General features: G+C 37.1%; 5 protein-coding genes, 2 non-coding genes and 1 pseudogene across 20 annotated transcripts; 4 read left to right on the forward strand and 4 right to left on the reverse strand.

Moving 5' to 3' along the window:
* Positions 1-5,389: 5,389 nt before the first annotated feature.
* Positions 5,390-32,932, reverse strand: MRPL30 (mitochondrial ribosomal protein L30). Of its 6 annotated transcripts, XM_036028307.1 has the most exons (7): positions 32,928-32,932; positions 18,143-18,149; positions 11,179-11,256; positions 9,745-9,825; positions 6,322-6,468; positions 6,013-6,086; positions 5,390-5,934 (listed from the first exon to the last, which is right to left on the reverse strand). In XM_036028307.1, exons 3-7 carry the CDS (start codon positions 11,227-11,229, stop codon positions 5,781-5,783), a joined length of 507 nt encoding a protein of 168 aa, XP_035884200.1. In that variant the 5' UTR covers positions 11,230-11,256; positions 18,143-18,149; positions 32,928-32,932; the 3' UTR covers positions 5,390-5,780. The 6 variants fall into 6 exon arrangements, with proteins under 6 accessions (XP_035884200.1, XP_028371197.1, XP_035884198.1 ...); XM_028515396.2 differs by lacking the exons at positions 18,143-18,149; positions 32,928-32,932 and adding an exon at positions 15,677-15,807; XM_036028305.1 differs by lacking the exons at positions 18,143-18,149; positions 32,928-32,932 and adding an exon at positions 15,677-15,764 and having other exon boundaries at positions 11,179-11,319.
* On the forward strand, positions 6,744-7,288 carry LOC114500790 (annotated as a pseudogene).
* On the forward strand, positions 15,834-34,209 carry MITD1 (microtubule interacting and trafficking domain containing 1). 3 transcript variants are annotated; one of them, XM_036028304.1, is made up of 7 exons: positions 15,834-16,051; positions 20,546-20,647; positions 22,297-22,433; positions 22,514-22,600; positions 23,333-23,448; positions 26,722-26,782; positions 33,933-34,209. In XM_036028304.1, the coding sequence occupies exons 1-7, from the start codon at positions 15,901-15,903 to the stop codon at positions 34,023-34,025; spliced, it is 747 nt and encodes a 248-aa protein (XP_035884197.1). In that variant the 5' UTR covers positions 15,834-15,900; the 3' UTR covers positions 34,026-34,209. The 3 variants fall into 3 exon arrangements, with proteins under 3 accessions (XP_035884197.1, XP_028371195.1, XP_028371196.1); XM_028515394.2 differs by lacking the exon at positions 33,933-34,209 and adding an exon at positions 26,886-27,395; XM_028515395.2 differs by lacking the exons at positions 22,514-22,600; positions 33,933-34,209 and adding an exon at positions 26,886-27,402.
* A 12,940-nt stretch (positions 34,210-47,149) lies between these two features.
* On the reverse strand, positions 47,150-57,306 carry C6H2orf15 (chromosome 6 C2orf15 homolog). Its single transcript, XM_036028310.1, has 3 exons — positions 57,172-57,306; positions 56,567-56,669; positions 47,150-47,654 (listed from the first exon to the last, which is right to left on the reverse strand). The coding sequence occupies exon 3, from the start codon at positions 47,602-47,604 to the stop codon at positions 47,329-47,331; it is 276 nt and encodes a 91-aa protein (XP_035884203.1). The 5' UTR covers positions 47,605-47,654; positions 56,567-56,669; positions 57,172-57,306; the 3' UTR covers positions 47,150-47,328.
* A 319-nt stretch (positions 57,307-57,625) lies between these two features.
* Positions 57,626-215,694, forward strand: TSGA10 (testis specific 10). 7 transcript variants are annotated; one of them, XM_036028303.1, is made up of 20 exons: positions 57,626-57,679; positions 65,035-65,163; positions 74,791-75,006; positions 84,420-84,485; positions 85,448-85,615; positions 86,207-86,362; positions 97,006-97,176; positions 97,266-97,343; positions 98,297-98,448; positions 119,105-119,220; positions 121,503-121,657; positions 125,495-125,550; positions 126,666-126,834; positions 129,483-129,593; positions 144,700-144,885; positions 175,467-175,676; positions 198,358-198,560; positions 200,656-200,760; positions 200,944-201,093; positions 214,961-215,694. In XM_036028303.1, the coding sequence occupies exons 5-20, from the start codon at positions 85,565-85,567 to the stop codon at positions 214,983-214,985; spliced, it is 2,094 nt and encodes a 697-aa protein (XP_035884196.1). In that variant the 5' UTR covers positions 57,626-57,679; positions 65,035-65,163; positions 74,791-75,006; positions 84,420-84,485; positions 85,448-85,564; the 3' UTR covers positions 214,986-215,694. The 7 variants fall into 7 exon arrangements, with proteins under 7 accessions (XP_035884196.1, XP_028373070.1, XP_028373069.1 ...); XM_028517269.2 differs by having other exon boundaries at positions 57,632-57,763; positions 85,492-85,615; positions 214,961-215,286; XM_028517268.2 differs by lacking the exon at positions 57,626-57,679 and adding an exon at positions 57,734-57,763.
* Positions 71,101-71,231, forward strand: LOC114501141. The gene has a single exon (XR_003684905.1). It is a non-coding gene; the product is annotated as a small nucleolar RNA SNORA70 (small nucleolar RNA).
* LOC114501088 lies at positions 147,705-147,811 on the reverse strand. The gene has a single exon (XR_003684862.1). It is a non-coding gene; the product is annotated as a U6 spliceosomal RNA (small nuclear RNA).
* Positions 162,435-162,836, reverse strand: LOC114500554 (40S ribosomal protein S13-like). The gene has a single exon (XM_028517270.2). It carries the CDS (start codon positions 162,834-162,836, stop codon positions 162,450-162,452), a length of 387 nt encoding a protein of 128 aa, XP_028373071.1. The 3' UTR covers positions 162,435-162,449.
* Positions 215,695-251,622: the final 35,928 nt, after the last annotated feature.

Here is a 251,622-nt window from a genome sequence, read left to right on the forward strand (position 1 = left end):
GCTGTCAAAATAATGAGAGAAAGATACATGGTCTAAATGAAAGAATGGATCAAAACTCCAGAGAAAGAACTAAACAAAAGGGAGATAAGCAATCTATCAGATACAGAGTTCAAAACACTGGTTATAAGTATGCTCAAGGTTAGTGAGGAACTCAGAAGCATAAAAAAGACCCAGTCAGAAATGAAGAATACACTATATGAAATAAAGAATAGTTTACAGGGAAACAATAGTACAGTAGATGAAGCCAAGAATCAAATCAATGATTTGGAATATAAGGAAGCAAAAAAGAATCAGAACAATGAGAAAAAAGAATTAAAAAAAACGAGGACAGTGTAAGAAGCTTCTAGGACAACTTCAAGTGTTCCAAGTTTCTCATCATAGGGGTGCTAAAAAAAAGTGAAAGGGCAAGAAATAGGGAATCTATTTGAAAAAATAATGAAAGAAAACTTCCCTAACTTTGTGAAGGAAATAGACATGCAAATCCAGGAAACACAGAGTCCCAAACAAGATGGATGCAAAGAGGCCCACTCCAAGACACATCATAATTAAAATGCCCAAGGTTAAAGATCAAGAATCTTTTTTTTGCATATATTTGCTATTTTATTTGTTTTTTAAATATATTTTATTGATTATGCTATTACAGTTGTCCCATTTCTCCCCCTTCATTCCCCTCCACCCAGCACACCCTCTCCCACCCACATTTCCCCCTTTAGTTCATGTCCATGTGTCATAACTCTTTAGCTTCTACATTTCCCATACTATTCTTGCCCTGCCCATCTATTTTCTACCTACCATCTATGCTACTTATTCTCCGTACCTTTTCCCCCTCTCTCCTCCCACTCCCCTGCTGATAACCCTCCATGTGATCTCCATTTCTGTGGTTCTGTTCCTGTTCTAGTTGTTTGCTTAGTTTGTTTTGGTTTTGCTTTAGGTGTGGTTCTTAATAATTGTGAGTTTGCTGTCCTTTTACTATACATGTTTTTTCTTTATCTTCTTTTCTTAGATAAGTCCCTTTAACATTTCATAAAATAAGGGCTTGGTAATGACAAACTCCTTTAACTTGACCTTATCTGAGAAGCACTTTATCTGCCCTTCCATTCTTAATGAAAGCTTTGCTGGATAGAGCAATCTTGGATGGAGGTCCTTGCCTTTCATGACTTGGAATACTTCTTTCCAGCCCTTCTTGCCTGCAAGGTCTCTTTTGAGAAATCAGCTGACAGTCTGATGGGAACTCCTTTGTAGATTACTGTCTCCTTATCTCTTGCTGCTTCTAGGATTCTCTCCTTCATTTTTACCTTGGCTAATGTAATTATGATGTGCCTTGGTGTGTCCCTCTTTGGGTCCAACTTCTTTGGGACTCTGTGAGCTTCCTGGACTTCCTGGAAGTCTATTTCCTTTGCCAGATTGGGGAAGTTCTCCTTTATTATTTGTTCAAGTAACTTTTCCACTTGTTGCTCTTCCTCTCCCCCTTCTGGTGTCCCCACAATTTAGATGTTGGAATGTTTAAAGATGTCCTGGAGGTTCCTAAGCCTCTCCTCATTTTTTTGAATTCTTATTTCTTCATTCTTTCTGTTTGATTGTTCCTTTCTTCCTTCTGGTCCACTCCATTGATTTGAGTCCATTTTCTTCCCATCGCTATTGGTTCCCTGTGCATTTTCCTTCATTTCACTTAGTGTATTCTTCATTTTTTCATCTAATTTGTGACCAAATTCGACCAATTCTGTGAGCATCCTGATCACCAGTGCTTTGGACTGTGCATCTGATAGGTTGGCTATCTGTTGGTTGCTTAAAAATATTGGCTCTGGAGCTTTGATTTGTTCTGTTTGAACCATTTTTTTGGTGGGGGGGGGTTCTGGTTGCACTTGTATGTGTGAGGGGCGGAGCCTTAGGTGTTCACCAAGGCAGGGCAACCCAGGGGCAACCCAGGTGCTGGGTTGTGATGCTGTATGTGGGGGCATTGTCTGAGAGGGAACAATGGTGCTTGCTCTGCTCTCTGTAGGATTTCAGTCCCTTCTGCTGTTTCCCCAGGCAAATGGGACCTTTCTGGTGCTAATTCCCATGTGCGTGGGCTTGTGCGCATTCTAGGACCCTGTGGGTCTCTCCAACGAACTCTCCTTATGAGGCTGGGAGTCTCTCCCCATGCCTCAACCCCCAAAGGTGTTTTCAATAAGTGCCTTGAGGCTCTATTTCCTGGCGCTAGGATCCTTGGACCGCCGGGTCAGTTCAGTGCCTTCACAATTGCCACCTTGCTGGGTCTGCCCGTTGCTACCCCGAGCCCAGGGTCTGCCTGCTGAGGTCTTGCATGCCTGGGGTGCCTCGTGTGCCTAGTGCCACCACTTTTTGTGACGTGATGCCTCTCCACCCAGCTGCCTGACTCCACCCCTCCTACTGGTCTGGATGAATGTGTCTATTTCAACTCCTTGGTTGTCTGACTTCCATACAGTTCAATTTTCTGTCAGTTCTGGTTGCTATCTTGTTTCTAAATCGTTGCTGTACTTATTTTGGTTGTGCGAGGAGGCACAGTGTGTCTACTTACACCTCCATCTTGGCTGGAAGTTAAAGAGAGCATCTTAAAAGTAGCAAGAGAAAAGCTGTTAGTTATCTACAAAGGAGTTCCCATAGCACTGTCAGCTGATTGCTCAAAAGAAATTTTGCAGGTCAAAAGGGACTGGCAAGAAATATTCAAAATCATGAAAGCAAGGACCTATAGCCAAGATTGATCTACCCAGCAAAGATATTATTTAGAACTGAAGGGTTGATAAAGAGCTTCCCAGACCAGAAAAAAAGGAGTTCATCATCACCAAACCATTATTACATGAAATGTTAAAGGGACTTATTTAAGAAAAGATCAAAACTATAAATAATAAAACAGCAATATATATATATAATCAATTGAAACTAAAAAAACAAAGCAAACAGGGACAGAATTGTGGATGTGCAGGGCATTTTGATGGTTGCCAGATGGGAGGGGTGTGTGGGGGAATGGGTGAAGAGGTGAGGGGACTAAGAAGTACAAATAGGCAGTTACAGAATAGCTATGGGGATGTATAGTACAGTATAGGAAATGGAGTAGCCCAAGAACTATGGATGACCTAGGGACATGAACATAGGTGTGGGGATTGCCTGTGGGAGTGGTGGGTGCTGGGTGGTGGGGGGCAAAGGGGGAAATTGGGACAACTGTAATAGCATAACCAATGAAACATTTTAAAAAGAGAACAGATTCTGATACACACACACACACACACACACACACACGCACACACACACAGAGTTACAGATGGTTTAGACAGTAACTTGGATCCTTAAAAATCTTACCAAGCTGTGTGATCAAAACTCTAGTACTTTCTACTTCTCAAAGTATGGGAAAGAAAAGATACGCCTGTATTCAACAAAATGACCTAATTTTTTTTTTTTTTTTTTTTGAAAAACAAGATAATCTCTTCATGGAAGTTTCTGCATTTCTGGTTTTAAGGGACCTCCCACATATACAATCCATGTTCATGTTCAAAGTTTCCCAGAATGGCCAGTGCAATTCCAAATTGTGTCCTTGGTGAAATTATGCCAGTTAGAATAACATACTAGTTATATTATAATAAGAAAAGATAAAGAGAACAGGTGTTTTGCCTGGAAAAGGTGCAATTTCAGATTGAGAAGACTTTGTGAGAACTGGATTGGTCCTTAAAGGCAGTGCTTGGGTAACTTCATCTCTCTGAGCTTGACCAAAGGCCAATGGTCACCAATAACAGGCTAGAGAAAACTGCCTGAAATAAGAGAAGACTAAGGAAGTTCTTACAAAGTTTTGAAATGATTATGTAAGACAAAGGAATGCCAATCTGGGGAATTCCCCAGGGTCCAGATTGAGGATGGAGAGGCAGACTATAAGGAAGTTCCCATGATCTTGGCCCCCAGTAGTCACACCTTTGGGTAATTTCCCTCTTTCCTGAGTAAGGGGAGTGCCTGAGACTTGATTCTAAACAAAGGAATACAACAACGGTAATGGAATGTACATGAGTGCATTCACACGATCACATAAGAGTGTAGCACACACATCTTACTGTCTCCCTATGCTGGTTTTGACTAAGCAACTTGCCATGAACCTTTATAGCCATAAGGAAATGAATTCTGCCACCAATCTGAGAGGACTTAGAAGCCAACCCTTTCCCAGTCAAGGCTCTACAAGAACCTGGCTTAGGCTGACACCTTTTCTGGAGCCTTGTGAGACCCTGGGTAGACTGCCCTGCTAAGCCCAGAAATGGTCAGATAATAAGCATGTGTTGTTTTAAGCAGCTAAGTTTATGGTAATTTGTTACACAGCAATAGAAATCCAATGCACTAGCTTATGGCCATATCTTCCCTATAGATTTTTCTTCAAATCTAGACAATTTTATTTCTAAATATTCAACATAACATTTAGATCTTTATTCCAGTTGTGGGACTACTGAGGTTAAAAACACTTTCACAAGCTTTATTATAATCTTTGAGTAAAAATATGTCCTTTCCTCCTATTTTAAACACTATTATTTCCACAGTAAAAGGAATAGCAATAAATTAGCAGGGGCCAGCTTTTGTGTATGCAATTGTATCAACCAAGTGCAGCAAGGGCATTCTTTGTTTCGCATACAGGTCCCTCTTCAGTTAGACTGAGCTCTTTGTAGTTAGTGTTCCTTCCAGGCCTTACATGTACTGGATATTCAATAATTATTGAATTGAAACTGTAACTGTCTTTATTAACTAAGAATATCTGTTCTGGCCCTGGCCAGATGGCTCAATTGGTTGGACCGTTGTCCCATACACCAAATGGTTGTGGGTTTGATTCCCAATCAGTGTACATACCTAGGTTGTGGGTTTGAGCCCCAGTTGGGGTTCATATAGGAGACAACCAATTGATCTCTCTCCCCCTCCCCCTCTTGCTCTCAAATCAATAAACATATCCTTTGGTGAGGATAAAGTGAAAAAAAAAAAAAGAATATCTGTTCTGGCTTTATTTCAGGCAGTACTTCTGCTTGGTGCCCAAAAACCTAAAGATCTAAGATAGGATGGATACTGGGCTCACAAACAATGAATATGCCAATGTTATTGTTGCTTGAGACAAATTTTACAAGTAAGAAAACAAAGGGGAACTAGAATTTGAATTCTTCACCATCAACAGCATTTCCCAGTACTGCACCTCTCCCGAGATTCTTACTTTTCCCCACCTTTCCAGGTATCTAAAATAGAAATAAAAGAAAGGAAAAATTCTATTTAAAAGATTTCTCCCTTCTTTTTCTTTTTTTTTTTAAAGCAACCTCAGCTGTTGGCAGAGGTTATTTAGGAATTCAAAGAACATCAGTAAACTTTAGGACAAATAGATTAATAAATAGGAAATAGATACTGTTTTTGTCTGATCTAGCTGCATCCAAGGTTTAATGACTTTGGCTGAAACTCTGTTCTGTGGCAGAAGAGGCTGTAAGCTCCTGAAGGGCAGCTCTGGATTTCTCCAATACCTAACTAAATGCTCACTCAAAAAGACACTCAGAATTTGTTGAATTCAGTTAAACAAGACAAATGTTTTCCCCCATGTTAATGATAATTGCTAAGGTGATATATGAACCTAGATGTTCAAACAATGCCATTCTCACTATCAGGGGCAAAGGGGAGAGTACTAAACCAAACAGCACTATAACCTTCAAGCCTATAGTAAGAAAGAACCACGCCATACTTAGTAAAAACAACTAGCATTTAAAATATATTTTAATGAGAGCACTTTCTCAACACCGTTAAATAAAAATGATTTGCACTTTTTAATCTGAAACAGCTCTGGCATTAGGACTTATTGCTTCCTGGTCCATGGGGCTTAAACGCCACTGCAGCACTAACTCTCCAGTGCTCTTGAGGCAGGTGTGAGCCATGTCCTCCTCTTTTGGAAGTCCTTGTGGCAACCTCAGGGGCCTGATTCTGTGGCACAAGAAAATGATTTTAGAATTATAGTAGGCAATGACTTTTTAAAAACCTCTGAAGTAACAAACAACAAACCTTATCAAATGTTTAACCACTTTCAGTTTTGCATTCACTGAAGGGATGTTCTTGTGAACTTGAGGAGTATGAGCCTACAAACAAAAGGAAACAGAGTTGGAGATCAATTTCAAAAACACGGATGGTCCCACATTTCAGTAAAATGTTAAGATTAAGGCTCATTCTGCCAAAATCAAACTTTCAAGTGCACTCCACTAAATAGTACATTTAAAAACAAAAAACAAAATTAAATGTATACCTTAAACTTAAAAAAAGTCAAATTTAAAGTAAATTTAAACAAAGCTAAAGATGACTAAGATAGTTGCATACTTTTTCTAATCCAAGCATCTTTATTACATCTTTTTCCCAATACGGACGTCTTTTTATACTTTTTATTCTGGTAACAATATGGAGTTTATGAGGGTGCTGTGGATCCCCACCATATTTTTCATGATCTTCAGGTGAAGGCTGAAACACCTAGAAAGGAAGAATCAGTGGTAAATTTTCAATTTATATAATTTATATGTACCTCCTTTTTTCCCTAAAAACACCCCCCAAATAACTACATAATGATGTTATCCTTGATCTTTCTATAATCCTCAACCTCAAACTGAACATTTCTACTAGTCTAATTACTTAGATAGGTGGAATCGAAGAATTTCATACTCTTAAGAAAAATATCACACAGGCAAGGATTTTGGGTTTTTTTGAAGGGCAAGGCAGGAGCAACCAGATGACTCTAAAGAACTTGGATGGGCATTGTGGGAATTTCTTCCTTTCCTATTCCTGGGACATCCTGGTGGCTGCTTTTGGTTGGGGCTGTCCCGTACCTAAGGCAGGGAGACGGTGGTCACGAAAAAGACAAAAATTCACTAGAGTAGACCAATTCTAGGCTCTAACTTGTTATGAAAACTGGAAAGTATGTGCTGGGGTACAAGCAGACTCTGAAGATAATCATACCATTCAAAGCACAACTGGTCATCCTCTCGAACAACTGTCCTGCCTTGAGGAAATCAGAACTAGAATACTATGGCATGTTGGCCAAGACTGGCATCTATCACTACAGTGCAATAATATTGAATTGGGCCCAGTGTGTGGAAAATACTACAGAGTATACACACTGGCTATCACTGATCCAGGTGATTCTGTTATCATTAGAAGAATACCAGAACAGACTAGTGAAAAGTACATCGTGCGAAATTTTTCTTTAATAAAACTGGCCAGTGCTCGGTTTAAAAACAAACAAACAAACAAAAAAATAAAAATAAAGACCTTGGATGCTAGGAGAATGTATTAGCACTATATGAACTGCACCCCCTACCCCTATTCAAATGGAGGAACAAGCATGTAAGTCTAAAATGACAATAAAACATGAATATGATTTAAATGTACAAAGTACTATGAGAATACAGACAAATGGCTGCCTATGAAAGATCAGAAACAGCTCTACAGAGCTGACATTTGAGCTAATTCTCTAATGATTAAAAGGTTCTAGGAAGCTGAAGCTATCCCAGAAAAACTTCTAAGTATATAAAATTTCCATTAAGTATATCAAAAACTTAAAGTACATCCATGTTCCTCAATAGACTAAATAAATTATGATGCATACATTCTAAATAAAACTAATAATAAAATTTAAAAATATGATATAACTAAACAAATTATAATGTATCCTACTGGATACAATGCAGACACTAAAACAAGTAAGGTTCACTATCTTGCAGGTACTAACATTAAGATGACCATAATACATTACTTAGCCCTGGCTGGCGTAGCTCAGTGGATTGAGCGCGGGCTGTGAACCAAAGTGTCGCAAGTTCAATTCCCAGTCAGGGCACATGCCTAGGTTGCAGGCCACAGCCCCCAGCAACCACACATTGATGTTTCTCTCTTTCTCTCTTTCTCCCTCCCTTCCCTCTCTAAAAATAAATAAATAAAATCTAAAAAAAAATACATTACTGAGAAAAACAAATAACCCCCCCCCCCAAGAACAAAACAAACAAACCTTTCCACACCGCTAGGTATAGAAGGGTCTTCTTGCATTTGTTTCATCTGTACCATATATGTGATATATATTATCTGATTCTAAGAATTATATTAGGGTCCAGAAGAAGTAAGACCTGCTTGAGTGTGATTGGTAGGGTAATAACATGAGTGTAATAATTTATAGTTTTAATTTGAACATTTCACCTAAAATGTCATATGGTGTGCTTGAGCATGATATTGCTATGTTACAGAATTACATGCTTATGATTCTGTAATAAAAGAGGAGCGTTATTTGTGCCAGACCCCACTGTGTATGTGTATGCTTACATATGTACAAAAGTTGCAAAGACATGTTTCTGTCCCTCTCTTTCTCCCTCTCTTCCCTTCTCTTTAAAAATAAATATATAATTAAAATTCAGAGATAATTTTTAAGAGAGGAAGAGAAATAGCAATGTGTGGTTGCATGTTGTGTGCTTCCTACTGGGGACCTGGCCCACAACCCAGGCATGTGCCCTGACTGGGAATCGAACTGGTGACCTTTTGGTTCACATGCTGCGGTGCTCAATCCACTAAGCCACATCAGCCAGGGCTAAATAAAGAAAATCTTTTAAAAACAATGTAGCTTTCATTATTTCCAGAACCTGTTTTGTTTCCTAAGACCCCAGACACTTCTTTAATGGAAAACAACTTAATATTTATAAATTCATGTTTTTCCTGAGTTCTAGCCAGAGATTTTCTAGTTAACTTGTGATTTATCTCTCTTTGGATTAAAATACAGTTGACTAAAAAACGAAGAAAAAAAAAGAAAAAGAGCTATCAAGTCATGGCAAGACATCAAGGCTCCTTAACTTCTTACTGCTAAGTGAACAAAGCCAGTCTGAAAGGGTTACATACTGTATTATCTGACTTATATGACACTCTAGAACAGGCAAAACTATAGACAGTAAAATGATCAGTGGTTGCCAGGCATTGGGGGATGAGGAGGAGGGATGAAGAGGCATAGCACCGAGAATTTTTAGGGCAGTGAAACTATTCCGTATGATATGTAATGGTGGATATAGGACACTATATATTTGTCAAAGCCTACAGTGTACAACCCAAAGAGTGAACCCTGATGTTAGTTATAGACTTGTTAATAATAATGTGCCAATATTGGTTCATCGATTTAATAAATGTCTACTAATGTAAGATACTGATAGGATAACTGTGTATGTGGGGGAGGGACTATATGGGACTTCTCTGTACTTTCTGTTCTATTTTTCTCTAAACCTAAAACTTCTCTAGGAAATAAAGTCTATTTATTTAAAAAACAATGCAAAACAAAAATCAGTGGGGGGGGGGGGGCCTAACCACTGATCTTTGAAAAAATGATACATACACATAAACCTAACAGAGGCCTCAAAGATCAAAGTGGTAACAGTCAATATAGTAAAGGAGTATGAAGAGCCACAGAGACAGAGTTTAGGAGCAGGAGGAAGACTATTTTCTCTGGACAATGGTGATATGAAAATACAAAATATTAAGGGGAGAAAATCATATATGGTAATAAACAGATTCTAAGATGATTAAAACCCACTACTTGGAAGGCAAGTGGCACATGTTTATTTTTAATAATCATTTATATAAATCCTTCTACATTCTAAACTCTGCACTACTACCTACATCCACAAGTGACTTAACATAAGAATTTTCAATATTACAAAGATAAGAACCTTTAAAAATAACATACTTAAAAATAGTAACATTAAAAAAAACCCTTGTTCTTACTTTATCTGGAATTCTTGACTTGGTAAATTTATGACGAATCCAATCTGTACAAACAAGAGACTCCACACCTTTTGTCAGAGTCTAAAATATGATATAAAACATTAGTTTTTTAGACGTCTATCTAGTGCAGAAATTCATACTCACCAATTTCGAGGTGACAAGAAGTCTGTTTTTACTTAAGCTGTAATTTTTACATGTTTATCTCAGCCCCCAACATGAATCTAACCACTAACATGTAAAACAAATGCACATAATTATAGACTTCTATATCAGGCATTGGCAATATTTTTTTGTACAGGACTAGGTAGTAAATGTTTCTAGGTTGGGGCTATATGGTTTCCATTGTCAAGTTTCAACTCTGCCACTATAGGGCAAAAATAGAAAGGGGCTCGGCTGTGTTCCAATAAAACTTTAGTTACAAAAAAGGTAGTGTGCTGCATTTGGCCTACAGGGCGTAGTTTTGCCAACCTCTGCTCTAGACAATTCACCTTCAACAATACAACATAAAAGAAAAGTCAAATGAGTGTCCAGTTTTCTTTCTAGTCCCCAAAATTCCATCACTCCTAGTTCCTATCTCTTGTTCCCTTCCTATAATCCTCCAGGCTTGTTTCTCTGTCTGCAAAAGAGAAAGAAGTCAGGGCCAATCCTTCATACCAGGAAACTCTCCTTTGGACAGGCAAGAATTATTCCCATCATGCCCTCCCTATACTGCAGAGATGGCATGAACAAACAACAAGAGCAGAAGGAGGAGGGGATGGGGAAGACAAAGGAAAAACACAGGTTTGTACATGCCACCGACACTGGGCTTCTGTGCCTACCAGCTGTGAGAAATGAACAACCTTTCAGAGGGTCAGTTTCCTCAACCATAAGAAGGAAATAATGCTGACCACATGGGATTAATCTGAGGTTAAGGCAATGTATGTAAAGCACCTGACATTACTATTAACTACAGCAGAAGGTCTATATCTAGACTGTGGCCCTCACGAATAGGTTAGGCTGCACCACCACAGTTTCTAAAAGAAAGACTTGAAGGAATGATATGACAGTATGAACATTAATGGTCTCTGGGAGATTGTTTTTCTTCTTTCTGCTTTTCTATAGTTTTCTGATTTTCTAAGATTAAATGTACTCTTTTCATAATTGAAGGGAAAAAAATCCCTAAAACTTTAAAAAGATTAAGTCAGACCAAGGGGAATCAATGTTGGCCATTTTTTAGCAGCATATTCTCCAGGAAAAGATCTTTAGTGATTCCAAATGTTTAGAGATAACAACAGATAAGCCATAAATAAGCAAAATTAACCCTCAACATTAAAAATAAATTAACATATAAATTAGTTAAGTTTTACTTGCTCATATGTTGTGTTCATTAGAAAAGAGAAAGAAAAATTTTAAAGAAATAGAAAAAAAAGATTAGTCTCGAAAAGAAACACTTACATGTAGTTTTCCTGGGGGCCTCTGAACTATTGAGCGCAAAATCGCAGCCATGAGTGCAGTGACTGTCCTCTGCAGGGGCTGTGAAAAGTAGAGAACAGGTCTGTGGGTCAAATCTGTCTCGGAAATGAACAGGTCTCCTCTCTGTTTAAAAAATGCAGCAAGTTAATTGTAAACTTGATTGAAATTTAAGAGTTAAATATTGGTTATTTTAATACAATAAGAGAAAGAGTTAAGGTATGGTAAATATTGTATTCAGAGTTCAGCAAAACCATGGGTAGTAATTATATATTAAAACCACATCCCATTTTCACCAAACGAGTTAGAGCCTCTGTTGCTTAAACAAAAATGGAGCAATGAGGGTTACTATCATTTAAAAAATCTTCTTCAACAATGAGGGGGAAAAAAGAATGCTTTGTCATAGAATCAAAAAAAAATTAAAGAGCTAACGGGACTGAAGAAATGCCTACTCATTTTAGTAGAAATGACAACCCTCTTACTTTATGTAGGAGGAAAATGAATTCCAGAAAGTTCAAGCACTCACATAAGGGCACCCAACTATCCAAGCAAGTATATCATCTGAAACTCAATTCCATTAATAGCTAGTTCAGTGCATTTTCACTAAATCATAACCCCTCTCTGTAAAAAAGTAAAGCAGAGTTCTCTTTTTTGCTTATTTGTATTTTTTAAACTATTCTTAACAAACACACATTGCTTCCATGACTGAAAAAGTCATGTCTATTTAGACACATAATGATTATAGCCCACTACACTGACATATTCTGAGCAGAAAGATAAGGTGCATGACTTCAGACCTCAAACATTACAATACAACTTAACAGTTTCTAGTTCAAATCAGCCACTGATTGCTTGGCTGGTTGTTATGCATATTTTGTACTGAGGCTTTCTTAGAAGAGATGCTTAGTCCTCTGGCCCTCCTAATCAAATAGGTAATGCAAAATTATTTTCTCTACCATACTTCTGCCTCCTAAACATTATATATAGTACTAACCCAATTCATTTAGCTTCATACTTTGTTAAATCTTTCCCTTATCACTTAGAATTCAATAAAAGCCTCCTAATTGGCCTACCTGCTTCCATTCCAACTTCCGTATAAAGTCTTTTCTCCATAGCAGCAATCATCTCATTAAGCCCTAAATCATATCATGTCAACTCCTCAGCTCAAAACCTTCCAAAGAGCCAGGTTTGTCACTTGGAGGAGGTTACACATAAGGGAAGGCTAGAATGATCCCTATGGTCCACTGACATTGGATTAGAGCTGGAACTCAGCTTCAGCTCAGTAGATACTGATACCATACCATAGATACCAGTAGATGCTGATACCATAGATACTGATGGATATAGACAAAATTATACACATGGATGCAACATGGATTGTTCTGTTACCCCAGAGGACCTAAAAGGAATGGCATCCCAGTAAAAATGACCACACCCAGTGACCACATCTTAGTTTGTAATAGAATTCTCTAATGAAAGGAACCAGGGTTCCTTGGAGAAACAGTAAAGGGCTGCAGCAGGGGATATATAAAGGCGAGTCTGGAACACCTTGTAGTGTTAGAAAGGTACACTCAAAAAATAAAAATGACACGGGGATACCAAAGGGACATAGGAGCCGACTAAAAGAGCTCCCAATGGCTAAAGCTGGAATAATATGAGCCACAAAATAAGCAACAAAATACCGGTTTATAATCCAAATTATAAAATAACCATGAGTACACACTGACATAATTAAGTGAATAAATGAAACTAATGAGAAGAAACAAATCTTCCTTTACAGAAGAATTCCAAATAGTTTATGGTTGAGCAAAACCACTCACCCCTGAAGTGTGGGCTATGTTCAATGTCAGAGGACAATTTAGCAAGGGAAGAAACTAACACTACACTAGAGAAACCTGACAAATGGCCAGCCAGGTGATAAAGATTAACATCAACTGTGATAAAGGTCAAGTTACTAGCCTGTACCCTGGATATGATAGAAAGAGAATGGCACTTCACCTCCATCCATAGTCTTCTTCCCAAAACCCCATAACACCCCTCTTAAGAGACAAACATCAAACTCTAATTGAGGGATATTGTACAAAATACGTGACTGCCTCAAAATTGTCAAGGCCATGATAAACAGAAAAGTCTGAGAAGTTGTCATAGTCAGGAGCCTAAGAAGGCATGATGACTAAATGTAGTAATGTAGTATTTTGGATGGGATTCTGGAACAGTAAAGGGACATCAGGTAAAAACTAAGAAAATGTGAACAAAGTATGAACTTTTGTTAATAATGTATCAACCAATGTTGGTTCATCAATGATACTAATGTAAGATGTTAATAAAAGGGGAGGCTAGACATGGAGCATACAGGATCTCTGTGCTATCTTCACAAGTTTCTAAAATCTAAAACTATTCTAAAATTAAATTTATGTATTAAAAACTGGAAAACCAGCCCTGGCTGGCGTAGCTCAGTGGATTGAGCTCGGGCTGCAAACCAAAGTGTCGCAGGTTTGATTCCCAGCCAGGGTACATTCCTGGGTTGAAGGCCATAACCCCCAGCAGCCACACATTGATGTTTCTCTCTCTCTATCCTCTCTCTAAAAATAAATAAATAAAATCTTTAAAAAAAAAAAAAACTGGAAAACCTCCAATGCCTGTCCATTTCAATCAGAGTGATAACCAGTCCATATCCCCCACTGTTTGGACTCAATAGCCAATTAATTAGTCTCTTGCTCAATTGCTAAACACATTGGTCCCCTTGCTGGTTCTGGAACTCACCGGCTAGGCATACTCCCTGGTACTGGCTGTTCCTGCTCCTGATATTCACATGGTTAATTCCCTTACTTCCTTCAATTTTTGGCTCAAATCTCATCTTTTTAATAAGATCTACTCTGATGCCATTATTTAACATTTTGACCCACAACACAGTCATCAGCACTCCTAGCCCCTCTTCTTCTACTTCATTTTCGTTCCATAGCACTTATCTTCTTATATAATTTAACTTAAGTTGTTGTTTATTGTTGATCTCGACCCAATAACATGTTAGTTCCAATAGAGCAAGAATCTTTAAAGTTTGTTCTGTTTTTGGTCTGTTTTGTCTATTCACATGTATCCCAAACATCTACCTAAAGCAGCATCTGATATGTAGTAGATGCTCAATTAATTTTTGCTTTGAACAGATTTCATTCATTGGTATGAAATTTCAGTTACAGACTTCAGAAGGTGTAACAGTCAAAAGTTATGTTTTAGCAAAGGTTATTCTTAGTAATTAGGCATGTAATTCTTGGACCTTGAAACAATTATATTATCTCCTCTTGCACAATAACTTTTTAAATCAAAAGCATTATTTTTTCCTTTTTTATTGAATTTATTGGGATGCCACTAGTTAACAAAATTATACAGCTGTACAATTTCACGATACATCATCTGTACACTGTATTGTGTGTTTATCACCTCAAGTAATAACTTTTCTCTTGCATTAATGCAAAAATAGGAAAATACATGCATCATATGAAAAGCAGGATCTTTATTTCCATTTTAAAAAATGTTTGTGAATGCGAGTGTGTACACAGAAAAACTGGAAGGCTATCAGAAAAAACATTAACATCACCTCCCCAACCCTACCCTCTTGGGGGGGGGGGGGGCAGGCTCCCATGGCAATTTTTCCGCTTTCCTCCCGTAAAGTCTGAGAGTATTTTTGTTGTCCTTTTTATAATGACCATGAATGCAACTGTTCTTAAAAAAAAAAACCCACAAAACTATTTTCTTTCCTAAAAAGACATCTATATTATGATAAGGAGGGGGGCGAGCATTAATAAAAATGACAAATACAAAATTCCCCTTCCGATAAACCGAAATCTGAAGGCAAGAAATACTTCTTTCAACTCCTAACGCCTTACAAGAACTAGGCAGGCTAAGTGCCTTTTGGCAAAAATACGCAGCACAAGCAGTTTTCGGTGGGTGGCGGCCAAAAACATGGTTGCAAAAATCACAGCTTTCAGTAAAATGCCAAATATTTTAACTGCTAACTTCGGAAAGTGCACCTTCTAAAATGCAGCGACTTAAAAATAAAGCAATTTTTAAAATCTTCATTAACAGCCAATTAAATGCTGATGCCCAATGGGAAGCTAGAGTTATGAATAAAGCAGAGGCATAGAAAAGGCTAAATTCAAACTTTAGTTTCCTTCCCTGGGCTTTGCAGCCCAGGCGGTTCCGCCCCTGAACTTGGAGCATCCGGCTCACTCAAAAAGCGGTGTGTCCCGGAATCCCTCCAACCAGGAAACGGGATCAGGTCGGCCAATGGCTTTCTGGAAGGCAAAGGGACACTGCCGGACACAGGCCCATTTAGGTTACTGTGACCCGCAAACGCAAATAGGGAAAATCAACGCGCATCTACATACGGTTCCCAGGTACGTATGTACTCCCGGCAAGAATGTAATAGTTTTGGCCAGGTATTCCCCACTCACTAGCTGTTGCTAAATATTAAGCCTGAACTTACCCGCGGACAGGAAGCTGAACAGAGAAGAGACCATGAAGTGCTACACTCATAGGCTGCCGTCACAGTACGCGCAAAACGTGGCACTTTTGTTCCGGCTGAGTCCCTCCCACTCAAGGACCTAAAGAAGACAGAACAAACATGCTGTGTCACGTGATCGCTCCCGGAAGCGCGGCAGACTAGTCCTGCTGTGGCTGGGTTTGAGATTGAGACCCATTTCCAGAATTATGGCAAAATCTGGGCGGGGGCTGGATTCCGAGAGCGTAGCTGCAGCCACTGTGCTAAAGCGAGCGGTGGAGCTAGATTCCGAGTCCCGATACCAGCAGGCTCTGGTGTGTTACCAGGAGGGGATTGACCTGCTCCTGCAGGTTCTAAAAGGTGAGCAATGAACCGTGGAGGGAGAATTACAAGAAAAGGCGCAGCTCCCCGCTGTGTCGGGGGTGTAGTGTTAGAGTTAATGATTTCTGTGCACCACGAGGAAGCAAATACAGAAAGTGACACATTTTACAGGTACACTATCTTTACTAGATTGATGTCATTAAGAAACGGGGTACTACTATAGATTTTTAAGAGATGTAACCAAATGGAATATATAAGCCTTGGTAGGACTTGTGTTTGAACAACACTGTATAGAAGACATTAAAAAATTTGTCCTCACTCAGGACATCTTATTTTTATTGGTTTTAGAGAGAGAAAGGAAGGGAGAGAGGATTGGTAGACTCCTCTGGCGCGCAGACTCCTGATCGTAGTGCCTGGGCAGGGCACCAATCCCCTCAACCTGGGCTTGAGCTCTGACTGGAAATCGAAACCACCACCTTCGCGTAACTGGGCGGCGCTCCTACCAGCTGAGCCACACTGGCCAGGTCTAGAAGATATTTTTTTGCGAGATTGGACCAGATCGGGCGCGTTCAGGATGGTATGGCCCTAGACTAGAAGACATTTTTAAATCAATTGGGAAAATTAGAATGTGGATTGGTAACATTAATATTACTAGCTTTGCTAGGCAGTCGGGTTTCTTCAAAAACTTTTTAATTTTAATTTTTTAAAAACTTTTTAATTTTTAGAGATACAGACCGAAGTACTTCGGGAGGAAGCGTGGCAACGACGCTAACAATTTTAAAACCTAGGTTCTGTGTAATAAGGATGTTTATTACACTGTTAATCTTTTTGTTTAAACAGTTTAATTAAAAGTAAACAAAAATAAAATCACATAGTTGTAGAAGAGAAAGGTTTTTCTCGTGAGAAATAGGCTAACTGGTTGATATTCCGTGTGACAAATGCTAAATAGGTTGTGGGTGGGGACGGTGAGACTGTTACGTAATTATTCATTGTCGTGAAGTACCCAAATAACCTGAACACCAGCGCAATCTTTGGTACTTGTAGACACCCAGTAACTTACAAATTAAGACCAGCCTGTTTCCCTCATCTTTTCGCCTGTTTATAAAGTTAAGTGTTACAGGAGTTTTGAGACAGCAGAGGGCACTCTTCACTCTTCGGTGCTTCCCTCAACTATAAAACTGCCTTGTGTGGGACCCATTTAATGACTGTGAGGATGATAACAATGAGTATTATCATTCATGAGTGGTGAGGGCTAGGCACTGTGCAGAACACATTAAAAGCATGATCTCGTTTCATACTTAAGTTGCCCTGTAAAGTAGGAGGTGATTTATCCTCAAAACATAAAAAAGTAGTTTGCTTTCCAATTCTGCTACAGTCGGTAGACTCACAACTGGAAGCCAAAGCTTTAAAGACTCTGGAGTACTGACTCCCAAAAAGAGAGGTGGTGTACACTGTTGGTCAGGTGGGACACTGCTCAAGTCCTGAGGCTTTAGGAACCTGAAGCAGGAGGATCATAGGAATGGGGCTCCAGTGTGCTCCACTGATCCTGTAGAAGTTACAGAGATAGTGACATGATTTTATAGGTTAAGGTATGAATGGAAGATAACTCTAATACAGGGGATTAGTGTCAGGAGAGAGCTGTAGACAAGTGCAGTGCAGATTTAAACAGTTAAAGGTTATTTGGGGGTGGAAAGGTGGATGTGGCTTTCGTGATATAGGGCCTTTGGAGGAATAACTAGAATTTCAGAAATCAGAAATTCAGCTAATAGTGTTCAAAGTTTGTCTGTGCTGTTTAACCAAATAAATGGTTCATTTCAGTTCAACATATGTCTTATAGGGAAGAGTGAGAAGTGAAGATTAAAGGTAGCTTGGGTCTTGCAGGACACTTGTGGATGGCCTTGACTGGAGGAGATACTAATTAACTCACTTAATAGACAAAGACAAACCATTTAAAGTTTTTAACCAAGGAATGATGTAATTAAAGCTGCATCTCAGGGCTCGTCTCTCTTAGGAATATGCTCTTCTTCCAAATATTTGCATGGTTTACTCTCTTACCTCCTCAGTCTTCACGCAAGTATCACCACCTTTGTGAGGACTTTGCTGACCTCCAGGCTAACATTCCAACCCCACCCCAGGACTCCTTCATCCTTCTTCCTTTATTTCCTTTAATACCATTTATCATCATCTAACATACATGTTTTACCAATTCAATTGTAGTCTTTCCTTCCACCTGAATGATTGGGGAGAATTGTGTCTGTTTTATTAACTGCTGTACCCCCAGTGCTTAGAACAATGCCTGGCATGTAGTAAATTCTCAGTAATTATTTCTCGAGTAATCAGTGAATATGGCAAGATTGTAGGAAACACAGTAAACTGAAGAGACTGAAGTCAAGCAGACCAGTTAAGATGCTCCTACAGGAATCAAAATGAGAGGTGATAAGGGGTCTGAATGAATCAGGGAGGTGATGCCAATATTAGAAGGGGGAGACAGTATGGATATTGAATTGCTGACATTGGCACATGACCAAAAAACTCATGTGACTCACTTGATTGCGATAATTGCTTTATTGCAGTGGTCTGGAACTGTAGCTTCGATGTCTCTGGAGTATGCCTGTATGTGTATATTAATAAACATACATATACCTTCTAGTTGTGTTGACTGAAAGGGTCTAGATGTAGTGATAGGACTTTCCTAGTAGCAATGAACACACTTAGCACCCAGAAGTTGATTTCTTGATACCATTCTCCAATAAAAGGAACCAGGGCTTCTTGGAAAAATGCTTCCTTCCAGGGCTGGGGCAGGGAAAATGCAAGAAGAATTTAAACATTTTGTACCAGGAAGTAAGGAAATGCTAAAAAAATGATGGGGCATGTTGAAAGAATACAGGAGCCAACATTAAAGAGCTCTCAAAGCCAAAGCTAATAAAATTTGAGCAAGAAAATAATGATAGTATTGGATTACAAGCCATAGAATAAAAGAAATACCATGAATCCATATTGATATGTTAGTAATTAAATAAATGAATAGATGGGGAGAAGGAACAGTTGTTCCTTACAGTTGAATTCCAATTAATAAATAGGAATGATGGCAACAGAAAATCACCATTTGGCAAACATTGTAGTAATACTTTTTGGCAAGGACTATCGATGGAGGCTAAAATTAGTGGGTAAAAGAGTGGTGAGAAACAGGATGTCTTCCCATAAGATACTTAATTACAGAGGAGAAAATAAGTGATTTTACAGTGCAGAGATTTGTGAATTCCACCTTAACCAAGTGATCAGAGTTAACATCACCAGAAATAAGTCACATCGACATCATGTACCCACAACAGTTGTGTGATTTTTTTTCCCCCCCAAAAAGCATAACTTCAATCTGGTCCTGAGAAAACATCAATAGCCTAAACTGAGAGACATTCTGCAAAATAACCACTATTCTTCCTAAAGGACAAAGTCATAAAAGGCAGAGAGACTAAGGAACTATTACAAATTGGAGGACACAAAGGAGGAGACATAATAATTAAGTGCCAAGTGGGATCCTGGACCAGTGGGATCCTGGACCAGAAAACAAACTGTTTAGTGAAAAAATTGGGGAAATAGGTTTATAGATGATTTAATAGTGTTGTATGAATTTTAATTTCCTAACTCTGATAACTGTACTATGGTTATGTGATATGTATTTTTTTATTTAATTTTTAAAAGATTTTATTCATTTTTAGAGAGAGGGGAAGGGATGGAGAAAGAGAGGGAGAGAAAGAACAAAGTGTGGTTGCGTCTCATGTGCCTTCTACTGGGGACCTAGCCCGCAAACCAGCCATGTGTCCTGACTGGGAATTGAACCAGTCACCCTTTGGTTCGCAGACCTGCGCTCAATCCACTGAGCTACACCAGCCAGGCCTGGTTATATGATATATTAATATTAGGGGAATATGGGTGAAAGGAGCCTGTACTATTTTTGCAACTTTCCATAAATATAAAATTAATTTGAAATAAAGTGTTAAAAAAACTGAATGTTTCAAAAAAGAAGGAACCAGAAGTAATTTGGTAACTGGGTTTGGGAGGGTGGGACTTTGGGGTAAGATTTTATTGATAATGTATATTCAAAATTACCTTACATTTGGGGGTGGCTAGAAAAATGATTGAGCAAAAACTATAATGGAGAAGTCTGGAAGAAAAGTTGGTTTTGTGGAAGAAAGATAGACACTGTTAGCTCTCTTTTGATTATGATAAGATTTCCAACCTGTGGGTGATTAGGTCAAAATAGTGTGCAGACTCAGGTTTGATGTGTCATAAGCCACTTTACCAGATTTGGTGTAACCAGCAGGGAGACACAGTGTCAGAGTTCCCCTCCTAAATGAAGCTGCTTCAGATGCTTAGTGCACCAATGATCAAGTCAAAATTGTGTGTTTTGGGGTTGAGGCAAATCAGGTTAAGGGATAGGAAATGTGTGGAAGACCTGGGAAGCTGGAAATGATGCCTATAACTAAGTAGAAAAACTGTCTTGAAACTTGGGAATATATATTTTTTTATTTGTAGGCACCCAAGATGATACAAAGAAATGTAATCTTAGAAAAAAAATTTCTGGTTACATGGACAGAGCAGAAAATATAAAGAAATACTTGGATCAAGAAAAAGAAGGTAAAGAGGCTGTTTTAGAGAATGTGTTCATACACTATTGACAAAGCCCATTCACTTAGTGTTTCTGGCTCTGCCTTTGGAGCTCTGTGAAGTCTAGAATATTTATCCCTGCAGCTGACAGATTTACTCTGCATTTCTGCTCCCCTGTACAGAAGCTATTTTTACCTATTTTTTTTCAAGGGGGGTGGTGAGTGGGTAGTGATGTGGTAATCAGATACCCTCTTGAGAATCTGAAGAAAGCTACAAATACTGCAGGACTTTGCCTGCTGTTTTAAGAACTTCACAGATCTCCAAGAAGCTTTTGTGTACACCCAGATTAAGTTAACATTACACAGGAATAGTGAATGTGAATCCTGTATTTAACTTGTATTCCTGTTTATAAAGTGACCAAAATACTATAGTATCTAAAGAAACTCCTGGGATTTCTTTGGGGTTTTGTTGTGAATCAAAACATTTCAAAAGTATTCCTAATGATTAGAGATGCAGTAATATCGTTCCCTATTTATTATTAGCTCTCTGCTTTTGAGTATTTAGTTTATAGACAAATATAAGTGGCCATTGCCACAGTTGTCTGAAGTGCACACTGCAGCTGCTTTCTGCAGCCAAAGGAACTACAGCCCTAAAAAACTAGTGCCTCCAGCTCCCCAGCTGCTCTTTCTTGCTCCTGACTACAGCCCTCTCCCCACCTCTTCCTAGTATTCTGTACCATCCCTGAATACCCCACTGAGCTCCTCTGTTGAGTGGAATAAAATTGCTCCCTTAACCCCAAAGTGAAATCTACTATGAAATTTCTCTCTAAAACACTGATGAAATACAGTAACATCAGCATTGTGTTTGACTACATTGGGTTGAATTAACCTATGTGGCACCCTTGGCTTCAGCATGGATGCATGGTTGCTAACATTGTATCTGTAAAAATATTAGAAACAGAATCCAAATTACTGGTTTTTAAACAGTTTGACAGTGCAACCACTATATAGATTAGGAACTATCCATTAAAAGGTCATATTTAAAAAAAATCTTAAAGATCTTTGATAACCTTTCCAATAGTTACTCATTTTGAATGAACAAACTCATTGGAACTATCCTACTAATTTTCTGGCATCCTAGTCTTTGGCTCAGATTATTGAAAAGTATTGTCAATTTCTGCCTAAAACATTCCTGGTAAGTTCTAAGAAAGACTTCTAAACTTTATATTATGCTACATTTATGTATTTAATACTCACTTTAGCTATTAAATTACAGAACATAAAAAGACAAATCTTAAGAGAAGGACCAGATAGCCACTGAGTTGTAACTTGTAGTTCTACTCATGGTGACAAGAATATCAGATAACCTTACACATACAGTCCTCTCTTGAATAAAATGCCTGGTTTCTAGGAATTAGCTCAAGAACCTGTTTCAAGAAATCTCTGGACTTTCCTACTTTCCTGGCCTCCGTAAAGGCAAAATCACTCATGGAATGGTTTGCCTTATTGGCCTCTGTGTGTAGCATCTTGCCATGTGTAAGTAGCCATTCACAAATGTTTACTGAGTTGAGGAGTTAAAAACAATTTGTATCTGATCCTGATTAATCACTATATATAAATATAGTATATAAAGATAAAAGTCACCACTGGATTTTTTTAATTAAAGCTTGTGTTTTGTAGATGGAAAATACCACAAGCAAATTAAAATAGAGGAGAATGCAACAGGTTTCAGTTATGAGTCACTTTTTCAAGAATACCTTAATGAGACAGTTAGAGAAGTTTGGGTAGAAGATCCCTATATTAGACATACTCATCAGGTAAGTGAAACAAGCTAACATGTGATGAAATGTTATTTAAAATGTATGAGTTAGTAGTAACCCGTCCTAATATCTTTCAGCTGTATAACTTCCTTCGATTCTGTGAGATGCTTATTAAAAGACCATGCAAAGTAAAAACGATTCATCTTCTCACCTCCATGGATGAAGTAGGTATCTGAAGGCATTTACTCTTTCTTAACTTCATTTCATTCAGCTATAAGATGCAGTTCAAGCAAGGGAAACTGGACATAATGCTAGAGCTCTTTCCTTGTGGTGAACTTATTATCTAACAATGTGCATAAAACACCTTAGAAAATGCTGTTGATTTTAGTATCTTATACCTTCAATTTGGCCACTTTGCTGAACTCTCTTATTCAAATACTTTGTCAGTTTAGTCTCTTGGATGTTCTAGGAGGCAGTCATGCTCTCTGCACTATTGATGATTTCATCTCATTTTCATTCTACCAGTTAGTATTTGTATCTCTTTTTCTTGATTGACTGCATTGGCATTCTGGGGGATCACAGCATAATAGTGGGCATCTCTCTCTTGATTTTGACTTTCGTAGGAATGCTTCTAAGTAATTCAAATTTCTAGCATTAATTTGAGAACAAGCCAGCCCCATCTGAATAATTAAAATACAGCTTTACTAAAATACATTTTAGGCGATAGGACAGAGTTGTGTTATCTCTACATTATAAAAAACAATTAATCTTTTGATAACAATAATTGCTCATAAGCCATTTCATATTCTTTGGTTGCTTCTTTGAAATTAAAAGACATTGAAACTAGTCTAGAATCTTTCCATTTTAATTCACCTATGATACGCATTGCACAGCTCAGGGATAATTCAAAATATTAATAACTGAGGCAGAAAATTGCATTTTTTCCTTATTAATAGGGCAGTGGGAAACAGCAGCAAATTTGTGGCCTGCAAGAAATAAAAGAGTCACTCAGGAATCATGGAGTGCTGTTGGAATTAGAATACTCTTCTTCAATACATGACCGAGAAATTAGGTTAGTGTATAGTAATATTTTAACTTTTATGCAGTTGAAAAATACTTATTTTTATTTATCTTAAGTTTTATATAATTGCACATGAATAATTTAAATATTAAATTATTTTTTAAAATGTTCAAGAGCTCTTTTAATAGTCATAAAAATTATAATGTAAGCACTGTTATTATTCTCACTTTGAAAACTAGAAGACTGCAGCTCAGACAAGTGAAATATATTATATAACTTTGCACAGCTGATTAATGTTTGATGGTATCTGAACCCAGGACTCTCTGCTCTCAAATCTCATGCTTTTACCTAATAAACATCATCACTGCATCTTAAATATTTACATCACAGTAACTGAGATAGTTTGCTTAACATCATCAGTCATCATCATCAATAAAAGTTTTATTGTTAAGAAATGGAACCAATTTATTTGAATAGGAATAAATCAATATTGTGGATAATTTTTTAAAAACATACACAATATAATACAATCTTGGGTCTGGATAGGATTTTTAAGGTCATTTGGCCCATCCATCTTTCCTACTTGATTCTGGGACATGTTTGAGGTTATGTATTTTTTTGTTTGTTTTTGTTTTAATATATTTTATTGCTTATGCTATTACAGTTGTCCCATTTTTTCTCACTTTATTCCCCTGTACCCTATTACCCACCACCCACCATCATTCCTCCATCTTAATTCATGTCCATGGATCATACATATAAGTTCTTTGATTTCTCCATTTCCCATAGTATTCTTAATCTCCTATTTGTACCTACCATTTATACTTCGTACTCTTTGTACCTTTTCCCCCATTCTACCCCTTTCCCTTCCCTGCTGATAACCCTCCATGTGATCTCCATATCTGTGAATCTGCTCCTGTTCCATTTGTTTGCTTAGTTTGTTTTTGTTTTTTAGGTTTAGTTGTTGAGAGTTGAGAGTTTGTTGTCATTTTACTGTTCGTAGCTGTGATCTTTTTCTCAGATAAGTCCCTTGAACATTTCATATAATAAAGGCTGAGTGATGAGAACTCCTTTAACTTGACCTTATCTGGGAAGCACTTTATCTGTTCTTCCATTCCAAATAGCTTTGCTGGATAGAGTAATCTTGGATATATATAGGTCCTTGCCTTTCATGACTTTGAATACTTCTTTCCAGCCTCTTCTTGCCTATAAGTTTTCTTTTGAGAAATCAGCTGATAGTTTTATGGGAACTCCTTTGTAGATAACTGTCTCCTTTCTTCTTGATGCTTTTAAGATTTTCTCTTTATCTTTAATCTTGGGTAATGTAATTATGATGTGGTTGGTGTGTGCTTGCTTGGGCCCAACTTCTTTGGGACTCTCTGAGCTTCCTAGACTTCTTCAAAGTCTATTTCCTTTGCCCGATTAGGGAAATTCTCCTTCACTATGTTTTCAAATAAGTTTTCCATTTCTTGCTCTTCCTTTTCTCCTTCTGGCAACCCTATGATTCAGATGTTGGAACATTTAAAGTTGTCTGGGAGGTTCCTAAGCCTTTACTCATTTTTTTGAATTCTTGTTTCTTTATTCTGTTCTGGTTGAATGTTTATTTCTTCCTTCTGCTCCAAATTGTTGATTTGAGTCCAGGTTTTCTTCCCTTCATTGTAGATTCCCTGTATAATTTTAGTTCACTTTGCATAGCCTTCACTTTTTCCTCTATTTTGTGACCACATCAAACATTTCCTCTATTTTGTGACCACATCAAAACACTGATGACCAGTGTTTTGAACTGTGCATCTGATAGGGTTGGTTATCTCTTCATCACTTAGTTGTATTTTTTCTGGAGCTTTGATCTATTCTTTCATTTGGACCATATTTTTTGTATGGGAGTGCCTATTATGTAGTAAGGGGCGGAGCCTTAGGTATTCACCAGAGTGGGGCAACCCACATGGATGCATTGTGGCTCTGTATGTGGGGGAGGGGTCCAAGAGGAAATGATGCCATTTGCTCAGCTCCAGGCTGGCTTTCACTCACTTCCCCCAATACCCACAAGCACGTTGGGCTCTTCTGGTGCTGATTCCAGGGTGGGTGGGTTTATGTACGTTCTAGGACCTTGTGGGTCTCTCCAATGAACTCTCCTGGGAGTGTGGGAGTTTCTCCCACCGCCACACCCCCCACAGGTTTTTACAGTTAGAGGTTTTGAGGCTTTATTTCTCTGCTCTGGAACCATGGGTTGCTCAGTCTGTCTCGTTCACCAGTTGTTCCTCCCAATTTATCTGCACGTGAATGTGGGACTTACCTGGTTCTCAGCTGCTGCCTTGATTCGAATCCACTCCACCCCTACTGCCTGTCTCTGCCCCTCCTACCATCTGGATGTTTCTACTTTAACTCCTTGGTTGTTGGACCTCCATTCAGTTCTATTTTCTAAGAGTTCTGGTTATTTTTTGTTTTTAAATTTGTTGTCCTTTTGGATATGTGAGGAGGCAAAGTGTCTAAATATTGAAGTTTTTAAATAAAGCTTAATTATTGTATGTTTTCACTTTTGAAGGAAAATAATCTGGCTTATTTTGTCCTGTATGTGAGTTTCATATTTCCTAATGGAATAAAATTTACATGTTCTATGACAGAAAGGAAAATAGAAAATTCTTTTCTATCTGTTCAACTATACATACTGTATTATAGTATTGGGAGAATTTATTTCTTTTTCTGGTGATACTGATATTTATTTAATATGGCTTTACTTACAGTTTATAAAATATTCTAGTAGGTGTAACAGTATGCTGTGTCTATGAGGAAATAGTGTGTACAGTTTTCTTAGTGGTATGTTTCCTCTGTTTAGCATAGTGGCTTTCTTATGTTTATAGCAATGGGGCTCTCAGTTTTAGTGAAAACTTAAGCACAACCTAAATGCAAAACATGAAAGTGCAGCTGCTATGGTTGAAGGAGAGGTCAGGATTCAGAGCCCTTCCCGTTTACTTCGCCCATTGCTAGGTAGGACAAACCCTGAAACACCATCACAGGCTGTGCTTGGCTATACTTTGAAACCACATATTGACAACCAGGAAAGTTTTATCAGCAAGCTGAAATTCAAGAGTAAGTTTTAATGTGATTGTTAAACTTTATCAGCTAATTAAATCAACCCATGGTTTTGTGAACATTTTGCTTCATTGTAAAAACGGCCCATAAGTTACTCCCAGGTTTGGTTCAATTCATGCTACTGGAGGAAATTATTTTTCTTAGGGAGGATTTGCTGACACTTCATACCCTATAGCTTTGATTGTTGTTTGACATAACTGCCTGGAATATAATAGTGTATACTAATTTCAATAGGTTCGACAATGGATGGATGATTAAGATTGGAAGGGGACTGGATTATTTTAAGAAACCACAGGTAGGACATAGCCAAAAGAGTGGGTAGCACTCTTTCTGTATCATTTTAACAACATGGCTTTTGTCCTTTTTGTTTAAAAAAAACTCTTCTCTTCTCTTCTCAGAGTCGTTTCTCCCTTGGATATTGTGATTTTGATTTAAGACCATGTCATGAAACAACAGTGGACATTTTTCATAAGAAGCACACAAAAAAAATATGATGGGTAGTAGTTAATTTACATTGTATATTTCTATTTTGAGTGAATTTTTTTTTTTACTTTGGACAGATCATTCCTATAATGTGTGACTTTAACAATAAATTTATACATTTCTACTAATTTATGGATCCATTGTTTCAGTTGTGACCAACCCTAAATATTTTTATAAATATATTACTTAGAATTACAGTGTTTTAAGACATATGGTAAACTTAAACATTTTACTAGCTTTTCTCTTACTTGGCTGTTGGATCATGAATCAATAATGAGCACCTATTATAAAGATGAATTGGATGTTAATACTGCCCCTGGGAATTTAGAGTCCAGGCAGAAAAACTATGGATAAGAGTACTCTTAAGACAGCAGTGCCCAACCTTTTTGGCACCACGGACTGGTTTCACGAAGGGGGGTGGGAAAGGGACAGGAGGTTGAGCTCAGGCTGCGAGCTTCACTTCTTGTGGCCCAGTTCCCAACAAGCTGAAGACTGGTTCCTGTGTGGGGGGTTGGGGACCCCTGTGTTAGGAGACAGTTGGGCTCATGAGTCTAATATCCAGAACTAAAAAGTACAATATCAATTTTGTTACGATTTAATGTCTTTGGCAGACATTCACCAACATTGTTATCTAATATTACCTAACTCCATAAAGGCAAATCAACCTATTTGGTTATCTAGATGCATTTTGCAGCTCATTCAAACTTGGCTGGCACATTCATACAGCTCCACAATTTAGAATTAACTATTCTGGGTAAGCTCATTCATGCAGATGCCAGTTGACTGGTTGGGGACAAAGACTAGGTTCCATGGAGTTGGACTTTGAGAGTGGATACAGGTAGAGGCAATGAACAGTCCAGAAGTCTAAAGAATAAGCTAAGCCAGAGTCTGTAGAGATCAATAGAGGTACTGCTGTTGGAGAGTACACATACAAACATCAGGGAAAGACTATTGATTAAATTGAAGATTAAATAGTGTAGAAGACCAAAACCAGGTGGAAGGAAGCCACAGGTCTAAGGTTGAGTAGAGTAGTCCTGGGTGGCTTTAGATACCAGGTTTATGTTTTGCCTTTGTGGGCAAACAAGGACTTCCAGAAAAGTTCCTGATGTTTTTCTTGGATGTTTTAAGATTCAGGTGCTGATAATGCTGAACCTGAAAATACTCAAAACTAGTTTTGCCGGCCTTTATTGTATGTGTCACAGATGAAGGTAGAAAGATAGAAATTGAGAGGTGAAACATTCAAAAGAAGAGGTTTACTGAAAACAAGGTGAGAGGAAAGGGAGGGAGCTTGATGCATCAAGGAAGCACACACTAATGAAGAATATAGCTCCCTGCACTGCTGCTGGGGTAATATAGGGCTTGCTTCTTGTCCAAGGCGCCAAACTGTTTTCCAGTTTACTGCCGCTGGCTGGTAGCGACGAGTGCATGCGCAGAATGAAGCTCTGTGGGTAGTGCCTTAACTGGAAAGTTAGGTAGGAGAGGCTAAAAAAAAAAAAAAAAAACCCAAAAAACTAATTGAAGAGCATTTTCATCCATCTGTCTACTATGGAAATTGGGGATCTCAGGAGAGCACTTGCACAAATATTAGACCTGATCCAAAGTTCCTTTCTGCAGCAGATCTTGGCTTATTTTGCCAGATACCCATGGTCATGTGGAAGTAGAGTGGCTTTTCATTCAGGTGAGAATATGTGTTAGATCTCCTTTAGTGACATGTTAAAATAACAGCTCTGATTTCTAGAGCAAATGAAGCTGTCAGTAGAGAACCAGCAGTCCACAACCCTGTGAAATTAACTTTTATTCAACTCTTATAGAAACCCTGCCTAAGAGAATGATATTTAAGGAAGACAGCCTGCAGACATGCCATCAATTATTCTAAATATTTGAAGTTCTATTCCCAGATGCAATTGGACTACCAGGAGGATACCAGATGCAAGTTTATCAATTAAACATATCAAGAATATGCAGGAACTATATTTAAAAAACAGGCTTTATATTCCTAAATGGGAAGGGTTAGTAAGATATCAATTCTCCCTAAGTTAATTTATAAATGAAATGTCAAAAGAGACTACACTAGGAGACTTGCTTGACAAGCTATAAAGACATAATGCTACAAAAACTTTTAAAAAATATCTGGGCATAAGAGAGGACAAAGCAGTGGGGTAGAATAAGGAGTCTGGAAACACATCTAAGAAAATGAACATATAATAAAGCTGTCTTTCATCAGTGGAGAAAGAATACACTGTTCAATAAGTGGAAATAATAAATAAATAAATAAATGAAAAAATAACGTTAGATTGCTACTCTGCCTAGAATAATTATTCTAACTGGATTAAAGTGCTAATTAAATGAAAAATCAATTTTTAAAAACCCACTAAATGTACTAAGCACAATACAAAAACCAAGAATTATCAAGGAAAGGGCAGAAAGATTTGATCATTTTGTAAATATTTAAAATGAGTAAAGGAACCATAAAATATAAAAACGTGTTCAAACTTATGTAGAAAAAGGGTTATTAATCCTAATATATAAAAAAGCTTGCCACAGTTTCAGCAAGTTAACTTGACCTCACCTCCTTTAGCCTCACCAAGGATTTTGTCTTTCAAGCAGTCTCCTCTCCACTGGATTGTTCCTGCAATGCACATATTCCATACAGATAAACATGCTGTCCACTCCTCATGAACAAACTTCTTGAAGTAGTTTTCTATACAGTTTTTTTTCCCCATTTCTTCACCGCCCATTCACACTTCAACTTCAGGGTCCACATTTGGGCATATGGGGCAACAGGCCCTACTGGTTAGTCATTCAAACATTAAAGCCTGGGGCAGTACTTTAGTTCACCTGACCAAGGTGGTTTTACCCATTAGTAATTTCGTCTGCAGCTTTAATATTCCATTCTTCCTTCTACAGCCCTGATGTCTGTGGGTTATAAGGTATAGGAAACCTCCACTCCATGTCATGTTCTTTTGTCCAGTCTTGCACATCATGACCATTGAAATGTGACCCCAATCACTGTCTGTTCTATGAAGATCTCTGTACATGGGACTCAGCTTCTCTAATTCCCTAATTGTAGCAGTTGGGTTTGTATGGCGACAAGGGAAAAATTGGGTTAAACTAGATGTGGTGTCCACACAAACGGAGGCGTATTTACAACCCTCACTTGAAGCCCATACTAGGCTGTTCAAAACACTATGGGCAAGTGTACCATATCCACTTGGTGCAGTTCTCAAATAGGTTCTCCTGTCTCCTTAACCCTGACCATGGCAATTTATGTTTGACAGTTACTATTGTTGGTGGCAGCAGTAGACTTACCGGTTCCCAGCTGGCATTTCCCCTCAGCACTGGTTTGGTTACTCTGACCCAGAGGCTAAATTCTACAATAGAGGTTTGTAGAGTTTGATTTGGTAGAATATCAATGCCCAATATGTTATGTGGTATTGGAGAAAGAAAAACTTCCTATTCTTGTGGGAGAATTTGCAGTGTCAAAGGGACCTTCCTGGCCATAAACATTTGCCCTCCATAACCACTGATGGCATTAAAGGGGCCAGAAAACTTCTGAGGGTTAACATGTATGGAAGTACATTTGGCTCCAGTATCAACCAGAGCCATCACTTTTTATTTCTGAGGGACCAGTGAGTTCGAATGGGGCCCCTGACTGCCCCAAATGGCCCCTGGAGGTGATCTTGGTCTGTGTCCTATACCCAGGACATGCGGGCACCCATCCCAAATAGGACTATCTCAGGTTCCTGCTGGAGCAGGCAAGGGTACTAGGGGTGGTAGAGCCAGAGGTGGCAGGAGCAGGTCTGAACAGCAGGTCTGTTCAGGTTTTAAAGGCTTCCCACAGGCTGGTCTGTCTTTTCAGGTGGGGTACCAACAGGGATGATGTCAAACCACATTTGCTTACAGGTTACTTTCACTGGACCCTTTAAGGCAGATTGGGATAACCACTTGGCTTCTTGAATTTTGTCTTGAGTCTTTCCCATAGTCTGTACCTGTTCCTGGGATTTGCCAGTTTTCCCCAGATCATCAATGGACTGCCCAACCTCAAAGATGTCACCCTAATACTGAATTTAGTGGCCCATATGTGGTGCTGGGGATGGATTGAAGTATCTTGGCTTTCATTTCTGCAGTGACTATGGCTCAATCAGGGACTTCAGACAGGAATATAGATGGCCTGTTTCATTCTTAACTCCCTATGAATTTGTTGTACCTCCTCTATTGATTTCCACAGTCCCATGGGACCAGTCTTCCCTGAAGGATAGAATATTCCAATCCCTAAGGGAATGAGTATCTTGAACCTCCTGAGCACCAGCAGGCATCACCAGAAGGTAGAGTGTGCCATGATAAATGATTGCTGTTTTAACCCACCAAGTTTTGAAGTGCTTTGTTTTGTAGCAACAGGTAACTGGTAAGGCCTGGAATACTCTTCACTTTGCATGGCTGCTTCCCTCTTACTCTTCAAGTCTCAGGTTCAAAGTCATCTTGATAGGTCTAGCTAGGTAGCTCCTATAATTGTCTACTATAACCACTTGGACTTTTCTTTCAAACTATTCTCATTTTGTAATTATTTTCTGATTTGTTTGTCTATTTCCCCCACTAGGCTTAAGTTTTTAAAACTCAAATATTGACCTATCAAATGGGTCATAAATTCTGTTTAAAAATGAAATAAAGTTGAATATAAAATATCAGATAAAAAGATAAACATTGTATTATGAACTTGTTAGAGACATAATGTGTGTGTGCTGGTGCTAAGTATAAAACATATTTTTATTCATTTTTAAAAAGTTTGAAAGCCAATACACTAAACTGTCAATTCCTGAGGTCAGTGACCATGTGTTTTTCACTAATCATGAATATCCAACTAGCAAAGCACCTGGCACTTATCAGGCACTCAATAAATGCATAGTAAGTACTCTGGGAATAAGGGGAGTCTCTGAATGAACTTTAGAGACAGGAAATGGTTGGCAGTGATGTTACTCTTTAAAGAAGTTTGGCAATGAAGAAATAGAAAGAATAAAACCTTGAGCAGGAGAGTTTGGGGAAAAGGAGACATAAGCATGTTCATTTACTGTGGGTAAGGATCCAGTGAAAGTAGAGAGAAAATACCCCCCCCCCCAAAAAAAGATGAATATTTGATAGTATAAAACTCAGACTAGAAAGGGAAAAAACAAAACAAAAAACTAGGGTACAATTAAGAGGGATTAACTTTAAGGAAAAGGAGTTCTTTTTCTGAGATTGGATGAAATGAGGTATGTTGAAATACAGAACATGGGAGGCTAAAAGAGCTAATTTCTAAAGGTCTCTGCTCTCAAATTATGAGTCAATGTTTGTGACAAGAGTAGTGGAATTCTGAGTTGAAGAGTGGAAATATTTAGGAATAATGCCTCTGAAAAAATGTGAAGGGTCAACAGATGAGTTGAATCTGACACCAACAGAAAGAAGAAGATTTAAGTTGGAAGTTGTAAATATGAATTGGTTTAATCTGAACGATATGAATTTTCTTCCCACACTGCCTGCCCTCTGAGCACAGGAGTGAAAAACCAATGGTTGGATTTTTTTTTTTAAAAGGTGGCAATGGTAGGTCAAGAGAGTAGACGAGAATGATGGTAAGAAAAGGCGATCAATTTGAAGTAATTCAAGCTAGGACAGGAAGGAAGATGAAGCTAGAGATTAGGGAAGAATTCAGGGCTTATAAAAGTTAAAACAGGCTTGATTTAGTGAGAGAGGATGGGAGGATAAGATTATAGCTAAAAGGGAGAACTTCAGAGTTTAAGGTATCAGAGGTGGCAAGAAGCCTGGCTTGTGTTCCCCAGAGGTAAGAAAAAGAACTAACTAAAGTCAGAGTGTCCCATATGGTAAACATTCTCATGATGATAACAGGAGCTGAAATATAAATGAATGCTAGGCATTAAAATCAGTGAGGAAAGAGACAGAGCATCCTCGAGGCCAGTAGAAAACACAGTAGAAATCACAAAGGTAACAGACACAAATGGGGAGAAGTTACTGAAAGAGGCTAGGTCCTTTTAATTTTAAGAGACATATAATGCACATTGCAATTTTTATTCTCTTACTTAACCTGCCAATATTAAGAAATTTACTTGCATTTACATTATTCCCTTAATTTTTTCACAGAGAATATTCCATTTATTGTATAGTTCATTGTCTTCTGGACATGTTCTATGTAATATATTTGTTAGCATAGTAGTTTCAATTGGGCAAAACTTACTACCAATAAAACTTGAATTTAATTTGTCACATATTTCCAGTGGCAACCAATGATCTGGTGCTTCAATGTTACAGATTTCAATTCTCCCATTCTTTACATCTATGAATAGTTTAATTTCCAAGTATGACTGTTCATGTAACACATTAAAGGATGTCTTTACACTGAACTTCGGAGTTTTGCCATAGACCCACTCCCAGGTTTGTAGTTCTTTGGCTTTGCCATTTATTCCAGGAAACAGTGTCTCATCTGTTGGGTTTATCAGGTTGATGTGATTATCAATCCGATGATAAGCAGCATATTCTGCAGCAATAGCATTTGTCAGCACTTCACAGGTCAGAGTGGGGTCTTTTTCCAACAGATTTTTTACTGAGGAAGGTATGCTGGCAGTGGCATTGCTCCTGATCCCTTGGAAAGGGCTCTTGAGCAGAGACGACAAGAGGGTCCCATCAGTACTACATAACAAAGTGCAATGGTGATAAGCAGTAGTCCGGCCAATCTTTGAGGCTGTTCCTGAGATTTTAAATTGTCCGTCAAGTAAAAGGTCAAATCTTTTGGTAGGCTGCACATCCAGCTGGGGTTGAACGGCATTCAGGGCTCTCACAACTAATTTTAGATTTTCCATCCTGTCATACTTTTTTTTGGTTGTAAAAAAAGTCAAATTGATATTACCCATATCATGGTAAACTGTTCCTCCTCCACTTCTTCTCCGAGCCAGTTTTATACCTTTTTCTCTCATCAGATTCAGGTTACATTCCTGCCAAGGATTCTGATGCCTACCAATTACAACAGAGGGAGAATTTCTCCAAAAGAACAGGACTGGCTTGCCTTCTAGATTCATATGGTCATGGATCCAGTCTTCTACAGCCAGATTTTGGTAAACATCATTGGAAACTGACTGTAAAATAAGCCCCCTTTTTACTGTGTTTTTAAGGCCAGTTGCTGGGACCTTGAGGTAACAAAGTAACTGGAAGCAATTCTTCTTTGAAAATGGGATCAGCATGCTTTTAAAAATGGAAGACAAACAAATTAATTGATTGAGAAAAGGAAAAATTAAATTGTTTTCCAGTTATTAATTCTTGGTTATTTAATCCAAACTTATCTAATTCTCTATCCAGGACAGCTGTTATTCTTGCCTTTAGGTTTACTGTTCATCTTGAGCAATTCTACAACAGAGTACTCAAAGGAAATAAATATAGACAAACCTCAAATAATTTCACTTGAAATGGAATAAAGGAGCAGATTTTTCAAACAATAAATCTGCAAAAATATTATGTAATATATCTCAAAGCCAAACCAGGTAATACATATGTTCATTGAGAAAAATGAGAATACAGATAAGCAAAAAGAGCAATTTAAAAGGCTCCATACCATCACCAGGAAACAATCACAATGAACGAATCGGTATGTACCCAATTTTCTCTGAGCATGTGTAACACACACACACACACACACACTTTCCCCCACAGAAGTCATACTATTATTTCATTCACTGTTATATCTGTTTTTACGTTAGCTTTAATGTTGTTAATATTCCATTATTAGATGTACCATGGTTTACTCAATCAATCTCTTAGTTTGTATTGGGTTGGTGCAAAAATCCATATGGTTTTCTTCCATAAAATAAAAGACACATTTTTCACTTTCACCAATAACTTTATTGATCTGGGTATCTTGAGTATGTCTACTATCTTCCCTCCTGGTATAATGTTGATTGTTCTCAATATCTGGATTTGATAGCTATCAACTTCAACTTGTCTACCTGACTGCGGAACATTGTCCAGTGAGAAATCTCCAACACAAAACAGCCTAAGTGCCCATCAGTAGATGAGTGGATCAAAAAGCTGTGGTACACAATAGAATACTATGCAGCAGAAAGGAAGAGGGAGCTCCTACCCTTTACGACAGTATGGATGGAACTAGAGAGTATTATGCTAAGTGAAATAAGCCAGGTAGTGAAAGACAAATACCATACGATCTCACCTATAAGTGGAACCTAAGCAACAAGAAACAAGCAAGCAAAATACAACCAGAGACATAGAAATACAAACTGACAGTAACCACAAGGGAGGGGAGAAGGGGATAACAGGGCAAGGCAGGGGAAGGGTCATCAAGGAACATGTATAAAGGACCCATTAACAAAGACAACGGTGAAGGGAAGGGCCCTGATGGCAGCGGGGAGGATTGAATGTGGGAGGTGGGGGGTGGGTAGGGTGGGAGAGTAATGGGGGTAAGTGGGGCCAAATGTAATTGCACAACAAGAAAAGAAAGTCTCCAGTGCAAAAATTCACAAACCACTTTTGACTCACTTGATTAGTCATAGCATCTTTTCCATACACTGAACAAATATTTTTTGTGTGTTTCAGCTGCATTTTTACTTTTCTTGAAATAATAAAGCATAATACGCTGAAAATGTTTCAATATTAACATGGCTACACAAAAATTCACCAATTTGGTTTTTTCTTAAAAATGCACACTGACATAACTGTCACAATACAATCTATCAAAATTGTTTTGAATCAAGTTAAAAGACAACTAAGCTCTACTAGAGCCACTGTATCAAAAAAAACCCAACAATGAACTTTTTAGCCAATGCAATAATTTTAGGTTGTTTCTAGTTTTGCCATGTTATCAATAATGTATTCATGAACATTTCTCTGTGGAAAGCTTTTTTTTTAAAGTAAAATTTTTTAAAAACATATTTTTTAAATTTATTTTTAGAGAGGAGAGGGAGAGAACCATCAGTGTATGGTTGCCTCTGACATGTCCCCCACTGGGGACCTGTCCTGCAACCCAGACATGTGCCCTAGAGTGGGAATTAAACTGGCAACCCTTTGGTTTGTAGGCTGCTGGCACTCATTCCACTGACCCACACCAGTCAGGGCTCTGTGGAAGGCTTTGATTATCCCCTTGTAATACTTTCAAAATAGTGCCCATTTGACTTTGAGATATATGATTTACTGGCAACATAACTTATTTTGATCACTATTAGATTACAGTGGACACCCTGAGGTCAAGGGGAGAGGCAATCTGAGTAGCAGGTTATATGGAAAGGCTATGAACAATTTTATTATGTTTGGATGCTTTACACACTTTTATTTGGCAGTGCTGATGGACTATTAAGTGGCAAAATGCTGAAAATACTAGTTACACTGATGCAGTATTTTGAGTAGTTATGGTTATACAGAAACCATTCTGTACCAATTCTGTTTTTTAAGGATGGTCACAATTTTCCTTTAGGTTTAAGAACTAGGATAGAATGGATTATTTTATAATTTTTTAAAATCCTCTCACAAGGATATGTTCATTGATTTAGAGAGAAGGGAAAGAGACAGAGACTGAGATGGAGAGAAACATCTATGTGAGAATGAGGGAAATCAGCTGCATCCTATTAAGTTCCCTGACTGAGGATGGAACCTGTGACCTAGGTATGTGCCCTAACCAGGAATCAAACTTGCAAGCCTTTTGGTGTTTGGGACAACACTCCAATGAAATGAGCCACCCATCCAGGGTTAGAATGGATTATTAAGGTCCATAACCAGGCCAAACTTTTTTATAGTTAAGTAATGTCCTAGAACTATAATTCCCAGGTTAAAGAGTTTTACATTTTCATCATTCTTGATATATTTTGATAAATTATGCTATGGGAAAGTTGAACCAATTTACACTTTGTCCAAAAGGGTCAGGAGAGTTTAACAGAGGAAGGGATACTTAAACTGTATTGAAATCTGATGGAGATTGATCAAGTGGAAGGGAGTAGCATATTCCATGCATATGCAAAGACAAGGAGTCATCTAATAATAAGGTATATTTTGGGGCTCCCTCTTTAGGGACAGAGTTACACTACCAGTCTTCTATGGCTGTGATGCCCTAGGAAGTCTCTGTGACCAGGCTGCACTGCTTTGGTTAAACCCTTTGTTCTTGCTTCTGTTTGAGTTTGAAATAGTCCCTCATTCACTCAACCAGTGTTTATGGAGTGCCTACAAGGCATGAGGTAGTAAGGGAATAGAGAAGGGGAGGAGATAAATTCATGTAATTCTAAAACATCTGGACTTTTTCTAAAAGCAGCTGGGATCTATTGAAGTGTTTTAGGCAGGAAGGTGTTAAGCTAGGCATTAAATAGACCTACCACTGCCAGCAGTGTTGAGCATGGAATAAAGAAAAGCCAGAGCAGGGGCATGGAGACCAGTTGTCCAAGCTAGAGCTAATGAGGCCCTGAGCTAGGGTAGCAGACATAAAGAAGGGGATGGATATGAGAGACAGTTAAAGTTATAGACTGTTTCTTGTCTTCTAGGAACTCACAATATAGGGGGAGATATTAAAAAGCAATTAAGGCAATAAAAATAGTGTCACAAGTGCAATAGGGTAAGTACACTAGAGGACCATGTATTTCTCAAATTAGTGGAACTGACATTGAAGCTGAGATATAAAAGGTGTATGGAAAAGTATTACAATAATGTATAACAGCTTGGCAGAAAAAAGAGACCCATTCAAAGAATTTAATTCCATTGGCTGACACTTAAGATACACAAAACCACTGGTACTTAAGAGTACAAGAATGGGGAGTTGCAAGAGATGAGGTGGTAGAGGTCAGATAATGAGACTTAAAAAATCAAGTTAAATGCTTAATTTTACCCTGAGGGCCATGGAGGAGATGCTGAAGAGTTTTAAGCAACTAGGAAGATCAGATTTGTACGTTAGAGACATCACCTAGAGATGTAAGCATGGAGAATCTATAATACTTGGTTGAATGAGGGTGAAAGACAGTCAAGGATCTTGTCAACCAGATATTCAGATAAGCTTGTTCAACTTATAGTTTTGCTTGGTGCACACAGAATCTGAACAAAAGAATTGAGTTATATGATTTCAGTTTTTGACCCGTTTGGAAACCACCTTTGTAACTCTTGGGCTCTGGAGAGATCCTGCTATTAAAACCAGTGAAGCAAGAGATAGCATAGGAAGAACTCTGAGACTGCAATACTGTCACTGGCCAGCATTTAGCACCTTGGTTGCCAGGAAAAGCCCTTTACCAATTAGGTAGAATAAATAGTAAACCGAGGCAGGGAGGAGGAAGGAGACAAGTGTCACATGCTAACTCAGCAGTCCTAAGCCTGTTCTGATAATATTGCCAGGTGTTTCAATATCACAAGAAACACTGTATTAGCAAGAAAGAAAGTCCTTGAAATTCTATGTAACATTTCCACTATCTGGGAAAGAAAGCCTTGAAACTGTGCTTTCATCCCAAGGCCTGAATGTGGGAGAGGGTCCCTGGTACCCAAAGAAAGAGCCCATAAAACAACTTTGGTTAATTGCCTACCTCTGGTCACTATCTGTTTTACAAGGGAGTCCCTTGATGCTTAGAGAAAGAGCCCATAAATAACTTTGGAAAGTGCCCCAATTTTAATTAACTGTCTCCCGTCACGTATTTGTTTTACAAGATGACCAAATGGTGTCTGGAGCAAGATAAGAATTCGGGCGGACAGACCCCCATTCATCCCTAAATTTGGGTAGTCACATTTCCCCAGAAAAGCTGGCGCCACATTTACCCGTTAATCAATATGTAACTTTTTTCTTTCCTACCCCACCAACTATTTAAGTCCGGAGAACACAGGGGAGACGCTCTCGCTCGCTCTTTCTGGCAGGGACTCTTGGCTCTCGGGCCACAGGGCCTTTGGCTACCCGGCCTCAGGCTGCCCAGGGGCTTGCCACCCTGGTCTCCAGCCTCTCTTGCTTTTCTCACCCTGCTTTGACCTGAAACTTTGCCTTTCATCTACTACTCTACCCAGTCCTGTTCTCTTCCATGGAAGCAGACCACTAATAAACTGATTACATACTACTAGATTTGCTAATATGTAATTCTTTACATGCGTCAGCAAGAAGAACCAGGTCTCTCCCGTCAACACCAGGACATTCTCTCTCTCCTAGAAGAGGCTTGGATTCATCTGCGACAAGAGCACCTCTCTTGTATTCCATGCTTCAGTTAACAGGTCCTCTAAAGAATGATTTTCTTTCGTGGTATATAGTCAACTCATGAAGGCCTGGTAAAATTTTGTTCCTTTCAACTAACTCTGCTTATCTCTATTTTAACCTTGTAATTATGAATTTTACAGTTTTTTTCTCAGAGGACAATCTTATTTCCATGCTCTAGGGGAAGCATTGCCAAATATGCTTCATCACCGAACAGAAAGCAAAAAATTACAGCCCCACTTATCCACCTAGACAGGCCCAGCTCCCTCAAAAAACCTTTCCGAGTTATTCTGCCATCCTGACGGTGCGTCATTTACCCAGAGACAGTCGTGTGCACATTTTAATTTGCCTTTTCGGTTCTCTGTGGACAGTAATGCGGCTGGCACGTTTTTTTTTTAACCTACGGTATTGGCGACAAACCTTTTCCAATTGGAGTTGACTACTCCCAAGGGCTGAGCGCAAAATGAGGAAACTCCAGCACTGACGCGCAAAGCCCGGCCTGGGAGCCCCAGCTCCCCGCCCGCCCCAGCCCGCGGCGCCGGCAGCAGCGCGGCTGGCATAACCTACTTGCTGCTTCCGCTGGCGCCCACTGCAGCGCGGCTCCCAGCAATCCCCGCGCTGCAGGAACTGCAGTCAGCGGCCACGACCTGGCACCGCCCCGGAAGTAGCGCGAGGGGGCGGGGCCTCGCTCTGCCCTGCGCAGTCAGCGTGGAGCATGGGTGGGCCCACCGCGGGGTTTTTGAGGGACCCTGGGAGTGGTGGATCCAGCGCTAAACCAGATTCGAAGCAGGGTCGGAGTGCACGACTTAAAGCCATTGATTCCCCCAGTTCAGGTGGGCGCTTCCGCCGCGACAGCGGGAGCTTACAGCTACCGGGGCGAAGGTAGGAGGGGCGGCCTTGTCAGGCTGGAAGGGAGCGAGCCTTAGGGAGTCCGCCAGAAACCCCGGGCACCCTGGCCACACGCCAGGCCCGAGTGCCAACGAGTAAGTACTTTTACTGAATGTTCAGGCATTGCCCCGGGTCCTCAGCGGATCTCCTCTTCGCAGTCCAAAAAGCAGATAACTCATGAAAGGTGAGTATTCCCTCAAAGAAAGATGGTAATAGGTACAAAGGAGTGGGTCAGAAAACACAGGGAGGCGAATGAACGTTACTTCTTGGAGTGCCCCTTATTGCAGTTGGTAATAAAATCCTTGTGGCTCATCCAGATGGGAAATTACCCTAACAAGCCGAAGTTTCAGTTAACTATTGCTGCATAACGAAGTGCCTCAACCACTGGTGGCTTAAAACAGCTATTTATTATTTCTAACATTTATATGGGCAAGTTGGGTGATTCCCCTGCTGGTTCCACCTGGGCTTACACATGTGGTTTCAGTCAGCAAGGGTTGGCTGAGCCGGGTGGGGAGGTCCTGGATGGTCTTACTCACACCCTTGACAATTGGTGCTGGCCTTCTGCTGGGGCACCTCAGTTCAGCCCTGGTCTTGGAAGTATCACTTGGGCCACATCTTATTGGCCAAAGCAACTGCAAAGCAAGCACAGAATTAAGGGATGGAGTAATGGACATCCCCCCCCACCCCCCCGGCCTTGGTGAAAGGAGCCCCCAAAATTTGTGGTCCTCTTTTTCAATCTTCAACGGAAATCAATTTCTCCTTCAGTTACAATAGAAACCGCCAAGACTTGCACCTTACAAAAAGAAGCATCCAGTGTTCACACTTTGGTGATGCTGATACTGTTCATGATCAGGGCTCCATATAAAGCTGCAGTAGAGACACAATGGCTCCTCATTTATTCATTACCCTTTTGACTGAAGTCACTCTGAGTTAGTCTTTCTGGTATTATACAGACAGGAATGGATTCTGTGGGGAGTTGGTCCCAGTGGGAATTTTCCTAGTTATTAAAAATAGCTACACAGAACTTATTGCAGTCTGCTAATATTACATCTTTCTAAATTTTATTTCTCTGAAATCTAAGATGGTAGTTTTTTCCATCTAATTTCCTACTGAGGTGGTTTTCAAGAAACCTATTCCCTCCTCCCTCTTATGAAACTTTTTTCCTTTGGTTATTCTTTCCTGCTGGAACCTTCTTTTACTGGCACTAAACATGAATTCCATCTTAGACTCACAATCCACCAGTGACCTCACCTTTCTTTCCACCTTTTATCCTGTCTACTCCCATTCAGAGCTGAGCTTATTCATGGTGTTGCAATACACATCCTGTATCCACTTCCTCACTTCCCCTGAGTTTTTCAACCTACTCCAACATAGCTTCTATCATTATTCCATCAAAAGTGCTTTGGGGGGGTTGGGGGGGTGGGGGGTGAAATGAGGAAAGGTGGTTAAAAGGTACAAATTTCCAGCTATAAGATAGTTTTGTCCCAGGGATGTAATGTAAAGCATGGTGACTGTAGTTAACAATACTGTGTACTGTATATCTGAAAGTTGCTATAAGAGTAGATCTTAAAAGTTTTCATCATTAGGAAAAAATTGGTAACAATGTGTGATGTTACCTAAACTTACTGTCATCATTTTGCAATACAGACATACATAAAATCATGTTGACACCTAAAACTAATACAATGTCACATCAATTATATCTTAATTAAAAATAAAATAAAAATAATTTTTTAAATTTATTAAAAAAGCATTCATGGAGAATTAAGTCAGCCAATTCCTTTCAAATGGTTGGGGATGGGGAGACAAAAAGGTCTTAGTACTATACTTGCAACTTTTCTGTAAATGAGATTGTTTAAAAATACAAGGAACATAATATATGTTAATAAAGACTGTTAGTAGTCCTACCCAGGTGCCGTTTACCCTCCTTAATCCATGCATTCATTTTCCAGCTGCAGTGTGAGTGTAGGAGCTGTCCTGTCCACTTGAGTGATTCATGATACCTTTGTTCCCCCCCTCCTACTTTCAGGTGGTGGTGGGCAACCAATGCCCAACTGGTATGAGGGTACTATAGTTCTCTTGCCTCAAAGTGGGACAGTGGAACAACTTTGCAGTGTGAACCAGAGCACCCTGTGGATCAGGGCAAGAATTTATCCGAGTCCTCATCCTTCATTGACTTCTGCTTCCCTTTCTTGCTTTCCTCACCTCTTTATAGGCTTTTCCCAAAAGTCATGTGCACCTGAATCTCTGTCTCTGGCAGCTTCTAGGCAATCTCAGCAAAGACAGTCACATACCAGCTCAATAAATTATATATATTATTATTAGCATCAATGATACCACCATTAGTTACAATAACAATGCAATATACCATAGGTCTAGATGTCCTTATTTTATGGATATGTTGAATTTAAAGTTTCCTACCATCCTTATTTCTGCTGTACTACATTATTTTTATGTGGAAAATTGACTTATCAGAAACAACAGTAGAACTCTGAAAGTGCTCACTTGAGGATTCCACTTATAGAATTCTCCCAAGAAACAAAGTGAAGCTATTGTTCTGATTAAACTCATTCTATTCCACCCCTTTCAGAAAATATTTGTGAATTTTCCTTTCCAGGTATGCTGCCTAACCTATGCCTTGGATGGGATTTGGGGATCCCAATTTTCTGATGTCTTAGCAGTAGTGGTTCTCAATGAAGGTAATTAATGATTGCGTTTTTTATTGTCTCAATGACTGAGACATTGGTCTGAATGACTGGGATGATGATGAAATCCTAGCATCAGTGCTGGCAGTGTCCCAACAAGAATACCTAGACAGTATGTAAAAAACAAAGTGCACAAAGATCCACCCCCAGACAAGAGTTGATGGAGACCCAAAGACTGAAGACCATCTCCCTGTTCCCCCACTCCTACTACTTCATCTTCTTTGACTTTCTCCCTTTGGCCTTCTTCCTCCTCCCCACTTTCCTCTTGCTCACTCCTGTGCCCCCTCTCATGATTGTCACTACCACTATCACCTGTCTTTTAGCTAGTTGGTGTGCCCTGTTGCCCCCTGCACAGCACCATCCCTGCATTCCACAGGGGATTCCGGCAAGGATGCCAAAGGCAGGTGAGAGGCACACAGAAACAAACCAACTAGCAGACAGGCAACCCCAGAGGAGAGACATTCAGGCAGAGGCAAGCGTCCCTGACCACCACACCTTCCAAGTTCAGGAAAGCTTGTCACCTTGCCTCCACAACTATGCCAGGGAGGTGGGAAGAAGTGAGGAATTCCTCTTCCCAGTATCCTGAGAATGCCTGAGCCTTCAATACTGTTTTTTGTTAATTAAAATGTACTTTTATCTTATAAAATTAACCAGTCAACAATGAAAAGGATCATCCCAAATTCAACATCCAACACAAATATAAAATGTCCTGTTGGACATATGTGGACATGAAACACCAGTCTAAATATCTGAGCCAAGTCCCTTTTAGCTCACCAAGTGAGCTAAAGTCACTGGTGACATTCCTGTTGTTAGATCCTCATCTCACCTTTCAGTCAACTACCTCTACCGTAAAGACTCCTGTGGGCAATCTTGACATGACCCCATCTTGGTTTTCCACCAACCTCACTGCCAACTCTCAGTCCCCTTTGCCAGCTCCTGCTGTGCTGACCAGCTCCTAAATGTTGGGGTTTCTCAGGGCTTGATCTCAAAATACATATTCACCTTAAGCAATGTAAATTCATTCCTATGGCTTTAAATAGCATTCCTGTACATGACTTCAAAATGTATATTTTTAGTTCTATACATACAACTGTCTACTTGCCTTAGAAACTTGGTATGTCCCAAAACTGGGCTCAACAGCTCACCCTTTTCCCCCATGAACCTTCACGCACTTAGCCTTTTTTGCTAGAAACCTGTTCTTTTGCCTCACTTCCCACTTTCAGACCATCACTGTGTCCGGCCAAAGCTCACCTGGACTCTCCCCTTCTTCACACCTCAAGCATTCACCATCATCTCACTTGGATAACCACATCACAGCAAAGGCTATAAATGTGATGTTCTCAGAGAAGTTTCTAGTTCCCATTATTAAAAGTCAAGTATATGTATTATGTTTCCTCTTCTGTCTCTCTGAACATTTTACTTTTTCTTCATGGCATATAACAATTTGTATTTTATATAATTACTATCTGATATTCTACCCTGATAAACCAGACAGCAAGCACTATAAAGGCAGCAGCTATTTTACTTACCACTATATCCCCAGCAGCAAGCACAGTTCCAGGCTAGGTGAACAAATGAATGGTTTGTGTATTTTTTTCTCTCCCAAAGAATTATGTTCTCTAAATCATAAAAACCATCATCTTACTGGTTATGTCCCCATTCAACAACTTTTCAAATTTTTGGCTCAATATTCCCTACAAATACATTACATTTGTTTAGTGCTATTTGATATATAAAATATTGCATCCCTTAAAAGAAGATGCCTTTTTGCCCTGGCTGGTGTAGGTGAGTGGATTGAGCACAGGCTGTGAACCAAAGGGTCACTGGTTCGATTCGCGAGTCTGGCAATGCCTGGGCTGCAAGCCAGGTCCCCAGTGGGGGCTACATGAGAGGCAACCACACATTGATATTTCTCTCTCTCTCTTTCTCCCTCCCCCTTTCTCTAAAATTAAAGAAAGGAAATCTTAAAAAAAAAAGATGCCCTTTCCTTTCTTTTGTATGAATATGAAGGAGTTTACTCAATTGGGCATTAGAAATAGTGATTAAATATTAAAATACAGGAAAATTCTCAAAACATACAAAATATAGTTAGAACTCACTGTATGTCCAGACACGAAATGGTTTTAATTATATCTAATATTACTTGAGACAATACTGTTTTTTTAAGTATTTTTTGTTGATTGTGCTATTACAGTTTTTCCAATTTTTCCCCTTTTATCCCCCCTCCACCCTGTCCCCCCCAACCCTCCAGCATTTCCCCCCTTTAGTTCATGTCCATGGGTTGTACATATAAGTTCTTTGAGTCCTCCATTTCCTATACCATTTTTACCTCTCCCTATTTTATGCCTACTAATTATGTTTCTTCTTCCCTGTACCTTCCCCCCCATTCCTCCCTTCCCCCTCCCCACTGAAATCCCTCCATGTGATGTTCATTTCTCTGATTCTGTACCTGTTCTGGTTGTTTGCTTAGCTTCTGTTTTTGCTGTTTTTTCTTTTAGGTTCATTTGTTGATAGTTTTGAGTTTGTTGTCATTTTACTGTTCATATTTTTTATCTTCTTTTTCTTAGATAAGTCCCTTTAACATTTCATATAATAATGGCTTGGTGATGATGAACTCCTTTAACTTGACCTTATCAGGGAAGCACTTTTATTTATCCTTCCATTTTAAATGAAAGCTTTGCTTTCATTTAATGACTTCAAATACTTCTTTCCAGCCCCTTGCCTGTAAGGTTTCTTTTGAGAAATCAGCTAATAGTCTTATGATCACTTTGTAGGTAACTGTCTCCTTTCCCTTGCTTCTGTTAGCATTCTCACTTTGTCTTTAATCTTGGGTAACTGAATGATGATATGCCTTGCTGTGTTCCTCTAGGTCCAACTTCTTTGGGACTCTGAGCTTCCTGGACTTCCTGGAAGTCTGTTTCCTTTGCTAGATTGGGGAAGTTTTCCTTTATTACTTGTTCAAATGAGTTTTCAATTTCTTGCTGTTGTTCTCCTTCTGGCACCTCTATAATTCAGGTATTGGAACGTTTCAAGTTGTCCCAGAGGTTCCTAAGTCTCTCTTCATTTTTTTTTGGATTCTTATTTCTTCTGGATAGATGTTTATTTCCTTCTTTTGTTCCAAATCGTTGCTTTGAGTCCTGGTTTCCTTCTTGTCACTGTTGGCTCCCTGAATATTTTGCTTTATTTTGCTTTGGGTATCCTTCATTTGTTTTTTCATTTTTGACCCAGCTTAATCAGATCTGTAAGCATTTTAATTACCAGGGTTAAATTATCCATCAGATAAGCTGGCAATCTCCTCATTGCTTAGTTCTGAGGTTATGCTCTGCTCTTTCATTTGGGCCTTATTTCTTTGTCTTAGCCCAGCTGATAGGTTGTAAGGGGACAGAGCCTTAGGTACTCACCAGGGTAGGGCAACTCTCTTTGCCTCGCTCCAGCACTGCCTGTGGGGGAGGAGCCAGAGAGGGAACAGTGCAGCTTGCCTGCTCTCTAACGCACTTTTCAACTCTCATGTGAGGGTGGGAGTATCTCCCACTAGGCAATCCCAGTGGTAGCCCACAATCAGCTCTGAGTCCCCTTAAATCAGCCCCTCCTACACAGCCCACCAAGCTCAGCACCCAGCCCTGCCCCCAAGGCTGCCACGTTCCCATGGATTTTCTGAGTTGGCCCACTCAGTCTGCTGCCTTACCTGTTGTTCTGGTTGATTTTTTCTTTAATTCTTTGGATGTCAGAGTTCCATGCAGTTTGATTTTTTGGCGATTTTGGTTGTTTACTGATTTTAGATTGGTTGTTATCCTCCTTTTGGTTGTGTGAGGAAGTGAAGGGTTTCTACCTGTGCCTCCATCTTGGCTGGAACTCCTACTGTTTCAAACTAATACATATTTCAGTAGGGATGGCAAAATTATAAGAATTTTAAGGCTGTTTTATTATATTAAATATTGGTGGTATAAAGTGGTACCATCTATAAGATGAACTATTGCACATTGATATAACTATTTTTTAGCTCTGAAATGAATCCAATGTGGAAGAAAAATTAAGTTTTAAAAGGATGATAAAATGTGAAATGCTTTTCAAAGTATGCAATTTATTGGTATTTTGCAGGTTTTACCTGCAGTGAACTTTACAGAACAGAAATGCAAAATGCAGGAAGATAAAAGTCTGCTAAACAAAACCCCAAACTGGAAATCAACATACAAAATCGGTATACCAAGAAATGGTGTGACATACTGATGTCAAACTGGGCACTGTTTTATGTTTTTGATCACTTGTTAAATAAATATTTAATTAATATGTTTTGGTGCCATTTAAATACTGTTACCCAAAAACTCCAATTATGACAAGGATAGAATGTAATACCAGAGACATTTGCTTTGAATTTTAGAAAGTTCTTTTCTCCCTAAAGTAACTAGTTTGAGTGTGCATCATCAAAAAATGTAGTCTGAGGTGATTCATAAACAGTGAAAAAAACCAATCATCTTCTTTCATTTTGTTAGGTTTTCCTAATAAGGTCAACTTCTTATTCAACATGCCCTCTTAGTCAAAAGCAATTTTAGGTTTCTTTGGTTTTAGGTACAAATAACTTCATTCCACATCTGTCACTTCTATTCCATCACTTTCTTTAACATAAACCACTGAACCCAAAGTTTTCTCTGAAAGAGATCCTGTACCAGTCTCTTTACATCTTGCAAAGTTTTCTTGGTTTGTGTCTTCTAATTTTATTTTCTTGGTGTTTTGAAATAACTGAGTCACTGGTTCCAACTTGCTTTTCTCAGTCCCTTGCATTAAGTGATCATTCACTTTTGAATCCATACACATAGCAGATACTTGAGTAGCAGATTTACTAAGAGAAAATCCCATTGGAACAACTGAATAAATACAGTAGTGGAAACACGGCCTCAACTTGATTGCTTGAGGGAAAAAAAATGGAAACAAGTGAATACAGCAGGAATTTCAATCAACTTCATGGCAATGTTCATTTTAATGGAATGTCATGGTGATGATGCCAAAAATATAAAGTAAAACACTTCTACTTTTTAGTGTTTACATTTTTTTCTGTGGGAGAGGTTGCAGGTTCTGCAGATTCTTTGAAAGTCGTTTTAAAAAGAAATTTACCAAGTTTTATGTATCATCAGCTTTAAGAAAATAGAACTTCTCTACTTGACCTTTTCTATCATTATTGCTACTAAAAATTTAGTAATTATTAATGGATTAAGGAAATAATTACTGAAGTCCATACACTGTGCTAGGTATCCTCCAAAAAATAAAGGTGGCCAAACACTTGTAAACATACACCAAATAATAACATACCATCAAAATACATGAGGCAAAAACTGCCAAAGCTGAAGGGAGAAATAGACAGTTCTACACTAATAGTTGGAAACTTCAATACTCAACTCTTAGTAATGGACAGAACTACTGCATAGAAGATAAGGAAATAGAAGACTTTAACAACAAATTAAAACAACTAGATTTACCAAAATATATAGAACATTCCACCCAACAACAACAGCATACACATTCTTCTCAAGTACACATGGGATATTTTCTAGGATGAACCATGTCCTAGGCTACAAATGGACTCTCAATAGATTTTAAAAGATAGATGTCATACAAAGTATTGTATCTTCTCTGATCACAATGGGATGCAGTTACAAATTAGTAACAGGCCCTGGTCAGGTAGCTCAGCTGGGTAGAACATTGTCCTGATACACCAAGGTTGCGGGTTTGATCTCTGGTCAGGGCACATACAAGAATCAACTAATGAATGCATAAATATGTGGAACAACAAGATGATGTTTCTCTCCCTTCTGCTATCCAAAGTCAATAAATAAAAATTTATTTAAAAAATCAATAACAGTAGAAAAAAACAGGAAAATTCCAAAATCTGTGGAAATTAAACAATACACTCTTAACCAATGGACCAAATAAACCACAAGGGAAATCAGAAAATACTTAGAGATGAATGTAAACAACAATACATCAATTTATGGGATGCCGAAAAGTCAGTGCTAATGGGGAAATTTATAGCTATAAACCCATTAAAAAAAAGACCTCAAATCAACAGCTTGGCCACTTGAGGAGGGAAGAAAAAGAACAAACTAAATCCGTACGTAACAGAAGGAAGGAAATAATAAAGATTAGAGCAGAGATCAATGAAAATAGACCCTAGAAAAACTAGAGAAAAAAATGAAATAAAAAGTTTTCAAATTATTAAAATCAGAAATGCAAGTGGGTGACATTACTGATTCTATAGAAGTAAGCATTATAGAGAATGCTATTAATAACAATGCCAACAAGTTGTATATCCTAGCTGAAATGGACAAATTCCTAGAAACACAAAACTTGCCAAGATCAAGTTATGAAGAAAAAAAATCTAAATGAAGAAAATCTAAATAGGCCTATGACTACCAAAGAGATTGAATTAGTAGTAAAAAAAAATCTCAACAAAAAAGAGCCCTGGACTCACTGGCTTCACGTGAAAATTCCATTTACACTATTGTAAAGAAGAACTCACCAATATTTCTCGAACTGTTTCCAAAAAATTGAAGAGGATGGAACACTCCCTAATTCATTCTAGGAGGTCAGCATTACCCTGATACCAAAGCCAGGCAAACACATCACAAACTACAGATGAATACTCCATATGGACATTGGTGTAATATCCTTAACAAAATACTAGATAACAAAATTCTGCAGTAAATTAAAAATACACACCATGACCAGGCAGAAATTATTCCTAGAATGAAAGGATACTTTGACATGAAAATTGATTCATGTAACACATTGTATTACAGAATGCAGGAAAAGAACCATGATTGTCTCATTTGATGCAGAAAAAGCATTTGATAAAATTCAACAGCCTTTCGTGATTGAAAAAAACTCAGAAACTGGGAAAAGAAGGAAATAATAGAAGCCATATATGAAAAATCCATATTGAAGATCACACTCAATGGAGAAAACATTTCCTTTATAATAAAAAATAAGGCAAGGATGCCCAGTTTTGGCACTTCTATTCTAGCAAAAAGAAACAAAGGGCATACAAATTGGAAAGGATGAAATAAAATTATCACTTCACAAATGATATGATCTTATATATAAACTAAAGATTCCAAAAAAAATTGTTAGAATAAATGAATTCAGCAAAGTAGTGGGATAAAAAGTCAACATGCAAAAATCAGTCACATTTCTGTACGCTAACAGTGAACAACCTTAAAAGGAAATTAAGGAAATCATTTATAATAGCATAAATGTAATAATAAAATACCTAGAAATTAACCAAGTAAATTAATCTAAAGAATATGAATGGCCAATAAGAACATGAAAAGATGCGTACCATCACTAATGGGGAAATGCAAATCACAACTATGAGATACTGCCTCATACCCAATAGGATGGTTAGTTTCAACCTCCCCCAGAAAATAACAACTGTTGGTAAGGATGTAGAGAAACTGGAATTCTTATGCACTATTGGTAGGAATGTATAATAATGTAACTCTTGTGGAAAGCAACTTGGCAGTTCCTCAAAAAATTAAAAATAAAATTACCATATAATCCAGGAAACAAACTTCTGGGTATAGATCCAAAATAACTGAAAGCAGGGTATCAAAAATACCCTGACATTTGTACAAATATCTCTTTGTACCATGTTCATAGTAGCATTATTCACAATAGTTAAAAAATGGAAACAACTCAAGTGTCCATCAATGGATAGGCAAAATGTGGTATATTCATACACTGGAATATTCAGCATTTAAAAGGAGGAAATGCTGGAATCTGCTGAACTTGGATGACATTACACTAAATGAAATGAGTCAGTCACAAACAAGTATTCTGTGATTCTACCTATATGAAGCACTTAAGACTAGTCAAAATCCTAGAGACAGAAAGTAGAATGGTGGTTGCCACGGGGAGTTATTTTTTTAAAGATTTTATTTATTAATTTTTAGAGGGGGGATGGAAGGGAGAGAAACACTGATATGCGGGAGACACACCAATCGGGTTTGCAGGCTGGTGCTCAATCCACTGAGCCTCACCAGCCAGGGTGGCCATTATTGTTTAATGGGTAAGAGTTTCATTTTTAAAGATGAAAAGGGTTCTGGATCAGATGGATGGTGGTGATAGCACAACATTATGAATATATTTAATGCATTGAACTATATACTTAATAATGGTTATTTTGGTAAATTTTATGTTATTGTATTTTACCACAATACAAAAAAAATTTTAAAAGATGTCCAATTAAGATTCAGTACTTTTTATTACACATGCCCAATCTGTTAAGAAAGATGAGCATGCAAATTGGTGGGAGGGCATGGAAAGGGTCTGAAGGGAAGGGGTCTAGGTCAGGTTTGGGCTTTGAATGAAGGGAAGGAATTTGGAAAGCAGAGCTGACCAAGATGACAGAAGGGAACAGCTTTCTGTCACAAGGAAGACAGTGAAGACACGAAAGCCCAGTGATTTTTAGAGAACACTCATCTACTGAAGATACTCCAGCAGCTGTGAATGAAAACTACTTAAAACATTTTTAAAAATGTATTACATCTTTAATACTTATGTACCACACAATTTTTATGAGTTCACAGTTCTATCCCCATCAAGCCCTAATTATTTATTGACTGAGTTCTAAAGATATCATCTTAAAAACTTGTTTATCAATATTTGTGATTGAATGTCAGTGTTTAATCTACAAAAGAACAGAGTCCTGGGCTTTCTCAAACACAGCAGTTACTCAAATGTTGTTTATGTAACAATTAAACCCTTGCCTTGACAGGCTTTTATTGGCTTTCTAATAGCATACATCAAAGAAGGTCTTCATTCATTATACTTAGGTTTGCTTTAGGTAATTACTTTTTACAGACAGCAATGGAAAGGATGTTACTGATTACTTCTTACAGATTAACAAGGAAAAAATGTTGCAAATGCAAGGGAATATAAGAGTAATTGGTCTGGTTACACTTCAGTCCTTGGGAGAATTAGCACAGACTTCGGGAAGTTACTTTAAAGATACGCAGTAAGCATTTGCTGCCTCACCTCAGGGTGAGTGGTTTAAGCAGGAGCAAGTCACAAAGCAGCCTCGGTATAATGCAGGCAGGCCTGATTTCCCACAGGAAAACTGATCCATGGGTTTGGCATCCTGCGTGCCACTATGTGCCTATGGGCCTTCCCATAGGGCTGAGCTACATTTGCCATTCCACACAGATAGGTTCCCTATAGGTTATATAAATGAATATGCTTGGTCTTAGAAGATATGCTGGACTAGGGGTAAAGGATCATATTTACAATTTATTTTCAAATTATCTAGCAATAGCTAACAGAAAGTAAAATATGTAACATGTTAACAGCTGTTGAATCTGTGGGTAAGGATAAATACTGTGTTCTTGTTCAATTTCTGGATGGTTAAAACTTTCAAAATACAAAGTGGAAAAGAAAATAGGTGATAACTATATAAAACAATACACTGCATTTGAAATCAACAAAGGTAAAATAATGGTAATGCATATAATTATCAACAAGCACATGAGAAATTCAGTCTAATAGAGAGGTAGGGAAAGAACCAAATACAACAGGGTAGATTTGGCCTTAGGAGTCTCACCTTGACTTGTTTGGGATTTTGAGTACATGAAGGGAGAGGGAGAATGAGTGTATTTGGGGCCTCTCGGGCCTGACACTGATTGCCATTCAAGAAAAAATCATGAATGCATAAGGAAGAATAAAGTTTCAATCAGAGCTAAATAAATTTGGAGATGGATACATACAGACACACACACACACACACACACACAAAGAGAGAGACTTGCCTTACCAGATGTTAAGATATGTTACAAAATCAAAATAACAAAAACTGTCTAGTGTGGGTGCAGGAACAAACAAATGACCAATAAGACATGACAGCTCCAACTTGCACCTAGGCATGTGTAGGAACTTCACATATGATAAAGGTGGTACCATATGGCAAAGGGAATATAATAAACTAAGCTTAGTATGATAGCACCTGTAGTGGAAAATAAAGCAGGATCCTATGTTCCACGCAAAAGGGAACTCTGGATGCAGTAAAGATGTAAATGTGAATGGTGCAACTATAAACACAACTTTAAAATATAGGATAATATATTTGTGACCTTGGGGTGGAGAATTAAACAATAAGGAAACAACAGATGGATCTGACTATGCACAATTAATAATTTCAATAAAGAAACTATAGAATTAAAAACAATGCAGAAGAGATTGGAAGATGTGCTGTCCAAAGCTGACAAAAGGTTTAGCTAGAATTTAAAAATCAACAAGGAAAGAGGAAACCCAATAGAAAAATGGGCAAAAGATAGAAACACATAATTCACACACAGATTAGGGGTTACCAAATTGATAATGAGTACATAAAGACATGTTTAAATTTAATAAGAATCAAACAAATGCAAGGGTCTTGCCATTTTTACTACCATTAGAATGGAAGGCATTAGAAACATGGATGACACTGAATATTAAGGAGACACTGAGTATAAGGAGAATATAGGGTGATAGGAAAACTTGTTTTTTCTGGAGTGATTTTTTAAAAATATTTATTTGTTTTTAGAGGGGAAGGGAAGGAGAAAGAGAGGGAGAGAAACATTGTTGTGTGACAGAGAAATATCCATCGGGTATTTCTGGCACACCCTAAGTGGGGACCTGGTCTGCAACCCAGGCAAGTACTCTGACCAGGAATTGAACTGGAAATCTCTCAGTTTGCAGGCCATCACTCAATCCATTGAGCCACACCAGCCAGGGCTGGTGGGGTAATTTTTAACTCCTATTTTATATTCTATATCCAAACCTTCAATGAACCCTGTTTCCACTTCCACCCTTGCCCCTTCTTCCCCGCTGTATGTTCTTTAATCTATAACTGGAATGAGCCTTTTAAAACATAAGCCAGATCACATTAATTCTCTGCTCCATGTGCTCAATTTTCTCTACATATCAGATCTCTAGCATATGTAGAGTAATGGCCTCCAAAGATGTCTAAGGTTGTAGATGGAATTAAAAGTTGCTTAACCAACTAACCCTGAAGTAGGGAAATTATCCTGGACCAATTGGTGGTTACCAATGTAACAGCAAGGGTCTTCATAAATGAAAGAGGCAGGAAAGTCACTCTGATGCGATGTCAGAAGGATTTGACAGGCTACTGCTGGCTTTGAAGATAGGAGACCACAAGCCAAACAAAGTGATAAGCCTGTAGAAGCTGGAAAGGTGGGAAAATGGATTCTCCCCAAAAGCCTCCATAAGGAATGCAGCCCTGCTGACATCTTGATTTAAGCCCAGTAAGATGCATTTTGGACTTTTAACCTCCATAACTATAAGATAATAAATGTGTGTTGTTTAAAGTCACCAAATTTGTAGTAAATTGTTACAGTGGCAGTAGGAAGCAGACATACAAAACAAAAATCTGTCTTCTCAGACTCCTCTCCTGTCTCACTCACTCTGTATCTGTCCCATGATCTCACTGCTGTTCCTCAAGCACATGTTATACCAAACCCTCTTCTGCCTCAGGGCCTGTGCACTTCCAATGCCCTCAGCCTGAAGCAATTTTTGAATTGCAAAACGATTCTGTTGGAGATGATTGGTGACAGAGGGCCTGAGACGAGGAAGAGCGAGCTGACTTCTGCTTTTGGCCATGATACAGAAACAAGGACCAGATTTATCCTCATGCCCTAAACATGCTAAAAAAACAGACAAAACACATGAAACCATGGTTTTAAAATATTGGACAATAGGCAGTGCAGGCAAGTAATCCCTAACAGAAATGAAATAAACAAGGTGAGCCCTGGAAATGCTCCCTGCCTGGAAATTTCAATCTTCAGCACAAGGAGGGGGAACCCAAATTGAGTGAGTTATGTCAAGGAGTTGAGAAGAGAGTTCAGAGTTTGTGGAGGCCAAGGTAGCTAGAATTTGGAGAGCAGAGATGGGCAGTGAGAGAAAGCCCCAGCGATTTGCAGAAGATTCCCCACCATCCTTTGGCTGAGTACTTACAGTGTATATGTGTAAGGCACATATTGAAGACTGGGAAAGAACCAGCAAAAAGAAGAAGGTAGACACTGGCAAGGATATAGAGTTCCCACCAGCCTGAGTGGAAAAAATTCCTACTACATGGCACAATGAATAGAGTCCTCACAAAGACACTGGCTTGGTAAAGGGGCCAAGTTAGCCCTAGATAAAGACTACTGTAGACCTAAAACTCAAAAGCAAGCTTCTAAAGTAGCATAGTCCAACAGAACTTTCTGCAATGATTGTCCAATATAGTAACCAGTAGCTGAGTGTGTATACTTGAAATGTACATATGAGTGAGGAACTAAAATTTAAATTTAAATTTTATTAACATATTAGACATATGTAGCTAGTGGTTACTATTTTTGACAGGGTAGTTCTAAAGGATCAAACTGTTTCCAGGTAACCTTATGGTATCAGAACAAAGCCTAAATATATTTTAAAGAAAAACAACTTCCAGCATCCAACAATGTAAAGTCTGCAATGTCTGGTAGCCGATAAAAACTTATGAGCTATAGAAACAAGCATAAAAATATGACCGACCCATAAATAGGAGGAAAAAATCATTTAATAGAAACATACCTAGAAATGACACAAATTATAGAATGAATACACAAGCACCTTAACAGGTATTTTAATATGTATTCTGTATTTTCAAGAAGGTGGAGCAAAGCATGAATATGATGAGGTAAGAAATGGAAGATATTAAAAAAATTAAACTTCCAGAAATGAAAATACAGTTCTGATAAGAAAAAAATCCCATCAGTCAAAGTAAAAAATAGTGAACTTGAAGATACATCATAGAAACCATCCAATTAAAAAATAAACAAGAGCATCAAGCAGCTTCATATATGTACAATTGGAGCTGCCGGTTTCTTTGAGACAAACAGGGAGGTACTTGGAAAAAAAAAGACAAAATAGAGGTTTTTTATACTGAAGCTTATGAAATAATGATGGGAAAATGAAGGGAATAGAAAACCAAGACCTCAGAATTGCACAGGAGTGTGTCACAAGGGGGAGTGAAGAGATACTATGAGAGCATTAGCTGGGGCAAGAGGAGCACTGACCACTAGGTTTTCATTGAGGGAAGAAAATTTTTACTGTCTTGGGCTAGTGGAGGAAATCAATAGTTATGATGTGAAAAAAAAAAAAAGAAAAATCTTCATGCTCTGGTTTGGCTGTAAAATGATCTTTACATTTCCAAAGAATCTTCAGTAACATCTAAGTGGCATACAAAAATGCTTAATTCCCATCTGCCCACCCCCAGCCTCCAAGCGAAGTACTTTCCTGCCTCCTATTAATAATCCTCTCATCCCCCAAGGTTTCAACTCTGAGAGTTTTGAGGTTCCTACATTTTTTCCTCTTTCTTTTAAATAATGCTAGATAATGAGAACATTTTATTCCAAATAATCGTAGTATCTGAAGAGAAAATGAGGTTATACATTGTTCTCCCTAAAATAGTTTTTCAGGTTGGTCTATGAGAGCTCATGCTTTTTTGTAACTTATTCTGTCAATTAGGTATAATTATATTTCAGAGGAAATGCACCTCTTGGGCCTCTGACTTTATCTAAAATAGCAGCAACACTAATTTTTTTAGTATCTAGTTATATTTACAAAGTATGATATCTGAAAATAAATGCTACAAAATATGAGAAAATGTAATGGCATACATGATGAAAACTCTGAGCAGAGAATAAAAACATATGGCATTTATATTTAAATGTACTTTTTATGAAGAAATTTGTTCTAATATAAAATGTTTATGCCTGCCAGTAATATACTGTGGGAAAAAATGAGTACGTACCTGTCAAACCCAGGAATTGTGAGATTACTTTGGAAATGTACAGGCGAATACTAAATCAAGATCCTCAGAGAACAGCTTTAAAAACCTTGTAATCTATTTTCATCTGTGGAAAAGACAGGGGGACAAAGTCACCATTAAAGTTTAGAAGCCCCTGGGTTATTTAAGAAAGGTGAGACATGTTAGACATTAAGAAATTAATTAAAGACATTTCTTTTCAAGCTGGGCTCCAAAATTTTAGCAGAGTAAAATGTAGTTCATTCTTTTTTACTAAAAAGCTCATTTTTGCACTTTTAGGTAATGTGATTAATTTTAACATAGTCGGATGGCCAAAAACATGATACCTGGTTAAGTTAAAATAGTGTTCCCTAATTAACAGGATATAAGTTTAAATGGTATTGACCAGGAAAACAATCGATATACTACTAAGTATCACTGACGTATTATATACCCTTTCATTTTTTGTTAACCATCACCAGTTTTTCTTGAAAGGGGATGGCATGTGGAGAAGGAATACCAATCAGAAATCTGCGCTTTCATTGTTCTGCCACTTCCCGATTCAACTCTGACTGGGCAAAGCAGGGCTGACTGAGACCGCCGGCGCTCACCGAACAAGCTGGCTCGCTCCCTGGGTGCTGCGGCAGGACCCAAGCTCGGAAGCTCCCCGAAACCCCGCTGCGGCAGGAGAATGCACCAATCTCCCAGCGCCCAAAAGCAGCTCTGGGGAATAGAGTTTACTGAACGTGGGTCCAGAACGGGGCCTAATGTTTGAGAAAACTGGTACAAAGCCGTAGCAGCCAAGCAGCAGGTGCTCAAGAGATTTAGGAAGGCAGCAGAAGGGCACACCGGCCTGCGCATGCGCGTTCATTCCAAGTTCAGCCGCTGGTGGCAAGATACAAGATTCAGGTAGGTCTTGGAAAAAATAGTAGCGGCTGGTTACCAGGAGACGGGACGCTCGGATTGGACGTCTAAGCGCGGCGCCGGCGTGCGCCTGCGCGGCGCGAAGGGACTAGAAAGAGGCCTTTTTTTAGGAGTCTGCTTTAGGCTGGCGGGTGGACGTACGCGTGTGTGCACGCGCAGGGTTGGTGGTCCCCGCGAGAGGGAGGGTCCAGCCAGGTACGCGTGCGCACAGGGACTGTGGGCGCGCAGGACGGAAGCGAAGCGTAGGCGCCGGGGAGGTGGAGGACAAGCCCCCCTCAGGTACTGAGCGTGAGGGCGGGGCCGACGGAGGCGCCGGTCGGCGCTAACCGCCCCAGCCTCCTTCCCGCCGGGTCCCGCCTTCCTTCTCCTCCACCGGGGCGGGGCTAGGTCGTTTTGGAGGTGGGAAGGGAGGGGTAAGGGGCGGAGGATGGTAATGGGGTGGGGCCTGGATCCCGGGCGGAGACCGAGACTTGGCAGTCGCTGGGATGAGCTCCAAGGAGGTGTGCGGGCTCAAAAGTCTGGGGAGGGACCTGGATCTCCAGGTAGAAAGCAGCAGTGATGCGCCAGGATGGGGTAAAGCAGCTTCTGGGCGGGAAGGCTTCTGAGAGGGCAGCTGCAAGAGGACTGTGTGGCGGGGGTTTGGGGGCTGTGGGTGACACCGAGGTAGGTATTCACTGCTTGAGCTTCTGTGAGCGGCAGTAGCAGACAGGATTGTGGTCCCTGAAGCCCTCTTGTAGCAAACTTTGCTTCTGTTGCCGTTTCTTAGGAGCTTAGGTTTGAGCCCAGTTCCTATGGTGACCGCTTCGCTTCTTGCGACAGCTCTCCATTTGGTTGTTGGGAACTTTTCGGTGTAGAAACGCTCTGGAGTAGAGCCGAGGAATTTGGAAGTCAGAGATTTGGGAGTTAAACCTGGCTCATCCTAATTCCCAATCTCTCGCTTCTAAGCCTCTTTATAGACTTTGGGAGGCCGAGATTACATAGGCATTGCATGAATATCTCATACAATTATTTCAGTAGGAAAGGCAGGGTAAGCTGACTTTTATTTGGAAAAATAGTTGAGACAAAGTGAATAACTGAGGAGATCATGGACCTAAATACACATAGGAATACATTTTTTTCTTTTAAATAAAGTCAAGTATCGCGGCTTCAGGAAAACTTTGCAAAGATGATAGTGTCCCAGAATATTTCTTCTTCCACAACATGCCCTTATATCTCAGGATATTCGGTGTTTTAAATTTTCTCTATCAGCATTTCAACTACACTTCATTTTTGTTGTTGTTTTACTTATAAGGACATAAGTAGAATAACAATTGATTTTTTAAAAGTCTAACAAAAACAGGTTAGTTATAATTATAAAAGGAAAGTGTCACATCATTTAAATCTGTCTCCAGGATAAAACTGATTTTAGTTTGTATTTTAATTAATGAACAAAATCAATCTAAATTAGTTACATAATTAGGAAGATACATTAATGAAATATTTATTTTAAATAATAAACTTTGGCATTAATTAATGGCAGCTTCCCAAATATATGCTATTTTGTTTATCTTCTGAAAGTTGTAGAGATTTTCTGGGCTCTCTTTTTGTCTTCCTTTTTAGTTGCTTAGTGCAGTTTGTTTAAGATAATTCGCTTTTAAAGTACTCCAGATAAAGAGGCAGTTAAAGCAGGTATTATTATTTATCCCTTTTTCCCATCACCCGGTTGTAGCCACTATGATAGCCACTTCTTGCTTTTTATTTTTTTAATAGTTCCTTCATCTTTATATGTGAACATGCATATTCTAGTTTGACTTGTTTTTGAACTTTATATAAATGGAGTTTTACCAAGTGTTTCTTTGCATTTTGCTTCTTTACTTGACATTGATTTAAAGATTTATCCTTGTTGTTTATAGTTTGTTGTTTAGTGTTCTGTTGTAAGAGTATACCACAGTTTACTCTTCTCTTGGTGGACATTAAGGATTTTACAGTTTTTGATAAATGTGAACAACACTTACATTTCATATACATGAACCCTATATACATGTACCCCGTGTTAATCTTTTTTCCCCATGATAATTATTTAAAGTGAGCTAGTTAGTAAGGCAATTCTATGTCTTAGTTATGCTGCTAACATTCGATTATATATCATTCAATTCTTTTAGTTCACAAGTTCAGAAAAGCCTTTTGGAAACAGCTATTTGAACTTTTGTCTTTCCAAGAGGTCTTGATAAGTGGTAGCTCTCCTAAGGCCATTTATTTATGCTCTTCTAAAAGACAAGTTATTTCTTTACAGTATAATTGGAATTGAAGAGAAATGAGGACTTGGGGTTTAAATGGAATGACTAAGAGAGATTACTTCTTTTTCATAAAAAAGGTTAAACATTGTGGCTTACTGTTTTGTTTGAAGTGAATTCCCAAAACATTTGTTCACTTATATTTATTATAAACAAAAAAAACCTATGTCAAAATTGTTCAAAATTTGTATGGTTCTCTGTATATCTTTCTGTAAGTGAGGGTACTCCTTTCTACTTCAAAGTATTTATCAGTCAAACACTTGGCAATTTTTTTAAAATCTGTCTTGCTGGGTTTTTTTTTTAAGATTTTATTTATTTATTTTTAGGGAGGGAGAAAGAGAGAGAGAGAGAAACATTAATGTGCGGTTGCTGGAGTCTGTGGCATGCAACCCATGCATGTGCCCTGACTGGGAATCGAACCTGTGACACTTTGGTTCGCAGCCCGCGCTCAATCCACTGAGCTAAGCCAGCCAGGCTTACTTGGGGACAATCTTATAAAAGAAAACAAATTGATGTATTGTGGGACTAGAATTCAGAATCCTATATAAAATACTCCCGTAGTTTCAATTATTCTGTCAAAATGTTTGGTAGACATTCGTTGAGCATGTTATATACCTGATATTTTTGCTCAACACTGAAGATACTTTTTAGCACATGATTTAACTTCCATTTTCACTGAGAAATTAAAATGCTACCAGGCAGAGAGATCTTCACATTTCTACCTCTCATCTTAATCTTCCCTGACTTTGCTTTTTTCTTTTTTGTCTCGGAGGAGACAGACTTCTACCCCTTATCTAACTCTTCACCTGCACTTGCTTTTCTCTTTCTTGTCTCAGTGAACAGTGCACACCTTTTACCTGGGTTTCCTTTTTGTTAACCCAGTGGCCTTTCTCCATTAGTTAACATTAACCCATGTCTTTCAATCTTCATTGTGCTTACACTATAGGGCATCTTAACCTGGAGTACAAGAATTTAGGGAGTTCTTGAACACCCTGAAATTGTAAAGTTTTGTATGTGTCTGCATTTAGAAGAGGATCTGGGACTTTCGTTTAATTCTGGAAGCCTTCCTTGATGTAAAGAGAATTAAGAAACAAGTTTTTCTTCTTTTGTAATGATGCTTCAACAACCTCGGTCTTCTAACTTTCACTCCACCTCTCTTCTCACAATGATACTTCCTAAAAGAAGTCTACATTTTCTATTTCCTTTTTATTAATACTTATTTATTAGTCCTCATCAAATTTACTTTCACCCCATCCCTACCATTAAAACTACTTTATTCTAATCACTAAAACTGATTATTTTAAAAATGTTTTATTGAGTACCATTTTTAAAAAAAAATTTTTAAAGATTTTTTAAAAGATTTTATTTATTTATTTTTAGAGAGGGAAAGGGAGGGAGAAAGAGAGAGAGAGAGAGAAACATCAATGTGCGGTTGCTGGGGGTCATGGCCTGCAACCCAGGCATGGGCCCTGACTGGGAATCGAACCTGCGATGCTTTGGTTTGCAGCCCTCACCCAATCCACTGAGCTATGCCAGCCAGGGCTGAGTACCATTTTTAAAAAATATTTTATTTATTTATTATTATAGAGAGGGGAAGGGAGAGCAAAGAGGGAAAGAAACTTTGATATATAAGAAACATGTCAATCACCAACTGGGGGCCTGGCCCACAACCCAGGAATGTGCCCTGACTGGAAATCAAACCGGCAATTGGTTCACAGGCCAGCACTGAATCCACTGAGCCATACCAGCCAGGGCTGGAGTACCAATTATGTGCCTAGCACATTTCTAAGCATTAGAGAGCTGTAACTGATTAGATAAGAGTCTAGATCTCTTGGAGCTTACATTCTAGAAGGGGAGTAGACAAGTGAAGAAATAAATGATATGATTTCAAATAGTATAAGTATAAATAACCTAATAATAAAGTGAGTAGGAGAGAGGCTACTTTAATTAAGAGGTCAGGGAAGACCCTCTGATATTTCAATGGAAGAGCTGGGTTGAGGGTAAGATGGAGCCAGCAATGAAAAGGGCTTGGGGAGAGTGTTCCTGGCAGAAGCAAAGCTGGGACAGAAGCTTCAAAATAGGATAATATTGGCACAGTGGAGGATCAGAAAGAAAACCGATAAAGCTCATTGGTGAACAGAGAGTAAGTACTAGGTCTGTTTTGGGAAGTGAAGGCAGGGGCCAAATCACACAGGAGCTTAAAACATTTGGAAATTATACTAATTGCAGTGGGAAGCCACTGGAGTATTTTTAAGCAGGATATCATTGTTTTAAAGTGATTGTTTTGATTTCAGTTTGAAAAATAGTTCTATGGAGCAACAGCAGAAGCAGAAAGATCAGCTAGGAAACTGTTGTTGGTTATCCATGTGGGAAATCATTGTGACTTGAAACATGGAGATGGTAATAAAAATGCAGAAAAGTGGGTGGATTTGGAGTTAGGACCAACAGGGCTTATTGATAGATTTGATAGGGTTTGGGGAAAGATGAAACAAAGACAACTCCTTAGTTTTTTACCTTGGGTGCTGACCAATGATAGTGCAGTTTGACATAGGAAGGAACATAGTAGACATAGAGTAGAGAGCAGAATTGCAGGTGGGAGAATTAGAGGTCTGTTTTAGACATGTTAAAGTTGTAATGGCTGTGGACATCCAATAAACACAATATAATGTGTTTATTAGTGTTCTGATAGGTGTATGTTCATAGTTTTTATATTCTAAGTCTTTTGGAGGGAAGTAGAACTCAAAAATACTTTTTTGTAGCCCTTTTCTCTGTATTCCCTTAGCATCTATGTGTGTTCCTCTGATGTGGCACTAATTATGCTGTACTCTTAATTTCTGACTTATTTGTTCTGGACTTCCCTAAATTTATTGAGGGTTGAAATTACAGCTTTTTATGTGTTTTCCATCTTTTATCACCAGAATCTAATAGTGGTTCATTGTTATTCTAGCTATTTATAAATTTGTTTGATAAATGAATAAATGTACTCTTCCAGTCTGACTCTTTCTGTCGAGTATGAACTGAAACAGTGATAGGGATGGAAGAAGTATATTTGAGAGTTTTTAGTGAAAAGATCAGTAGGACTTGATAGCCAATTAGTAAGTTGAGTCAGTGAGAGGAATGGATAATAATAGTAATTGTTAATAATAAAAATATATAGCACTTATTTTTGCCAGGCACTTTTGTAAGTGCTTTACGTATACTAACTCACTTAATCCTCACAATAGCTCTTTGAGGCAAATACTGTTATCATTCCTATTTTATAGATGAAGCCATGGCCAGAGAAATAAGTTGCCTATAGTCATGCGGCTAAGAAGCAGCAGAACTAGCACAATTAGCATCAGAATAGTTGTCTGATGCTAATGAACATGCTCTTAATGAACTAGTTGTCAGACTAGTTGTCTGATGCTAATGAACGTGCTCTTAACCACAGTGCTTGCTATGTTACTTCCCACTGGAGAATGATTGTGATTCTAGCTTGGGTGTTTGTGATAACAATTTACTGCTTGCACAGTACTTTTACATGCATTCTCTGAGATATGTACAGGAGGAACACGAGTTCCATTCATAGTTCCATTTAGAGATCACGGGAATGTGGAAGATATTCAGGTGGCAGGCTAGGCATGGGCATTTCAGATATATTGATTCTTTCCCTTTTTATTGCCTTAGTGCAAGGAAAGTAGCAATGTTAATATGATTACTTAAAATTGTCAGGTAATCTCTCAGCCTCATCCTACTATTAATTTCTAGATTACTTTGATAGATAATTTAATAGAATCCCCACTTGACTGTTGAGTTTACCAAAGAGAAGAAGGAAAATTCAGTTTTATCTGCTTTAGTACATTGCTTCTTTATCAACCTCTAGAAATTTTTATGACATCTCCCTATTATACAAACAACTCTGTGCAGATTGGGGGGAATACAGAGAGCTCTAGGATCTTTCTTATTCTTAATATTTTAATACTTTATGAAGAAGATATACTGTAACCAGTATATACAGAAGTCTTATTGAAGAATTGATCACTATGCAATGGCGAAGACAGAGAAAACCTAGAGAATATAAAATTTAAGCTGAACCTTAGAAGTGTCTTTAGTTAAATGGAGAAGAGGGTGAGGGCAAGGCTTATGAATAAAAGATAACATGTTTTTGAATGTATAAAGAATATGTGGAGTAGTCTGGAACAGTTTGTCTTTAATAGAGGAATTCTCGGAGATGTTAAGTAGGAGATAAATTTGGAGATGGGGGACTGGACCAAATTATGGAGAACTTTGAATGCTAGGCAGATTTAGACTTTACTTAATTCCTCTGAATTAATTTGGGCTGGGACCTATTTTAAAATAAGAAGATGAAGAGTGAAAAGTAATTCATTGCTGCTTTTATGTATTTTTTAAAGATTTCATTTATTTATTTTTAGGGAAGGGAGGGAGATAGAGAAACATCAATGTGCGGTTGCTGGGGGTTATGGCCTGCAACCCAGGCATGTATCCTGGCTGGGAATTGAACCTGCGACACTTTGGTTAGCAGCCCGCACTCAATCCACTGAGCTATGCCAGCCAGGGCCTTTTATGGGTTTTTTAATGGGTCTACTCTCTGTACTAGCAAAACAAAATAAGGTTCACTGAGCAGCTTTTTAAAATAAAAGTTTTCATTTTAACAAGGTTCCCAAGTGGCTTGTATACTCACTAAAAATTGAAAATTACTGCTATAGTGAGGAGTCATTTGAATCCATTATTCTAAGTCAAATGTTTATAAGTAGGAACATATTTTTCAACAGAAGCTGTGTAAGAAATGGTAGTTAGGATTTCATCCTACCCCATAAAGCCCATCATTTATTATTAGAAATACTCTGTGGGATCTAATGCTTAAGTTCCAAGTGAGTCAGTAAGTCCCTTGTCTTTTTTGAAAAGCAGTATGTTTGGTGGTGTTGTTTTATATTTGGAAAACACAGAAAAAGTAAAATTTTAAGAAAGTAAAACTTGAGGAAATCCTCTTTGCTAGTGTGACAAGGTTAAAAACAATTGAAAATATATCTGAAAATGTTCTTAATTTTCAATTTTTTTAGAGAGAGTAAGAAACATCATTTTGTTGATTCAGTTATTTATTCATTAATTGGTTGCTTCTTGTATGTGCCCTGACTGGGGACCAAAACCCACAAACTTGGCTTGTAGGGATTGAGCTCCCTGGCCAGGGCATACTTTTTAAATTTATTAATTGTTATGAGAAATCACAAAGCTGTTTTAAACTGAATGCCTTGTTATTATTCCCATTTTTACCATTAGGTTACCACCAAAGAACATGATTTTGGTCTAGGGGCTCCATTTTCTGAAGCTGAAAAATACCAGAATACTCTTCAGCTAGAACAAGAAGTGAGAAATCAAGATAAATTCATCTCTACACTGAAATTACAGGTTATATTTCATTTACATATGCATTTCCCTGAATTAATTTGGGCTGGGGCCTATTTTAAAATAAGAAGATGGAAAATAAATATTAATTCAGTGTTGATTTTATGTTTTTTAATGGGTCTAAAATCATTTCATTTTCATCTTAACCATTTTGAGACACGTAGATTAAGAGTCAGTAAGTGCAAACAATGTGCCAGATGTTGTATTAGATGCTTTCAAGGACATAATCTTACTTCATCCCAATCTTGTGAAATAGTGATGTTACTTCTATTTTATAGACATGGAAGCTGAAGTTTCAAGAGGTTAAAGAATTATGATCCTGGACTAGCAAGTGACAAAGCTAGGATTTCTTTGAAATCCCAAGTTAGCTAGGATTTGAACCCAGTTCTCTGAACATCAAGTTCAGTACTGTTTCTCTTCTCCTTGTGCCTAATACATGGTATAGCTGCTTAATAAAGGCCATTAAAAGAAACTGCCTTTATAGTAAGAGTGAATAGGTTTACTTTTTGCTATTCCTCCTACTAAGTACAGCTAAAACCTTTGAACATTATGTACAAAGCAAACATAAAACACTGTAAGGTGGGAGGAAGAAGGAAGCCTGGCTAGGGACCTCAACACACAATGAATGACATGTTAGTGAGTTCCTGGATTTTCGTTTTGTTTTATATTTCCAGAAAGTGTGGGAAAAACTGGCACTCAGAAACAACAATGGGTATAGACAAAAAAAAAGATCTTAGAAAGGCCATCTCTCTCTAACCAAAGGACTAGGAAAAGGAGAGCCTAGCAGGACAGACTAATTTTGGATAACAACTGCCTACTCTAAGCAACACTGGAAAAAACTATAACCATTCCTGCCAGCAAAGGCTAACTAAAGAGCCTAAGTTTCTTCCCTTACCAGGCTGTAACAAGGAGTCCCAGCTGCACCTCATACCACCCACACTGCACCTGTCACGTTAAGCTCTCCATTCCAACAAGGTGGTGTCAAAGAGGAAGGTTGAGTTGGAAACCAAGACTTCTGTGCCCACAAGATAGTAAGGGCAGTTCCCAACTCCATAGTGTCAGTGGGAAACCATATGGGAAGTTAGCATATGTAGCCCCACCTGCTAGTAAGAGGTGCCCCCTTTCCTCCTTGCTGGAGTGGTGTCAGAGGAGACATAATGCAGAGTTAGGGCTTTTGCCATGACCCAGCATTAACAAGTCCACCCACCCACAGTAGCAGTGGAGGACATGTGAGAGTAGTAATGAGGCACCTCTGTTCTTCCTAGCTGTTGTGGCGTCAGCAGAGGCTTAGTAAGAAGCCTGAAGTAAGGCCATCCTGCCTAGCAGTAACAAGAAGCCTCACTTTTTTCAGGTGTCCATGGAAACCTTGGGTAGAAATTGGATTTCATCCCATTTAGTAGGAACAAGGGAGTGTCCCTCTTTTCTAGCTGTAGCAGTGTCATAGGAAGTCTACTAAAGCACCAGAGCCAGAGTCTTAGAATACTAGGTTACAATTAAAAAAAGTATCACTCCTCATTCCAAGAATCAGGAAGATCTCAATTTCAATGAGAAAAGACAATCAAGATATCAGCCATCTTATAAATACTTACACAAGCAATTTTGGGCCTGTCTGAGACACACAAGAACATAGAAAATCTCAGCAAAGAAATAACAGATACAAAGAACAACCAAGTAGAAATTTTGGAAGCAACCAAGTTGTTCTTCAATAAGTGAATGGATAAACTGTAGAGCATCCATACAATGGAATTATCAAGCCCCCCAAAGATATGAAGGAATCTTGAAAGCGTATCACTAGGTGAAAAAAAAGCCAATCTGAAGATGTTACATACTCTATGATTCCAACTATATGATCTGGAAAAGGCAAAACAAAGACCTAAGAAAAATCACTGGTTGCCAGGATGTGGAGGGAGGGGGTGATGTAGAATGGAGCACATGTGACTTTTAGGGCAGTGAAGCTATTCTGTATGATACAATAATGATGGATACATGTCATTATACATTTGTCAGAATCCATAAAATCTACAATCCAAAAAATGAGCCCTGAAGTAAACTATGGATGTTAGTTAATAATGTTTTATCAATGTTGGTATATCTATTGTGACTGCACTATTACAAGATGTAAATAAAAGGGGAAACTGTGTGTGTGTGTGTGTGTGTGTGTTTGGGGGTGGGAGAAAAAAATATATGGGAAATCTTTGTAATCCCTGATCAATTTTTCTACAAATCTAAAACTGCTCTAAAAAAGTAAAGACCCTTAAAAATGCATAGGATCCCTGGCCCAGTGGCTCAGTTGGTTGGAGTATTTCCTATACAACAAAAGTTTGTGGGTTTAATCTCCTGTTGAGGCACATGCCTAGGTTGCATGTTCAATCCCTGATCGGGGTGCATACAGGAGGCAACTGATTGATGTTTCTCTCTTACATCCATGTCTGTCTGTCTGTCTTTCTCCATCCCTCCCTCTTTCTCTAAAATCAATGGAACATTTATTTCCTCAGGTGAGGATAAAAAAAATGCATAGGAGAAAATGTTTCCAAATCATGTATCTGATAAGGGATTAATATCCAGAATATATAAAGAACTACTACAACTCAACAACAATAAAAAGCCAATTCAAAACTGGGCAAAGGATTTGAATAGATATTTCTCCAAAGAAGATATACACATGCCAATAAACATGTGAACAGATGCTCAACATCACTAACCACTAAAGAAATGCAAGTTAAAACCACTTCACACCCATTAGGATAGCTGTTGTCAAAAGAAAGAAAATATTTGCACATCAGTGTTTATAGCATCATTACACAATAGCAAAAAAGTAGAAACAACCCAGATGTCCATCAACAGATGAATGGATAAATAAAATGTGGTATGTACATACAATGGAATATTATTCAGCTTTTAAGAAGAATAAAATTCTGACACAGTGCTACAACATGGATGAGCCTTCAAAACATGCTAAGGGAAATAAGGCAGGCACAAAAGGACAAATGTTTTATAATTGCACTTAACACGAGGTACCTAGAAAAGGAAAATTCATAGAGAGGTTTTGTTTAATGGGTACAGAGTTTTCTATTTTGGGATGATGAAAATGTTCTGGAAATTGATATGGAATGGTTGCACAACATTGTGAATATCCTTAATGCCACTGAATTGTACACATAAAAAGCCATAATGGCAAATTTTGTAATGTGTGTTTCATTGCAAGAAAAAATACGGTAACTGAAATTAAAAACTGTGTTCTCAAGCAACAAAACACATAGAAGAGAGGAGTGAATCAGTGAACCTGAGAATAGAAAAATAGAAATTACCTGAGCAGCAGAGAAAAAATAGATTGAAAAAACGAACAGAGGCTCAGAACAAGTGGAACCATAACAAGAGATAAAACATTTGGATCATTGTGGTCCCAGCAAGATAGGTAGGAAAGGGTGAAGCTGAAAAGGTATTTGAAGGAATAATGGCTAAATATTCCCCAAATTTGGCAAGAGACGAAAGACATTAAAGAAGGTAAGTGAATGCTTACCTGTCTCCCAAAGATATCCACAGCCAGGACACTTTAAACTTGTGAATACTAAAGACAAAAAAAAAAAAAAAAAATCCTGAAGAAACCAGAGAAATAATTCATTATGTAGAGGGGAACACCAATTTAAATGACATCAGATCTAAAAACATGGGGTCAGAAGGAAGTGGCACAACATTTTTCCAGTAATAGATCCACAAAAGTATTCTTTAAAAAGGAAGGGAAAATCAAGACATTCTCAGATGAAGAAATCGAGTAGAATTTGTTGCCAGAAAAGCTACCCTAAAAGAATAGCAAAAGGAATCTCTCTGGGAAGGAAATGTTAAGAGGAGTCTTGGAGGACTAGAACAACATTTAAAGCAAAAATATGGGTAAATGCAATAGATTTTTTTTTCTACTTATCTAAATTTCTTCATCTGAGAAATTTCATCTGAGAAGAAATTTAGATAAGTACCACATTTAATTGTCAAATGTGGTTCTTATGCATGCAGGGGAAATATTTAAGGCATTTTATTAATTGAAGAGACTAAAGGGAGCATTTGAACTGGTAAAATGTAGGCTGTAATAAGTTATGAATATATAATGTAACATCTAAAAAGCCATACAAAGAGATATACTCAGCAACGGTGTAGATAAGTTAAAATAGAATTCTAAAAAATGTTCAAATAATCCATAGGAAGGCAGCAAAAACAAAACACAAATGTGAACAAAAAAGTCACCTTAAATCATAAGAGTAATTACATTAAATACATATAGTCTAAATATACCCAATTAAAAGATGGAAACTGGCAGAGTGGATTGAAAAAACATCACCTAGCTTTATGCTGTCTATATGAAATTCCCTCTCAGTATAATATAGCTAGATAGAAAGGTCGTAAGGTACACAGATCCGAAATGAAGTAATTGTCCCTGTTTGTAGGTAATACGTTCTATTTAGGAAATCTCATAAAATCTACAGTACAAAAACCAGAACTAATAAATAACTTCAGCAAGGTCAGAATATAAGACATATTAGTTATATTTCTGTATATTAGTAATCAACAATTAAATAGAAAGTGGAATTATTAGATATAAATCTAATGAAGTAAGTATGAGTTCATATTCTGAAAATACAAAATTCTAATGAAATCAAAGATTTTAACCAGTAGAAAGACATGATCATGGATTGGAAGCCTCAATATAGTAAAGATGTCAATTCTGTCCAAATCAATATACAGATTTAATGTAATGCCCATCAAAATCCCAGAAAAAGCAATTTGAAACAGAATGAAGTAGAGTCATTCTTCTTGATTCCAGAAAATGATTATGGTATTATGGCAAGAGATATAGACACATAACATCAATAATACAGAATAGAGAATCCAGAAATAGCCTACACAAGCACAGCCAAATTATTTTTGACAGGTGTAAATGCAGTTTGACAAGGACAGTTGTTTCAGCAAATGCTGCTGGAGCATTTGGGTATCTTTTAGGGGAAGAAAATAAGCCTAGTTCTAAACTTCATGCCTTAAACAAAAATTAACTCCAAATGGATCATAGAGTTAAGTATAAAATATAAAACTAAGCAGAAGGTAACAGGAAAAAATATTCAGCACCTTGGGCTTGCTGAAGAATTCTTAGAAATGATGACAAAAGCATGAATCATAAAAATGATTAATTTTGACTTCATAATATTTGTCTTTTGCTCTATGAAAGACCCTGTTAATAGAATGGAAAAAAAAAAAAGCTACAAACCATATTCTGCCAAAGGAATCGTACCTAGAACACATGAAAAACTCATCAAAACTGAATAGTAAAAAGCAAATAATATAATTAGAATATGAGCAAAAGACATGAAGTATTTTACAAAAGGATACATGGTTGACAAACACATAAAAAATGTTTAGCCATTCTAAACATCGGGAATGCAAATTAAGATCACCAGATAATGCACACCTATAAAAATAACTAAAATTAAAAATAGTGACGATACCAAATGCTGACAAAGATGAGGAGAAACTGAATCATTCATACATTCCTGGTGGTACAGCCACTCTAGAAAAATATTTTAGTTCTTACAAAGGTAAATGTACATTTACCATGAAAGAACTTATGTCCACTCAAGAACCTGTATACAGTTGTTCATAGCAGCTTTATTTGTTATAGCCAAAAACTAGAAGCAACTACAGTTTCCCTTAATTGGTAAATGATTAAACAAATGGATAATCCACACCATGGAATGAATATTACTTAGCAATAAGAAGGAATGAACTATTTATTGATCCAAGTTGTTAACTTGGTTAGATCTAAAGAGCATTGGGCTGAGGGATAAAGCCAATAGCCAAAGATCATATATTATGATCTTTATCACATGGTTTAACTTATAATATAATGTTCTCAAAATGACACAATTAGATTAGTGGTTGCTAAGAGTTAAGGATGGTCTATAGCTAGGCTGACCATGCTCTTTCCCCCAATGGGAGCCCAGTGTACAATGGCTGCAAACAGCAGCATTTTCAGTAGTGTATGTAGCCAGTTGCTTCTATGGGCTGCCCTAGGGACTTTGGAGACAGCCCTTTCCAGTGAACATTCATGTCTGGTCTCATGCTGTTCCCAATCTATATGGGTGCTTTTGGGAAGCCCCAGGGCCCAGTGGCCAGAGTCCATATTGGCTAAGTCATTGTGTCCATCCACGCCAAGTTACAGAACAAAGAGCATGTGAATGAGTCCCCATACAAGGCCAAGTTCAAGTTACCTGTCCACCAGAAGATTTATGTCTTCAAGAAGTGGGGCTTTACTAAGTTTAATGTAGATGAATATGAAGGTATGGTGGCTGAAAAACAGCTCGTCCCAAATGACTGGGATCAAATATATCCATTATCATGGCGCCCTAGACAAATAGTGGGCCCTCTTTCTGCTCTTGAGAACATCAGCACTGTCCCCTCTTTACTTACACCCACCAGTAAATCCAATTTCTTGCCCCCTAAAAAAGTTATAGATGAGAGGGGGAAGGTGTGACTATAAAGGGTTAACAGGAGGGCAATCTTTGTGGTGATGGAATAGTTCTGTTTTATTGAGGTGGTAGTTATAATATACATGTGATAAAATGGTATAGAACAATACACACACATTATACCCAAGTTAAATCCCTGGGTTTGATACTGTACTATAATTAAAATGTAACTACTATTGTGGGAAACCGAGTTAAGGGTACATGAGACCTCTCTATTTGCAACTTCCTGTGACTCAAGTTATTTCAAAATAAAAGTTTTTAAAAAATTTATTAGAAAAGCTACTTTTTGGGTACATATTATCTGCCAGAAATTTTACTTGAACTTTAATATCTCTTTATATACAACCCTGCAAATTGTAGATATTCTCTCCATTTAACAGATGAGACTCAAGAGGCTTCCATTTATTTTTTCTGAAGTCAAGATGCACCTCTTAGGATCAAGAAAATATGGTAAATTGCCTGAGGTTAAATTACCGGTAAAGGACTGCAGCAGGATTTAAACCTGCCTGCCTTAGTCCAAAGCCCACATCCCTTCTACTACTATAAAGTGCCTCTTCTAAAGTATTTGTGTCTTGGAAATGTGTGAAAGTAGAACTTGATGTCAGAGGTGAGGGGAGCGTTCATATATTTATTTATAATTTATTTATTTATCTAATGATAATGTGTCATGTACTAGATATATAATGATACAGAAATGAGAGTTATGCTGAATAAGAAATTAGAAACATCCCTTTAAGTTGCTTGTAATTTAGTGGAGGTGACAGGGAAGTGAAAAATGATTATAATAAACCTTATAAAATACTAAGATAAAACTAAGAGGTTTTATGGAAGCACAGAGAGGAAGAGCCTTTAATCTCTCCTAGTACAGTGGAAGATTAGCAAACATTTACAGTGTATTCTCATTGCTCAGAAATGTGGCACTGTAGAAGTTATAAACAAAGACAAAGTAACATATGGAATAGATAGATTGAAGTTTATCTGTTTGTTTACCCCACATCCTATAGTTTAAAAAAACACTAGTAATGAAAATAGCTTAGATGATAAGAATAGGGGAAAATAAACTTGGTGAAAGCATGGGATGAGAATAGCAGTCATTCTACAGACCTCTGTAGTAGTTGCTACAAATGGTCTGTAGATTGGCTTTAAAATTCCTAGAGGCAAAGGGAAAAAGGAAATTTTACTTAAATAATTCACAGTTCATAGCGTAGGAACAAACTGGCTATTCGAAAGAACTACATTTCTGAAATATCCCAAAGAACTAAGTGTTCCCTGAGAATTCTTATAAAAAAGGGTTCAGTGACATAGTATATAAGATTTTCAATAATTTCCCTAATACAGGTTTTAAAATTAATTTAGTGAGATTGTTTTCTGCAGAGTATGTCTGGAGCTTAAGTAGGTACTGGGTATGGTGAGTAGTTAGGCTGGATAGGTCAGTAGGGCTGGGATCACAAATGGCATTCTTTTATCTCATTTTCAGTGTGTTGAGGCACCACAGTTTACAGGAGTTCCCTCACATTTTTGTTTTCAAAGACTTTTGATCTGTATATGGGAGAAGGCCAAAGGAGAAGAAAGTAGGAGATATTGCTAAAAATTCAGGCCAGTGTGATAAAGGACTCAGCTAAGAAAATACGTGTATTTGCAACCCCCCTGTCCTCCCACACTCTAAAAAAAAGATCTTATTCATTCATTCATTCATTCATTCATTTTTAGACAGAGGGGAGGGAGAGCAAAAGGGAGAGAAACATTAAAGTGTGGTTGCCTCTCATGCGCCCTCTACTGGGGACCTGGCCCACAACCCAGGCATGTGCCCTTGACTGGGAATCAAACCAGTGACCCTTTGGTTTGCAGCCAGCGTTCAATCCACTGAGCCACACCAGCCAGGGCTCTTTAAAAAAATTCTTCGGGCTTTTTCTGGTTTCCTGGATTTGATCATTAAAAATGGCAAAGGGAGAGGTGGATTAAAATAATAGTTTTTATGTTGCTTCTGGGCATGTACTGAGTGTGATAAATGTTATCGTAGTATAGTTAAATATAGTTTATAACCTTTAGGATTTTATTATATAGTGACAAGTTATAGATACAAATTTATGTTTTTAAAGAAAACTTTGTTGATTTTGATGAATTGGGAAGTACTATATAGTTACTTGAAAAGGTCAAGGTCAGGGCAAGAATAATGTTAGAAGCAAGTATAAAATTAGATGAGGGATTTAGCAATTTAAGATGCTCTTTAAAGATCAAGATTTTTGTCTTTGTACATCTTCAAGAAGGCACTAAAACAGTACCTTGAATATAGTAGGTGCTCAATAAATGTTAAATACACAATGAGAGACAAATACTATGGAAAAGGATCTTTGTGCCACTACTTTATTTCATAGATATTTCTTTTATGGCATTTGACATATTATACTTATATTTTCTCAAGTAAGCAATAAATTCTCAGAGTGCAGGTACCTAACCTAGTTTTATATCTTTGGAATTTAACATAGTTCCTGGCATATAATCATCACTCAATGGGTCTAATATTTTTCCCTTTAAAGTCATTTGGATATCTTTGTGATAGAAAGGCCCTTTTCTTCATCCCTTGGTAGTTTGGTAGTGGGCTGGTAAGGAAAGCTGTGGTCCTCCACCTTAGTCAGCAAATACTTGATTGATTTGGTATTTAGCTTAGTCAAGTAAGTTATTGATATGTTCAAAAGGACTTTTCTAAAGTATTAATATGTTTTGATAACAATAAATAGAAATTTAATTATAAAGAATGCCTAATTGATAATACTAATTATTAAAATTCAATAATTTTAAGACTGGTTTCTTTTTTGCAGTTATAAATATTTGACAGTTTTTCTAATAGTTTGGCTAAAAATCAATAGTAATTAATTTCTTTTTTATTAAACTGTAAATTGTCTTAAAAGATATAGCTATAAACCTTTAAATTTTCATTTGGTATATTTTTCAGATAGGGAAAATATTCACATGGCACAAAATTCATAAAGTAAAAAATATGTCATTGAGTCTCCTTGCCAGGGAGGCAAACCTGCATTTCTGATACCTCACTTAGTTGTACTCCTCAAATGGAAGCTAAGGAAATATTTTAATTTGATTATTTTCTTTCCAATTATAACAGATTGAAGATCTCAAACAGACCAATCATTGCTTGGAAGAATATGTTAGGAAACTCTTGGATAGTAAGGAGGTGGTAAGCAGTCAGATAGACGATTTAACCAGCCACAATGAGCATCTTTGTAAAGAATTGATTAAAATTGACCAATTAACAGAGCAACTAGAAAAAGAGAAAAACTTTGTGGTGGATACTGCCGACAAGGAACTCGAAGAAGCAAAGGTATTAGATTTACTGCTGATAAAACTATTTTAAAAATTTATGTATAATTAATGTATGACATTGTATTAGTTTCAGGCATACAACATAATGATTTGATATATATATCAAATCTATATATATATGCAAATCTGTAGATATATGCATATCTATATATGCATAGATATAGATATCTGTACCTCTCTCTATATATATATTTTGCAATGACCACAATAATTTTAATTAACATCTGACTACTGATCAACATTTTAGTTCTACTTTAAAAAATCATGTAATTATTAAATGTCATGGAAAAAGTGACATCTTCATTTATATCATTTGAAACTTTTTTAGATTTGACATATTTAAGTGCCTGTTTTATAGATAAAATTATATTATACTTTATATTTTATTCTTTAAAAATCTTTTTGCAAAGAAAAAAATTTTATTTGACACCTGTTAGGACTATTCTTGTCTTATACTTATTCTTATGCCTATTTGGGTTAATTGTGTCTTTTTAATTAACTTATCCAACTAATATTTGTAAAGGTTTTATTTATTTTTTGGAGAGAGGAAAAGGAAGGGAGAAAGAGGGAGAGACATATCAATGTGTATGTGTGAGTGAGAGAAACATAAATGAGTTGTCTCTCACATGCACTCAGCTGGGGACCTGGCCTGCAACCCAGGCATGTGCCCTGAACAGGAGTCAAACCTTCAGACTTTGAATTCACAGGCCAGTCCTCAATCCACTGAACCACGTCAGCCAGGGTGCCAAGAAAAACTTTTAAGTAAGGTATAGTAATGTTAAAAACTTCAAACAATAAGAATATTCTGTATACAGAACATTTCTCTTCCTAATCCTTCTCAGTAATAATTGATTATGCTATTACAAATTTGAATAGACTTTATTTTTTAGAGCAGTATAAATTCATAGCAAAACTAAGCAGAAGGTACAGAGATTTCCCATATACTCGCTGCCCCCACATGTACATAGCCTCCCCTATCATCAACATCCTCCACCAGAGTACATTTGTTATGATTGGTGGACCTATGCTGAAACATCATTATTACCCAGGGTCCATAGTTTACATTAAGGTTCACTCTTGAAGTCCATTCTTTGGGTTTGGACAAATGTAAGATGACATTTATTCACCATTACACTATCAAACAGAGTAGTTTCACTGGCTTGAAAATCTTCTGTACTTTGCCTTGTTTGATTTTGAGACGAGTTCTTCTTGTCTCAAGAACTACAAGAATATTTTCTATAATTTTTTAAATTCTTTTAAAAATCATTTTAAAAATTAATGTTTGAATCCAGTTGTCTCCATTTTCCCAGCACTCTGCAGTTTTCTTTTAATAATTTCAAATATTTTTTTAAAGTTTTAATTCTCTGGAATTTCTTTTTGTTCTAGTTTGAGGTAGGGTCAACTAGTCCTTTCTTTAGTTACTTATTTGAAGTGCCATTTTAGCAGCCACTGAATTCACATATGTGTGTGGATAAAAATTCTGGACTCTTTAGTTTCATTGATTCATTTGCTGTTTTCTGTGCCACTATCACATTATTTTAATTACTGTAGCTCTTTGACATTTTGATAACATTTTATTTCTTAAGTTTTAGTACTCTGCTATGAATTTTTTTAAAAACATACTCTTTTTAAAGATTTTTTATTTTATTTTTATTTTTAGAGAAGGGGGAGGGAGAGAGAGAAACATCAGTGTGTGGTTGCCTCTCCTGCACCTCCTGCTGGGGACCTGGCCTGCAACCCAGGCATGTACCCTGACTGGGAATCGAACTGGTGACCCTTTGACTCGCTGGCCACCACTGCATCCACTGAACCACACCAGCCACAGCTGAAATTTAGAAATTGAGAATTTTAACAGTATTTTAAAATTATGACAGTTACATTTCTTATTGCTGCCTGGTAGTTTATAAGCAGGACACAGAGTGGATTTGAAAGCTGAAGACAGGCCTATTGAATTCTTAGTATATATGCTGCCAAAGTGAGCAAAAGCCTATTGAATTTTTAAATATGGTGTGAATATACTTAGTTGACTTGATTTTACTAGCACCAAATTAGTAAACTGTGTCTGTGATAAGCTAATTTCCCAAAGCTAATTGTTGTTGCATGTTATTTCTTAAACACCCTTTTAATGTACTCTTGGTAGAGTATGATAAAGTACTTAATTAAATAATTAGGCTGAGACCATGAGTATTATTAAAGGCATTATTTATTACAGTAATTTGAAATATAAGAGCCCAGATAATGAACTCTAGGGTGGTGTTTGTTTATATGCAGTAACCTCACTTATTTAGAAAAGATAAGTAAGTCTAAATTAGTCAAAAGTCTGAATAATGGAATATTTAAATATGTGAAGCTTATTACTTTAATATAAGGCCATAATCTTTAACAAGGCTGCCTTGAGGAGGTTCTTAGGAGAACTACTTCAGAGAGTCGATAAAAATGATGTGTGTTTTAACTTGTGAATTACTTATCTTGTTGTGGATACTACTAAAGTATTTGCAGGTCATTTAGAAGGCAACTGTACTTGAACAACAATAAAATAATTTTAAAAAAGCAGCTTGAATATTTTAAACATTTTTCAATAAACTCTTTTGTTATATTGTTTAAGAATAGTTATTCTTTATTCACATTTTAATGGTAAATGGTAATGGAGTTTAGACTCAATTATACAAATTATCAAATTAAGAATACTGATTAATGTTTTATTATATCTACTACTCTGTTTCTTTCTTCTAATTAAAAATTTACTGCACTCTTTCTAGACTTAGGGCAGTCTAGTTGGCCAGTTCCCTATGAAGAGAGTGCCCAGTTTAGCAGTTATCAGCTTTAAAGGGTTTTTAGGGTCAGCATTCTAGAAAACGAGAGAGAGAGAACTCTGTCAGGGTGAATCTTCTCCTAGCAAAAGGGAGAGTTTCAGGAGCGAAAATGATCTGATATAAAAATTCTAGGGTTTGCCTAAAAGAAAATGTTAAATTCATATACAGAAATTCTACTTGGCTCAAAAAAGAGTGTTTCTAGGAAATAGATTCCATATATAAGGTGGAACATTTGGAAAGCTACTCAAGGAAAAAAAAGTGGGTAGCAGTGTTAGAGTACAGCTAGCATTACTGTTCAGGGAAAAGACTGGAAAATTAAAAAAAGAGAGGACAAAATGAAAATAGATCCTTTGGGTTGGTAGAATGCTCTGACCTGAAGTCACCAACCTCAGTAAGTGAATGATACAGGTAAAGGGGGAATGAAAAGGATGACCAATGTTGGGAATATGAACATCAATGCATGTGGTCATCATCATCCCTGTGTCATTGGGTGTACAGTTTAGGTATCCAATTACAGGAGAGGCAGACTCCTTATCTGATTTGTGGGATGAAGTTTGAAACAGAGAATTTCTAATTTTAGAGCTGAGAAAGAATGTTTGAGTTCTTATACTCTTTGAGATTATGCTGTGGATATGTGGAGGTAGTGTCTGAGGCTAAAGCTGCTGTTAATTTATCTGGAGTTTAGAAGGACAGTATTACATTTATTTACTCAGAAGAGATTACTTTTAGTCATTTAAATTTTTTATATTTTTCCCAGAACAAAGTATTTATCTTTATTTGCTGAATTTCTATCATTAAGACATTGTTGAACATAATGAAAATAAGAAGTACGCTTTTTAAAAAAATTATTTATTTATTTACTTACTTAATGACTTTATTTTTTTAAATTTTATTTTAATCATTGTTCAAGTTCAGTTTTCTGTCCTTTACTCCCTCCCATCCCAACCCACCCATCTATCCCTCCCCACCTCCCTTCCATTTCCATCCCCCCTAGTTTTTGTCCATGTGTTCTTTATACTTGTTCCTGTATACCTTTCCCCTTTTTCCCTGAAATTCCCTCCCCTCTTCCCTCTGGTTCTGAAATAGAGAACACGAAATGCTTTTATTGAATGTTTCTAGACAAAAAGTATTTCTTTGTGAGATATCAGCCTACTGCTGATGCATACTGCTTTGGAAGTTACTCTTGGAAGAAATAACAGTTTGGCACATATTAGCATTAGAGTGTACCTGCATTTAAATTTAATTTGATTTTGTCAAATTTTCCCCATTGTACATTTTTTTCTTGCACTATTTTCTTATCTTCAAGTTGAATTTATTGAGGTGACGTTGGTTCACAAAACCATACAGGTTTCAAGTGTACAACTCAATAAAAAAAAAAAACATCATCTGCACACTGCATCGTGTGCCCTCCACCCCAAGCAGTCTTTTTCCATCCCCATTTTTCTCCCCTTTGCCCATCTCCATGTAGCCCCCACCCCCTTTTCCCTCTGATTATCACTCACTGTTCTCTGAATTTCTGTTATGTATTAATATAATATAATATAAATATATATATTTTGGGGGGTAATCCCTTCACCTTCTTTCATCCCCTTCATCTCTAACAGATATCAGTCTGTTCCATGTATCTATGTCTCTGTTTCTATCGTGTTCATCAATTTTTGTTCATTAGATTCCATATGTAGGTGATATCATATGATATTTGTCTCTCTCTGACTGGCTTATTTCACTTAGCATAATAATCTCCAAGTCCATTTATGCTGTCACAAAAGGTAAGATTTCCCTCTTTTTTTTTTTTTTTTTTCAGCTGCTAGTATTCCTTTGGGTAAATATCCCACAGCTTTTTTATCCAATCATCTACTGATGGGCATTAGGCTGTTTCCAGATTTTGGCTATTATAAATAACACTGCAATGAACATAAGGGTGCATATATTCTTTTGAATTAGTGTTTTGGGATTCTTTGGCTATGTTCCCAATATATATTCCAGTGGAATCACTGGATCAAAAGGCAGCTCCATTTTTAATTTTCTGATGTATCTCCGTATTTGCACAGTGGCTACACCAGTCTGCATTTCCACCAACAGTGCAGTGAAGGTTTGCTTTTCTCCACAACCTCAACCAACACTTGTTGTTTGTTGATTTATTGATGATAGCCATTATGTTAGGTGTGAGGTGATATCTCCTTATGGTTTTAACTTGTGTCTCTATGATCACTAGTCACAGTAAACATTTATTCATATGTCTATTAGCCATCTGTATGTCCTCCTTGGAGAAGTGTCTATTCAGGTTTCTTGACCATTTTTTAATGGGATTGTTTGTCTTCCTGGTGTTGAGTTGTGTAATTTTTGTATATATTTTGGAAATTAAAGCTTTATCAGATGTATCATTGGCAAATATTTTCCCCCATATGGTTGGTTCCCTCTTCATTTTGATGATGGTTTCTTTAGCTGTGCAAAAGCTTTTTTTAAGAATATATTTTATTGATTATGCTATTACAGTTGTCCCATTTCCCCCTTCACTCCCCGCCACCCTGTACACCCCCTCCCTCCCACATTCCCCCACTTTAATTCATGTCCATGTGTCATAAGTTCTTTAGCTTCTACATTTCCCATACTATTCTTGCCCTCCCCCTATTTTCTTTTTACCATCTATGCTACTTATTCTCTGTACCTTTTCCCCCTCTCTCCTCCTCCCACTTCCCTGTTGATAACCCTCCATGTGACCTCTATTTTTGTGGTTCTGTTCCTGTTCTAGTTGTTTGCTTAGTTTCTTTTGGTTTTAGGTGTGGTGGTTAATAATTGTGAGCTTGCTGTCATTTTACTATACATGTTTTTTTATCTTCTTTTTCTTAGATAAGTCCCTTTGACATTTCATAAAATAAGGGCTTGGTGATGATGAACTCCTTCAAGGTGACCTTAGAAATACTTCATTTGCCCTTCCATTTTAAATGAAAGCTTTGCTGGATAGAGCAATCTTGGATGGAGGTCCTTGCCTTTCATGACTTGGAATACTTCTTTCCAGCCCCTTGTTGCCTATAAAGTCTTTTTTGAGAAATCAGCTGACAGTCTGTTGGGAACTCCTTTGTAGATTACTGTGTCCTTATCTCTTGCTGCTTCTAGGATTTTCTGCTTCATTTTTACCTTGGCTCATGTAAGTATGATGTGCCTTGGTGTGTTCCTCTTTGGGTCCAACTACTTTGGGACTCTCTGAGCTTCCTGGACTTCCTGGAAGTCTATTTCCTTTGCCAGATTGGGGAAGTTCTCCTTTATTATTTGTTCAAATAACTTTTGCACTTGCTGCTCTTCCTCTTCCCCTTCTGGTACCCCTATAATTTGGATGTTGGAACATTTAAAGATGTCTTGGAGGTTCCTAAGCCTCTCCTCATTTTTTTGAATTCTTGTTTCTTCATTCTTTTCTGTTTGTTTTTTTTTTTCTTTCTTCCTTCTGGTCCACTCCATTGATTTGAGTCCCAGTTTTCTTCCCATCACTATTGGTTCCCTATGCTTTTTCCTTCATCTCACTTAGTGTAGCCTTCATTTTTTCATCTAATTTGCAACCAAATTCAACCAATTCTGTGAGCATCCTGATCACCAGTGCTTTGAACTGTGCATCTGATAGGTTGGCTATCTCTTGATCGCTTAGTTGTATTTGCTGTGGAGCTTTGATCTGTTCTTCCATTTGGGCCATTTTTTTTTTTTTTTTTTGGGTCTGGTTGCGCCTGTTACATATGAGGGGTGGAGCCTTAGGTGTTCACCAGGGCAGGGCAACCCAGGTGCTGGGTTGTGACGCTGTATGTGGGGTCAGGGTCTGAGAGGGAACAATGGCACTTGCTCTGCTCTCTGTGGGATTTCAGTCGTTTCTGCCGCTTCCCCCAAGCAAATGGAGCCTTTCTGGTGCTGATTCCTGTGTGGGTGGGCTTGTGCACTTTGTAGGACCCTGTGTGTCTCTCCAGCGAACTCTCCTGTGAGGCTGGTAGTCTCTCCTGGCACCTCAACCCCCACAGGTGTTTTCATTTGGTGTTTTGAGTCTTTATTTCCCTGTGCTGGGACCCCCATTTGGTTGCTAGGCCTGTCTTGCTCCCCAGTTTCACTGAGTTTATCTGCCTGTGTGCGTGAGTGTGGGACCACCAGGTCAGTCAGCTGCCTTGCATGTTGTGCCCCACTTCACAATTGCTGTTTGGCTGGGTCTGCCTGCTGCTGTCTTGCGCACCTGGGGTTTGTCAGCTGCTGCCTTGTGTGCCTGGTGCCACTGTGCTTTTTTCCCCTTGACCCCTCTCTGCCTGACTACCCTACTCTTCCCCTCCTACCTGTCTGGATGAATGTTTCTTTAACTCCTTGGTTGTCAGACTTCCATACAATTTGATTTTTCTGACAGTTCTGGTTGGTTTTTGTTTTTAAATTGTTTGTTACCCTTCTTTTTGCTTGTGCGAGGAAGCAAAGTGTATCTACCTACACCTCCATCTTGGCTGGAAGCTCTCCCATATTTTTTACATGGTTGACTCCCTCCCTCCATTAAGTTTGTGCTCAAAGGTCTCCTTTCAGTGAGGACTTCCCCAATCACCCTATTTAAAATTCTAAACTGTCCTTCATAAACATCCCCAGTCTTCTTACCTCTGCTCTTTTTTTCTGTTGTGCTATATGATTTATTTGTTGGGTTTCTTTTTTTATCGTCTACCCAGCTGGAATATAAGGTCCCCAAAGCCAGGGGTCTTGGTGTATTTTGTTCACTTTTTTGATATGTCAAGTGCCTAGAACAGATGTGAATGCTCATTATATATTTTTTGGATGACACAACCACTGTCTGACATATTTTACCCAGTATTTTTTGTTTTTCTCTTTTCAACTAGATTGTCAGCTCCATGAGGGTAGAATTTTTTTTCTTTTCTATTCACTGCTATACCTAGCATATAACAATTGCCTGTCATTGTTAGGCACATAGTAGGTCCTTTTAAACAATTGTCAAATAAATGAACACGCTGGGTTAGCATGCTTTCTTTTGTGATGGTTATAATTTTGTTTTTCTGAGTGGAATTAGCATTATGTTTTTAAATATTTTTTTTATTATTCTTTTAGAGAGGGAAAGGGTGGGAGAGAGAGGGAGAGAAGCATCAATGTGTGGTTGCCTCTTGCACGCCCCCTACTGGGGACCTGGACTGCAACCCAGGCTTGTGCCCTGACTGGGAATCAAACTGGTGACTCTTTGGTTTGCAGGTCGGCACTCAATCTACTGAGCCACACCAGCCATGGCACATTATGTTTTTTATAGGTGAAGTAATACATATCTATTATTAAAAATTTCATTCTATATAAAATGACATCTACTGTAACCATACCTTGCTCTAACTAGATATAATTCATCTTCCTCAGTGTATATATTAGTTTTCATGCATCTGCATCTAAGATATATATATCTGTAAATTTATTTTTTACAAGAATGCATCATACTAAATAAAATTATACTAATTTAGCATGGACATCTTAACACATAATTCAATGTATATCCATTTTAAGTGTTTATATAATAGTATAAATTAAAACATTGAAAACTGTCCACTCCACTCAAATAACTATACATAAGCTTATTCAAACTGCACATAAGTTTTGTGTCATACCATAACACCCCTTAATATTTCACAAAAATATGACTGCCTGAGAAATCTTAGAAAAGTACTTTGGTCAAAAGAACAAATGAGGTGCAATAATTTCATAATATATTTAAAATATAGTACATTTAAAACTATACTTCAAATTAGTACATTTGGGTTTAGAATAATGAAGGAGAGGTTTATGAATTGAGAAATAAATTTATGAAACTAATTTGCCTACTTTTAGCCAAGAGCTTTACAGCTTTGCATAAAAGCAGTCACTGTCCTCTAGGAACATACAATTTAGTTATATTCTAAATATATAACTATTGGTAGCTATATCATAAGTCTTGGTGTGTTTGACATTATAAATCTGATACAAAAAGTTTTTTGTGGCTGGATTGAACTAAACTATTAAAATAATTCAGAGGAAAAGACAATTACTTTTGACTATGATGATTTAGGAAAACTTTAAAAATCCTAGTCATTCTTTTATTTCTTCCCTATTATCATCTTCAGGATTATAATTAGTATTAACATTTTTTTCCAGTGTGTGGGGAGTAATTTGGTAAAATATAATCAATATAATGAAAACATTAGATAATTTAAAGCAGGGGTGTCCAAACTTTTGGCATCTCTGTGCCACACTGGAAGAAGAAGAGTTGTCATGGGCCACACAATAAATACATTGCAACACATAATCGCAAAAAAGTCTCATAATATTTTAAATAAATTTTGTTTTGCGTTGGGCTGCATTCACAGCCATCCTGGACTGCATGTGGCCTGAGGGCCACAGGTTGGGCACCCTTGATTTAAAGGAACTGTTATATTTCATCCTAGGTTCTTTTATTATTAAAGGTAGGCAAACATAAAGAGGTAGAGTATCTTTTCTTTTGTAAAATATTCACTGTCTGCATATTTTTATTTTTAAGTGGCTTACTTTTGATGTTCTCTTTCCGGTTAAATCAGTTTAAACATTTAAAATCCAAACTAAATTTTCCTGGCTTGATTTTTAGATTGAACTCATTTGCCAGCAAAATAATATAATAGTATTGGAAGATACAATAAAAAGACTTAGATCTGTAAGTATATGTTTCTTAACTATATGTTAAGGAATAGTTTTTATTCTGTTAGTGTATTGAAACTGCAAAAATTGTACATATGTTTTGACTCTCATGAACATTGTGAACAATAAAAAATGTTTGTGTTCTAAAATCAGCCCTCTCTGTTTTGTGTACAAGGGTACTCCCATATGTAAGAGCAATGGTATTCTTGCTCCATTTCATCATTTCCTTTCTCTTCTAGAGGTGGAAGAACTTTTAGTTAGTCTTATTAATGCCCTTAGTTGTTCATTGATTTAAATAGATAACTGTGAGTAATTTAATTCTCAAAATATAAGACATACTTATCTACACATTAACTTTTATTCTTAGTAACAAATATCTGTATGCCAATTTTTGTTGTTTAATTCTAAGTAATATGGTTTCTTTATCTAACAATGTAAAATGAAAACTGCTTGAGCTGGACATTTTAATGTTATTATTTGAAATATTTGAAACATTTTCTCTGTAAGTATGTTATTTCTTCTCAGTATAACATTGGTAAAATGAATGTTTTAAAAAATGTTTCTAAATTAATGTGAATGGGAATGCACTTGAAAGTTCATATGGTGAATATCCAGCATTCATTTAATTTATTCATTCCTTGAGGAATTACTGAACAAAACTTAGATGCTATACAAGTTACTCTAAGTAAATTAAATTTATTTCTATTTGTCATTAGATCTGTAGACATTTCTGGCTTCTGAAATTTCTTTATCATTCTTTCCTCAAAATTATTGAGTAAATTTAGGGATAATTTTAGTTAAATAAAATGCTAGAAAATAAATATATCTAACTGCTTTTTTAAAGTATGATTTTTAAAAGTTATTTTTAAAACATGACATTTATTATATTTAAGGATCCTGTTTGTGTTCAACTTCATGTAGAAAATGATGCTGTAGTTTAGCTTGAAATAATGGCCTAATTTTTTCCTCCCTGGCAAGATAATTTTAGATACTGAAAAAGCACAAAATAAATCTCCTTCCAGACTTGATTCCTTTGTCAAGACTTTAGAAGCAGACAGAGATTACTACAAGAGTGAAGCTCATAATTTGAGAAAGATGATCAGAAGTAGATCTAAAAGTCCCAGACGCCCATCTCCATCTTCCCGGGTAGGTTTTGGAAAGTTATAAATTATTAGAGTTTGTTGCTCAAATACTGACTTTTATTCTTTGATTTACCTGGAAATAATTCAAGCTTATTGGTATGAATTGGTATATTAAAGAGATTGGGAGACAGAGGTCTCCCTGATAGACACTGGATCATTGAAATTGGTTCTTAATCCCCAGCATTAGTTGTGGTTGGGGGTTAGTTAGAAATCTGTGGAGCAATTTGGGATGAAGCTTTTTAAAAGAGAGGTGCTTTTGGCCTGGGCTAGGTATCTCAGTTGGTTAGAGCATCATCCCAGTGTGTCAAGGTTGCAGGTTTGATCTCTGGTCAGGGCACATACAAGAATCAACCAATGAATGTATTAATAAATGAAACAACAAATTCTCATTCATTCCCTCTCTCTCTCTGTCTTTCTCTCTCTCTCCCACCCCATTTCCTCTAACTACAATCAATAAATTTAAAAAATTTATGAGAGGTGATTTTTAAACTTTTTTTCATCATTTTCTTTATGTAGTCTTATACTGCCATCAGTAGCACTTTTCTATTCATACTACATGTCAAAGAATTTCAAATTTCTTATATAATAATTTTAGGTTACGAACTGTGATGTAGAGCTTTTGAAGACAACAAGAGATCGTGAAGAACTTAAATGCATGCTGGAAAAATATGAGCGTCATTTGGCAGAAATTCAGGGTAATGTCAAGGTTCTTACATCTGAGAGAGACAAGACCTTTCTTCTTTATGAACAGGTAAACTTGTTTATCAGAAAACAAAATATGTAAGTAATAACAGTTAATTTTAGAGATATGTTATTCCTTAGGTATGCTTAAATCTGCCAATCAAATTAATTTTAATACCATTTGGGAATACCTTTGTTCTTAAGTTATTTTTAATGAAGTATAATATATTAATACAGTGTATGTGTATACACACATATGTTGTCCCCATTCCCATAAAAGGCCATATACATGCATAGAAATAGTATGATTTTTAAAATAAGAAATGGGGAAAATGTTAAATGGAAGGGTATGGCGAGTTCAAGGTAAACATTTGAGTCTGGAGATTAAAAAATACTAACATATCATTTTGATATACTGTCAATCACTAAGAAACTGCCATATAATTTGTTTAATTTCAGAGAGTAAAATCAATTTGTAGTTTATCTCTATTTTTAGCTTAAAATTAAAGCTCTTATTACCCAAGTAGTTTCTTTATTCAAAAAATATTAAACCCCATACATTACCAACATAATTTATTTTTAAAATATCAAATTTTATTAAGAATTACAGCAACTTTGTGCAGGGTTATGGGCCTGCTACTCTAAGAGAAAAAAATGATAAGATGCAGACACTGTTTATTTATTTATTTTTTAAGTTTTAGAATTCACTTTAGTGGATTTTATTTTAGTTTGAAGTCAAGCTTAATCATCTGTTTTTTAATAACTAAAGTGACTTTGGATAACATAATTACATGGCCTATTTGCTTTATTTTATATATAAAAGGCAGGTCTGATAAGGCTAACCAATTTGCCCAAGTTCAGTAGGTTTCAGAGTCTTGAGTTTCTGACACCTATTTGTGCCTCCTCTTTGTTATTTAATTAAGCTTATTGAAGATGAATTGGCCCTTGTGGAAATGGATCAGTCTGGGCATATATCTTAATATATAAGACAAATGTCCAGTGTATGCTATATCATAGCATGGAATCCTTCTGTTTAAATCAGAATACTGTTTTCTTCACACTCTAACCTCAGTGTTGTTAATTTCTTCTCCTTCTTATAATGTGATTTTATTTTACTTAGAATTTTAAACATTACATTAGCTATTTAATCAATAATACGTGCTACTCTTTTCTACAATTAGCTTTTTTATTTTTAGTTGGGCAGTTTAAATAGCAATTACCACTTCTAAGTGTATGGGGTGATTAGTTTGCTTTAATTAGAGTCCCCTGGTGTCTCTGTCTGTGCCATGAAACCTGGGTCAATGTACATGTACATGATTTAGGACCACAACTGCTAAGGGGCAGGAAAGTCCTGTGTGCATTAGTGTAAGGTATGAGGTTATTTTACTGAAACCTCTGCCTTGTAAATTCTATACTTGCATATAGTATGTTATAAATGAGTGATTTTCAAATTTTTGATACACTCCTTTTCTTCAGACAATTTTATATTGAGATTTGAAGTATAGAATAGTTCATGAGAGCTGCTGTGATTCACCTCACTGCCTCATCAAGCTGTGGAGTACCATGGAACACAGTTTAAAAACATTTGCAAACATCCTTTTCTGTTTGCCATCTAGTTGGGGAGATAAAGTATAATGTCTTGTATTCATTTTTTTGTTACTTTACAATAAGTGGTCTAGAATATATTGTATAAATAAAATAAGTGTGTATTTTTATTTATGGTGATCTAGAAAATCTTGGCTAAACAGTGTAGAGTTTGAGTCCTGAGGGATGAGTGAATGGGGTGTGTTGTGACCATTCAGGGCCTAATAGGTTCATGGTATTTGGGCAGATGGAAGAATATTCATGGAGCCGTTGGGATATCAGACATGCCTTTATTCATGGGTGGGCTAGCCACACACTCTGCAAGCTGTGTGTCTCTCTGCATGTCTCTGCATGGCACACGTTGTGGCCCTTACTCCTTAACATGGCATCCAGCAGGGAGCCCCTAGCCCCTCTTAAGCACTAGAACAAACAAAGCCTGCAAAAGCCAGCAAATTATATAACATAGCCTAATTCTGTGCATGTGAGCCCACTTCATGTTATGGGAAGAGTTTATTGGATCCAGTCTCAAGGCTGTGAGAACACTACTTTTCAAGCCCCTTCAAGGCTATGGGAACACTCCTTCCCTTAGTCACCCAGGAGCCTGGGTGAGGAAGCCAGACTGCCTCCACTTACTCTACTTGGGGTTTCTATTATCTTTAAAGTGATAAGAAGGAACAGTCCAGAGTAAAGGAGTGATGTGAGGCAAATGGTGAAGGCAGGAAAATCAGCAGATAAGTGGATCAGTTAAAGACTAGAATCAGAGGTTCTGGCCAAGGTGGAGGAGGAAGTACAAACACTTTGCTTCCTTGCACAACCAAAAGAAGGATAACAACCAATGTGGAAACAATAAACAACCAGAATTGCAAGAAAATCAAACTGCATTGAACTCTCTCAACTAAGGAGTTAAAGAAACATTCATCCAGACAGGTAAGAGGGGTGAAGATGGGCAGCCAGGGCAGAAAGGACACATGGCAAGGCAGTGAACCGTGTGGGTGAGGCATGGGTTGGTGACTAGGAATCTAAAGGCTCCAAACCTCTAGTGGTAAAATCCTGTGGAGATTGTGAAGGTGGAAGAAACTCCCAGTCTCACAGGACAGTTTATTGGAGAGACCCACAGGGTCCTAGAACATACACATACCCACCCACCTGGGAATCAGTACCTGAAAGGGCACAATCCACTTGTGGGAAGTGAGGGAACTGACAGAAAAGTGGGTCTAGAGCTGAATGAGAGAGCAAGGAACATTGTTCTCTCTCTAGCCCCTCCCACACAGTGCCACAATGCAGCAAAGAGGGTTGCCCCATTCTGGAGAATACCCAAGGCTCTGCTCCTTATAACACAACAGGTGCACCAAGCCAAAGAAAGAGGGCCTAAATGAAAGAATAGATCAAAAATCTTAAAAAACAGCTAAGCAATGAGGAGATAGACAACCTAGCTGACTCACAGTTCAAAACACTGGTAATCAGGATGCTCACAGAATTAATTGATCTTGGTCACATAATGAAGGAAGAAATAAAGACTATACAGAGCGAAATAAAAGAAAATATACAGGGAACCAATAGTGAAGGAAAGGAAACCAGGACTCAAATCAGTGATTTGAAACAAAAGGAAGAAATAAACATCCAACCAGAATAGAATGAAGAAATAAGAATTCAGAAAAATGAGGAGAAGCTTAGGAACTTTTGGGACAACGTGAAGCACTTCAACATCTGAATCATAGGGGTGCCAGAAGGAGACGAGGAAGAGCAAAAAGTGGAAAACTTATTTGAACGAATAATGAAGGAGAACTTTCCCAATCTGGTGAAGGAAGTAGATCTCCAGAAAGTCCAGGAAGCCCAGAGAGTTCCAAAAATTGGACTGAAGGAGGAACATACTAAGGCATATCACAATTAAGTCACCCAAGTTTAAAGATAAGGAGAGAATCTTAAAAGCAGCAAAAGGAAAGGAAAGAGTTACCTACAAAGGAGTGCCTATAAGACTATTAGCTGATTTCTCAAAAGAAACCTTGCAGGCAAGAAGGGGCTGGAAAGAAGTATTCAAGTCATAAAAGGCAAGGACCTACATCCAAGATTACTCTATCCAGCAAAGCTATCATTTAGAATGGGAGGGCAGACGAAGTGCTTTCTAGATAAGGTAAAGATAAAGGAGTTCATCATTACCAAGCCCATATTATATGAAATGTTACAGGGGTTTATCTCAGGAAAAGAAGATCAAAACTATAAACAGTAAAATGACAACAGACTCACAACAATCAATATCTGAACCTAAAAAAACAAAAACAAAAAGTAAGCAAACAACTAGAATAGGAACAGAATCACAGAAATGGAGATTACATGGAGGGTTATCAATGGGCAGGCAGAGGCAGTTAGTGGTGGGGGGAAGGTATGGGGAATAAGAAGCATAATTGTTAGGCACAAAATAGACAGGGGGAGGTTAAGAATAGTGTAGGAACTAGAGAAGCCAAAGAACTTATATGTACAACCCATGGACATGAACTAAGTGGAGCAGAGCAGAATGCTGGAGAGTGGGGGTGAGTAGGGCAGAGGGGGGTTAAAAGGTAGAAAAAAAATGGGACAACTGTATACCAATACCTATGCATAATCAATAAAATGTAGTTGAAAAAGGCTAGTATCCAAGGTATGTGTCAGTGAAGGAAGGGCGAGCTAGGGCTTGAGAGGTAGAAGGGATTATAGCAGGAGTCTGCAAACTTTTTCTGTGAAGGCCCAGATAATAAATATCCCGGGCCCTTCAAGTTATGTGATTTCTGTCACAGCCATTCAACTCATTTTTTGTGATGTGAAAGCATTCATAGACAATATACTTAGTCATTTAGGTAAGTTTACTGTGTCACAATATAACTATTTATGGATATTGAATTTCATATTATTGTACCTAATATGAAATATTTTTTGTCCTTTGTTTTTTCCCCAAAAGACTTTTTATATTTATTTATTTTTAAGTATTTTTATTGATTATGCTATTACAGTTTTCCCAATTTTCCTCCCTTTACCCCCCCACCCTTCCCCCCAACCCTTCAGCATTCCCCCCACCTTAGTTCATGTCCATGGGTTGTACATATAAGTTCTTTGAGTCCTCTGTTTCCTATACCATTTTTTATCTTTCCCCATCTATTTTATGCCTACTAATTATGCTTCTTCTTCCCTGTACCTTTTCCCCCGTGTTCCTCTCTTCCCCCTCCCCACTGACCTCCTTCTGTGTGATGTCCATTTCTCTGATTCTGTTCCTGTTCTAGTTGTTTGCGTAGTTTTTGTTATTGTTGTTTTCTTTCCTTTTAGGTTCATTTGTTAATAGTTGTGTGTTTGTTGTCATTTAATGTTCATATTTTTATCTTCTTTTTCTTAGATAAGTTCCTTTAACATTTCATATAATAAGGGCCTGGTGATGATGAACTCCTTTAACTTTACCTTATCTAGAAAGCACTTTATCTGCCCTTCCATTCTAAATGATAGCTTTGCTAGACAGAGTAATCTTGGATGTAGGTCCTTGCTTTTCATGACTTCAAATATGTTCCAGCCCCTTCTTGCCTGCAAGGTTTCTTTTGAGAAATCAGCTGATAGCCTTATGGGAACTCCTTTGTAGGTAATTGTCTCCTTTTCTCTTGCTGCTTATAGGATTTTCTCTTTGTCTTTAATCATGGGTAACTTACTGATGATGTGCCTTGGTGTGTTGCTCTTTGGGTACAATTTCTTTGGGACTCTCTGGGCTTCTTGGACTTCCTGGAAGTCTTTTTTTTTTTTAATTTTATTTTAATCATTGTTGAAGTACAGTTTTCTGCCTTTTACTCCCAATCCAGCCCACCCACCCAAACCTCCCCATTGGAAGTCTGTTTCCTTTGCCAGATTGGGGAACTTCTCCTTCATTATTTGTTCAAATAAGTTTTCAATTTCTTGCTGTTGTTCTTCTTCTGGCACCCCTATAATTCAGATATTGAAATGTTTCAGGTTATCCCAGAGGTTCCTCAGTCTCTCTTAATTTTTTTAGATTCTTATTTCTTCATTCTGATTCAGATGGATGTTTATTTCTTCCCTTTGTTCCAAATCGTTGCTTTGAATCCTGGTTTCCTTCATGTCACTCTTGGTTCCCTGAATATTCTGCTTTATTTCGTTTTGGGTATCTTTCATCTGTTCTTTTATTTTTTGACCAAGCTCAGTCAGTTCTGTGAGCATTTTGATTACCAGGGCTTTAAATTCTCCTTCAGATAGGTTGGCAATCTCCTCATCGCTTAGTTCTGAGGTTTTGCTGTGTTCTTTCATTTGGGCCATATTTCTTTGTCTTGGCACACCTAAGTTGTAAGGGTTGGGGCCTTAGGTATTCACCAGGGCAGGGCAACCCTCTCCCTCTGCTGCCTATGGGAAAGGGGCCAGAAAGGGAACAATGCAGCTTTCACTTTCCAACAGACTTGTGTCAGACTGGAAGTATCTCTCACTGTGGCAACCCAGCCATAGCCCACAGTCAGCTCTGAGTCTCAGTTTTCTCCTTAAGTCAGTCCCTTTATCGCAGCTCTGCCCAGCTTGGCAGTCAGCCCCCTTCCTCAGCCACCTTCCCGTGGTTTTTCTAAGTTGGCCCACTCAGTCTGCCACCTTACTGGTCTGCTTGTCAGGTTGATTTTTTCTTTAATTCCTTGGTTGCTGAAGTTCCATGCAGTTTGATTTTCTGGTGATTTTGGTTGTTTATTGATTTTAGCTTGGTTGTTATCCTCTTTTCGGTTGTGCGAGGAAGTAAAGGGTTTCTGCCTATGCCTCCATCTTGGAGGGCCAAATTTTTTACCTAAATATTTTTCTTTTGATTTTTTTCAAGTGTTTAAAAGTTAAAAACATTATAAACTTATAGACATACCAAAAACAGGAGGCAGGCTGAATTTGGCCGAGAAGCCATATGCAGTTTACCAGCTTCTGGACTATATGGTAGAGGCTGTTCACTGGGCCTTACAAGGGGTTTATACTTTGCTTTATAAGCAAAGGACAGTCTATTTTTTTAAGCAGAAGAAATATGAACAAAGTTACACTTTTACAGTTTTAACCTGATAACAATTTTGTATTATCTCACACATAATCTTCATATATTATCTTCTTATATAACAATTTCTCCTTCAAGAGACCTGGAGGAGGAAGAAACCATGGACTCTTTAAAAAGCTTTTAGAGTAGTCCATACATGAGGCTTTAAGGGACTAAGCTAGTGTTCTATTAAGAAAAAAACTTAACAACATTTGATTTGTGCAAAAAAGGAGGGAAAATGGAAATGTCTGAAGCTCTGTTTTGAATGACTGAAGAATTGTGGTAATGGAAAAAGAAATAGGCCCTGACTGGTGCATCTCAGTGGATTGGGCACCTGCCTGTGAACTGTGAGGGGTTGCCGTTCAATTCCTAGCCAGGGCATATGCCTGGGTTGTGGGCCAGGTCCCCAGCTAGGGGTGTGTGAGAGGCAACCAGTTGATGATTCTCTCTCACATCAATGTTTCTCTCCCTCTCTTCCCCTCTCTCTAAAAATAAGTACTGGTAAATGAAATCTAAAAACAGAAAATTGTATGACTTCGCTGGCTGGTGTAGCTCAGTGGATTTAGCGTGGGCCTATGAACCAAAGGGTCACTGGTTCCATTTCCAGTCAAGGCACATGCCTGGGTTGTGGGCCAGATCCCCAGTAGAGGGCATGCAAGAGGCAACCACACATAAATGTTTCTCTCCCTTTCTTTCCTCTCCCTTCCTCTCTCTAAAAATAAATAAATAAATAAAATCTAAAAAAATAAAAATAAAAAGAGAAACAGAAATAGGAAAGTCATTGGTGATTTGATAGAAAAGATGTGTTTGTATTCAGCCAGATGTGCTTGGTTTCAAACACAGGTGTATTTGGAGTATATTCTTTTCTGGTGACAGATGAATATATTCCATCAGGCAGTAAGAAACATGGGACTGGAATAGGGAGAAAAGCAAGAGCTCAGTAGGTAGATTTGAAGTCATTTGCTTAGAGGTGAATTGTGATACTTCAGAGTGGATGAGGTCTCTGAATAAGAAAGCTATAAATCAAGGATCTTGGGAAGTTTTATTCAATCAGTAGAGGAACCCTTGAAAGAAAGAAAGAAGATAGGAAATTAAGGCAGAACAATGTTATAAGACCAAGGGAAGAAGACATTTCAAGGAGAATGTTGAAAACAATGTCAAATGCTACTAAAAAATCAAGAACAGGAGCTGAGAAAAGACCATTAGATTTAGTGAGGTCATTTGTTGAAATTCTGGAAAGTGGTGGAATACACTGGGGTGAGATAGTAGGTAGTAAGAAACAGGCTGTGGTCGAGACACTTAAAAGAGAGAAAGAGAGAGTCATAAGATGGTAGATGGGGTGCAACAGGATTAAGTGACAGTTTTCCAAGATATGGGAATCCTGTGAATGGTTGAAGGCAGGGGAAAAAGAGTCAGTGGAGAGAGTGCTATTCAAGGTGAGAGGAAATCAGGACTTCTAGCTAAGATGGAGGTATAGGTAGACACACTGTGCCTCCTTGCACAACCAAGATAGGGACAACAATAATTTAGAAACAATAACAACTAGAACTGACAGAAACTTGAACTGTATGGAAGTTGGACAACCAAGGAGTTAAAATAGACCCGTTCATCCAGACCAGTAGGAGGGGTGGAGTCAGGTAGCCAGGTAGAGAGGGGTCGAGGGACAAGGAGCAGTGGGACTGGGCATGTAAGGCATCCCTGGTGCACAAGACCTCAGCAGTTGGACCCTGGGCGCACAAGCAGCGGCTGGCAGACCCCAGGCACAGGGTGGCAACCCACAGACTCAGCAAGGCAGCGACTGTGAAGCAAGGCACTGAGTGCAACCCAGGATCCCAGTGCCAGGAAATAGAGCCTCAGGGCACTAATTGAAAACACCTGTGGGGGTTGAGGCACAGGGAAATACTCCCAGCCTCACAGGAGAGTTCATTCCAGACACCCACAGGGGCCTAGAAAGTGCACAAGCCCACCCACACAGGAATCAGCACCAGAAAGGCTCCATTTGCTTGGGGGAAGCGGCAGAAGGGACTGAAATCCCACAGAGAGCAGAGCAAGTGCCATTGTTCCCTCTCAGACCCTGACCCCACATACAGCGTCACAACCCAGCACCTGGGTTGCCCTGCCCTGGTGAACACCTAAGGCTCCACCCCTCATATGTAACAGGCGCAACCAGACCCAAAAAAAAAAAAAAAAATGGCCCAAATGGAAGAACAGATCAAAGCTCCACAGCAAATACAACTAAGCGATCAAGAGATAGCCAACCTATCAGATGCACAGTTCAAAGCACTGGTGATCAGGATGCTCACAGAATTGGTTGAATTTGGTTGCAAATTAGGTGAAAAAATGAAGGCTACACTAAGTGAGATGAAGGAAAAAGCATAGGGAACCAATAGTGATGGGAAGAAAACTGGGACTCAAATCAATGGAGTGGACCAGAAGGAAGAAAGAATAAAAAAACAAACAGAAAAGAATGAAGAAACAAGAATTCAAAAAAATGAGGAGAGGCTTAGGAACCTCCAAGACATCTTTAAATGTTCCAACATCCAAATTATAGGGGTACCAGAAGGGCAAGAAGAAGAGCAGCAAGTGCAAAAGTTATTTGAACAAATAATAAAGGAGAACTTCCCCAATCTGGCAAAGGAAATAGATTTCCAGGAAGTCCAGGAAGCTCAGAGAGTCCCAAAGTAGTTGGACCCAAAGAGGAACACACCAAGGCACATCATAATTACATTAGCCAAGATAAAAATGAAGCAGAAAATCCTAGAAGCAGCAAGAGATAAGGAGACAGTAACCTACAATGGAGTTCCCATCAGACTGTCAGCTAATTTCTCAAAAAAGACTTTATAGGCAACAAGGGGCTGGAAAGAAGTATTCCAAGTCATGAAAGGCAAGGACTTACATTCAAGATTGCTCTATCCAGCAAAGCATTCATTTAGAATGGAAGGGCAAATGAAGTATTTCTAAGGTCACCTTGAAGGAGTTCATCATCACCAAACCCTTATTTTATGAAATGTTAAAGGGACTTATCTAAGAAAAAGAAGATAAAAAAACATGTATAGTAAAATGACAGCAAACTCACAATTATTAACAACCACACCTAAAACAAAAACAGAAACAAACTAAGGAAACAACTAGAATAGGAACAGAACCACAGAAATGGAGATTACATGGAGGGTGAGCAACAGGGGAGTGGGAGGAGGAGAAAGGGGGAAAAGATACAGAGAATAAGTAGCATAGATGGTAGGTAGAAAATAGACAGGGGGAGGGCAAGAATAGTATGGGAATGTAGAAGCTAAAGAACTTATGACACATAGACAAGAACTAAAGGGGAATGTGGGTGGAAGAGGGTGTGCAGGGTAGAGGGGAATGGAGGGGGTAATGGGACAACTATAATAGCATAATCAATAAAATATATTTTTAAAAAGTGAGAGGAAATCATCATAAGAGTAAGGGATATCTTAGAAGACACTTCAGGAGATCAGGTCCAGGATTCTGGTGAAGGCTTTGCTTTGGAAATTGGGAAGTAACATATCTTCCTCTGAGAGTTGGAGACTGGCTGAATAAATAGTGATTAAAATCAAGAGGAAGAAAGATAAGGGACTTACCTGTTTTGAATGAGTAAGAATTGGTGGGCCTTTCTGTCAGGGTAAAGGTACTTAGGCCATGACTATGGCATATACATTTATATACAAAAAGACTAGAACACTATGATAATATTCATTAAACCAGTATTCTACATGAATTGTGCTAAATTCAAGTTTACATTACAAAATGGGTGGAGTATACTTTGTAGTATATATACCATATATACTAAGAATATATTTCTTAGTATATCATTTTCTCTTGGATTGATTGCCTACAAATTAATTTTAAAAATTTTTGGCAAAGATACTGTAAACCAAACTTCTATTTTTACACATTGATTTGTATAAAATATCAAATATCAATTTATTCTGAGAACATCTTTTGATTTGTTTAAAGTCAAAATTATACCATTATCCTACTTCATGCATATTGATAATAGGTTTGAATTTGAACTGGCTGGATATAAAATAGCTATCTTTATGTCTGTTCTCACACTTGTTAAATAGGAGTCTATCTATGTATTTAAATAATAGGCTCAGGAAGAAATTGCTCGACTTAGACGAGAAATGATGAAAAGTTGTAAGTCTCCTAAATCTACAACAGCACATGCCATCCTCCGGCGGGTGGAGACTGAAAGAGATGTAGCCTTCACTGATTTACGAAGAATGACCACGGAACGAGATAGTCTGAGGGAAAGACTAAAGGTTTGAAAGGATTTTATCTCTATGAACATTTATGTAACACAATGCAATGACATTGAAAGCACTTTGTTTTGATTTTGTTTTTTAACCAGATTGCCCAAGAGACAGCATTTAATGAGAAGGCGCACTTGGAACAAAGGATAGAGGAGCTGGAGTGTACAGTTCATAATGTAAAGAAAAATCACTTTGGCACTTTTGGCTATAAACTATCAATGGCTTTATTACCTTTTTCCTTTTTTTTTTTTTCTATGTTCCTAGAAGTTCTTTTAGTTTTCTAAGGTTAGGGTTTTTAATCCTAAAAGACTAAAGGTGGTATATATGGTGTAAATTGTCATTTCTTCATTGTTTATTTCCTTCTAAAAATGTGGGTAAAATCCTTTTTATCTTAGGTTGCAGAGTACATTCTTTTTTAAAAAACCATTAGGGATGCACTCTCATGGATCTTAACAAATTTTTCATCTCCCTATTTCATTAAAGATAACATTGCAAGATACAAATAAATTGGATTATTCTACCTAAAGAGTAATTAGGGTAGAGAAAATGATGATGAAATGAAAATTAGTGAGAAAAATATATATAAACTGAATTTAAATCTGAAGCATCACCTTTTTTACTAATCAAGGACTTGTGATGCTATGAATATATATTTGAGATGTAACTATAGAAACAAAATTAAGGGAATTTGACTATGTGTTACCAAATTTAATTGAATATATTTATACATTCATCATTCATTATGTCATTAGAATGAGTAAAACAAGCAATAGATAGGGAAAACAATTTTTTTCATAATTTCACTTTATAGCTGTAATTTATTAATGCTGAAGAACAAATAAGAAATATGTTGTAAATAAGATATGTATGCTCAAGTCAAATTGAACCAGATTGAAAATATAGATGGATATACTATTCTTGTTCCTGCTCCACAATGACTTGTCCATATTGCTTCCCACAATGTTCAAATGTAATATAATCACCTCATCATATAAATCTTGTCATATACCAGTCTTTACAAAGAGAGGATGTCTCTTTAGGAAGATCACTAAGATTTTTTTAGCAATGGGGGGACATATGTATAGGAGGATATATTTGCCAATGATACCTTGTCATTCTACTTACATAGCTTGATGATGAACGTATGGAGCAAATGTCAAATATGACTTTGATGAAGGAAACTATAACGACTGTGGAAAAAGAAATGAAATCACTAGCAAGAAAGGCAATGGATACTGAAAGTGAACTTGGCAGACAAAAAGCAGAGAATAATTCTTTGAGGTAAACTAAATTGCCTTAAACAACTAATAGTTATTAATAACTTGGCTTTTTGTGGCATATTTTGTAATGATAATTAAGTTTTTTGTTTTTTATTTTTAAAGATTTTATTTATTCATTTTAGATAGAGGGGAATGGAAGGAGAAAGAGAGGGAGAAACACTGATGTGTCAGAGATACATCAGTCAGTTGCTTCTCACATGCCCCCAGCCAGGGGCCTAGCCTGCAACCTAGGCATGTGCCCTGACTGGGAATTGAACCAGCGACCTTTTGGTTCACAGTCCAGCACTCAGTCCACTGAGCTACACAAGCCAGGGCTTTTTTTGTTTTGTTTTGTTTTGTTTTAAATCATTTTTTATTGTTATTCTATTACAGTTGTCCCCATTTTTCCCTCTTTGCCCTCCTTTGCCAATCCTAACCCGATCCCATAGTCAATTCCTACACTGTTGTCCTTTGTCCATGGGTCACTTATATATGTTCTTTGTCTAGTCCCTTCCATTTCTTTCTGCTATTATCCCTCTCCCACCTCTGCTGTGGTCACTTTCAGTATGTTCCATGTTTCCATGCCTGTGGTTCCATTTTGTTCATTAGTTTATTCAGTTCATTAGATTCCTCTCATAGGTGAGATCATATGGTATTTGTCTTTTACCATCTGGCTTATTTCACTTAGCATAATACTCTCCAGTTCCATCCATGCTGTTGCAAAAGGTAGGAGTTCTTTCTTTCTGCTGCATAGTATCCCATTGTGTAAATGTATCACAGTTTTTTGATCCACTCATCTACTGATGGGTACTTAGGCTGTTTCCAGCACTTGGCTATTGTATAACACTGCTATGAACATAGGGGTGTGTAAGTTCTTTTGTTTTGTTGACTCAGGATTCTTAGGGTATATTCCCAGAAGTGGAATTGCTGGGTCAAAGGCAGTTCCATTTTTAGTTTTTTTAAGGAAATTCCATATCATTATCCACAGTGGCTGCACCAGTCTGCTTTCCTACCAACAGTGCACTAGGGTTCCCCTTTTTTCCACATCCTTGTCAGTACTTGTTTGTTGATTTATTAATCATGGCCATTCTGACAGATGTGGTGATATCTCATTGTGGTTTTAATTTGCATCTCTCTGATGGCTAGTGATGCTGAGCATCTTTACTTTTGTCTATGGGCCATCTGTATGTTCTCTTTGGAGAAGTGTCTATTCAGAGCCAATTTTTTTTTAAATGGATTGTTTGTCTTCTGGTGTTGAGTCATATGGGTTCTTTATATATTTTGGAGACAAAATCTTTGTCCAGTGTATCATTGGCAAATATGTCCTCTCATGCAGTGAGTTCCCTTTTCATTTTGATGATGGTTTTTTTAGCTATGCAGGAGCTTTATAGTTTGATGTAGTCCCACTTGTTTATTTTTTCCTTTATTTCCTTTGCCCTAGGAGATATATTGGCAAAAATATTGCCACATGAGATACCTGAAATTTTCCTGCCTATGTTTTCCTCTAGGACTTTTATGGTGGAATGACTTAAATATTTAAGTCTTTTATCCATTTTGAGTTTATTCTGGTGTATGGTGTAACTTAGTGGTCTAGTTTCATTTTTTTGCATATACCAGTCCAGTTCTCTCAACACTATTTATTGAAGACACTGTCTTTATTATATGCTTGTGCCCCCTTTGTCAAATATTAATTGAACATAAAGACATGGGTTTATTTTTGGGCTCTCTGTTCTGTTCCATTGATCTATATGTCTGTTCTTATGCCACTACCAGAGTGTTTTGATTACAGTGGCCTTGTAGTATAGTTTTATATGAGGTATTGCGATCCCTCCAAATTTGTTCTTCTTTTTCAAAATTGCTGTGGCTATTCAGGGTGTTTTTTTAATTCCATATAAATTTTGGGGATGTTTGTTTTGTATCTCTAAATTATGCCATTGGTATTTCAATAGGAATTGCATTGAATCTGTAGATTGGTTTGGGTAGTATGGACATTTTGATGATGTTAATATTACCAATCCATGAACATGGTATATGCTTCCATTTATTTGTATCTTCCTCAGTTTCTTTCTTCAGTGTTCTATAGTTTTTCTAGTACAGGTCTTTTACCTCCTTGGTTAAATTTATTCCTAGGTACCTTACTTTTTTATTGCAGTAGTAAATGTGATTGTTTTCTTAGTTTCTCTTTATGATAGTTCATTGTGGAGGACTCCGGTCGGCAGAGTCCACCTGCTGTGGCTGAAAGAGAAAATAAATGCACAGGTAACAGCAGTTTTGTGGAGAAAAAGGGAACTACACGGCTACTCTCTCAAGGGGAGATTGTCTATGAATGCCTCAGCCACTCTCTCAAAAGGAGAACGCCCTGAACCTTGCCTAGACAGGCTTTTATTGTTTTTCTTCAGGCTTACATCAGAAAAAGATTTATTATCTATTACATAAAATATTATTGTCTACATTTTAGGTATAATCAAGGAAATAAAAATAACATACAGAGGGGAATGGTGGCGAACCAATTAACTCTGTCCTTGGGTGAATTCACACAGGATTTGGAAATTACCTTGAAGATAGATGATACATATTTATTGTTTTAGACAAGGGTGATGGAGTTCTAGCAAGAGCAGGCCATAACAGTCTGTATACATTTTCTAGGCCTGATTGCCCCAGGAAAACTTGGTTTGAAGGTCTGGCTCCTGCCCACCACTTTGCTTCTGTAGGTTTTCCATACAGAGCTAAATCACATTTGCCAGACTGAAACAAGCCGGTACCCTACAGTTCATTATTGGTGTATAAAAATGCCATAAATTTCTGAGTACTGATTTTGTATCCTGCTACTTTGCTTAATTCATTTATTAGGTATAGTAGGTTTTTGATGGAGTCTTTAGGGTTTTCTATGTACAATATCATGTTATCTGTGAGTAATGACTGATTTACTTTCTTTTTTCCGATGTGGATGCCTTTTATTTCTTCTTTTTGTTTGATTGCAGTGGCTGGAACTTCAAATACTATGTTGAATAAGAGTGGTGAAAGTGGACATCCCTGTCTTGTTCTTGATCTTTAGGTCAATGCTTTTAGTTGTGCCCATTGAGTATGATGTTGACTGTGGTTTTGTCATACATGGCCTTTATTATGTTGAGGTATGATTCTTGTATTACCACTTTGCTGTGAGTTTTATTATCATGGGTGCTGGATTTTATCGAGTGCTTTTTCTGCATCTTTTGATATGATCATGTGCTTTTTATTTTTCATTTTGTTTATGTGATGTATCACGTTTATTGATTTATATTGTACAATGTAAATAAATTGTAAATTGATTTATATTTATATTGTATATTTATATTGTTTATTAATTTATATTGGTGCAAGATTGTACCAATCTTGTATCCCCAGGGTAAATCCCACTTAATCATGGTATATGATCTTTTTAATGTTTTGCTGGATCCAATTTGCTAATATTTTGTTGAAGATTTTAGTGTCTATATTTATCAGGGATATTGGCCTATAATATTCTTTCTTTGTTGTATCTTCATCTGTTTTTAGAATTAGGATAATACTGGTCTCATAAAAAGAACTTGGAAATAATCTCTCCTCTTGAATTTTATGGAATAGTTTGAGAAAGATTGGTATTAGTTCTTCTTGAATGGTTGATAACAATATCCTGTGAAGCCAACTGGTCCAGGACTTTTGTTTGCTGGAAGTATTTTGATTACTGCTTCAATTTCATTAGTTGTAATTGTTCTACTAAAATTTTCTGATTCTTCTTGATTCAGTTTTGGGAAATTGTGTGTTTCTAGGAATTTATCCATTTTTCCCAGGTTGTCCAATTTCTTGGTATATAGTTAGTTGTCCATAGTATTTTATTACTCTCCCTGTATTCTGTGATGTCAGTTGTTGCTTCTCTTTCATTTCTGATTTTATTTATTTAGGTCCTCCCTTTTTTAAAAAAATATTTTATTTATTTACTTTCAGAGAGAGGGGATGTCAGGGTGAAAGAGAAGGAGAGAATCATAGATGTGCGAGAGAGACATCTATTGGTTGCCTCTTTTACACCCTTATCTGGGTACCTGGCTTGCAACCACAGCATGTGCTGTGACTAGAAATTGAACTGGTGACCTTTTGGTCCGTAGGCTGGTGGTCTATCCACTGAGCCACACCAGCCAGGGCTCTCTTTATTTTTCTTTATGAGTCTCATTAAAGGTTCATCAATCTTTTTTTTTTTCTTTTCAAAGAACCAGCTCCTGGTTTCATTAATCCTTTGAATTGTATTTTTTAGTCTCTACATCATTCATTTCCATTCTGATCTTGATTATTTCCTTCCTTCTACTTACCCTGGACTTTGTTAGTTTTTGTTTTTCTAATTCTTTTAGGTGTAGGGTTGGGTTATTTATTTGAGATTTTTCTTGCTTCTTGTGATAGGCCTGTAGTGCTATGAACTTCCTTCTCAGGACTGCTTTTGCAGTGTCCCTTAGATTGTGGGGGTCGTGAGTTAATTTTTATTTGTTTTCAGGTAATTTTTCACTTCTTCATTTATCTTATTGATAACCCATTCATTATTTAAAGTTTTATTTATTTTTTAGAGAGGGGGAAAGGAGGGAAAAAAGGAGGGAGAAAGAAACGTGTGAGAGAAACAAATTTGGTTGCCTTTTGTACACCTCCAACTGGGGACCTGGCCTGCAACCTAGGCGTGTGTCCTGACTGGAAATCAAACCAGCAATCTTTTCAATCCACAGTCCACACCAGCCAGGGCCCCATTCATTGTTTAATAACATGTTATTTAGCTTCCATGTATTGTATTTAAACATTTTTGAGGCTTTTGATTGAGATTGGTTTCTGGTTTCATTCCATGGTGATCTGGGAAAATACATGATGTGATTTCAGTCTTCTTGAATTTGTTAAGACTTGTTTTGTGTTTCCCTTGGTTGGTGTGACTCAGTGGATTGAGCTCCAGCCTGCAAACTAAAAGGTTGCCAGTTCAATTCCTAGTCAGGGTACATGTGTGAGTTGTGAGCTAGGTCCCCTATTGGGGCTATGTGACAGGCAGTCAACTGATGTATCTTTCCTACATCAATGTTTCTTTTCCTCCCTTCCTCCCTCCTTTCCCCTCTCTCTAAAAAAATAAAATAAATAATATATTTTAAAAAATAATTAAAAAAAATTTTTTTTTACTTTTTCAAATTCTTTTATTCTCTAGATAGTCTTCATAAAGCATGCTCTCCTCACAAGTATCTATTGGATCAGACCTTAAAACATTTTACTTGCACATAGATCTTATTTTTTTAAATATATTTTTTGATTATGCTATTACAGTTGTCCCATTTTCCCCCTTCTCTCCCCTCCACCCTGTACCCCCTCTCCCATCCACATTCCCCCCTTTAGTTCATGTCCATGTGTCATACTTATAAGTTCTTTAGATTCTACATTTCCCATACTATCCTTACCCTCCCCCTATCTATTTTCAACCTACAATCTATGCTACTTATTCTGTACCTTTTCCCCCTCTCTCCTCCTCCCACTCCCCTGTTGATAACTCTCCATGTGATCTCCATTTCTGTGGTTCTGTTCCTGTTCTAGTTGTTTGCTTAGTTTGTTTCGGTTTTGCTTTAGGTGTGGTTGTTAATAATTGTGAGTTTGCTGTCCTTTTACTATACATGTTTTTTCTTTATCTTCTTTTCTTAGATAAGTCCCTTTAACATTTCATAAAATAAGGGCTTGGTGATGATGAACTCCTTTAACTTGACCTTATCTGAGAAGCACTTTATCTGCCCTTCCATTTTAAATGAAAGCTTTGCTGGATAGAGTAATCTGGGATATAGGTCCTTGTCTTTCATGACTTGGAATATTTCTTTCCAGCCCCTTCTTGTCTGTAAGGTATCTTTTGAGAAATCAGCTGACAGTCTGATGGGAACTCCTTTGTAGGTTACTGTTCCCTTATCTCTTGCTGCTTCTAGGATTCTCTCCTTCATTTTTACCTTGGCTAATGCAATTATGATGTGCCTTAGTGTGTTTCTTCTTGGGTCCAACTTCTTTGGGGCTCTCTGAGCTTCTTGGATTTCCTGGAAGTCTATTTCCTTTGTCAGAATGGGGAAGTTCTCCTTTACTATTTGTTCAAATATGTTTTCAATCTGTTGCTCTACCTCTTCCCCTTCTGGTACCCCTATAATTCGGATGTTGGAACGTTTAAAGATGTCCTAGAGGTTGCTAAGCTTCTCGTTTTTTTGAATTCTTATTTCTTCATTATTTCCTGTTTGGTTTCTTTTTTCTTCCTTCTGGTCCACTCTGTTGTTTTGAATCCCAGTTTCCTTCCCATCACTGTTGGTTCTCTGTGCATCTTCCTTCATCTCTTTTATGGTAACCTGCATTTTTTCATCTAATTTGCGCGCAAAATCAATCAATTCTGTGAGCTTCCTGATCACCAGTGTTTTGAACTGTGCATCTGATAGGTTAGCTATTTCTCGGTCGCTCAAAAGGGTGAGTTCTGGGGCACTGATTTGTTCTTCTATTTGAGCCATCACTCTCTCTTTTTTTTCCCAGTCTGGTCACTCTTGTTACAGTGAGGGGAGGAGCCTTAGGTGTTCACCAGAGCTGGGCACCCCAGTCGCTAGGTTGTGACGTTGTATGTGGGGGCGGGGGCAGGAGGGAACAATGGCGGCAGCCCCACTCTCCTGGTATCTCAGTCCCTTCCCTGGGATCCTGGGCTGCGAGCTCTGCCCTGGTCCACAATCGCAGCCTCACTGGGTCCGCCAGTTGCCGCTTGCATACTCAGGGTCCACCCACTGTGCATCCCAGATGGCTTACTCACTCCTGGTTGGCTTAGGCGCCCAGCTCTCCCCAAACTCCACACACTGCGACTTGTGTCCTCGCCTCCACCCCTCTTACCAGTCTGGATGAATGGGTCTACTTCAACTTCTTGGCTGTCTGACTTCCATTCAGATAAATTCTCTATCAGTTCTGGGTGTTATTCTGCCTCTAAATTGTTGTTGTTCTAATCTTGGTTGTGCATGGAGGTAAGATGCATCCACCTATGCCTCCATCTTGCCGGAAGTCTAAAAAAATTTTTTTAATAAAAGACTTATTTTGTGTTCTAACATGTGATGTATCTTTGAGAATGAACCATGTGCACTTGAGAAGAATGTATATTCTGCTGCTTTGGGGTAAAATGTTCTGTAAATATCAATTTAATTCATTTGACTTAGTGTGTTCTTTAATGTCACTGTTTCCTTGTTGATTTTTTGTGTGGAAGATCTATCCATTGATGACTCTGGGGTATTGAAATCTCCTACTACAACTGTATTGCTGTCATTTCCTCCTTAAAGTCCCCCAATATTTCTTCATATACTTAGGTGTTCCTATATTGGGTGTATATATGTTTTCAAAGTATACCTACTTATTGGATTGATCCTTTAGTGTTATGTAGTGACCTTCTTTGTCTGTTATGATTGCTTTTGTTTTGAAGGCTATTTTGTCAGATACAAGTATTGCTATCCCAGCTTTTTGTTTGTTTGTTTCTATTTGCATGGAATATTTTCCTCCATCCCTTCTCTTGCAGCATGTAGAAATCTTTTGTTCTGAGGTGGGTCTCTTGTAGACAGCATATGTAAGGGTCATGTTTCCTTATCCATTCATCTATTCTATGTCTTTTGAGTGAATCATTTATCCCACTTACATTTAAGGTTATTATAAATAGGTATTTATTCATTGCCATTTTTTATTGTTTCTATGTTTCTTGCTCTCTCTATTTCTTCTTCTTAAAGCAGGTCCTTTAACATTTCTTGCAATGCTGATTTGGTGATGATGAACTTCTGGTCCTTTTTTTGTCTGCGAAGCTCTTTATTTCACCTTCAATTTTAAATGATAACCTTGCTGGGTAGAGTATACTTGGTTGCATGTCCTTATTTTTCATCACTTTGAATAATTCATGTCAATCCATTTGTCTTGAAGTGTTTCTTTTGAGAAATCAGATGGCAGCCATATGGGAAATCCTGTTTAAGTAACTGTCTCTCTCTTTTTACCTTTAAACATCTCTCTTAGTGTCACAGGTTTGATTCCCAGTCAGGGTACATGCCTGGGTTGCAGGCCATGACCCCCAGCAACTGCACATTGATGTTTCTCTCTCCCTCTCTCTTTCTCCCTCCCTTCCCTCTCTAAAAATAAATGGGTGAAATATTTAAAAAAAATCTCTCTTTGTCTTTACCCTTTGCCATTTTAATTATAATATGTCTAGGTGTGGGTCTCTTTGGGTAGTCTTGTTTGGGACCCTTTGTGCTTCCTGAGCTTGTGTGACTTTTTCTTTCACCAGTTTAGGGCAGTTTTCTGCCATTATTTTTTCAAACAGGTTCTCTATCCCTTACCCTCTTTTTTTCTGCTACCCCTATGATGCAGATGTTGTTATAGTCGATGTTCCAGATGTCCCTTAGGCTTTCCTCATTTCTCTTAAATCTCTTCCTTTTCATTTTCTCTCTGGGTGGATACTATTATCTTGTCCTCTAATTCATTGATTTGATCCTCTCCTTCATCTAACCTGCTGTTGATTGCTTCTAGCAAATTGTTCATTTCAGATATTGTAATCTTCATTTCTGACTGGTTCTTGTTTATGGTTTCTGTGTCCTTTTTAATGCTTGTTATCTGTTTAGTTCTCACTGAGATCATTGATTCTTTCCCTGAGGTCCTTGAGCATTTTTATAATCATTATTTTAAACTCTGTATCTGGTATTTGGGTTGCTTCCATTTCATCTATTTCGTTTAATTCTTTTCCTGGGGATTTCTGTTTATTTATTTTTTTAATTCGGGATATTGTTCTTTGTCTCTCCATTTGTTCTCTGTGTGTTAGGTAAATTTGCTAGTCTCCCAAACTTTCTTTGATGGTTTTATGATGAAGGTGTCTTGTTGGTCATAGTGGTGCTGTATTCCAGATCACCTCAGCTCTGTGCTCCAGGAGTGTTTCTTATGGGATATGTGCATCCCCCATTGCAGCTGAGTCTTGAATACTGTTGGCCCTTTTGTGGGTAGAGTTAATTCTTCAGTCTGGGAGACTATAAAGGTAAACCTGAACCACCATGTATGAGACACTGTGCAGGGGCTGCCCCTCGAAGTGGCATTCTTCCCTGCAGGAATTCCCCTTTGGTTGTATGGTTATATGGCTGGTTGGAAGAGCTCTGGTGTGGTCTGAAGCTTACCACTGGTTATGTTGGTTCTGGGTCCACTTGGTTGGTGTCCAGATGCAAGTTGCTGTCACATGTTGTGTGTAACCAGCTTGGGATACCTGTCTTATTACCATGCTCTTCACTGTTTGTGTCTGGTGTACATGTGAGGGGCCAATCTATGTAAAAGAGTCGGCTTCTTCCTACTTAGAGCTGGGAGTTGCTCTGTAAAAGGACCATGGCTCCCTGACGTCTGCCTTCACCTGTCAGCTTCTCTGTCTTCCCATGAAGTTGCCTGATCTTTCTACTAAGCCTTCTGATGAGAGTCTGTAGGAAAAGCCCAAGGTAGTTGAGATAGAGCTAGTGGGCCTCCTACTTGTCAGCCACACAGTCAGTTGGGCACTCAATGAGGGGAAAGTAGCCCCTATCTCAAAGGCAAACCCTTCAGTCTCTGCCAGAGACTCCTGTACCTGTTTCCTCAGGGGATCTCACTGAAGATTCAGGATGGGTACAGCCAGCAACCCCAGGAGTTGTACCCCAGGAGCCCTTTTCAGGAGCAAGCTCAGCAACCCTGGACTCAAGGGTAGCACATCCTGCAAGAGGAGGCTAAGATTTTTGTCCTGTTCCTATAAAAAGCCTCCAAGGGTCTCACCCTTTGGAAGCCCTCTTCTGAGTTGTTCTTCCTTCCCCTGCGGATATTAACCTAGTAGGGGTATCTGGGAGTTGGCAGGGCTGTTGGGGGTGATACCTGCAAACCTGTGGGAGTGGGGCAGGCACTCTTTTCCTTCCCAGAGGGCTGAGCTCAGTGTAGCATGGGCTGAGGATGGGTTTGCCTCCCTCTAATGTAGCCAAGAATTTTAGCACAACCTGCCTGGTTCCCAGAAAGAAGCCTCCCCAGGAGACATAGTCGAAAATTCTTACCTTTGTGCAGCACCTGTCTCTCCACCAAACTAAGCAGGATGTGGCCCAAATTTCTATCTCTGTGCTGCACTCTGATCTTTCCATGCAGCTTGTCTCAGCAGAACAGGACCAAAAGTCACAGCTTGATACACCGAAGCTCCAAATACTGCAGAATGGGCCACATTTCCCAGCTCTGTACAGCTCCTCTGTGCCTCTGAACTCAGCAGCAGGAGTGTTCCAACTGGTGGGGTGATAGGCACTGCCTGTGCACTCGAGATGGAATGGACTAGTCCTCTTTTCCAAATCACTCAGTTAAGTCACTGGTCTTCGCCTAAATCCTCCCCCCAAAATAGAAGGCCCCTTAAAGTCAGTGCTGGCTGTAGCCAGCAGACCCTTCCTTGGGACCTGGGTGCAGCAGCATGGCCTTTCCAGCTCTCAGAGGCCATATCGTGAACTCTCCAAGCTAGTGCTGCAACAAGGAGTACTCTATGCTGGGAGGCTGTACCCTGAGTCTCCCAGGCATGGTGGATCTCCACTGATTCCCACCTGATACACAGACTCCTCTCTGTTTCTCTGTTGCTATGAGTTGGGGATCCATGCCTTGGGCTAAGGCCCTTCACTCCTAGGGGTAGGGTGTGCCACAACCACTATGTCTACCTGGTTTCTCAGCCACTGCTGCACTGGCCTGTGGGGGCTTTCTCCCTCCATGTCTTCAACACTCTTATCAGTCTTTATGTAGCATCTTCTGTACTGCTTGGTTATAATATTTCATATCAATTAGGTTTCAGTTGATTGTACATGTTGATTGCTTGGAAATTCAGCTGTAAATCTGGTTTAGGGGCAATAGCAAGTGAACACAGCTTCCATCTACTCTGAAGTTATCTTTGAAACTCTCAACCTTAACATTTTCAAACCTTAGTTTCTGCTATTCACTATCCTTTTCTCTCTGATGCATACAAATATGCCTTCAGTCTTCCCATCTCAGTACCTGGGAAGTCTTTATATAATTCTTGGCCTCAAACCTGGAAGTGATCCATGATTTTTGTTTTTGTATGCCCATAACCAATCCGGTTGATTCTATCTCTAAATGTATCCAAAACTGAGCATTTCTACTTACCTGTATTATGACCTTGCTGATATTGAAGGATATTTTGGTAGGTAGAAAATTATTGGGAATAATTTTAAAGGTTAGAAATTAACACTTTGATGATACCCTTCCACTGTCTTCTGACTTTCATTATTTCTACTGAGAAGTCAGCTGCAAATTTATTTTTGAAAGATCAATATCTTATACTTCATGATGCACTCTTATTTATCAGAGGTTTCATATTTACATATACAAAAGACTAAGAATTACAAAGAACCTACTTAGGAGCTACATAATCCAACTTCACTTAATATAGTTAAAATACTGTGACCCTGTCCTTTATTTTGTCAGTTGTTGAGAAAATGATAAGTTTTATTTCATGTGTAAACTCTGATTAATAGAAGTTGAATCCTGAGCACAGTTCAACTCATGTCTATATTTCTATATCTCTAAATTGAGTATCATGTTCCAGGCCAAATTGGTCAAAAGAAATGCATCCATTGCTATTTGGGCTTCACTGATGGTAAAGAACAAAATCCCAGAGTTTCAAAACTCTGTGATTATCTGTGTTTACTCAGATAATCACAGAGTTATCTGTAATTACTCATTATCTGTGTTTTTATACTGCTTATATAAACTTTCTTCTTAAAAGATATATTTAAATAGCAGAATTTTTCCTTTTGGGTTTCTATGTCAGATAAATTAACACTTGTAAAAGGCTGTAGTATTTTCAGAATACTTCCTAGAAGCAGATTAAAAAAAAAGGTCTGTGTTTCTACATTTGTGCATCAAACATCTTGAGGCCCAAGAAGTTAGAATTCCCCAACAGTTGAATGACTGACAGAGCTATCTGTTAATCAAAAGTTAGTTTTGGTGTCTGTGTTCAGTGATTCCAAGACAGGGTTAATTTGAGTTGGGGTATTTGAAGCCAGATTTCAATATTAAAATCTATTGCAGATGACATATTATTCTATGTAGAAAATCCAAAGGAAATGGCAAAAAATCTTCAGCTAATAAGTAGTAATAACATGGTTTCAGGATACAAGGTTAATATACAAAGTCAATTGCTTCCTATATACTAACAATGAAGATGTGGAGTTGAAATTTAAAACAAAACTATATTAGCACCCCCCAAAAATAAATAATTAGGTATAAATCCAACAAACTATATATAATAATCTATATAAGTAAAACTACAAAACTCTACTGAATGAAATAAAAAAAGAAGTAAATTAATTAAAAGATATTACATGTTTTTGAATGGGAAAACTCAGTATTGTCAATATGTCAGTTCTTTCCAAGTTGATCCACAGAATCAATGCAATGCTAATAAACATCACAGCAAGTTATTTTGTGGATATCAACAAGTGGATTTTAAACTTTATATAGAGAGGTAAAGGAATCACCAATACAATATTGAAGAAAAACAAAATCAGAGGACTGACACTACGCAACTTCAGACTTACTGTAAAGCTACAGTAATGAAGAAAGTGTGGTATTGGCCAAAAAAAAAAATCAATGAAATAGAAGAGAGCCCAGAAATAAATATAGTCTACTGATCTTTACAGTCTACTGATCTTTAAGAAATGCAGTACAATAGAGCAAAGATAGTCTTTTCAACAAACAGTGCTAGAACAACTAGACCACATTGAAACAGCTAAAATATAGAACAACCATCACTTGGAACCATCAGAAACCGAGTTGAATGGAAGTCTGACAACTACAGGACTAAAGAAACCATATCCACCCAGACTGATGGAAGGGGAAGAGATGCAAAATGGGCTGGGTCCACACCCATGTATGGTGGATAAAAATTCAGGAGGGATATCTTCAGAGCAAGGAGTCCCAGCCCCACACCAGGCTCCATAACTTCTGGCTGCAAAGCCCAGCAGGGTTTGAGTCAGTGTAAGAAACTTGCAGTTTCTTATTCTAGAGTCCCAAGCAATTCCCCTAAATAACCCACACACAGACTTACTCAGATTCACTCTCTCTGAGCTCCAGCACCAGGATAGCAGCTTGAAAGGCACCAGTGGCATACAGAGAGGCACTGAAGTGTCTGACATCAAGAGAAGAGCTGGAAGATAGCTGTCTCTGAGGCAGAAAGGCAGGCAGAGCCACAGAGCCAGCAGGGTGCCAAATCTGAGACTCCATCAACCTGACTAACAGTAGAGATACCCTGAGGCTCCTTCCATCCAACTTATAGCTGTTAATAGTAGCTTTTCCATAGGAATGGCTGCTCTTGGCTTAACCTTCACAACTTCCTAAATCCTTTCAAATAAGCAACAGCTGACCTCAGTGAGCCCCAGTACCTCGTACCTCTTGCTTTGTGGCCCCAGGCCCAGCAGTAGCAGCAGCCAACCTAGATTTACAGTTGACTTTGCCTGAGACTCTCCAAGCCCAGTACAAGTAGCAGCCACCTCAGATGGCTTTATAGCTCATGCAGGGTGACCCCAGACAGAACATAGGTGAGGGCTGAACTTGGCCCTCACCACCTGGGAAACCTCAGAGTCTATACACTCAGTGGACAGCTACAGACCATGTCAGAGCACCACCACCCTGCCCTTGTACAGCTAGTACTCCACAGAGGGCTGCGGTTGGTGGCCAGTGGTCACAGCCAGTCCTTGAAGCTGACTGGTCTGGGTAAATTAATCCCATTGGCCTGCCAACAGCACCCAAGGCTTAACTACAAGACAAGTGTGTACTCAGCCCGCACAAAGAGCACACATCAAGTACCCAACTTGGGTGATAGGGGAGGCTGTGCTACTGGACCCTATAGGACACCTACTACATTAGGCTATGCTACTAAGACAGGGAGTCAGAGTAGCTCTGTCTAATATATAGAAACAAGCACAGGGAGGCTGCCAAAATGAGGAGACAAAGAAATATGGCCCAAATGAAAGTACAGATCAAAACTCCAGAAAAAGAACCAAACAAAACAAGAGATAAGAAATCTATTAGATGCAGAGTTTAAAACATTGGTTATAAGGATGCTCAAGGAACTTAGTGAGGACCTCAACAGCATAAAAAAGATCTAGTCAGAAATGAAGGGCACACTAATTGAAATTAAGAACAATTTATGGGGAAACAAAAGTAGAGTGGTTAAAGCTAGGAATTAAATCAATGTTTTGGAACATTAGAAGCAAAAAACAGGAGACTTCCAGCCAAGATGGAGGTGTAGATAGATACACTGTGCCTCCTCATACAACCAAAAGGACAACAACAAATTTAAAAACAAAAACAAACAAACAAAAAACAAGTAGAACTGACAGATAATTGACTGTATGGAAATCTGACAACCAAGTAGTTAAAGAAGAAACATTCATTCACACCAGTAGCAGGGGTGGAGATGGGAAGCTGGGCAGAGAGGACTCACAGCAAGGAGGCAGCTAGAGGACTGGGATGGACAAGGCAGTGGCTGGCAGACTGGGAGGCCCCACATTTGTGTGTGGATAAACTGGGTGGGACAACTTGGGAGCAAGATACCACACAACCCAGGGTTCCACTGCAGGGAAATGAAGCCTCAAAACCCCTGACTGAAAAATCCTGTGGGGGTTGAGGCAGCTGGAGAAACTCCCAGCCTAATGGGAGAGTTTATTGGAGAGGTCCAGAGGGTCTTAGAATGTACACAAACCCACCTACCAGGGAATCAGCAGAAGGGCCCAATTGGCTTGTGTGTAGCCATGGGAGCAACTGAAAGCTGGCAGAGAGCTAAAGAAATGGCACTGTTCCCTCTCTGACCCCTCCCTCACATACACTGCCACAACACAGAGATGTGGGTTGTCCCTCCCTGTCAAATACCTAAGGCTCTGCTCCTTACTACATAACAGGCATGCTGAGACAAAAAATGAGCCAAATGAAAGAACAGATCAAAACTCCACAGAAAATACAACTAAGTTATGAAGAGATAGCCAACTTATCAGATGCACAGTTCAAAACACTGGTAGTCAGGATGCTCACAGAATTGTTGAGTATAGTCACAAAATAGAGGAGAAAAGTGAAAGCTATGAAAAGTGAAATAAAGGAAAATGCATAGGGAACCAAAGCGGAGGGAAGGAAACATGAACTCAAATCAACAATTTGGGCCAGAAGGAAGAAACAAGAATTTAAAAAAAAAAAAAAAAAAAAAAAAAGAGGGAGAAGCTCAGGAATCTCTGGGACAACTTTAAATGTTCCAACATGGGAATTATAGGAGTGCCAGAAGAAGAGGAAAAGCAATAAATTGAAAACTTAGTTGAAAAAATAATGAAGAACGTCCCCAATCTGGCAAAGGAAATAGATTTCCAGGAAGTCCAGGAAGCTCAGAGGGTCCCAAAGAAATTAGATCCAAGGTGCTCTTTGCCCTGGCTGGCATAGCTCAGTGGATTGAGCACGGGCTGCGAACCAAAGTGTCTCAGGTTCGATTCCCAGTCAGGGCACATGCCTGGGTTGCAGGCCATGACCCCTAGCAACCACACATTGATCTTTCTCTCTCTCTTTCTCCCTCCCTTCCCTCTCTAAAAATAAATAAATAAAATCTTAAAAAAAAAGAAATTAGATCCAAGGTGGAACACACCAAGGCACATCATAAGTACATTAACCAAGATGAAAGATAAGAAGAGAATCTCAAAAGCAGCAAGAGAAAAGGAGACAGTTACCTACAAAGGAGTTCCCATAAGCTGATTTCTCAAAAGAAACCTTACAGGCAACAAGGGGCTGGCAAGAAGTGTTCAAAGTCATGAAAGGCAAGGACCTCCATCCAAGGTTACTCTGTCCAGCAAAACTATGATTTAGAATGGAAGGGCAGATAAAGTGCTTTCCAGAGAAGGTCAAGTTAAAGGAGTTCATCATTACCAGGCTCTTATTATATGAAATGATAAAGGAACTTATATAAGAAAAAGAAGATAAAAAATATGAACAATAAAATGACAACAAACTCACAACTATCAACAACTGAACCTAAAAAAAAAGAAAAACAAAAACAAACTAAGGAAACAACTAGAACAGGAACAGATTAACAGAAATGGAGATCACATGGAGGGTTATCAGTGGAGAAGGTGGAGAAGGTGAAGAAGGTAATGGGGGAACAGATACAGGGAATAAGAAGCATCATTGGTATGCACAAAATAGACAGGGGCAGGTTAAGAATAGTATAGGAAATATAGAAGCCAAAGAACTTATATGTATGACCCACAGACATGAACTAAGGGGGTGGGGAATGTGGGCAGGAGGGAGTGTGCAGGGCCTTGAGGAATTAAAGGGGGGAAACAGGACAATTGTAATAGCGTGATCAACAATACATACATATATATATTTTTAAAAGATTTTATGTATGTATTTATTTATTTATTTTTAGAGAGAGGAGAAAGGAAGGAGAAAGAGAGGGAGAGAAACATCAGTGAGTGGCAGTGTCCTGCACACCCCCTACTGGGGACCTGGCCTACAACCCAGGCATGTGCCCTAGGCTGGGAATTGAACCAGCAAGCCCCTGGTTCACAGGCCTGCACTAAATCCACTGTGCTACATCAGCCAAGGCAACAAAATATATTTTTTTTTAAAAAGAAGCAAAAGCAAGCTATCAGAACAATAGAAAAAAGAATCTAAAAAAACAAGGATAATGTAAGAAGCCTTTGGGACAATTTCAAGTGTCTCAACAGTTACATCATAGGTGTGCCAGAAGAAGAGAAGGAGCAAGAAATTGGAAATCTATTTGAAAAAATAATGAAAGAAAACTTCCCTAATTCTGTGAAGGAAATAAACATGCAAGTCCAGGAAGCACGAAGTCCCAAACAGGATGGATGCAAAGAGACCCACTCCAAAGCACACCATAATCAAAATGCCAAAGGTTAAAGATAGAGTCTTAAAAGCAGCAAAAGAAAAGCAGTTAGTTATCTACAGAGGAATTCCCATAAGATTGTCAGCTGATTTCTCAAAAGAAATGTTGCAGGCTAGAAGGGATTGGCAAGAAATATTCAAAGTCATAAAAAGCAGGGACCCACAGCCAAGGTTGCTCTATCCAGCAAAGATGATATTTAGAATTGAAGGGCTGGTAAAGAGCTTCCCAGACAAGAAAAAGCTAAAGCAGTTCATCATCACCAAAACATTAGTATACAAAATGTTAAATAGTCTTATCTGAGGAAAAGAAAACCAAAACTATGAAAAATAAAATGTAATAAGTACCTATCAACAAGTGAATCTAAAAAACAAACTAAGCAAACAAGAACAGAGATGGAATCATGAATACAGAGAGCATTTTGATGGTTGACAGATGGGAGGTAGATATAGGGGAATGGATTAAGAGGTGAGGGGATTAAGAAGTACAAATAGGTGGTTACAGAATAGACATAGGGATATAAAGTACTTGATAAGAAATGGACTTCCCTGTGCTGTATTATAGAGGATTTCTGCTGATCTGCTTGGATTCATGACCCATGGATATGGACAATGATGTGGAGCTTGCCTGAGGGAGTATGGGGTGCTGGGTGGAGGGCCACAAAAGGGGAAAATTGCGACAATTTTAATAGCATAATCAATAAAATATATTTAAAACTAAGAAAATAAAAATAAAGCCTTTATGAGATAACATAGAAGAAAACCTAGATGACCTTGGGTATGGTGATGGCATTGTTACAATTTATCTGTATAGTTTTATGTTATTTTATCACATACATAGGTTCATGCAACTACTGCCACATTCAAGATACAAAACTATTTCACCAGGTCAGAGAAATTTCTTGATTGTTTCTAGTTTTTGGCTATTATGAATAAGGTAGACCTTATGCATTTAATGTAGTTATTGGTATGTAGTAGGTCTTCGATGTTAGATTTCTTGTCTTTTCCCATTGTTTTTTCTATCTCTGTTGTCTGATACTTGCCTTTCTGGGATTATTTGAACATTTTTTTTAGAATTCCATTTTGATTTATGTGTACTATTTTTGAGTATCTCTATAGATGTTTTCAATAGTTACTTTCGGTATTACACATACAGAGCTCTTCACAGTCCATTGTTATCACATGTTATCAGTTTAAGTGTAGAAAAATGCCTTTAAGTCTTTTACCCTCCCCCATTTATAATTGTCATGATAGATAAGATTTGTTATTTATTCTGCCCGGGACTTAAGTTCCCTTAATGTTAGTAGCCAGGTTTTTCATTGATGTTTGTTCATATATTTTATATATAAGATTTTATACATTGTATTAGCTACTATTTCTTTGAATATTGTGTTTATTCTCTCCTTCTGGAATTTTGATTTATGTGACTATTGGACCTTTTCATTCTGTTTTTTCATATCTCCTAACCTCTCTTTTTTCTCTGTGCTGTATTACAGAGGATTTCTGCTGATCTGCTTTTTTTTTTCCTCTAACTTACTGATCACCTCTTATGTTTCTATTGTGTTCTTAAACTTGTCTATTGATTTTTTAATTATTTCTATTATTTTAGTTTAATGTTTTGACATTCTCTTTGGTTCTTTTAAAAAAATCTGTTATTTTTTCTTTTTTTTCATTGTTGTTCAGTTATAGCTGTCCCCATTTCCTCCCCACCCCATTGCTCTCCTCTCTCCTGTCCAATCCCTGCTCCCCAAACAATCCCATGGATCCATTGTATATGTTCCTTGACCCTTCCCCTTTCCACTATTAATCCCCCTCCCTCCACCCTTCTGGTCATTCTCAGTTTGTTCTTAATTTCCATGTCTGTGGTTCTTTTTTTCCTGTTCATTTGTTTGTTTTGTTGATTAGGTTCCCCTGGTAGGTGAGATCATATGGTATTTGTCTTTTACTAGCTGGCTTACTTTACTTAGCATAAATCCTCTCCAGTTCCATCTATGTTGTTGCAAGGGGTAGGAATTCCTTTTTTCTTTCTGCTGTGTAGTCTTCCATTATGTAAATGTACCACAGTTTACTGATGGGATCCACTCATTTACTGATGGACACTTAGGCTCTTTCTAGCACTTGTCTATTGTAAATAATGATACTATAAACATGGGGGTTCATAGGTTCTTTTGAATTGGTGTTTCAGAATTCTTAGGGTATAATCCCAGCAGTGGAATCACTAAATCACAAGGCAGTTCCATTTTTAGTTTTTTGAGGAAATTCCGTTGTGTTTTACACAGTGGCTGCACCAGTCTGCATTCCCACCAACAGTGTATTAGGGTTCCCCTTTCTCCACAACCTCTCAGGCACTTGTTGATTTATTAATGATGGCCATTCTGACCAGCATGAAGTGGTATATTACTTATTTTGTGTCTTAGTAGTTAAATACAACTATTCTTAAATTTCTGTTTGAAAACGCTACATCTGAAATGGTTGGGGGTCTAATTTAGTGTGTCTTTTGACTCCCACTAAGTTTGGGTTATTACTTAGTGTTTTTAAAATTTGAATTGTGAGCTAATTTTCAACATACCTTTATCTGAGGTTTAGTTCTTTGCCTGGGTTGATGGTACGTCCTTCCAGAGTTTTGTGTTTATTTCTGCCAAGTGTTCTAGGATACATGATCATCCTAGAACCAGATTTTATTTTGATTTCTTATTTTGAGATTAAGAATTTCCAAGGAAGACTTTTAGTTGTTACATTTACCTTGAGCCTAGCAATGGTTGGTAGACAAGCTGATTTTGTCTAGCCTAACCTTTTCACTTATGTTATCATCCTCAGTAGCTTTATGTGGGGTATCTTAGTTCAAATAGTTGCATTGCAGACATCTCTATGGCTTAATCTTTCATTTCTGATTTAAGACACAAGACCCTGGACTACTGAAACAAGTAAACTTCAGCCATATCTAACATAACCTCAATTCATAGTGTTACTGCTCCAACTTGACTCCACGGGACTTCCCTTACAAATTCTTACAAGTTTTTCTATACATTCAAAAGGATGCTTCTTTATATTCTAGGATGCTTCTTTACATTAGAGGACTTTCAGATGACCTAGTTTCCACACTGCCAACAATTAGAGTCAGTTTACTTGTTTATTGACTGTGAACTCTCTGATGGCAGGGCCGGTGTCCACCTAGTTCACCATAGGTCTCTTAACACCTGGTACCTCGTACATACTAGACACTTAATAAATTTGGAGTGAGTGTATTGCTGTTTACTACAGAATTATTTATAATAGTGAAAAACTGAAATGAATCTAAATGCCTAATAAGGGAATACTGAAGTAAATATTTATGTTTACTTAAAAGTAAATAACTATTGCTCATATAACATTTTTCAGCCAGAAATGATAATTTAGAGAGCTATATTATTATAGATGGAAAATTATTAAATATTAAGTATAGGTCAAAAAATCAGGACGCAATATTGAACTTATATTATGGTAACTTCAAAATATGCATAACATTGAATATGAAAAATACGAAAGCCCACTTAATAGTGAACACCAAAATGCTAATAGCAGCTTATGTTAGAGTAGTGGATTGAGGATCCTTTTTTTACCCTTTATTCTCTAAACTTTCCATAATGAGATTTTATGAAAATACTAAAAAGAAAAGTGTTTATTAGTATTCTTAAAAGTTTTTAGATTTAAATACACTGAGGTTGATAAAAATAGAAATTTCAGAATTAGTTTTATTACTAAAATGTTTACAGACTTTTATATGAAAATACAGAAAAAGATCTTTCTGATACTCAGCGACACCTTGCTAAGAAAAAATATGAGCTACAGCTTACTCAGGAGAAAATTATGTGCTTGGATGAAAAAATTGGTGAGTTTTTTTCCTGATATTACTTTTTTATTTAAGTCTGGTAGAAAAATGTTTTATTCTCTTCAGTTATAATGTAGATAAACTTGGAGATGGGTCCCTTAAATTAAAAGTTTGTGAGTCAATTGTGGAAAAATATGTTTTTCATTCATAGTAAACTTTTTTACTTAGATTCAGGACCATCAGTACTTAGACATGGCTTCATATTTTTTCAATGAAAATATAACTAAAGAAAGCAACATTTTATAATTTATGATGATCATTTTTTAATTTACAAGTTTGTGTATGATATTTTGGCTTTTTCATAGCTGTTGTAGTGAAACAGTACATGTATATTATTTTTGGTGGACAGTGTACATATATTTGACATATCTATGAGATTACTTGGGTTTATAGAGAAAACTATTTTTATACTCTCCCATTTATGTTTCTTACTAGTGGTCTCTATGAAAATATGGTCATAATTTAATCTTTTTATAACTGTAAAGTAAAATTTTGATTAAGACTATAAAAGAGCCCATTTTAAAATGGAGTAAATATTTTTAACATTTACTATTATGTAGTTCAAATCTGTCTGGCATAAACAATTGGGTGGGTAAAGATGCTTTTCACTCATATAAGAAATATTAAAAAATAAATATAAAAAGAGAATATTAAAAAACTCATTTTTAGATATTTTAAGTCCAAACGAAAATGTAAAGCAGGCAGTTAAATAGATAAGTTTTTATCTCAGAAGAGAAATCTAAGCTAAAGATATACATTAGGGACACATCAGCATATAAATAATATTTTAAAACCATAAAATCTCTTAAAGAAAAAATAAATATTGAGAAGAGAATCCAGGGCTGAGTAAGATGAAACCAAAGAAGTAGGAAGAAGTAAGTGAGTGTTATTTTGGGAGTCTCAAAAGAGAGAAAATGTTTTAAAAAGAAGGGGAGTAGCATCAATTGTCAGATACTTTCAAGAAGCAAAAATAAGAAGAAGATGAAAAAAATGTCTTTTGGATTTGGCACATTGGAGATTTTGGTAACACTGACAAAGTTTGGATAGGTTGTTGAATGTGGAAAGATGGAATAAGTTGAAGAATGGCCGGGAAGTGAGAAAGTAGAGATAGGAGAGAATAGAATCTCTTAAGAAGTTTAGCTACTAAGAGTAGCAGAAAAATGGATGTTAGCTTGAAGTTAAGAATTTTTTTAAAGCTAAGAACTACTAGAGCTGTTTTAGAGCTTTCATTTATTTATTTATTTTATGCCAGTGGAAATGAACTCAGATATCAGAACACTCAAAACATGTGGTTGGCCTGAGAGATAGTACTGCCCAGAAACAAGAATTGATTTATTTTCAAGTACAATAGAGATCATCCTCTTTTCATACGATATTGTCTCTCTTAGTGCTGCACTGGGTGGCCATTGGCAGGGATTAACCTAGAGATCTACCAGTGGTTCTCAAACTTCCATGTGTGTTAGAATGATTTGGAGAGCTAATAAAGATCACTGGAGCCAGACTTCTTAGAGTAGGATATAGCTTAGGCTTTCATAACTTTATCAGTTTTCTCAAGTGGTTGTCAAGCTTTGTTGTGCATTAGAGTCACATGGGAGGGGTGCTTATAAAAACATAATTGTTCTGCCCACTCAGAAATTCTAATTCAGTAGAGCTGGGGTTCCCAAATGATGCTGATGGTACGGGTTGAGAAACCACACTTTGAAAACTACTATTGTATACCTGTCATTTAGGCCTTTAGAATTGACATTGGCTTGCCAGTGTTTTTACAAATCAAATCAGATGTCTTAGGATAATTTTTTCTAGGAATTTTTAGAAAAAATTCAGATAATTTTAGAAACATTTGAATATTTGAAGGCATTTTATTCTGAAGATGACTTAAGTGAATATTTTACTAAGATCTATTAGTTACAAACTTATATACAACAGTAATTCTAGTTTAGAGAGAGGGGAAATATTAGTATTCCACCCAACTTCATCCACCTACATTCCCCACCCCACCACAAATGTAAATCTACTTTGAGAATTTGTAATATAGAGCTTTCTTTTGCTATTCTTATTCAAATGTGTTAATTGTTCTTTTACATTTATGAGTTATTTAGAATTTCATGATTCATCTTACTTTTCAATTACTAACAGTAAAAGCCATGTTTTTATTTGGGATACATTACTTATTTTTAGCCATCAAATATAATATAGGACAGCTTACTTTGAAAATTATTTCAATCTGCTTGAACTAGAAAAATTATCTTCATTTCAAAATACCCTTATGATTACATATTTAGATAACTTTACAAGGCAAAGTATTGCCCAGCGAGAAGAAATCAGCATTCTTGGTGCGACCCTCAATGATATGGCTAAAGAAAAGGAGTGCCTACAAGCATGCTTGGATAAAAAGTCTGAGAACATTGCATCCCTTGGAGAGAGTTTGGCAATGAAAGTATGTTCTAAGAACTGTGGTTTAAAAGAAATGTTTTCACTTAAATCTGAATAAAATATTAGGATTCTCTCAAACTTTGTTCTAGAAAGCTGAAACTTTAACATATGATTTTGAAATATTTTAGGATAGTCAAGAAATGTGTTCTTTCATCAATTTATGATTAACATTCACTGATAATAAGTAATTCAAATATCAAAATGTGAGGCATGACAATATAGCAGTGATACTGATTTCTTCTTAAAAGCACACTAGAACTTATATTTTCAGTTAGCCACTTTGGGAGGCCATATATCTATTCTGTTAAAATTGTCCTTGTAATTGTGTTCAGAGCACATTTTTACATTTCCCTTGGTCATTGAGACTAGATGATGTGGGGCTGGTAAATAAAGCTGGGTAGCAATCTCCAGCCCTCAGTTTTTATTCAAACAGCAACATAAAAGGAGTTTCCAAAAAGTCAGGGAAATATTGATAGCCTATTCTGGCTCATAAACTGATTCTGAAGACAATTCCAAAACTTTTCCACACATGTCTTAAGCAAAGGTAGCATCATTGGAATCAGGCCTTTCCCCTCTCTAAGGGAACTAATTCATTCATTTACTCATCCACCCATTCAACAAACATTTATTGATAGGTACCAGGTATTATGTTAGACACTGAGGAGTGGGCATGCCTTCCAAAGCCTACAGTATGATTGGGAGAAAGATATATAAAGATGCTATCATGAAAGAATGTGCTAAGTGGCATAATGATTTATGCACAATGTGCGGTTGGAGTTTGGCAGAAACACACTTGATTTAACCTGGGAGTTGGATTAAGTGAGGAGGAAGATCTAGAAAGCTTTCCAGGAGGTGATGGTGCCTGGACTGCCCTGAAAATTGGCTAGAAATTAGCCAGGAAAACATATAGGGGATGGGTATAGTGAGAGAAGTAGTGATTCAGACAGACAGAATACTTTTTACAGAAAGGGGAATCCAGGCAGAGGAGCTCATATGAAAGCCCAATGGCTTTCATAAGAGAATTTCATGGGATTTCTTGATAGTTTAGTATTCCAGAGAACATATTGCAAAGAGGTAAGTATGGGGTGGGGATAGGGAACAAAAGGTGAAATGGGATAGAAAGCAACAAATTATAAAAATGTATGTAGTGTTGAATTTAGACTATCATCATCAATATAGTGAATCAAATGAAATAATGTAAACAGAATATCACAATTAGATCTTTATTTTAAAATAAATATTCTGACACCTGTTATTCTATGTAAAAGATGGATTATAGGGAAGTGAGAATAGTAACAAGGATACTCGTTAGGAGTAAAATGTTAAGAACTGTGTTGGGATAGTGGCAGTATCCATGACATAAACAGAGCTGTGAAGGGAGCAAGACTGACAAGATGTGCTTTCTCACTTAGGAACCACGTGAATAGTTGCTGTGCATGAAGTGGGAAACAGGCTCAGAGAGGAAGAATATCGACATGTCTTTGGGACATGTAACTGACATATTCATAGGCTCTTGGATTTTTAGGTTTGGAGAGAAAATTGAAGTTAATAAATTTGGGAATGATGAGCCTAATGAAATCACCAAAGTGCCTAAGATAGTAAATTTTGGTTTACTTGTTTAAAAGGCTGACTCATTACTTTATAAGTTACACCTTAATGTTTTTAAAAATTTTGTGGCTTTTGGGGGTAGAGTCTTATTTCTCATATTTAAAACTTTTTCAATAAACATGATTTTCTTTAAAAACACTAACACTTAGAAACATATTATTCATATCTTTCTGAATCTCTTCTGTCTGCTGTATCTATATTTTACATTCCTTGCATTCTGCTAATTGTACCAACATTATCTTTTCCTTCATAAGGAATATTGAGTTGCAAGCCCATTTCAAATCAAGAACTTTGTATAAGATCATGAACATAAACATATTTATCCTCTGAAGGGAAAGAGTGTTTTAAACCAGGGCTGAACATTCAAAAGAATAAGTGTTTTCTATAATTATATTTCAGAGCTGAACTCAAAAATACCACACAGAGAAACGCAGTAGTCTTACAGTCTAATGTGGAGATTACTGAAATAATTTCTATGGAAAAGTCTATTATATAATAAATAGGTGAAGGTTTTTTTTTTACCTTATTGGTAATCATAGTTAATAATGATGTCCTACTTCTTACTATTAAAGTTAGAAAACTTCAATAGCAAGTTCACAGATTTTTGAGTAATAAAATCCAGAATTATTTGTGTAATATTTTAGTTTCTTTTCTCCAGGAAGATTTACAACCATCTTGTGCAGATTGAATTTTTAACAATTAACTTGAGCCTGTGTCCCTGGTTGGACATATTGGGTTGTACAAAAATATTAAATTGATAATGATGGCATAGACTTCAACAGTTTGAGAAATGGTGATATTAGGGCAATATTAAGAGAAAGTAGGGCTAATAGGATATATTATTGGATTCTACCCAGTAATTTTGTTTCCCTGGATACTTTATAATGTTCTTAGATAATCTTACTTTCAAGATGAATTTCTATTGTTAAAAGGAAGTCCTTTGTAGACTTATAAACCATATTTAAACGTAACCAAGTAATGACTTTCAGAAACACTGGAAGTTCAATTAATTTTTCAGAATTTATTTAGAAATTTATTAAAGTATATTTCAAAAGCATGTATTAGCATTCCATTTAAAACAGCATTTTCTTTTTGAGTTTTTCCTCCATTGGCTGTGCTTTGCTAATGGATATGTTAACCATATTCCAATATCCATTACCACCAGGTGTGAAATCTGCTCCATTCATTCTACCAGGAAGCAGAATGGGAAACCAGCGCTAAAAATTACCCTGGAGAGGAGCACATGAATAAAGGAAGATAACACATACACATGTGTGCATACACACAACTAAACTGTCTCTCTAATGAACAGGAACAGACCTGGTTGGGAAATATAGTTTTAGTTTTTTATCTTGTTTACTTAGTTACTAAGGCTTTCAAAATTCAAAGGCAAAGTGAAATCTAGTTGTTAAGTGAAAGAACAGTTTTCCTACTTTTTTAAGGCTAATGCCAGCCTAAGTATCTGTAAATCGTATCTGTAAGTAGTTTACATCAACAAGAATTTTCAAAGGAGGAGGTGTGGAAATGGTATTGACAGCATGCAGATAATCATACTCATTTCAGCCTTCATTGACTCCATTAATCTACTCTCTCACCACACCCTTGAAAAAGGAAAATATCAATAGTTTATTCTATTTTTATTTTTTGCTCTAGGCCTAACTCTTACCTTTTTATTTAACTCACACCTCAACTTAATAATATACTTTTATAAGTGACTCCATTTTAGCAGGTTTTTGAAGATGCTGTTGATGACTAATATAAATAATTCACTTGATCAAAGTTATTACTCTTAAGAGATAAACTTAGTTCTACATAATTCACTTTCCTGGGTTTTATAATGTGAAGAGTGGAAGTAAATCAATCCTATTCCTCATAGAGAACACCTTAATGCAAACCATTGGTTAGCCTCTAAATACAGAATGCTCATGAGGTTCTCAAATTGCTGGGTGACTGCACAAAACTTTAATAAAGTATTTGATATATTGATCTCATATCAAGACACCTAAGTGTAGCCTTTAATGAGCATAATGCATTGTTTTTATCTAGTACAGATATTCACATGATATATTAGGCTTTAGTTTTAAAGTATAGAAGAGATGAATAGAGCATAAATGTTTAAACCCAAATGGAAATCAAAAAGGGTAGGGGAAATTTCTTTTTGTTCATTCAGTTTTAATAGAAATAACAGTTGATAAGATAATTTTTTTATTTCATACTTATATTAATTTTCAAGGAAAAGACCATTTCAGGCATGAAGAATATCATTGCTGAGATGGAACAGGCATCAAGGTAAAGCATTCATTCAACAAGAATTTGAGTATTTATTAGAGGCAAAGTACTGTGTTAGGTACAAACTAAGAGACAAGGGGCTTATTGTTATGTATAGTGTTATAACTTTCTAATATTGGAAGAAGATCTAAGTCTGTCTAGGGAAGTAAAAGGGGATGTAGTGTTTGCCAAGGAAGGGAAAGGAACAGGCAATCAAGGGAGAAAGAGCAAAGAATCACAGATAATGTTGAAGAGCCTCTTGAATGAAAAGCAGGTGAGTGTTGGAACCTGAAGCATGAGAGGAGATGTGAAGGGAGGAAAGGATAAACACAGAGGCCTGTGTTGTAGACAAATGAGTCTTTATTTTGTCCTTTGGGAAATAAATTGTTAAAGAATTTTGAGGAGATTTTTCATTAGAAAGATTACCCAGGCTGAGGAATGATGATAAATTGGGGTTGGGGAGTTGGGGGAGAGGGGTGATGTGCTTGTGAGGAAGTAAATCTAAGAAAATGCCAGGTTTTTGGCTGGGGATGAATACCAGACATGTAGAAAGTATAGAAAAAGATGACTTCCCTCTGAATTGAAAAAGCATTTGAGACCTTCTTTAAATATGTCTCATAAGCAGTTAAATATAAGAGTCTGGAGTGTAAGGAAGAGGCCAAGGCTGGAATTAATGATTTCAGAGTCATCTGGGGTTGGGTTTGGGAGCCATGGAAATGAATAGTATTTGTCTGAGCAAAGGCATAAAGTAAGAAGAATCAGGAAACTAAGAGTTGAGCCCTCAGAACCATTAAATTTAAGAGGGCAGAGGAAGAGGAACCTGCAAGGAGACTAAGCAATGGCAAGCTAGAGGTAGGATGAAAGCTTTCCTATTATTTGAATGTCAGAAGTTTTGAAATACTTAGCTAATCATTGACTATTATGTATGTTTAGCATCCTTTTTTTCATACTGGAATGTTGGCAACAGAGAAACTCCTATGCAGTATCTATGCAGTCTTTAATTCTATGAATTTAAATGTGTTTAAAACTACTTCAAATGTTTTTATGCTAACTGTCCATCTTCTTTCATGTGAGAATTTGTTAATTCTGTTTTGGTAAAATGTCTCTTCTTATGTACTATCTGATTTGTGGAATAGACAGTCCACTGAAGCGCTAATTATGTGTGAACAAGACATTTCCAGAATGCGTCGGCAATTGGATGAAACAAATGATGAACTGGCTCAAATTGCCAGGGAGAGAGATATCTTGGCTCATGAGAATGACAGTCTCCAAGAACAGTTTTCTAAAGCTAAACAAGAAAACCAGGTATATTTGTTCCTAGTATATTTTTCTCCAAGAAAATGTATATTTCTTCTGAGGCTCAGTTAATTCTCTTTTCATTTTATAGAAAAGCTCAGGCTTTAGAACCAGCCATTTTTTTTACCTTTATTAAACAATATGCCACATAATTTCTAAATGAAATTCTCAAACATAAAGTGTTAAATATTAAGGAAAAGAGGGAGCAGGGAATATAATAGATTTGTATTCAATCTTAGAAGTACTCAACAAATGAAAGATAAAAACCTTCAGAAACTCTTAAGAAAATGATAGATTTATTTGATGGGCTATTATTCTGTTTTACATGTGAGTTTATGAACTATGCTACATTTTTAGGCAAGCACTGTAATTTTTTTCAGGAAACTTTCTTTTACAATTACTTCCTCCATAAGCCAATATACTTTCTCCACAGTTCTCATTTCCCATTTGACCATTTGACCAATTCCCATTTTAATTTGACCTTTAAAAGAATTCTATTTGGAAGCTTTCTCCCCTACTGAAAATTTTTTAGTTTGAACGATTTTCTCTACTTTGCTATCACTCTCAGTATGTTTAGTTTGCATCATAAAAGCCTGTATTCTTTAAATGTTAAATATTTATTTATATAAATAGATATAAAGATGCAACATTTTATTAATTATTAAAAAACTGCCTAAGATGTTAAGTGCTGTGTTCAAAAATTAATGAGTAATGGGTTCCTGGAACAGAAAAGGGACAGTACATAAAAGTGAAAGAAACTGTCTGGGTGGCTCAATTGCTCATGTCATCCCGATACACCGAGGTTGCAGGTTCGATCTCTGGTCAGGGCACATATAAGAAGCAACCATTGAATGCATAAATAAGAGGAACAACAAACTGATTTCCTCTAAATAGATAAATAAATAAATAAAATTTTAAATGAAAGAAATCTAAATAAAATATGGATTTTAGTTAATAATGTATAAATATTGGTTCATTAATTTTGATAAGTATACCATACTAATATAAGAAGTTAAAAAGAGGAAACTGAATATAGCATATATGAGAACTCCCTGTACTATTTTCACAACTTTTCTGTAAATCTAAAACTATTCTAAAATAAAGTTTATTTTTAAAAAGTTAATGAATAGCAGTAAAAAAGATGTGAATTTATAATTTTGTGTACTCTGTAGCTAGAGCAAATGGGTACAAGATAAATATAACTTATATTTGTGAAAACTAGATTAAAGACTCATTTTTACCACCCAGAGTTAGCCACTATTAACATATTTTTTTACTGATTTTCAGTGTATTTTAAAAAGATATATTCTTTTTTATGAACTTTTTATGTAGCTGGAATAAAACCACTTACTCCTTTATATCTTAGTTTTTCTACATGAGAAGGCAGTAGAACGGAGTGTTTAAAACTCACATGAGTTATATTCCCCTGCCTGCCTGTGTGATAATATCACTTAACTTCTCTGAATCTGAGTTCATCATCTGTAAAAATGGGGAATAAACAAGAATATGCCTAGAAAGCACTTATGAGAGAGTCCAGCATAATCACTTGATAAATATTTTGTATGCTCTTGTTAGCTTACTGTAGCATTAAAAGCACTTCCTTGCTTTGTTTAAATTTTGTAAACATTTTACATAATCAGAAGAAATGGTGTAATAACAATTTTCATATGTTCAAGACTAGTTCTTTTCTTAATTTGGGTCATAGGCCCAATGGTAGAAGATGGATCCCTCTGTGCACTGCAGATTAAGAACCCATATCACAGAAGAATTAGAAAACAGAAACCTTAAAATATTTTCACCCTCAGTACTGCAATTCTTAATAAATTGGGATGAGATATTTTTAGTGTTTTATCCTGATTTGCTTCACTATAGATGGACACTTTCTGCTGTTATTAAAAATAATTCCAAATATTTCTCATAGAGGTATAATGTTCTATGTGATTATACCATTATGTAGTTGCTTTACTTACTGTGTCATTCACTTAATGTGAATAAATATTGTTACTATAATAAATAATGCCTCAATGAACATTCTTTTTCATTAAATTTTATTAGATTTAATTCCAAATTGAATCAAAGCTTATGGAGTTTTTAAAATTAGGCAGATATTTTCAAATATAGTGAATATACATGTATCCATCTCCCATCTTCAACAAACAACACATTTGACTTTCTTGTCTTTATTAATATTTAAAAAATGTCTCTTGATACAACAGATAGCACATCACAGATTTACTTTTGCAAATTTTGTTTACTCCAATGGTACATACATGGAAACCCCCATTCCTTGTCATAACAGAATAGCTTTAAATCTTTGCTAATTTGATAGGCAATATAGTACTTCATTGTCTTAACTAACATTTCTTTGATTACTGGTAAACTTTAAACTTTTAAACTAGTAAACTTTGATTACTAGTAAACTAGTAAACTTTAAACAAGTGGACTATTATCCACTTGTGCTTCCTTTTTGTGAATTATGTGTGAGTTCTTTGCCAGTTTACTGTTTGGACTCATATTTTCTCACTATTTTTATATGAGCTTTATGTTTTAGGTATATTAACTTTTACTTATCATGTTATAATATTTTTTAATTATTCTATGGTGGTTTTGACATAGAGCAATTTTTTGTAGTCAAATCTAGCTGTTTTTTCTTATAGGTACTGTCTAAACAATTGAATGATACTCACAATGAATTAAATGATATAAAACAGAAGGTCCAAGATACTAATTTGGAGGTTAACAAGCTGAAGAATATTTTAAAGTCTGAAGTACGTATATATTTTTCCCTCTTTGCTCATGATACCTAGGTGTTTTCACTAAAGTTATTGATCACTTACACCTATGGGGAGAGCTGAATCAAGTCTTCCTTTAATGCATAGCATATTTTAGTGTTGGCTATGATGTAGTAACTATATATTTAGAACATCACCAATGTCCAGAAAGATAATCAAGAATATCACTCTTTTAGGTTGCCTGTTCAGCTTTTCTAGATACATAGACTCCTCCTAACAGGATAAAGGACAAGGGGACAGAATCAATTTGGGCTCATTCATATTTGAAAATGGTAGAGGTTTTAAGTATAAACCTCTAACAAATGAGTCTCCACTTGATTATGGAGCAGATCAGAATTGATCACTCTGTTGTGAGCCTATTTTTTAAGACCAGAAGGCAGATAGCTGTCTTCTGCACTTCTCTGTTAGTAACCATTTGACCAGGTGCATGGATGTGACATCAGATGATTAAAGTAAATTTGGGTACATGTGTGGCAATTTTAGAATAAACAGAGCTTGACCAAGGATGTTAGATATGTCCATTTAGTAAGATATTATTTAAAATAGTGTAGTTGGGTTGATTAAAAAGTATAGTTGGATTATAATGGGTGTAGTGTTACCTATATACCACTGAAATCATTAATAGGAACCCCCCTCTCAAAAAAACTGTTTTCCTTATTTTACTTAAAATATTATTTAAAATCAATCCACAAACATATCTCTAGCATTTATTTGTGGTATTCATTAGGTTGTTTAGGATAGTGAGAAATAGAGGTTCTAAGGACTCCTAAATTGCAATCCTTGCTTTCAGACAGTAAAACAACAAGCTTACATTGAAAAAGTAGGCATTTTCCTGAGCTTCTTGATTTTAAGATGCCAGCAATGTTATATCATGAATAGACCAAAGCTCTGGAGTCAGATAGATCTGATTCTTCTTCTTTCTAATGACATGGACTTAGGTAGGCTGCTCAACCTGAGTCTCAGTGACCCTCTGTAATTGGGAAGAACACTCAAGTAAGTCAGATAGATCTAGCACAGTGAACCATTTAAGTCTATTCTGCAATAGAGCAGAATATAACTAGGTAAACACTGGAGCAATATTTAACACAGTAAACTTTCAATTAGTGTTGCTTCCCTTTTTCTCTGTAGCCTCTCTCATTAACTGAGATTTCACCATTAAGGATTGGGGCTTTTAGATTTTGGAGTTGTGTTTTCAGACATCACACATCAAGCTTCTAGCTTTTAGTGGACTAGTATGAGTTCTTTCATGAGATCTCATTTCACAACATAGTTGCAAGGATCCAGGCACCCTTTCCCCCCAGGAGAACAAACTACCAGTAATCCAGTAAGAATTGTTGAGTGCGTTCTTCACTCACTCATTCATTCATTCAGCAAGCATTATGCTAGGTGCAGAGGTGCCAGAGATGAAAAACTGAAAGGAAACAGAATGGCACTCCAGGTAGCAGGAACAGCATAAGCAAAGGTGTGAGGGGGAAATAGGTCCTATAGCTAGAGTGGAGTATATAGGTGGGTGATAATACAGAGGCAAGCAGGACTTGTTTGAATGCTATTATCAGGAAACTTTTGTTACAACATAAGCAGAGAAGTTATTTGAAAAACTGCTTTTTAGAAAGATTATTCTGGAAATGTTTGGAAGAATAAATCAGAAGGGTGAGAAAATCAGAAGGAGAGAGAGCAATTAGATGCAGTATCCATAATTCAGTCAAGAAGCACAAAGGATTCCAGCTGAGGAAGCTAGCTTTGTGGTGGTGGTGTTGTAATGAGTGCACTAGACCACCATAAGCAGCTGTGGAGTACAGGAGTTGGGGCGTAGCACCAGAAAGAAGTAAAGACATCTTGAAGAGAGAATTGGACTTGTAATGCAGTTTGATATGAGGTATTGTGATCCCTCCTATTTTGTTCTTCTTTCTCAAAATTGCTGCAGCTATTTGGGGTCATTTATGGTTCCATATAAATTTCTGAGATTTTTTTTCTATATCTGTAAAATAGGTCATTGGCACTTTAATAGGGATTGCATTGAATCTATAAATTGTGTTGGGTAGTATGGACATTATGGTGATGTTAATTCTTCCCATCCATCAGCATGGTATATGCTTCCATTTGTTTGTGTCTTCCTTGTCTTCCTTGATTTCTTTCTTCAGTGTTGTGTAGTTTTCTGAGTATAGGTCTTCTGCTACCTTGGTTAGGTTTATTCCTAGGTACTTTATTTTTCTTGTTGCTATATCAAATGGGATTTTTTTTCCCTGATTTCTGTTTCTGGTATTTCATTGTTTGTTTTACAAAAATGCCTTTGATTTCTGAATATTAACTTTGCATCCCGCTGTTTTGCCAAATTCACTTATTAGGTCAAGTAGTTTTTTGGTGGAGTCTATAGGGTTTTCTATGTACACTATCAGGTCATCTGCAAACAATGACAGTTTTGCTTCCTCCTTTCTAATTTGGGTGCCTTTTATTCTTTTTCTTCTCTGATTGCTGTGGCTAGGGCTTCCAATACTATGTTGAATAGGAGTAGTAAAAGTGGGCATCCTTTTCTTGTTTCTGATCTTAGTGGGAAAGCTCTAAGTTTTTGCCCCTTGAGTATGAGTTGGCTGTAGGTCTCTCATATATAGCCTTTATTTTGTTGAGAAATGTTCCCTCTGTTCCCACTTTGCTGAGTGCTTTTATCATAAATGGGTGCTGTACCTTATCAAATGCTTTTTCTGCATCTATTGATATGATCATGTGATTTTTGTCTTTCCTTTTGTTTATGTGATGTATTATGTTTATTGATTTATAAGTTTTATATCATCCTTGCACCTCTGGGATGAATCCCACTGTAATAAAAACAGCCTTATATTGGCATAAGAACAGACACATAGACCAATGGAACAGAACAGAGAGCCCATAAATAAACCCAAGTGTCTATGGTCAATTAATATTTGACAAAGGGGGAAAAAGCATAAAAAGGGAGTAAAATTAGCCTCTTAAACAAATGGTGTTGGGAGATCTTGACAACTACATGCAAAAAAATGAAACTTGACCACCAACTTATACCATACACAAAAATAAATTCAAGGTGGATTAAAGACTTAAATATAAGTCCTGACACCATAAAAGTCCTAGAGGAGAACATAGGCAGGAAAATCTCAGATATTCCACACAGAATATTTTGACTGATATATCCCCTAGAGCAAGGGACATAAAGGAAAGAACAAACAAATGGGACCTCTTATTAAAAAGCTTCTGCACAGCCAGAGAAAATGTTAGCAAAATGAAAAGGGGACCAACTATATGGGAAAACATATTTGCCAATGATACCTTGGACAAGGGTTTGATCTCCAAAATATATAAAGAACTCACACAACTCCACACCAGGAAGATAAGCAACTCAATTAAAAAATGGGCAAGGGACCTGAACAGACACTTCTCCAAGGAGGGCATACAGAGGGCCCAGTGGCATATAGAAAGATGCTCAGCAACACTAGCCATCAGAGACATGCAAATTAAAACCACAAGGAGATACCACTTCACACCAGTCAGAATGGCCATCACAAACAATTCAACAAACAAGTGTTGGAGAGGTTGTGGAGAAGAGGGAACCCTAGTACATTGTTGGTAGAAATACAGAATGGTGCAGCCACTGTGGAAAACAGTATGGAATTTCCTCAGAAAACTAAAAATGGAACTGCCTTTTGACTCAGCTGTTCCACTGCTAGTATTATACCCTAAGAACCCTGAAACACCAATCCAAAAGAACCTGTGTACCCCAATGTTCATAGCAGCACAATTTACAATAGCCAAGTGTTGGAAGCAACCTAGGTGCCCATCAGTAAATGAATGGATCAAAAAACTATAGTACATTTACACAATGGAATACTATGGAGCAGACAGAAGGAGCTCCTATCCTTTGTGACAGCATGGATGGAACTGGAGATCATCAGGCTAAGTGAAATAAATAAGCCAGGCAGTGAAAGACAAATACCATATGATCTCATGTTTAACAGGAACCCAATCAACAAAGAAAAAAACAAGCAAAATATAACCAGAGACATTGAAATAAGAACAATCTGACAGTAACCAGAGGGGAAGTAGGAGGGGATAAAGGGGAGAAGGGTTTTCGGTAACAACTATAAAGGACACTTGGACAAAACCAAGGAAGGGGGCAGAAGCAAGGGAAGGAAATAGGTTTGGCTGAGTTGCGGGGGAGTGGTGGGGAGCGAATGAAGACAACTGTAATTGAACAACAATAAAAATTTAAAAATGAGAAAAAATATTGGAGAATACCCAAGGGCAGTTTCACTTTCTTTATGTTGTTACCTGTATTGGGCTCCACACTGCTTTGGCTGCTTTGGACAGATACAAAAAAGAGTAAATTATGATTCTATGGTTGCCACAAGGAAGGGGCACTAGGTAATTGGAGGGCAGGAAAGACATTTAATGGCAATTCTTTTTCACCACTTAAACTTTGAACTTGTGTTATCTAGTCACAAAACAAAATTTAGCATTAAAAATTGTTCCTATCTTCGTCGGAAAACTAAATTTAATATCAAAATGGTTCATGCCCTGGCTGGTGTGGCTCAGTGGATTAAGTACCAGCCTGTGAACTAAAAGGTTGCTGGTTCGATTCCCTGTCTGCGCACATACCTGGGTTGCTGGCCAGGTCCCCAGCTGGAGGTGAGCAAGAGGCAACCAATTGATGTTTCTCTTTTACATCACTGGTTCTCTCTATGTCTTTCTTCCTCTCTTTTCTTCTTTCTGAATATAAATGAATAAAATATTTATTTATTTATTTATTTTTAGTATGGCAGAGGTCATTTTATTTTATATTTTTGACTTTGCACGAACAGTTTTTTAATCACTTTATAGTTGTCACAGCTTTTCAAAATATGATTTAGACACATTGTCACCTTGAAATCATAGTGCTTATCAGACTCACTGCTAATTCTTGTTCTGTAATGTTAATAAAAAAGCACTTACAGTACCATATAAAAACATTTGGGTTTTTCATATCCTTTTAAAAAAATTTTTAATTGTTCAAGTACAGTTTTCTGCCTTTTACTCCCACCCCAGCCCACTCTCCCAGCCCTCCCTACCTCCCTCCCATTTCCACCCCCCTTGTTTTTTTCCATGTGTCCTCTATACTTGTTCCTGCAAACCCTTCTTTTCCCCTGAAATTCCCTCCCCTCTTCCTTCTGGTCACTGTCAGCCTCTTCTCTATTTCAGTGTCTTTGGTTATATTTTGTTTGTTTGTTTGTTTTATTGATTAAGTTCCTGTTAAAGGTGACATCACATGGTATTTGTCTTTCACTGCCTGACTTATTTCACTTAGCATAATGCTTTCCAGTTCCATCCATGCTGTCACAAAGGGTAGGAGCTCCTTTCTTTTTGCTGCATAGAATTCCATTGTGTAAATGTTCAATATCCAGAATCAAAGGCATTTTTGTATACCAACAATGAAACAGCAGAAACAGAAATCAAGAAAAAAATCTCATTTGATATAGCAACAAGAAAAATAAAGTACCTAGGAATAAACCTAACCAAGGAGGTAAATGAACTGTACTCAGAAAACTACACAACACTGAAGAAAGAAATCAAGGAAGACACAAACAAATGGAAGCATGTACCATGCTGATGGATCAGAAGAATTAACATCATCAAAATGTCCATACTACCCAAAGCAATTTACAGATTCAGTGCAATACCTATTAAAGTACCAATGGCATATTTCACAGACATAGAACAAACACTTCAAAAATTTATGTGGAACCATAAATGACCCCAAATAGCTCCTGCAATTTTGAAAAGAAGAGCAATGTAGGAGGGATCACAATACCTGATACCAAACTGTATTTCAAGCCCATGGTAATCAAAACAGCCTAGTACTGGCATAAGAACAGACACACAGACCAATGAAACAGAACAGAGAGCCCAGAAATAAACCCAAGTCTCTATGGTCAACTACTATTCAACAAAGGGGGCAGCAACATAAAAAGGAGTAAAAATAGCCTCCTCAACAAATGGTGTTAGGAGAGCTGGACAGCTATGTGAAAAAAAAATGAAACTTGAGCACCAACTTACACCATACACATGAATAGAATCTTCAAAAAAGTAGAAATAAAAATCATTTCTATCTTTCAGGAACCCAAGTTATCGGGAGACTATATATCTACACATAATTACATAAAGCTGTAAGGCAGTTTTAAGAGAATGGCATAGACAATAAGGGCTACAGAAAGTTAAAGAGGGTAAAGATTGATGGGGGTAAAATTTAGTTTATGTACATTGTAACATACCTCCCAGGTACATATTCTGTACACAACTGCTGTTTTTAGTACAGTAATGGAAAACACACATCAGATCCCTACTGGCACATTCAGAGTATCTGAACCTTTAAAGATAGAACAGTAGTTTGGCTTGTTAACTTGTTAACTAAAGCTTTGCAAAGAGTTTGCACATTAGTCAAGGTACCTTCAGGCCAAAGATGGTGACATTAACCAAATGTCGACAAGCCTCGTTATTAATTATGTTTGTGTGAATTTAAACCTGATTTGAAGCCTTACAGGGTGAGACATTGCTTATTGCAAATTGGTCGTTTTATTTAGACCAATGTTTCTTTTTTTTTATTGTTGTTGTTCAAGTACAGTTGTCTCCATTTTCCCACCACCGCTTTTTCCCATCCCACCCACCCACACCTCCTATCCTCAGTCCTTCCCCACTTTGGCTTTGTCTATGGGTCCTATAAACAGGTTACTTGGTGACTGTTTCCCTTCTTTCCCCTGTTATCCCCTGTCCCTCTCCCCTCTGGTTACTGTCAGATTGTTCTTTATTTCAGTATCTCTGGTTATATTTTGCTTGTTTGTTTTGTTGATTAGGTCCCATTTATAGGTGAGATCATATGGTATTTGTCTTTCACCACCTGGCTTTCTTTCATTAGCATAATGCTCTTCCAGTTCCATCCATGCTGTCAAGAAGGGTATGAGCTCCTTTCTTTCTGCTGCGTAGTATTCCATTGTATAAAGGTACCTTAGTTTTTTGATCCATTCATTTACTGATGGGCACTTGGCTAATAGAGCTTTTGAATTAGTGTTTCGGGGTTCATAGGGTATAATACTAGCAGTGGAACAGCTGAGTCAAAAGGCAGTTCCATTTTTAGTTTTCTGAGGAAATTCCATACTGTTTTCCACAGTGGCTGTACCATTCTGTATTTCTACCAACAATGTACTAGGGTTCCCTTTTCTCCACAACCTCTCCAACACTTGTTTGTTGAATTGTTTGTGATGGCCATTCTGACTGGTGTGAAGTGGTATCTCCTTGTGGTTTTAATTTGCATGTCTCTGATGGCTAGTGTTGCTGAGCATCTTTCTATATGCCACTGGGCCCTCTGTATGCCCTCCTTGGAGAAGTGTCTGTTCAGGTCCTTTGCCCATTTTTTAATTGAGTTGCTTATCTTCCTGGTGTGGAGTTGTGTGAGTTCTTTATGTATTTTGGAGGTCAAACTCTTGTCTCAATTATCATTGCCAAATGTATTTTTTCACATAGTTGGTCCCCTTTTCATTTTGCTAACATTTTCTCTGGCTGTGCAGAAGCTTTTTAATTTGATGAGGTCCCATTTGTTTATCCTTTCCTTTATGTCCCTTGTGCTAGAGGACATATCAGTGAAAATATTCTGCGTGAAATATCTGAGATTTTCCTGCCTATGTTCTCCTCTAGGACTCCTGTGGTGTTGTGATTGTATTTAAGTCTTTTATCCATCTTGAATTTACTTTTGTGTATGGTGTAAGTTGGTGATCGAGTTTCATTTTTTTGCATGTAGATGTCCAGATTTCCCAACATCATTTGTTGAAGAGGCTATTTTTACTCCTTTTTATGCTTCTTCCCCATTTGTCAAATATTAATTGACCATTGAGATTTGGGTTTATTTCTGGGCTCTCTATTCTGTTCATTGGAACAGAATCCCTCTATGTGTCTATTCTTATGCCAGTGCCAGAATGTTTTGATTAGCATGGCCTTGTAATATAGTTTCATGTCCGGTATGGTGATCCCACCTACTTTTTTCTTTTTTCTCAAAATTGCTGTGCAGCTATTCAGGGTAATTTATTGTTCCATATAAATTTTTGAAATGTTTGTTCTATATCTGTGAAATATGTCATTGATATTTTAGTAGGGATTGCACTGAATCTATAAATTGCTTTAGGTAGTATGGACACTTTTATGATGTAAATCTTCCAACCCATGAGCATGGTATTTACTTCCATTTGTTTGTGTCTTTCTTAATTTCTTTCTTCAGTGTTGTATAGTTTTCTGAGTATAGGTCTTTTACCTTCCTGGTTAGGTTTATTCCTAGGTACTTTATTTTTCCTGTTGCTGTAGCAAATGGGATTTATTCCTGACTTCTGTTTTTGATATTTCGTTGTTGGTATACAAAAATGCCTTTGATTTCTGAATATTGAGTTTGTGTCCCGCATCTTTACAAATTGACTTATTAGGTCAGGTAGTTTTTTGATGGAGTCTACAGGGTTTTCTGTTTGCACTCTCATGTCATCTGCAAACAGCGACAGTTTTACTTCCTCCTTTCTAGTTGGATGCCTTTTATTTCTTTTTCTTGTCTGATTGCTGTGGCTAGGTCTTCCAATACTATTTCAAATAGAAGTGGTGAAAGTGGACATTTTTATGTCATTCCTGATCTTAGTGGGAAAGCTTTTAGTTTTTGCCTGTGGAGTATGACGTTGGCTGTAGGTTTTTGACATATGGCCTTTATTGTGTTAGTTATGCTCCCTCTACTCACCCTTTGCTGAGTGTTTTTATCATCAATGGGTACTGTAATTTATCAAAGGCTTTTTCCACATCTCTTGATATGAGCATGTGATTTTTGTCTTTTATTTTGTTTATATGATGTGAGACATTTATTGATTTGAAAATATTATATCATCCTTGCATCCCTGGGATGAATCCCACTTAGTCATGGTGTATGATATTTTTCATGTATTGCTGGACACGACTTGCCAATATTATGTTGAGGATTTTAGTGTCTATGTTCATCAACGATATTGGACTCTAGGTTTCTTTCTTTGTTTTATCTTTTCCTGGTTTTGGCATTAGGGTGACGCTGGCCTCATAAAAAGAGTTTGGTAATCTTCCCTCTTCTTGTTTTTTTTTTTTTTTTTTTGAATAATCTGTGAAGGACAGAGTTTGGCTCTTTCTTAAATATTTTATGGAAGTATGAAACCATCCAGTCCAGGGCTTTTATGTGTTGGGAGTTTTTTTGATTACTGCTTCAATTTCACCAGCAGTTATTGGTTGTTCAGGCTTTCTGGTTTTTCTTGATTCAGATTTGGAAGAAGATAGTTTTTTAGAAATTTGTCCATTTCACCCAGGTTTTCAAAGTTCTTGGCATATAGTTCATAGTAGTAATTTCTCCTCTTTCATTTATGATTTTATTTATTTGGGTTCTTTCTCTTTTTTTCTTGATGAGTCTGATTAAAGGCCTGTCGATTTCATTGATCTTTTCAAAGAAACAGCTCCTGGATTTATTGATCCTTTGAATTTTTCTTTTAGTTTCTATGTCATTTAATTCTGCTCTGATCTTATTTTCTTCCTTCTACTGCCTCTGGGCTTTGTTTGTTGTTGTTTCTAGTTTTTGTAGATGTAGGGTTAGGTCATTTATTTGAAATGTTTCTACCTTTTTTAGGCTGTCTGCATTGCTCTGAACTTCCCTTCCAAGACTGCTTTCACTGTGTCCCATAGGTTTTGGACTGTTGTGTGTTCATTTTCACTTGCTTTCAGAAACTTTTTGATTTCTTCCTTGATCTCATTTTTAACCCATTCATTTTTTAACAGCACAGTATTCAGTCTCCGTGAGTTTGAATATTTTTTTTTCCTTTCTAGTTTCTAGTTTCAAGCCCTTGTGGTCTGAGAAAATGCTTGATATGTTTTCAGTTTTCTTAAATTTATTGAGGCTTGTTCTGTGTCCTATTATGTGGTCTATCTTTGGAAATGTCCCATGTGCATTTGAAAAGAGTGTATATTTTGCCTCTTTGGGATGAAAGGTTCTATATATATCATTTAAGTCCATTTAATCTTATACATCATTAAGTTCCACAATATCCTTGTTGATATTTTGTTTGGAAGATCTATCCATTTTTCACAGTGGAGTGTTAAAACCCTCTGCTATAATTGTGTTACTCTCTGTATCTTTCCTGAAGTCCTCCAAAATTTTACTTATATATTTGCATGCTCCTATTTTGGGTGTGTATGTTTACAATATTTATTTCTTCTTGATGAAATAAAGAGATTCTTCCTTTGAGTATTAGGAAGTGTCCTTCTGGGTTTCTTTTAATGCCCTTTGTTTTGAAGTCTATTTTGTCCGATGTAAGTATTGCTACCCCGGCTTTTTATTACCTGTCTGTTTGCTTGGAATATTTGTTTATAGCCCTTGACTTTCAGTCTGTGTAGGTCTTTTTTCTGAGGTGCATCTCTTGTAGGCAGCATATGTGCAGGTCATGTTTCCTTATCCATTCAGCTACCCTATGTATTTTGATTGGAATATTTAAACCATTTACACTTGATATTATTATTGATAGGTACTTATTCATTCTCATTTTACCCCCTTTGTACCTGTGTTCTTCTCTCTCCCACTCTTTTTCTTCCTTTTCTTAAAGCAGTCCTTTTAGCATATATTGCAATGCTGGTTTGGTGGAGGTGTATTCTTTTAGCCTTCTTTTGTCTGGGAAGACCCTTATTTCACCTTCCATTTTAATTCAGAGCCTTGCTGGATAGAGTAGTCTTGGTTGTAGGCCTTTGCTCTTCATTACTTGGAATATTTCTTGCCATTCCCTTCTGGTTTGTCGTGTTTCCATTGAGAAGTCAGCTGCTAGCCTTATCGGGGCTCCCTTTATGTTACTTCCTGTTTCTCCCTTGCTGCCTTTATGGTTCTCTCTTCATCTTTGAAATTTGCCATTTTAATTATGATGTGTCTTAGAGTGGGCCTGTTTGGGTTACTCTTCATTGGGACACTTTATGCCTCCTGGAGTTATGTGATTTTTTTCTCCCATCAAATTAGGGAAGTTTTCCATCATTACTTTTTCAAACAGGTTTTCAATTCCTTGTTCCTCTTCTTCTACTTCTGGCATCCCTATTATATGGATATTATTACATTTCATGTTGTCTGTGGTTCCCTTAACCCCTCTTTGTTCTTTGAATCTTTTTTCCTTTTCTCACTCTTTTTGGGAGTTTTTTTTCTACGATGTTCTCCAGCTCACTGATTCAGTCCTCTGCTTCATCTAGCCTGCTTTTGATTCCTTCTGCTGTGTTCTTCAATTCAGAAACTGTATTCTTCATTTCCTCTTGGCCCTTGTTGATTTTTTCTATGTCCTTTTTCATGCCAATATAGTTTGCAGTCAGTGCCTCATAGTTTCCCTATAGTTTTTGGTAATCGCAGTGAGCTCATTGAGCTTCCTTATTACCATTGTTCTGAACTCAGTATCTGATAGTTGACTTGCCTATATTTCATTTAGCACTATTTCTGAGGATTCCTCCTTTCTTTTTGATTGGGGGTTGTTTCTTTGTTTTCCCATTATTTGTGAGGCTCATCTTGTTTGCTTCTGGTTCTTAAATTGATCTGTTTTGACTTCCTCACTTTGTCGTGTGGCCTCTATGGTAGGAGACCTGTGATATTCAGTGGTGCAGTCTCCTTTATCTCCTTAACTTGATTCTCTTGGGATGCTATTTATGCCATTTCTGTTGGCTCTCTGGGTATAATTTGGTTTTGATTGTTGTTGGGTCTTTCTTTGGTGGGTCCTTCCATGCAGCTTGTTGACTAAGGGTCACTCTGCCTACCACATATTGTATGATGTTGTGTAGGTACTGCCAGAACAAAATCAGAAAACCCAGGCAACAAACCCACACCCAGAAAAATAACTCCCCGCCCACCTTACAATCCCATCAACAGCAAATGAACCAGTATTAATAGGTTGTAAAGAAATTAAGACTATCAAAAAAAAGGAGCATGGACATGAGATGACCTACTGAAAGAAAAATTATTTTGAGATGGTAGAGGGAGGAGCACTAATAAGAGTTGGGAGTCCTAGAAATGCAAAGAAAGAAAATAAAATTTACATCCTGTATAAAAAAAGGGAATGAAGAGTTTGGAATGGAATATGAGAAGGGAAGCATATAGTATGAGGTTTAAACAGAAATTAAAATAAAATAAAATGAGAGAGAGAGAAAAAAGGAAGGAAAAAAGTAAATAAACAGTAAAAATAGGGGAGCCAAATTGGAGAGAAAGATCCCCAACAGCACTATGAACAACAAATGAACTAAAATTAATATAGGTGGTATGGGTATAAGAGAAAAAAGAAACAAAGAAAAGCTTAAGAGATGTCTAAAGGAATGGAAAGTAATTTTGAAATGATGAAGAGGAAATACTAAGAGTGAGGAACAAAAGCCAGGCTAAGAAGAGAAAAATTAAAATTTGAGAGAGAAGAGGTAAAAAAAGGAGATTAAAGAAAAATAAAAAAAGAAAGAAAAATAGGCTTGAGAGGGAAAACTTAGAAATTTGAGATGAAAAAAAAGAGTAGGAGAGAGGACCGGTAAAATTTGATATTTGAAATACAAAATTAGTGAAGATCTATAGATAAAATTGAAAAAATGCAACAACATCTACCCTACCCACAACCAACTAGCAAAGACTGAGAGAAATTGAAAGCTAAAGGTGGAGAGAGAATGTGGGTATTTTAAGAGTGAGAAAAAGGATGTGAGAAGACCATTGACAAGAACATTGGTTTTGTGTATCTGGATGGGGGAGAAATAGTAAGAGTGCAGAATGGAAACAAGTTGTATCAAGAGAGAAATCAAAATTTAAAATGAGAATAATGACAGGAAAGAGGAAGGTGAAAATGGGGGAAGAGAAGGGATGGGTAAAATATGTGAATTGAAATAAACTATAGTATAAATTATAATCTGGTGACTTAATGTGCACAAACTTGCTGGAGAAGAGTTGAATGTTAAAAAGCTATTCAGGAAAGAAAATATTGCAAATCATGGAGAAGACCCCAGTGGATTTCTCTTGGTAGCCTCTAGTATTTATATTTACCACTGTTCCTTTCTTTCTGGATCCACCTCTGGTTATGTATGTCAGATGGTGACCCTGTCTGATCTTAGGCAGCCAGTTGGAGATGTCAAGGGATCTAGTGTCTATGGCTGTCTCCTTCAATTGTTAATCTAGTCAATCTGCACTCAGCAGTCAGCCTTAAGCATCACAGGGCCAGCACAGTGCCCCTAAGCTGGGGTTGAGGCTATTGCTCTCCCTCAGGGTGCTGCTGCTGCTCTGGGGAGTGGTCTCCCTGAGCACTGATGGCTGCTGCTGTATGAGGGATGGCTCAGCACCAGGATCCCAGCATCCACTTTCTCAGTTCTGTCCCCAAAGCTTCCATCCCCAGTCACTCCTCAGGTGTCTCCAGTCCCCTCTGCCCCCACCTTTGCTGGAGCCCAGAAAAAGTGGCTACAAATGAAAATTTGTGTGTTGGCTCTTTAAACGGCTCTTTGTGTCTCCAGCCATCTGTCTCTGGCAGAGAGCAACCCTGCCGCTTTTCGCCACTGCTTATTATCTGTGTATTTTTTGGGCTCTGATGCTCTGGGTTGGGGATCTCATCTTAGAGTTTAGATCCCACACTTCTCATGGAAATCCAACTGGTTGCTTAATTATCCCTCTCGCCCTGCAGCCTGTGGGTGTCCAGCCAGCTTTCTTGAATCTCCACTGTAATTCATACCAGTTAGTGCTGATGATGATTCTTCTGTCTACCCGAGGTTGTAAGGCTTCTCTCCCACTACTGTCCAGTTGGTTGTTCCAGGTGATTTCTCCACAATTTAGTTGTAATTTCAGGATGGTTCTGGGAAGAGGTCAATGTGTTTTTCATTCACTCCTCCACCATCTTCCCCTTATCTAGCCCAGTGTTTCTGATAGGGAAATGCACTGCTTATTAACAGGGAGGAGAGAAAGAAATCGAGTGCCTTTTTAATTAATTACAAAATAATGAATTATTTTTAGAATTACTTAGCCAAACCGTACTACTAAGATATGTTTTTAAATATAGCCTCAAAATGATTACTCAATATAGTATATTACTTGTGGAGCTGATTGTTTTCCTCTAGAAATAAGATCCTACTTTAGTCACTCTGCATGATAGAACTTTCCAGGTTTTAAAAAGGTGGTTCTACATTATATGCCCAGTATATAAATAGGTGTATATTTTTAATAGTATTTATAGGCATAGGCTTGATATTTTACTTCTGAGCCATTTCAGTCAAGTTATTAGAATAGTGAGCAAAAATGGATCAAAGAATAGTCCATGATGGAGAAAATTAAGGCTTGGGTTCTACATGAAAAGCAGGAATCAGTCCTGGTTGGTGTGGCTCAGTGGATTGAATGCTGGCCTGCAAATCAAAGGGTCTCTGGTTTGATTCCCAGTCTAGGGCACATACCTGGGTTGCAAGCCAAGTCCCCAGTAGGGGGTGCATGAGAGGCAACCACACATTGATGTTTCTCTCCTTTTCTTTCTCCCTCCCTTCCTGCCTCTAAAAATAAATAAATAAAATTTCTAAAAAAATGAAAAGCAGGAATCAGGCAGGAAATGCATCAAGTTGAGATAATTACCAAAAGTTGATGCTTAAGATGCAAGCAGCCAGAGCTCTATAGCAAGTACAACTCAGAAAAGTGGTGAGGAATAGGCCAGAACAGAAGCCTGGAAACCAGGTGAGAACTAGTCAGTAAGCAGATATATACAGAAAGAAAGACATGAAGGATTTTGTTTGAACAAAAGCAATTATAAGAGCATATTCATTCCTGTCCTGAAGATAAGACTAAGCTAATTCACTTTATTATATGGGTGAGTGTGACTCAGGAATCAGGGAAAATCATGGTCCCACTCCCTCTTGTTAATTATGGGACTACCACTTTTCTAAACTGAGAGTGTAGGTAGGATTCCTCAAGCCTATGTTACAGATGATCCTCATGGCAAACAAATTCCCAATGACCTGGCAAATAATGTTTAATTATACGTTGAACACTTTACGTCTTTTAAAGTAATACCTAAGGTTTGCTTTTCAGGAATCTGAGAACCGGCAAATGATGGACCAACTCCGAAAAGCTAATGAAGATGCTGAAAACTGGGAAAATAAGGCCCGGCAAGCAGAGACAGATAACAATACCCTTAAATTAGAACTTATCACTGCTGAGGCAGAGGGTAACAGATTAAAAGAAAAGGTAGATGCCCTCAATAGAGAGGTGGAGCAGGTAAGTTTGGGAAAATGTGGCTGTAGTGCATCTGCATCATATTCAGGAGTTTTGTTTGGCTTTCCATAAATTAAATGCACAAACACACAATGAATTTATTTATATGTGAATAATTTTGTTTTCTTTTAAATTTTAATATATTTTATTGATTATGATATTACCATTGTCCAATTCTTTTTTCTCCCTTTCTCCCCTTCTGCCCAGTCCACCGCTTCCATCCAGCATTGCCCCCGCCCCCGCCCACACTTAGTTCATGTCCATGGGTCATACATATAAGTTCTTTGGCTTCTCCATTTCCCGTACTATTCTTAACCTCCCCCTGTATATTTTGTACCTACAAATTATGCTTCTTATTCCTTGTACCTTTCCCCCCATTTTCTCCCCTTCCTCTCCCCATCGATAACCCTCCAGAAATGGAGACCTCCATTTCTGTGATTGTGTTCCTGTTTTACTTGTTTGCTTAGTTTGTTTTTGTTTTGTTAGGTTCAGTTGTTGATAGTTGTTTGTTGTCATTTTACTCTTCATAGTTCTGATCTTTTTCTTAGATAAGTCCTTTTAGCATTTCATATAATAAGGGTCTAGCGATGATGAATGCCTTTAACTTGACCTTATCTGAGGAGCAATTTAACTGATAATTCCATTCTAAATGATAGCTTTGCTAGATAGAGTTATCTTGTATATAGGTCTCTTATTTTTTCATGACATTTGAGTACTTCTTCCAGCCCCTTCTTGCCTGTAAGATTTCTTTTGAGAAATCAGTTGATGGTCTTATGGGAACTCCATTGTAGGCAACTGTCTCCTTTTCTCCTTTTGCTTTTAAGATTCTCTCCTTGTCTTTAATCTTGGGTAATGTAATTATGATCTGTCTTGGCATGTTCCTCTTTCAGTCCAACTTTTTGGGGGTTGCTGGACATGTATGTCCATTTTCTTCACCAGATTAGAGAAGTTTTCTTTCATTATTTTTTAAAATAAGTTTCCAATGTCTTGCTCTTTCTCCTGTCATTCTGGCACCTGTATGATTCAGATGTTGGGATATTTAAGTTGTCCCAGATGTTCCTAAGCCTTTCCTCATTTTTTTGAATTTTTGTTTCTTCATTCTGTTCTGGTTGAATGTTTATTTCTTTCTTTTGTTCCAAATCATTGACTTGATCCCAGTTTCTTTCCCTTCACTATTGGTTCCCTGTGTATTTTGCTTTATTTCACTTTGTATAGCCTTCACTTCTTCCTTTACTTTGCTACTGTACTCAGTCATTTCTATGAGCATCCTGATTACCAGTGTTTAAAACTCTGCGTCTGATAGCTTGGCTATCTCCTCGTTGCTTAGTTCTTTTCCTTTTTAACTGTTGTTCAATTAAGCTTGTCCCCATTTCCCCCCATTACTCTCCCTGCCCTACACACCCCCACCTCCCACACTCAATTCTACTTTGTCCCCTATTGTGTTTGTCCATGGGTCCTTTATATATGTTCCTTGATGACACATTCCCATCTTTCCCCTATTATCCCCTTCCTCTCCCCTTCCTCCTCCCTCTGGTTACTGTCAGTTTGTTCTTAATTTCAGTGTCTCTGATTATATTTTGCTTGCTTGTTTGTTTTGTTGATTAGGTTCCACTTATAGGTGTGATCATATAATGTTTGTCTTTCACCACTCGGCTTATTTCAGTTAGCATGATGCTCTCCAGTTCCATCCATGCTGTCGCGAAGGAGACCAACTCCTTTCTGTCTGCTTCACAGCATTACATTTTGTAAATGCACCACAGTCTTTTGGTCTACTTTTTACTGATGGGCACTTAGGCTGCTTCCAGTATGTGGCTATTGTAAATTGCACTACTATGAATATTGGGGTGCATAGGTTCTTTTGATTTGATGATTCAGGATTGTTAAGATATAATCCAAGCATTGGAATCACTAAATCAAAAGGCAGTTCCATTTTTATATTTTTTTTACTTTTATATTTATTATTGTTCAAGTAGAGGTGCCTCCATTTTTCCCCACCACACATCCCTGCCCCACGGCAGTTCCATTTTTGGTTTTTTGAGGAAATTGCATACTGTTATTCACAGTGGCTGCACCAGTCTGCATTCCCACCAACAATGTACTAGGGTTTCCTTTTCTCCAGAACTTCTCCAGCACTTATTGTTTGTTGATTTGTTTATGATGGCCATTCTGACTGGTATGAAGCAATATCCCATTGTAGTTTTAATTTGCATCTCTCCAATGGCTAGTGATGCTGAGCATCTTTTCATATGTCTCTGGGTCCTCTGTATGTCCTCCTTGGAGAAGTGTCTGTTCGGGTCCTTTGCCCATATTTTAATTGGATTGTTTACATTCCTGGTGTGGAGATGTGTTAGTTCTTTATCTATTTTGGAGATCAAACCCTTGTCTGATATATCATTGGCAAATATATTTTCCCATATGGTTAGTTCCTTTTTCATTTTGCTGATGTTTTCTTTAGCTCTGCAGAAGCTTTTTAATTTGATAAAGTCCCACTTGTTTATTCTTTCCTTTATGACCCTTGCTCTAGGGGACAGACCAGTGAAAATATTCTGTGTGGAATATCTGAGACTTTCCTGCCTATGTTCTCCAGTAAGACTTTTGTGGTGTTGTGATTGTATTTAAGTCTTTTATCCATCTTGAATTTACTTTTGTGTATGGTGTAAGTTGGTGCTCGAGTTTCATTTTTTTGCATGTAGCTGTCCAAATCTCCCAACATCATTTGTTGAAGGGACTCTTTTTACTCCATTTTATGTTTCTGCCCCATTTGTTGAATATTAATTGACCATAGAGACATGGGTTTATTTCTGGGCTCTATTCTGTTCCATAAAAATAAGGAACGCTTCACAGGTTTGCATGTCATCCTTGTGCAGAGGCTATGCTAATCTGCCCGGTATCATTCCAAATCTAGTATATGTGTTGCCAAAGTGAGCACTTGTCATTTAGTTATTTTTCTGTAGTTTTGATCTGTTCTTTCATTTGGGCCATATTTCTTTGTCTCAGCATATCAGTCTGGATGAATGTTTCTTCTTTAACTCCTTGGTTGTTGGGCTTCCATACAGTTTGATTTTCTGGCAGTTCTGGTTGGTTTTTGTTTTTAAATTGGTTGTGTGAGGAGTTGAAGCATATCTACCTACACCTCTATCTTGGTTGGAACTTCTCTGGAATGAATTTTCTTAAACTCTCCTATTTTTCTTTTTGTTTATATTTTTCATATTGGTTTAAAGGGATTATCTATGTATTCTTGATAATAGTCCTTTAATGACATTAACAGTTATATTCTTATGTCACATGTCTTTTCACTGTGCTTGCTTAATATAACAGAAGTTTTAAATTCTTGTGCTGTTGGAATTAGTCCATCTTTTATCATATGGTTTATGCTTTTTGTTTTATTTATGAAATTTTTTACTATTCTAAGACCAGAAAGATATTTTCTTATATTTTCTTTAAAAGTATGTGATATTTTCACCTTCACATTTAGGTCTTTAATTTACTTGAGATTGATTTTGTATATAGTTTAAAATAGAGATACAATTTTATATATCTGTGGATGGATATCATCCTTTCTTCACTGAATTATAAGTCTATTTTGTCATAAAAATAAGTTTCCATACGTTCTACTCTGTTGGTCAATTTATCTTTCTCCTTGCTCCAATATACTCTTGGAGCTTCTACAGTTTTATTAAGTTTTGATATCTAGTAGGATTCATGTTCCTCCCAAATTATTTTGAGTATACTTTGCCCTTATTAAACTCTCAAATGGATATTAGAATAAATTGACTGCATTTCATGATTTAACATATTTCTTCTTTTATATACATTTAAGACTGGAAATTTTTCTCTAAATATTTCTTTGGCTATATCCTACAAAATTTTGAGGTAATGCTGTTATTGCCATTCAGTTTTAAACATCACCTAATTCAATTATGATTTACTTTTGATCCCTAAAGTTATTTTAAAAATTTTTCATGTACAAGAGACTTGAGCTTATTATTCTTTTTTTTTTATTTTAATTTTGTTGTATATTATGATCAAATAAGATAACATAGTAATTCTTTGGTATCTATAAAGACTTGGTTGGTAGAAGCGTACACAATATTTGACAATAGTCCAAACGAGCTTGAAAAGCATATGTATTCACTTGTTGCTGGGTGTGTGTGTGTGTGTGTGTGTGTGTGCATACATATTAGTCTTCCTGGAAAAAGACCAGCCATTGTTAATATAAGAAGAATGGTTTGAGCAACATCAATGTAACAAGGCAGCCAAGGAGAGTGGACTGGAATGTGCATGCATGAACAATGGCAACTTCACTGTACTAGTCAGTAGGAGCAGTAGATGCTGTTGAGTGAGCACATATACTTTGTTGTTGTCACATGCAAAATGACTGAGTGAGTAGAGCAACAAATCCACATCAAATTTTGTGTTAAGTTTGAACATTCCTCTATGGAAACTATTCAGATGATTCAGAAGACTCCAGCTATGGGCAACTGGTGATTGACAGCCTCATCACAACAACACACTGGTTCATGCATCACATCTTGTGCAGAGTTTTTTGGTGAAATATCAAATCACCCAGGTGACTCAGCCTCCCTACAGCCCAGACTTGGTTCACTGAGACTTCTGTCTTTTCCCAAAACTAAAATCACCTTTGAAAGGGAAAAAATTTCAGACTGTCAATAAGATTCAGGAAAACATGACACAGTAGCTGATAGCAATTGGGAGAACCGTAGGAGGACCCAAGGTACCTACTTTAAAGGGGACTGAGGCATCATTGTCCAGTGTGTAATATTTCTTATATCTTGTGTCTTTTTAAATAAATGTGTCTGTTTTTCATATTACATGGTTGGATACCTTTGGACAGACCTCATATTTCATATTCAAATCAATTAAAAACCCAGTTATCTCTCACAGGTTAACAGAAACACAAGGTGCCCATGAAGACTGGGCTACTTAGGGAAGGACATGCCTACAAGTCTCAGAGTCTTGTGGAAGGGCCCAGGTAGAAGAAGGGTCTGGTTCCCTAAGTGGCTAAAACAACCTGTGTATTTCTAATGCTATAGCTCTAATGACTAATGATGTCATGCAGCTTTCAACATTCTGTGATCACATGTATGATCACTAACATATCTTCTTTTGTGAAATATCCACATCTGTGGCCTATATTTTTATTAGGGTTCTTTTTATTAAGTTGTGAGAATTGTTTTTGATTACTCTAGATGTTCCTTTGTCAGATACATGTATTTTTAAATATTCTAGTTATTGACTTGCCTTTTTCTTTCCTTTTTATTGTTCTCCTCTGAGTATTTAATAAATGATTTCTTTTTTATAATTTTTTATTTTTGTTCAAACTAAAAGCTTTCACACTAAAATCAGGAACAAGGCAAGGATGTCCACTTTTACCACTTTTATTCAACATAGTTGGAAGTCCTAACCACAGCAATCAGACAAGAAAAAGAAACAAAAGGCATCCAAATTGGGAAGGAGGAAGTAAAATTGTTGCTGTTTGCAGATGATAAAGTGTACATTGAAAACCCTATAGACTCTACCAAAAAACTACTCAACCTAATAAGTGAATCTGGTAAAGCAGTGGGATGCAAAGTCAGTACTCAGAAGTCAAAGGCATTTGTGTATACCAACAATGAAATATCAGAAACAGAAGTCAGGAAAAAAATCCCATTTGCTATAGCAACAAGAAAAATGAAGTACCTAGGAATAAACCTAACCAAGGAGGTAAAAGACCTGTACTCAGAAAACTACACAACACTGAAGAAAGAAATTAAGGAAGACACAAACAAATGGAAGCAGATACCATGTTCATGGGTTGAAAGAGTTACATCATCAAAATGTCCATACTACCTGAAGCAATTTATAGATTCAATGCAATCCCTATTAACATATCAATGACATATTTCACAGATATAGAACAAACATTTCAAAAATTTATATAGAACTGTAAACGGCCCCAAAAGCTGCAGCAATTTTGAGAAAGAACAAAGTAGGAGAGATCACAATACCTGACATGAAACTATATTACAAGGCCATGGTAATCAAAACAGCCTGGTACTGGCATAAGAACAGACACATAGACCAATGGAACAGAATGGAGAGCCTGGAAATAATGCCAAGTCTCTATGATCAATTAATAATTGACAAAGGGGGAAGAAGCATGAAGTGGAGTAAAAATAGCCTCTTCAACAAATAGTGTTGGGAGAACCGGACAGCTACATGCAAAAAAAATGAAACTTAATGACCAACTCACACCATACACAAAAATAAACTCAAGCTGAATAAAAGACTTATATACATATATCTTAATATCATCAAAGTCCTAGAGGAGAACATAGGCAGGAAAATTTCAGATATTCCACACAGCAATGTTTTCACCAATATGTTCCCTAGAGTAAGGGACATAAAGGAAAGAATAAACAAACAGGACTACATCAAAATGAAAAGCCTCTTCATGGCCTTTTTTATTTTCTTAATAAAGTCTTTTTAAGAGTAGAAATTTGAAATTTTTGATAAAGTTCATTGTATCAGTTTTCTTTTATACTTTGTACTCCTTTGTCCCATCTAATAAATCTTTGCATACACCAAGGTGCACAGACTTTCTTCTGTCTCACCTAGAAATATTGTACTTCTCATATTTATATCTATGATACATTTTGAATTAATATTTGTGAATGAGAGATCTAAGATGGCGTCGGAGTAGGAAGGAGCAGATTTGGCTTTCCTCTGCTCAGGGGAGAGAGTCCTGACCGATCTTTGGAGTGGAAAGGCAAGCAACCAACATACTTCAGCATTTTTGAGAACGGAGGACCAAGGATTGTGGCAGAACCGAAAGAACAAAGAACAGATCGCTGCATCAAGAAGAACCAGCCTCAACACAACCTGCCCTCACCAGCACAACAAAATATAGAAGGTGGTGGACAGAGTGACCCACATTTAACCAGCTGGCGGGAAGGAACCACCAAAGAAAGACTCAACAACAATCAGAACCCAAAGGCAAACACAAAGCCAACTTAAACAACAGCCCAAGACCAGCGAGCTTGGGGGGTCAAGGAAACAGTACCACTGAAACTCACTGCTACTCTACTAAAGAAGTTCACATCATAAACTGAGGGAGCCAGAACAGATCAATATAAGAAGCTGAGGTGAACAAGAAGAGTCTCACAAACAATGGAAAGACAAAGAAATACTCCCCAAATGAAAGGAAAGGAGGAAGCCTCAAAAAGAATGCTAAATGAAACAGAGGCAATTCAACTATCAGATATTGAATTCGAAGCAGTGATTGTCAGGAAGCTCAATGAGCTCACAATGAGCTACGAGAAACTACAGGGAAGCTACAATGAACTCAATGAAAACTACATCAGCATAAAAAAGGAAATAGAAACTCTCAACAAGGGCCAAGAGGAAATGAAGAATACAATCTCTGAAATGAAGAACACAGTAGAAGGAATGAAAAGCAGGATCGATGAAGCAGAAGATCGGATCAGCGAGCTAGAGGACAAAATAGAAGAAAACACCCAGAAAGAGCAAGAAAGGGAAAAGAGGCTCAGAAAGAATGAAGAGGGATTAAGAGAAATGCAAGACAATATGAAATGTAATAATATCCGTATAATAGGGATACCAGAAGGAGAAGAAGAAGAACAAGGGATAGAAAACCTAGTTGAACAAGTGATGATGGAAAACTTCCCTAATTTGATGAGACAAAAAGTCACACAAATACAGGAAACACAGAGAGTCCCAATCAAGAGGAACCCAAGGAGGCCCACCTCAAGACACATCATAATTAAAATGGCAAAATTTCAAGACAAAGAGAGAATCTTAAAGGCAGCAAGGGAGAAGAAGGAAGTAACATACAAGGGGGCCCCAATAAGGCTAACAGCTGACTTCTCAATGGAAACACTCCAAGCCAGAAGAGAATGGCAAGAAATAATCCAAGTAATGAGAACCAGAGGCCTGCAACCACGACTACTTTACCCAGCAAGGCTCTCAATTAAGATAGAAGGCCAAATAAGAAGCTTCTCAGACAAAAGAAGTCTAAAAGAATACACCTCCACTAAACCAGCTCTGCAAGAGATGCTGAAGGGACTGCTTTAAGGAAAGAAAGGAAAAGAGAGAGTGAGAGAGGATCACACGTACATAAAAGGCAATGAATAAGTACTTATCAATAATAACCTTAAACGTAAATGGACTAAACGCTCCAATCAAAAGACATAGAATAGCTGATTGGATAAGAAAACATGGCCCACACATATGCTGTCTACAAGAGACCCACCTCAGGATAAAAGATCTGCACAGGTTGAAAGTGAAGGGCTGGAAACAAATTTTCCAAGCAAATGGACAGGAGAAAAAAGCCGAGGTAGCAATACTCATATCTGACAAAATAGACTTCCAAAGAAGATCCATAAAGAGAGACCCAGAAGGTCATTTCATAATACTCAAGGGAAGAATTCACCAAGAAGACATAAACATAGTAAATATATATGCACCCAACATAGGAGCACTTAATACATAAAGAAAATCTTAGAGGACTTCAAGAAAGATATGGACAGCAACACAATTATTGTGGGGGATTTTAACACCCCTCTATCAAAAATGGACAGATCTTCCAAACAAAACATCAACAAAGATATTGTGGCATTGAACAATACCCTAGATGAACTGGGCTTTACTGATATCTACAGAACCCTCCATCCCAAAGAAGCTAAATACACATTTTTTTCAAATGTACATGGAACATTTTCAAAGACTGACCACATGATAGGACACAAAACAAGCCTCAACAATTTCAAAAAAATTGAAATCATACCAAGCAATTTCTCGGATCACAAGGGACTGAAACTAGAAACCAACCCCAAGGAAAAAAACCCAAAACACTCAAATTCATGGAGATTAAACAGCATGCTATTAAACAATGAATGGGTCAAGAATGATATTAGGGAAGAAATCCAACGGTTTTTGGAAACAAATGAAAACGAACTCACAACAACCCAAAACTTATGGGACACAGCCAAGGCAGTCCTGAGAGGGAAGATCATAGCGATACAGGCCCACCTAAAAAAGTTAGAAACATTTCAAACAAACAACCTAACCCTACGTCTACAAGAACTCGAGGAACAACAAAAAAGACAGCCCAGAGCAAGCAGAAGGAAGGAAATAACCAAGATCAGAGCAGAATTAAATGACATAGAGACTAAAAGCACAATTCTAAAGATCAATGAATCCAAGAGTTGGTTCTTTGAAAAGATAAACAAAATCGACAAGCCTTTAAACAGACTCATCAAGAAAAAAAGAGAGAAAACCCAAATAAACACAATCAAAAATGAAAGAGGAGAGATTACAACAGATACCACAGAAATACAAAGGATTGTAAGAAATTACTACAAAGAGCTGTATGCCAAGAAATTTGAAAACCTAGATGAAATGGACAAATTTCTAGAAAAATATAACCTTCCAAAACTCAATAAAATGGAAGCAGAAAGCCTCAACAAACCAATAACAGCAAAAGAAATCGAAGCAGTAATCCAAAAACTCCCAACACACAAAAGCCCTGGACCAGATGGTTTCACAGGAGAATTCTACAAAGCATTTAAGGAAGAACTAACACCTATCCTTCACAGACTATTTCAAAAAATCCAAAAAGATGGAAGACTACCAAACTCTTTTTATGAGGCCAACATCATCTTAATCCCAAAACCAGATAAAGACACAACAAAGAAAGAAAACTACAGGCCAGTATCGCTGATGAACATTGACGCTAAAATCCTCAACAAGATACTGGCAAACCGCATCCAACAGTACATTAAGAAGATCATACACCATGACCAAGTTGGATTCATTCCAGGTATGCAAGGATGGTACAATATACGCAAATCAGTAAATGTAATACATCACATAAACAAAAGCAAAGACAAAAACCACATGATCATATCAATAGATGCAGAAAAAGCATTTGATAAGGTACAGCACCCATTTATGATAAAAACACTCAGTAAAGTGGGAATAGAGGGAGCATTCCTCAACATAATAAAGGCCATATATGAGAAACCTACAGCCAACATTATACTCAATGGGCAAAAATTAAAATCTTTTCCACTAAGAACAGGAACAAGACAAGGATGTCCACTTTCACCACTTCTATTCAATATAGTACTGGAGGTTCTAGCCACAGCAATCAGACAAGAAAAAGAAATAAAAGGAATCCAAATCGGAAAGGAGGAAACAAAACTGTCACTGTTTGCAGATGACATGATAGTGTACATAGAAAATCCTACAGACTCCACCAAAAAACTGCTTGACCTAATAAATGAATTTGGTAAAACAGCGGGATACAAAGTCAATATCCAGAAATCAAAGGCATTTCTGTACACCAACAATGAAACAGCAGAAGCAGAAATCAAGAAAAAAATCCCATTTGAAATAGCAAAAAGGAAAATAAAATACCTAGGAATAAACCTAACCAAAGAGGTAAAAGACCTGTATTCAGAAAACTACATAACACTGAGGAGAGAAATCAAGGAAGACACAAACAAATGGAAACATATACCGTGTTCATGGATTGGAAGAATTAATATCATTAAAATGTCCATACTACCAAAAGCAATCTACACATTCAATGCAATACCTATTAAAGTACCAATGGCATATTTCACAGACATAGAACAAACACTTCAACAATTTATATGGAACCATAAATGACCCCGAATAGCTGCTGCAATTTTGAGAAAGAAGAGTAAAGTAGGAGGAATCACAATACCTGACACTAAACTATACTACAAGGCCACTGTAATCAAAACAGCCTGGTACTGGCATAAAAACAGGCACATGGACCAATGGAACAGAACAGAGAGCCCAGAAATAAACTCAAGCCTCTACGGTCAATTAATATTTGACAAAGGAAGCAGCAACATAAAATGGAATAAAAATAGCCTCTTCAACAAATGGTGTTGGGAGAACTGGACAGCTACGTGCAAAAAAATGAAACTCGAGCACCAACTTACACCTTATACAAAAATAGATTCAAGGTGGATAAAAGACTTAAATATAAAGCGTGACACCATTAAAGTCCTAGAAGAGAACGTAGGTAGGAAAATCTCAGATATTTCATGCAGAAACTTTTTTACTGACTTGTCTCCTAGAGCAAGGGACATAAAGGAAAGAATAAACAAATGGGACCTCATCAAAATTAAAAGCTTTTGCACAGCTAAGGAAAACAGTATCAAAATAAAAAGAGAACCAACTGTATGGGAAAACATATTTGCTAATGATACCTCAGACAAGGGTTTAATCTCCAAAATATATAAAGAACTTACACGACTCCACTCTAAGAAGACAAGTAACCCAATTAAAAAATGGGCAAAGGACTTGAACAGACACTTCTCCAAGGAGGACATACAGAAAATCCAAAGACACATGAAGCAATGTTCAATATCGCTAGCCATCAGAGAGATGCAAATTAAAACCACAATGAGATACCACTTCACACCAGTCAGAATGGCCATCATAAACAAAGCAACAAACAACAAGTGTTGGAGAGGATGTGGAGAAACGGGGTCCCTAGTGTACTGTTGGTGGGACTGCAGACTGGTACAACCATTATGGAAAGCAGTTTGGAACTTCCTCAGAAAACTAAAAACGGATCTGCCTTTTGACCCAGCAATTCCATTGCTGGGACTCTATCCTAAGAACACTAAAACACCAATACAAAACAACCTTTGCACCCCGATGTTCATAGCAGCACAATTTACAATAGCTAGGTGCTGGAAGCAACCTAGATGCCCATCAGTAAATGAATGGATCAAAAAACTATGGTACATTTACACAATGGAATTCTATGCAGCAGAAAGAAAGAAGGAGCTCATACCCTTTGCAACAGCATGGATGGAGCTGGAAAGCATTATGCTAAGTGAAACAAGCCAGGCAGTGAAAGACAAATACCACATGATATCACCTTTAACAGGAATCTAAACAACAAAACAAAACAAAACAAAAAACTAGCAAAATATAACCAAAGACACTGAAATAGGGGATAGTCTGACAGTGGCCAGAGGGGAGAGAAGAGGGAATTTCAGGGGGGAATGGGTAGGGATTACAGGAACAAATTTGGAGGACACATGGACAAAAACTAGGGGTGGGGGGTAATGGGGGGAAGGGGGGAGGGTTGGGTGGAGGGGCTGGAACGGGAGTAGGGGGGAGAAAACTGTACTTGAACAATGATTGAAATAAAAAAAATAGTGTAAAAAATTTGTGAATGATATAAGATGGTCAAGGTTCATTTTTTTAATTTATTTTTTTGATTACACTTGACATACAATATTATATTAGTTTCAGATATACAACACAGTTATTAGACATTTATATACCTTACAAAGTGATCACCACAAGTTTAGTACCCATCTGACAATGCACATACTGACAACAATATTATTGACTATGTTTCTTATGCTGAACTTTACATCCCTGAACTATTTTTATAACTGACAATTTGTACTCCTTGTACTTCTTAATCCCTTCACCTTTTTCACCCATCCCCCTAACACCCTCCTCATCTGGCAACCATCAGTTTTTTCTGTGTATCTATGAGTTTGTTTCTGCTTTGTTCATTTATTTTTAGATGTCACATATAAGTGAAATCATATATTTGTCTTTCTCTCTGATTTATTTCATTTAGCATAATACCCACTAGATCCATCCATGTTTTTGCAAATTGTACAATTTCATCCTTTTTTATGACTGACTAATATTCCACTATATATATATGCATGGCGTTCTCTTTATCTATTCACCTATTTATGGACACTTAGGCCACTTCCATAACTTGGCTATTGTAGATAATGCTGCAATAAACATAGGGGTGCACATATCTTTTCAAATTAATGTTTTGGATTTCTTCAGATAAATAGCCAGAAGTGGGTTTGCTGGGTCATATGGTAGTTATATTTTTAAATTTTTGAGGAACATCTGCACTCCTTATTATAGTGGCTGAACCAATTTGCAATTCTACCAATAGTTCACAAGGGTTCCCTTTCTCCACATCCTTGCCACCACTTATTGTTTGTTGATTTATTGATAATAGCCAGTCTGACAGGTGGGAAATGAGAGCTCATTGTGGTTTTAATTTGTATTTCTCTGATTATTAATGATATTGAACATCTATTCATATGTCTATTGGTCATCTGTGTGTCCTCTTCAGAAAAATGCCTATTCAAGCCCTTTGTCCTTTTTTTAAATTGGATTTTCTTTTTGGTGTTAAATTGTATGAATTACTTTTATATACAACCTAATGACTGGGAGTTAGTTTTCATTTGTTGATTTCCTTACATATGTTTACAGTTACCCTGGGATGACAGGGCCTTTATGACTTTCTTCCTGACATTACTCCACTGTTAAGCTCCACTAATGTCTGGCTGTTTGTTTTATTGTTTTCAACAATGCCCTCCAGCTAAAATTGTTTCACCAACTGATTCAATTAAATTTGGGTTCCTTTCAAGCAGCAGTGTCCAACCTTTTGGTATCTCTGGGCCACACTGGAAGAAAAAGAGGTGTCTTGGGCTTCACATTAAATACATTGAGTCACATAATCACAAAAAAATCTCAGAATGTTTTAAGTATGATTTTGTTTTGGGCCATATTCATAGCCATCCTGACACTGTGATCCATGGGCCACAGATTGGACGCTGCTACATAAGGATAGTTTTAGAGGTCAATATTTGAGTATTCTTTAACGTGAGAATGTTCTTAGCAGTCTCTTTGGTATTCTTTAGTAAACTAGCTGACCTATGGTTTAGCTTATATCTCTAAAGAGTTTACCAGTCTCTTTTTAATTTTTTTTTACCATACCCTCCAAGTCTTTTCACCATACCCTTTATTGTTCTTGAGAACACTTTAGTCTTGGACTTCCCCACAGTCTGTTGGAAATGAACTAAGTTTCTCTGTAAGAGCTTAGAAACTTCCTGCCTTATGGCTTCCCTCTCCCTCTAGGCAAAATCAGCCAGGCCTCTCAAGCTTGTGTGGTGACAGTGGTGCAGTTGTCTTTGAGTGGCATGTCTATTTTAGGATCTACACATCTGGTAGGGGTGGTGGGAGTATGGTTGTAACCTCTGTTTCTCTGAATGCCTCTGCTAGTGTGGAACGTCTTTGTGAAAAACCTGTGTTAAGGAGAATCAGGGCCACCATGTTCTCAGTGAACCACAAACAAGACAGAACTTCTATCCCATGTGTAGAGCTTGTGCTGAAGAAAGAAGTCCCTATCTTCCAGGTGTACTTGCCAGGAACTTAGCCTGGGATGGGATGAAAAATGCTAATATTCTATTTCTCATGTGACGATGCTATAGTTTTTGACTAGGTACTCAGGGAAGAGAGAGCACTGTTTGGGGGGTGAGTGGAGTTTTCGTCACTGAGCTGGGAGTGGGGGGAGAGGGAACAGGTCATCCTTCAGACTTTCACCAGCCACAGACTTTCACTCTTCTTACCCAGTTTTAGTTGGTTTTATTGAAATGTTTTTTCATTAACTGTATGTCCTTAGGACCATTTCAAGAGACTATTTAAAGACCATTTAAAGTTGCTTTTTTATAATTTTCATCAGCTTCACAAGGGAGTGGTTGTGTGGAGCTCCTCACATTGCCATACAAGAAGTGGAGCCTTTATCCTACACAGTTATGTTATATTTTCATCTATGTCAAAATAATTTTCAAGTTACCCTTATCTTATATTATTTTCTAGTATGATTTAATTTTCAATATTTGGAGATTAAAATATCTCTCTAGTTTTCGAGTTTTTAGTCTTTTACATTTATTGAGACTCTGTTATGGACCCGTATGCTCATCTTGCTGGGTATTTCATATATACTTGAAAAGAATGTGGATTTTTTGATGTTGGATGAAATGTTCTATAAATGTCATTTGGGTCCAGTTTTTTAGTTCCTCTGTCTACTGAGTTTCTGTTTCATTGTTCTATCAGTTACTGAGAGAAGATTAATATCTCCAACTATATCTGTGCATTTGTGTATTTTTTCTTTTATTTCTGTCATGTTCTTTTATATATTTGAAGCTGTATTTTAGATACATATAGATTTAGGTTTTCCATTTTTAATGAATTTATCTCCATCCATTATGTTTTTTATCCTGTAGCATACTTTGTGAGATATTAATATAATCATTTCAGTCTTCTTATGGTTATTATTTGTATGGCATATCTTTCCACAGGCTTTTATTTTATCTCTGTATCTTTAGTTTAAAATTAAATTCCTTTAGATAGCATATGGTTGGATCTTGCTTTTTAAAAAACCCATACAATTTTATTTTGATTAGATTTCTCTTTCTTTTAAATAGATTTTATTTCTTTTTTAAAGAGAGAGGAAGGTAGGGAGAAAGAGAGGGAGAGAAACATCAATGTGTGGTTGCCTCTCACGTGCCCCCAAATGGGGGACCTGGCTCGCAACCCAAGCATGTGCCCTGACTGGTAATTGAATTGGTGACCCTTTGGTTTTCAGGCTGGCACTCAGTCCACCTAGCTGCACCAACCAGGGCAGATCTTGCTTTTCAAAAAACCCAATCTTACAACATCTGTCATTGAATTGTAGTCTAAGGTCATTTACATTTAATGTATTATTAATACAGTGTGTATAAATCTATCATGTTATTTGTTTTATATTTGTCTTATTTATTATTTATATCATTTTTTACTCTTTTCCTGCCTTCTTTTTTTCAGTTTTATTGACAAATAATTGACATGCCTCACGGTATAAGTTTAAGGTGTACAGCTTTATAGTTTGATTCACATATACTGTGAAATAATTACCAAATACATTCAGCTAACACCTGTCTTCACACACACACACACACACACACACACACACCCCACACACAATCAAAACAAAAGAAAGGAAGAAGGAAAAATTTTATTCTGAGATAAGAGCTCTTAGGGTTTACTCTTTTAACTTTCCTATATATCATACAGGAGTGTTAGTTATAGTCATCATGTTGTACATTACATACCTAGCTTTTCTTTCTATTTTTCTTTTTTTAAATAGATTTTATTGATTATGCAATTACAGTTGTTCCAATACCCCCCTTTATTGCCCTCCACCCTGCACCCCCCACTTTCACCACCATTCCCCCATGCCTTGCTTGGTTCATGTCCATGGGTTGTATATATAAGTTCTTTGGCTTCTCCATTTCCTATACTATTCTTAACCTCCCCCTGTCTATTTTGTACCTACCATTTATGCTTCTTATTCCCTGTACCTTTTCTCCCATTCTCCCCTCTCTACCTCCCTGCCAATAACCCTCCATGTGATCTCCATTTCTGTGATTCTGTTCTTGTTCTAGTTATTTGCTTAGTTTGTTTTGGTTTAGTTAGGTTTGGTTGTTGGTAGCTGTGACTTTGTTATCATTTTATTGTTCATATTTTTGATCATCTTGTTTTTCTTAGATAAGTTTCTTTAACATTTGATATGATAAGGGCTTGGTGATGATGAACTCCTTTAACTTGAACTTATCTCGCAAGCACTTTACCTGCCCTTCCATTCTAAATGATAGCTTTGCTGGATAGAGTAATCTGGGATGTAGGCCCTTGTCTTTCATGACTTTGAATACTTCTTTCCAGCTCCTCCTTGCCTGTAAAGTTTGTTTTGAGAAATCAGCTGACAGTCTGATGGGAACTCCTTTGTAGGTAACTGTCTCCTTTTCTCTTGCTGTTTTTAGAATTCTCTCCTTGCCTTTTATCTTGGCTCTTAATTATGATGTGCCTTGGTGTGTTCCTGCTTGGGTCCAACTTCTTTGGGACTCTCTGAGCTTCCTGGACTTTCTAGAAGTCTATTTCCTTTGCCAGATTGGGGAAGTTCTCCTTCATTATGTTTTCAAATAAGTTTTCCATTTCTTGCTCTTCCTCTTCTCCTTCTGGCACCCCTGTGATTCAGATGTGAATCTGTTCCCTCTAAGAGGTCTTAGAGGGAACAGTGTCACTTGCTTAGCTCTTGGCCAGCTATCAGTCACTTTCTCTGCTGCCCACAAGCAAATTGGGCCCTTCTGGTGCTTATTCCTGGGTGGGTGGGTGAGTTTGTGTACATTCTAGGACCTTGTGGGCCTCTTCAATTAACTCTCCTGTGAGTCCAAGAATATCTCCTGCCACTGCAACTCCCACAGGTCTTTTCAGTCAGAGGTTTTGAGGCTTTATTTCTCCAAGCTGGAACCTTTTGTTGCCCAGTCTGTCTTGATCCATAGTTAGTTTTCTCAGTTTATCTGCATGCAAATGTGGGACAGCCTGGTCCACCAGGCACCACCCTCCTCAGTCCTCCAGGCACTGCCTTAGTGTGAGTCCTCATGGCCCCTCCTACTGCTGTGGATGAATGTTTCTTCTTCAACTCCTTGGTTGTTGGAGATCCATACAGTTTGATTTTTCTGGCAGTTCCAGTTGTGTGTCCTTTTTAAATTTGTTGTCCTTCTTTTGGTTGTGCAAGGAGGCAGTGTATCTACCTATGCCTCCTTCTTGGCCATTAGTTCTTTTTCTTTTTCTTTTCTAGTTAAATGATGGTTCTATTGCTTGAGTACAGAAATTTGGATGTGGATGTCTCATATTTCCAATTGAGAGGAAGGATTTGTTTGGTAAATACAGCTCTTGATCAAAATCGGAAAGAATTTAGCATCCTTATTCTTTCTGGTCCTCTCAAGATGTTTTGAAACAGCAATAGCTTTCTTAATTAAATGGTAGGGATCCTCAGGAAGATCAGGTGCAAGTGCTTTGAAATTAAGCATGCTCAAGATTTTATTGCTTGTCACAAAACATACTTGTGCAACAATATGTGAGTCTCTGAGGATCACACTGATTTGTGTGGTTGTCAGACCCTTGTTGGCAAGTTTGTAGATCTGTGCCTTCATGTTGTCAGATATCAGTTTCAGCCAGGTGTATGCTGCAGTGTTAGGACAGAGCTGACTAGGACAGGCCCTTCCTGGGAGCATCCATGCAACTCATTATGGTGAGGGACAGAGAGCAAAAAGAGTAATTTTTATTTCTGTTATACCTGGAAGTTTGTACCTTTGCACCACCTTCCCCCTCCTCCCACCTCTTGCCTCTGTTCTCTTTTTCTGTGAGTTTTTTTTAATTTGGTTTTAGATTCCACATATAAGTGAACTCATATAGTATTTGTTTTTCTCTGACTTATTTTATTTAGGATAGTACCTTCATAGTTCATCCATGTTGTGGAAAATGATAGGATTCCCTCATTATTTAAAAATATTTCATTTATTTATTTTTAGAGATAGGGCAAGGGAGGGAGAAAGAGGCAGGGAGAAACATCAATCTTTGGTTGCTCCTCGCGCTCCCCATACTGGGGACCTGGCCTGCAACCCAGGCATGTGCTCCAATTGGGAATCCAACCAGCAATGCTTTGGTTCTCAGGCTGGCACTCAGTCCACTGAGCCACACCAGCCAGGGTGGATTCCCTCATTTTTAATGACTAAATAATATTCCATTGTGTATATGTACCACTTCTTTTTTATCCATTCATCTTTTTTAAACATTTTTAAATATATTTTATTGATTATGCTATTACAGTTGTCCCATTTTCCCCCTTCTCTCCCCTCCACCCTGTACCCCCTCTCCCACCCACATTTCCCCCCTTTAGTTCATGTCCATGTGTCATACTTAGGAGTTTTTTAGCTCCTACATTTCCTGTACTATTCTTGCCCTCCCCCTATCTATTTTCAACATACATTCTATGGTACTTATTCTCTATACCTTTTCCCTTCTTTCTTCCTCCTATCTCCCTGTTGCTAACCCTCCATGTGACCTCCATTTCTGTGGTTCTGTTCCTGTTCTAGTTGTTTACTTAGTTTGTTTTGGTTTTGCTTTAGGTGTGGTTGTTAATAATTGTGAGTTTGCTGTCCTTTTACTATACATGTTTTTTTCTTTATCTTCTTTTCTTAGATAAGTCCCTTTAACATTTCATAAAATAAGGGCTTGGTAATGATGAACTCCTTTAACTTGACCTTATCTGAGAAGCACTTTATCTGCCCTTCCATTCTAAATGAGAGCTTTGCTGGATAGAGCAATCTGGGATGTAGGTCCTTGTCTTTCATGACTTGGAATATTTCTTTCCAGCCCTTCTTGCCTGCAAGGTCTCTTTTGGGAAATCAGCTGACAGTCTGATGGGAACTCCTTTGTAGGTTACTGTCCCCTTATCTCTTGCTGCTTCTAGGATCCTCTCCTTCATTTTTACCTTGGCTAATGTAATTATGATGTGCCTTGGTGTGTTTCTTCTTGGGTCCAACTTCTTTGGGGCTCTCTGAGCTTCTTGGATTTCTTGGAAGACTATTTCCTTTGCCAGATTGGGGAAGTTCTCCTTTATTATTTGTTCAAATACGTGCTCAATTTGTTGCTTTTCCCCTTCCCCTTCTGGTACCCCTATAATTCGGATGTTGGAATGTTTAAAGATGTCCTGGGTGCTCTTAAGCTTCTCCTCTTTTTTTTGAATTCTTGTTTCATCATGCTTTCCTGCTTGGTTGATTCTATCTTCCTTTTGGTCCACTGTATTGTTTTGAGACTCAGTTTCCTTCCTTTCACTATTGGCTCTCCTCCGTATGTCTTCCTGCATCTCTTTTATGGTAACCTGCATTTTTTCATCTAATTTGCACCCAAAATCAACCAATTCCGTGAGCTTTCTGATCACCAGTGTTTTGAACTGTGCATCTGATAGATTGGCTATTTCTTGGTCGCTCAAAAGGATGAGTCCTGGGGGACTGATCTGTTCTGTTGGAAACATATCTCTCCTTGTCTCTCCTTTTTTTTCCTTTTTTTTTCCCGGTCTGGTCACTCTTGTTACGGTGGGTGGTGGAGCCTTAGGTGTTCACCGGGGCTGGGCACCCCAGTTGCTAGATTGTGACGTTATATGTGGGGGCGGGGGTGGGAGTGGGGATGGGAGGGAACAATGGTGGTAGTTCTGTTCTCCTGGGATCTCAGACCCTTCTCTGGGATCCTGGGGTGCGAGTTCTGCCCTGACCCACAATCGCCACCTCACTGGGTCTGCCAGCCGCAGCTTGCGTACTCAGGGATCACCGCTGCATTCTTGCGCCCCGGATGGTTGTTGCGCCGATTTCGTGCCAAGTTTTCCCCGACCTCCGCGTGCCGCCGACCTGCACCTGCCTGGCTCGTCTTCTCCTACCAGTCTGGATGTACGGGTCTACTTCAACTTCTTGGCTATCTGACTTCCATTCAGATAAATCCTCTGTCAGTTCTGCTTGTTATTCTCTCTGTAAATTATTGTTGTTCTAATCTTGGTTGTGCGAGGAGGCACGGTGCGTCCACCTATTCCTCCATCTTGCCGGAAGTCTTCCATTCATCTTTTGATAGTCTCTTGGATTGTTTCCATTTGTTGGCTACTGTACATAATGCTGCTATAAACATTGGTGTGCAGATACCTTTCTGAGTTCATTTTTATTTCCTTTGGATATATTCCCAGAAGTAGAATTGCTGCATCATGTGATAGTGCTATATTTAACTTCTCCTATCTTTGTTTGTATTGAGAAATTTTAGTATTCCATTCTATCTCTATTATGGCTTTAAAAGTATATGTTTTTCCTGATTAGAGTATAAAGCATGCATCTTTTTAAAAAATTTTTATTTTTATTTTTATTTTAATTGTTGTTCAAGTACAGTTTTCTGCCTTTTACTCCCATCCCAGCCCACCCTCCCAGCCCTCCCCACCTCCCTCCTGTTTCCACCCCCTCTTGTTTTTGTCCATGTGTCCTTTATACTTGTCCTGCAGACCCTTCCCCTTTTCCCCTGAAATTCCCTCCCCTGTCCCCTCTGGTTACTGTCAGCCTGTTCTCTATTTCAGTGTCTTTGGTTACATTTTGCTTGTTTGTTTATTTTGTTGTTTAGGTTCCTGTTAAAAAGGTGAGATCATATGGTATTTGTCTTTCACCGCCTAGCTTATTTCGCTTAGCATAATGCTTTCCAGTTCCATCCATGCTGTCACAAAGGGTAGGAGCTCCTTCTTTCTTTCTGCTGTATAGAATTCCATTGTGTAAATGTACCATAGTTTTTTGATCCATTCATTTACTGATGGGCACCTAGGTTGCTTCCAACACTTGGCTATTGTAAATTGTGCTGCTATGAACATTGGGGTGTATAGGTTCTTTTGGATTGGTGTTTCGGGGTTCTTAGGATCTAATCCTAGCAGTGCAATTGCTGGACCAAAAGGCAGATCCATTTTTAGTTTTCTTAGAAAATTCCATACTGTTTTCCACAGTGGTTGTACCAGCCTGCAGTCCCACCAACAGTTCACTAGGGTTCCCTTTTCTCCACAACCTCTCCAACACTTATTGTTTGTTGCTTTGTTTGTGATGGCCATTCTGACCAGGGTGAAGTGATATCTCATTGTGGCTTTAATTTGCATCTGTCTGATAGCTAGTGATAGTGAGCATCTTTTCATGTGTCCCTGGATCCTCTGTATGTCCTCCTTGGAGAAGTGTCTGTTCAAGTCCTTTGCCCATTTTTTAATAGAGTTGTTTGTCTTCCTAGAGTGGAGTTGTGTGAGTTCTTTATATATTTTGGAGATTAAACCCTTGTCTGAGGTATCATTGGTAAATGTTTTCCTATGTAGTTGGTTCTCTTTTTATTTTAATACTATTTTCTTTAGCTGTGCAGAAGCTTTTTATTTTGATGAGATCCCATTTGTTTATTCTTTCCTTTATGTCCCTTGCATAAGGAGACATATCAGTAAAAATGTTGCTGCTTGAAATAGCTAAGATTTTCCTGCCTATGTTCTCCTCTAGGACTTTAATGGTATCACAGTTTATATTTAAATCTTTTATCCACCTTGAATTTATCTTTGTGTATGATGTAAGATGGTGCTCGAGTTTCATTTGTTTGCATGTAGCTATCCAGCTCTCCCAAAACCATTTGTTGAAGAGGCTAGTTTTACTTCATTTTATGTTGCTGCTCCCTTTGTCAAATATTAATTGACTGTACAGACTTGGGTTTATTTCTGGGCTCTCTGTTCTGTTCCATTGGTCTGTGTGCCTGTTTTTATGCCAGTACTAGGCTGTTTTGATTACCATGGGCTTGTAATACAGTTGGTATCAGGTATTGTGATCCCTCCTACTTTGCCCTTCTTTCTCAAAATTGTGGGAGCTATTTGGGGTCATTTATGATTCCATATAAATTTTTGAAGTGTTTGTTCTATGTCTGTGAAATATGCCATTGGTACTTTAATAGGTATTGCATTGAATCTGTAAATTGCTTTGGGTAGTATGGACATTTTGATGATGTTAATTCTTTCAATCCATGAACACAGTATATATTTCCACTTTTTTGTGTCTTCCTTGACTTCTTTCTTCAGTGTTGTGTAGTTTTCTGAGTACAGGTCTTTTACCTTCTTGGTTAGGGTCATTCCTAGGTATTTTATTTTTCTTGTTGCTATATCAAAAGGGGTTTTTTCTTGATTTCTGCTTCATTGTTGGTAAACAAAAATGCCTTTGATTTATGGATATTGACTTTGTATCCCACCCTTTTGCCAAATTCATTTATTAGGTCGAGCAGTTTTTTGGTGGAGTCTATAGGATTTTCTATGTACACTGTCATGTCATCTGCAAACAGTAATGACAGTTTTGCTTCCTCCTTTCAAATTTGGATGCCTTTTATTTTCTTTTCTTGTCTGATTGCTGTGACTAAAATTTCTAATACTTTGTTCAGTAGAAGTGGTGAACATGGACAACCTTGTCTTGTTCCTGATCTTAGCAGAAAAGTTTTTAGTTTTTTCCCATTGAGTGTGATGTTGGCTGTAGGTCTCATATTGCCTTTATTATGTTGAGGAATGCTCCCTCTATTCCCACTTTGCTGAGTGTTTTTATCATAAATGGGTGCTATCCCTTATCAAATGCTTTTTCCACATCTATTGATATTATCATGTGATTTATGTCTTTGGTTTTGTTTATGTGATGTATTACGTTTATTGATTTGCGAATATTGTACCATCCTTGCATCCCTGGGATTAATCCACTTGGTCACAGTGTATGATGTTTTTAATGTATTTTGGGATACAGCTTGCCAATATTTTGTTGAGTATTTTAATGTCTATGTTCATCAGAGATATTGGCCTGAAGTTTTCTTTCTTTGTGGTGTCTTTAAATCATGTATCTTTTAATTGTCACAATCTACTTCAAATAATAATTACTTCATAGTGCACTTTTATTTACTCTCTCCACCTTTATTTTACTGTTCTTACATTTTGCTTCTACATATGTCATAAAGCCCATGGTGCATTATTATTTTTACTGTAAATGATTAAAGAAATTAAAATACAAGGTGAATGAAAAACTTTTTTAGTCACCCATATATTTACTATTTTGCTTTTCTTCATTCCTTTGATTGGATCCAAATTTTTATCTATTACCATTATCTTTTTCCTAGAAGAATTTTCTTTAGACATTTACAGTTTTTCTACTTGTGCAATTTGTTTTTTTGTGGGGTATTTATTTGGGTATCATAGTTTCTCAGGAGAGATTTTGTTTTAGAAAGTGTTTATTTCACCTTCAGTTCTAAACAACATTTTTGCTATATATAAAATTCTAAGTTGACATTTTAGCCATATTGTTTCATTGTATTCTGGATATGTAGTTTCTGCAGAAAAATCTAAGGTCAAGCTTATCCTTCTTTCTCTAAATATAATATTCCTTATTTTACTCTGGTTGCTTTTCAAGATTTTCCTCTTTATCACTGGTTTCCAGAAATTGGACTTGGCTCAGTTTTAATTGGTGGTGTTATTCCTGTGTTTATAATGCTCAGGATTCCTTGAGAATATAAATTCCATCAAATCCAGAAAATACTTAATCATTATTTCTTTAAATATTTTTTTGTTTCTCCCCCACTCTTCTCCTTCTAGAATTTCAATTCCAAGTATGTCAGATTATTTGATATTGTTCCATAGACCATTAAGCCTCTGGACATTTTTCCCAGGCTTTTTCTCCTTTTGCTTAATTTATATAGTTGCTATGTTTGTGTTTTCAAATCTACTGATCATTTCTTTTGATATTTCTAATCTGCTGTTAATTCATTTAGTGGAATTTAAATTTCATAGATTATATTTTTATCTCCAAAAATTTGATTTGGTTCTTTTGACTGTCTTTCACTTCTCTTTATTTTTATTTTGGCTTTAAATCCTTGGGCATATTGAGTGCATTTATAATAGCTATCTTAATGTCCTTGTTTGCTAATTCCATCATTTCTCCCACATTTGCTTCTGTGTCTATTGACCTACTTTTCCCTTGATTATGGACCTCACTTTCCTTTTTCTGGGTTTCCTTACTAAATTCTAATTTTATTGTGGACATTGTTAATTTTACATTGTTGAAAGCTGGATTTTAACAGTGTTGGGTTTTTTCTGTGAAACTGTTAAGTTACTCCACATTCACATTATGTTCCTGATGATTGTTTATAAGCTGTTTAGGATGGCTCTAGAATGGTCTTGATTTTAGAGCTAATTTATCCCCCCTACTAAGGTGTGACTCTCTTTGTGTCTCTGTTGAATGTGTTGTATACTCAGTGAACTGTCAAAGTGCCTTTGCTGATAAGATCTGAACGATCCTGACCGTATATGAGATGTGGGAATAGTTTGGCTCACAATTTTCCTGGTAATTGTTCTTTCCTAGAAATTTGGTCTTTGCCTGGCCTTGTGGAGGTTCACCTGTGCATGCACAGATTTCTGGAACTCCTCTGTATAGCACTGTTCTCTCTGGTGCTGTACTTCATGAAATCTAGCCACCTCAGCTTCCATTAACTCTGATCTTTATTTTGAACTCAGTGAGATCACTGGACTGTGTTTTGGTTCTTTTCCCTACATTATGGCCCTAAATTTACCTTTAATAAGATACTCTGGCAACCATGGGGCTCACCTTGTTTTCATTCCATCAGAGACCATAGTTCTGTGCTACCTGGTGTCCAAAGTCTGAAAACAGGTTTTCTCTCCTATATGTTGTCCATTTTTTTCTGGTTGTTTGTGGCAACAGGGTAATTCAGACCTTGTTATTCCTTCATCTGAGTAATAGCTATTTTAAAGCCTTTGTCTGCTAATACCATCATCTTTTGTCATTTTTGCATCTGTTTACGTCAATTGATTTTTATCCTGTTTGCGGGTCACATTTTCATCCATCTTTACATGTCTGCTATTTTTTTAATTGGATGCTAGATATTGTGAATTTTACTTTGTTGAACATTAGAGTTTGTTGCCTTTTGAAAAAGAGTTGTTCTGGCAGCCTGTTAAATTATTTGAAGATCAACTGATACTTTCAAGGTTGGTTGTAAACTTTTTTTTTTAGGGGGTGGGGTGTGAGACTTATTTTCTTCACAAGGTAAAATCAAACCACTTACAAGTTTTTTACATGGAAAACAATTTGCTTAATATTTCAACTCCAGTTTTACAAAATAGTACATTAAGACATGGATCTATGTATGTCTTACACCAGTATTCAATCTAACAAAATTTAGTATTTATTTATTTATTTTTATTGTTGTTCAAGTACAGTTGTCTCAATTTGTGCCCCCCTTTCCCCCATCCCATCTATCCCCACCTCCCACCCTTGATCCTAAACCCCTTTGGCTTTGTCCATGTGTCCCTTATATATGTTCCTTGACAACCCTTCCCCTCCCCCGCCATTACCCTCTCCCCCCTCCCCCCTCCCCCCTGGTTCCTGTCAGTTTGTTAATAGGACAAATATAAAGAAGCCTTTTCTGTAGGGCTAGTGTAGCTCTACCATTAAGGTGTGTGGTAGACTTCTCTATTAAATACTTAGCCCAGATTGTTCATTAACAACTCTTCACTTTGACAGATTTGAAGCATTGATATTTACCCAACAGTATATCAGCTGTGGGATTGTTTACTTTAGAGCTCTCCCATTGTTTTTTCTCAGGCTTCTGGAGTTTCTCTCTGTGTATTCATGGCTCAGTATTCAAAACAGTCTCAGGGAGATTTCTAGACAAATTTCTAGATATCCTTTTAATGTAGATCCTTTGTTTTGGAACTCTACCTGACATATTTCAGATGCTTATTTCTGTCTCCTCAATTGCTCAAAACAACTATGCTCTCATTGAAGGTCCTTTCCTGAACTAGAGGCTGGAAAGTCTCCAGACAGAAAGCTGGGATGATTATAGGGTTCACCTTGTTTTTTTTTTCTCTTGCTGCTTGTTGTCCAATGGCTAGAAGCAATTCTCTCTCCTTCCCTCCCTCCCTTCCTTCCTCCAACCCCCTTTCTTCCCTTCCCCCACCATCTCCCTCCTTCTTCTCCCCCTCCCAACTCCTCTTTTTCTTTTTCTAGTTTTCTAGTTTTTAACAGTAAGGGGATAAATTCAGCCCCAGTTAGCCCTATCATCGCTGGAAACAGAAGTACTATATATCTTTTAAAAAACCCCTTTCAACTATTTGTCTCTAATAAAAATAATATAGCTTGATTTTTAAAAAATTCAATCTGAGAATATATTTCTGTTAACCAATAAGATTAATCTATTTGTGAAAGGCAGGAGCTCCTTCTTTCATTCTGCTCTGTAGCATTCCATTATGTAAATGTACCACAGTTTTTTGATCCACTCATTTACTGATGGGCAATTAGGCTGTTTCCAGCACTTGGCTATTGTAAATTGTGCTGCTGTGAACATTGGGATGCATAGGTTCTTTTGAATTGGTGTTTCAGGATCCTTAGGGCATAATTCCAGCTTACTGGGTCAAAAGGCAGTTCCATTTCTGGTTTTCTCAGGAAATTTCATACTGTTTTCCATAGTGGCTGCTCCAGTCTGCATTCCCACCAACAATGTACTAGGGGTCCCTTTTCTTTACAGCCTCTCCAACACTTATTTGTTGATTTGTTTATGATGGCCATTCTAACTGGTGTGAAGTGGTATCTCATTGTGCTTTTAATTTGCATCTCTCTGATGGCTAGTATTGCTGAGCATCTTCAACCCTTTGAGACAGCATGGATAGAACTGGAGAGCATTATGCTAAATGAAATAAACCACATGGGGAAAGACAAATACCATATAATCGCACCTATAAGTGGATCCTAATCAACAAAACAAACAAACAGGCAAAATACAACCAGAGACATTGAAATAAAGAACAAACTGACAGTAACCATAGAGGAGAGGGGAGAGGGATAATAGGGAAGGGCCATCAAGGAATATGTACAAGGGACACATGGACAAAGCCAAAGGGGGAAGGTTCGAGGGTGGGAGGTGAGGATGGATGGGGCATGGGGGCATTGTGGGGTGAAAATAGAGATACCTGTACTTGAACAACAATAAAAAAGATTAATCTCTTTGTATTGGTTTGAATTACTGGCACATTTAGGTTTACTATTACTGATTTATCTTTTACTTTCTGCTTCTCATGATTCTTTTGTTTCTTTTATCTGTCTTGTATGTGTTTGTTTTCTTTATACACATTCTACACCCACTGCTCATTGGTTTGGAAGTTATACATTCTCAATCTAATCTTTCAGCAGTTAAAATTGAAATATACATATTTAACAAAGTCTATTTTAGTATCTCCAACCCTCCTTCCAAATAGTGTGTGGTTCTGGAAATATTTGAAAATTGAGTACAATACCCTACATACTAGTGCATGTGTACTCTTTTATTCTCTTTCTCATGCACACTCATACACCAATCTTTTATGATATTGTTATAGCTATTTTACTTTTACCCTGTTGTTTTAAATGTTTTAAAAATAAATCATTGCTATGTTTCTTATTTTTTAAGTCAATGCTTATTTATATCTACCCACATTTTTACAGAATTCATCATTGCTTTTTACATTCTCTTTCTTCCTTTTAAATTCATTACCCTTTTTTCAAACTTTCTTTGATCTGTGAATTTATTTCTTCAATATTTATCTGAAAATGGCTTTATTTTACCCTCACTCTTGTATATTAGTTTAGCTGAGTACAGAATTCCAGGTTGAGAGTTTATTTTCTTTGATAATGTTAAAATAATTGTCTTTTTTTGTTGTTGAGAAGTGTGTTCTCATTGTAATTGTCATTCTTTGTAAGTCTGTCTTTTGTCATTGGTTCCTTTTAAGGTATTCTCTCTCTGTGTGTAGTCTCACTATTATATGTCTAGGTATGGATTTATTTTTTGGGTGGTGGGGTTTGGTTTTGTTGTACTTTTTCAGTCAGAGTAACCGTGCCTTTTATTGGTCTGGAAAATTCTCAGATGTTATTTCGTTGACTCTTACTGCCTCCAAATTTACTCTACTGTCTCCTTTAACTTTTATAATACGCTTTTTGCATCTTCTAGCCCAAATGTTTATTACTATTTTTTATCATAGTTTTCATATGTTTATCTCTCTGTGCTGTGATCTGTCTTCTAGTTCATTCTTCCCTCTTAAGATGTACTGGTTTGTTCTTTGATGCATTCATTAATTTTTCATTTTTGTGACTACTTTTTCCTTCTTTCTAGAAGTTCTGTTTGACTATTTTTCATATATGTATTCTTTTCAATTTTTCTTTAATGTCTTTAGATTTTTAAGCATATTTTCCATGCCTCCTAAAATACTTTGTTCAATAATTTGAAATTCTAGAAGTTTGATCATGCTGTGTGTTATGTTACTCTGACTCTCACTTATGATGGCTTGTTTTCTGCTCTGTTGACTGTAAGTTCCTCATGAAAAGGACTTTTTTCTGCTATAGAATCTTTCCTGACCATGGAGATGGGTGAGCTTGTACAAAGGGACAGACTTTATGTTTATGTTTAGAATTTAAGATGGGTAATGTAAAATCTGACTTCAAAATTGAGTCCAGTCAGACCTAAGCTTTCAATTTCTTACAGAAGACATGTTTTTCCCTATCCAGAGACAAGATAAATTTTTGTTTGTATCTCTGTAAGGTTGAGTAAATTTGTTTCCTCCTGGAGCCTTCTCTCAAGAGTCCCAGAATATAGAGGTCTCAGTTCCAGCTCTCCATTAATCCTAAATTCTTATCTCCTATCTTGCTTGAATATTGAAACATAAGTCTCCCATCCAAATAGTAACCAGGCCCAACCCTGCTTAGCTTGAGATCAGACGAGATTTGTCACATTCAGGGTGTTATGGCCATAGACTTAGCAGCACAATTTACAATTGCCAAGTGCTGGAAGCAACCTGAGTGCCCATCAGTAAATGAATGGATCAAAAAACTATGATATATTTGCACAATGGAATTCTATGCAGCAGAAAGAAAGAAGGAGCTCCTATCCTTTGTGACAGCTTGGATGGATCTGTATATCTTTTCAATTACAGCCCCTATCACTCTTCACTGTGATATGAACTCCATCCACACTAGCCTTCTTTCTCTTCTTAGATATTGTCATTTTCCCTCCCCTGACACACCCCCTCTAAAGCTTTGCACTTAGTATTCCTCACTTGAAAAGATGCTCTCCCCAATATGCACTGTATGTATCTATTCACCTTTCAAATCTCATTCAGCTCAACTGTCATTTGCTCAAGAAAATCTTTATGACTTCCCTAACTCTCAGTTTAGGTCACTTTCCTTTTTTATATACTTTTTTTCCCTCTAGAAGTATTTACTTAATATATATTAATATATTCATCTGTATGATTATTTGATTGATGTATGACTCCCCCAGAGTTGAAAGTTTTGTGAGAGCAGAGACTACTTTCTATACCATTGGATGTGCATATAGGTACATTGGCTGCAACATAGAATATAGTCAATAATTATGGAATGGATGGATAGATGGGTAGGTGGCTAAATGTATAGATAAAAGATTATTTAAAGAATGAGTGAGAAATGGAGTGAGGAAGGAAGGGAAAGAGAAAGTTAAGAGTGAATTGTGGCCAAATAATTTATTCCAGGAGCACTTTTTTTCTGTGCTTTGTAAAAGTTGAAAAGTAGAAAATGTCTTTACTTGCCTCTCAGTTCTGTTATCTTCACATAATAGCAAATACTTCTCTGTAGGTGGCAGTGTACTTACATGAGACATTTTTTGTTTCTGAAAAAAAAAAGGTGTAATTATATTGAAGGTTTGAAAGCATTTATATAACTGGAATCTCACCATTTTTAAAACATACTCTTATTACTCAGAAAGTAGATGTATTAATTTATACTTGCCTATAGTATTTTCCCTTTGGGTATTAGTAAGTGCTAGAGAGTCACGTGTCCTCATTTTACAATGTTATGGTCAATGTCAACATGCCTTTCAAGAATTGGAAAATGGGTATTGTGGGGGGAAATAGTGGCTTATCCTTTATTTGTCACTTTGTTAAACACAAATGATAATATTTATACTGTAGAGTAATTGTAACTGTGAAAAATATAGACAAATATAGACCAAACATGTATATCTCGACTGGCTTTGGAGCTGAGAGTTTTCAGTGGGAAAAGTTGTTTTCCAAATATGACCATTTGACCACCTTACTCATGGATTTTATATATAGAAATTTGAAACCCAAATTTATGTTTCCCTGAGTTTTGTACATGTATCACCACCTATATCATCTAAAGTTCCTTATAATGTAAGTGTACATTCGTTAAAAGATTTGACTCATTTTATGTTCCATGTCATAGTTTCTTTCCAAGTTAATAAATACAATTTTGTTTTTGCAGCACTTAAATGCAGAAAGGTCTTACAAGTCCCAGATTTCTACCTTACATAAATCTCTTGTAAAGATGGAAGAGGAGCTTCAGAAGGTTCAGTTTGAAAAAGTGTCTGCACTTGCAGACTTGTCTTCCACAAGGGAACTCTGTATAAAACTTGATTCAAGCAAAGAACTTCTTAATCGACAGATGGTTGCTAAAGATCAAGAAATTGAAATGGTATGTAATGCATTTTAAAATGTTTTTTAATATTTCTATTACTGTAACATTTCTACAGGTTTAGAAAGACAGTTTCTTTTTTTAAATAAAATATTACATCAAGCCTTGTCTTTCACCTTTAGTTTTGTTTTTTAAGTCCGAGAGATTAATTTGACAGCTGTGTTCCAACAATTCAAATACATAACAGAAATCTTCCTTTGAGTATTTAATTTATATTTACTTTGGCCAGAAGAATGATAAAACACATTTACATACCAATCAGCAAAGAGCCATGGGTTGAGCTTTATTCAGCTAAATTATAACTTTGATGACATTCTTTTAAGCTAAATTTATTTACTAATTAGGTTCTTTTAAACTGTAATTTAGTTGATTACATTTGCCATGTTCCTGACATTGTGCTTGCCACTGTGAATATAATGTTCAAAAGGGACAGGCTCCTGCCTTCAAGGACCTTTTGGTACTGACAAATACCTTTTACTAATAAGATGTACTCAAGGTTTTAGAGATGGAGTTTCTATTCAGTCTGTGAGTGTCAGGGAGGAGTTCACAAGGAGTTCTCAATAAGCACAGAAGAGATGAGGCCAGTTCATTCAGTGGGAACAATAACACAGGGAATGTATGGAAGTAAAAATGAATTCTTGAGTGAAGAGTAAGTAATTTTCAATGGCCAGTGTAGTGTGCATGGGTGCAATGGCTGGAGATGCATCTGGAGAGATAGATGGAGCCAAGATCCTAAAAGGACACATTTACAAGTTGCATAGTGTAATTTAAGTATCAACAAACTTTGGTCATGTTTACCTTTTTGTTATCAAATTCTATTGAAATTTTAGTTTTGTTAGTCTACTGTTTATTAGGAGGATATGTTGCATTTGAGAATCATGTTTCTATAAGAATCCACTATTAATATTTTATTAATGAATATATGCCAGTATTGCTAGACTCTTCCTTAAATTATTTTTTATTTCAGCAAGAACATTTTAATGTTAAAAGTAACTCATGAACCAATACTTGCTGTAAAAATTGAAATGATATTCCTTAACTTTTTCTTTCTTTTTTTTCAAAGAGGAGGGTTTTTTTAAATTGTAGAATTTAAAAAAAATTTTAAATATATTTTGTTGATTATGCTATTACCATTCTCCCATTATTTTCTCCCTTTTATTCCCCTTTACCCTGTATCCCTCTCCCACCAGCATTCCCCCACCTAAAATCATGTCCATGGGTTGTACATATAAGTTCTTCAGTTTCTCAATTTCTCATACTATTCTTAACCTCCCCCTGTCTATTTTGTACCTACCATTTATGCTTCTTATTCCCTGTACCTCTTCCCCGATTCTCCCCCACCCCCTCCCCACTGCTAACCCTCCATGTGATCTCCATTTCTGTGAATCTGTTCTTGTTCTAGTTGTTTGCTTAGGGGTTTTTTCTTCTTTTTTTTATGTTTGGTTGTTGATACTTGCAAGTTTGTTGTCATTTTATAGTTCATAGTTTTGATCTTTTTCTTAGAAGAAGTTCCTTTAACATTTGATATTAAGGGCTTGGTGATGATGAACTCCTTTAATATGACTTTGTCTGGCAAACACTTTATCTGCCCCTCCATTCTAAGTGATAGCTTTGCTGGATAGAGTCATCTTGGATGTAGGTCCCTGCCTTCCGTGACTTCAAATACTTCTTTCCAGACCCTTCTTCCCTGTAAGGTTTGTTTTGAGAAATCAGCTGATAGCCTTATGGGAACTCCTTTGTAGGTAACTTTCTCCTTTTCTCTAGCTGCTTTTAAGATTCTGTCCTTATCTTTGATCTTGGGTAATGTAAATATGATGTGCCTTGGTGTGTGCTTCCTTGGGTCCAACTTCTTTGGGATTCTCTGAGCTTTCTGGACTTCCTAGAAGTCTGTTTCCTTTGCCAGATTGGGGAAGTTCTCCTTCATTACTTTTTTAAATAAGTTTTCAATTTCTTGCTCATCTTCTTCTCTTTCTGGCGCCCCTATGATTCAGATGTTGGAATGCTTAAAGTTGTCCTGAAGGTTCCTAAGCCTCTCCTCATTTTCTTGTTTCTTCATTCTGTTCTGGTTGAATATTTCTTTCTTCCTTCTGATCCAAACCATTGATTTGAGTCCTGGTTTTCTTCCCTTCACTGTTGGTTCCCTGTACATTTTCCTTTATTTCACTTTGTATTTCACAAAGTGAAAAATAGCCTTCACTTCTTCCTCTATTTTGCAACCATACTCAACCAATTCTGTGAACATCCTGATTACCAGTATTTTGAACTCTGCATCTAGTAGGTTGGCTATCTCTTCATTGCTTAGTTGTATTTTTTCTGGAGGTTTGATCTGTTCCTTCATTTGGGCCACATTTTTTTTTTTTTGTATCAGAGCATCTGTTACATGTTAAGGGGTAGAGCCTTAGGTATGTGCTAGGGTGAGTCAACTCACTTCACTGTGTTGTGGTGCTGTCTGTGAGGGAGTAGTCTGAGAGGAAACAATGCCACTTGCTCAGCTCTGGGCTGGCTTTCAGTCACTTCCTCTGCTACCCACAAGCAAATTGGGTCCTTCTGGTGCTGAATCCTGGGTGGGTGGGCTTGTGTACATTCTAGGACCCTGTTGGTCTCTCCAGTGGGCTCTCCCATGAGGCTGGGGTTTGTCCCACCCACTGCTGCAACCTTTACAGGTTTTTTCCATCAAGGATTTTGAGGCTTTATTTCCCTGCACTGGAACCCTGGGTGGTGTGGTCTGTCTCTCTCCTTGTTGTTCCTCCCGGTTTATCTGCTTATCCGCATGCAAATGTGGGACCTGGTCTGCCAGCCACTACCTTGCCTCCTCCACCAGCTGCTTCCTGGCCCACCCCAGTTTTCCACACACTGCCTTGCCAGGAGTCCTCTCCACTGCAGCTGCCTGTCTCTGCCCCTCCTACCAGTCTGGATGAATGTTTTTTCTTTAACTTCTTGGTTGTTGGACTTCTGTACAGTTTGATATTCTGGCAGTTCTGGTTATTTTTTGTTTTTAATTTTGTTGTCCTTCTTTTCATTGTGCCAGATGGCAAAGTGTATCTACCTACACCTCCACTTTGACCAGAAGAAATCATAAGAGTGTATTTGTTATTTTTAGATTTTACAACAATAGAATGGGTCAAATGTCCTTGTAAATTACATTAATGAGGTAGATTGCTACTTTCAATGGAGGTTCTATGCTCTGTGCTATGCCTTATGTAGATTTGCTAATTAATAAGAATGAACAGTGTTTCCATTCATGGAAAATGAATCTGCAATGATTGTCTGATTATATGTTTGGCATGTCTGGCTTGCTATTACCCAGTGTCAGTAACCCACAGAAATGATTGGAAAGTGAGTTTATATGTGTACCATGGGGCTCAGCACAGAGAAGAGGCTGCAGTGAAATGATGCTTCAAAGGATAAAAGGAACCATTCATTTTGGATTTCCATTCTTTAGTCTTCATGTCCTCACCTCAGAGACATATGCTATTGAAATATATAGAGGATAATGAGACAAAATGATTATTAAAAATACAACTTTGCATTGCATGGATGGCTGAAAACTCACAGTTGAAAAGTGAGTAGTTATCTATTTCTCAGGATTCCCATATCTGAGAGATTTGGGCAAAAAAGGCAAATAAATATAATACTTTGGAATTTATTTCTTGGGAGAATATTTTGGAAACCTTAAAAAGAAAAGTAGTTCTGGTGGATTTGTGAAATGGAAGGCCTCACATTCCTTCATCACAGGAATTTAATCTATACTTTTGTGAATTAATTAAAATACTTTAGAATGGAAAATATTTCCTTTAAATAACATATTTATGACAGATGCAAAATACACATTCTTTTCAAATGCACATGTAACATTTTCAAAGATAGACCATATGATAGGACACAAAACAATCCTCAAAAAATTCAAGAAAATTGAAATCATATTAAACATTTCCTCTGACCACAAGGGCCTGAAACTAGAAGCTAATCTCAAAGAAAAAACTCACAAACACTCAAATTCATGGAGATTGAAAAGCATGCTATTAAACAATGACTGGTTAGTAATGAGATCAAGGAAGGAATCAAAAAGTTTCTGAAAACAGATGAAAGTGAACTCACAACAGTCCAAAACTTATGGGACACCATGAAGGCAGTCTTGAGAGGGAAGTTCATAGCGATACAGGCCTACCCAAAAAAGATAGAAACATTTCAAATAAACAACCTAACTCTATATCTACAAGAATTGGAGAAATAACAACAAAACCTAGAGCAAGTAGAAGAAAGGAAATAACCAAGATAAGAGCAGAATTAAACAACATAGAAACTAAAAGAATGATTCTAAGCATCAATAAATCCAGGAACTGGTTCTTTGAAAAGATAAACAAAATTAACAAACCATTAACCAGACTCATCAAGAAAAAAAGAGAAAGGACCCAAATAAATAAAATCAGAAATGAAAGAGGAGAGATTACATCTGATAACTTTTTCTTTAAAAACACTTTTTACTTCACGTTTTCAAATTAGAAATGTAATACATCTTGGGATAACAGAAACACTTGTTAATTTTTAGTTTAGGGTTTTTTTTTTTATAATAGCTATTCTAATGGGTGTTAAGTGGTCAGGCTATTTCTCATTGTATTTTAAAACGCTCAAATTTTTTGCCTTGAAATTGTTATGTATATATGTTTATTACCATAATAAGCTATGATTTCAAGGGCAAGGACTTTGTATTTCTTTAGCTATGCTATGCATATAACAGTCATAAATACTTAAAAAATTATTGGGATGACATTGATTAATAAAATTAAATAGGTTTCAAGTATACACTTCTGATACAGTATTTATATATTGCATTGTGTGCACATCACCCAAGTCAAACCTTCCTCTTTCACCATGTATTTCATCCCATTTACTCTTCACTAGCTCCCCAAACCCTTCCCTCCGGGAGCCACCATTCTGTTTTCTGTGTCTATGAGTTTTTATTTGTTTGTTTTTCTTGTTTGCTCATTTGTTGTTTTCAGTTTTATATCCCACATGTGAGCGAAATTGTGTAGTTCTTGACTTTTTCTGCCTGACTTATTTCACTCAGCATGATATTCTCAAGATTCATCCATGTTGTCATAAGTGGCAGTATTTCATCTTTTTTATGGCTGAGTAGTAGTCTGTTGTATATATGTACATCCTCTTTATCCAGTTATCTATCTAAGGACACTTCAGTTGTTTCCATGTCTTGGCCACCATGAATAATACTGCACTGATCATGGGGGTGCATATATCTTTGTGAATAAATATTTTGAAAAATTTTGGGTAGTTACCCAGAAGAGGGATTGTTGGCCCAAATGGTAATTCTATTCTTAGTTTTTAAGGAAACTCCATACAGTTTTTCATGGTGGCTGTGCCAGTTTACATTCCCACCAGCAGTGAATGAAGGTTTCTTTTTTCTTCACACTACTTTTTTTTAAATTAACTTTTGATTTTGAGATAATTATAGATTCACATACAATTATAAGGCACAATACAAAGAAATCCTGTGTATCATTTACTTGGCCTTCCCAATGGTAACAGCTTGCAAAACCATAGTGTAATATCAAATCTAGGATGTTGACTTTGATTCAGGCAAGGTACAGAACTTTTCCATCACAGGATGCATCATATTTCCCTTTTGTAGTCCTGCCTACTTTCCTCTTGTCCTCAACCACTCCTTAAAATTTTTTCTCCATTTCTATAACTTTGTCACTTCAAGAATGGTATATAAGTAGAATCATTTGTATATAACTTCCTTGGATTGGGGTTTTTTTAATCATCATAATTATCTGAAAATTATGCAGTTTTCTGTTTGTATTAAATCCATTTCTTTTTATTGATGAGTAGTATTGCACGCCATTGGTGTAACACAATTTATTTAACCATTCACTCATTAAAGGACATCTGGGTTATTTCCAGTTTTTGGATCTTACTAGTAAAGCTGTTATAAACATTTGTGTAAGGGTTTTGTGTGAACATAAGTCTTGATTTCTCTGTAAAGGCCCAGAAATGCAATTTTTGTATCATTTGATGGTTGCATGATTAGCTTTTTAGGAAAGTGCCAAATTATTTTCCCAAGTGTCTGTACCCTTTTGCATTCCCACACACAATATATGAGTGATCTAGTTTTTTTACTTACTTGTCAACATTTGGTGTTGTCACTGTTTTTTATTTTAGTCATTCTGATATGTGTAGTGCTATATCATCTATTCATATTTCCCTAATTACTAATGAAGTTGAACATTTTTGTGTTTGTTTACCATCTATATATTGTCTTCAGTGAAATGACTAATGAAGTTGAACATTTTAGTGTGTTAGTTTGCTGTCTATATATCTTCTTCAGTGAAATGTCTCTTTATGTCTCCTGTCTATGTTCTCATTGGATTGTTTGCTTTTTTAATGTTGAGTGTTGAGAGTTCTTTATATATTCTAGATTCCAGTTCTTTATCAAACTTGTGGTTTGCAAATATTTTCTCCCACTACATAGCTTGTGTTTCCAGTCTCTTAGCAAAAGTTATTCTCAGAGCAAAAGTTTTAAATTTTGATGAAGTGCAATTTATCAATTTTCCTTTCATGGCTTGTGCTTTTGGTTTTAAGCCTAAGAATTCTTTACATAACTCTAGGTCCCAAAGATTTTTGCTAGGTTTTATTCTTAAATTTTTATAGTTTTATGTTTCACTTTTAATTTCATGATCCATTTTGAGCTAATTTTGGCATATGGTGTGGGGTTTAGCACGAGCTTCATTTAATGCCTAAGGGTGTCAATTGCTCCAGTATCATTTGTTGAAAAAGCTACCTTTCTTTTATTAAATTGATCTCATACCTTTGTGAAAAATCAGTTGGATATATTTGACTGAGTCTCTTCCTGAGTTTTCTGTTCTTTTACATTGATCTATTTGTCTGTCTTTCCACAAGTACCACAAAGTCTTGATTACTGTAGGTGATAATAAATCTTTAAATCAGGTAGACATATTATGTCCACTTTATTCTGCTTCTTCAGAATTATCTTAGCTATTCTAGTCTTTTTGCTTTTCTATATGTTTTGTTTTATTTTTAAAATTATTTTAAAGAATATTTTATTGATTATATTACAGTTTCCCCCCTTTATTCCCTGTCCACCTTGTACCCCCGAACCCTCCAGCATTGACCCCCTTAGTTCATGTCCATGGGTTGTACATATAAGTTCTTTGAGTTCTTTGTTTCCTATACCATTTCAATCTCTCCCTGTCTATTTTATGCCTACTAATTATGCTTCTTCTTCCTTGTACCTTTCCCCCCTATTCATCCCTTCACCCTCCCCACTGAACTCCCTCTGTATGTTGTTCATTTCTCTGATTCTGTTCTGTTCCTGTTCTAGTTGTTAGCTTAGTTTTTGTTTTCATTGTTTTTCTTTTCTTTTAGGTTCATTTGTTGATAGTTATGAGTTTGTTGTCATTTTACTGTTCATATTTTTTATCTTCTTTTTCTTAGATAAGTTCCTTTAACATTTCATATAATAATGGCTTGGTGATGATGAACTCCTTTAACTTGAGCTTATCTGGTTAGCACTTTATCTGGCCTTCCATTCTAAATGAAAGCTTTGCTGGATAGAGTAATCTTGGATGTAGGTCCTTGCCTTTCATGACTTCAGATACTTCTTCTCACCTGTTAGGGTTCTTTTGAGAAATCAGCTGATAGCCTTATGGGTACTCCTTTGTAGGTAACTCTCTGCTTTTCTCTTGCTGCTTTGAAGATTGTCTCTTTGTTTTTAATCTTGGGTAACTTAATGATGATGTGCCTTGGTGTGTTCCTCTTTGGGTCTAACTTCTGTGGGACTCTCTGGGCTTCCTGGACTTCCTGGAAGTCTATTTCCTTCACCAGACTGGGGCAATTTTCCTTCCTTATTTGTTCAAATAAGTTTTCGATTTCTTGCTGTTGTTCTCCTTCTGGAACCCCTATAATTTGGGTATTCGAACATTTCATGTTGTCCCAGAGGTTCCTAAGTCTCTCTTCACATTTTTTGAATTCTTGTTTCTTCATTCTGTTCTGGTTGGATGTTTATTTCTTCCTTTTGTTGCAAATCATTGCTTTGAGTCCTGGTTTCTTTCCTGTCACTGTTGGTTCCCTGTATATTTTGCTTTATTTCATTTTGAGTATCTTTCATTTGTTTTTTCATTTTTCCACCAAGTTCAGTAATTTCTGTGAGCATTTTGATTACCAGGGCTTTAAATTCTCCATTAGATAGGTTGGCTATCTCCTTATCACTTAGCTCTCTTTCTGAAGTTTTGCTATTCTTTCATTTAGGCTCTATTTCTTTGTCTCAGCACACCTGGTAGGTTGTAATGAGGCAGGGCCTTAGGTATTCACCAGGGCCTAGCAACCCCCCTTGCTGTGCTGCAGGATGCCTGTGGGTGGAGGGGCCAGAGAGGGAACAATGCAGCTTGCCTGCTGGGCTCTAGCCCCACTTTCCAATGAACTCTTGTGTGAGACTGGGAGTTTCTCCCACCGTGCCAACTGCCCTAGTCCACAGTCAGCTCTAAGTCTCAGTTTCCCCTTCAGCCAGCCCTGCTCACATGGTCCACTGCCTTGCCCGAGTTTTTCTCATCTAGCCCCACCTGCATGGTCTGCTGCATTGCTATGGGTTCTTACCACTCTGATTGTTCTGGTTGACTGTTTCTTTAATTCCTTGGTTGTTGGAGTTCCATGCAGTTTGGTTTTCTGGCACTTCTGGTTGTTCATTGATTTTAGATTGGTTGTTATCCTTTTTTTGGTTGTGCAAGGAAGTGAAGGGTTTCTACCTATGCCTCCCTCTTGGCCAGAAGAACCAAATGTGCCTTTCTATCATATAAATTTTAGAATAATCTATCAATTCCTTCAAAAACTCTTGCTGGGATTTTGATAGGAATTGTATTAAACCTGTATATCAGTTTGAGATTAACTGACATCTTTATTGTGTTGAGGATTCTAATTCACGAACATGGTGTGTTTTAAAATGTAGTTTTATTTTTTATTGTTGTTCAAGTACAATTGTCTCCATTTTCACCCCACCATTCCCCCATACCTCATCCATCCCTACCTTCCACCCTTGAATCTACCCTTGTTTGGCTTTGTCCATGTGTCCCTTATACATGCTCCTTGATGGCGCTTTCTGTATTATATCCCTTATTATCCTTCTCCCCACTCCTCTATGGTTACTGTTAGTTTGTTCTTTATTTCAGTGTCTCTGGTTGTCTTTTGCTTGTTTGTTTGTTTTGTTGATTAGGTTCCACATATAAGTGAGATCATATAGTATTTGTCTTTTATGGCCTGACTTATTTCAGTTAGCATAATGCTCTCCCAGTCCTGGTGCAGCCACTGTGTAAAACAGTATGGAATTGCCTCAGAAAACTAAAAACATAGTGTGTCTTATTTAGATCTTATTTGATTTCTTTTACTACCTTTGTGTAGTTTTCAGCATTTAAGTTCTATACATATTTTGTTCAGTTTACACCTACAAAATACATAGTATTTTTTCTTTTTTTTTGAGTTACTGTAAATGTATATTAGTTTAAAATATGCTATCAGTGTGCTCATTGCCAGCATATAGAAGTACAATTGATTTTGAATGCTTATGTTATATCCTGTTACCTTGCCAAACTCATTAATTGTAGAATTTTTTGCAGATTCCTTGGAATTTTATATGTAGAAATGTTTTTTAGCAAAAAGGTCTTATTTATTTGAGGTTTTTTTTTGTTATATACAATTGCAGCAAAGTCTAATTGATCCCTTACTTTGTCAGAATAAACTCTTAGGCTAATCACAAGGTGATTTCTAATTTGGGGTCTTACCCCATCTTGGGTTTAATTTAATTAGGAATGGAACACAATTACACTCTTCTTTCAGACTCTCTCTAAACATATCTTGATTTTCTTATGTAGACAATTATGTTATCTGAAAATAAAAAGTTTTATTTTTTTTCCTTTATAGACTTTATATCTTTTCTTGCCTTTTTTCACTGGTTCATACTTTAATGCTATTTGAATAATAGTAGTGAAAGTAGAAATATCCTTGCCTTCGTCAAATATTAGAGAAAAAGAATCCAGTCTTTTACCATTAAGTAACTGATTATCTGTGGAATTTTGCAGATGCTTTTTATAAGGTCTGGAAATTTTTTTTATTGCTATATTTCTGAAAGTTTTTATAATGAATGGATGTTGAATTTTTGTCAAATGCTTCTGTATCAGCTAATATGCTTATGTCAATTTTCCTATTTAATCTCTAGATATGGTAGATTATATTGATTTATTTTTGAATAATTAACCAGACTTTCTTCCCTGGAATTACTCAGATCGTTGTATGTTTCTTAAATTAAATTTGTTGGGATAATATTGGTTAATAAGATCATATAGGTACAGCATACAGTTCTGTGATACTAGGTCTGTGTATTGTACTGGGGGTAGAGGGGGACCTAATATATGGTAACAGAAGATGGTTTGATTTTAGGTGGTGGGCACTCCAGTAATTTTAAAGGAGAAAGTAGAGGTTAAAGGCAACAGATATATGTCTTCACCTTTATTTTCAAGAAAATGATTTAAAATGCGAGAATAGGGAATTTTAGAACCTTTTACAGTCTTAATTTTCTTTTACTTACTATGATTACTTTTATTGAATTTATTGGGGTGAAACTGATTAATAAAATACACAGATTTCAGGTGTTCACATCACAACACATCATCTGTACACTGTATTGTATGTTCATCACCTTGAGTCAAGTCTCTGTCCATCACCATTTATTCCCCTTATATCCTCCTCCACCTCTTTCCACTCCCCTCACCCTAGCAATCACCACACTGTTGTTCATATCTGTAAGTTCTTTTCTTTCTTTTTTTATACTGTACTTTTTATTTATTTTTAACTTTTTTTTCATTGTAGTTCAAGTACAGTTGTCTCCATCCCCCGCCCCCACTCTCCCCTGCTCCCCCCACCCTCACCTCCCACCTCAGTCTTACACCACTTTGGCTTTGATCATGGCTCCTTTATACATGTTCCTTGATGACCATTCCCCTTCTTTCCCCCGTTGTGCTCCTCCCTCCTCCCCTCTGGTTACAGTCAGTTTGTTCTTATTTCAGTGTTTCTAGTTAAATTGTGCTTGCTTGTTTGTTTGTTTTTCTCTTTTTTTCCTTTTTGCTTAATCCCTGCAGACTGCTACCCTTGCCCTGACAACAGTCGTCTGCTGTCTATGAATCTCTCTCTATTTTGCTTGTCTGTTCATTTGAATCCAAATATGAGTGAAATCATATGGTGTTTGTCTTTCTCTGAGTGGTTTATTTCACTTAGCCTAGTGCTCTCCAGGTCAGTCCAGGCTGTTGCAAGGGGTAAGATCCTCCCTCCCTCCCTCCCTTTCTTCCTTCCTTCCTTCTCCTTTCCCCTCCTCCTCCTCCTTTCCTCTACTTCTCCTCCCCCCTCCCCCTTCTTCTTCTTGTTCTCCTCCTTCTCCTTCTTGTTCTCCTCCTCCTTCCTTCTTCCTTGTTTCTTCTTCTTTCTCCCCCCACCCCTCCACTGAGTAGTATTCTATTCTGTAAGTGCACCAAAGCTTTTTTATCCACTCACCTCTTGATAGACACTTGAGCTGCTTCTAAATCTAAGCTGTTGTAAATAATACCACTATGAACATAGGGGTACTTATATTCTTTCTGATTGGTGTTTTGGGACTCTCAGGATATATTCCCAGAAGTGGGATGGCTGACTCAAACGGCAGTACCAGTTTTAGTTGTTTGAGGAAACTCCATACTGTTTCAACAGTGGCTGCACCAGTCTTCATTTCCACCAGCAGTGCACTTGGGTTCCCCTTTCTCCACATCCTCACCAGTACTTGTTTATTTGTTTATTTTAGGTTTAAATTGTAAACTTTATTTTTTCCAGGCTTTTTATTTTATTTTTCCATTACCATTTAGTCCCATTATACCCACCCCCTGCAATCATCACACTGTTGTCCATGTCCATGAGCCCCTTTTTCCTTTTTGCTCAATCCCTCCACCTCTAACCTCCATTCTCCCCATTAGCTGTCATCCTACTGTCTATCTATGAGTCTGTGTCTGTTTTCCTTGTTAGTTCAGTTTGTTCATTACACTCCACATATGAGTGAAATCCTATAGTATTTGTCTTTCTCTGACTAGCTTATTTCACTTAGCGTAATGTTCTCTAGGTCCATCCATACTGTTGCAAAGGGTAAAACTCTCTTCTTTTTTATGGCAAGTAGTATTCCATTGTATAAATGTCCCATAGTTGTTTCATCCACTCATCTCCTGATGGACTCTTGGGCTCCTTCCATATCTTGGCAATTGTAAATAATGCTGTAATGAACCTAGTGGTGCCTATGTTCTTTCAAATTAATGTTTTGGGTGCCTTTGGATATAGTCCCAGAAGAGGGATTGCTGGGTCAAAAGTCATATCCATTTTTTTTAATGTATCTCCATACTGCTTTCCACAGTGGTTGCACCAGTCTGCATTCCCACCAACATGCAAAATGATCCCCCTTTCTCCATGTCCTCGCCAGCACTTGTTTGTTGATTTATTGGTTATAGCCATTCTGACAGGTGAGAGATGATATCTCATTGTGGTTTTCATTTACATTTCTGTGATGATTAGTGACGTGGAGTATCTTTTCATATGTCTATTGGCCACCTGTATGTCCTCTTTGGAGATGTGTCTATTCAGGTCCTTTGCCCATTTTTTAATTGGGTTGGCTGTTTGTTTTAGTGTTAAGTTTTTTAAGTTGTTTATAAATTTTGGATATTAACTCCTTATCCAGATGTATTGGCAAATATGTTCTTCCATTCTGTGGGTTGTCTTTTTGTTTTGTTGATGTTTTCCTTTGCTGTGCAAAGACTTTTTAGTTTGATGGAGTCCCATTTGTTTATTTGTTCTTTTGTTTCCCTTGCCTGGGGAGATATGTCTGATAAAATATTGCTAGAACAATGGCTGAATTTTTCCTACCTATATTTTCTTTTATGGTTTTTATCATTTTTGGTCTAACATTTAAGTCTTTAATTCATTTTGAATTTATTCTTGTTTGTGATGTAAAAAGGTGGCCTAGTTTCATTTTCTGCACATATCTGTCCAATTTTGCCAACAGAATTTATTGAATAAGCTATCTTTAACACATTGTATTTGTGTGTTTCCTCTGTTGAATATTAATGGACTATAAAGTTGTAGGTTTATTTTTGGCCTTCTATTTTATTCCATTGAGCTATGCATCTTTTTATGCTAGTACTATGCTGTTTTGATTAATATAGCCTTTTAGTATATTTTCATATTAGGTAGCATGATTTCTCCACTTTTGTTCCTCTTTCTCAGGATCACTGTTGCTTTGTGGGACCTTATGTGGTTCCATGTAAATTTTTGAAATATTTGTTCTAGTTCTGTGAAATGTCTTTGGAATCTTGATAGGAATTGCATTGAATCTATAGATTGCTTTGGGTAGTATGAACATTTTAATGATGTTAATTCTTATCCATGAACCTGGCATGTGCTTCCACTTATTTGTATCTTCCTCAGTTTCTTTTTTCAGTGTCATAATTTTTTGACTACAGGTTTGTTTATGTTCCTTGTTAGATTTATTCCAAGGGATTTTATTCTTTTTGAAGTAATTGTAAATGGGATTATTTTCTTAATTTCCATTTCTGTTGGTTTGTTATTGGCATATAAAAATGGTACTGATTTCTGAATATTAGTTTTGTATCCTGCTATGCTACTGAATTCATATGTCAGTTCCAGTAGTTTCTGGTGGAATCTTTGGGGTTCCCTATGTACAGTATCATGTCATCTGAAAATAAAGGCAGTTTTAGTTCTTCCTTTCTAATTTGGATGCCTTTTATCTCTTCTTCTTGTCTGATTGCTGTGGCTGGGACTTCCAGTACAATGTTGAATAAGAGAGGTGAAAGTGGACATCCCTGTCTTGTTCCCAATCTTAAGGGAAATGCTGTAGTTTTTGCGCATTGAGTATGGTGCTGGCAGTGGGTTTGTCATATATGGTTTTTATTATGTTAAGGTCCATTCCCTCTATTCCAACTTTGCTGAGGTTTTTTTTTTTAAATCATAAATTGGTACTGGATTTTATCAAATGCTTTTTCTACATCTATTGATATGGTCATATAGTTTTTATTCTTCATGTTGTTTATGTGGTGAGTCACATTTATTGATTTGCGAATGTTGTACCAGCCTGGCGTTGTGAGAATAAATCCCACTTAATCATGGTATATGATCTTTTTGATGCATTGCTGTATTCTATATCCTAATATTTTGTTGACAATTTTAGCATCTGTGTTCATCAAAGATATTGGCCTATAATTTTGTTTGTTTGTATTGTCTTTTTCTGATTTTGGAATTAGGGTAATGCTGGGCTCATAAAATGATCTTGGGAGCCTTCTCTCCTCTTGAATTTTTTGAAATAGTGTGAAAAGGAGAGATGTTAGTTCTTCTCAGAATGTTTGTTAAGGTTCACCTGTGAAGCCATCTGGTCCAGGGCCTTTGTTTGTTGGGAGTCTTTTGATTATTGCGTCAATTTCACTCAGTGTAATTTATCTATTCAGATTCTCTGATTCTTCCTGATTCAGTGTTGGAAGATTATATGTTTCTAGGAATTTATCCATTTCATCCACATTATCCAGGTTGTCAGCATATAGCTGTTCATAGTATTTTCTTACAATCCTTTGTATTTCTTTGCTGTTAGCTGTTACTTTTCCTCTTTCATTTAATTTTATTTATGTGGGTCTTCTTTTTTTTTGATGAGTGTGGTTAGAAGTTTGTCAATTTTGTTTATCTTTTCAAAGAAACAGCTTTGTTTCATTGATATTTTGTACTGTTTTATAGACTTTATTTTGTTTATTTCTCTTTGATCTTTGTTATTTTCTTCTTTCTATTCACTTTGGGTTATGCTGTTATTTTTTTAGTTCTTTTAAGTGTAAAGTTAGATTGTTTATTTGAAATTTTTCTTGTTGTGAGATAAGTCTACATTGCTATGAATTTCTCTCTTGCAGCTGCTTTTACTGTGTCCTACAGTTTTTGGGTTGTTGTGTTCTCATTTTCATTTGTTCTAAGGTATCTTTTGATTTTTTTATTGACCTCATTGTTAAGCCAGTCATTGTTTTTTTTTTAAAATTGAATTTCTTTAGGTGAACTTGATTTATCCATTTATTATGTAATATCATGTTATTTAGCCTCCTTTGTGTGTTTTTCAGTTTTTCTCCTTGTGATTGATTTCCAGTTTCATAGCTTTATTGTCAGAGAAGATGCTTGAAATGATTTCAATGTCCTTTAACCTACTGAGACTTGTTTTGTTTCTTAACAGGTATTTGATCCTAGAAAATGTACACTTGAAAAGAATGTATTTTCTGTTGCTTTTGGGTAAAAATGCTCTGAAGATATCAATTAACTGTACCTGATTTAGTGTGTTATTTAAAGCTGATGATTTAAAAGTGATGAAAGTGATGATTTTCAGTTTGTAACATCTATCCAGTGATGTTAATGGGGCGTTAAAATCCCCTATTATGACTGTATTAGTGTCAATATCTTTTTTATGTCAATAAAAATTTGCTTTATATATTTAGGAGCTACCATTTTGTTTGTTAAATGCTTACGAGGGTTATATCCTTTTGTTTGATTGATTTCTTTATTATTATTTAGAGACCTTCTTTGTCTCTTATCATAGCCTTTGTTTTAAAGTCTATACTGTCAGATACAAGTATTGCTACCTTAGCTCTTTCTTCGTTTTCTTTTGCATGAAATATCTTTTTCCATTTCTTTACTTTTAGTCAGTGTGTATATTTCATTCTGAGGTAGGTCTCTTGTAGACCGCATATATATGGGTTTTGTTTCCTTACCCAATCAGCTATCCAGTGTTTTTTGTTTGGAACATTTAAGCCATTTACATTAAGTGATCATTGATAGGTATGTATTTATTACCATTTTATTATTTTTACTGTTCTGCTGTTTCTCCTCCCTGTCCTCCCTCTACTTCCTAAAGTAGTCCTTTTAACTTTTTTTCTTTTTGTAATACTGATTTAGTGGTAATGGACTCCTTTAGCTTTTTCTTGTCTTGGAAGCTCTTTATTTCTCCTTTATTTTTAAATGATAGCTTTGCTGGGTGGAGGTCCTTGCTTTCATCTCAAGAAAATACTAGAAAATGGAATTCAATAACATATAAAATCAATTGTATACCATGATCGAGTTGACTTATTCCAGGAGTGCAAAGTTGGTTCAATCCCTAAAAATCAATTAACGAAATACATCAATACAATAAGGGACAAACACCAATGATCATTTCAATAGATTCAAAGAAAGCATTTAACTAAATTCAGCACCATTTTATGATTTAAAGAATATATAAACTAGGAATAAGAGAGAACTTAACATGATGTAAAGCATCTTCAAAAAACCTACAACTAATATCATACTTAATGGTGACAAAGTAAATGTTTTTCCAGTTTTTTGTCAATAACAAGACAAAAATGCCCTCCTTGTGTCTTCTAGTCAACATTGTACTAAAGGTTCTAGCCTGAGAAATAAAGCAAGAGAAAGAAATAAAATGCCCCCAATGAGTAAAGAAGTAAAACTATCTCTGTTTACAGAATATATGATCTTGGTTATAGAAAGTTTTAAAATCTAAAAAATGACCACAAATAATAAATACCAGGTTTGCAGAATGCAAGATCAATCAATATGCAATAATCAATTACATTTCTGTATTAGCAATGAACAGTCTAAAAATGAAAATAAGAAAGCAAATCCATCAAATAGAATTACACAAAAAGGGATAGCATTAAGAGAGGATAAAATACTTAGGAATAAATTTAACAAAAGAAGTGTAAAACTTGTACTTTACAAAACTGAAGATCATTCTTAAAAGAAATTAAAGAAGACCTAAATAAATGGAAAGATATCCCATATTCATTGATCAAAAGACTTAAAATGTTAAATGGCAGCACCACCCCAAATTGATTTACAAATTCAATACAATGTCTATCAGAATCTCATTGCTTCTTTGTAGAAATTGACAAGATGAAATAAATATTGAAGTGCAAGTGTCTTAGAATACTCAAAACAATCTTGAAAAAGAAGAACAAAGTCAGAGGACCAAAGATTTCCAATTTCAAAACTCACTACAAAACTATGGTAGTGAGTAATCAAGACAGTAGAGTACTAACATAACAAAAGACATATAGATTAATGGAATGAACAGAATTGGGAGTCCAGAAATAAATTATCCTCATATTTGTGGGTAAATGGTTTTCAAAAAATTGGTGCCAATACAGTTTAATGGGTAAAGAACATTTTTTTTCAATAAACAGTATTGGGGCAACTGAACATGTATATGAAACAGAATGAAGTTGAATTTTTTACCACATACCATATGCAGATATTAACTTAAATAAGTTATAGGCCTGTATGTAAGAGCTAAAACTATAAATCTCAAGAAAAAAACATACAAGTAAATTTTTGTGACTTTGGGTTATGTAATGCTTTTGTAGATAAATATAGAAAGCATAAGCAACAAAAAAGTGAATAAATAAGGACTTCATCAAAATAAAGAAAAAACTTTCATACTCCAAACGATATCATCAAAATAGTTAAAAAGACATTGCACAGAGTGGAAGAAAATATTTGTAAATTACATATTCTAAAAGAGGATTGTGTCCAGGATATGTATAAAGAACTCATAACTTAATAGTAACCTAACTGAAAAAAGGCAAAATATCTTGAGACATTTCTTTTTTTTTAATGAGGTGAACCCAAATTTTCATTTTTATTCTGTTTTTTTTTTTCATGTTAACATGAATTATATCAAGTCTCCTGGCAAAATAAAGTTTAGAGTCTCACTTGGTACAACTGGGTTACTTAATTGTACTCACTCCATCTCCTGTAAATTATCTTTTTTGTGGCCTGAAATTAAGCTGGGATCTTTAAATATTTTTTGGAGAAAATTTCCCATAGTTTTATGTGGAGGAATGGAGGGACAGATTGTGGTTGTAAAGCTGTCACAAACTGGTATAAAGTGATAAAAAGAAAAATAATAAAAATGTTATTTTCAAGTTTTTCAAAATTTCTGTGGAAAAATTTATACATTAAGTAAAGCATCTTAATGAGTATGACATATTTCACATAATCATATTTTCAGTTCCATTAAAAACCTGAAACCATGTATGGCATGTTTTTCAGTGATCACAATAAAATCTTCCTGTGGTCATCCCCCATCATGAACATTCCCTTGTACACTGGCACCTGACTAGGTCTCCAGAACCATAGTGAAACTTGAAGTGAAGGAATCATTCAGTACTTTCTAGCTCCAGGCATGATTTTGACTCTAGTAGATGCTAATAAATGTTTATTGATGATGATATCTTATACAGATACCATGAATTGCCCAGATTACCTTTTGGAATTGTTCATGTTCTCTAAATAAATGAAAGTTTCATTCTGATTATTTAACCCTGGCATCTATGTCTATCTTGAATAAGTATTCCAAACTGCCCTGGAATACCAAATTTTGAAATGATAGAATATTAATGAATTGTGAAGAATGACCCTCAAATTATTCTAAATTATTCAAATTATTCATTCTAAATTATTTCTAAGGAAGGGGAAATGGCTTATTTTAGGCCATTGACAACCTCTTTGCTCTGGAGGAGACATTTCTTTATGGATGACATGTAAGTGGCCAATAAGCATATGAAAAGATGCTCAATGTTATTAACCATCAGAGAAATTCAAATCAAAACTATACCATTTCATAAGCACTGGGATGGCTACAATAAAAAACACAAGACAATAACAAATGTCAAAATGTAGAGATTTTGGAACCCTCATACATTGCCAGTAGAAATGTAAGATAGTGAGACCACTTCAGAAAATATTTTGGCATTTCTTTAAAATGTTAAAAATCGAGTTAACATAAAGCCCAGAAATTTTGCTCTTATCTATTGAAGAGGAATGAAAACATAGGCCCATGCAAAAATTTCTACACGAATGTTCTTTGCAGCATTATTTATAATAGCCAGAAAGTATAAATAACTGAAGTGTCCCTACATCTATGCAAGAAAATTTTACTTGGCAATAAAAGTAATGAAGTACTGATACTGACTAAAACATGGATGACTCGTGAAAACATTAGGCTAAGTGAAGGAAGCCAGTCACAATAGACCACACACACATTATATTATTCCATTTATACAAAATGTCCAGAATAAGGCAGATCATTGTAACAGAAGGTAGATTAGGTATTGTTTTGGGCTAATTCTGGGGTGGCAGGCAGAAGGAGTGTTGTGTGGGGAGACTGCTGACGCGTACTGGGTTTTATTTTAGGATGATAAAAAATCCTAACACTGGATTATGAGACTGTGTTATGATTGTACATCACTTTTCATATGCTAAAAATTGAATTGTACCCTTTAAATGGGTGAGCTGTATAGTATGTGAATTATATTCCAATAAAGCTGTTATCAAAAATACTGGTGCCCTATTTTCTATTTCTGCCATCAAAGTGTATGAAATTGCCATTACCCATTTTAATGTTAACAAAAACAGACTGAGAGAATTTCCACGTTGTTAAACTGGAACAGTGGTTTAACTGGAAGAGATTTTGCTCCCGAGTGGACATTTAGCAATGTGTGGAGACATTTTTGTCACTTCTGGGGTTGGGGGAATGCTAGTGGCCTCTAGTGGGCATAAGCCAGGGAGCTGCTAAGCATACTATACAGGATAGAGTAGTTCCCTCCACCAAATAATTATCCAACCGAAAATGTTGACGTTTTCTTTTTTCTTTTTTTTTTTTTTCACATTTTCTCTTATGTCCTTTATTTCTTTAAGTATATTTTATTGATTATGCTATTATAGTTGTCCCATTTTTTCTCCCCTTTATTTTCTTCTTCCCTGCATCCCCCTCCTACCAGCATTGCACCCCTTAGTTCATATCCATGGGTCATACATATAAGCTCTTTGGCTTCTCCATTTCCTCTACTAGTCAAACCTCCCCTTGTCTATTTTGTTACCTACCAATTATGTTTCTTATTCCCTGTACCTTTTCCCCTGTTCTCTCCCCTGCCCCTCTTCCTTGCTGCTGATTACCCTCCATGTGATCTCCATTTCTGTGATTCTGTTCTTGTTCTAGTTGTTTACTTAGTTCATTTTTGTTTTGTTAGGTTCACTTGTTGATAGTTGTGAGTTTGTTGTCATTTTACAATTCATATTTTTTATCTTCTTTTTCTTAAATAAGTCCCTTTAACATTTCATATAATAACGGCTTGGTGATAATGAACTCCTTTAACTTGACCTTATCTGTGAAGCACTTTATCTGTCCTTCCATTCTAAATGATAGCTTTGCTGGACAGAGTAATCTTGGATGTAGGTCCTTGCCTTTCATGACTTGGAATACTTTCCCGCCCCTTCTTGCCGGCAAGGTATCTTTTGAGAAATCAGCTGATAGTCTTATGGGAACTCCTTTGTGGGTAACTGTCTCCTTTTCTCTTGCTGCTTTTAAGATTTCCTCCTTATCTTTGATCTTGGGTAATGTAATGATGATGAGCCTTGATGTGTGCTTCCTTGGATCCAGTTTCTTTGGGACTCTCTGGGCTTCCTGGACTTCCTGGAAAACTATTTCCTTTGCCAGATTGGGGAAGTTCTCCTTTATTATTTGTTCAAACAAATTTTCAATTTTGTGCTCTTCCTCTTCTCCTTCTGACACTCCTGTGATTCAGATGTTAGAACATTTAAAGTTGTCCCAAACGTTCCTAAGCTTCTCCTCATTTTTTTTGAATTCTTATTTCCTCATTCTGTTCTGGTTGAATGTCTGTTTCTTCCTTTTGTTCCAAATCATTGATTTGAGTCCCAGTTTCCTTCCCTTCACTATTGGTTCCCTTTATACTTTTCTTTATTTCACTTTGCTTAGCCTTCACTTCTTCCTTTATTTTTCTGCCATGTTCTGTCATGTCTGTGAACATCATGATTACCACTCTTTTGAACTTTGCTTCTGATAGGTTGGCTATCTCCTTGTCACTTAATTCTTTTTCTGAAGTTTTGATCTGTTCTTTCATTTGGGCCATCTTTCCTTGTCTGGGTATACTGTAATTGTCCTGTTACTGTAAGGGGTGGAGCCTTAGGTATTTGCCAGGGTGGCGCAATCCACATAGCTACATTGTGGAACTATATGTGGAGGAGGGGACAGAGAGGAAGCAGTGCTGCTTGATCGTCTCTTGCCCACTTTCAGTCACTTCCCTGGCTATCCACAAGCAAATTGGGCCCTTCTGGTGCTGATTTCCAGGTGCATGGATTGGTATACATTCTAGGGTCCCATGGGTCTGTCCAGTGAACTCCCCTGTGAGGCTGGGAGTTTCTCCCACCACTGCAACCCCCATAGGTTTTTATAGCCAGAGGTTTGGAGGCTTTATTTTCCTAGCACTGGAGTCTTGGGTTTGCGCTGTCTGGCTGGCTCCCTAGTTGTTCCTCCCAGCTCTTCCATATGTAAATATGGGGTCCCCTGTCCACCTCACCCACCCAGTCCATAGCCTTGCCATGCATCCTCTTCACTCCAGTTGCCAGCCTCTGCCCCACCTACCAGTCTGGATAAAATTTTCTTCTCTAATTCCTTGGTTGTCAGACTTCCAACAGTTGGATTTTCTGTCAGTTCTTGTTATTTTTTATTTTTAAATTTGTTGTTGTCCTTCTTTTTGTTTTGCAAGGAAGGAAAACATATTCTGTCTATGCCTGCATCCTGGCCAGAAGTCCAAAAGGTCAATGTTTTCAAGGTTAAGACACTCTGGACTAGACATTGTATCTGGCTTTTATTTATATGTCTTTGATTACTCATAAGGATACATTTGTTATATGTTTACTAATTAACTATACTTTGTAAATTTTCTGTTCACATTTCTCACCAATAGTATTAATTCCTTATATTAGTAAGATATTCTTTATTTTATACTATTTATTTCCTTCCAACTGTTTTCTTGTAATTTTTAAGTTTATATTGACTATCAATATGTTTTTGTATGGTCAGACATCATATATTAATTATATCTAGTCTAGCAGGGTCTTCCCTATCTACCTACCCCTCCTCCAATAATTTTGTTTTTATTTAAATTCTTTTTTCTTAAAGTTTTATCTGTTCACATTTACCTTTTTAAAATGCATACATAGTATATATTGTGAGATAATTTTATGAATAATTTTTTTAAATAGTAATGCCTGGTTTTCTTCCTTTTGAAGGAATATTTGGCTTACTAAGTGTATCCCAGGTTCAAGATAACCTTTAAAAAATGGAGCTTTCTAAGGATTTATGCAAGAGAGGGAATGTGTAATGACTCTTTATCTTTCTTAACAATGGAGTGCAATGTAGTTAGGTGTTTATAATTTGCCTAGTTCATTACAAAGCAGTAGTCACAGATATCACCATATCCATCTTGCAGAAATATATAAATAAATATCAAAGCTGGAATTGGAAATTGCTTGTAGTTTGGGATTAATAACTCATTGCTTATTGATGAATTTGTGATGTAATCAAAGGGTTGGGGAAAGTGATACCGCGTGTGTGTATTTGGTAAGAAGGCCAATCAAGGAATTAAAAGGGGTTGTTAGTTTATCACATAATACAGAAATTTTATAAGTCTCTGATTATCTATCAGTAAAGTGAATCAATGGGAATAAGTATAGATATCTTCCTATTGTACAGATGGAGAATGAGTTAGATTCTGCTCGTTCTGAAATAGAACTCCTCAGGAGTCAGATGACAAATGAGAGAATCTCCATGCAGAATCTAGAAGCTCTTCTGGTGGCCAATCGAGACAAAGAATATCAGTCTCAGATAGCGCTTCAAGAAAAAGAATCTGAAATTCAGCTTCTTAAAGAGCACCTTTGTTTGGCAGAAAATAAAATGTGAGTTGTTTAGCAATATAATAAAGTCACATTTCTTAAATTTTTGGTACTGTATAAGGCAATTGAATTTTAAAGCTGGAATTTATATAATTTAAGCATCCATACTGTGCCATTAATTAAATGAGGACCAGAAATATTTTAATTTGCCTAAGATTTGTATTTATTTCTATTATCTGTTTAGCTAAATTGATTTAAATTTAAGTTTAACCACCTCTGTTGATTGTTTCCAATAGAGCTTTGGATATCTAGGATGTTTGATCTAAAACATTGCCTTTAGGAAATATTATAACCACACTAGAAAAAACACTTCTGAAACCAGAATTTTTCTATTTATGTACCCAAGTGGTATTGCTACCTAGTCTTTCCATTTGTCACACAGTATTTCCTTATGTACCTATAATTGTACACACTAGGTACCTGGAAGAACTCCTGCATCCACAGAATACTACAGACTTCCCTTAGAATGTTGACTTTTGCTGCTTCTTCTTTTATTTATTTATTTTAATGTATTAATTCATTATATTTATTTATTTATTTAAAGATTTTATTTATTTATTTTTAGAGAGGGAAGGGGGGAGAGAGAGAGAGGGAAAAAAACATCAATGTGCGGTTGCTGGGGGTTATGGCCTGCAACCCAGGCATGTACCCTCACTGGGAATCGAACCTGCGACACTTTGGTTCACAACCCGTGCTCAATCCACTGAGCTATGCCAGCCAGGGCTATTTATTTTATTTTTTATTGAATTTATTGGGGTGACACTGGTTAACAAAATTATACAGGCTTCAGGTGCACATTTCTACAACACATTGTCTCTACTCTGTATTGTGTGTTCACCCCCCAAATCAAGCCTCGGTTATCACCATTTATCTCTCCTCCACACTCCTCCACCACCCCCTACTCCCCCTCCCCCCTGTAATCACTACCCATTGTGCATGTCTATGAGGGCTTCTTCTTTTACAATCCCTAGCACCATTAGCAGCTTATTACATGAATTTAGCTGGAAGATTAGGTAGAAAGGCCTGCTTGCATAGTGAATGTTAGGTTGGTCACCTGTCACAAAAAAAATTTGCCTTAGCCTCTGTTCTTATCTGTTTCATCTATAACACTTTTCATCCAGCCTCAACTCTGCCCCCTGTCTGAGCCTGGGACCTGGGAAGGATAGGAATCATGATCTCAGGATTCAGTCACTCATATGAGCCCCTTACTAAGAAAAAGCCAAAGCCAATTTCTTCAGAAACTTTTTTTTCAGGTTATGTCAGCTGTCAACTGAGTCATTCTTTTTAGTCACCACAACTGGGCTTTTGCGATACCTTTAACCAGTTCTGCAAGATCATTTTCTCAAGCTGGTAGGTGGAAATCTGCCTTAGTGAAGTATAACAAAACTCCCACCTTAAAGGGTACATTCTGTTTTATACTGGCTAATAAGTATTATCACTTAGAACTGGTAAACATGATAAACTTTTGTGTTCTTAGTCTCTAAGTTTAGATTTCAGCAGCCTATAATGCAATCCTGGAAACCAACAAAGAAAATAGAATGTTCTGTACAAGCAGCATTAATCTCAATCATTATCTTCCTTATGATAGCATTGCTACAGGGTTTTTGTGGCATTATTTGGCCCTAAAGAAGATCCTGTTAAATCGAAGAGTGTGTACAGGTATATCAGATTTAATTGTAAGTATATGTAAAGCACTTGCTTGATTTAATATATATAACAGGCTATATTAATCATGGTGCTAGTGCATTTGAGTTTTGATTATTTGGTTACACTATTACTTTGCATATAATACTTCAAAGTTCTTATAAAAATAATTTACAGTAAATATATAATATATACAGACAGTAGGTAATATTACTTCATGTAAACACAGAGAAACTGACACAGAGAAGGTTTAAGTAATTGAATGTGACTGGCACAACTTAAGCTTTTCAAGTAGGCTACTTTGTACATTTACTACATCTAAAATTGGCATATACATCCATAAAAGTCAGAATTTGGATGGAGTCCAGCTGAGACAACATTGCCAACATGGTTCAGTGTACCCCAGGCATATTTTAAGTTTAATCAACTGTCACTCTCATATTCTTTTACACAGGGCCATCCAGAGTAGAGATGTAGCCCAGTTCAGGAATGTGGTAACACAGCTGGAAGCTGATTTAGACATTACCAAAAGACAACTAGGGACAGAGCGCTTTGAAAGGTAAGTTGGTCTCTATATGCAGTATTTAGCCTGGGAAGCATTGTTTCTTAGATAGCAACTGATTTTCATTATTCATGATGGGTAAGTTTTAAAGTAGGAATTGAACTTTGGTTTTACCACAGGGTCAATAATGTCACTGGACATAAAGTCAAAAAATGTCTCTTTTAAACTTTTTTACTTTAGGGAGAGGGCTGTGCAAGAACTTCGCCGCCAGAATTACTCAAGTAATGCTTATCATTTGAGCTCTACAATAAAGCCAAATACAAAATGTCATTCTCCAGAACGTGCTCACCATCGATCTCCTGACCGAGGCCTAGATCGATCACTAGAAGAGTGAGTGTTCTAAGGATCCTTCTGTGGACCATGTAGCAATATATATATAAAGTGAATATTTGAGGGTGTAAGGAAACTCAGTGACAGTCGGTCATTAACAGTGCTATTTAAACATGATTGGATATATAGATATGTTCACATAAAGCATTTTGAGAATTAGTTTTATATAAATATTCTAAAGTGAAAAATCTGTTTTATCTGTTTACATAAACTTTTGAAACCCATTTTTCTTTTTATTTCTACATCATTTTTTAAATTTAATTAATACATTATTTAAATTTTTACTTTGATTAATAAAATACTGGTTAATTTTTATAGTACCAAAAATACCTATGCTCTAGGAAAGCTAATTTTTCAGAGGCAATATTTTAGATATATTCCTATATGTTACAAATTTAATAAAAAATATTTTCCTTTGGAAATAATTTCAAACTTACAAGAAGTAACAAATACAAAAATAAAGTAATACAAAGGACATCTTTATACCTTTTACCCATACTCACTTTGTGAAAATTTTACTTCATTTGCTTTTTATGTGTTTCTGGCACAATACATGTGTTACCTCACATGCTCATACTCTTATACATGCTCCCTCTCTACATTTTTACAAAACAGTCAGTAATTCCAGTTCCAAACCATCCTCGTGGATTTCCTCCTTGCATTCTTCTTTCCATTCTGTATTTGTATGTCCTTTCTTCTACAGTGGGAACACTGACTCAATATCAACACGTATACCTGAAATCAGCATAGTTACTAATTTGCTCAATCCCAGAACACCTCAAAAATGTTTCAGAATTTCTCACCTATGTCACTACAATAAGCCGACCAACTTTTTAAAGAGGTTCAGGATCAGTTTGCAACTTTCCTTCCTATCCCCGTATAAAAACTGCCCTTAGGCCCAAGTCTTGTGGATATATAATTAAATATTTTTTTCATAAATTATGAGGACTATTTTTTATTTCTCTGTGGCTATTGTATGTATACATTTGAAATAATATCAGATATTTTGTTTCAGTATGCTTTCATTTTTCATTTTTTCCCATTCCTACTTTTTTCCTTGATTTAATTACTGAGTATGTAAATTAATATGCTTTCAAAAGTCAAAATTCTACAAAAGTAATACTCAAATTTGTAACTGTTTCTTGTGCACTTTCTATCCCATCACTTCACTAAAAAGGACTATATTTGTGTTTTGGTTTCATTTCCTTATTTTTGTAATATATTTTATTGATTATGCTATTGGTTATCTAATTATTTTTTCCCCTTAATCCCCCTCTTCCCTGTACTCCCCTTCTACTAGCAATTCCCCCAACTCCCTTAGTTCATGTACAGGGGTCATACATGTAAATTCTTTGGTTTCTCCATTTCCCATACTATTCTTAACCTCCCCCTGTCTATTTTGTACCTACAATTTATGCTTCTAATACCCTGTATCTTTTCCCCCATTTTCTCCCCTCCCCACTGGTAACCCTCCATGTGATCTCCATTTCTGTGATTCTGTTCTTGTTCTAGTTGTTTACTTAGTTCATTTTTGTTTTGTTAGGCTCACTTGTTGATAGTTGTGAGTTTGTTGTCATTTTACCATTCATATTTTTTATCTTCTTTTTCTTAAATAAGTCCCTTTAACATTTCATATAATAACGGCTTGGTGATAATGAACTCCTTTAACTTGACCTTATTTGGGAAGCACTTTATCTGTCCTTCCATTCTAAATGATAGCCTTGCTGGGCAGAGTAATCTTGGATGTAGGTCCTTGCCTTATGACTTCGATTACTTCTTTCCAGCCCTTCTTGCCTGCAAGGTATCTTTTGAGAAATCAGCTGACAGTCTTATGGGAACTCCTTTGTAGGTAACTGTCTCCTTTTCTGTTGCTGCTTTTAAGATTCTCTCCTTATCTTTGATCTTGGATAATGTAATGATGAGCCTTGATGTGTGCTTCCTTGGGTCCAGTTTCTTTGGGACTCTCTGGGCTTCCTGGACTTCCTGGAAATCTATGTCCTTTGCCAGATTGGGGAAGTTCTCCTTTATTATTTGTTCAAACAAATTTTCAATTTTGTGCTCTTCCTCTTCTTCTGACACCCCTATGATTCAGATGTTGGAACATTTAAAGTTGTCCCAGAGGTTCCTAAGCCTCCTCATTTTTTTGAATTCCTGTTTCTTCATTCTGTTCCAGTTGACTGTCTGTTTCTTCCTTCTGGTCCAAACCATAGATTTGAGTCCTGATTTCCTTCCCTTCACTGTTGGTTTCCTGTATATTTTTCTTTCTTTCACTTTGCATAGCTTTTACTTTTTCCTCTACTTTGTGACCATACTCAACCATTTCTGTGAGCATCTAGATTACCAGTGTTTTGAACTTTGCATCTGATAGGTTGGCTATCCTTCATTTCTTAGTTCTTTTTCTAGAGTTTTCATCTGTTCTTTCATTTGGGCCATGTTTTTTTTTTTTTTTTTAAGTCTTGGTGTGCATGTTATGTTGTAAGGAGTCGACCCTTAGGTATTCACCAGGGTGGGGCAACCCATGTGGCTGTGTTGTGATGCTGTATGTGGAGGAGGGCTGGGAGAGGGAATAATGCCATATGCTTGTCTCTTGGCTGGTACTCAGTTACTTCCCTGGCTACCCACAAGCAAATTGTGCCCTTCTAGTGCTGATTCCTAGGTCAGTGGGTTTGTGTATGTTCTAGGATGTTCTAGGTATGCTCAAACTCTCCTTTGAAGCTGGTGGTTTCTCCCACTGCCACAACCCCCCCCCCCAGGTTTTTATAGTCAGATGTTTCAAAGCTTTATTTCCCCACACTGGAACCCTGGGTTGCACTGCCTGTCTCACTCCTCAGTTGTTCCTCCAGGTTTATCTGCACACAAATATGGGACCACCCAGTATAACAGCTACTGCCTTTTCTGCTCTGTCCTCTAGCCACCTCCTTGCCATGCATTCTCTCCATCCTGGCTGCCTGTCTCTGCCCCTCCTACCAGTCTGAGTGAATGTTTCTTCTTTAACTCCTTGGTTGTCAGACTTCCAGTTCTGGAAATCAGAAATACAGTTCAATTTTCTTGCAGTTCTGGTTATTTTTTATATTTAAATTTGTTATTGTCCTTTGGTTGTGCGAGGAGGCAAAGTGTATCTATCTATGCCTTCATCTTGGCCAGAAGTCTGTGTATTGATTTCATTTTAAATTTCTAGTATTATTGCATTGTGATTAGAGAACATTGTTTGTAATATTTCCATTTTATGCAAACTGCTTATGTGTTCTTCATAGTTTACTACATGATCAATTTCTATGCACTTAAGAAGATACAGTCTTTCTTCTCAGGGTAGAGAACATATATATAAAAATACTAACTTTTCATTTTTATTTAGCTCTTGTATATTGTTGCTTGATTTTTGTCCATTTGATCTGTTTTACTAAGGACATTCTTTAAATATATTTTATGATTATGCTATTACAGTTGTCTAATTATTTTCTCCCCTTAATTCCCCTCCTCTATGCACCTCCTCCCCCCAGCAATTCCCCCAACTCCCTTAGTTCATGTCCATGGGTAATACATATAAGTTCTTTGGCTTCTCCATTTCCTATATTATTCTTAACCTCCCCCTGTCTATTTTGTACCTACCATTTATGCTACTTATTCTCTGTACCTTTTCCCCCTGTCTCCCCATCCCCTTCCTCACTGATAACCCTTCATGTGATCTCTATTTCTGTGATTCTATTCCTGTCTGGTTGTTTGCTTTTTTTCTTTTTTTTTTTTAGGTTCAGTTGTTAATAGCTGTGAGTTTGTTGTCATTTTACCATTCATATTTTTTATCTTCTTTTTCTTAAATAGTCCCTTTAACATTTCATATAATAAGTGCTGAGTGATGAGGAACTCCATTAACTTGACCTTATCTGGGAAGCACTTAATCTGCCCTTGTATTATAAATGATAGCCTTGCAGGGCAGAGTAATCTTGGATGTAGGTCCTTGCCTTATGACTTCGATTACTTCTTTCCAGCCCTTCTTGCCTGCAAGGTATCTTTTGAGAAATCAGCTGACAGTCTTATGGGAACTCCTTTGTAAGTAACTGTCTCCTTTTCTCTTGCTGCTTTTAAGATCCTCTCCTTATCTTTCATCTTGGCTAATGTAATTATGATGTGCCTTGGTGTGTTCCTCCTTGGGTCCACCTTCTTTGGGATTCTCTGAGCTACCTGGACTTCCTAAAAGTCTATTTCATTTGCCAGATTGGGGAAGTTCTCCTTCATTATTCGTTCAAATAAGTTTTTGATTTCGTGCTCTTCCTCTTCTCCTTCTGGCACCCCTATGATTCAGATGTTGGAATATTTAAAGATGTCCTGGAGGTTCCCAAGCCTCTCCTCATTTTTTTGAATTATTGTTTCTTCATTCTGTTCTGGTTGAATGTTTCTTTCTTCCTTCTGGTCCAAACCATTGATTTGAGTCCTGGTTTCCTTCCCATCACTGTTGGCTCCTTGTAGACTTGTCCTTATTTCACATAATGCAAACTTCATTGCTGCCTGGGTCTTTTTTATGCTGTTGAAGTACCCAGTGAGTTCTTGGAGCATCGTGATAACCAGTGTTTTGAATTGTGCATCTGATAGGTTTGCTATGTCTTCATCGCTTAGTTGTGTTTTTTCTGGAGTTTTGATCTGTTTTTTCATTTGGGTCTTTTTTTTTTTGTCTCAGCACACCTGTTTACTGTATAAGGGGTGGAACCTTAGGTGTTCACCAGGGTGGGGCAACCCACATCACTGCATTGTGACCCTGTAGGTGGGGGAGGGGTCCGAGAGGGAATGGTGCAACTTGCTGCACTCTCTTCCAGTTTTCAGTCACTTCCTCTGCTTCCCACAATCAAATTGGGCCCTTCTGGTTCTGATTCCTGGGTGGGTAGGTTTGTGTGGTTCTAGGACCCTGTGGGTCTCTCCAACAAGCTTTTCTGTGAGGCTGGGAGTTTCTCCCATTGACATCTCAACCCCCAGAGGTATTTTCAGTCAGAGGCCTGAGGCTGTATTTCCCCCTGCGCTGGAACCCTGGGTTGTGTGGTCTTTCTCGCTCCCCAGTTGTTCCTCCCAGTCAAATGTGGGACTGCCCAGTTCAAAATTTTCTGCCTTGCTGGGTCCACCAGCCTCCACCTTGCCATGAGTCCTCTCCACCTGGCTGCCCATCTCCACCCCTCCTACCAGTCTGAATGAATGTTTCTTTTTTAACTCCTTGGTTGTTGGACTTTTGTACAGTTCAGTTTTCTGGCAGTTCTAGTTGTTTTTTGTTTTTAAATTTGTTGTTGTCCTTCTTTTGGTTGTGAGAAGAGGCAGAGTGTGTCTACCTATGCCTCCATCCTGACCAGAAGTCTTGTTTTCTGTTCTTAAATTAGTTGGCCTTCTTTTGGTTGTGTGAGAAAGTGAAGCATATTTACTTAGGCTTCTGTCTGGACCAGAAGTCTTCTAGGAATATTTTTAAAATCTATTATTAGTATGTTTTTGTTTCTTCTTGTTTCCTATAAATTTTATTTTATGTAGGTGTTTTGTGGTTTTATCTGTTGCATAGATATTCTGAACTGTCATATCTTTATTGTTGAATGTGCTCCTTTTATGAAGTGTCCCTTTCTAACACATTTAATTTTTTGGAGATGGTAGGGGCTTGGAATCTACTTTATCTGTCATGATTGTTTAAACTCCTCTTTCTTTGTTGTCTTCATTTGTTTGGTAAATCTTTGTCAAACTCTTCATCTTTAGCTTTTTTAATCACTTCATTTTATGTATTCTCTTATATATAGTATGGATTAGAGTTCTGTTTTTTGAGCCATTTGAAATTATTCTCTGAAATAATAGGTAAATTAAACTCCTTCACATTATTGAGATGACTATTAAATTTGGTCTCAACTTTGTCATATCATCTGATGATACTTCTGTGTATTCTGTGACATTTACTGTATTTCTTTCTCAATATGTTTATTCTTCTTTGCTTTTGAACATTTCTTTCGATATTCAGGAATGTGTGTGTTTTATTTATAGCCATTACCTTTCTATTAATACTTCCAGTGGTGCCCTTAATCCTTTTTTCCTTTTATTGAATTTATTGGAATGACATTGGTTAATAAAATTATATAGGTTTCAGGTGTACAATTTTATAATACATCATCTGTACATTGTTTTGTGTGTTCACCACCCCAAGTCAAGTCTCCTTCCATCACCATATCTCCTTCTCATCCCCCCCACACCCTCTTATATATCCTCCAACCCCCTTCCCCTCCTGTAATCACCATACTATTATCTATGTCTATGAGGGTTTTTTTTTTCTGACTTAATCACTTGACTTTTTTCACCCAACCTGGTAACTGCCCTCCCCTCTGACAGCTGTCAGTCTGTCATTGATCTATGAGTCTGTTTCCATTTTGTTAGTTTACTTCATTCATTAGATTCCACATATGAGTGAAATCACATTGTACTTGTCCTTTTCTTACTGGCTTATTTCACTTAGCATAATGCTCTCCAGATCTGTCCATGTTGTCATAAAGGGTAGAAGCATTCCATTGCATAAATTTACTACAGCTTTTTTTCACCCACTCATCCACTGATGGACATTTGGGCTGCTTCAAAATCCAGGATATTGTAAATAAGACTATAATGGACACAGGAGTGCATATATTCTTTTGAATTAGTATTTCGGGTTTCTTTGGATATATTTCCAGAAGTGTAATCATTAGGTCATAAGACAGGTCCATTTTCAATTTTTTGAAGAAACTCCATACCATTTTCCACAGTGGCTGCACCAGTCTGCATTCACACCAGCAGTATATGAGGGTTCCCTTTTCTCCACATCCTCACCAGCACTTGCTGTTTGTTGATTTATTGATGATAGCCATTCTGACAGGTATCAGGTAACATCTAATTGTGGTTTCAATTTGCATTTCTCTGATGTTAGTGACATTGAGCATCTTTTCATATGTCTGTTTTTTCTTTGGAGAAGTGTCTATTCAGATCTTTTGCCCATTTTTAAATTCAGTTGTATTTTTGATGTTGAGTTGTCTGAGTTCCTTACAAATTTGGATATTAATCCCTTATCAGATATATCTTTGCTGTAAATGTTCTCCCATTTAGTGCATCATCTTTTCATTTTGTTAACGACTTTCTCTGCTGTGTAGAACTTTTCAACTTGATTGTCCCATTTTTTTTTTATTGTTTCTGTTGCTGGGAAGAGATATATCAGAAAAAATATTGCTATAAGAAATGTTTGAGGTTTTACTGCATACGTTTTCTTCTAGGACTTTTATGATTTCAAGTCTTTACATTTAAGCCTTTAATCCATCTTGAGTTTATTCTTGTGTGTGGTGTAAGAAGGTGGTCTAGTTTGGGGCAAGGCGGGTTGTACATTTTCTGTCCAATTTTCCCAACACCATTTATTGAATAGACTGTAGTTACTCCATTGTATGTTCTTGCCTTTTTTATCAAATATTAATTGACCATACACGTGCAGCTTTATTTCTGGGCTCTTTATTCTTTTCCATTTGATCTATAAATCTGTTTTTATGCCAGTACCATGCTGTTTGAGTATTATGGCTTTGTAGTATAGTTTGATATCATGTACGGTGATACCTGCAATTTTGTTCTTTCTCAAAATTGCTTTGGTTAATTAGGGTCTTTTGTGGTTCCATGTAAATATTTGGAATATTTGTTCTAATTCTGTGAGATATGCCATTGGTATCTTGATTGGAATTGCACTGAATCTATAGATTGCTTTGGAAAGGATGGGTATTTTAATGATGTTAATTCTTCCTATCCATGAACACGGTGTATGCTTCCATGTATTTGTATTCTCTTCACCTTCTTTCTTCAGTGTCTTATAATTTTCTAAGTATAGGCCTTTTACATCCTTGGTTAAATTTATTTCTAGGTATTTTAAGCTTTTTGATACTATTGTATATGGGATTGGTTTCTTAGTTTCTCTTTCTGATAGCTCATTAGTGGTGTATAAAAATGCAACTTATTTCTTGGTATTTATTTTGTATCCTGTTATTTGACTGAATTCATTTATCAGTGCTTGTAGTTTCTTGGGGGAATCTCTAGGGTTCTCTATAAACAGTATCATGTTATCTGCAAAGAGTGACAGTTTTACTTCTTCCTTTCTAATTTTGGTGCCTTTTGTTTTTCTTCATGTCTAATTGCTGTGGCTAGGACTTCCAGTACCATGTTGAATAAGAGTGGTGAAAGTGAACATCCCTTCTGGTTCCTGATCTTAAGGGAAACACATGTAGTTTTTGTCCATTCATTATGATGTTGGCTGTGGATATGTCACATATAACCTTTATTATGTTGAGGTTTTTCCCTCTATTCCCACTTTGCTGAAAGTTTTTATCATAAATGGGTGCTGGATTTTATCAAGTGCTTTTTGTGCATCTATTCATATGATCATGTGATTTTTATCCTTCATTTTTTAATGTGGTGTATCATGTTTATTGATGTGGACATTGTACCAATCCTTCACCCCCTGAATAATCCTTACTTGATCATGGTATATAATCTTTTTAATGTATTGCTAGATTTGACTTGCTAACATTTTATTGAGCATTTTAACATATCTTAATCATTCTTTGCAATGTCCGCATCTGGTTTAGGATTTAGGATAATGCTGGCCTCATAATATGAGCTTGGCAGTCTTCCCTTTTCTGGAATTTTCTGGAATATTTTGAGAAGGATGGTTGTTAATTCTTTGAATGGTAAAATTCACCTGTGAGGCCATGTTGTCCAGGGCATTTTTTTGGTGGAAGTTTTTTGATGAATGCTTCAATTTCAATAGTTGTAATCCCACTATTCAGATTCTCTGAATCTTCCTGATTCAGTTTTGAAAGATAGTATGTTTTTAGGAATTTATCCATTTCATCCAGATTGTCCAACTTGTTGGTGTATACTTATTCATAATGTTTCCTTACCATCCTTTGTATTTCTTTGGTGTTGGTTGTTATTTCTCTTTCACTTCTGGTTTTATTTATTTGGGTCCTTTCTCTTTTTTCTTGATGAGTCTGGTTAAGGTTTTTCAATCTGGTTTATCATTGGTCTTTGTATTATTTTTTTTCTTTGTTTTTTGGACATTATTTCTACTCTGATCTTTACCCCTTTCTTTTACTCACTTTGGACTTTATTTGTTGTTCTTTTTTCAAGTTCTTTTAAATGTGAAGTTAGATTATTTGAGATTTTTCTTGTTTCTTGATGTAGGTCTGGAACATATGAGGTTCCCTCTCAGGACTGCTTCAATGTGTTTCATTGATTTTGGGTTATTTCGTTTTCATTTTCATTGCTTCAAGATATGTTTTGATTTCTTCCTTGATTTCATTGTTGACCCATTCATTGTTTAGTAACATTTTATTAGCCTCCATGTCTTTGTGTGTTTTTCAGTTTTTTTCTTGCAGTTGATTTTTAGTTGTATAGCATTATGGTTAGAAAAGATGCTTGATATGATTTTAATATTCTTAAATTTATTGAGTTTTTTTGGTGTGTGTCTTCTAACACGTGTTCTATCCTAGAAAATGTTCCATGTGCCCTTAAAAAGAATGTATATTCTGGTGCTTTCAGATGAAATGCTCTGAAAATATGAATTAAATCTATTGGTCCATTGCATCTTTAAGGCTACAATTTCCTTGTTGATTTTCTGTCTGGTAGATCTATCCATTGATGTCAATGGGGTATTAAAATACACTACTCTGACTGTATTATTGCCTCTCTCCTTTGGTGTCCCTCAATTGCTTTATATATTTAGGTGCTCTTATGTTGGGTGCATCAATGTTTGAAAAGGTTATATTCTCTTGTTGGATTGGTCCCTTTATCATTGTGTGTTGTCCTTTGTCTCTTATTAAAAAGTCTCTTTAGTCAGATGTAAGTATTGCTCCCCCCAGCTTTTTTCCCTTTCTATTTACATGAAATATCTTTTTCCAACCCTTTGACTTTTGTCCAAATGTATCTTTTGTTCTGAAGTAGTGCTTTATAGACAGCATATATTTATATGCCTTGTTTTCTTATCCATTCAACTATCATATGTCTTTCAATTGGAACATTTAATCCATTTACATTTAAAGTGATAGCTACAAATTTATTGTCATTTTATTCTTTACAGCTATGTTCTTCTGTTTTGTTGTTCTTCCTCCTCCCCCTTCTTTTTCCCTTCTTCTCCTCTTCCTTCTTCAGACCCTTTAACATTTCTTGTAATACTGGTTTATTTGCAATTAATTCTTTTAGTTTTTTCTTGTCTTGGCAGACTTTATGTCTCTTTGAATTTTAAATGATAGCCTTGCTGTGTAAAGTAATCTTGGGTGGAGGTTCTTGCTTTTCATCACTTTGAATATTTCATGGCAATCTCTTCTAGCTAAAAATTTTATTGTTGAGAAATAAGCTGACAGTCTTCTGTGAACTCCCTTGTGGTAGCTGTCTTTTCCTGCTGCTTTTAAGATTCTTTGTCTTTAACTTTTGCCATTTTAATTACAATGTGTCTTGGTGTGGGCCTCTATGGGTTCATCTTATTTGGGACTTTCTGTGCTCTTGAACCTGTGTGTCTTTTTCCTTCATCAGGTTAGGAAATTTTTCAACCATTATTTCTCTAAAAAGGTTTCAATCCCTTGCCCTCTCTCTTCTGGTAACCCTGTGATGTGGATGTTGTTATGCTTCATGCTGTCCCAAAGGTCTCTTTAAGTATCCTCATTTTTTAAAATTCTTTTTTCTTGTTGCTGCTCTGATTGAGTGTTATCTGCTACCTTTTCATTCAAATCACTGAATGAATCCTCTGCTTCATCCAACTTTTTTTATGGTTTCTATATCGTTTGTTCTTGTTACCTCTTTTTTGAAGTTCTCACTAAATTCTTTAAACATTCTTGTAAGAATTTTTTGAAAAAGCTATATCTAGTTAATTGTGTCTTTTATTTAGCTTTTTTTTGTCAATTTCTCCTGCTTTCTCATTTGGCCCGTGTTTCTTTGTCCCCCCATTTTGGCTGCCTCCTTCTGTTTGTTTCTATGTGTAGGTAGATCTGCTATCATTTGCAGTCTTGGCAGGGTGGCCTTATTTAGTTTAGTAGGTGTCCTGTGGGACTCAGTGGCACATTCTCCTGATCACCTGAGCTGGATGCTCCAGAAATGTCCCTTGTGTGGGTTATGTGAGCCCTCTTATTGTAATTGAGTCTTGAGTTTGCTATTAGCCCATTTGTGAGTGGGTTTCACTACCAGCTAACTGACTGTGCATATTGACCCCAATCACAGTGTATGTGCTGCTGTGCAGGTGCTGACCACACCATGCAGAATTCACCTCAGCAGGGTCTAGCACCTTACAAGATCTCCCTGTGGATATGCCACTTGTGAAGCTTATTGGATCCTGCTCCAATGTTACCTGAAGCTGGCCACTGGTTGTGTCTTCTCTGGGGCCTTTTTGGGAGGGCTCTAGTGTAGACCAATGCCAGATGCTGCCTGTGAATGGTCCTAGGCAACCTGTTTAGAGCTACAAAGTGATCCAAAGTTTGTGGCTGCCTCTGCTGAGCCTTGGGGTGTGTGTGGGAAGAACAAAGCTGTGCACCAAGGCCAGTTTCCACCAGCACTGAGTCTGGGAGCAGGTCAGCAAAAGGCACAAGGTACCTAGAGATCTGCCTCCACCTACCTCAACCTGCTGACTGCCAGTTAGGTTCAGTAACTAAAAGAGCTGCTGCAGTACCCAAGTTGCATGAGGCATTTTCTCCATGAGTCACCAGGTAGGGGTGAGTGGTATTAACCAGACTGATACAGGCTCAGACTCCTCATGCTGGTCCTGGGGATGAGGCCACTCAGTAAAAGTCCCAGGTCATAGCAAGTCTAGTTTTCCCTACCTCCCAGGTGCCCACAGACCTTAGTAATGTAGTGGGGTTTCAGGGAGTCATCAGGGTGAGGCCAGCAGAGTTTATCAGGCCCAAACAGACCAAGATTTAGCTGTGTGAAGGGAGAGCTGTGCAGCAGTTGGACATGCAAGGGGAAAAATGGTCACTGTCCTTCTGCCACACAACTCAGTTTGTCCCAGGTTCTGCCCAGACCTTCTTGGCAGGACAGGGCTGCCAGGAGCCCAGATGGTGGGGTTAGTATATTTCCCATGAGGGGAGGTGTCACTCAGATCCACGGGGTGGAATGGCCTTGCCCTGAAGCCACACAGCTTAGTTATTGACATACCCTGAGTCTGCTGGGAACACTACACCACAGCTCCAGAAGCTGACTTCTTAGCAGGGCAAGAGCTTGACAGGATAGGGCAACAGGGAATCCAGATATGGGGGCTGTTGCATTTCTCCTGCTGATGCCATAAGGAGGGAAGTGCTCCATCCAAGAAAGATGGCATTTGTGGTGTGTGAAAGGGACTCAGCATGGGGGTCCTGGTATCTGTTTCTTCATCTCTCTCCCTAGTCTCTTTTCACAGGATTCTAGTATGCTCTGCCCTCCCTCTGCCAAAGCACAGGGTGAGTGGCTATGAATAAGATTTTGTGTATTAGCCCTATAAGAGGGTACCTGGATCTGTCACAGACTCCTGCTTTTCCCTAGAGGATAGAACCCTGCTGATTTTCACAGCTAGATGTTATGTGGGCTCTTCTTCTTGGCTCTGGTGCCTGGGCTGGGTAGCCTGGGTTTGAGACCCCATACTCCTAAGGGGGAACCTTTGCAGGTGAGATATCCATGCAGAATCTCAGCTGCTGTCTGTTGAAGTGGGCCAGCCCTTTTCATGTCTCCACCTTTCTTAACCATTCTCAGCGTGGCTTCTCCTGTAAATCCTTAGTTATGAGACTTCTGTTCGGCTAGTCTTCCATTGGTTATTCAGGTTGATTGTTCTATATTTTAGTTGTAATTCCAGCTTGGTCCCGGGAGGAGGTGAGTGTAGGTTTCACCTATTCCACTGCTGTCTTGGATCTCCTCACTTAACTTTTCCTGCTAGTTTTAAATGGTATTCTTTGACGGCCACCTATTATCTAGAAATAGTAAATGTACTTAATTTGCTTTCCTCCAGCCACTGGTATGTTTCCTGTCCTTATAGTTTTGCCTTTTCCAGGTTGTCATATAAATGGAATCATATTGTATGTATCCTCTAATGGCTGACTTTCACTCAGCATAATATATTTGAGATTTCCCAGGGTTATTATATGCACCAGATATTGTTGCATGTTCCTTTTAATCACAGAATAGTATTCCATTGTATGGGTGTACCATTTTTGTTTTATTTCACATTTTATTTGGAAAGAATAACAGTCTCGCAGGTAGTTGCAAACATAGTTAGAGTTCCACATATCCGTCCTCCAGTTTACCATTGGCAATATTTTACAAACCACAAGGTTAACATTAGTACAATACAATTAATCTATAGGCCTTATTCATTTTTCTCTATTTTTGCATGCAGTCATTTGTGTATCTGTGCTTTTTTTTTTTTTTTTTTACATACCACACATAATTCACCACCACAGTCAAGACACTGAATTGTTCCATCAGCACCACGGAACTCTCCCTGGTGATAATATTTCTAGTCATAGGCCACCCCACCCCTGGCAAATGCTCATTTGTCTCCATCTCTATAATGCTGTCATTTTGAGAATGTTATATAAATAGAATCATAAACTTTATGAAACTTTCTGAGAATGACTTTTTTCATGTAGCACAATGTCCATGAGATCCATTTAAATTGTATGTAATAATAGTCTATTCCTTTTATTGTTGAATATTATTCCAAGATATGGTTGCATCACAGTTTGTAAAAGCTGAGCAGAAAAAAATACACACTGTGTCTGTTTTCCTTCACAGAAGCTGGGAAAATAAAATCTTAATTATTGCTTAGAATATACTTTTTATACTTGGTAAAATTGGTGAGTTAAAATATTAATCTGCACAATTTTTTTCTCTCTCATAGGAATCTTTGCTATAGAGATTTCTGACACATGAAAGATACTTCACATCCTTGGGAAAGGTCAAAATTACAAACTGATTTTTTTTTTTTGCTATATGATTGCATTTATCTTTTGAATGCTTGACAATGTTAAATGTATTTATTAACTTTGTGCCTCTGAATCTCTGTTCTCATGTGCCATATTGCAGTGATCGGAGATGACTTATAAAAACAAAAATTCATATGGCTCTTCTATCCATACAGTAATAGTGAGTGTAAAATCTGCTTACTTCACTATTGAACACTGTCATGTTAACTATCCGGAGTAAATAAAGAAGCTTATAAAAAGAGGGATAAGTGTTTTTAAAAAAACTGATTTCCTTTCTTTTCTTGGTATCTCAAATAATTGGTTGGTTAAATTTTTCTTTGTGATCTATACTTTCTTGGCTTGAGAAGTTGTGCCAAAATAGGCAAAGTTTACCGATATGGGTCTGGAACCCAATGTTTCATTTTGGAACCAACCTGACATAAAATCCAGGCCACAATCTGAGTTCAAAGCAGTGGATAGTAGCAGTGTGTCAGGAGTTTTAAATTTATAGTATTGTACCCCTAATTAACATACATTTTCTACAATTCTGTTTACTGCTACAATTTTTAGAAAGGTAGGTGATGCTATATCTGTCAAGAATGTAAGATTTTTTTAAAAAAAATCTGTATTTTAATAAGTTTTCTTTAGAACATTAAAGTACTACAATCAATTTAATTGCCATTTTATTTATTTATTTTTTTGCCTGTTGCAGCTTTGTTCTATAGAGTAAGAAGCCCAGTGACATTTCTTTATTTCCCCTAAAATCTAAATCTTTTCTACCTTTTCTGTTCATTGGCTTTGAATTAAAAACCTGAACACTACTCTATTTTACTGATATTAGCTATTTGTATTATTGCCATTTAATTTAAAAAGTTATGTCATTAGTATATGCATATGATGTAAACAATTTCTTATTTTATTGGGTTGGCAAGGAAGCCCATTTAGTTTTTTCTGTAAACTAAAGATACATATTTTGTTTTCACCAGTAACTTCATTGATTTGGATATTTTCAGTATGTCAGCTACCTCCCACTATTGGCTTCTGGTAGGTAGAGGCCAAGGGTGCTGCTAAACATCTTCCAATGCATAAGACAGCAACATAGCAAAGAATTATTTGGCCAAAATGTCAATAGTACCAAGAAACTTCACAAACCACTTTTGACATGTTTGATCAGTCACAGCACCTTCTCCATACACAGCACAAATCTTTTTTTTTTTGCATTTCAGTTGCATTTTTACCTTTCTTGGAACAATAAAGCATAATATGCCAAAATGTGGCATATTTTCTTCCATCTTCAGTGTTAAAATGGCTGAACAAAAGTTCACTAATTTTGATAAGTTTTCTTTTTAAATGCACACTGATACAACAGCTGTCACAATACAACCTAACAAAATTGTTTCAAATGAAGTTAGACAACTAAGCACTACTAGAGCTATCTATCATACAGAAAAATTATAACAAAGTTTTTGGCCAACCCAACATACAGTCACTATTCTGTATGACTACAGTAATATAGGATAGTGCCCTGATTTAGGTCTTATTTAATTATTAGCACTTTGATATTTTGCCATAAGTTCATGCTACACATTCACTTTAGTTTCATTTTTTAAAAATCCTTGAGGTTTATTCATGTAGTTAAAGACACTCATTATAGGTTGGTGAATAATTTAAAATATGTCCTTTTATATACATTTTATTTACTAATATTCAATAATATATTAATACATATGCAAAATTAACCTTTGCTAGTGAGGCAATGACCTAAGCACTAGGTCATCATAACATTAATTTTAATCTGTCCACCTCCTAGATGAGCTGACAAGGAGCTGAGTGTTACCTGCCATAGGCACTAACATATGTTGCATGTGGAGGGCAATATGTTAGCAGAGGGGCATGAAAGAAGTAGGAATGAAGTATGGAGGCAAATATTTCTGTACTTGATTAAAAGTTTACTTGTATCATTAATTACAGAATATTTAAAAGCAAAATTTGGTAAGTATAAAGGGGCCAGCAGTATCCAAAGGTACGACAACCTGAACTTTATTCTATGTTAAAACTCAAAGAAAAGATTTTTTCTTATGGTAATATTTAAGAACAAGTCATTGGTTTTAAATCAGACTCTAATCATTTAATGTAAATATGTGAGTATATTAGCCTGTTGATAGGGCAGAGATCACCTTCTTCAATAAAATACACAATAGAAGAACTATATCAAACATTTTCTTTGATGACAAAGAAATCTGAAAAAGAGCTCTCATCTTTGAATTGTCATGTGTAATACAAAACATCCACTCATGTTGAAGTAGGGGTGTTTTGAAATAAAACTGCTAATACACTGAGTTAAAGATCTCATAGGTACTCTAAATTAAAATATATCTAAGCTAAATTAAACACCTCAATACATCTGAACTAAATTAAACGTCTCCTCCTTGCATTCTCTGCCCTTGTTTCCTGCCATAGAGTATCACCAGCCACTATGTCAAATGCCTGAACTGTTAGCCCAAATGTCATCAAAGGTCCCTCCCTTCCCTTCTCACTGCACAGTTTAGTCAACCTAAATGTGACTTCCTACTACCTATTGAAGAAATTAAAGAAGACCTAAATAAGTGGAAAGATAGCCTGTGTTCATGGATTGGCAAGCTAATGTTAACATGTCAATATTCCCCCAAACTATCTTCAGATTAAATATATCTTTATTGAAATCCCAGTGGGGTTTATTTTTTTTTACAGAAATGGAAAATCCAGTCCTAACATTCATATGAAATTTCAAGGGACCCTGAATAGCTCAAACAATCTTGAAATAGAAGAACAAAGTTGGAGGATCCACTTTTCCCAATTTCAAAACTTACTACTAAGCAACACTAACCAAAATCGTGTACTACTGGCATAAGAATAGACAGGGGTAAATTGAATAAAATTGAGAGTCCAGAAATAAATGTATACTTCTGTGGTCAGTTGATTTCAACAAGGGTGCCCATACAATTTAATGGGGGAAAAGAGCAGTCTCTTTAACAAGTGGTGCTGGAACAACTGGAAAACCACATGCAAAAGAATGAAGTGGGACCCTTAGCAAACACCACATACAAAAATCAACTCAAAATGGACATATACCTAAATTTAAGTACTAAAACTATAAAACTCTTCAAATAAAACACAGAGACAAATATTCATGATCTTGGATTTCACCATTGTTTCTTAAATATGATTTAAATGGTAAGCCACAACAAAAATAAATTAAAAATTGAAACGAAACTGTACTTGAACAACAATTAAAATTTTAAAAAGTTACTAACAAAAACAAAAAATTAAAAACTTGTACATCAAAGTACACTATCAAGAAAGCAAAGGACAGCCCAAATAATGGAAGAAAATATTTGCAAATCATATGTCTGGTAATGGCATAGTATCCAGAATATATAAAGAATTTTTACAACCCAACCATAAAAAATATTCAATTTAAAAATGAGTAAAGGACTTGGATAGACATTCTCCAAAGAAGATATACTAATTGTCAATAAACACATGAAAAGATGTTCAGTGTCATTAGCCATTGAGTAATGGAGATCAAAGCTATAATAACATACCACTTCTCACACATTAAGATGGCTATAATAGAAAAGATGGCAATAACAAGTACCAATGAGGAAGTGAAGAAATCATAAACTTTATACATTGCTGACAGAAATATAGAATGATTCAGCCACTGTGGAAAACAGTTTGGCAGTTCCTCAATAAATTAAACATAGAGTTAGCATATGACCCAGCAATTCAACTCCGAAAGAACTGAAAATGTCTTCAAACAAAAACTTGCACATGAATATTCATATTTGCTCTAATTGGAAACAACCCAAATGTCCAACAACTGGTGAATGGATAAACAAAATGTGGTAATTCCTGACAATGGAATATTATTCATACAAATATGAAGTACTGATACATGGTACATGGATAGCCCTTGACCACACATGCTAAATGAAAGACTCTGGGCACAAAGCCCACATATTTTGTGATTACATTCATATAAAATTTCCAGAATAGGCAAACCATAGAGACAATGCAGATTACTGGTATCCAGGGAACAGTGGGGAGGGAATGCATGGTGGGCACAGGGTTTCTGTTTAGCATGATGAGTAAGTTCTGGAATTAGATAATGGTAATGGTTGTGCAACATTGTAAATATACTTAATGCTACTGAATTGTACATTTTAAATGGTTAAAATTATTTGTATAATAATTTGTCTAATATTTGTCTTTACTTCTGTAGAATAAAATCCATCAGGGAAAGGGATCATACGTGTCTTCACCATTGTATCTCCTAGGGTGTAGCACAAACTTGACACATACTTGGTATTCTATAAATACTTAGGGAACAAATAAAGTAACAAATTACCCCCAATTTCTGATAATTCTGTCTCCTAAATATCTTTGAAATAATCCACTTTTCTCTATTCTCACTTTAATCCAGACCATAGTAACCTATTAATGTGTAATAAAGTGACAGCCTCCCATTTGCTCTTTCAGTTATATTTCCATCTAATTCATTCTCCACACAGAAATCAAAGAAATAGTTTTAAAGCACTAACATAATCACATCCCTCTCTGCACATGTACTCATTGAGTATCAGATTTACCATTAAAGTCTAAACTCTTTAATACTGAATTCACAGACCTCTCTGGTTTTTTAATCTTTTCAGCTTCATCCCTCACCCCTTCCACTTTACAATTATATGTTATAGTTGTTCTGAATTGCTTTCAGTACCTGGAACAGTTTATATTCTTGCATCTCTTGACCTTTGCACATGCTCATTCCTCTGCCTGGATCACTCATTTTTCTCTCCCCCTGTCTTCCTCCCAGCCTGGAAAATTCTTGTTTGGCTTAACCTGGCACATAGTATGTGCTCAATAAATATTTTTTTAAAATGAAAGTGTTCTTATTTCTTGTCTAATTTCTATGTATTCTTCTATTTGTTATTAAATTCAATTATCCTATGTGCTTCATTGCATTGTTACTGTATGGTCTTGTTTGTGAGTCATACCTACTAGACTGTGAGCTCCATGAAGGCAAGAAGAATAGCCTGATTATTTATCATTGTAGGTACCGTGCAACATTCATGGCCCCCAGTTGACATATATTCATTGAAAGAGTACGGACTATAGGCCCTGGCATCCCACTGCTTGACTTCACATCATGTCTTTGTATTTACTAGCCATGTACTTGGGCAAGTTAGCACATAAGCTTCCTAAACATTATTTCCTCATTTTTTAAAGGTATATTTGCCACAGTGCCCAACTTAAAATATTATCGTGTGGCCCTGGCTGGTGTAGCTCAGTGGATTGAGTGCAGGCCTGAGAACCAAAGGTTTGTCAGTTTGGTTCCCAGTCAGGGCACATGCCTGGGTTATGGGGAAGGTCCCCAGTAGGCAGTACACAAGAGGCAACCATACATTGATGTTTCTCTCCCTTTCTCTCTTCCTCCCCACTCTCTAAAAAATAACAATATCTTTAAAAAATACTATCATGTGGATTAATTTAGTTAATGTATCTCTAGTACTTAGTATCAGTACAATGCCAGATATATAGTCGGTAGTCAGTAGACATTTTTATTGTGAAATTAATACAGAAATATATAGGTTTGAGACTAAAGGGGGGAAACTTGGCTGCAGTGAAAGTTTGGTAGTCCTCAGCAGATATGGGATAGGAAATTAAACAAATGAAAAACAAGATAGGGAAAACAGAAAGCAGTTCAAGAAAGGAAAAAATTGATCATGGTTTACCAGATGGCTCAATTGTAAATAGTACCTTAGAGTCTTAATAAATTAAGCACTGAATATACATATAAGCAAAAATTACAAAATTAATTAATGAGAGCATGAAGGAATGGGAACGAAGCAATGTGTTATAAAAGCCTGGGAAGGAAATAAAGCCAAATCCTCTTGTTTCATAGTGCAAGTTGATAGATAATCCCTAAAACTTAAAATTTACCAAAAATCCACACAATGTTATATAATTTAGCAATAAAAATGAATGAAATACCAACACCTGCTATAATATAGAAAGCCCTCAAAACATTATGCTACATAAAATAAGCCAGTCACAAAAAAACACATGCTGTATGGTTCCTTTATGTGGCATGTCCAGAATAGGCAAATCATAGAGATATATAGTTGGAAAAGGATACCCAAACAATCAGTTAACAGAGGTACAACTGGTTACCTCTGGGAGGGGAAAATGGCATGGGTGGAAATGAGGTTGACTGGAAACAATTGTCTTACTATGTCAAACCATTTGAATCTTTTGTTATTCTGATAAAATACATGAACATTAAGTGTTTAAGAGAGAAAGCGAGAAACAGATCAATCACTAGAAAGCTTTTGTCTTCTCTAATCCCATCAACCCTAGATTATTTTACCCTTCTCTGACTTCCCACTAAAATATTTATGGTTTTAGACATCATATAATTCCTTATATTACACCTATTTGTGTACATATGTTCATTTTCTAACAGACTTTGAATGTTTTGAGGTGAAGGAACATAGTTTTACCCCTTTAAAAATTCTTTTTAAATAAGTGTATTGATTTTAGAAAGTGTGGAAGAGAGAGAGAGAGACTGATTGATTGCTTCACATATGTGCCAGGACAGGGGATTGAACCTGTAGGCTAGGTATGCCCTGACCTGACCAGGAATCAAATCCCCAACTTTTTGGTGTATGGGACCATGCCACCCAGACAGGACACTTTTACTCATTTTTTTCTTTATCCCCAACCTTCTCCTACTCAAAACAGTGCTTTTTACACAACAGGTAGTCTTTAAAGTGTGTGTGTGTGTGTGTGTGTGTGTGTGTGTGTGTGTATTGCATGGGTAACAGTGTAATTAGGTCCCTACCTCATGTGTGTTTTTGCTTTGTTTCACCAGATGTAATACAGGGAGCCAGTTTATATGTTTTTTCATCTCTTGCCATGCCTGAAATGTAAGTAGATGCTTAGTAAATGCTAGGATGATTCAGAAGTGCAATAACAGATCTCTAAATTTTGAACAAGATAACCAGGTTCATCAGTATGCCAAACTAATTTTCAAAAACAACATACAGTGTTCTAAATCTATTAAGTGGAACACATTTACCACTTTTATGCCTTTACAGCACTCTATTTAATTATCATCATTTACTTAATAAATGTTCTTTCCCTTATTTATACACATCAGGATCTGTTTGTGGTGTTCTCTGGCCCTAGGAATATACAAACTTTATTCCTGTCCCTCAAAACATTCCTTTGAGTCAAAACTCTAGTTCCTTTCTTCCTCCCCCTTTTTTCCTTTTAACAGCTTTATTAAGATATACTACCAGATAATTCACTTATACAAAGTATATAATTCAATGGTTTTTAGTATGCTTACAGAGTTGTGCAACCAACACCACAATCTAGTTTCAGAACATCATGTCACCTGAAAAGAAACACCATACTCATTAACAATCATTCACTCCCATTCCCATCCACATGCTTAACACCCTGCCCTAGGCAACCAACTATCAAACTAATGAACTATCTGTCTCTATGACTTGCCTATTTTGGACATCTCATGTAAAAGGAACCATACAATATGTGCTCTTTTATGACTGGCTTATTTCATGTAGCATAATGTTTTGAGGGCTTTCTATATTATAGCAGGTATGGATACTTCATTCATTTTTATTGCTAAATTGTATACCATTGTGTGGGCATACTGTGTCTTGTTTACCTGTTCATGAGTAGTTAAGAATTTGGTTTGTTTTTACCTTTTGGCTATTGGCAATAATGCTGCTATGAACATAAATGTACAAATATCTCTTTAAGACTCCAGTTTGTTTGGATATATTCATAAAAGTGGTATTGCTGGATTATGTGATATTCTAATTAAATTTTTTGAGGAACTGCCATACTGTTTTTCCTAGCAGTTAAATTACTTTATATTCCTACCAATAGTACAATTTCTCCACATTTTTATTAACACATTATTTTCTGGGGTTTGTTTGTTTTTTGATAGTAGCCATCCTAATGGATGGGAGGAGATAACTCATTTCAGTTTTGATTAGTATTTCCTTAATAATTAGTAACTTTGAACCTCTTTTCATGCACTTATTATCCATCCATAAAACTTCTTTGGGGGAATAGCTAGTCAAGTCCTATGCCCATTTTTAAATCAGGTTTTTAAATTTTTGCTGTCGAATTGTAGGATATCTTTAAATATTCTAGATATTAACTCCTTGTCAAATATATGATTTGCAAATATTTTCTCCCATTTCCTGGGTTGCTTTTTCACCTCATTGTATTTTTTGATGCATATATAAATTGCTTTTGAATTGGTTTAAAGAAGAAAGCATAAGGGGAAGGGTTTACAGGAACAAGTATAAAGGACACATGGACAAAAACTAGGGGGGGTTGGAAATGGGAGGGAGGTGGGGAGGGCTGGGGGGTGGGCTGGGGTGGGAGTAAAAGACAGAAAACTGTACTTGAACAACAATTAAAGTAAAATTTTAAAGAAAAAAGAAGAACTATGCAATTATATTGTCTTTTATAATTACAATCATGATAATTTTTTAATGGTATCATGTACTAGTGATCATTTCATAAGGTATATAATGTCTAATCACAGGGTTGTACTCTTAAAACTAATAAATGTTGTACATTGACTGTAATTTAAAAATAGAGGGTATTTTAAAAATTTTTTAATTTATTGTAATTTCTTGGACTACTTCTTGAATTTTCTTGTCTAATTTTATTGATAGAATTTCCACAATATTTACCCAGCTTTCTTTTTTCCACTTTTTTGTACTTTTTTTATTTATGTTCAAACATTCATCTCCATTTTCCCACCACCACTTTCCCCCACCCTATACATACCCACCTCCCAACCTCAATCCCACCCCTGCTTCATCCTGTCCATGGGTCCCTCATTCATGTTCATTTACATCCCTTTCCTTCTTTACCACGTTATTTTCCTCTCCCCTACCCTCTGGTTCCTGTCAGTTTGTTGTCGATTTCAATGTCTCTGGCTATATTTTGCTTGCCAATATATAGCAAATTTGTTTTGTTAATTAGGTTCCACTTATAGGTAAGATCATATGATATTTGTCTTTCACCACCTGGCTTACTTCACTCAGCATAATGCTCTCCAGATCCATTCATGTTGTGAAGGGTAGAATCTCCTTCTTTCTTGCTGCTGCATAGAATTCCATTGTCTAAATGTACCATTGTTTAATGATCCACTCATTTACTGTTGGGCACCTGGGCTGCTTCCAGCACTTGACTATTGTAAATTGTGCTGCTATGAACATTGGGGTGCATAGGTTCTTTTGAATTAGTGTTTCAGGATTCTTAGGGCATAAACCCAGCAGTGGAATTGCTGGGTTGAAAGGGAGTTCCATTTTTAGTTTCTTGAGGAAATTCCATACTGTTTTCCAAAGAGATTGTACCCCACCAACAGTGCACTAGAGTCTGCATTCCCACCAACAGTGCACTAGAGTTCCCTTTTCTCCACAACACCGCCAACACTTATTGTTTGTTGCCTTGCTTATGATGGCCATTCTGATCAGTGTAAAGTGGTATCTCATTGTGGTTTTAATTTGCATCCCTCTGATGGCTAGTGATGCTGAGCATCTTTTCATATGCCACTGGGCCCTCTGTATGTCCTTCTTGGAGAAGTGTCTGTTCAAGTCTTTTGCCCATTTTTTAATTGGGTTGTTTGTCTTCTGGAGTGGAGTCATGTGAGTTCTTCTTATATTCTGGAGATCAAACCCTTTTCTGAGGTGTCATTGGCAAATGTGTTTTCCCATATAGTTGGTTCTCTTTTCATTGTAATGGTGTTTTCTTTAGCCATGCAGAAGCTTTTTAATTTGATAAGATCCCATTTGTTTATTCTTTCCTTTATGTCCCTTGCTCTAGGGGACAGATAGGTGAAAATATTGCTGCATAAAATATCTGAGATTTTCCTGCCTATGTTTTCCTCTAGGATTTTTATGGTGTCGCAATTTATCTTTTAGTCTTCTATCCATCTTGAGTTTATTTTTGTGTACAGTGTAAGTTGGTGATCGAGTCTCATTTTTTTGCATGTACTTGTCTAGATCTCCCAACACTATTTGTTCACGAGGCCATTTTTATTCCATTTTATGTTTCTACCCCCTTTGTCAAATATTAATTGACTGTAGAGACTTGGGTATATTTCTGGGATCTCCTTTCTGTTCCATTGATCTATGTGTCTATTCTTATGCCAGTACCAGACTGTTTTGATTACCGTGGCCTTGTAATATAGTTTGACATTATCTATGGTCATCCCACCTACTTTGTTCTTTTTTGTCAAAATTGCTGCAGCTATTCAGGGTCTTTTATGGTTCCATATAAATTTTTTAAATGTTTGTCCTATATCTGTGAAGTATGTTATTGGTATTTTAATAGGGATTGCATTGAATCTATAAATTACTTTGGGTAGTATAGACAATTTTTATGATGTTAATCTTCTAACCCATCAACATGGTATATGTTTCCATTTATTTGTATCTTCCTTAATTTCTTTCTTCAGTGTTGTTTAGTTTTCTGAGTACAGGTTTTTTACCTCCTTGGTTAGATTTATTCGAGGTATTTTATTTTTCTTGTTGCTATAGCAAATGGGATTTTTTCCTGACAATCATAATAATTTTTAAATTTTTTAATTTTTTCACATTTTTTATTATTGTTCAAGTACAATTGTCTCCCTTTCACTCCTACCACTCCTCCCACCCCAGCCATCCCCACTTCCCACCCTTGATCCTAACCTCCTTTGGTTTTGTCCATGTGTCCTTTATACATGTTCCTGAAAACTCTTCCTCCTTTACCCCAATTATCCCTTCCATCTCTCCTCTGGCTACTGTCAGTTTTTCCTTAATTTCAATGTCTCTGATTATACTTTGCTTGCTTGTTTGTTTTGTTGATTAGGTTCCACTTATAGGTGAGATCATATGGTATTTGTCTTTCACCAAAGTGAAATAAAGACATTCCAGTTAACTAAAAATTGAGAGAATTTGTTAGTGGAATATCAGCTTTACAAGAAATACAAAAGGAAATTCTTTAGACTGAAAGGAAGTAACATCAGTTAGTAATTCAAATCAAAATATAAAGCAAGGAGCTACAGTAAAAATTATCATGAATTTCCTTTTGTATTTCTTGTAAAGTTGGTATGCCACTAACAAATTCAATTTTTAGTTAACTGGAATGTCTATTTCACTTTCATTTTTGAAATGTACTTTTACTGCATATGGAAATCTTAGTTGACAAGTTATTTTTCCCAGCACTTTCAATATGTCATCCCATTACCTTCTGGTCTCTATTATTTTGGATAAGGAATTAGCTGTTAGTCTTATTGAAGTATATACAAAGTGGCTGTTCTGCTGCTGCTTTCAAAATTTTCTTTTTTGTCTTTGGCTTCAGCATCTTGAATATGATGTATATGGGTACTGATATCTTTCTATTTATTCTAGTTGTAGTTTGTTGTGCTTATTGGATGTATAGGTTAATGTATTACATCAAATGCATGACTTTTCAGCCATTATTTCTTCAAAATATATTTATTGCTTCTTCTTTCTCTCCTGTTCTCTGGCACTCTCAGTATATATATCCTGTGGGGTTAATAGTATTACAATGTGTTAATTGACATACATATTATATTAATTTCAGGTATATAACATACTAATTCAATATTTATTACATTATGAAATGATCCAAATAATCTAGTTAACATCTGTCACCATATATAGTTATAAATTTTTTTCTCATGATGAAAACTTTAAGATGTACTCTGAGTAATTTTCAAATATGCTGTACAGTGTTGTTAATTATAGTCACCATGTTGTACATGACATTCCATGATGTTTTTAAAATATTATATATATATATATATATATATATATATGCATATATGTATTTTAGAGAGGGGAAGGGAGGGAGAAAGAGGGAGAAACATCAATGTGTGGTTGCCTCTTATGTGCCCCCTACTGGGAACCTGGCCTGCAACCCAGGCATGTACCCTGACGGGGAATCAAACCAGCGACCCTTTGGTTCGAAGGCTGGTGCTCAATCCACTGAGACATACCAACCAGGGCCCATGATGTATTTATTTATAACAGGAAGTTTGTACCCTTCGACTTCCTTTACCTGTTTTGTTCATCCCCCACCCCCTACCTCTGGCAGCCACCATGTATTCTTTGTGTGCTTGGTTTTGGGTGTGAGATTTTTTGTTTGTTTTTAGATTCCACATGTAAGTGAGATCATAGGGTGTTTGTCTTTCTTTGACTTCCTTCATTTAGTATAATGTCCTCAAGGCATGTCCATGTTGTTGCAAATTGTAAGGTTTATTATTTTTTATAGCTGAATAATGTCCCATTATATGTATCTGTGTGTGTATCACATTTTTTTAATCCTCACCTGAGGATATCTTTTTTCATTGCTTTTTTTTAGAGAGAGAGAAAAGGGGTGGGGTGGGGGGAGAGAGAGAGAAAGAAAGAGAGAGAGGGAGAGGAGAGAGGGAGAGACATCGATTGGTTGCTTCTAGAATGTGCCCTGACTGGGAATGGAACCTGCAGCCTTATTGGTGTATGGGATGACACTACAGCCACCTGAACCACACCAGCCAGGGATGTATCATATTTTCTTTATCCATTTATTCACTGACAAGAAGGCCAGCTTTTCAGCTGAGACACATGTTTTTTTCCCATATCTTGGCTATTGTAATAATGCTTCAATGAGCATGAGTGCATATATCTTTTTGAGTTAGGGTTTTCATTTTCTTCAGATGAATGCCCAGAAGTGCAATTTCTGGATTATACTATAGTTTTCTTTTTAATTTTTTAAAGAACCTCCATGCTGTTTTTCATAGTTGGCTGTGCCAATCTACTACCCCTCCCACCAACAGTACACAAATGTTCCCTTTTCACATCCTTGACAATACTTGTTACATTGTCTTTTTTAATGTTTAAATAATTTTTAAATTATTTTCTTGTTGTTCAATTCAATTTGTCTGTGTTTACTACCACCACTCCCCCCACCCCAGCCAAACCCACCTCCCCCCCTTGCTTCCACCCTCCACTTGGTTTTGTCCATGTGTCCTTTATAGTTGTTCCTGAAAACCCTTCCCCTATTCCCACCCACTATCCCCTCCATCTCCACTCTGGTTACTGTCAGATTGTTCTTAATTTCAATGTCTCTGGTTATATTTTGTTTGCTTTTTTTTCTTTTGGTGATTAGGTTCCAGTTAAAGGTGAAATCATATGGTATTTGTCCCTCACCACCTGGGTTATTTCACTTAGCATAATGCTTTCCAGTTCCATCATGCTGTTGCAAAGAGTAGGGGCTCCTTCTTTCTCTCTGCTGTGTGGTAGTCCATTGTATAAATGTACCATAGTCTTTTTGATATAGCCTTTTTTTAAGCAAATATTTGTTTCTTTATTTATTTTTAGAGAGGGAAGGGAGGGAGAAAGAGAGAGAAACATCAATGTGTGGTTGCTGGGGGCCGTGGCCTGCAACCCAGGTGTGTGGCCTGACTGGGAATCGAACCTGAGACACTTTGGTTCGCAGCCCGCCTCAATCCACTGAGCTACACCAGCCAGGGCTGATATAGCCTTTTTAATGGGTGTGAGGTAATATCTCATTGTGGTTTTGATTTGCATTTCCCTGATGTTAAGTTTTCATGTATCTATTGGCTATCTCTATGTCTTCTTTGGAAAAATTTCTGTTCAGATTCTCTGCCCATTTTTAAATCAAATTGCTTCAGTTTTTTGCTGTTGAGATGTATGAGTTCTTTATATGTTTTGGATATTAACTGCTTATCTGATATATGATTTGCAAATACTTTCCTCAATTTGGTAGGTTGCCTTTACATTTTGGTAATGGCTTCCTTTGTTGTGCAGAAATTTTGGGGTCATTAAATTTTGTGTTGCTGTACCTACAGGAAATTTTTCTTCTTATACAATACTTTAGACATCTAGAAAATGAAAACCAAATCTCAAGCAGCTTCAACAAACAAGATAAAATATATAAATTCCCACTTTGTCCTTCAGGAAATGAGAAATTATTGTCTTCATTTATTTTGCTTTTGGAGGTAATGTTAATTATATGTATGGTAACACAAAGCTGGTATCTATTTAGGCAAGACAAATAAAGTGTTCTGTTTCAAAGACTGAAGGAAAAAAATCCATCTTCTGCTTGCTACCAACTTATTTGTGTTTGGTTGAGCTGGATTTATGCCAGTTTTATCTAAGTAGAAAACAGACATTATAGTGATTATTAATGGATTTGCATCATCTCTTAGGCTATAGCATCTGATATAATAGACATGTCATTTTGTAATATTCTGAAATGGAAGCCTCCAGATTCCTTGGTATAATAGAAATCTCTTCATAAGTTTTCTTAACAAGTGTGGAATCCCAGAGTGCTATTAAAGGGATAGTTTTTTAATGATGTTCCTATCAAAGTCAGGACAATTGGAAGTAAGCCTAGCTCAAGGACAGTTAATTAACTCCATCTGTGCATGTGTATAATTCAGGATAACAGCTCCAGACAAATAGGCCTATGGTTTACTTCTTTTTTTCATTTCACAATTTTTTATTGTTGTTCAAGTACAGTTGTCTCCATTTTCCCCCTACCACCCCTCTGTCACCCCAGCCATCCCTACTTCCCACCCTTGATCCCACCCCGCTTTGGTTTTGCCCATGTGTTCTTTATACATGCTCCTAAAGACCCTTCCCCCGCCCAGTTTCCCCTCCCACCTCCCCTCTAGTTACTGTCAGTTTGTTCTTTATTTCACTGTCTTTACTTCTGATGAGAGTAATGGAGAAAATCAGGAACATGTCTTATGGTTGTCTTGCTTCTGTCTTTGTTTTCTAAGGAAAATATGTTTCTATGGTATAATTGACATAACATTATATCAGTTTCAGATGTACAACATGATGATTTGATACTTGCATGTATTGCAAAGAAAAGTGTTATCTGTCTTTAAGTATAAACTTAAGTTGGCATTTATTTACATAATGTTTTTCCTATTCTTTCAGTGGGCTGTTGCAACACTTTCAGCAATTCCACCTCAAGCATCAGTGACTTTAATAGATGTTCAATAAATATTTGTTGAATAAACATGTGAGAAAAAACTTTTTTAAACTCATCGGGGTGGAAGTTTTGCCTTAGTACTTTTCTGTAACCCCAAGAACTCACTGAACTTGCATTCCAGGGCTGCCCATCTTAACATGGTCTCCAGACATCTGTGAAATGGCTGTTAACATACAAGCCTATCCATTGGCAAACAGACTCTGCTCTACTGAGGGATTCTCTTTAGTTACATTTTTTAAACATGGCCCACTTCCCCAGCTTCTAAAAATTTCTAACTAAATAAAATATAGCTTTACTAACTCTATATAATGATTTATATAATCATTTCTTCATTAAAGAAAAGGAAGACAGAGGGTCTTTGCAAAAATGAGTTGAAGGTACATCTGAAGCAGGAGGTCACAGGCAGGAAACAATTAAAGAACTCTAACTTAGAAGCCCAGAGTTGTAAAATACAATAACCAAGTTAATCTAGAATGAAACAAGTCCTTTGAACCATTTTCAGGACTTCTATTTGGATGAGGACAGTTAACCCTGAGTTTTGTAGGTATTAATACAAGGACTTGATTACCTCTATTAAAGGAAACCCATATTAAATACTCTTCTTTAAAAAAACCTTAAGTAAACCCACATAAATGTATAGTTTATGTATCCACAAGACCCCCAAACTTTCCGTTTCTTACTGCAAAAAAGTCCATGTGTTAAAAACAAATTCTGAACTGTATTGGTGACCACAATTTCACATTTGCTCCAGAAAAAAGAAAAATGATTTTTTCTTTCAATACCTATCTTTATTGAATTATGGGTATTGCTTGAACTAGTGCACATTTGACTATTGCAGCTCCCATTATAACATTTTTCAAATCTCTCTGCTTATCTACAAATCTGTTATTTGTGAGATTTGAACTATTCAGTAACAAGGATCTTCAGTAAGTAGATAAAAAGATAAATGACCTCAGGTTTTCTCCAAGTCCCCATCTGGCATTGGTTCAGCCTTCAGAGGTTTTGAAATAAACACCTAGGCTGGGGAAAGTGGGTGATGCGTACATGAAGCAATAGAATAGTATCTCCCTTGATAGCAATGAATGGCAGATTTGCACAGGTTAATTCTTGATAAGAGAGGATGAATAGGAATAATCTATTAGAGGAGCTTCCACAGATCAGCCAAACCCGACAGGGCAAGCTGTTGTCCCTCTGGATGCCTCTCTGTGCCATTCTCTTCAGGTGCCGTTGCCCACTGTTTTGGAGCTCCCTGCAGTAAAATAGAGCAGACATCTCTGGATTCCACAATGGAAAATACTTTTTCTTTTTTTCTGGCAATGTCTTTGTGCCCATGATCTCACAGGATCATAGACCTGTTATCTGATATGCCAGGTACATTGAGGAAGACTAGCAAAAAGTCCCCTTTAGGGATGAGGGAAGAAGTATTTGATCCCAATGTTCTGTATTTTAATCTTAGAAAAATCTAATAATAAATAAATAATAAAATCTTAACAATACTTTATAGAATGTATATTTTTAATTGTTCAATGTTATTTTTATTTATTTATTCAAATAATTGTATTGGTAATAGCTCTGATGGGTCACTTAATTTTTTTTGCAAGTTTATATATATATATATATTTAATTTTGTTCAGTTACAGTTGTCCCACCTTTTCCCCCATAGCTCTCCCCTGCCAAGCCCCCCTCACCTCCCACAGTCAACCCCCCCATTGTCTGTGCCCATGAGTCTTCTATTCGTGTTCCTTGGCTTGCCCCTTCCCCTTTTTTGTTATAAAGAGTTATAACCATACAAAAAGTACACAATAGAAATGCTTAATGAACTCAATGAATTATCACAAATACCCATAAACCCACTACCCGGGTCATGGTATGGAGCACATGAAGAATCTCAGCAGTTTCCTTGGTGCCCCATCTCAGTCACTCTTCCTGCCCCTGCCCCTAGTTCCCCTAAGTAACCAGTGTCCTGATTCCTAAGACTTATAACTTAGTTCAGCCTATTTGGAGACTTTTATAAAAGAAATCATAGTGGATATGTTATTTCCTTTTTTCCACTCAATGTTTTGTTTTGAAATGCATCCATGTTGCTAAATGTACCTATAATTTCATTTTGTTCATTTTCATTGTGTATTATTTTATTGTACAAATATGACACACTCTATTTATTTATTCTGGTAGTGGACACTTGAATTGCTTCCTAATTGGAGTCAAGGCAAATGCACATGAACATTCATGTGCATGTCTCTCAGTGCATGTGGCACATCATCTGTAAGAGGAATTACCGGTTTAAAGAGTGTGCCTGTGTTCACCTTAGTGAATAACACCAAACTGTTTTCCAAAGCACTAATTTACACACCTACCAGGAGTCTAGGGGAATTGATGATGCCTCGCAGACTTGATTTTGTCACTCTTATTTTTTGCCTTGGGAGTGGATGTAGAGTGGTGTATCACTATGGCTATGATTTGCATTTAGCCTAATGATTTAATGTGGTTGAATGCCTTTTCAGATGCTTATTTCCCAACTGGTATACATATTTGTGAAGTTTCTAGTCAAATATTTTACTTAATTTTCTGTTTATATCCAGTCTTATTAATTTATGGTTCTTCATATATTCTGAATATGAGCCTGATAACCTTATATTGAGGTTTGCTTTTTCGCTCATTTAATGACATCTTTCAATACACAAGTTTTTAATTTTGATGTCCGATTTAGCAATGATTTCCTTTATGAATATGTATTATTTTTTCTGTCCTAAGAAATTTTTTCCTACCTTACGGTCATAATGATGTTTCATAGTATCTCCTATAGACTTTTTTGTTTTTCTTTTTAACTTTAGAACTACAATCCACCTGGATTTGACTTTTGTGTATTATTGAGGTAGACACTGGAATTTTCAAAAATTCCATATAGATTTTTAATTAGCTCAGTACATTTATTGAAAAGACTGTTGTTGGGTGAAAATGCCAGAAGCATAAATTCAGGACTGATCTTGAAGAACTGGCACATTGCCTTATTCAAATTCATAAAAGCTTTAATAGAAGAAACTTACATACACAGGCAAAGCAGCCACTACCAGTGGTGGCCAATGGGAAGAATCTATCCCCCTCCCAGGACAGGATCCCTTTTCATAGGGGGTTAATAGTAAAACCATGTGGTGGGTAGTCATGCAGGCCACCAGAAAGAACAGTGCATTCCTAAGTTAACAGATGATTGCCAGCCAGCTATCACACCCTGTATATTCTTTAGCCTCCTTCCTAGGGACATGAGTTTATCTTTGGGCTGAATTTTCCACTTTTCTGGACAGTCAGCCAAGCCTGAGGCTCCAGAGTGTTAAATAGAGTCCAATATTTCCCAGATGCCTTTGCTGCTGGAGCCATACTGCATCTTAAGTCAGTTCCCCTGCAACTGTCTTTTCCCTATTGGTAGGGATTACCACGTTATCCTATCAAGTGTCTATATGTATGTGGCTTTCTTTTGGGCTTTCCATTGTGCTATTTTTCTATCTAGCAAATACCTCATTGTTTTAATTACCGTAGCTTTATAATGAAATCTTGCTATCCACTAGAGCAAGTCCTTTTGTGTTATGGTTGTTCTTCAAAAGTACTGTGGCTATTTTTACTTTTTCATTCCCATATAACTTAATCATTTAGTGAAATTCCACATTAAACTTGTTATGAGACTTGACCCATGTGACTCAGGTAGGTGGGCATTGTCCTGCAAAGTGAAGGGTTGCTATTTTGATTCCTGGTCTGGGCACATGCCTGGGTTGTGGGTTCAATCCCCAGGTGGGCATGTGCCAGAGGCAACTAATTGATGTTTCTCACATTAATGTTTCTTATCTTTTCTCCCTCCCTTCCCCTCTCTCTAAAAATAAATAAAATCTTTTTTAAAAAACCTGTTATGATTTTAATGTATTGTATCAAATTTACCAATACATTTGGGGAGAACTGACATCTTTATAATATCGAGTCTTCTAGCTCATAAACAAATATTCCTTTATTTATTTGATCTTTCTCAGTAATACTTCATAGTTTTTGTGTGAAGGTATTGATCCACAAATTTTAAAATAGTTATTACTTGGTATTGATTTTTTCATGTTTTTATGTGGTTACGTATTATTTTAATTTTTTTATATTTTAATTCATGCTGACATATAAAATTCATTTGAATTTTGTATTTTGACCTTGTACTATATTCAGTAACCTTACTAAAAGTCACTTATTCATTCTAATAATTTAGTGATAAAACTTTTTGGATTTTTTACATACTCAATTATATCATCTGTAGAAAATAACATTTTTGCTCTGCCATAATTCTTATACTTTTTACTTTTTCTCCATTTATTGCACTGGTTAGGACTACCTATATGAAGCTGAGTGATGATAGTGGATAGTCTTGTCTTTATCATTACAGAGGGAAAGTTTTCAATATTTCATCATTAAGTATGATACTTGCTAGAGGGCTACTGATTTTTTAAAAAGAATAGTATTTATCAGATTAACAAAGTTAACTTCAATTCCTAATTTAAGAGATTTAATCCTGACTGGATGTTGAAATTTATCAAATGTTTTTCTGCATCTGTTTTTGTGATCATGCTACTTTCTCATTTATTATGTTGCTGTAGTTAATTTATGTTAATTGATTTTCAAATGTTAATTTAACCATGTACTCCTATAATAAAGACCACTTGGCTTTACATGTTAGATTTTTTATATATTGCTACATTTGATTTGCTAATATTTTGTTTGATATTTTTACTCATGAATGAAATTAAGTTGTGTAAATTTTCATTCTCATAATGGCTTTATCAGGTTTTGGTTTTAAGATTAAGCCATCCCCAAAAAATGAATTAGAAACTATCTATTTTCTAGATGAATAGTTCTTAAGTCAGTTTTAGTATTTTGAATTTTTTTAAGAATTTGTCCATTTACTCTAAACTTAAATTTTTAGACATATATTCCTTGTATTGCTAATTATGTCATACTTTATATGCATTCATACAGGTCTATCAAAAGATACCTGCTACACTGATTTCTATAAAATATGGTACCAAGAATAAAATGTATTTTAAAAGAAGCCAAAGTTGTAACATTCATCACTCTTTTTACTTTCTTGATGGTCCCCTTTGAAAAACAAAAGTTTATGATTTTGATGAATTCTAACTTACTGCCTTTTTTAATCACTTGTTCTTTCAGGTGTCACATAAAGAAATGAATGCCTATAACCCCTTCACCCTTTTCCCCCATTATCCTCTCCTCTCTCCCCTTTGATCACTGTTAGCCTGTTCTCAATTTCAATGTCTTTGGCTATACTTTGCCTAACTCAAAGTCACAAAGATTTTCTTCTATGAGATTTATAGTTCTAGCTCTTACACTTATGTCTGTGATCCCCTATGTGTTAATTTTTGTCTCTGATGTACATAAAGAACCTAAATTTATTCTTTGGCATGTAGGCATCCAGTTGTTTCAGTAACATTTGTTTAAAAGACTATTCTTTCCAAATGAATCACCTTAGTATCCTTGTCAAAAATCAACTAATCATATATGTAAGCATTTATTTTCATAACATTAATTCTATCCCTTTAATATATATGTCTATCTTGTGCCAGTACCACACTGTCTTGATTTCTGTAGCTTTGTAGTAACTTGAAGCTGGGAAGTATGAGTCCTTCCTCTTTGTTCTGATTTTTCAAGATCATTTTGTCTACTGTGGGTTTCTTGTATTTCCATATGGATTCTAGGTATAGCTTGTCAATTGCTGCAAAACAAATTGAACTGGGTTTTTGATCTGCATTGCATTAAATCTGTAAATCAACTTGGGAAATATTGCTATATTGACAATATTAAGTCTTCTGTTCCATGATCATAGGGTATCATTCCATTTACTTAGTTTTACTTCAGTTTCTTTCAACAGTTTGTACTTTTCAGTGTACAAATCTAATGCTTCTTTTGTTTAATTTATTTCATGTATTTTATTTCTGATTCTATTATAAGGGGTATTGTTCTTATTATTATTTCAGACTGTTTATTGTTAGGGTATAGAAATACAATTGAACTTTGTATATTGATCTCTTATATCTCACCTTTCCCAAACTTGTTTATTAGTTCCAATAGGTTTTAAGTGAATTCCTTAGGATTTTTTTGTGTGCAGGATCATGTCATCCTCAAATAGAGATTGTTGTACTCTTCCTTTCAAATCTAATGTCTTGTTTTTCTTTTACTTGCCAATTACTCTGGATAGTACTTTCAGTACAATGTTGAATGGACATAGTGAGAGTAGATATTTTTGTTCTATTCCTGATCTTGGAGAAAGCATTTAGCCTTTCATCATTCAGTGTGATGTTAGTTGTATGTTTGTAATAGATGACCTTTATCAGGTTGAGGAACTTCTCTTCCATTCCTAGTTTGTTGAGTGTTTTCATCATGAAAAATGTTGATTTTGTCAAATGCTCCCCCCACCCCATCTATTGAGGTGTTCATGTATTTGTATTTTAGTCTATTAATATGATTTATTGCTTTGATTGATTTCCATATGTTAAACCAACCTTGCATTTCTGGATAGATCCCACTTATTCATGGGTGCTGTATAATCATTTTTATATAGTGCTAGATTAATTTTACTAGTATTTCATTAATAATTTTGGCATTTTTATCCATAAGGGATATTGGCCTGTGTTCCTTTCTTTTGATATATTTTTATTTTTGTTATTAAGATATTACTAACCTCACAGTTAGAGTTGGTAAGTGGCTCTCCAGGAATTTTCCATTTCATTAGACATTTGGTTTGTTGGCTTAAAGTTATCCATGGTGTTCACTTACAATCTTTTTTATTTCTGTAAAGTTGATTGTGAAACTCTCTTTTTACTTCCTGATTTTAATTACTTGAGTCTTCTTTACATTTTCCTGGCCAGTGTACCTAAAGATTTGTCAATTGTGTTGATCTTTTCAAAGAATCAAATTTTGGTTTAGAGTTTTCATCAAATTTGGAAACTTTGTAGCCATAATTCCTTCAAATATTTTTTAAATTTCTTCTCTCTACTCTCCATCTAGGACTCTAATAGCATGTATGTTAGAACATTTAACCTGGTCTTACATGTCACTGAGGCTGTGTTCAATTTTATTTTCAGTCTAATTTCCCTGAGTTTTATTTTGGATAAATTCTACAAGTATTTCTTAAAATTCATTCCTTTTTCTATTCTACAATATTCAATCTTCTGTTAACCCCATCTAGTAAATTCTTTATTTCAGATATTTATTTTTCACTTCTAGAAGTCCCATACCCACACAAACCCATCCACACCATGAACTATGAATAGATGAGACACATGAGACACACAGAAAACAGATAGTAAGATGGTAAGTCAGTTCTCATCTACCAAGAAGGAATGAAAACTAGCCTATTAGTCTTCTGTCAGAACTACTGAGTGTCTCAATTTGAAATCAAATACATTCTAAGTGATTCAATTCTCTCATTTTACTGGTCGAAAAAGCAAAGTTCAGGAAATTTTTGAAATTTTCACACAAGCAACTACTTTAGGGCTCAGCCAAGTCTAGGACAAGGGCTCTTCTTACTAATACTAATACCGCTTCCATTTGTTTTGCCTTTCACAATTTAGGTAATTGTTTATTGTACTGCACACTTGTCCCATAGAGATAGACTTTTTGCCTACTTTTCTTTGGGGGACAATCTTGAGAGATTTTTAGATACTTGTTTCTTAGAACCCCAGTATTTCTGCAGCTGATTCTATACCAACCTTAAGTTTTTAAAAATAGGAAGAAAATCAAAGCATGTCTTCTGCTTTGTCCTGTTGCCAGCCAAACATTGGTACACAAAGCAGGGTCTTCTGTTTGGAAGTCTCAGTCTCTTTTGTCACTTCAATACTAAATGGCTCAGAAGGGTTTTATCCTCTCAAAGGGACTGGCATTGTTGGTGGTTTGCTATTTAAGGAGTCTCATTTTGAGAAAGAATGGCAAGTTTGGGTAGCCATTCTGCATGTGCACTTTTGCAGTGAGCCGTTCAGAGTACGAAGAGTGAAAGCAATTAATTTTCTTCCCAACACTTTTTACCTTCTTATTTTTCTATTTTGTATGTCTGTTATCATAAAGTATTTATTTATAGATGTCACAAATTGTAAGAGAGAGCATGTGAGGAAGGAAATCAAATAAAATATCCTGAACAACTCATTAGATATTAAAAATTAAAACTCAGAGATGGGATGGGAAATGATAAGTTCTTTTCATGAAGCTGTTATATAGAAGGTAACTATACAAAAATGAAAATGGAAAAGACAAGATATCAATTCAAATGAAGAACAAGGCTTGGATATGCAGCTTTTAAAGTATTTAAAAATGGCTGGTTATCAAAAGCTTTTCCTAAATAGACCATGGAGAAAAAGTCTAATTTGGTTTTTAATTCATTAAACTGCTCTCTGGTCAGCAATTCATGGAGAGACACTCTGTCATGGGAGTACAACTAGTTTTTTCCAGTCCAATAATAACATTGGAGCCCACTGGATAGAGAAGACAATGAGGCATGTGTGTTTGGGATCTGCCTGTTAATCACAGAGGTCCCTAGATTAACCATTGGGTGAATATATGGTTTATAATGACCCCAAAATAAGACATGGTCTTCAAAGAAACAGAAAGCCTGAACAGACCAATAACAGCAGAAGAAATTGAAGCAGTAATAAAAAAAACTCCTGACACACAAAAGCCCTGGGCCAGATGGTTTCACAGGACAATACTACAAAGCATTTAAGGAAGACCCAACCCCTATCCTTCACAGACTATTCCAAAAAATCCAAAAAGATGGGAGACTCCCAAACTCTTTTTATGAAGCCAACATCATCCTAATTCCCAAACCAGATAAAGACAAAACAAAGAAAGAAAGCTTCAGGCCAATACTGGTGATGAACATAGATGCCAAAATCCTCAACAACATATTGGCAAATCTCATCCAACAACACATTAAAAAGGTCATACGCCATGACCAAGTGGATTCATCCCAGGGATGCAAGGATGGCTCAACATTCGCAAATCAGTATGTGTAATACACCACATAAACAAAAGCAAAGACAAAAAACACATGATCATATTAATAGATGCGGAAAAAGTATTTGATAAGGTACAGCACCCATTTATGATAAAAACACTTAGCAAAGTGGGAATAGAAGGAGCATTTCTCAACATAATAAAGGCCATATATGAGAGACCCACAGCCAACATCATACTCAATAGGCAAAAACTAAAATCTTTTCCACTAAGATCAGGAACAAGACAAGGGTGTCCACTTTCACCACTTCTATTCAATATAGTATTGCAAGTTTTAGCCACAGTGATCAGACAAGAAAAGGAAATAAAAGGCATCCAAATCAGAAAGGAGGAAACAAAACTGTCACTGTTTGCAGACGACATAATAGTGTACATAGAAAATCCTATAGACTCCACCAAAAAACTGCTCAACCTAATAAATGAATTTGGCAAAACAGGAGGAAACAAAGTCAATATCTGGAAATCAAAGGCATTTTTGTATGCCAACAATGAAACATCAGAAGCAGAAATCAAGAGAAAACTCCCATTCTATACAGCAACAAGAACAGTAAAGTACCTAGGAATAAACCGAACCAAAGAGGTAAAAGAACTGTATGTAGAAAACTACACAGCACTGAAGAAAGAAATCAAGGAAGATACAAACAAATGGAAACATACACCGTGTTCATGGATCACAAGAATTAACATCATCAAAATGTCCATACTACCCAAAGCAATTTACAGATTCCTTATGATACCTATTCAAGTCCCAATGGCATATTTCACAGACATAGAACAAAGACTTCAAAAATTTATATGGAGCCATAAATGACCCTGAATAGCTGCTGCAATTTTGAGAAAGAAGAGCAAAGTAGGAGGGATCACAATACCTGATACCAAACTGTATTACAAGGCCACTGTAATCAAAACAGCCTGGTACTGGCATAAAAACAGTCATGTGGACCAGTGGAACAGAACAGAGAGTCCAAAAATAAACCCAAGTCTGTACAGTCAACTAACATTCAACAAATGGGGCAGCAGCATAAAATGGAGTAAAAATAGCCTCTTCAACAAATAGTGTTGGGAGAACTGGACAGCTACATGCAAAAAAATGAAACTCGAGCACCAACTTACAGCATACACAAAGATAAATTCAAGGTGGATAAAAGATTTAAATATAATTCATGACATCATTAAAGTCCTACAGGAGAACATAGGCAGGAAAATCTTAGATATTTCACACAGCAACATTTTTACTGATATGTCTCCTTATGCAAGGGACATAAAGGAAAGAATAAACAAATGGGATCTCATCAAAATAAAAAGCTTCTGCACAGCTAAAGAAAATAGTATTAAAGTAAAAAGAGAACCAATCGTATGGGGAAACATATTTGTCAATGATAACTGAGACAAGGGTTTAATCTCTAAAATATATAAAAAACTCACATGACTCCACTCTAAGAAGACAAGCAACCCAATTAAAAAATGGGCATAGGACTTGAACAGACAATTCTCCAAGGAGGACATACAGAGGATCCAGGGACACATGAAAAGATGCTCAGTATCACTAGCTATCAGACAGATGCAAAGCTACAATGAGATAACACCTCACACTGGTCAGAATGGCCATCATAAACAAAACAACAAACAACAAATTTTGGAGAGGTTGTAGAGAAAAGGGAACCCTAGTGCACTGTTGGTGGGATTGCAGACTGGTACAACCACTGTGGAAAACAGTATGGAATTTTCTCAGAAAACTAAAAATGGATCCGCCTTTTGGCCAAGCAATTGCACTGCTAGGATTATATCCTAAGAACCCTGAAACACCAATCCAAAAGAACCTATGCGCCTCAGTGTTCGTAGCAGCACAATTTACAACAGCTAGGTGCTGGAAGCAACCTAGGTGCCCATCAGTAAATGAATGAATCAAAAAACTATGGTACATTTACACAATGGATTCTATGCAACAGAAAGAAAGAAGGAGCTCATACCCTTTTGTGACAGCATGGATGGAACTGGAAAGCATTATGCTAAGCAAAATAAGCCAGGCAGTGAGAGACAAATACCATATGATCTCACCTTTAACAGGAACCTAAACAACAAAACAAACAAACAAGCAAAATATAACCAAAGACACTGAAATAGAGAATAGGCTGACAGTGTCCAGGGGGGAGAGGGGAGGGAATTTCAGGGGGAAAGGGGAAGGGTTTACTGGAAAAAGTATAAAGGACGCATGGACAAAAACTAGGGGTGGGGGTGGAAACCGGAGGAAGGTGGGGAGGACTGGGGGGCGGTGGGAATGGGAGTAAAAGACAGAAAACTACTGAAACAACAATTAAAATAACACACAAACAAAAACAAACAAACAAAAAGACATGGTCTTCAAACATGTAGTGTTTGCCTGAAAGGTCTTTAAAGAACTCTTTTAAAAGTCTAACATTGCTTCTGCCAGTTCTTCATAGAAGACTTATCTAGAGGAACTTGACCTCCTAAAGTTTCCGTTTTCCTCAGATTTGTCAAATGGACATTTGGCTTTTTGATGTTTAGAATCAGATTGAGGCAATGCAGGTACAAAATGGGCTAGTTGAGGCTTGCAGAGTGCAGTACCCCCAATGACTGCCCAGTCTCCACCTGCTTTCAGGTTTGGTGTATTGTTGTACTAGTTTCCTGGGGCTGCTGGAACAAAATACTACAGGCTGCGGGCTTAAACAACAGAAATTTATTGTCTCAGTTTTGGAGGCTAGAAGTCTGAGATCAAGTTGTCAGTGGGGCTGTTTCCTTGAGAGGCTGGGAGGGAGAAACTTTTCCATGCCTCCTGCTTAGCTTCTGAGGGCTTGCTGGCAATCTTTGACATCCCTTGGTTTGTAGCAGCATCACCCTGGTCTCTGCCTTTATGTTCACATGGTTTACCCTGTGTGTTCATGCCTATGCCCAAATGTCCCTGTTATATAAGGACACCTAGTTATATTGGACTGGGGCTCACCCTACTCCAGTATGACCTAATCTTAATTACATCTGTGACAACTCTTTTACAAGTAAGGTCACATTCTGAGATATGGAGGGTGGAGGGTGGAATTATAACTTCAACATATGAATTTTGGCAGGGACACAAATCAACTTATAACTCTTTGTCAGGGTAGGTTTAGAGGATAATTAATCTTGGGAAAGTGTGGTTTCATTAACAAGGCATGACCTTTCTGGGGTCTCCACTGAATGAGCTGTGTGATGCCCAGGGACTCTCCCTTTGGTTGGTCAACGTCTACCTGTCCCTTCGATCTGTATGAGCACTGGGAATTGCTCAGCTTTCAATACTCAATTGTCCTTCATCCAACCTTGCAGAGTTTCACTCTAGGCATGTGCAGCCTGTACTCAAGAGAGACTGGATTTCTGAGCTCTTCCCCCATGGCCCTCCTTTCCAGAACTCTGCCCTGAAAATTTCAGCTTCTTCAGCCTTCCTGAATTCTGATCACCATCTCCCTAACTCAGCAAGGCTGCCACCTGTCTGAATTCTTTCTCTCTGGCCATGCAGTGTAGAGATCACCCCAGGCAGGAAGCCAAGGTGATCAAGGATCACAGTCCTGTGCTGCCTGTAGTTAAGTGTCTGAACATAATTGTTTTATATCTTTGTTCCAGTTTTCTAGATGACAAAGTTAAGTCTGGTCCTTCTTACACATAGTACTGAGGGGCAGAAGTACAGAATGGACATTTTAAAACAGCTATAAAGTCATCTGTGTTGATGTAAAATTCACAACTTTTAAAAAATGTTTTACCTATTTTTAGAGAGAGGTGAAAGGAGGGAGAGAGAGGGGGAAAGAAACATCAATTTGAGAGAGAAACATCGCATCAGGGGACAGAACTCACAACCCAGATGTGTACCCTGACTAGGAATCAAACTGGCGACCTTTCACTTTGTGTAACAATACCCAACCCACCGAGCTACACCAGTCAGGGCAAATTCACAACTTTTAAACGCCTTTGGAGCACTGAATCCTGGGATATTCTTCTTTGCACAGCATGGCTTAGATAAAAGGCGTGCATAGCCATCCACTGGAAGGCTCACAGAGCTTACTGTGACATTCATCGCAGGTCTTCTGGCCACAGCCCATGTGTACAAGTGAGCAGGAATGTGTTAGTTTAGCTAAATCTGTTCACAGGCCACCAGTGGGAGACAAGGGATGCATCCCTCAGCTTCAGGCAACCCCAGAGGAGCTTGAAGTCCACTTCACCATAGGGAACTGACTTAGCTAACTGGTCTTAATATTATGCCCTGTAGTCTGAAAAGAAATACATTTATTTACACTAAACATTCCAGTTCAGAAGCACCAAATTATCTTAACCCAATGATCAGAATGTCTCCAGATTCTTTACCATAAAGAGGAGGAGAGGAAAGTTCTGAGAGCATGTGTGTTAGGCCCCATAGTAAGTACTTTGAATCTGAATTCTGGCTTCTCCACTCACTAGCTATGTGCACTTTGGCAAGTCCTTCTTAGTCTTTTAATTTCTGAGATGGAGGTGTTTGCTCATAGGTATTGCAAGTAATCTGTAGGAACATGTGTCTTCCCCCCAAGTCTGCCATGCAACTGGCTCATAGACAAGCAGATTGGGTTTGGTGTTACAATGAGAAGTTACCAGAAGCTTACACCCCAGCATCTGCCCCCCACCCCCAATGCCCTGTCCTGTGCTTTTTACAAACAAACATGCATTTTCTAAGACTTTTTCTTCATGGTTTACAAAAATTATACATATTCCTATTAAATGGTGATAGAAGTGGGAAAATAGCAAGTCAATACTTGTCATTTCTACCTTCGAAAGGATTGGTTTACTAGCTGGGGTTTATATAATGGGTACATTTGAGTGAGGGTGGAGGAAGGGGTATAGAATGGGGTGTTACCTGGAGAAGGCAGGTCTAGGGCACCTGCAAAAACAGGTTTTGAGCTGCAAGAAGACTCTTAGTGTCTCAAAAACGAGCTTAACCTACATCCCAATTTCACACAGGGTCAGTAACCCCTATGCAATTTTGCATAGAATCGAGTATAGTCAATACAAACTTTCATGTATACATGAAATAAATCAGACTCACAGATATTTAGAATGGGAAGAAACACAATAATGGCAGTAAAGTTATTAACAGTTGTTCGGGGAGCTATCATGTTGAAGATGCCATCCCATCTTTTTTAAGAAGTCTCTAAATCTACATAAGGCCTCAGAGGCACAGTCAGTGCCTCATCTTTTCACTTTCCTATTTTTCCATGGAAACAATGAAGAAATTATTCCTCATCCTACTTTCACTCCAAACACTATTTTTAGTGTTAGCATTTGCTGTAGAAACATTCACTTAGTTCTTTCCCCTCAATGTCATGTCGTTTCACTGACAGACGAGGAAGAGCAGCTCCAGCAGTTTTCAGAAGTGAGTTATGTGTCTTAGGTACCAAACATATTTTTGTTCATAATTCAGTCAAAAATAAGGCACTGCCCAAAAATGACAATTATAAAGTCTTTCTGTAATTATAAAACCCTATTTCCTTTTTACATTTGTTTGTTTATCTTTTACTTTCATTAATAATATCAAGCGGATAAGATGCTGTGTTCCTATCAAAGGAATAAAAATGTTGCTAATTTGTTCTACTGAGAAAATAAATTGTTCCTCAAAATTTTGCTGGTGATCACCAGAGTTTCAGGAAGCTACAGAATCAGGGAAAGGTGGGCAGGCATTGTCACCCACCCTCCTTCAGAGGCAGGTGTGAGGTGTACAACTCAGCCATTGATGTGTCACATTGGGCTAGTCACTCTCTACCTTCCATCCCCCCAACCCCCACCAGTAAAATGAGGCAGAAGAGCATGATCTCTTAGATTCTGAGATCCTGGACAGATCTCACCTCCCAGATTTGATTTCCAGTCATGTAGCATATTGTGCCCAAGCAGCACAGGAATGGCATTGGGTACTCAGAAACACAGCAGAGTGCTTATTGGCAGAGATTATCGCCCATGTTCAGTGCCTTACATTTATACTCCCACATTTGTTCTTCTTGCTTCTAAATTAGTCAGTGTAAAGACTTTAAAAAGATTAGCTGATTTAAAGACACATTTGCAAAAGGAGTTATGTGGGCCAGCATATAAATCAGATACATGCTTGTTTTATTTCTCTGCCCAAAAGAAAAGTAGTGGTTTAGACTTATTCTTTTTTATTGTTTATGCTATTACAGTTGTCCCAACTTCCCCCCTTTGCCTCCCTTTGCCCAGCTGCTCCTTCCCACAGTCAATCCCCACACCGTCGTTCATGTCCATGGGTGATACATATAGGTTCTTTGTTTAGCCCCTTCACCTTCTTTCAACCACTCCCAACTTTCCCTCTCCCCTTTTACAGCTGTCAGTCTGTTCCTTGTTTCTGTACCTCTGATTCTATTTTGCTCATTAGTTTATTTTGTTCCTTAGATTCCAGTTATAAGTGAGATCATATGGTATTTGTCTTTCACCAACTGGCTTATTTCACTTAGCATAATAATTCCCAGTTCCATCCATGCTGTCACAAAAGGTAAGAATTCCTTCTTTTCTTGGCTATTGTAAATAATGCTGGGTCAAAAGGCAGTTCCATTTTTAAATTTGTGAGGAAGCTCCATACTGTTTTCCACAGTGGCTACACCAGTCTGCATTCCCACCAACAGTGCACTAGGGTTCCCTTTTCCCTTCTACCTCACTGGCATTTGTTGTTTGCTGATTTATTAATGATGGCCATTCTGACAGTGTGAGATGATATCTCATTGTGGTTTTAATTTGCATCTCTCTGATGGCTACTGGTGTGAGCATTTTTCATATGTCTATTGGACCATCTGTATGTCTTCCGTGGAGAAGTGTCTATTTAGGTCCTTTGTCCATTTTTAATGGGATTGTTTGTCTTCCTGGTGTTAAGTCATATGAGTTCTTCATATATTTTGGAAATTAAACCCTTGTCCAATGTATCATTGGTAAATATGTTCTCCAGTACAGTGGGTTCCCTTATTATTTTGCTGATGGTTTCTTTAGCTGTGTAGACTTATTCTTTATAAGCATAATTAAAGTTCTCAATTTCAACTTCTTATTTAAAATATTACTCTAAATAAACACAAATGGGCATTACTCTGGACACTATTCCAAAATAATCTTCCATATTCTTACCCAGTCCAGGAAGCTGATACTTTCAGACAAGGAAACACTTGTTAGGTTAGGTCGCAGGTGGCAAACACAAGGCCCACAGGCCAAATCTGGCCCTCTACCTTGTTTTATCTGGCCTGGCACCTTGTTTCTACCCAGCGTCAGCACTGAGCTCCTTGCCCCTAGTTAAGGAGTAGTTACATTTATACAGCCCTAAAATTACATTTGGCCCTTTGATGGCAACTGCAAGGCTGATGTGGCCCCTGGTGAAAATGAGTTTGGCACCACTAGGTTAGAGTAACCATTCATCTTCAAAGTGAAGAGTTTTGTGGAAAATACCATATTTTTCCGTGTGTAATGTGCACTTTTTTGCCCAAATTTTTGAGGGAAAATAAGGATGCACATGATACATGGGTAGTAATAATTCCATATCTACATAAATATTTTTAATTCTTCTATTTATGCTTATGTGTTAAAAGTATAACTCAGAAAAGCAATAATGATATCCATATGGAAAATAATACCCTGGAATACAATACTCAGTTTTGCTTCTAAATATAAATAAATAAATAAATAAATAAATAATTGAATTAAAAAATTAAGACAAAAGACTTTTTCCCTGAAAATTTGGGCCAAAAATGTGGGTGTGCAGTATACACATGAGCTCATTATACATGGCAAAATATGGTAACAGTATTTGCTAAAACCCAATAAATCTATGATATTTAGATGTAACAATACAGCATACTTTTTAAAAGAGGGAATAATTAAAAATAAATATAAAATTTGGGCAGGGTAAAACTGAAAGCATTTTTTGAATTGCTAGAACATACTGTTATGGACATTCCTGAGAAAGGTCTATGAATTTCTGATGGGTATTTAAATGGGTGCCCAAGGGTCTAAAATTTCAGACTGTCAGTGTATGCCATTTGTCAAAAAAAAAAAAGAAAAAGAAAAAGAAAAACAGTGCCTAGAAGAGTCTTAGCTAAGAGTCTGAAGCATGTTAGAGCAGTTTGAATGATAATTTTTATTTAAAATATTAAGCATGTGTAGCTAGGACTAAGGCATAGCATGTCTAATGAGCCTCTGCTGTGGACTGTTTGTGAGTGGGGATGGGGAAGTGGGGTTCCAGCTATGAGACTAGGGAACTCTAAGTGGTTTCCTGTTGTTGCACTAACAAATTACCACAAACTTCATGGCTTAAAACAACACAAATTAATATTCTTTCTGAGGTCAGAAGTCTGACATGTGGCTCACTGAGCTAAAATCAAGATGTTGGCAGGACCACGTTCCTTCTGCAGACCTGAGGGGAGAACACATCTCCTTGCCTCATTCAGCTTCCAGAGGCCTCCACTTTCTCTGGTGGTGGTCCCGCCCTCCACCTTCCAAGTCAGCAATGTTGGTCTGAGTCCCTCTCACACTGTCACCTCTCTGGCCCTCATCTGCCTTCCTCTTCACTTTTTAAGCACCTTTGTGTACAGTGGGCTCTCAAGGATAACCCAGGAAAATCTCCCTATTTTAAGGTCGCTACTTAGTAAACTTATTTCTATGCTTGGTAACATTAATTTTCTCTGAGAAAAGAAACAAAACCATCTGTTCAGGAGAGTATGATGGGAACTAGAACATGGGTGAATGAGAGCCGTTATGGCTAGTTGCTGAGGGCATGGGAAAAGACACGGCCCAGCGAGAAATGGAAGTATTGTCTGAGTGTGTCATTCGGGCTACCTCTGACTCATCCAGAGTCTTAGGCCCATTCACAGCCAGGGACTCAGGAATTCCTCTTCTGGAGCTCTCCTAAGGATATAATTATAAATACAGCAAATTATGTACACAGACATTTGTCAAGGAAATTTGTGTAATACCTTCAAATTGGAAATGATGCAGCAGAGAAATGGTAACATAAATTACCATCTATCCACATAATGGACTATTAGCCAGTTACTAAAATTTACATTTATGGAGACTTTGTTATTATTTGGCAAGACACTTATGTTAGAATGTAGTTGAAAACAATTGGGACATAAAATTGTGTATTAGGCTTCATCTCAACTAGCTTGCAGGTTAACTCCAGCACCTTCTTTATAAAAGAAGAAGTGGAAAGAAAAACAATAAAATGGCGACAGAGATTCCTCTAGGATTGGAATTATTGGTGATCTTTTCTTCTTTCTTCTTTTATTTATTGTTCTTATTTATTTTTCAGAGAATGTCTAAAGGTATTCTCAAAGGAATGTCTAAGGCTCAAATGAAATTGGAGACAATACATCTTTGTGGTTTTAGTCTTCAGGGGTCTGTGCTTTTCCTCAGTAGCATGGAAATGCCTGGCTGTAGGGAGAGAAGCCTAGTGTAGGGTTGGGGCTTCCACCAGGAAGGCACGGCAAGAAGACCAGGAGATGAGAGTAGCACAGGATGGGTGCCAGTTAGTCAGCAGCTGGGACAATGACCGTGAGGATCAGGGCTATGAAGGGAGGCTAGGAGGGATGATTCAAGATGGCAGCAGTCAAAGAGCAGAACACGCCTGGAAGGGGAAGGAGCAGAAATTTGGGAAGCAGGGAGCAAGAGCAGGGTGGCAGAGAGTGGGGAAGAGAGAGTGACTACTGTAGATTAATACATCTGAAGGAGGTGGAGCAATTCAGGGTCAGACGGGTCATGGTGGAGGTGCACTAATTAATAGATATTTATCTAGCAGCTACTATGTACCAGCACTGCACTAGGTGCTGCATATGCACCATTGATGCTCAAAATCGATACAGATCCTGCCCTCCTGGAGTTGTCTTCCACTGGGGAAATTCAGAAACCAAAAATAAACCAGTACAAAGGGTGAGATGTACTCTAAAGAAAAGAACAGGGGCCAGTGGAAAATACAGACCAGGAAAAAAGACCAAAGTAAGTGATATTTAAGCTAAAACCTGAAGGATGAGTGGGAGTTAGCCAGGTGAAGGGTGGTAAAAGGTAAAGCACTCCAGGGGAATGACCACTCAGGTAGAGGTCCACCCCCCTGGGGCGGATTCGGAGCCCCAGAGGCCCCGAAGCAGGAAGGAGGTGGATGTTTAGGAACTGGAAGAAGGCTCATTTGGCTGTACTGGAGTGAGCAGATGGTGGCATTGAGAGGAGGCCCCAGAGATGGGCAGGGGACAGATTAGACCCTCTTAAGGGGGTTGGGTTTTATCCCAGCTTCATGGATGATGGGGAAGGGTTTTGAAAGAAGGACATCCCATGGTCATTGATATTAGTGGAGGAGTATGGAAGGGACACTGGCTGGGGTCTGGATTCTGCAGGACAGCCAGCCTATGGGGAATTCTGCAGCAGTAGGGTTTGTGTGGCATCTAACAGGGAGGCAGCTCAAGTCCACTCCGGTCTCCAAAACTCACCTGAGCAATGGGCTAATGGTCATAAGAAGGATGATGCTCCCTTTTTCGTTGGTTCCTTGCTGGTCCTTGGCTCCAATCCTCTACCCATGTAGAGATGTCTGTGTCTATGGGGTCTGTATTTTTGGAGCCCATGGGAAGACAGGCAGAGTGAATGTCTTATGAAGGGAGACCCAAGAGCAGAATCCTGGGGTGAAGCACTGTATTGAAGAACACAATCTTCCAGATACCAGCCTGCTTAGGAAGCCTTGTGTCTTTGGTGAAACCCTCTTTGCCCCATTAATGGCAGCCCTTTGATTGAATGAAATGAAGAGTCAGAAGGGTAGAGATTAGACTTCAATACTCTTGTTTTCTGATATCCCAAAGGATACTTCATTCAGAGTGTGGGAAGGACTGGTTCTCATTTCTTTTAAAAACTAGAGGTGCTTTTTAGTTTGCAGAATTGGATGCCATTTTTAGAGAGGCAGCCTATACAGACTGGCTCTGCCCCTTACTTCCAGCATGACCTTGGGCACTTTATTTACCCTTTTCAAGTCTGAGTCCCCTTCTCCACAACATGGAGCAGTCCCTTATTTGCAAAGTGGGGGAATGGCAGGTTTTAGCTCAGCCGTCAACTGGGGACTAAGTGTTTTCCTTGACCCTTTGGCAAAGCCTTACCTGCACATTTTAGCTTCTTCTCATCCTGACTTTGAGATTTGTCCAAGAGGCATTGAGGAGGGAAAGGGGTCCCTTGGAGGCCACATGTCTGGGCCCTGGGCACCAGAGTCCTCGGGAGGAAGGTGGAAGTGAGGAGAATGGGGGAAGGATATTCTTCCTTTCAACATTTTTAAAGAATGAAAGTGCTTGCTCTCCCAGGTTCCAAACAATTTCCCACTTTCCTAACCTATTCACAAAGTTCACCACTTGCTATTTTGGATGTTGACACCATGTTCTTTCTGAGCCTTAGCTAATCACAGAGGGTTTTGTCCTCTCAGAGCCTCTAGGAACTTCAAAAGCCACCCACAGCACACACAAACAAAGCCAGGGACTTAAGATACTCTGGGAACACATGAAATTCTTAGGTAGAAAAGTGATTTATAGAGTCAATAATATTTGGTTGTTACAACAATAGAAATGTGATTTTGAAAAGCAAGGAGCAGAGTATGAGGGTGGGAAAGGAGAGGGGTGTCTGGATTTGGTGAAGTTGTTGGGTTTAGTGTGAGAATTCTTTGGTAAGAAACAAACACTAACAAGTTACTGATTCTTTCCTGAGTCCCCTGTGCATTGTGAATACAGATTATTAACTTGGGGGGCTGTGAAATTATTCACAATACACTTTTGTTCTTTTTACACAGAAGTTTAAAGCACTTAACTGTCAAGGGGGGCTTTTATATGAATAGCTTGTGCCATAGGGATATAAAAAAATGTAGAAGGAACTTTTCTATATATGCTTATTAAATGATATCTGCTTTTTGCCTCCTTGCCCTGCCTCCCATTCTTCTTTCCATTTGGGATTTTGGTCCCGATTTTTATTTTTATTTTAGTTTACAGCTAGAGGTGAAAAGAGCCCCTTTCACATCCCTTGGCTTTGCTGCGGATAGTTGTGCAAACGGACGTAGTCTTCTCTGGTCCTCTGTATCCTCACGGCAACCTGACCAGGCCCATCACCGCAGGACGTGGCGCAGATGCCGGGGTGAGGGTCCCCCACAGAACAGCGCTGACAGTTAAGGCTTCTGACCTCAACATTATCTCGTCCAGCTGGACATGAAGGTTTGTCATGTGTAAGCTGTTTCGGCCACAGTTCCTGCGGGAACACAGTTCATTCCTCTTTGCCTGCTCTCGGCCCGTAGCGGGGTGGGGGTGACCCAGGTGTCAGCCTAGGTCTCCAGTGGGTTAAGCTGGGCATCCGCTCCCCCTCCCACCCGGGGTCAGCACATTTCCAAAGACTGTCTCCCTACGCGGACCCGCCAGTCTGTAAAAGGAAAAAGGGGAGC

Source organism: Phyllostomus discolor, chromosome 6 (assembly GCF_004126475.2).
Source record: "Phyllostomus discolor isolate MPI-MPIP mPhyDis1 chromosome 6, mPhyDis1.pri.v3, whole genome shotgun sequence".
Taxonomy (NCBI): domain Eukaryota; kingdom Metazoa; phylum Chordata; class Mammalia; order Chiroptera; family Phyllostomidae; genus Phyllostomus; species Phyllostomus discolor.

What these genes read in the sequence shown, in the direction of transcription:
- MRPL30 (XM_036028307.1), bottom strand. Translation starts at nt 11,229, where the DNA reads ATGGCTGCGATTTTGCGCTCAATAGTTCAGAGGCCCCCAGGAAAACTA. An exon ending in GGCCCCCAGGAAAACTACAT is followed by an intron (nt 9,826 to 11,178) that starts GTAAGTGTTTCT and finishes ATCATATTTTAG; the next exon opens with ACTCTGACAAAAGGTGTGGA. An exon ending in AGATGCTTGGATTAGAAAAA is followed by an intron (nt 6,087 to 6,321) that starts GTATGCAACTAT and finishes TTTTGTTTGTAG; the next exon opens with GCTCATACTCCTCAAGTTCA.
- MITD1 (XM_028515394.2), top strand. Translation starts at nt 15,901, where the DNA reads ATGGCAAAATCTGGGCGGGGGCTGGATTCCGAGAGCGTAGCTGCAGCC. An exon ending in ATATTAGACATACTCATCAG is followed by an intron (nt 22,434 to 22,513) that starts GTAAGTGAAACA and finishes AATATCTTTCAG; the next exon opens with CTGTATAACTTCCTTCGATT. An exon ending in ATTATTTTAAGAAACCACAG is followed by an intron (nt 26,783 to 26,885) that starts GTAGGACATAGC and finishes TTCTCTTCTCAG; the next exon opens with AGTCGTTTCTCCCTTGGATA.
- C6H2orf15 (XM_036028310.1), bottom strand. Translation starts at nt 47,604, where the DNA reads ATGGGATTTTCTCTTAGTAAATCTGCTACTCAAGTATCTGCTATGTGT.
- TSGA10 (XM_036028299.1), top strand. Translation starts at nt 57,970, where the DNA reads ATGAGCTCCAAGGAGGTGTGCGGGCTCAAAAGTCTGGGGAGGGACCTG. An exon ending in GTGCTTGGATGAAAAAATTG is followed by an intron (nt 119,221 to 121,502) that starts GTGAGTTTTTTT and finishes TTACATATTTAG; the next exon opens with ATAACTTTACAAGGCAAAGT. An exon ending in GAGATGGAACAGGCATCAAG is followed by an intron (nt 125,551 to 126,665) that starts GTAAAGCATTCA and finishes TTTGTGGAATAG; the next exon opens with ACAGTCCACTGAAGCGCTAA.
- LOC114500554 (XM_028517270.2), bottom strand. Translation starts at nt 162,836, where the DNA reads ATGCTCCCAGGAAGGGCCTGTCCTAGTCAGCTCTGTCCTAACACTGCA.